Source organism: Aethalodelphis obliquidens, unplaced genomic scaffold (assembly GCF_003676395.1).
Source record: "Aethalodelphis obliquidens isolate GAN/ISIS:26980383/991018 unplaced genomic scaffold, ASM367639v1 scaffold20, whole genome shotgun sequence".
In the NCBI taxonomy this organism is placed as follows: Eukaryota; Metazoa; Chordata; class Mammalia; order Artiodactyla; family Delphinidae; genus Aethalodelphis; species Aethalodelphis obliquidens.
In genome coordinates, this window is record NW_020837964.1 from 13,319,021 (window position 1) to 13,602,098 (window position 283,078).

General features: G+C 48.6%; 4 protein-coding genes and 5 non-coding genes across 20 annotated transcripts in view; 6 read left to right on the forward strand and 3 right to left on the reverse strand.

The window, feature by feature from the left end:
* SF3B3 (splicing factor 3b subunit 3) overlaps positions 1-43,237 on the forward strand; it is a 48,117-nt gene extending 4,880 nt beyond the window's left edge. For both annotated transcript variants that reach the window (XM_027119300.1, XM_027119301.1), the window contains exons 3-26: positions 80-406; positions 1,093-1,265; positions 1,970-2,111; positions 4,413-4,525; positions 6,684-6,821; positions 7,613-7,716; positions 15,254-15,419; positions 17,473-17,568; positions 20,799-20,871; positions 26,125-26,276; positions 26,582-26,737; positions 27,748-27,903; positions 28,404-28,547; positions 31,805-31,927; positions 32,663-32,817; positions 37,028-37,202; positions 37,909-38,114; positions 38,213-38,369; positions 39,335-39,460; positions 39,863-40,075; positions 40,588-40,686; positions 41,359-41,502; positions 42,118-42,222; positions 42,625-43,237. In XM_027119300.1, the coding sequence (XP_026975101.1) occupies positions 80-406; positions 1,093-1,265; positions 1,970-2,111; positions 4,413-4,525; positions 6,684-6,821; positions 7,613-7,716; positions 15,254-15,419; positions 17,473-17,568; positions 20,799-20,871; positions 26,125-26,276; positions 26,582-26,737; positions 27,748-27,903; positions 28,404-28,547; positions 31,805-31,927; positions 32,663-32,817; positions 37,028-37,202; positions 37,909-38,114; positions 38,213-38,369; positions 39,335-39,460; positions 39,863-40,075; positions 40,588-40,686; positions 41,359-41,502; positions 42,118-42,222; positions 42,625-42,765 (3,584 nt within the window). In that variant the 3' untranslated portion in view covers positions 42,766-43,237. The remainder of the gene's footprint in view (positions 1-79; positions 407-1,092; positions 1,266-1,969; positions 2,112-4,412; positions 4,526-6,683; positions 6,822-7,612; positions 7,717-15,253; positions 15,420-17,472; positions 17,569-20,798; positions 20,872-26,124; positions 26,277-26,581; positions 26,738-27,747; positions 27,904-28,403; positions 28,548-31,804; positions 31,928-32,662; positions 32,818-37,027; positions 37,203-37,908; positions 38,115-38,212; positions 38,370-39,334; positions 39,461-39,862; positions 40,076-40,587; positions 40,687-41,358; positions 41,503-42,117; positions 42,223-42,624) is intronic.
* On the forward strand, positions 690-769 carry LOC113627425 (small nucleolar RNA SNORD111). Its single transcript, XR_003435545.1, has one exon. It is a non-coding gene; the product is annotated as a small nucleolar RNA SNORD111 (small nucleolar RNA).
* Positions 6,343-6,433, forward strand: LOC113627423 (small nucleolar RNA SNORD111). The gene has a single exon (XR_003435544.1). It is a non-coding gene; the product is annotated as a small nucleolar RNA SNORD111 (small nucleolar RNA).
* A 20,312-nt stretch (positions 43,238-63,549) lies between the features above and the next one.
* On the forward strand, positions 63,550-107,423 carry IL34 (interleukin 34). 5 transcript variants are annotated; one of them, XM_027119336.1, is made up of 8 exons: positions 63,550-64,346; positions 73,548-73,772; positions 96,485-96,896; positions 102,094-102,227; positions 103,042-103,119; positions 103,407-103,598; positions 106,377-106,509; positions 106,742-107,423. In XM_027119336.1, the coding sequence occupies exons 3-8, from the start codon at positions 96,869-96,871 to the stop codon at positions 106,912-106,914; spliced, it is 738 nt and encodes a 245-aa protein (XP_026975137.1). In that variant the 5' UTR covers positions 63,550-64,346; positions 73,548-73,772; positions 96,485-96,868; the 3' UTR covers positions 106,915-107,423. The 5 variants fall into 5 exon arrangements, with proteins under 5 accessions (XP_026975137.1, XP_026975140.1, XP_026975139.1 ...); XM_027119339.1 differs by having other exon boundaries at positions 103,407-103,568; XM_027119338.1 differs by having other exon boundaries at positions 103,410-103,598.
* Positions 107,424-107,952: 529 nt separating this feature from the next.
* Positions 107,953-130,603, reverse strand: MTSS2 (MTSS I-BAR domain containing 2). 4 transcript variants are annotated; one of them, XM_027119324.1, is made up of 15 exons: positions 128,950-130,603; positions 124,049-124,110; positions 123,887-123,960; positions 122,947-123,031; positions 122,771-122,862; positions 122,610-122,684; positions 122,259-122,267; positions 121,136-121,293; positions 120,818-120,925; positions 119,781-119,878; positions 118,040-118,166; positions 112,165-112,239; positions 111,688-111,864; positions 111,338-111,503; positions 107,953-111,254 (listed from the first exon to the last, which is right to left on the reverse strand). In XM_027119324.1, the coding sequence occupies exons 1-15, from the start codon at positions 129,016-129,018 to the stop codon at positions 110,476-110,478; spliced, it is 2,154 nt and encodes a 717-aa protein (XP_026975125.1). In that variant the 5' UTR covers positions 129,019-130,603; the 3' UTR covers positions 107,953-110,475. The 4 variants fall into 4 exon arrangements, with proteins under 4 accessions (XP_026975125.1, XP_026975123.1, XP_026975126.1 ...); XM_027119322.1 differs by having other exon boundaries at positions 118,040-118,262; XM_027119325.1 differs by lacking the exon at positions 122,259-122,267.
* Positions 130,604-130,705: 102 nt separating this feature from the next.
* Positions 130,706-228,516, reverse strand: VAC14 (VAC14 component of PIKFYVE complex). Of its 4 annotated transcripts, XM_027119317.1 has the most exons (21): positions 228,115-228,220; positions 216,400-216,524; positions 216,148-216,298; positions 215,674-215,841; positions 214,801-214,863; positions 214,155-214,262; positions 213,497-213,606; positions 213,109-213,215; positions 211,979-212,113; positions 211,360-211,512; positions 205,245-205,308; positions 197,512-197,656; positions 197,220-197,285; positions 178,231-178,387; positions 168,543-168,675; positions 157,394-157,438; positions 140,857-141,031; positions 139,346-139,464; positions 138,090-138,169; positions 135,980-136,130; positions 130,706-131,311 (listed from the first exon to the last, which is right to left on the reverse strand). In XM_027119317.1, the coding sequence occupies exons 2-21, from the start codon at positions 216,429-216,431 to the stop codon at positions 131,149-131,151; spliced, it is 2,325 nt and encodes a 774-aa protein (XP_026975118.1). In that variant the 5' UTR covers positions 216,432-216,524; positions 228,115-228,220; the 3' UTR covers positions 130,706-131,148. The 4 variants fall into 4 exon arrangements, with proteins under 4 accessions (XP_026975118.1, XP_026975116.1, XP_026975117.1 ...); XM_027119315.1 differs by lacking the exon at positions 216,400-216,524 and having other exon boundaries at positions 228,115-228,495; XM_027119316.1 differs by lacking the exons at positions 157,394-157,438; positions 216,400-216,524 and having other exon boundaries at positions 228,115-228,516.
* TRNAG-GCC (transfer RNA glycine (anticodon GCC)) lies at positions 210,300-210,370 on the reverse strand. The gene has a single exon. It is a non-coding gene; the product is annotated as a tRNA-Gly (tRNA).
* Positions 218,822-218,892, forward strand: TRNAG-GCC (transfer RNA glycine (anticodon GCC)). Its single transcript has one exon. It is a non-coding gene; the product is annotated as a tRNA-Gly (tRNA).
* Positions 219,514-219,584, forward strand: TRNAG-GCC (transfer RNA glycine (anticodon GCC)). The gene has a single exon. It is a non-coding gene; the product is annotated as a tRNA-Gly (tRNA).
* Positions 228,517-283,078: the final 54,562 nt, after the last annotated feature.

Below are 283,078 nucleotides of genomic sequence, written 5' to 3' on the forward strand. Positions count from 1 at the left end.
AAGTCCCTTTAGTGGAATTTTGATCCATTCAGGTTACTAGCTCTGATTGTTCATGATCTTTACTTTTCGTGTTTTTCAGGAACCAAACAACAGGAAATTGTTGTTTCCCGGGGAAAGATCTTGGAGCTGCTTCGCCCTGACCCCAACACCGGCAAAGTACACACTCTACTAACTGTGGAAGTATTTGGTGTCATCCGGTCACTCATGGCCTTTAGGTTGACAGGTGGCACAAAAGACTACATTGTGGTTGGTAGTGACTCAGGTCGGATTGTTATTCTGGAATACCAGCCATCTAAGAATATGTTTGAGAAAATTCACCAAGAAACCTTTGGCAAGAGTGGATGCCGCCGCATTGTTCCTGGCCAGTTCTTAGCTGTGGATCCCAAAGGGCGAGCTGTTATGATTAGTGAGTGACTTACTCTTGACTTTTTGACTCTTAAAGAAGCTCAGTTCAGGATAATAGTGCTGTGATCTTGATAGTGTGCCAAGAAATCACTCAGCTGGGTAAAGTTTGGATCATTTTGGATGTTTAAAGTTGCTTTTCCTTTTAAAACAATGGGAGAAGTTTTAACACACCTTTTCTACTTCTTATCTAGTTGGAAATGGGTGTTTTTCCATTTCTTTAAGTGTAGCAAAAGGCTACACTGTAAGATTTTACATTATTAGACAATGAATATGGTTGCTTTCATCAGCCTGAAGTGATGATTCACATTCATGTCTCTTCTCTGATAAATATCTTGAAGAAAATTCTGTGTATCTGATCAGGCTTCCACAGGGCAACCTTCTTTGACCAGTCACAAAATCATTAGATCTAATTCAGAGAATAAAGCTGGCAATTCTATGAATTATTGTTTAGTTTGTCATAAAAATTTTTGAAGAGTTAGTGGGATATTAAGATCCCTATTAGGAAGGAGGGGGGTAAAATTATGCTCTTGTCTATTTTAGCAAAATCCTAAAGCATGCATATGCTTGTAGAGAGTTAGTACTGGCTATTAACGATCTTTCAGAAAATAATTGTGATGTGAATCTAGCTGTTCTGTAGCCTCTGGTTTCATTATCTGGAGTTTTTCTATGTTTTGTCTCCTTCAACAGGCGCCATTGAGAAACAGAAATTGGTGTATATCTTGAACAGAGATGCTGCAGCCCGGCTTACCATTTCATCTCCACTGGAGGCCCACAAAGCGAACACTTTAGTGTATCATGTGGTCGGAGTAGATGTGGGATTTGAAAATCCAATGTTTGCTTGTCTGGAAATGGATTATGAGGTGATGGTGGGGGGGGTCTCAATCTCTCTACCCACCTTTTCCTTCCCCTCCCTTCTCCCCGTCTCCCTCCTTTGGGTTTCTTCCACTCACTTTTGTGCTTCCCTGAGATTGTTTTCTTCATTGTGCATTTCTTATATCTTACTTGCTCACAGTTTTTTTTTTTTCTATTCCAAATACCTTTCTGAAATACTTTGGAGTGTTTCAGAATTTACCTGATTTGAATAGTCTCCCTGTGGAAACAGGGTATTTATTGGGAAAAGCTCCCTGAAAAAGGAGGTGAAAGTGTATTTGGGATATTTTTTCACTGGGAGATAGTGAAAGATGGGGCATACCATTCTTTTGCTTGAGAGGAAGGCAGTATTTTCTAGTAGAGCTAACCCTGGTCTCAGAAATAGAAGACCTGGGCTCTTGCTTTCACTCTGCCATTACTTAGTGTGAACTTTGGCAAACCATTTGGCATCTGTGGACCTCTGCTTCCTCGTTTGTGAAATGGAGGAATCCTGATGCCCTTTCCAGCTATGTTTATTTGTTTGCTTAAATAATTTTTATTGGAGTATAATTGATTTACAATGTTGTGTTAGTTTCAGGTGTACAGCAAAGTGAGTCAGTTATACATACGCATGTATCCACTCTTTTTTACTTTGCAGTTTTAAAAGTTTGATTTTATGGTACTGATTAGTCTTTGTGCCACTGTTATTCTATAGGAAGCAGACAATGATCCAACTGGGGAAGCAGCGGCTAATACCCAGCAGACACTTACTTTCTATGAGTTAGACCTTGGTTTAAATCATGTGGTCCGAAAATACAGTGAACCTTTGGAGGAACATGGAAACTTCCTTATTACAGGTACTTTTCTCTTAGAGCTGCTCTGTACCATTTTGCTTAGTCCATTTTATGTTCAAACTTAGCACTGTTTGCTTAATATGATTTGGAAACTATAATCCATTTGTAGTAAACCTGAGTGCCTTGTCTGTGTTTTGGCAAGGTTAGAAATTCATGTGGTGGTTAACTCTTATCCTCTAATGGGGGCAGGGAAGAAAAGAGAGCAGTCAGCTTAGAATATTGATTACTGTTGGTTGCTCTGGTGTCTTGACTGTAGTCAATCTTTCACTCATTACAAAAATCAAAACCTGGCTTTGTGAAAAGACAAATGTAACTGTTACCAAAATTGATCCAAGAAGAAATTAAGAACCTGAATAGACCAGCATTTGTTAAAGAAATTGGAGCAATAATCCAAAGTTTCTTTTTCTCAGAAGATTTAAGGTCCAGAATTTTCAGGGACCTTAAATTTCTCCAGAGGTTAGAAAAAAGAATAAAAACTGTTGTACCACTTTATGAGCCTAATATAACTTCAGTACCAAAAATAGAGGAGGATAGTAATAAGAAAAATTTGCAGGCTGGTTATACTTGTGACTATGGGTGCAAAAACCTTAAATTTTAGCAAATCAGATCAACAGTGTTTTAGATGCACTGGAGCAAAGTATGATTTTTGTAGGAGCTCAAAGATGTTCACTATGAAGAATCAGTGTTAGTTTAATTCATATTAAAAGACTAAAAGAGGGCAACTGTATTTGTGGTAATCTAAATTTCATCAGGCTTGAGTAAGACAGTGATCCAGTCCTTTCAATTTCAAGTCATTTGCACTTGAATTAATGTCTAAAGTGAAATATGTCAGTTGTTGGGGGAGGATTTTAGAGAAGAAAGATACAAAACAGTGCTTGTCTTTGAGCATTAAATCTTAGGAAGAGACTTCTTATATATTAAGCAGAAGAATTTTAGAAAATAGATTGTATTTAATTACTTGCTGTAATGTATTATTGTACTTCTCATTTATGAGGGTTTCATTCATTAAAACAAATTTTTACTGAGCCTCTACAATCGGTATCTGCAAAATCAGTCTACTGGGCTCTGGGACTGCAGTGATGGAAAATTAGATGTAGTGTCTCCTTTTATGCAAGATTGAGTGTAGTGGTGAATATATGATAGTAGCAAAAAAATTGCCAGAGTGTGCCAGATGGTATGACAGCATGGAGGAGGGGTCCCTAACCTAGGGAAGGAAGGCAATGCGTCAGAGAAAGGTTTCAGAAGAAGTGCTCTCAGCTGAGAACTGAGGACTAGTTAGGAGTTAGCTAAGTGTAACAGGGGTTGAGGAGGAGTTTCTGTTATGGCCAAATGGAACAGAATGCACAAAAGACGAAATGCAGGAAAAAACATGGTTCATTGAAAGAACTGAAAGCTCATTGTGATTGGATCATTGGAGGTAAAGGGATGGGGTAGAGGTGGGAGGTAGCTACTGAGGGTTTTTTTTTTTTTTTTTTGCATTACGCAGGCCTCTCTCACTGTTGTGGCCTCTCCTGTTGCGGAGCACAGGCTCCGGATGCGCAGGCTCAGCGGCCATGGCTCAGGGGCCCAGCCGCTCCGTGTCATGTGGGATCTTCCCGGACCGGGGCACGAACCCGTGTCCCCTGCATCGGCAGGCGGACTCTCAACCACTGCGCCACCAGGGAAGCCCTGAGGGATTTTTAAGCAGGAAAATAATGACATGTTTAAAGGTGAACGTTTTTAAAAGATCACATGCTTTCATTTTGGTAATGGAATGGAAGATAATAAGCCAGGAGATTTGTCAGGAAGCTGTTTCACTAAACCAAGAGAGATTCGCAGCATGAGGACTGCTAAGGAGGTAGAATCAATAGGGCTATGGGAGAGGGGAGAATTGAAGGATGACATTCTTGTTTTTGGTTTGGTCTGTTGGTCGATGACAGTGTTCTTTAAGGTGGAGAACCCAGGAGGTGGTTTGGGAAGGAACTCTGCACTTGTTTATGAATACGTTCATTTTTAAGCTGCTATGGAATATCCATGTGAGAGTGTCCAGTAGGCAGTTGGATTATAGGTCCGAACGTAAGAACTGAGTTCTGGGCTTGGAGCTAAACATTAAGATGCATTATCAGAGATCTGGACAGGCTGAGATTCCCCAAATGGTGCCCTATCCTTGTCTAGCATAACTATCATGGAAAAGAAACATTGAATGTTTATCACCTTCAGGCACACTGTACCTTCAAGTTGTGCTGAAGGAGGGAAGGAATTGAAGGCTAAATTGTAATTCATGGTTATGTCAAATCACTGCTGAGTTTCATTTTCTCTTGACAGTCCCGGGGGGATCAGATGGTCCAAGTGGAGTGCTGATTTGCTCTGAAAACTACATCACCTATAAGAACTTTGGTGACCAACCAGATATCCGCTGTCCAATTCCCAGGAGACGGGTAAGGTCTTTGTTTGCCATAAGAAAAAATATATTTGTGTTTGTGAAATGAACTTAATTTTTGTAATTACAGTGTGGTCTCTTAATTTATTTATTAATCAAGTTTTAGTTTCTTTGTAAATGTTTTTAATAAAGCCAGTAAAATACCTTAACAAAAGCAAAACAAAATCTTTAAGAATGGGAGTTAAAAGTCAACACAATTCTATGTTGTACACCTGAAACTAGCATAATACTGTAAGTCAATTGTACTTCAGTTAAAAAAAAACCAACACAGTTTTCATTCTCGAAGAACCTATGGAGATTATCAATTTGAAATTCCTGAAAGTTTCTAGTTTGAAGAATCCAGGTGTATTCATTGGAGATAAATTGTGTTTCATTCTCTCCTACCCCACCCCATTCCAACATACAGAAAAATCTAAAAGGAGAGAATGGTGAATTCCTGTATACCTTTCACTTAGATTCCCCAATTAATACTGCTTTGCTACTTTTGCCTTTTCTTTCTTATGTTTCTACAAATTTTTTTAGGCAAAACCATTTGAAGATAGGTTGTATGACACTGCAAGAATTTCCTAAGATGTAGCTCCTAAGAAGGAAGAAATTTTCCTACACTATCAGTATTGTGCCCAAGAAATTTACCATTTTGAGTAATACAGTTATCTTTCGTACAGTTCTCTCATTGTATTCCCAAGATCCCTTATATCTACCTTTAGTCTCTTTTAATTTAGAGTATTTCCTCTCACCTTTGTTTTTGTTTTTTTATGATACTGACATTTTTTTTAAGAGTTTGGGTTAATTTTCTTGTAGTTTGTCCCATAGTCTTTTTCCTCATGATAACATCCATGTTATATTTTTAATAGAATTATTACTTAGGTGCTGATATATATTTCTCATTACATTACATTACGGGCACATAATGCTGATTTGATTCATTATTGGTTATGCTAAATTGATCACATACTACTTCTCTTTGTTGTAAAGGTACCTTTTCCTTTTTGTAATTGGTGTGGAAACTAGTGAACTTTGAGACTGTGTAAATACTCTTTTCCCCTAAATCTTTTCACACAGTGGTTTTCCTCTCAATCAGTTACTACACTGGTGGTTGAAAATGGTGCTTTATTGCTTTTAATTTTAAGTTTACTGTGGAAACCATTAAGCATACAGTTGGGCCTCCATATCTGCAGGGTTCTCATGCATGGATATGGAGGGCTGACTATTCCTTGTACTGCCCCATTTTATATAAGGGATTTGAGCATCCGTGGATTTTGGTATCTGGCGGCTCCTTGAACCAATCCCCTGCAGATATCAAGGGATGATTGTGTATATAGTGAACTTCTGTGTACCCAGCTTCAGCAGTTATCAACAGCACATGGGTAATCTTATTTGATGTCTGCTTCCTCAATTTCTCCTCTCACCGCAGATTATCTTCTTAATATTAATTTATAGGTGCTGAGGTTAAATCTTTTAGGACTTAGTTTATCTAGTACATGGTATCTGAGTAAGATTCCATCAATTTTAGAATATCTGGTAAGATTAGCAAGTTAAATTCTTGGTAAGGAGTGATAAGTGATTCCGCTTAGTTGATCAGTTTAGTTGATCCGTTTAGTTGACCTGACTGCCAGGTGCTGTACTTGGCTTTGGGGCTGCAAAGAAGTATAAAACATGTTTTGCCCTTGAACTTACTCTGAGAGAAATACAAAATGTTGGAAACATTAAAAAAGAAAACCAAAGTCCAGCCAAGGGGGAATGCCCTTTGGAAACAAGGGCTGATGATGATGCTTTGGATGGTATTGTCATGAACATGTAACAGTCTTTTATTCACAGCCTGAAATGATGATTCTTTAAATTTCATGTCTCTTCTCTGACATTTTTCTCTGGAGATGGTTCTTGCCTTATTGATCTGATTAGGCTGTAGAGTGGAATTGTGGCTTTTTTTTTTTTTTAAACGTAAGCTTTATTATGTATTTATAGTAGACAAGAATTTTTGGTTATTGTGTTTTAGTCCTGTGGCCGGCAGGCTGCTCTGGGTCAAAGCTTGCATGGAGAGGCTCCAGATGCCTCTAGGCCTTGGATGGCCCGTATGATCCTTGTTGGTAAAGTGTTGAATTCCAGAAAACGAGTACTCATTTCCAAGATGTTGGTTGTGTATTTGACTTTGCTAGAATGACCTGGATGACCCTGAAAGAGGAATGATTTTTGTCTGCTCTGCCACCCATAAGACGAAGTCAATGTTCTTCTTTTTGGCCCAAACTGAGCAGGGAGATATCTTTAAGATCACTTTGGAGACAGATGAAGATATGGTAAGTAGACCATGGAGTGAGGGAAAAAAATGAAAAAACCTATTTGTTGTGGTTAGTCTAGTTAATGAAACTTTCTAAAGTTTCATCCTAATTTTAATTAAGTAACCTTATTTTAAAAACTGATATGTGCATTTAAGGTTTACAGAGTGGTTTTATAAACCATTTGTTCATTACAACTACTCTCTGAGATAGAAAGGATAATTTACAAGTTAAAAAAAGGGAAACAGAATGCCTTAAAAAGTGGTTGCCTAAGGTGTTAAAGCTTTTAAAGTTTGGAACTGGTACATGAATGTAGGTTTTCTCCCTCTGGTTAACAGATTTTTGGTCTGATGCCATATAATGTGAGAATGGGTAATGCCGTTTCTAGTGAATAACAAGAGAAAGCTCTCCATGTCTACTGAAAACTGGTAATATACATGATCTGTTACTTTTTTCATCCCATGGAGGAGTGCTGAACACTGGGCGATTTCTTAGATACCTGTTACAAGAGCTCAGGAGGTGGCAAGTTTTTTTTGTAAAGGCCAGGTAGTGAACATTTTTGGCTTTTGTGGGCCATGTGGTCCCTGTCTCAAATACTTAGCTCTGCCATTGTGGCACAAAAGCAGCCGTAAGTACTGTGTAAACTGTGTGACTAGCCTGAGGGTTGTAGTTAGCTGACCCCTGGTTTGGAAATGAAGGACGGTATTTTATTTGCTACTTTGTTTATTACACTATCTTATAATACTGGGCTGTTTTCCATGGCGTGGCTTCACTTGCCTATGCACTAGTATCTTTTTCTCTTTCCACTCCAGGTTACCGAGATCCGGCTCAAGTATTTTGATACTGTGCCTGTTGCTGCTGCCATGTGTGTGCTTAAAACAGGCTTCCTTTTCGTAGCATCAGAATTTGGAAACCAGTGAGTAATCCTTTTATTACTCGATTTCACCCTGGTTACTATAAAAGTTGGCAGAAGGGAGATGTAGTTTCAAGGCTGTGGAGCTTTTCCCAAGAATGTTTTAGTTTCTTCAGAACAAGTTTTGCTCTCTTTCCCCTTTTATATCTTTCTCTTGGTGACTTCCTCTACTTTAGTGGCTTCAATCAATACCTGTGGGTAGCTGCAAAAAAACAGCTTTAAAAGTGATCTCTTCTAAGCTTTTTGCTGGATATTTCAATGAATAAATATTTATTGAACTACTTAGTATTAAATATATGTTCCACAGACACTTCACTTGTATAAATCTGAAGTTGAAGCTCATCAGAACCCATAGCTTCCCAGCCACATCACCAACCCTTCCAACCTCACTATTTTTTTTACATTCTTTTTTTTAATATTCTTTTCCATTATGGTTTATCATAGGGTGTTGAATATAGTTCTGTGTGCTATGCAGCAGGCCCTTGTTTATCCATTCTATATATAAAAGCCTATATCTGCTAACCCCAACCTCCTAATCCATCCCTCCCCCAACCCCTCCCCCTTGGCAACCACCAGTCTGTTCTCTTATGTCTATGATTCTGTTTCTGTTTCATAGATAGGTTCATTTGTGTAATATTTTAGATTCCACATGTAAGTGATGTCGTATGGTATTTGTCTTTCTCCTTCTCACTGACTTCACTTAGTATGATAATCTCTAGTTGCATCCATGTTGCTGCAAATGGCATTATTTTGTTCTTTTTTTTTAAAGTTTTTATTGGAGTATAGTTGCTTTACAATGTTGTGTTAGTTTCTGCTGTACAGCAAAGTTAATTAGCTATACATATACGTATATCCCCTCTTTTTTGGATTTCCTTCCCATTTAGGTCACCACAGAGCACTGAGTAGAGTTCCCTGTGCTCTACAGGTTCTCATTAATTATCTATTTTATACATAGTAGTGTATATATGTCAATCCCAATCCCCCAGTTCATCCTGCCTCCCTTCCCCCCCAGTATCCATATGTCCATTCTCTACGTTTGTGTCTCTATTTCTGCTGTACAAATAAGTTCATCTGTTTCATTTTTCTAGATTCCACATATAAGTGATATTATGCGATATTTTTCTCTTTCTGACTTCACTCTGTATCACAGTTTCTGGGTCTATTCACATCCCTGCAAATGGCACAGTTTCATTCCTTTTAATGGCGGAGTAATATTCCATTGTATATATGTACCATATCTTCTTTAACCATTTTTCTGTCAATGGACATTTAGTTGGTTTCCATGTCTTGGCTATTGCCATTCTCAGTATTTCTGTTAATGTCTGATGGGGCAGTTCCAGCAGCTTGAGTGTAAAGTCTCGATTTTGCTGTCCTCTACAACTTTCAGTTGAATGCCAAGTTGTTTTTACTTCTGTATCCCTTTTTTTTTGGTGTTAGTCTGAACTAGCTCCCTAGTTTGCTTATTGCAGTTCATTGTCTTTCCTGTAAAACTCGGCCTTTATAGAGTCATCTCATTAAGCATACAAGACACAACCCTGATGAAATTTCCCCATCCCGTGTTACAGTCTCTGATGGCTTTTCATTGACAAATGGCTTAAGTCTGAACCCTAGCCTTGAATTTAAGACCAGTATTGAAGACTCCAAATTGCTTATGAGATAAGCCGCCATGGTCTTGCTTTCTAAGTTCAGGTTTTGCCAGTATGTGGTAAAGTGTGTGCAGATCACTTACCTAATGCTATTTCTTCGTAATGAAAATGAAGGTGTTGTCTAGAATTCTACAATTCTATTCCAATTTTGCCTTGTCTCCAGTTCTCCCTTTCTTTAACTTGCCTTTTACTCTTCTTCATTGACTTTATTCCAGCTGTCATTTTATTACTCCTTTTCCCAGTTTATATACCTGTTTTGATGCATTTTTCATTTAGCCTGTTATTATGACATTTTCATCCATTTCTAATTTTTTAGTTTTTTTAGCAAGGAATTTTCATTGTAGAAAAGTTAGGAAAGTTCGTGTAAGCAAGTATGTCTCCTGTAATCCTTCTACCCAAAGATAACATTTTTTTTGTGTAGCCTTCCTGTGTGTGTATATATTTAAATGTTTCTACGGAATTGCAACTATGCACTATAAATTGTTTTGTAACCTGCTTTTTTTATACAGTAGTAAGTAATAAATATTTTTCTTTACCGATACATACAGATCTTTTTTTGTTTTTTGTTTTTTTTGCGGTACACGGGCCTCTCACCGCTGTGGCCTCTTCCACCGCGGAGCACAGGCTCCGGACGTGCAGGCTCAGCGGCCATGGCCCACGGGCCCAGCCGCTCCGCAGCATGTGGGATCCTCCCGGACCGGGGCACAAACCCGCATCCCCTGCATCGGCAGGCGGACTCTCAACCACTGCGCCACCAGGGAAGCCCCGTACAGTTCTTTAACATTTGTTTTTTGTTAGCACCTTTTCTCTCCCCCACTTTTTTGTGGCAAAATATATATAACAAAATTTCCCATTTTAACCATTTTTAAATGTTCAATTTGGTGGCATTAATTACATTTACAGTGTTGTATAACCATTACTGCCATTTTTCCAAACTTTTTTATCACTCCAGACAGAAACTCTGTACGCATTATGGAATAACTCCCCATTCCCCTTTCCTCCAGCGTCTGTTAACCTAAGTGGAATCATATAACATTTGTGCTTATTCTGTCTGGCTCATTTTACTTAGGATAATATTTTCAGAGTTCATATGTAGTAGCATGTATCAGCACTTTATTCTTTTTATCTCTGAATAATAATGCATTGTATGTATGTATGTACCACATTTTGTTTTACCTGTTAATGGACACTTGGGTTCTTTCCACCTTTTTGGTATTGTGAATAATGCAGCATTGGACATTGGTGTGCACATATCTGTTTTAGTCTTTGTTTTAAATTATTTTGGGTATGTACCCAAGAGTGGAATTTCTGGGTCATACTGTAATTCTTTTTAACTTCTTGTGGAACTGCTAAACTTTTTTATGGCTGCTGCACCATTTTACATTTCTAATGTATGAGGGTTTTTGTGGGTGTTTCATACAAATGCCAAACACTAATAAGTACTTTTTGTTGTAAGCATTTAGTAAATGTGGACTACTCCCATTTTTGTTATTTTACTCTGATAATGAAGAAAGTTTTGGAAAATGAATAAAAGAGCAAATAAATAATGAAAATCACCCATAATCCTAGTATTCCAGAATAGTTACTTTTTAACATTGTATCTGCTTACAGTGTTTTTACTTTCTTGTATTTATATGTAGTTTTATTTTAGAGAACTGCATCAGTCTATAAAAAACTATTAGTGTACTATTTCAAATACGCAGTATATCCTAAAAATCTTTCCATGTCAATAAGTCTGTATTTTTCACTTAAAATTATTTTGTTTTTTATTATGGAAATATTCTAACGGGCACATAACAAGAGAGAATAGTATAATTAGTCAACTTACGTGTGCCCATCACTCAGCTTCCACAAAGGCCAACCCATGGCCAGTCTTGTTTTATTTATACCTTGCCCCAATAATATTAAATTTTTAAAAAATTAATTAATTAATTAATTTTTGGCTGCATTGGGTCTTCGTTGATGCGTATGGGCTTTCTCTAGTTGCGGCGAGCAGGGGCTACTCTTTGTTGTGGCCCGCAGGCTTCTCATCGCGGTGGCTTCTCTTGTTGCGGAGCACAGGCTCTAGGCGTGCAGGCTTCAGTGGTTGTGGCACGCGGCCTCAGTAGTTGTGGCTCGCGGGCTCCAGAGTGCAGGCTCAGTAGTTGTGGCGCACGGGCTCAGTTGGTCCGCAGCATGTGGGATCTTCCTGGACCAGGGCTCGAACCCGTGTTCCCTGCATTGGCAGGCAGATTCTTAACCACTGCGCCACCAGGGAAGCTCAGTGATTTCTTAAGATAATGAAATAGCCAGTCAGTATTCAAATTTCTATATTGTCTCAATATTTCGTAAGTTGATTTGTTCGGATCAGATCCCAGTAAGACTCATACATTGCCCAGCCACTCTGCGTCATGTGGGATCCTCCCGGACCGGCGCACGAACCTGCGTGCCCTGCATCGGCAGGCGGACTCTCAACCACGGCACCACCAGGGAAGCCCTAGAGAAGACATTTTTAATGGCTACATAATATTTTATGGCTCTACCCCCTCTTGATGGATATTTAGGGTGTTTGTACTTCTGGTATTATAAACAGTGCTATAGATTCTCTCACCTTCTGAGATGGCCCACACTCTGTCTGTGGAGTGTGTTTCTGTCTAAATAAATCCACTTCTTACCTATCAAAAAACAAAACAAAACCAACAGTGTTATAGTGAACGTTGTAGGTGTATCTTTGCATGTTAGCTGAATAAAGCCATAGTTTAAATTTCTATATGCGGGATAAAATTTTGATAGGGAATGCCAAATTGTACTTCAAAAGATGACATCAGTTTACATTCCCACAAATGGTGTGTGAAATCTTTTTTCTTTTCATTACATGCAAAAGGGAGAGTTAATAAGCTCTTAAAAATCATTGAGTAAAAATGAGCAGTTCAGTCAATAGAAAAATGGGTGCAGGATTTGAGCATGCCTTTCATAGTAAAAGAAATACTAGTGGTCTATAAGTGTAATATGTAAAAAGATTTTCAAGCTAATTCATAATTGAAGGAATGCCAATGAAAACAAGGTGTTGGGCTTCCCTGCTGGTCCAGTGGTTAAGACTCTGCCTTCCACTGCAGGGGACTTGGGTTTGATCCCTGGTCTGGGAAGTTCCACGTGCCTCAAGGTGTGGCCAAAAAAAAGAAAAAGAAAACCACTTTGTTTGTTTTTTCACCTAGCCGATTGGCAGACATTAAAAACTTAGATAATAACCTGTCTTGATAAGGCTGTGGGTGGAGTCAGTAGCTGCAGACATATAAGGTATTCTGTTCTTGCTCATTACCTTGTTCGGATAGTGTGTTTGCTGGGATTTACACATTCTAATTGTTAAGTCTTCTAAAAGTCTTTTTAGAAATAATACAGACAGTGATTCCTTTTGTTCTAAAGAATCATAGTGTGCATTTGTTGAGCACTTGTCTGTATGTAACAGGCACTGTTCTAAACGTTTTTCTTATATTGTTTCAGTTTGGGCTCCCCTGTAAGCAGAGCGCGAGACAAGGCTAGATTATTGGGAGGTAATTGCAGGAAGCAAGAGTGAGGGATCAGTGGGGAGAGATAGGGAAAAGAGGAAAAGCCAGTATTAAGGGCCCATTACTGAGGTTCCTGCTGTGGTCATTGGAAACTGGCTTCTGTCAAGACCTGCTGAGAAGCATGCAGAATGCCTTTGAAAATTGCCCACCTGGGGGTTAACAGCACCAGTTCCTCTCCCTCTTGGGCTGAAGGTTACCCCTGGGGGCATGAAGTCCCCTGTACATCCTGTTGCTCAGGCAGCTCCCAACGGGATAGATGTTCTGAGGGCAGAGAATAGAAAGACTACAGTGCACAGGTGGGATGCTTGTTAGAGTGAGACGGGTTTGAACTTGTGAGAAATTATCCATTACTGTTGCACCTGAAATCTGGAAGACATAAGAGTGGAGATTTGGGGCATCAGAAACGTGCTATGGGTGTTAGCTCATAAAGCAAACTTATTTATCAATCAGTTACTTAATATAGCATTTACTGTGTTCTAAGTACTTTACAAATATTGATGCATAACATTCCCTGTAAGACAGTGCTGTTAACCCATTTATAGTAAGGGCACTGGGGTCACAAGAGAATTTAAGAAATTTGATCACACAACTAAATCTAACTCAAAGCCAGACCACCTGGTTCCAAAGTTCCTGCTCTGAAGCACATTATAATCACAGAAACTGTTTTATCGAGATTCAGCCGAAGCAACCTTTCTTGTGATGGAGGGAGTGAACCCAGCATCCTCTTGGTTATCTGTGAAAGTGTCTTTGACGGGTGATCTTTATCATCTGTATATGGACATCTTGCCTGAATAAGAAGTTTGTATTATTTAACTTTTTCTTTCTTTTCAGTGTGTTTGTAAATCATTCAAGGATAATAACCCTGTTTGCTTTTTCATAATTTAGCATAGAATCTGATGAGTTTACCGGAAGGGTTATATGCTGAGATTTATTCGGCTAACATTTATTGAGTGTCTTATGTATTTCAGACCCCGATGTAATCATTTTATCTTGCTCCTAAAAAACTACACTGGATTGTTCAAAGGGCTTTGTATTGAAGGTTTGGTATATGACTTAAAGAATAAATATGACCAGCAGTGTGATTTTATTTTAATTGAGCTGCTTCCCAAAAGTGTGCTCATTGCACACTCAGTTTATGATGGTATATTGTTACAGGTTATCTACTCCCAAATTGCTTTCCCTTTTTTATTTTTTTTTTTTGTGGTTTTTCTTTGAATCAGTTTACAGAGCCCCAGAGGACAGACAGGAGAAGGGCAAGATGATTTTGTTGCTTATTATCTCTGGATATGTTTATGTTTTGTTTCAGGAATAATAATACAGTATCTGCATACTTTTGTGAAATAACCAATTCTTGTTTTTTGTTAGATTTGGCCTGGTGACTGGTTAAAATAAGAAGTGGTTATAGATTTTCTTTGGGTTTCATTTATCCATACTTCATTTTATTTGACAAAAACTATGCTTACTAGGTGTGATGCAATGTTCTAAGTACTCATTGAATTCTTTAGGAAGGTACTATTCAATTTTATAAATGAGGCAACTGAGGCAAAGAGAGATTAAGTAATAATATGCAGCTAGTTAAGCGGCAGAGCTAGGATTCAGACCCAGGCACTCTAGTGGAAGTCCAGTACTCTTTTTGTTGTTTTTTTTTTGCTGTACGCGGGACTCTCACTGTTGTGGCCTCTCCCATTGCGGAGCACAGGCTCCGGACGCGCAGGCTCAGCAGCCATGGCTCACGGGCCCAGCCACTCCGCGGCATGTGGGATCTTCCCAGACCGGGGCATGAACCCGTGTCCCCTGCATTGGCAGGCGGACTCTCAACCACTGCACCACCAGGGAAGCCCAAGTCCAGTACTCTAACCACTGTGATACTAAGGTCCTGCCACCAGTTTGAATTCAGTAGTCTTAATTTCTTTATCCCTCTTTTTAAAGAAATAGAAAACCCCAGTCAGATAAGCAGAGATCTCAAACTATAGATGCTGACTCAATATTAAAGTGATTTATGAGAATTATGTTGATGGCAAACATCTTCAGACAGAAAATATTTTTTAAATGCTATTTGCTTTCTTCCTTCCAGTTTTATTGAGATATAATTGACATATAGCACTGTATAAGTTTAAGGTGTTGCAGCATAATGATTTGGCTTACATACATTATGAAATGATTATCACAGTTCATCTCATTTGGTACAACATTGAAGAAGTAGGAAAAAAAATTTTTTCCCTTGTGTTGAGTACTCTTAGGATTTACTCTCGACAACTTTCATGTATAACATATAGCAGTGTTAATTATATTTATCATGTTGTACATCAGACAGAAAATATTTTAACTAAAGTCTTTGCTTCTCCCTAGTTACTTATATCAAATTGCACATCTTGGAGATGATGATGAAGAACCTGAGTTTTCATCTGCCATGCCTCTGGAAGAAGGAGATACATTCTTTTTTCAGCCAAGACCACTCAAAAACCTTGTGCTGGTTGATGAGTTGGACAGCCTCTCTCCCATTTTGTTTTGCCAGGTGAGGATCTTTCCAGTCACTCCATAATGAACAGTGCTAGCCAACTGTTTCTGAATCTGAATGAGTTTAAAGTTTTAAATCCAATTAAATTAAGGTCTAGTTTAAGAGGTTCATCAGCATATCTGTGGTATTGCCAGAGTATAAGGGTGAAGCACCTAAAGGTAGTTGGGTAATTAAAAACCATTACATAAATCCTTGGGCTTAAAAAAATTTTTTTTTAATGATAAAAATCATGTTTTATAAAAATTCAGACTGTACAAAAGATAAAAAGTAAAAGTCCAATCCCCAGTCTTTTCAACCCTCTATTCCACTGAGGCTGTGCCATTAATAGCTTCCTGTGATTGCTTCCAGACATTTTCTCTGCGTCTATAAGCATTTGTGTGTTACACTTGTCTTTTTAATGTAAATATGCTCATATCCTTTACAGTATTCTGAAGTAGACCTTTTATCACTTAACAGTCTGTGAATATCTATATCTCATTTTAACACTCACTTCCTCCGTAAAGTACTCCAGAGACACTGGGATCAGTCAGTAACAGAACCCTTTTGGGAACCCCAGGTGGCCCAAGATGGGATTTGTGTCTCTCACTACTGGCATTCAAGTGTAGCAGAAATTTTACCATGCTGTTGCATCCTGGATTCCTGGGGTTCCAGTGACCATTAGGCACCACCCTACCCTGTCTAGATGATTACACTTTTAGTGGAAGAGTTTTGCTCACTGTGCCACGGACACACAGTCAGTATTCAGGCACTCTTCCTGGTAAAAGTAGCAGTTCTGAAGTTAACTGCTTTTGTTCTTTCTTTTTGAGAAACGGTTAGTCCTGAGGGCAATAGAAAATAAGTATGAATAATTCCTAATTGGATTTTTACTGATTTTTTTTTTTCTGCTTTCATTGGAATTTGAGGAGATAATTGTGTAAATAGTTTGTAGGTCAAGAATAAAATTAACAGGAAGTTCAGGTATCTGTAGCAGGGCTATAAGCATTTTTTGCCATGTATCTCTTTACTAGCTTAGTGAGGCTTCTGGATCCCCTCTGTGAATGATATTTTTAAATGCATATAGTAATAAACATATGATAGCCAAGAGAGCAAATTATTTTTTAAATTGTGAAAAATTAGTATATGTGCCTCTGTAATGGGCTTAAAATAACAAGATAGTGCATTTAAAATAGGTGAGTTAATTTTTTAAAGAAGTCAGTGTGAAGGTTATATACACTCAACCCACATGCTCATCCATGTTACAGTAGGCTGCACTGCCTTACAGTCAAGAATTTTCATTTGAATTGTACAGTTTGACAAAACTACAATACAAATAACTTCTTTCCACGTGTTGATCAACAAATATTTGTACTGGAAAGCAGGTCGATATCTGGGGTGACTAGTACAAGAACACATGGCTTCCCCATTTGGTGGCAAACAGCCAGGTGCAGAGTTACCCTGTAATTGGTCTGGTACATCATAGGAACGTCTGTAGTAGATAGGGCAGCTGTGGTCATGTGCGTTCTAACAGCGGATCTAGTAAATGTAATTTTGAAATAGTGATAAGGGAAATGATATTTGGAGGTGTCTATAAACTTTAATATTGGTGACAAAGTCACACATAAAGATAATTAATTTATTGTCTATATTTTTGGTTAGAAGGAAATGCTGAGATTTCAGTTTGAGGTTATATAACAATTTCACTGATTGTAAAAAATATTTTGTTAACTCAAGAACTGATACACGTGGGACTTCCCTGGTGGTCCAGTGGTTAAGACTCCACGCTTCCACTACAAGGGGCACAGGTTTGATCCCTGGTCAAGGAACTAAGATCCCACATGCCACGCAGCATGGCAAGAAAAAAAAAAAGAACAAGCTTTTTTGGTTGGTAAAACTTGCTGCTTCAAACTGTTTGCTTTTTGGAACATTGGGTCTTTTCCACTCCGTGCCCCCATGGCCAGTAGCAATATTTAAGTCTAATAAACTAAAAAGTGGTTTGTCGCCCTGAGAACAATCAGGGTTGGGTATGGAAAAGTAGCAGAAGTAGACATTTTTTTCCCCTTTCTCTGTGCAGATAGCTGACCTGGCCAATGAAGACACTCCACAGCTATATGTGGCCTGTGGTAGGGGACCGAGGTCATCTCTGAGGGTCTTAAGGCATGGACTTGAGGTAAGATTGGAATTTCTAGATCATATGCAGGGTTTGGAGGAAAGCATTGACAAAGCAGCCTAAGGCTTTATTCTGATGAGATCAAAGATGTATTTAATGTTTCTATGAAAGAAAAATGTTTTCTTTCTCCCCATTTCCATAAAGTTTAGAGTTTAAATTTCTTAATCCTTTAACATGTTAGCACAGTAGGCACATTTAAAAAATTTGGCAAATAGGAATCAAAGGGGAGAAACACGTCTGTTAGTTCCAGGTTCAGTCGCCATTACGTGGAGGTTAGGAAATCTGCATGGCACATTTTACTCCGTTTCCTTTTAGTGTTGGTCTTTTTTCGTAGCTTTTAGATACTTATATTTTTAACTATGTTAATATTGTGTATATATTTTTGTATCTTATTACGTTCCTGATTACTGTGTGCTCTTATGTCATGTCATTATTTTTAGTTTTATTTATTTTTTGTTGTTGTTGTACGCGGGCCTCTCCCTGTTGTGGCCTCTCCTGTTGCAGAGCACAGGCTCCAGACGCACAGGCTCAGCGGCCATGGCTCACGGGCCCAGCCGCTCCGCGGCATGCGGGACATGACAGGGAAGCCCTGTCATGTCATTTTTAATGTTTTTGCAATATATTTTCACAGTGGGTAGATTAGAATTTATTTAATGAATCCTTTATTTTTTTAATATAATTTATTTTTTATACGGCAGGTTCTTATTGTGTATCTGTTTTATACATATTAGTGTATATAGGTCAATCCCAATCTCCCAGTTCATCCCTCCACCCTCCCACCTCCTGCAATGAATCCTTTACTTTTTAGGTGATATGAATACTCAAAATTACCTTCTCAAATCCCACACGCTCTTCTCATCATGGTTCTAGTGTTGATGGCTTTTAGCAAGTACACTGGACTTGATTTTGTTAGGAGTAAAATAAAGCTGTTTCTGACACTTTGCTCTTAGAGGTTGTGGTTGAGCAGGCTCCAGGCTCTTAGAGTCCCACTGCCTGTTTTTGGAAATTTTTATTGGAAGACAGGGAAGATGACCTTGGTTTTGAATTCTGGCTCTACTACTTAATAGTTATTACTAAGCTTTATAGGACCCGCCTTAAAGGATTGTTGTGTGAATTAAATGAGAATGTGTGTAAAGCGCTTAGCTCAAGTTCTGGCATATAGTAACTGTTCAATAAATGTTAGCTATTAATATTGTAGTTTCAGAGAATTCGAAAAATTTTGACTGCCAAAATATTCATCAGGTCACCAAATTTTCGATGACTTGAACCCAATTTAGACCAGTAGTTCTTTTTTTTTTTTTTTTGCGGTACGCGGGCCTCTCACTGCTGTGGCCTCTCCCGTTGTGGAGTACAGGCTCTGGACGCGCAGACCCAGCAGCCATGGCCCACAGGCCCAGCCGCTCTGCGGCATGCAGGATCCTCCCGGACCGGGGCACAAACCCACGCCTCCTGCATCGGCAGGCGGACGCTCAACCACTGCGCCACCAGGGAAGCCCTAGACCAGTAGTTCTTGATTAGTTACTTACTGCTAATTGGATCCTATCAAGCATCTGATTAAAGCAAGTGCTCAACACAAAAAATACATATATGCATTAACAGAAAATTTTGTGTACCGTGTAAGAGTTAAAGGACCCAATTAAGAATCATTGTGAGTCATCTGCTTCCTCCTAATTTTTTCCAATTATATTAAAAAAATATTATGTTATATAAAACTATTTTTAAATTGTTGGACGTTTCCTTTTTCCTGTATATCTATTTGTTGAACCTTGTTGTCTAGCTAGATTATGGTCTCAGTTGAACACGGTCACTGTCAGATATTACATTTGGTGTATAGAGTGTGGTATACCTGACATTTACGTTTTATTGATGGTGAAGTTTTCCAAGATTCTCCTGTACCACGATCAGGTATTCCTGCTATTATCACATCAGTAAACCAACAAAAGGGTAATGTCTTTCATATATATACTAGCGTTCTTCCTGTAAGATGTAGTTCCACTGTACAGTATAATAGGCTGCCTAATTTTTTATTTCTAGGTCATTTAAAAAACAATAAAATTTTTATTTTTGAATGGTTTTAGATTTACAGAAAAATTGCAAGGATATTACAGACAGTTAATGTATAACCCACACCTAGTTTTCTCCTCTAGATCATTTTGAGTTCATCTTATGTATTGCATTTACTCTCATTTGAGAGCCTGTAGGACATTCACAGGATTCTTGACTCTGACCTTAAGGAGCATAAGAACCTAGTAGGAAGGACAAAACAATTCCTCGGATCACTTTTTAGGTAAGTGTCCTAAGAGGTGGTGATTGTGATTCCTGTGAGAACTTATGAGGAAGAGATGACTGCCAGCCAAGAGAATAAGGGAAGATTTTTCCTAAAGAATGTGGCATTTGAATTGTTCTGTGAAGGGAGATGGAATTTGGCCTTGAGGAAACAAAGAAAAGAAATGAAGGGCTTCCCTGGTGGTGCAGTGGTTAAGAATCCGCCTGCCAATGCAGGGGACACGGGTTCAAGCCCTGGTCTGGGAAGATCCCACATGCTGCAGAACAACTAAGCCCGTGTGCCACAACTACTGAGCCTGCGCACCAGAGCCCGCGAGCCACAACTACTGAGCCTGCATGCCACAACTACTGAAGCCCGCGTGCCTAGAGCCCGTGCTCCGCAACAAGAGAAGCCACCGCAGTGAGAAGCCCAAGCACCACAACGAAGAGTAGCCCCTGCTCGCCACGACTAGAAAAAGCCCGCGTGCAGCAACGAAGACCCAACGCAGCCAAAAATAAAACGAATACAATAAAATTAATTAATTAATTTTTAAATTTTAATTTAATTTTAATTTAATTTTTAATTAATTAAAAAATTAATACAATTAAATAAATACATTTTCAAAAAAGAAAGAAATGGGATGCTAACTTAGATGGACTGTTTCATTCCCACGTGCTCACTTTGAGGAGGATGCAGGCATGTTATACCCAAAGGAAGTGTTTGGTCTTGGCTGCAACAACTGTCCTAGATGTTCCATCACTTCTTGCTGAAGTCTATTATGGGAATTGCCAGTGCCTCTAGCGTTTTGGTTCTTACATTCTTTTTGACTAGATGGTTCCAGTGTTTTAATCAAGTATACAGTGTGAGCCCTGCTATGTTGGGACTGTATTATCTAGTGTAGTTGTAAGCAAGGGGCTGAGTTTCATGCTCACTGGATCTGTGATTTGTCTCCTCTCCCTGTCAGGTATCAGAAATGGCTGTCTCAGAGCTACCCGGTAACCCCAATGCTGTCTGGACAGTGCGTCGGCACATTGAAGGTAAGCAGCCCTTTCCCAACAGTCAAAATGAGGGTCTGGGTGCCACTGACAATAGAAGGCTTAAGAGACTGCATTCATAATGCTTCTATATCACATCATCTAGCACCATATACTAGAAACTTCTTCTGACTCAACACCACGTTTTTGAGGCTCTCCCAATCAGGGTGCCTTCACTTACTACTTTTTGTACACATGGGTAAGGGGAGCATAGGGTGGCTGTTAATATTCAGTACATATACACTTGAGTATCATAGGTAGAGCTGTCGTATGTTGTGTTCTTTGACTGTATTCATCTTTAAGATACTCTTTCCATTTGTGTGAGGAGTATGGTGTAAGGGAAAGTTTTTGCTTCTTTTTTCTTCAACAATGTTTTCTCTCTTATTGTGCTGAAATCACAGTGAAATTAAAGGTATTATTTTGGGTATTAAGAGATTGGTAAAGCTTGTTAATGCTCAATAGGTATAATAGTTGTGTTTAAGGAAAGCGGAGGTTGATTGAATGGAATCAGAATTTTAGAGTGAGTAGAAAAGAAGGGATGGAGGAAAGAGGAAGTCTGAGCTCCAGAATAAAAATGGTCACCTCATCCTAAAAAATTGAAAGTTATGCGAAAATTCATTTTAGTGCAATAGCAGGAAAGTCTTGTGACAACTGAATTTCATTCCCTTAGAGATGAAACTCAATTCTCATTTTCCCTTTGATTCTTCGGGATCGTAGGTCATTTCTATTCCTAGACCTCATTTTCCTCTTGTTCCCTCAGGAATGTGGGACTGGCCAATATACAAAGCTTTTTAAAGAAAACAGCTGGAAATCTTCCTGCTATTTAGATGTTTTGGTTGTATGGAACAAATTTAAGGGAGCTGGGAAATGAGGAGGGAAATCTCGTTTCTATTAATAGAGTACACATTTTAGTGGATTTTGTCTCATGTAAGCATTGGAATCCAATCTGAGTTGAGTAGAAAGAAAAAAAAGTGAATAGGAAATTAGTAGGTTCATTTTAGCTGAAAAGGTAATTATTGGATGATTCGTTTTGAAAGATTTCCCCATTTTGTGTAATGTCTTCATAAAGAAACTGGTCACTGTTGATGTTCACCTTTAGCTTGGTGGCAGATTGGCTGGTTGATATTTAGGCTCTTGAAAACATTTCCCAGACTGTTTGAATTAGAAAGAGCCTTTGAGATAAAACCTAGTTTGCTCCTCTTTTTTTGTTTGTTTTTGTTTTCACTTATTAAACTTTACTGTAAAATCAATTTAGATATGCAGGAAAGTTAACCCCTCATTTTTATGAAGAAGGCCGAAAATCACAGGCGTTGACTATCCCAAGATAGGGCACCTAGGTAATAGAGACTGAAAGCAGTGTCTCCCGAATCTCAATCCAGTGTTCATTTGACTAACCCTATAGTGAGTTTGGGTCATGCTGGTTTTCTAGGATAAGTTCAGTATTCTCATCCTGCTACCTTGTAATTAAGATAGGACTCTACTCTCAGGGCATGTGCCATCTAAAAAAGAAGATAAGTATAAAAAACTGTTGTGGGCTTCCCTGATGGCGCAGTGGTTGAGAGTCCGCCTGCCGATGCAGGGTACACAGGTTCGTGCCCCGGTCCAGGAGGATCCCACATGCCGTGGAGCAGCTGGGCCCGTGAGCCATGGCCGCTGGGCCTGCACGTCCGGGAGAGGCCACAACGTGAGAGGCCCGCGTACCGCAATCAAAACCAAAACCAAAACAGAAAACTGTTGTGTGTTCTGATGTGATGAAAGGCACAAGCATGTTGCCAGGAGGGGTTAGAGAAGAGGGAACAGGCATGTGTTTGAGAATCAGGAAAGGCTTTTGGGGTAAGTTAGATAAGTTCGTGATCTGTGGTATGTTGCATGATGGAACTTGTAGCTGAAAAGTTTTGTCCTCTAGATACCAAAATCTAGGAAATGATTACATCCTGATAAATTTTACTCTTTAGAAACTATAATTTGGGTGTTCACCCACAAAACAGGTCAAGTTCTCTCTGTTCATTCTCTTTCCAGATACCCTAAGTTACTATTCCACATGTCCACACATGCTGCAGTCTTCCAGGCAACTACTAACCTTGGCTGGTACTTGGTGATGCACACTACCAATACCAAGCCTTTTTTTCTCTTCCACAGGTGGCTGGTGAAGGTGCTGATCACCACAGGTGTGTACCTTGTACCTATTGCTAGGGTCTACTATGGGGTCTTAGAGATTACCCAGGGAGAGGGACCTGCACAAAATATTGAGGCTGCCCTGGTAGCATCTTTCAGAGGGTAACTTTGCAGTTGGCTCTCCATGTGCAGTGTTAGTGGTGCACACCCATCTGCCTGTATGTTAAATAGTTTGAGGCAGGAATCACTTTCGCCTACAGAATATGGAACATTTGATTAATTTGCCTCTCATTAAGCTAAAAGAGGCTGTGGCTAGAAAATCTTAACTTCATACTCTCTCTTGATGTTTTTGTAATGTTCCACATGTACTGTCTGAAAGATTAGGTCCTGGAGAAAGCCCCCCTTTTTCTCTTTTGAGTATAATCAAGACTGTGCTGAGGCAAGACAAGCACTGAGTAGTCTGAGTATAGAGTGAGAGTGAGACATTGGAGGCCTAAATCATCTGGATGGTCACTCACTTTCCCCTTTGGAGTAGTGAGCTGTTTTTTGAGCCTGAGATACTAAGGCAGGGGAGAGAAGAAGAAAGCATTCCCTCTTCTGTGGGCTGCTTCCGTATTGCTCAGACAGATAGAAGTCCTTTTTAACTGAGACAAAGATGCGTTCTCATATCCTAATAGATTCTTCACTGAGGGTTGAACTAATGGTCATTTATATGAAATTTGAAACCTCTGGAAGAAGGCAACATAGATTTCATAGTTCATAGTCATTTATCTTGACTGAAGCTTGATTTTGTTCTGAAGTCCACCTTTTAACCTATAACCTGCCTAGGACACAAGAGCAGCTTATCTGTTTCTGGTCCTCCTGACCGTAGAATGGAAAGGGTAGAAGTTACAGTGTGCTTAGTATTTACAGGGTAGTGGATATTTTGAGGAAATCCGTGATGTAAAGGAGCTTTCAGGTGTCAGTCATTGCTTTACTCCTTGTTGAACTGCCCAGCAAACATAAGACCCTATTTAAGTCCACCAAGCATCTCTTTATTTTTATACCTGAGCAGTCTGGGGCCTTGGGTCAGAGGAAGGATAAGGGCCCAGGCAGTCCTTTTTCCCTCACTCCCCTCATTCTCTGCTTGTAAGTTATAAATGTGTGGTTTCTTTTCTGGAAGCCCACCTTTTCCCTTGACTGAAAGAAGAGGCTGAAATCCTGACCAGTTTGAGCCCGTTTTTGTTTGGCTTTAATTTGCTCTGGCACAGCTTTTAAGGTACAAGGTTTCAGTGTTGAGAACATGGGAAAGGACACGATATTTATATAATGTTAAAATTAAGCAATTCCTGTTACTTTTACATACCAGAAATTTCCAGTTCAAAAACTGAGAGCTGGAGCAAAGCTTCCAAGCTTGGTGTTGTGTGGAGAGTGAAGACGGTTTTGTTGTGCGCTATTAAGGCATCCATTTCAGAGACGACCACGTCCACACTCCATGTTTTATGATGGTGAACAGTGCGGTCTTCTTACAAAGCCATTTTATAAGGTGTCCCCAGGCATGCGATACATGTTGACAGTTATAGTAAAGTAATCTAAGACAAATTATCTGCTTGTTCAGTGTTATTCCTTATGATGGAACCCTTGCTCTGGATTCCTGGTGTAGCCATTAGATTATACCCATTGGGAAAGATCTTTGATCCTTGCCTTTCAGCCACTCATTCAGTGCACACGTATTATTAACTGAAGCAACAGTTTTGCAGAATAGTACTTACCCTTACTATGAGGCATCCTCATAAATTATATTTATTTCTATATATTTGTATTTTAAAATGCTGATTGCAGTCCACAAAATTGATTTTATGTCCTGCTAATAGGTCAGAATGCTACTATAGGTTATACCAATAATACATTTTCATCTGGCCCCTTTTTCTGTAAAGAGCACTGATTCTGCTGAACTCATTGAGTAATCTTAGTTCAGCTGAATGACCCTTGGAGCACTCAATCCATACTGTGTCCTTGATGTGAGTGGGGTGGATCAGGCCTATGGTGTTGAGCTCTGACAGGGACTCAGGCAAGCAGGATCCTTCAGCTGTTTCTGCTAAGAGTGAGGTAGCCACTCTAATTTAGTACCTTGTGTGCTTGTCATTCTATCCCTTGTTTGCCTGATTTCTGTGTGAAGGGGACAAGAAGAGGGGAATTGATACAGAAAATTCAAATGTAAAGTAGGAAAATCTCAATTCATCTCAAAAAAATGAACATACATTTATTCAGCATTTATCAAGCTTTATGCCAAACATTGTGCTGGATGTGGGAGATACATACAGAAGTTGTTTTATGTTGTAGGGTGGAATGTGTAGGAAGTAGACAGCTTTTAACTGTGGGATCTGTGTGAGAAACTTTTGGGGTTGCCTGTATACCTCTGACCTCCTTGAAAAACTTGTTGGTGTTTGTTTATCCAAGTGCATTTTATTAAATGAAAAGCAAGTTCTAATAGGATTGCTCATGACCATCGAATGGTGATATTTTTAAATGTGAAAAACTAGAGAGTTCAAGGGCTGACAATATAAACTACCACCACCACCCACCCCCTCCCTGGTTATCCAGTGTTCTTACATCATTCCTTTTGGGACATCCTAGGATTCTCAGTTTCCAACCCTAGAATGTCTTAGTCTCTTGGAGGCTTAAGTAATCACTATTTTATTCATTAGGTCTTGTGTTCTCACATAAGATACTTTTGGAAGAAAATGGGGACCTTCCTTGGTTATAGGGAGTATCTCTTAAGAATGGATTGTGATTGGCATCTGAAACTGTAGTTTCAGTACATATAAATATTGTATACAAAATTTCCTCTTGCTTTGTTCTCTTGCATTTTTCTAGCAAATGTCTCAAGAAAATATTAATTTTCAAAGGTATTAGATGTGGGCATGTCTACTTTATGTACTGTTTAGCCATTTAAGGAAGCAAAGTATATCTGTAGGCTGTTATGACCTTTAATTATCTTTTGGATCATCCTGTGCTGTTTGCCACATGACTGTGTGTGATGACTACACATAGAAGAAGTGCCTTGGAAAGTTTCTGAAGAGAATGCTTAGTGTGTCTCATTTGGTTTTGTAACTAATGAGTTCTTAGCTAACCCACTTCTTTCTTCTCTTTCCTTTTCAGATGAGTTTGATGCTTACATCATTGTGTCTTTCGTGAATGCCACACTTGTGTTGTCCATTGGAGAGACTGTAGAAGAAGTGACTGACTCTGGGTTTCTGGGCACTACCCCAACCTTGTCCTGCTCCTTGTTAGGAGATGATGCCTTAGTGCAGGTGAGGATTCTCAGAGAGCTGCTTAACCTGCTCACCTTACTTTGTCCTTTCTTTGACCTCATTACGGTGTAGATTGCTGGGTTCACATTTAAGGAGCTTTGAACTTCTTTGAAATGGATGCTGCAAAACATAAACTTTTTTGAAGTTAACCTTGCCTGGGACCTCTTAACTCTTTTTTGTCATTGACCCAACTGGTGCCTCAAATACAGTGCCTCTAGATCTGACAGATCTGATACGTGTGAGGGTCATGCTTGAGTGATGAGTCAAATTGCTAAAGTTGGGTTTCTTTCTGTTACTGCCTCAAGGTGTATCCTGATGGCATTCGGCACATACGAGCAGACAAGAGAGTCAATGAGTGGAAGACTCCTGGAAAGAAAACAATTGTGAAATGTGCAGTGAACCAACGACAAGTGGTGATCGCCCTGACAGGAGGAGAACTGGTCTATTTTGAAATGGATCCCGTATGTTATTTTACCATTCACTGTGGGACTTAATGTAGGGTTCAGAGGTGAAGATGGGAGTTGCAGTCCAGGTATCTAGATTACATATTCATGAGAAAGGGAAATGAACACTACCAAATGTAGAATAGTTGGCTGGTGGGAAGCAGCAGCGTAGCACAGGGAGATAGGCTTGGTGCTTTGCGATGACCTAGGGGGTGGGAAAGGGAGGGTGGGAGGGAGGGGATATGGGGACATGTGTATGCATATGGCTAATTCGCTTTGTTGTGCACACAAAAAACTAACACAGTATTGTGAAGCAATTATACTCCAATAAAGATCTATTAAAACATAAAAAATAAAATTTTAAAAATGAAAGGGAAATGAGAAGGGAAAGTGTCCTAAAGCCCTTTACAAGGGGGTTGGAGGTGGATATGTTTTCATGTCTTTAATTCTAATTGGAGTTATGAAATGCCATCTTAGCAATGAAACACTTTTTCTGCCCTGCACACTCTAGTTTTCCACCAGATACTTGCCATATGTTTAGTTTCTGCAATCTGAATCAATTTCAGAAATTTATTTTACTTTTATATATGGAAGGATGTTAGGTGTGTTTAATTATGTTCTTAAGAAGTCTCTGGTTGTGGCCAGCTTGTATAGTCCAACTGTACCTATGATTGAGGGGTTTTGTCTTTAAATGCCATATTTGAATTCTCTTTCACCCAGAGTATTTTCATGAACAAATAAACAATTTTATGTATTTTCATTTCCTGAGAGCTAGGCTGGCTTAGAAAATTTGTGGTGCATTATACTTGTCAAGGGTCTCTTGATTCTCTTGTCAGTAATTTTGCTTTCCATTAGCCTGTAGAGTTTAGTCTTGGAACCTTAGGTAGAGATATTCTTGGTCATTGATTATAGTAAAAAGAGTGCGAGGAAGCAAAAAGGAACTTAACAAGCTCCCTTTGTTCTCCAGGCCCAGGGTTTGGGGGCAAGTTGGAGTGGTTTGTGACCTCTCTCTGTCTTCATTCCTGTAGTCAGGACAGCTGAATGAATACACAGAACGGAAGGAGATGTCAGCAGATGTGGTGTGCATGAGTCTGGCCAACGTCCCCCCTGGAGAGCAGCGGTCTCGCTTCCTGGCTGTGGGGCTGGTGGACAATACTGTCAGAATCATCTCCCTGGATCCCTCAGTGAGTGTCACTCTCAACTTTAAGGATCTTCCACTTGGAACCTGAGCACCTGACCCATTTTTGATGTCCCTCTCTGAGATCAGCTGGGCTGGACCCTGAAATCTCCACCTGCTGCTTCTCCTGATTATTGTAGCAGCACACCTCAGGAGTCTTCTGCAGTGCCTGCTTCTTTGGCTTATGGCTTGATTCCCTTTTTTAGTTTAAACAGAAACAAAAAAAAAAATCCAAGACTGTGTTTACAGAAAAGGGCCTTGGATGACTTTAAAGAGGTGCCCTTTGCATATTTACTTTTACCATTATCCACTTTTGCAAAAAAAAAAGGAAAGCACAATCCTCTCCAGAGATTGTTTTAAGGTTCAGTCTAAATAGAACTCCTTTTTCAGGTTTTCCCTGTCCATGAGAAAGAGTTGTTCTTCACTTCTAGAATTAGATTTCTCTGGGTAGGTTTTTTCCAAAATTGGTCATTTCCCATGTTTTATTCTTTTCTCTTTCCCCCTTAGGACTGTTTGCAACCTTTGAGCATGCAGGCTCTCCCAGCCCAGCCTGAGTCATTGTGTATTGTGGAAATGGGTGGGACTGAGAAGCAGGATGAGCTGGGTGAGAGGGGCTCTATTGGCTTCTTATACCTGAATATTGGGCTACAGGTAAGAGATCTAGAAGCTCACGTTGTTGGTGTCAGGGCTTCTTTTACTTTCATGACTCCTTTGTTCAATACTGTGCCTATGGTTTCAGTTACCCACCTTATGAGAAGTGAGCAATGCTGCTCTGTGTTCCACTTATTTCACCTCTAATTAGAACAAATCAGGCCTAGAAAAAAGTATTTTTATGAAGAGTTTTTGATAAAAATGCTTAGCAATCGCTGTTCTGTGGCAGAACTAGATGGGGTTCTTAAGAGTTGCCTGTACTCACAGTATGCACCTTTTGAAACTAATACGGTTGTCCTTTGGTATCCTTGGGGGATTGGTTCCAGGATCTCCCTTGGATACCAAAGTCTGAGGATACTCAAGTCTCTTATATAAAATGGCATAGTAATTGCATATTCTCATACACTTTAAATCATCTCTAGATTACTTAATTACCTAATACAAGGTAAATGCTATATAAATAGCTGCTGCAAATTCAAGTTTCGGTTTTTGGAATTTTCTGGAATTTTTTTTTCCCCCTCAAATATTTTTGATCTATGGTTGGTTGAATCCGTGAATTCAGAACCCCTGGATACGGAGGGTCTCACAGTTCATAATGGGCTCCATTAGCAATAGAGGGCCCCTAGATGTTCCCTGTTGTCAAAGCACCTGAGCTCTTCATGGCCCAAAAGGCAGGAACCTAAGGATCAGAGATTGTCAGGGGTTTTGACCATATATTGATACTTTTCGTTTGCATCTAGGCCAGGTACTTTTTGCTTTTTAATTTCACTTCCTAATTTAGAATTTCTCAAACATGCCCAGGAGTTAGACTAACGTAATGCACCTCCATGTACTTATTACCAGTTATCAGCACTTTGTCTTTTCCCCTTCTTTTCTTTTTCCTGGAGTATTTTAATGCAGATCCAATATGGTATATAGTTTCATCTTTAAGTACTTGAGAATGTAGCTGTGCCGAGGGGTGTGTGTGTGTTGAGGCCTTAATATGATCATGCTCAACAAAATTTAACAATTCCTTTGTTTGTTTATGGCTGGCTGCGTTGGGTCTTTGTTGCTGCGCACGGGCTTTTTCTCTAGTTTTGGCGAGCGGGGCCACTCTTCATTGCAGTGCGCGGGCTTCTCATTGCAGTGGCTTCTCTTGTTGCGGAGCACGGCCTCTAGGCACACGGGCTTCTGTAGTTGTGGCTCGAGGGCTCTAGGGTGCAGGCTCAGTAGTTGTGGCACACGGGCTTAGTTGCTCCGCGGCATGTGGGATCTTCCCGAACCAGGGCTGGAACCCGTGTCCCCTCCATTGGCAGGCGGATTCTCAAACCACTGCACCACCAGGGAAGCCCTAACAATTCCCTAATGTCATCTGATATCCCCATATTCTAGTTTTCTCCTTTTTTTTTCTTTTCCCAAAAATGTTTTTACATTTGGTTCTACTCGGGATCTACATAAAGCTGTGCACAGTTTTCATATGCTTGATTTATCTTTTTATGTTTCTTTTAATAACTGTCCCAACCTGTTAAAAAAATTTTTTTTAAAGAAACCAGATCACTTTTCTTGTGGAATTTCCCACCTTCTGGATTTGACAGAGTCATTCCTTGTGTGTTTAATGTTCCTGCAAACTGGTGGGTAGATTAGACCATGCTATCCATTAAAAATACAATGCAAGCCACAGGTCTAATTTTAAGTTTTTCAGTAGCCACAAAAAAGGAACAGATGGAGTTAAATTTTAATGTTTTATTTAACCTAGTATATCCAAAATATCATTTCAATTTGTAGTCAGTAGAGAATTAAGATATTTTATGTTTTCACCCTTTTATTTTTTTGGGTATGGGGAGAACTAGGTCTCTGAAATCTGCTATTTGGTACTTTGCACTTAACAGCACTTTTTTAAAAAAAATTATTTTTGGCTGCATTGGGTCTTCGTTGCTGCGCGCAGGCTTTCTCTGTTTTCTCTAAATTGCGGTGCACAGGCTTCTCGTTGCAGTGGCTTCTCTTGTTGCGGAGCACGGCCTCTAGGCTCACAGGCTTTCAGTAGTTGTGGCTCGCAGGCTCCAGAGTGCAGGCTCAGTAGTTGTGGCGCACGGGCTTAGTTGCTCCATGGCATGTGGGATCTTCCTGGACCAGGGCTCAAACCCGTGTCCCCTGCATTGGCAGGTGGATTCTTAACCACTGCGCCACCAGGGAAGTCCTAATAGCACACTTCTAATTCTGACTAACCACATGTGGCTTGATGGCTATAGTATTAGATAGCACAGACCAAGAGGTTGATTAGATTTGTTTTTGGTGAGGGACAAGAATATTTTTATAGGTGCCATTTGTTTTCCTATTAGGTGGCATATGAAGTCTGGTTGTCCCACCTAATTTAGTGATGTTAGAATGTTAGTATCTATTTTGAATGACCTGTTTTAAAGCTCCCTGTCCATCTTTTACTTAATAACAGCCAGTGATACACATTGCTTAGATTCATTAGGGGTTGGGAAGTGATGGTTTTCTATTTCATTCTTTAATTAGCTGGAACTTTTCTCTAGAGACAAAATTTGCTTTATATCTTTGCTTACCCTGAAGTACAGTTCATATAGGGAAAGGATAAATATTTCATTTTTTTCCCCTTTGCTCACTTATTTTCAGAGTAAGGAGTTGGTGCCGTAGCATACTCCAATGAAGACTGATGAAGTGTTTGTTTTGTTTTGTTTTTTATATAACATTATGAACTTGCAGATTTTATAATATTTGTGCATCAAACTATTGTAGTTGTTTTGGATGCTAAATTGCCACATTTTAGATGAGTGGGAGTTCCCCTTTCAAGTTGGCTCCTTTGTCCTTTTAACATGACCCCACTATCTTTGGAGGCTTCTTCCTGGCACAACAAAGTGCCCCACACACATTTGGAACATTCTTGCTTCAGACCTGAAAAAGCCATTTCTCTTAGGATTCTTATTCTTTTTAAGGGAAATGGTATTTAGAGACCACAATAGGCGTGGATATTAAACTGTGCATACATCTTAAAACTTAAAATTATGAAGAAGAGTTTAACATACTTGGTAAAAATATTTTTAAGGATACACAGTGAAAAGTAACTGTGCTTTTCACTTAGTAAATAGTCAATAGCTATTTGAGTGAGAGTGATTTAGGAGAGAGTGAATGAATGGCTGGCTGATTACTATATATTTAAACCACCTAGTCATTTCCTTCCATTTGCTCTGAAATTAAAGTAGCTAAAGAAGCTTCCATTATGTATAGGCTTTAACCACTCCTCTCCTTTTTATTAGAATGGTGTGTTGCTGAGAACAGTCCTGGACCCTGTCACTGGGGATCTGTCTGACACCCGCACTAGGTACCTGGGGTCCCGTCCTGTGAAACTCTTTCGTGTCCGGATGCAAGGCCAGGAGGCAGTAAGTAATGAAAGGGGCGAGATAGTGTTTTTGGATGTTAGTGGCATCAGCTGAGAAAAATCCCCTTGGTATAAATTTTGCTGTCATTAATTCACCAGTGTTGTAGTTAGTTGACATTAGCTTTATCTTGATTAGTTTCCTTCATGTGGGAAGTCTTGGGTCCCTTAATCTAGAGCTTCTTAACTGGATTTCCATGGCACTGTGCCATGATTTGGTTATAGGTGAGTTAGAATACTGATCCCTTCAATCCTGAGGCTGAGCAAATGGAGTACACTGACAGTTAGCTGGAAACCTCCGATGTAGGATACCACTACCCAGGAGCAACCTGGTATCAGTGTCATGGCTTACTGTGTAATGTGAAAGAGGCTGGGAAACATTGTGTCCTTTGTAGCTAAGAATATCAGTGTTGCCGGGTGCTCTGCTAGTTCTTTACTTGTTACTGCATTTAATACTTGCAACTATCCAGCCTTGTGATAGTATTCCCAATTTACACATGTGGAAACTGGGGCTCAGAGATTGAGTGATTAGTAGGTCATCTGGCTAATAGCCAATGCTTTTAGCAAATAGTAAGCCATACTGCCTCTTCTCTAGGCCTGTTTTTCTTAAGGTAGCCCTTTAGGTTTCTAAAATTCCTTGGGATATTCTGCACACTGAAATTTGGGGATAGGATAATTTGGTTAGCATACCATGTTTGGGCTTTTCCCAAGCTTATTGGAGATGTTTTTCTTTCCTCAGGTGTTGGCCATGTCAAGCCGCTCATGGTTGAGCTATTCTTACCAATCTCGTTTCCATCTCACCCCCCTGTCTTACGAGACCCTGGAATTTGCATCTGGCTTCGCCTCTGAACAGTGCCCTGAGGGCATTGTGGCCATCTCCACCAATACCCTGAGGTGAGAGAGCCCCACAGTTGAAGCCCCGCAAGAGGCTGCAGAGATCTGACTTTTTGCCATGGCACTAGTGTTGTAATTGAAACCTTCATTTGGCTCAGGATTTAAGTACCTGGTAGCCAAGTCTTGGTGTTTGGGAGTTTTAGCTTCTGTTTAGACCTTCAGTGCCAAGTTTTTATACTCAGCAGTGTAGTTCAGTCTCTGAGATTTTTAAGATTCTTGTTTTCAAGGGCCATGCCATTGGATTGGTTTTAGAGCAGGCGTTGTTGGCTCACTGATAATCTTTTCTCACTCTGTCTTGCATTTGCAATGTTATATCTTAAATATTAACCAATATAAATTATTTAGGCCTTTTGCAGGTTGACATTATTTACACTGATCACATTGGAGTGAACACTGTCTGTATTGCAAGATGGAAAATAACCTATTCGGTTTGACTGTCTCGAGTTTTGGCGGTTGGTTGTGTTTGTTTTCTTTTTTAACCCTTTAATGCCACTAGTGTCACACATGTCCTGGTTATAACTGTTGGCTGTTTACAATGGAACTCTGACCTCTTGATATATGAGTCACTTGGTACTTAATCAAGTGAACTGCCAGATTTGTTTGCAAAAACTTTTGGAACTTTTCAGTCATTGTCGCTCTCTTTCTAAGTGTCAGCACCTTTGTATACCTTATGCTCCAGCAGAATTACTCTCCCTGCCTACCTCCATATATTCCTTCCTGGTTTTTTATCTCTGCAGCTGTCCTTGGAATGCTTCCCACACACATCTCTGCCTTTCAAGGCCTAGCCTCATCCATGTATCCTCTAATTGTTTTATCGACGTGTGCTCTCTATCTCCTTGATTCCTTATTAATTTTGACAATTCCACAGGTTTGCAAACTTTTTTTGTAGCAGCAGAACATTTTTCCCCCAGAACAATATCAGGGAAGGCTGCTGTGTGAAACATATAAGAAGAATTCTTGGGAACATAGTTTAAATACCACTGTCCATAGTACTTACTGTCAGAACCATTCACTTTCACTTTTGGTTATTATGAATAACGCTGCTGTGAACACTCATGTACAAGTTTTTATGTGGGTGTATATTTTCATTTTCCTTGGGTATGTACCTGCAAGAGTGGAATTGTTGGTAACTGTTCAACTTTTTGAGGAGCTGCCAGGCTGCTTTCCAAAGTGGCTAGACTATTTTACGTTTTCACCAATGAGGTTTGAGGATTCCAATTTCTGCACATCTTTACCAACACTTGTTATTATATGACTTTTTGATTCTAGCCATCCTAGAGAGTGTGAAGTGATATCTCATTGTGGTTTAGATGTGCATTTCTTTGATGGTTAATGATGTTGAGCATCATTTCATGTGCTTATATTGGCTCTTTGTTCTTCTTTGGAGTAATGTCTATTCAGATCCTTTGCCCATTTTTTAATTGGGTTGTCTTTTTATCATTGAATTTGTAAGAGTTCTTTTTATGTTTTAGATACAACTGCCTTATCAGATAATATGATTTGCAGATATTTTCTCCTGTGGATTGTCTTTTCACTTTCTTTTCTTTTGGTATTTATTTATTTATGGCTGCGTTGGGTCTTCGTTGCTGCGCGTGGGCTTTCTCTAGTTGTGGCAAGTGGGGGCTACTCTTCGTTGTGGTGAGCGGGCTTCTCATTGCGGTGGCTTCTCTTTGTTGCAGAGCACAGACTCTAGGTGTGTGTGCTTCAGTAGTTGTGGCACATGGGCTCAGTAGTTGGGGCTCGTTGGTTCTTGAGCGCAGGCTTAGTAGTTGTGGCGCACGGGCTTAGTTGCTCTGCGGCATGTGGGATCTTCCTGGACCAGGGCTTGAACCTGTGTCCCCTGCATTGGTAGGTGGATTCTTAACCACTGCACCACCAGGGAAGTCCTGTCTTTTCACTTTCTTGGTGGCATCCTTTGGCACACAAAAGGCTAATTATTTTTTAAAGAATTATATTTTAAAAACTCCATCTTAGGGACTTCCCTGGTGGTCCAGTGGTTAAGACTCCGTGCTCCCAATGCAGGGGCCCGGGTTCGATCCCTGGTCAGGGAACTAGATCCTGCATGCTGCAACTAAGACCTGGTGCAGCCAAATAAATATTAAAAAAAAAAAAAACTCCATCTGAGAACTGCCTGAAGTCATCTTGGGTATCAGCAGTGGTATATGCCCCACTTTGACAAACGCTGGCTAGCCTCATGTTTTCCAAGGAAGAATACAACACGGGAGCATCCGTGTCCCTTCCCATGTTATGTTTCTCCCTTAGGACAGGTGCTGCCTCTGTCTGGAGTCTGCCTTTTGGTGTGGTAGAGTGCCTTTATGAAAGCAGGCCAGTGTGTGGGTTGGACTAGAAGAATCAAAACTCAGGAGTTGTGGGTTTTTTAAATGCTGTACTTTTTTTTTCCTTGCAGAATGACAGTTTTTGATGTTTAGCAGTTGATCTTTTTTTTTTACTCACATGTTGGTAAAGTATTTGATTTAATGTCTGCAAGTAAAGGGACCTTGCTAATTATCCCCTCAGAATATTTGGATATTTATGGGAGTGGAATGTTGTTAATCATAGTCTATTAGAAGATGTTCTGGTTTTTATATTGTACTCTTTTTTAATGATTTTTTTTTTAAATACATTTATTTATTTATTTATGGCTGCATTGGGTCTTCGTTTCTGTGCACAGGCTTTCTCTAGTTGTGGTGAATGGTGGCTACTCTTTGCTGCAGTGCGTGGGCTTCTCATTACAGTGACTTCTCTTGCTGTGGAGCACAGGCTTTAGGCACACGGGCTACAGTAGTTGTGGCACACAAGCTTAGTAGTTGTGGCACACAGGCTTAGTTGCTCCGCGGCATGTGGGATCTTCCCAGACCATGGCTTGAACCCATGTCCCCTGCATTGGCAGGCGGATTCTTAACCACTGCGCCACCAGGGAAGTCCCTTAATGATTCTTAATTAGCTGTTTTTTTCTTTAAGCACTTTGAAATGGTTTTTCCTATCTTCCATTGTTTTTTAGGTCTGCTGTCAGATTGTATATGATCTGTAAGAATATTTAAATTAAAAATAAAACTCCATTGTTAGAGACCAAGTATCTATATTTTTAAGAGCATCTGGGTTCTCTGCTCATTTTGCTTATAATTAGACCTAATGCACATCTCTGTCCCTTTTTTTTTTTTTTTTTTTTGCGGTACGCAGGCCTCTCACTGTTGTGGCCTCTCCCATTGTGGAGCGCAGGCTCAGTGGCCATGGCTTATGGGCCCAGCTGCTCCATGGCATATGGGATCCTCCCAGACCAGGGCACGAACCCGTGTCCCCTGCATCGGCAGGCGGACTCTCAACCACTGTGTCACCAGGGAAGTCCACATCTCTGTCCCTTTTGACAAAGGTTGTAGAACTCATACTTGCCATCTCTTTGTGCGTCGTTGTGGATTTCCTAAAGCTTAGGTGATTTTCGTTCAGGATGGCATCCAGTTTATTTTATGAAACACTGTCATACAAGTACCACATATGTTCAGATAATTGCAGTGCTTCACAGCAAATTTGGAATTGGTACTTTTTTTTTTAAATTTAATTTTATTAATTTATTTTTTTGGCTGTATTGGGTCTTTGTTGCGGCGTGCAGGCTTCTCATCGCAGTGGCTTCTCTTGTTGCGGAGCATGGGTCTAGGCGCATGGGCTTCAGTAGTTGCGGCTTATGGGCTCAGTAGCTGTGGCTCGCGGGCTCTAGAGCTCAGGCTTAGTAGTTGTGGCTCACAGGCTTAGTTGCTCCGCGGCATGTGGGATCTTCCCGGCCCAGGGCTCGAACCCGTGTCCCCTGCATTGGCAGGCGGATTCTTAACCATTGCACCACCAGGGAAGCCCTGGAATTCGTACTCCTTATATCAGCGTTTGTCAGTAATAATCAAGAGGAAATTTTGACTTTTCACTGTCACATTATCATTGGAGGGATAAAAAATCCTTTGAGGGTTCTAATGTAGGTTTCACTGGTGGAAACTGGAATCACCATGAACAGTGATGGGCTGTTGCTAAAGTAAAGGCCCTCCCCTGATCTCCTTGTCTCTTACATGTAATCATCTAGATAAGAAGGCTATTGTTTCTTGTTGTCTAATGCCAACATTAGAGCTTTAGGGATTGACGTGTTTGCTGTGACTGCTTATAGACCATTTCAACACCAGTTTCTTGGTCCTGAGTGGGTGACCTATTAACTCCTTGCCTTTTGCCGTAGGATTTTGGCATTGGAGAAGCTGGGTGCTGTCTTCAATCAAGTAGCCTTTCCACTGCAGTACACACCCAGGAAATTTGTCATCCACCCTGAAAGTAACAACCTTATCATCATTGAGACTGATCATAATGCCTACACTGAGGCCACAAAAGCTCAGAGGAAGCAGCAGATGGCAGAGGTAATGCATTTAACCTTCAGGGTTCAATAAAAAGGCATTCCTATGAAATTGTGTTGAAAAGTTTAAACCTCTGTGTAATTGATGGCTGTAGTCTTTGTTATATTTGAAGATCCAGGCTCTTTTCAGGTCCTTCAAGCAGAGCCCTTTGCCACAGTCCTTGGTTTTAGAGGCTTTCTTGTGACTTAGGACTAAAACGCTGAGCTGGGTTTATTCAGTATTCAGCTACTTCTCTGGAACGGTTCTCCAGTCCTGGAACTTCCAAAACAATCTGTTTCCTGAAATTGGGCCTAGAGGAGACTGCTTTTGTATTCCCCACAACACCAGCTCCTTCCAGAAATCATTTCCCAGCAAAAAACAAATGGTCCCAACTATATAAAACTGTATCTGGCCTAGAAAAGAGGAAACAAGTAGTCTTAGCAAGAGAAATCAGATGGATTAGATAGAAAAAAGGTGTTTTCATCTTCATGTTTCTCAGACCGCCAGTCAAGTATTCGCCACAGCTGATGTTAGTTCTTTAGTTTCCCCTTAGTGATCTTTCCTCTTCCCCTTGTCTGTATACCTCTCCCTTTGATCCTGATTTTGGTGGACAGATTTGGCTACTTTGTGTATTATGAACACTCCCTGGAGGTGTTCTTGCTACTTGTCCACTTCTCACCCAGCACCCACCTCTGAACACACCAACTCTTCCTTGGTTCTTTGGATTTAGGAAATGGTAGAAGCAGCAGGGGAGGATGAGCGAGAGCTGGCTGCGGAGATGGCAGCAGCATTCCTCAATGAAAACCTCCCTGAGTCCATTTTTGGAGCTCCTAAGGCTGGCAATGGACAGTGGGCCTCTGTGATCCGAGTGATGAATCCTATTCAGGGGAACACACTGGACCTTGTCCAGCTGGAACAGAATGAAGCTGCTTTTAGGTAAGGAGCCCAGGATATACAGAGTTTTGAAGACTGGAATGGGAATTCTCTGGGCTGTGACTAATACCTGACTCCTGATTCTTTCTCTGTAAATGCAGTGTGGCTGTGTGCAGGTTCTCCAACACTGGCGATGATTGGTATGTGCTGGTGGGTGTGGCCAAAGACCTGATACTGAATCCCCGATCTGTAGCCGGGGGCTTTGTCTATACCTACAAGCTCGTGAACAATGGGGAAAAACTGGAGTTTTTGCACAAGGTAGGAACCAGCCAGTGGTTTTCCTGGTTCTTAGGTCCTACTAAACTTCCCCACTTTTGTGTAAGTTGTGGATCAGGTCTTTCTGATCCATCTTTTGGTGGCACGTGGAAAATGCTCCAGTGAAGCTCCGCTGCTTGCTGGTCCCACAGGAGGCCTGTGTGCTAACCACCCTCCATGGGGAATAGATGCATACTGAAGTAGCCCCTTGTTTTCTAGTCTTACTAAGTAGGCAGCAATTTGTAACCAAAATTCAGCAGTTCTAATGAATTAATATTCTCGGGGCAGGGGTGACCATGTGGATTTCTGTTTAATGGTTACACAGTTTCCCTTGGAAAGATAATAAAGTTCTGGGGATGGATAGTGGTGATAATTGTGCAACACTGTGAATATGCTTAATGTTACTGAACTATATACTTGAAAATGGTTTAAATATTAAGTCGTGTATATTTTACCATAATTTTTAAAATAGAAGAAATTCCTATTCTCTCTTCCACACTGACAGCACATGAATGTGATTTCTCCAGGCGTCCCACAAGGGGAGTGTTCTCTAGGAAGTAGTTACTTCACAGAGGCTTCTTTGTGCTAAACTCATTGTGTCTCCCTTACAACTAAGATGTCCCTTAAACTAGCACTTCTTTCCTCTCCCTCCATGTCCCACAGTCACTTTTCTGATATTGAGGCTTCACATTTAGTTAATGGTGCCAGTTGAATTCACATGGGTTCTGAAGTGTTCATCAGGTACCAGGACTTCTTTTCACTTGTGGCATTGATCCACTTGAGGAAGTGGAGTGTTTACCCAAACACCCTGTTTTATAGAGACTGTTGTATGTGTGGTTTATTTTCTCTGAGCAAAAAGTGATCACTTGCTGTCTGTCTTCCTGACAGATGCCTGTAGAAGGCATTTTGGGTTGAGGGGGTATGGCTGTATATTTTAATAGCTGCATCACCTGTTTTTCCTCTCACAGACTCCAGTGGAAGAGGTCCCTGCTGCCATTGCCCCATTCCAGGGGAGGGTGTTGATTGGTGTGGGGAAGCTTCTGCGAGTCTATGACCTGGGAAAGAAGAAGTTACTCCGAAAGTGTGAGAACAAGGTAAACATGGAGACCCTGGTGGGGTGGTGGACAGCAACTGTTAGAATGATATGTCTTTATCAGGACCTTCTTTGTCTTCCAATGCCAGGTTAAGAATTAGGCCCTTGAGACTTGAGAAGGGGAGGAATAGGTGGGTTTCTTGACTTCTTTACACTAAGAGCCAGATTTCTCTCCTTGCTTCTGTAAGGAATTTAACTGTGACAGGCATATATTTCCACTATATTAAAACCAGTTAGCTCTTTTTCCCACCTTCTAGGAATTTATTGCTGACTCCTTGCTGACTCCTCTTCTTTGGTGTGTGCCATTCTTCAGACCATATATATGCTGCAGTCATGGTAACCTGGACTTTCTGTTGATACTGCACCCCAAGGTTACACCCATTGCTGTCCTTGTTTTTCCCAGCATATCGCCAATTACATCTCTGGGATCCAGACAATTGGACATAGGGTAATTGTATCTGATGTCCAGGAAAGTTTCATCTGGGTTCGCTACAAGCGTAATGAGAACCAGCTTATCATCTTTGCTGATGATACCTACCCCCGATGGGTCACAACAGCTAGCCTCCTGGACTACGATACTGTGGCTGGGGCAGACAAGTTTGGCAACATTTGTGTCGTAAGTTGATGTTTACTTGGGTTACAGTGATGTATAGGAAAGCTGACCCAGTTTGTTTGTGGTAAAGCCAATTACCCAAGACTGTGATCTCTGATATGGAAAGTAAAAATGGGTATAAAATTCTTTAAGTTTCCCCTACCCACACCCCATTCACCTCCCTCATCCCCATGCAACATGATTTAATAATGATAGATTTAGTTTGAGCTAAGGACTAATATTTATTTTTACTTTTTGCCAAAATTTTGGCTTATCTTTTAAAGCCCAGTCTGGCTTTTCTTGTTTATGTTCTGTGGTCTCCATTTTTGCTCTTTAGTTTTTTGTTTTTTGGGGTTTTTTGCTTTTGAGTTCGTCACTCCTCGGATATCAGAAGAGGTGCAGGAGACTTGGGCTCAGGCCTCTGCCAAACTTGGGGCCCCAAGGTTTGCGTGCAAGGACCTGGGGCAAACGTTGCTTGGTGACCGAGGTGAGTAGGTTCAGGACCCAGCCCTGTGATTTGTGTCACTTCATTGTAGGTGAGGCTCCCACCTAACACCAATGATGAAGTGGATGAGGATCCCACTGGAAACAAAGCCCTGTGGGACCGGGGTTTGCTCAACGGGGCCTCTCAGAAGGTAAGATTGCAGAAGGGACCACAAAGGAGGGGCACAAGCCTGCGTAGCACATTCTTCATGACCCTCACCGAGGAAACATTTCTTTAGTGAATTATCCACAGTGCGTGTGACTATGTTGAGTGTTCTCCCATGCATGGTGGGTTTGACACAAGGTGACCAAGTTACTATCCCATTTTTATGACAATAGAAGAGAAATTTTTCTGAGACATTTTAGCAGTATAAATCTCTGCATAGTGGGTTCCTTAGAAAGGATGGTTGCACAGGTTCATTCCAGATACTAACCAGCTCTTCTCTGAAGTATGCCCTGGGCTTTACTCTTCTCCTGTAGACATATACTTCTGTATCTCTGGACTTTTAAAAATAGATCCATTTTAGAGGGCAAGCCTAGAGATTGCTGTTTTTTATACTTTTCTTTTCTTCTTTTTGCAGACTTGATAATTTAACAAAAAGGTTTTGTAGTTATAAATCAAAAATGATCTAACTTCAGCATGTTTGTGAGGGCATTAAGCTCTAAGTAAATGCTAAGGACATTTCAAAGTATTTTTAAATTTTAGTAATTTTTGAATTTCCAAAAGTGGTGAAATCTGGCCTTTGGAGGCACTGTTTGCTCTTGGGAATCTAGAACATGCTCCTGAGGGCACATATAGTCACTCTTCTGGTTTCAACTTGCAGGCAGAAGTGATCATGAACTATCATGTGGGCGAGACAGTACTTTCGTTACAGAAGACCACGCTGATCCCTGGAGGCTCAGAATCGCTTGTCTATACCACCTTGTCAGGAGGAATTGGCATCCTTGTCCCGTTCACATCCCATGAGGTGACATCTTCCACACTGGTCTGACTTTTGCCTTCCCAAGGTTGTTTCTTGGTGCTAAATCTGCCTAAGAGGGCAATCCGTTTTGTCTCCATCTGTAACTAGGAGTATTGTGCAATTTTTATAAGGTGACAGGAGTGCCTGGGGAGATAGGAATCTTGATTTTTTTTCCCCCCTGTGGAAAGCCATCTGGTTTTATACTGTACCAGGGTTTGGTTAGTCAGAGGCTGAAGCCCCAGAACAAAACCCCACAGACCAGGAATGATGGGCTGGTGTGGACTGGGCACTTAACGCCTCCTAGAGTCAGCTCTTGGTTTGGCTAGATTTGGTTTATGTAATTGCTGCCAAGGAAGCTGTGGTTAGGAATCTGACTTTACAAATCACTCTTTGCATATGGTGTTTTCTCTCATGTTTTGCAAATACAAAGGGGTTTTCTTTCACTTTTTAGCTACCTTGTTGTAGCAGGAGAACCTGTGGTCATGAGGAACAATTAGATACTTAACATCTCCTTGGTGGTAAAAATCAATAGCTTCTCTGTTCATTGTGCTTTGGAAACTGTAGACTAGTAGTTGAAATCACTTTTTTCTTTTAGTGACAGATTCTTTGTTTCTTTGCCAGGACCATGACTTCTTCCAGCATGTGGAAATGCACCTCCGGTCCGAGCATCCCCCTCTCTGTGGGCGAGACCACCTCAGTTTTCGTTCCTATTACTTCCCTGTTAAGGTAGGTCTTTCTTGGAAACTCGAGTTGAAAAAGGGGATCCTCAGCATATTTAACCAGTCTTTTTCTCTGGGCCTCCCTCCCTTAAAAATCGGAACAGTCCTGAATGAAGGAGCATTGAGGATGTGGATTGATGGAGGCAGTAATGTGGGAGAGGAGTAGTTAGTGATATTCAGAGACCTCTTCCCTCAGGGCAGACCATAGCCAGAGAAAAGTTTTCACCCAGTTTTGCTAATCTGAACTCTGGCTACTAAGGGTCAACTTAGAATAGTATTCCTGGCTCTGTAAATGTAGTTCAGGTTTCTGAGGGAGAATAAAATGCTTTCCTTGCAGTTGCTGCTTTAGCATGTGCCATTTTCTTTGGGCATCTAACCTTTTTCTTCCTCTCATTTTTTCATGCCTTAGAATGTGATTGATGGAGATCTCTGTGAGCAATTCAACTCCATGGAGCCCAACAAACAAAAGAATGTCTCTGAGGAACTGGACCGAACCCCACCTGAGGTGTCCAAGAAGCTTGAGGACATCCGGACTCGCTACGCCTTCTGAGCCCTTCCTTTTCCTATGGGGCTTGTCAGAGACCTTATTTCCCTCACCACCTGGTTCTGAATTCATGTGACAGAAGAAGGGTGGCTGTACAATTAAGACTTTGTAATATTAAAGCTAGTAGCTCTTCCCCATCCACTCTTCCCCTGGAGTGACTGGTTTCCCCTAAAATTGGCACTGAGATTTGCTACACTTCTCCTTGCCTGGTACATAATACATTGCCCCCAGGTTCCGGTGTGGAATACAGTGTCCCTTTTCCCAGAGCTTTCTCGCATTGATATTTTTGGCTCTGCTCTCTACTTTTGTATACACCCTTAATTTTTAACTGGTTATTCTGTAAATATAGTTTTGTATGATGTTATCTTTGTGGGAGGCGGGAGACAAGCTGAGATGGGGACCAGGTTGGCTATAGTACAACTCCGGAGTTCTGCCACCCTGGAACCTAACCAGAAATACAAACCTAGCTTTTAAGGTGGCTGGTGTCCATGTGTCTTTGCTGAGAATCTAGGTGGGAGATTGGAGCCCAAGTTGGAGCAGGAAGAGCTGAGTGTCCTCCTTCCAGTTACCAACTTGGACTTCTGGCACCCTGTGGCCTCATGCTCCCAGCTCTGTGATGGTTTTTGGCTTTCTCTAGTCTTTTCTACTATGCAGATGAAACTTGGGCTTGATAATAATTATATAGTCATCCATATCTCTTCCCATTGGATAGTGAGGAAGGGTGGCTGGTTTCTTCTTCCCTGTTTTAGCTCCCTTCTACTTTGAAGCCTTAGAGTGAAGGATTTGGCATGAATTCCAGCTGCCTAGTCTCTTAATAGATGCTCCTTTTACTTCCACAGCTCCTGAAATGATCATTTGCCATCTGTCTACTAGGAAGGATCAGTAAGTACAGAAGAACCTGCCCTTGGGAATAAAGTCAGTACATGTGGTCCCTTTTTAAAGGCACATGGGTAATGGGGTCGGGGGCGGGGAGGCCTGTCTTCAACAGACATCTTAGGTGGGCTCTGGAGGGCCTTTGGAGTATGTGGAGGCAGCAGCTGGAAGTGACCCAGTGTCAAATGTTCCAATTCACACTTGAGAATTCAGCCTTCCCACGTCAAACTGTATGGGAAGCCTTAATGTTCCAGGCAATCCGTCAGCTTCATTGAACATGGAGAGGCCTGAGTCATTTGTTTTCTGAGTACTTCACAGAGTAAAACCCTTTTTTGTTTGTGTGCTCAGCACTTCCATTGAACAGATTCTCTGGCAGGCACTGGGTTAGAGTCAGGAATGGAGGTGGTTAGATATAATCTTTGACCTCTAACAGCCCACATTCCAAGTGCAGAGAGGGTTCCTGATGCTATCCCTGGAACTGTGTATCTCTTTAATCACAGCTTGGTTTTGGATCAGTCAGTAGAGACCTGAGTTTTGCCAGGAATTGAATCCCTAAATGACACTTCATTTTCTCACTTCATGGGTATACATAGTAGACAGTACTTTTGAATTACATTTGCATAGTTTGATTCCAGGGCTCATTTTTGCTGTGCCCCCCGCCCACTTGTTCCATTTAGCCTGTCAGATTGATTGTATGATGTTGATGTGCGGTAGTATGAGAAACTCAGCATAGATATTTGAGCAGTGGCTCCTTGTTCCTAGGCTCTCTCCTGAAATACTTCTTCCTACAGTAGTAGGGGGGTTATGTAAGAACGGAAAACTTGATCTCTGTATAGAATCAGGAATTGCCACCCTTTTTTTGTTTTTATTATGTAGACAGCAGTTTATTGTCCAACCCAGGGGAGGAAGACACCACGTCACTCAGGGATACTGCATGCGATCCATGCTAGACAACATGGGGGTTGCATTCAGGAACCCAGTAAACAACTAGGGGCTTTGGGAGGCAGGCTTTGTAATATCAAGAGGGTGGAACTTCTCCTGTTCTTGTGGGAAGTTGTGATTGGCTTGTTTGAATAAACCCACAGACTGGCAAGGAGCTGAAACCTCCCCAGAGGTGGGCAGGACCTGTGCCTGGTCCTTTGGTACAGAGGATTGTTTAGCCAGGGAACCTCATTCATGAGAACAGAGTGGGGAGGGAAGCTTTGGCGATCAGGCCACTTGAAGCCCTTCTGATTTTATAGCATGAGATACTGGACCTTAATTTTAGATCTTACACCATAACTGGGAATGTGTGGTCATCTGATTATTGCTCCACTAGAGAGCTACTGGTAGGCCAGGCAAGGGTGAATTTCACATTGGATCATCATCTTGTGCTTCCAGTGTATTACAAGATTCTCTTCCATTCCTGGGGAAAATGATAACAAACTCAGTGGAATTGTCAGAGAAATATGGGTGTGTATTGGAAAATGTTATCTGATAGAGGACAGCAAATCATGAGCTTATATTCTGAGCATCGTGCTAAGCACAGTGAGAAATTCTCAAGGCTCGCTCAGCTGAACTTGACATTCTAGTAGGGGAGAGGAGGCTTATACATGTGAAATAATCAGCCAAATATGTTTATAGTAGAAAGACAACTAGAATCAGGCAACGTGTCTGATCTGGTTGGGCCAAATAACAGCTGAGTGAATTTGGGCAAGCCATTAAAACTTCTGAGCCTTGGCTCCCCCAGCTGTAGAAAGTGAAAGGAGAGGTGTAATATACGCTGCACAGAAGTCCCTAAGTATGTAGCCCAACCTGACTTAAAACAGCATCTTAGTTCCTCAGAATCCCAACATTCATCAACAAGTCAGTGACCCTGTATCTCTTGGGAGTACAAATTGTGTTTGTATGTTTGTTTTATTTTTTTCCCCAAATTTTCCTCATCATGAAAATCATCCCTTAGGCCACTCAATAAAAAATACAGATTCCTAGGAGTCTCCCCCTTAAATCTGGAATGGAATTTGTAAATAAGTCTAGACATGAACTCACAGGCCTGAGTTCAGTCAAGTCTCTGCCCCTGATTAGATCCACGATTTTGGTCAGGCCAGTTGGCTTCTCGTGCATAACATGGAGATAAACAGGATTGATGTCACAATAAAATGAGAGCGTATACCTAAAACACCCAGCAGTCAGCCCAGCATGTTGTAGGTTCTTATCGATCCAAACCCCAGCCCTTAATATGTGGGGCTTGGATCAGCACAGTGAAGTCTTCCATTTTCCTTTAGGAGTCACCATGGATGCGGATCTCCTTCCCTTCCCACCCCTCACACATCACAGTGATGTTCTCTTTTCCCCTTACATTGCTTTACTTTTGATGTGTCTGTTGACTTTGTCATGTTCTCTGTTGTGGCCAAATGGGTGCTGGATGAGATACAAGTTTTGAAGGATATACAGACAGCATTTCAGCTCCATAACTGAGGGGGCTTCTCTGGATTTGATTTCTCTGAATTCTCACAGCTGGAAAGGTTTTCTTTTCTCCAGTTTTATTGAGATATAATTGACATACATCATTGTATCTATTTAAGGTATACGTCATAATGGTTTGACATATATAGTTTAATTAAATCCATCATCTCAAATACAATAAAAAGAAAAAGCAAAAAAAGAAAAACTTTTCTTGTGAAGAGAACTCTTAGGATATTCTCTTACCAACTTTCATATATATCATACAGCAGTGTTAACTCTAGTCATCATGTACATTGCATTCCTAGTACTCATTTATCTTATGACTAGAAGTTTATATCTTGACCACTTTGCTCTGATGTCCTGTCCCCCCATTCTGCTCCCCACCCCTTCCCTCAAAAATCTGATCTCTTTTTCTGTGAGTTTCCTTTTTTGGTTTTGTTTTTTTAGATTCTGTATATAAGTGACGTTATACAATAACTTGTCTTCTTCTGTCAGGCTTATTTCACTTAGCATAATGCTCTCAAGATTTATCCCGTCCTGCAAACACACACACCCACACACACACACACACACAGACACCACATTTTCTTTATCCATTCATCTGTTGAAGAACACTTAGGTTGTTTCCATAACTTAGCTATTGTAAATAACGCTGCTATGAACATGGAAGTACACACGTTTCTTTGAGTTAGTGTTTTCATTTCCTTTGGCTACATTCTCAGAAGTGGAATTGCTCTGTCATGAGGTAGTTCTGTTTTTACGTTTCTGAGGATTGTCCATATTCTTTTCTGTAGTGGCTGTACCAGTTTACAATCCCACCAACACTGCACAAGGGTTCCCTTTTCCCCACATCCTCACCAGCATTTATCTCTCGTTTTCTTGGTGATGCCCATTCTAACAGGGGTGAGGTGATTTAGCTCACCTGAAGGACAGAGGACTTAGCTGTAGTTTGATTTGCATTTCCCTAATGACTAGTTTTGTTGAGCATCTTTTCATGTACCTGTTGGCCATTCATATATCTTCTTTGGAAAAGTGCCTGTTCAGGTCCTTTGCCCCATTTTTTAATTGGATTTTTTGTGTTTTGCTTTTGAGTTGTCTGAGTTCTTTATATTGTTGGATATTAACCCTTTATCAGATTATATATGGTTTGCAAATAATTTTTTCCATTCCATAGATTGTCTTTTTTACTTTGTTTCTTTTGCTGTGTGACTAGTCTAATGTAGTCCCACTCGTTTATTTTTTATTTTGTTGCTTGTGTTTTGTGTTTTAGGTGTATCCAGGAATTTTCACCATTGAGCTTTCTCGCATATCAGTGGGTTTGCTTGTTCTCTGCAAAACAGGGCGCTGACAAGTGGAATTTTAGGAGCACAGGCACAAGGAATTAGGCTTGAATATGTTGAGACCAGTTTTGTCTAGTTCATAGTTGTTGCTGTAGGACCTACAGAAAGTGTTTAATAAACTTTAGTGATTGGATACAGCTAAATTACAAATCCCATCTGTATAAGTGTTAAGGGGACCATGTCAACTCCTTTGGTTTAGTTGTGCAACCAGGTAAACGGAGAACTCTGTCCTGTTTTGCAAAACACATTAGAGGCTGCCGTAGAACTGAGAAGGAAGGCCACCCCACCAAGGCATTTGCTCTTGGTTATTAGGATTGCTCCCATTCTGCTGCTGTTAAATCTCTGCAATTTGGGTCTAAAAAAGTACTGAAAAGTTTTTAGCTGCCTCAACTTTTCCCTGACCTCACGAGTGGAGTTTCCACAGATGTTGTTTCATTTGGAAGATCTTTTGCTATGAATAGCATTCCTTTGGGGGAGGGGGGTTCAAGTTGGACTGTGGATGGAATGTTGGCTTTTGTTTTTTTTAATGCTAGCAAGACAGCTGCTGGGGCTGGGAAAGACTCTTGGGGTTCACTTACCTCATGGGGAGAGCTCTGGTCTCCAGAATCCATGCTGCTCCCATGACTGCAGCCTCTCTTGAGGTTATTAGTGGGAAGCCAGAAATGTTGGGAGAATTGTTCAAATGAATCAACCTGGCTTTCAGTTTTGTTTTTTTTTTAATTCCTAAATTCTGTTTCTATTCAAAATAGAAATGCCATGTGTTTGTGTGACTCATCCACTTGCTCATTTGAATATGGAATATTGTATGTGAATATTTTAAGTTTATTGCACCCTTAAAATATATTCAAGGGCTGTATCCAGATCTCTGGTGCTGAAGTCAAACCTTGTCCAAAAAAATAACAATGTAGGGATACGGATGACTGGGGTACATGGGTGACGATGTCTGGGGTGTATGGGTAGGGAAGAAACACCTCTGTGGTCAGTGGCTGATTTATATTTGGGGATCTGATAACCCACTGTGTGGGCCTTGTATGAAGTTTGAGTGAACTGAAATCAGTAGATACGGACTACACAGCACTCAAGAGAATCCCCTTCACCACTCTGCATTAGCATCACCAAGAGCTTTTCTATAGAAGCTTTGAAAGTCAACATCAAGAGATATGCCTAATACACTAGAAGATGGTGCTACATTCATTTATTCCACCAATATTTACTGAGCACCTACTGTGTGTTACCTCCTTGAATATCTGCTCTACACCCAGGAGTTTTTGTAACTTGGCATGCTGTTTCTGTCCCTCTGAGTCTGGTGGTGACGTTGAGTCTGCCAGAGAGCCTGGTGACAAATTTCACAGGATCCTAAGGCCCATGTCTCTAGTTTTCTCAGATAAAACAGGCACAGCCTTGGGATTTCTGGGAAAAGTCAGAAGGTCCCAAGTATGAAAAATGAGGAGGTGGAGAGTAGACAGCCAAAGATTTTTGGTCAGGAAGCTAGGAAATCTGTTGCAGTGGCTTTTCTGTTCTCCAGATTACTCTGCTGGGGGTGTCTGGGCATCTGTATATTTCACAATCTGGTAATAATAATCAGACATGGAAATCACTAGGTGGTTTCCAGGAGAATGAGGGAACATTGCCTCTTGTTTAAAATGAAGCAAAAGAAAACACCAAGTTTATAGGAGACACAAGGATGGGAGACTCAACTGGACGTAGCTAAAGGCCCCTGTCAGCCCCAGCTCACCCTCTAACTCCAGCAGCTCTGTCAGCACCCAGTCAGGCTTGGCTGTAATCCCAGAGGCAAACCCACACCAGTTCCCCGCCTCTGTCTATTAGAGTCTGGTCCTCAGATTTTTATCCCACAGGCCCACCCGGCAGAATATACCCTTTTCTAACTGCAAGCAAAATCTCAGGGAATGAGAGTTGCCTTTGATTAGGCCATTTGAGGAAAAGAGTTTTTACAAGTTAATAATTTGGGGTCATGAGTAAATGTGTATAAGCTAGTGTGACATGTGATGGTGAAAAGTATTAGCATTTACTGTGAGTCATTAGGGGGTCTAGTGCTGTTAACAGGGCACACTGAGGAATCTCTTGCCTTTAAGGAGCTGATGCTGCAACTGGAGAAAGGCGACTTCACATAAAGCAATCAGAAGCAAGATCCCATCTGCCAAATGCCAAGTAGGAGTGAAGTCCATAGAACACTGGATATGAAGTCACATGACCTGTGTTCACCAGTCTCTAAGCTTGGTCTCAGCTTCCTTTCTGTAAAATGGGAGAATAAGACCAACCTCTTGTTACTAGGGGACGTAGTAACAGCAAAGTGCTTTCCACTGAGCTTCCAGGGTGTCTGAGGAGGTGTGGCCACAGAACTTGGATCCAAAAGCGCTGGGAGAACTGGAGCCACTTCCATCTCGAATTGCAGCCCTATATGCGATGCTTTGAAAGAAAGGGGCATCATTCTAAGCCAAGAGGTCCCGGAGAGGGCACAGTGGAGTTTGTTCAGACTTCTGTGAGACCCCAGTGATATGCTGTGGCTGTACGCGCATCACCTCCACCCCACTTGCCCTCCCATGGGCTGCTTGACTACTATGAATCAGCTTGGTAGAAATACAGCAAGGCCTTGCTGACGGTGTGGCCGGTGTAGTCACGGCCTTGGGCACAGGGGTGGGAAATTAGCCATAGTACATTCCAGTGTGGGCATTATTGTCCTGCTGGCCAAACCAGGAATCTGGTTTTGTCAGTCCAACTGAGAAACCATTTCTTGGGAAACTTCTTGAACAACTACTTTTGCCAGGCATTGACATTCAGAATAACATATGCTAACATCTTCTAGGCCAGCATTTCCCAAACCAGGTGCTGTGGAATCCTAGATGTTAATAAGGGACTCCTTAGTAAAGGATTCTGTGCTTACTTTCAGGGAAACATGCAAACTATCTTGGGTAGTTTGATGCTTTGAGCACAGCCCCTTCCCCTGTCCCTTGCTCTCTATTTGTCTGCTGGTGGGGGATCTAAAGGATTCCTTGAGGGAATTGCCTGGCTGTCCAGTGGTTAGGACTCGGCGCTTTCACTGTCGTGGCCCGGGTTCAGTCCCTGGTCAGGGAACTAAGATCCTGCAAGCCATGCAGTGCAGCTGAAAAAAAAAAAAAAAAGGGTCCCTTGGGGAATTGGCCCACCCCTAAATATTCCAAATATAGTCTAAGTACATCAGGGAGCTTGTTAGAGATGGAGCTCCCCCTTAAGTTCCCACAGAACTGTGCTAGCAGAACCATTCTCAGCTCTCTGACGCAGGCAAAGTGAGAGTGTCCCTTGTCCTTGGAGATCGGGTTGAGCAAAGGATCTCTCTTTCATGTCATCAGGAACTCCCACAAGTGCTGTGCCAGATCACATATTACACCAGGACAGGCCAAGTCATGTAAGGAGGGAAGCCCTCTCGCTGTGTGATCTTGGGTTAGATACTTCATCTCTCTGGGCTCATGTCTCCATCTGTAGACTGGGTAATTGACTGGTCCTCAACACTGATGATATTTATCAAAGGCCTTTTCTCCATCTAATGTTTGTCCCCCTATGTACACATGCACTCCAATCACTACCACATCGCCCAGTTTTATTAAGTTTTGTAGAAGGGTTTTTGTTAGAGTAAACGTGTTCTGGAGAGGAGCTGGGGTAGCCCCTTAAAACGACCTAGCCTGCCTGGGAGCCAAGACTTGGTTCTGCGGACTCCCACCATTAACTTGCCACCGTTAACTTGCCAGGCGCACTTGGTCAGAAGAGTTCCGGTCTGATCGTCTGGGTTTGTGGCCCCCTCCTACTCCATTCTCCAAGGCAGGCTGGGGCCACGTGGCCCTGCCCCGCCCTTGCTGGCTCCAGTTTCTGAGTCAGTTGCGGTGGCCTGCTTTCCCCGCCCTTCCCATCAGTCGGGAAGCCTGGATTGTGGGCTGGGGGAAGCCACAGCTTTTCCCACCTGGCACCCACTGCCCCCAGCTCCTAGGTACCTGTTCCAAGCCCTAGAAAACTGCATCCTGGTATGTGAACAGGTAAGAAAGGGGTCGATTTTCTCTCACATGGTTTTCTTTGCCTGACTTGACCACCCCAACTTAGCTGCTTCCTTCCTTCACAGATCACAGCAAGAGGGATTTGAGCTAGACTTGAAAAACACAGTCCCAGAAAGAAGCTCTTAAATATGTGTCAGAAAAGTGGTGTGAATTCTCTGCTCTGGGTTTCTTTTTTAAACCTTTGCTTTCATCAGCCTTGTAGGAAAAAAAATCCAAATAACCATAAAGCAAGTTGCTTCTCTCTGCGTTCCCTTCTGAGTTTTGTAATTCAACAAACCCACTTTCTTAAATGGCTGTCATGGGTTACTGGGGGTTGTTCCACTGGATATTGCTTTAGTTCCTTAGACCTTAATGTACTATGTGCATGAATTATGTACATGAATTACCTATCAAAAATTTATTTAAAATTCTTTAATGGAAAGGAAAAAATAGAATGGCATACATGAGCCTTCCTCATTCAGTTGGTATTCTGAAATTAAAATGAAGTGTTCTGCTTTTACACTTTGCATTTATTCTAATAAATGCACATAAACCAACTAACTGTGATTTTTAAAGTCCATGTGGTATCTGCCACGTTAACAAGCCCATTCCAGGATATGCAGCCTTTGTCCCTAAATTGTGAAATTAGATTGCTTCCAGGTGTTTTGCAATTAATAATTTGACTTTTATGGACAACTCTGTGGAAATAACTTTGTCTTTTAGATTTCTTTTTTTAATCTCTCCTTGGATTTTATTCTCCATCCAGAATAAATACTTGAGGTAAACCCAAGAACATTTATGTAGCTCAGCTCATGTTACACATGGTATTATGAGCTCACTCATAATACTTTTCAGGACCATGATGGCATGAGGGAGTGGGTGGGTAACTTGTATTCTCTAGATTTTTCAGGAAGTGGGATGGAGGCAGCCTAGCGCAGTGGTTGAGACTTGGCCTTTGAAGGCAGGCTAGCCTGGGTTTGTATGCGTAGCTGCCTGACCTTGAACTCTCACCTAATGACTTCAATTAGTTCACATGTAAAATACAGATTACAAAACTCCTTAGGGGTATAGGAAAGGCAGAGATAGTATTTGTAAAACAACATTGGTGCTTAATAAGCACCCCTGGAAGACTCTTTCGAACCTGGGGCTTTCTCTGGGCGATTTTAGAAGCTGGGTAGAGTTGAGAATCATCTCAAGTGCCTTTTTTGACCCCTTCCCCTCTTCTAATTCAGCCACCCGTTAGAGGTTATTTGTTTTTGTTTTTGTTTTTTTTTTTTAACTTGGGCCCCTGTCTGTGCTAAGGCTGGAGAACTGGGCATCAGGGAACTTGCAGTTTAGATCAGCCTCTTTCCAAAGGTCCCCCAGACTCAGCCACCTGCCATCAGATCTGGATGCCACCAGTCCCATCTCTTAGCCACCTTCCTCAAAGAGCAGGTTTAAGGGATCACTGGACAGAGTGGAGAATTCCTTGGAAGTCTGTGGACACACCTTTTGTTCCCCACTCTGGTAGTTTGCTGGGAGGCCACATGGAGGCACAATGGAGTACGCATAGGCTGGGTTCTAACCTGGCTGCACAAATTCCCAGCAGTAAAATGGGAATGGTAATACCTGTGCCATAGAATTACATGAGATAATATAGGTAAAGCAGCTGGCACTTAGGGGCCCATTACTGTGGAAGGTCAAGGCCATGTTCCAGAGCCTTTGAGAAAGTACCAGAATTAGCCACAAAAGACAGGCAGAAAACTCATGTTCATTGCCTCAGTCAATAAACATTTATCGGGCTGGCTGGACATGGTGCTGGAAGCTAGGGAGAGATATTGGGTTGGCCAAAAAGTTTGTTCGGGTATTTCCATACGAACTTAGCCAACCCAATATATAACACAGGCTCCCTGCTCTTGGTACAGGTGTACAGCCCATCCCAAGGGACAGAGGAGACTGACTGCAGCTGCCTGGGCACTTCAGGACAGCCCCCTCCTTAAGAAGGAAGAACAATCTGTTAGGCAGAGATGGGGAGGAAGCGAGAGTAGCAAGTGCTAAAGCCCAATGGCATTTGGGAAAGGGTGGGAAGTTCAGGAGGGCTGCAAAGGGAGATTAGAGGAAGTGGTGGGGACCAAATTCTGAAGAACCCTGAAAGTCAGGTGAGAATTTGGACTTCGTCTCAAGTATATAGGGATTTAAGTGGCTTTGGGGATGCCTGTTCTGGCAGCTTTGGGGGTAGAGGATGATGTTCGAGGCCTGGAATGCCCCCAGCCTTCCACCCCATTTCAGGGGCTTTGATGGTACCCAAGATAAATCATTGCAGAGAGTGGGATTCTCAAGACAGACTTGGCCTGGGGAAGCCTGGCCTGCAAGTTGGGGCCCAGGGTTCTGGGGTTCTGGTCCCAGATCTTCTATGATCAGACCCAGGGTCTCCTCTCCTGCCTCAGCTGAGAGTTCAGGGCAGTCAGGTTTCTTACAGCTCTTGCCTTTTGGAGGTCTGCAAAATGTCTCTGGAGACTGCATTCATCCTATCCCCCGACCCCTGCAACACTGTCCATGGTGGCTGTCCATGACCCAGCCTTGACCTTGGGAGGAAGAGGCATCTTGTCTGAAGTGGACTGACCCCTTGAACCTGAGAGGCTCCATGGATGTCTGAGAACTGTGGCCTCTAGCCCTGTGACAATCCCAGGGGGCTTCTGGGCTCCGACTCTCCTGCACGCTTGCCTGAGGGCCCTGTTCCACAGCTGGGGGATGGTGTGCCCTGGAACAGGGCTGTGGACATCCTGGGAACGTACCTCCCAAACTTCCCAGAGGCTGCTGGGAGTGTTCTGTCTGTGCATCTCAGCCAGGAAGGGGTCAATAGCCAACGCCTGGAGAACCAGCCAGAACTTTCCCCTTGGGTCGATCTCAGGTGACGAAGAGGTGGATGAGTGGGGATGTGGCTACAGTTAGCAACGTTGAGGTCAAGGTGAAGAATTTGAAAGGCCAAAGAGATGTGGACTTGCCACATGGGCAGCTATTCAGAAAGGTCAGGCCCTGCTCTTCAAGCTTTCTGGGTGCCTGTTATCTGTCATAGCATGAGAATGTCCACATTCTGGCCCAGGACTCTTACCACATCCAAGCTCCGACTTCTGACTTTATCTATCACCCACAGGTCTCCTCAATCTTCCCTTCCCAGCTGCCACATCTGCCTTTCCCTCTTTCCCAAGAGCTAGAACTTCCCTGCTGCTTTGTCTTCCTACTTTCTCAAATCATTAACATCTCTTCATATGCACTTTTTAACCATCTTAATCATTTTTTAGTGTATAGTTCAAAGGTATTAAAGTACATTTACATGGTTACAAAACAGATCTCCACAACTTTTTCATACTGTAAAACTGAAACTCTGCCCATTAAACAAAAACTCCCCCTTTCTCCCTCCAGACAGTCCCTGGCAACCACCGTTCTACTTTCTGTTTCTATGAATTTGACTAGTCTTAGGTACCTCACATAAATGGAATCATAGAGTATTTGTCTTTCTGTATCTGGCTTATTTCGCTTAGCATAATGTCCTCAAGGCTTATCTGTGTTGTAGCATGCATCAGAATTTCCTTTTTAAGGCTGAATAATATTCCCTTGTATATATACCACGTTTTGTTTATCCATTTATCTGTCAATGGACACTAGGGTTGTTCCATGTTTTAGCTGCTGTGACTAGTGCTGCTATGAACATGGGTACACAAATATCTCTTTAAGACCCTGCTTTCAATTCTTTGAGGTATATACCTGGAAATGGAATTGCTGGATCGTATGGTAATTCTGTTTTTAACTTTTAGGAACCTCCATACTATTTTTCATGGCACTTGCAGCATTTTACAATCCTACCACAAGTGCACAAGTGTTCCAGTGTCTCCATATCATTGCTGACACTTTTCATTATCTGGGTTTTTGGTAGTGGTCGTCTTAATGGGTGTGAGGTGATATCTCACTGTGGTTTTTATTTGTGTTTTTCTGGAGATTAGTGATGGTGAGCATCTTTTCATTTAGCTGTTGACCATTTGTATGTCTTTGAAAAAATATCTACTCAAGTCCTTTGCCATTTTTTAATCAGCTTATTTGATTTTTTTGTTGTGAGTTGTAGGAGTTCATTATATATTCTGGATATTAACTCCATATCATATTTGCAAATACTTTCTTCCATTTCATAGGTTGCCTTTTCACTGTGTTGCTGTGTCCTTTAATGCACAAAAGTTTTCAGTTTTGATGTAGTGCCATTTGTCTATTTTTGCTTTTGTTGCCTGTGCTTTTGATATCATATCTATGCAGTCATTGCAAATCCAATGTCATGAAGCTTTTTACGTTTGTTTTCTTCTAGGAGTTTTATAGTTTTGGATCTTAAGCCTGTGTAAGCATTTAATAGCTTTATTGTTTTTATGATATGTGCTTATTATAAAAAATACCAACAATTCAGAAAAGCACAAGAAGAAGAGAAAATCTCAATCCCACTCCCCAAAGGGAACCACTCCCTAATAATATTTTACTGGGCAACTCTCCAGACAGTGCCTTACTTCATCACTCCTCAAACTGTAACCTGCACATGAATCACCTGAGGATTTTGTTAAATTCTCATTACAAAGGCCTGGGGTGGGCCCAAGACTCCACAAGCTCTTAAGTGATTCTACTGCTATTGATCAGGAAACCATACTTGGAGGAGCAGGGGTCTGTAAGTATACACGCACACAGCTCTATGTCCTATGGGATCATACTATACTTTTTTTTTTTTTTTTACTATTTTTTTATTTATTTTATTTTTTTGGCTGTGTTGGGTCTTTGTTGCTGCACGTGGGCTTTCTCTAGGTGTGGCAAGTGGGGGCTACTCTTCATTGGGGTGTGCGGGCTTCCCATTGCGGTGGCTTCTCTTTGTTGTGGAGCATGGGCTCGAGGTGCATGGGCTTCAATAGTTGTGGCACGTGGGCTCAGTAGTTGTGGCTTGCAGGCTCTAGAGTGCAGGCTCAGTAGTTGTGGCACATGGGCTTAGTTGCTCCGCGGCATGTGGGATCTTCCTGGACCAGAGCTCGAACCCATGTCTCCTGCATTGGCAGGCAGATTCTTTTCTTTTTAATTTTATTTATTTATTTATTTATTTATTTATTTATTTATTTATGGCTGTGTTGGGTCTTCGTTGCTGCATGCAGGCTTTCTCTAGTTGCGGCGAGCGGGGGCCACTCTTCATTGCGGTGCGCGGGCTGCTTATTGCAGTGGCTTCCCTCATTGTGGAGCACGGGCTCTAGGCGCGTGGGCTTCAGTAGTTGTGGCAGGCGGGCTCAGTAGTTGTGGCTCACGGGCTCTAGAGCACAGGCTCGCACAGGCTCAGTAGTTATGGCACACGAGCTTAGCTGCTCCGCGGCATGTGGGATCTTCCCGGGCCAGGGATCGAACCCGTGTCCCCTGCATTGGCAGGCGGATTCTCAACCACTGCGCCACTGGGGAAGCCCTCCATCATTGTTTATAGTGGCCACGTATTATCCCATTGTATGGTCGGATGGTAATTCAGCTAGTTCCTATGGAAGAAGTTCAGGTGCTACCAAGTTATCACTGTTAGAAATAATGCATTCACAAACATCGTTGTCACCATGTCTTTGTTTACCTGAAGGAATTACTGTTATGGTGTTTATTTGTCTTTCTAGGAATCAGGCCAGAACTAACACATTCAAATGTATTAGTCCTCACAGTCACCTGGGGGACTGGACACTTAATCTCAAGGCTCTGCCAGCCCACCAATGGTGAGGGGCAGAGCAGTGTGGGATAGAGGTGGGACAAGTGTGGGGTAGGTGGAGGGTCACATGGGCCTGGGAGGAGGCAGTGGTGGCCAGCACTGTCGGTGCCCACTCTTCAGCCAGGCAGTGTGTGTCTGGTGCTCATTTAATGTCCACAGCTCCCTGGTAGGTTTGACTTAGTCTCCCCCAGTTTACAGATGAAGAAACTGAGGTGCAGGGAGGACTGCTAGCTTCCCACAGTCACTCAGGCGTGATGAGGCAGTGCAGAGGACACGCCCGACCCTGCATAGGTTGCTGTTACCTCGTGTGCCCTGCCTCGTCTCCCGAGAGGCCCTACCCTGCGCTCCAGCCTCTGCAGAGCCCCGGTCTCACCGGATTCAAGAGTCTGCGGGCTGCCCTGCGCTGCCAGAGCTGTCCCTGCTTTCGTGCAAGATAATCCAAGCAGCTACCAGCCCGTCAGGCAGCTGTGGAGCGAGCCCCCGGCCCCTTCCCCTCTCCTGCCCTGAGAGCAGGGGACCAACTAGAGGATGCCTCCAGGCTGTCATCTCTGCAGGCCATGCAGGGTAAGGCCTTTGCTGAAACGATCCAGGGGCTGGGGTTAGTTTAGCACTCTGGGGCAGGGTTGGGGTATGTCCAAGGTCAACACCTCCTCCCTGGCCAGGGCTCCCTGGATGGAGCTCAGAGGATGTTGGAGGCTCCAGAGTGGTCACTGATCAGTTGGACTGCAGGGATTTGCAGGGATGGGAGCTGTTGAGAGCACTGGACAGGCTTAGACAGCCTGAACTTGAATCCAAGCTCTGCCACATGCTGCCTGTGAGACCTTGGGCAAGTCAGGGCACCTCTCCAGTCTCACTTTCCTCAGCTGTAAAATAGGAGTAAGCATAGGCTCTCCCTGTACCCTCTCATACCTATTAGGATGGCTGTTATGTAGAAAGAAAACAAAATAACAAGCATTGGCTGGGATATTGAGAAATTGGAACTCTTGTGCACTGTTGGTGGGATTGTAAAATGGTACAATCCATTTCCATGATACTGTGGAAAACAGTTTGGCAATTCCTAAAAAAATTAAAACTAGAACTACCATATGACCCAGCAGTCCCACTTCTGGGTGTACACCCAAAAGAATTAAAAGTGGGGTCTCAAAGAGATATTAGTACACCCATGTTTGTAGCAGCATTATTTGCAATAGGCAGAAGGGTAGAAGCAACTAAAGTATCCAGTGACAGATGAATGGATAAACAATATGTATATGTGTATGTACACACACACACACACACACACACACACACACACACACACACTCTCTGGAATATTATTCAGACTTAGGAAGAAAATTCCGATGCATGCTATGACGGATGAATCTTGAGGACGTTATGCTAGGCAAAATAAGCCAGACACAGAAAGACAAATTCTGTATGATCCCACTTATGTATGGTACCTAAGAGTAGTCAGATTGTAGAAATGGAAAGTAGAATGGTGGTTTCTGGGAGCCGGGGGTAGTTATTGTTCAATGGATTTAGAGTTTCAATTTCGCAAGATGAAAATATTTCTGGAGATAGATGGTGGTGATGGTTGCAACAATGTAAATGTACTTAATACCACTGACATGTACACTTAGAAATGGTTAAGATTTTATGTTATATGTATATCAGTACAATTTTAAAACTTGGGGGAGAAAGTAGTATATGCCTCACAGGGGTTTTGTAAGAGTTGAGTGAGACAAGTGAATGTGAATTATTATTAATGTCAGATCTGGGAACATCCAAGACTTTTTTGCCTCATGGACCCAGGCATTGGAGGAGATTTGTGTATCCCTGTGGGGAGCAGTTGCGCCATTCTGTATGAGATGCTCAGGATGGGGTTGAAGTCTCTCATCAGGGGAGACTTCCTGGAGGAATGACAGGCCCTGCTCAGAGGGTTCCTAGCATTTGTGGGATGGGTAGATTCCAGACATCGGAAAGTCCCTGGCAAAAAATCACTTCCACTAAGGGGCAGTTTGCAGGGAGGAGATTTTGGCTCCGCCTAGAGGACTTGTGACCAGAGCTGGCCGAATGTGGAACAGGCTGCCTCATGGAGTGGTGAGCTCCCCATTAGAGGAGGCATGTGAGGAGAGGCTGGGCAAGCTGTAGAGGAGACTCCTGCATGGAGTAGGGGTGGAGTCAGAGGGTTTCCTAGGCTCTGCGCCTCTCTAATGTGATCCAGTCGGCAAAGTTATATGTAACAGGCCTGTGTAAAGGTGGGACCCAAGTAAGAGGGAGGGGGCAGGCAGGTGAGAAGGCTTGCTGCCAGCCTTCCCCTAAACAACAGTAATAATAGTTGCTGCCATTTATTCTGGGTACACACTGTTAAATGCTAAACGGCTTGATCTCAGATCCTCACCACAACCCTGTATGGTGGGTGCTACAGTCATCCCCATTTTACTCCTGGGAACTGAGGCCCAGGGGTTAAATCTCCTGCCCAAGGTCAGCCAGTAGGCAGTGAGATGGAATTTGAAACCAGGCGGTCTGGTGCTAGTCCACTCTGTTGGGTGGAAGTCTCCAAATCTGCCTCCGCAAGCTGCCTACTCCCTGCCACCCTGCCCCTGGCTGATAGTTCCTGGGTCCTGACACTCTCACAGGTAGGGATTTAGCAGCTGCCACCTACCCCTGTGAGTCCTCGGTGCCCCCCTCACTCTGACGGGTTTCTCTGCGGTGCCAGACCCCATCTGCTTGGGTCTCCAGGGTTCAAGGATAACACTGCAGACAACACTGGCCTTATTGGGAGCCAGGCTCCTTGTCACTCAATGTCCCCCTTCTTCTGTTTAACAGGACCCTCCTTGACAACTCTCTACAGGGCTCCAAGTCTTTCCCATAGCTGTTGAGTTCATTCTGCCTTTTTTGCAACTGAGTTTTTTCCAGCCCAGCTCTCTGGGTGCCAAGACCTTGTCCACATGATTCAATTTGTCCAAGTTCCCAGGCTAGCACCCGCAAGTCAATAAATGCTGTCCTTAATGGTGGCAATACGGTGGCCTCCTCTGTCTTTCGAATTACAGAGGAAGCCCTGGCAGGGACGGCGATTGAGCCAGAATGACCCAGTTAGTGGGGATGCCATTCACACCTTATGAAGATGCAGGGAGCTACCGTTTAAAGACATCTCCGTGCCAGGTAGGGTGCTAAGCTCTACGCGGGCACTATCTCACCAAATTCACACAGAGCCCAGGAGGTGAAGAACTGCAATTTTCCCATATTACAGATGAGGCAACTGAGACTTGGAGAGGTTAAGTCACATGTTCAGAAGCTCAGATCTTTCTTTCTCCCCATTGCTGCCTTGGAAGCTTTGCATTGGTAGCTGATCCGATAGCAGTAATATTAGTGCCACTTGCTGCTTAGTGGAGAAGTCGTACATCTAAGATTGCTGTCCGCCTCCCTCCTGGTACCCTCACTGCCACCCTGGGAGTGGGCCTGGGTAGTGCTATTTTGTGGATGAAGAAGGTGATTAGGGGCTTCCCACGGTCCCATAGTGGAAGGGGTACACCAGAGCAGGGTGGTGATCCTTCTGGCCCGCCTTGCTCTGCAGACCCCTTCCCACCTCCACTGCACTGGGTCTCAGGCTATGTAGCCCTCCTGCTTGTCTCTTTGGAGGGTCTGTCCCAGGCCCCAGTGAAGCAGCTCTGCACAGAGGCCAGCAGACCAGCTGGCCCAGCAGAGGCTGGGCTGGGGCCAGGTGCTTTCCAGTGTCTTCCTGCAGCTGGGAAACCTTTCTTGGATGACATCTCTGCAGAGGGTGCCCCCTGGTCCTACTTGCCCTGGTTCCCCTCCCAGCCAAGAGAAGACCACTCTTCTCCCTGTCCGTGGAAATCACATAGGCAACATAATTTTTGACTCTCAGGCTGCAGCAATGGAGTTCTGGAACCTGGAAGCCTATAAGGCGTGACTGTTAACCCCAGAGGAGGAAGCTGAGGCTGGTTCAAAATCTGGGACTTAAACCCTGGGCTGTCTGCTGGCAAAGCCCGTAACAGTGACTACATAATTTTTATTTTATAATTTTTAAGCTTTTAAAAAATAATTAGTGGGGGTTTTTTTTAGGACAGTTTATCAATAGATTTACAGAAAGATTGAGGAGAAAGTATGAAGAGGTCCATATGGCCACCCTACCCCAGTCACACAGTGCCCCTTGTTATTAACATGTGTTATTAGTGTGGTAAGTTTGTTACAATTGATGAATAAATATTAATACATTATTATTAGTATATTAAAACATTATTAAAGTTCATAGTCTATATTAGGGTTCACTCTTGGTGTTGTACATTTATGGATTTTGACAAATGTATAATGAAATTGTGACAATGTCAGAATAGTTTCACTGCCCTACAAATCCTCTGTGTTATACCTATTCCTCCCTCCCTCCCTGCATCCTCTGACAACCACCAATCTTTCTGCCATCTCTGTAGTTTAGCCTTTTCCAAAATATCATACAGTTGGAATCACACAGTATGTAGCCTTTCCAGGTTGGTTTCTTATACTTAGAAATATGCATTTCCACTTCCTTCATATCTTTTTGTGGCTCGATAGCTCATTTCTTTGCAGTGCCTAATAATGTCCCATTGTATGGATGTACTATAGTTTATTCACTTATTAGGGGATATTTTGGTTGCTTCCAGCTTTTGGTGATTATTAATAAAGCTGCTATAAACGTATGTGTGCAGGTTTTTATGTGGACATAACATATGGTAAGGCTATGTTTAGCTTGTAAGAAACCACCAAACTGTCTTCCAAAGTGGCTGTACCATTTTGCATTTCCACCAACAATCAATGAGCGTTCCTGTTGCTCTACTTCTTGTCAGCATTTAGTAGTGTAAGTTTCTTGGATTTTAGCCACAAAGTAATAGGTGTATAGTGCTATCTCATTGTTGTTTTAAATGTAATTCCCTAGTGACATATGTTGTTGAGCATCTTTCATATGCTTATTTGCCATCCATATAGCTTTTTGGTGAGGTGTCTGTTCAGATTTCTTGCCCACTTTTTAATTGGGTTCTTTTGTTTTTTCTTGTTGAGTTTGAAGAGTTTTTTGTATATTTTGGATACAAGTCCTTTATCAGGTCTTTCATAAATATTTTCATCTTCTTAGCTGTGTCTTTTGCAGAGCAAAAGTTTTAAATTTTAATAAAGTCTAACTTATCAATGTTTCCTTTTATGGATCGTGCTTTTAATGTACATAATAACTCATTACCAAACCCAAGGTTACCTGGATTTTCTCCTATGTTATATTCTAGAAGTTTTATGCTTTTGCATTTTACATTTAGGTCTAAGATCCATTTTGAATTAATTTTTGTAAAAGGTATAAGGTCTGTGCCTAGATTCTTTTTTTTTTTTTTTTTTTTTTTTTTTTTTTGGTATGTGGGTGTCCACTCGTTCCAGTACCATTTGTTGAAAGGACTATCCTTTCTCCATTGAATTGTCTTTGCTCCTTTGTCAGAGATTAATTACTTATATTTATGTGGGTCTACTTCTGGGCTCTCTATTCTGTTCCATGGGTCTATTTGTCCATTCTTTTGCCAGTACCACACTGTCTTGTTTACTGTAGCTTTATATAAGCCTTGAAGTCAGGTCGTATGTGTCCTCCAAATTTGTTCTTCAATATTGTGTTGGCCATTCTGGGTCTTTTACCTCTCCATATAAACTTTAGAATCAGTTTGTAGATATCCACAAAATAACTTGCTGGGATTTTGATTGAGATGACATTGAATCTATAGCTCAAGTTAGGGAGGACAAACATCTTAACAATATTGAGTCTTCCTATCCATGAACATGGAATATCTCGATTTATTTATGTCTTCCTTGATTTCTTTCATCACAGCTTTATAGTTTTGATCATGTAGATCTTCAACATATTTTGTTAGGTTTATATCAAAGTATTTCATTTTGGGGGTGCTAATGTAAGTGGTGTTGTGTTTTTATTTATTTATTTTATTTAATCTTTTGGCTGTGTTGGGTCTTCGTTGCTGCATGCAGGCTTTCTCTAGTTGTGGTGAGCGGGGGCTACTCTTCATTGCAGTGCATGGGATTCTTATTGCAGCGGCTTCTCTTGTTGTGGAGCACAGGCTCTAGGCGCGCGGACTTCAGTAGTTGCAGCACACAGGCTCAGTAGTTGTGGCTTGCAGGCTCTAGAGCGCAGGTTCAGTAGTTGTGGCGCATGGGCTTAGTTGCTCTGCGGCATGTGGGATCCTCCCTGACCAGGGCACGAACCCGTGTCCCCTGCATTGGCAGGCAGATTCTCAACCACTGCACCACCAGGGAAGTCTGGTGGTGTGTTTTTAATTTCAAGTAGATAATATATGTGCACAGTAAAAAAAAAAATCAGGGACTTCTCTGGAGGTCCAGTGGTTAAGATTCCATGCTTCCACTGCAGGGGGCATGGATTTGATCCCTGGTCGGGGAACTAAGATCCCACGTGACACACCGTGCAGCTGGGAAAAATCAGAAAAAATCAAAAGATAAGATTGGTTTACAGTGAAAAGTAGCTTCCTCTCCGTATCCCATTCCTTAGGACTCTGTTTTCATCTGTCCAAATACAATCACTGATACTAGGTTCTGTGGGTCCTTCTAGAGATTGAAATACATACTCAAGCTCGTATTTATATTTATTATTCATTTGACAAACATCCATGAGCATTTACGATGGGCCAGGCACAGGAGATGGGGCAGAGAACAAAAGGAAGTCCTACTCTCATGGAGCTTACATTTGTTGCAGTTGGCATCACCAACTAGATCTCCACTCCTCACAAAAACTCTGCCCAGCAGGTATTATCCCTGTGGGAAGGGCTCAGGATTGAAGGAGGATTCTCTGGGGCCAACCAAATTCTCCAAGAGCTCAAGCAGAGAGGCTGGTCCTGCCAAGAGCTATGGGTAAGGCTGCTCAAGGCCAGAAGAAGCAGGTTCTTGAAAGGAGGGCTTCTTGCTAAGGCAAATGGGTAGAGATGAGGAGGAGGTGAGGAGGCAGCTAAAGGAGGCTGCCAGCCCAGTCTGGAGCCAGATTCATATCAGATTAATGACTTGGAAGCCCTTCTATTCCCAGATGGCTGCATTTTAATTCCTTAGTTTTGTTTCCTCTCGGTTTCTTCTTAGACACATTCTTCTGGGGTCGAGTCTAACCTTGTTTGGATGACCTCAGGAGGAAAGGGATTTATCTATACTGTGAGTAACCCTGCCAGGGGAGTGATCAGGGTGTCCCCAGAGGTGCAGAGGGAACTGTGGTCATGAGAGGTTATGATGAAGAGCCGGGGAGAGGCAGTCAGCTGCTGGGATCAAGGTGTCTGAGTGGCAGATGTGGGCCAAGTTGGCTTTCCCACCTGGGTCTCCCTCCCAGGCTGGAGGTGACACTCTTAGACATGGCACTGGGCTCTCTGGCATCCCATTTCCCATGTCTGCCTTAGACACTGGAGCCAAGGGACGCCCTGCAGCCACATATATGCCACCCTCTACCCATCCCCCAGCCCAGCTAAAATTATTTGTGTCCATTTGCAGTGAGGGTGGAGCTGTTCTTATCTGTATGTGTCATACATGTAGTAATAATAGTTCACCACTGACCAGGCTGAGGGCCAATAACTGCAAATTTCGTTCCCATTTTATAGATGAGGAAACGGGAGCTCTGAAGCCAAATAACACTGCATTGCCTCCAGAGGGTCCCAGCACCCAGGGTGGCAGCACACACAGTTGGGGTCCTTCTCCCCAACTTGACACGTTTGTTGAGGCCTCACTCAGGCAGCTCAGGTGGTGCCTGATGTTGACCCTCCTGGCTGAGCTGAGCCTTTTCCTCTCTCTTAGGTTCTTGGGTGGTTCTCTGGCTCCCACCTTCCCAAGTGGCACTGCTTTGGGCCATTTCTGATTATTTCCTAGGCGTCCACCTCTTAAAGTGGAGTTACCCCCTCACAAGGTTTAGCTAGTTTTATGGTTCTTGTTACAAATTGCCAGGTAGGACCGATCCAGAAGAATTGGAGTATTTTATCAGTGAGCATGTATCAGACATATGTGTCTCTTACCAAATACATCTCTTTAATTCCTAGAGGCAGAAAGGATTTACTTATATGGTGATTTACACTCTGTACAAATGTAAGCAATGTGTTCTTGAGCCCCTGCATCTGTTAGGTGTTACCAGTTTTACTGAGTAGAGGATGATTCTTCACATAGCTGTACCTCCTGGGAATATACCAGGCAAATGCCCGGGTGGCTCCGGCCCTGAAGGGACAATTCTGTAAAGAGTCTAGGACTCCTTTCCATCTAGGCATGGCTCAAACTGCCTGGAAGAGCTGTCCCCCAGGCCCTGCCAGGCACATGAACATCCAGTAGAGACTCTAGAGGTCACCTTCCTTCACTGCAGGGCTTGGAGGAATGGTTGTTGTCCTGGCCTCCAGCTTCGGCCTCCAGCTCATCTTGCACATCAGTGTTCCCTGAGTGAGTGTGTTCACCAGGTCATTCCCCTGCTCACAACCTGTACTGGCTCCCTGCTGCCTGACACTCAAGAGCTGCTTGGCTTTCAAAGCCTTCTGTAGTCCTGTGTTGGCCTGCCTGACCAAAGTAGACTCCCATGACACCCTGATGCCGCTTCTCGGCTCCAAGACAAGGGACCTTCTCTGCTGTCCCGAGCATTTGCCATGTGGGCCTCATCTCCACACTTTGTTCACTTTCTCCCCACTTCTCCCTCCTCAGTGTCTTCTCTTGTCCCCATTTTCCAGCCTTCATCCTCTAGTTTAAGTCTCCTTCTCCTTGCCATGAAACCTACTTTGATCACATTGGCCAACTTTGATCCATCCCTGCTTCAAACACTTATTACATTTATCGTCCATAAAGACTAGCCTTGAACCATTCTGTATATGTTCTCTCAGCCTGCCTCCAAGACCGCCAACTAGCCTGTGATTTCCATAAGGGCAGAAAACTGAATCCCTGAGAGTCTAAGATGGTTCTGGGCATACTGCCTGCTTACTAGCCATTAATAGCGAGGCACTGTATATGGAAACATTCTGTAACTCTCAGACAAGGCACCAAATGCAGTAGGGCTCTTAGTGTTGCCATATTCCACTGATTCACACCTTTCCCCCGCTCCCCACATTTTAACATCTCTGAAATCAGGATCAATGGCAAATCACAATTTAACTGATAGATTTTTCCTCCTCTTTCTCAGTGTCACGTAAAATATTGGTGCATTTTACAATCCATTGTGCATTAGACTTGGTGAAATAAGGCGTTACTGGTTGATGAGAGAATCTGTTGATAGCTGTTTCTGGATTGGACCTGGGAAAAAGCATTTGGGAGAAATGAGGGAATTCTGGGAAAGATGAAGGGACACGGGGTGAGGAGAGGATGCTGGGAAAAGTGGAGGATGCTGGGGGAGATGAGGGATGCTGGGAGAAGTGGGGAATGCTAGAAAAGGACGGGAGGGTACTCTATTGGGCCCAGAAGCTTCCTGAATCATTCTGAATTGATTCAGCTATTCCTTCCTTCCATAATCCTGTCCTCTGTGCGTATGCTACTTCAGAGGCTGATTCACAGAGGCAACCTCTGGGTCCTGACTCTGAAGTTGCAGGGTGCTCAGGTTACCCCTCCAGCTCCAGATTCTTTTGGGCTCCATCCCATATGCTGGGCCTTCCTTGGCCTCACAGTCAGGCTCTTCCAGCTGCATAAAGCTGTTGGGTGGGGGAATGTGGTCTCCTTTTGCCTTCAGTCTGCCTCAGACTGCTGATAATGTAGAGTTATAAGCAAGGGCTTTGGGGTCAGACATATTTAGATTTAATGCTTGCTGTCCCATTTGCTAGCTGTGTGAATTTTGGCAACTTGTAGACCTTTCTGAGCTTTGCTTTCCTCATCTTTAAAATGAGGGTGAGGGAATTCCCTGGTGGTCCAGTGGTTAGGACTCCGTGCTTTCACTGCCGAGGGGGCAGGTCAGGGCACTAAGATCCTGCAAGCCACGTGGCACGGCCAAAAAAATTAAAAATAAATAAATAAAATATGAGGGCTAGAATTAGAATTCTAATTCTGGTATTGATGTGTGTGTGTGGTGGGGGGGGATTAAATGACATAAAGTGATTAACATTAGCTATTATGATGATGATGATGACGATCGTCATTGTTCCTTTAGTCCTTTTATTCAAGCTCAGGTAGCCCCAGCTTCCCATGGATACTGCCTACATTGTCAACCCAGATTTTATGGGCCCCAAACATCCCTGAAGCAGAGGCGGCACCACCTCCATGGCCATCCCCAGCCGTGACTGGGAGCTCTCGCTCTTTTTCCATCATTCTACTAGTTTTCACTGAGCACCTCCTGTGTGTCCACTGGGGGCTGTGCCGGGTGAACACCAGAGCTCTAGTTTCATTGGAAAAATAAGGCAAAATTCCATGGAAGGTTATGGCTAAAAACCAGTACAAAGAAAAAGAAATAAAAGTGAGGTTCCTTTTCAACAGAATGGAAGATTTGATAGTTTTTTGGGGAAACTCTACAAAAACATCCAGAAACTTAGGATATAAAACAATCAGCACATTTTTTTATGCATAGCTGAGCTGCATGGGAATAAGGATAGCCCTGGGCAAGACAGTAAAGGAAGTTGGGAGGGAGTGAGGCTGCTTTGCCTTCCCTGAGTGCCCTTCACTGGTCTGGATATCCAGGGAAGTAGATCTGAATAGCCATAGGGACTAGAGCCAAAGTTTTGAGCCCACATGAAGCAGGGAGGTAGAAATGATACCCCCACATACAGCTGGGACCCTTAAGGGTTTAAGCTTCTTTTAAGTGCAGTTAGGCCAGAAAAAATTCAACCTCTGGAAGAAGCAGAGAAGGAAGATTTTCTAACCTGGCCTGGGTCTGGTTTGAGAAGGGGAAGACCTCCTCTGAGAAATGTATAATCACACATCTGCCCTCTTTTGGATTTGGGATCAAATTTATACTGCTCATGTGATCCTAGAGTCTCTAGGCCAGGAAGTGATCATAAAAGCTACTCCTGGCTGGAAAATTCATAGAGAAAGAAAGTAGAATGGTTGCCAGGACCTGAGGGGAGGGGGATATAGGGAGTTGTTTAATGAATATAGAGTTTCTGTTTTGCAACATGAAGAGTCCTGGAGATTGACTGTACAACAAGATGAAAATATTTAGCACTCCTGAACTGTATACTTAAAAATGGCTGAGATAGTAAATTCTATGTTATGTATATTTTACCACAATTTTAAAAACGCACACAAAAAACAAAAAAACCCAAAAAACTACTCCTACCTGGTACTCCTTGGAACACCTGGAAGAAGCAAAAGCAAAACCTTCAACCCAGCCTGCTCAGGCTGCCCACAGGATGCCTGTCAAACATGAACAGTCCAAATTAGAAATGCATGAGGAAGCCAGCCACCATGAGGGAGTCAGCAGCAAGATCAAGAAAGAAAGCAAGAGAATCAAACTTATGGTTACCAAAGGGGAAATGTGTGGGGGAAGTGATAAATTAGGAGATTGGGATTAACATATACACACTACTATATATAAAATAGATAGCTAATACGGACCTACCGTATAGCACAGGGAACTCTACTCAATATTCTGTAATGACCTATATGGGAAAAGAATCTGAAAAAGAATGGATATATATATGTATAACTGATTCACTTCTCTGTACATCTGAAACTAACACAATATTGTAAGTCAACTACACTCCAATAAAAATTAAAAAACAGCAAAAAGAAAAAAATCGAGGTGTTGGCAGGGTTGGCACCTTCTAAGGGCTGGATCTGTTCCAGGCTTCTCTCCTTGGCTTGTAGTTGTTCTTCTTTTTCCCATTTCTCTTCATAAAGTCTTTCCTCTGCATCTGCCTCTGTGTCCAATTTCTCCTTTTCAGAAGGATATTAGTCATACTGGGTTAGGGCTCACCCTTACCACCTCATTTTAACTTACCTCTGTAAAGACCCTGAAACCATGGTTAAATCCATTTCACCTGCCTTCACTAATCAAGGTTTTTTTTTTAAGATTTGCAGGTCCTCCAAGGGGCATGTAGCCTAAACAATAAGATGTTTGCCCGAGTTGTTTTCTAGGAACTTGGAGTCAGCTGCGTCTAGATCAAGCTGAGTCGGTTAAGGACTGGCTAGGACCACCCGCCCTCCAGCTGGGCATGTGCAATGTACCCTCAGTGACCTCTTGAACATGCAGAGCTTAGGCCTGTGCAGAACCATGCACCTTTCTCCAATCACCTTTCCCCAATGACCTTTCCCCATGCTCTCCTGTGCCTCAAACTGCCCTGCTTTGATATTTGTTATCCCATCAATACCCCCAAGCCCCTTGCCCTCGTGGACTTGAGGTTTGTTCTGAATCCTCTCTGGGCTGCCTTGCAAATAAACCCTCTCTTTGCTGCAAAGAAAAAAAAAAAAAGAAGATAAATGTCCCTGGATGTTTACTGTCAAACAAACAAACACCACACCACCACCACCAGAACTGGAAACAAAGTAAAAGTCCCTCAGGGAATATTATGCAGCCATTAAAAGGTTTGGAGGGGGAATTCCCTGGTGATCCAGTGGTTAGGGCTCAGTGTTTTCACTGCCAGGGGCCCAGGTGGGGGAACTAAGATCCTGAAAGACACATGGCACAGCCAAAAAAAAAAAAAAAAAAGCCAAAAAAAAAAAAAAGGTTTGAAGGGATTTTCCTGAAGAATTTTACTATTGAGTGAGAAAAGTAAGAAATAGAGACAGGTACTATTATGATCCCCTTTTTGCAAAGAAACTCCAAATAAAGCCAAACGACCCCAAACCCCACACTTGTATTCGGTGTATTTCTGTATAGATACATGAGCATGAAGAAGGTGGTGAAGGCTTCCCATCAGGGCTGCAGGTGAAGGAAGAGAAGAAGGAAAAAAAGAGAGGTTTTGGTGCAAATGAAAATATCTACAATAGTCAACCTTCCGCCTCTCTGCTCTGATCCTGTTTATAGAGTAGGATAACTGATTGTGTGTTTGTTTCCGCAGGATAAAAAATTTAGAATACTGACTTGCAGATATGCCCACTGTGAAGTGGGGGAGAAAGCAAGTTATATGGATCTGGCGATTCCATTTTATTCATACAAACAAGCATACCTCCTCCCTATGTATATATGCGCTCATGTGTTGGTGTGAGCAAGGAGAAAGGTGTGGAAGGACAGGTGTTGGCAACTGACGTAAAGCCGGACACGTGAGGTAAAGTTGGGGCACATTACGTGCACCTGACATTTTATCTCCTACAGTTTTGGATGCTAGCAGTCTGAAATCAAGGGCCATGCTCCCTCTGAAGGCTGGATTCCTCCTTGTCTCTTCCTAGGTACACGCCTGTGTTTGGGTTTGAGGCCCACTGTGGGAAAGGTGGGGGGAGGGTAGGGGGAGAAGGGGGGGTTGCTGGTAGAACCTGAGGCTGCCCACCACTGTGCTCCCTGTTGCGAGATGGACCCGACTCCCAGTCTATGGGCCACCAACTCTGGTAACAGACATTTCCGGAAGTTCTTGAGGAACCCTCCTTACTCAGCCTGGGTCCCCTTGTGAGGGACCTTTAGTGGCTTCTCATCATGTGTTAGGAAGGTTTTGAAGGCCCGCCCCTTCCCAGCCTCCCGTCCTCTCTGTGCCTCCCTCTCTCTCGCCCACCTGCTCTGTGACCAGGCCTCCCCACCAGTGTCAGCTGCTCCAGGCTAGGCTTGTAGCTTTTTGTCTTGTGTGCCAACCCCTGGCACACGGGAGAGGCTCGGGTCACAAATGCATGTAGAACAGACTTTAACTTTGACTCTTTTAACAAGTTTCACGTTCTCATACAGGTGGCATGGGCAAGAGTAGGGGTCGTGGTGGAACCAGGGAGGGTCCTGGGCCAGACTGGTGTGTGTGATGAGAGTGGAGGCTGGCGACTCTCCCCTGGCCCCAGACCTCCCCATTCCAAGTGGCTTGGGGACAGGGGACTGCGTCTGATTCCCCTTTAGCTGCGATATATGCATGTTAGAAAAGACAGACCAGGCCTCCACTGCAGGCCTCCCTGCATTAATTAGTTAACACGGTGATTGAATTCGCCTCATGATAGGCACTAAGCTAGGAATTCAGTGGGGCTTATGTTCCAGTGGGGATGGGGGTGGGGATGGATGCGAAACTACTGATGCATGTTTAATTACAATTGCAGTAGCTGTTATAAAACACAGGCCTCATTGCTCTTGGAAGGTGTAACAGAGCAAGTTTGATGATGAGCCAGAACAGAGCCTGTGTGCCAGGGCCTGTGTCCCTGCCAGCAGCCTTGTTAGAGCAGGGCTTGAACCCAAACTCAACAAGTGTGAAGCCAAACATTTGCGGGAAGTTGGGCCTTGTGTGACCAAGACGCTCCCCACAGCGGGGACCTCTGCAAACAGCCCCATTTCCCCTCCACCACTCCTCCCTCTCAACTCAGCTTGAAGAGGAGTTTCTCAAGCTCCATTTTTCAGGTGGGTAAAGTGAGGCCTAGAGAAGCAACCGATTTGCTCTACTAGGTCCCAAATCAGTAAGGAGAAGCCAAAGCCAGGCTTCTCGGCACCGTGCTCAGCCTGCCCAAGTCCTCACAGTCTGTCCTCTGTGAGCCAAAAAATGAGAAACAAAGCTGCTCTGTTCACCGAGATTTCTATTTTCTCCATTGTTCTCCACTAGGGACATTCCTGAATTGGTAAAGAAGGGACTGGCGCAGCCCGAGTCCTGGCAGTTGATTGGCTATGCTGTCCCTAAACCAGAATTGAAAAGTCAGGAGACAGAGAGAATTAGGAGAAGTCTGAGACTCTGAGGACCTCCCAGCCAGAGCTGAGACAGTGAATAGATGTTCAGGACACTGTGATCAGGTCAAAGGAAGAGGGTGGGGAGGGGGCATGGGGGGAGTACAGAGGGACAGCCCCCTTGGAGAGGGGGCAGCTGGAGCAATCAGGGGACTGGCTACCTTATGTGGGTCAGGGGCAGCATGTGAGAGGGTCTGGGAGGGTATGGGTGTGGGGGAGGGGAGGTGGGAAGGAGGGCGAATTAGGCTGGCAGGGGTAGGAGGAAGGGCATTCTGCTCAGGGAACAGCAGGAGCAAAGGGATTGAGGCCGGTCAGTCATCGTGGGGTGGAAGGGGTGGGCTGCAGGGGTGAGAGCCTGACCCCCTGGTGATCCTGGCTCCATGGAGCAAAGGATCATGAGAGACTTGTCCTGTGAGAGGGGAAGGCTGTCGGTCCTATGGGAGGAGGACTGTTCCAGACATCCCTTAGGCTGAGAAAAGCAGAGAACCCTCCTCTTTCCCCTCAAATGCACATGTCCACTTACATGCAATATTTTTTTAGCTACTTTTACTTTTTTTTACTGTGGTAAAATATACATAACATACCATTTTAAATATTTTTAAGTGTACAATTCAGTGATGTTAAGCACATTTACAATGTTATGTAACCATTATCCCTATTTCCAGAACTTTTTTTTAAAGAACATTTATTATTTATTTATTTTTGGCTGCGTTGGGTCTTCGTTGCTGCACGCGGGCTTTCTCTAGTTGCGGGGAGCCGGGGCTACTCTTCGTTGCAGTGCACCGGCTTCCATTGCGGTGGCTTCTCCTGTTGCGGTGCGCGGGCTTCCGGGCTTCCGTAGTCGTGGCTCATGGGCTCTAGAGCGCAGACTCAGTACTTGTGACGTGTGGGCTCTAGAGCGCAGACTCAGTAGTTGTGGCGCACCGGCTTATTTGCTCCGCGGCATGTGTGATCTTCCCGGACCAGGCCTCGAACCCGCGTCCCCTACATTGGCAGGCGGATTCTTAACCACGGTGCCACCAGGAAAGCCCAAGAAATTCGGTAGATTTTTTTATGTTGATCTTGTGTCCTGCAACCTTGCTGAGCTCGTTTATTAGCTCATCTTGTTCCCAATTTTAGGGGGAGAACATCCAGTCGTTCACCGTGTAAGTTTCTCATAGATGCCCTCTTTCTGGTTGAGGAAATTCCCTTCTATTCATAATTTGCTGAGAGTTTCCTTGAGAGTGGATGTTGGATTTTGTCAAAGGGACAAAATCTACTGCATCTGCTGAGGTGATCATAGGTTTTTCTTTTTTAGTTTGCTAACATGGGGAATTCACAATGCTTGATTTTCAAATGTGAAACTAACCCTTCGTTCTTGGTACTGCATGTGCGATTAGTATAGGACGTGGGAATCCAGGTTCCTCCAGAGCATCCCGGGGACTGTCCTCCACGTAAACTGGGTTTAGTGCCCAGTCATCCGGGGAGAAGGAGGGAGGGGACAGAGGGCAAGGGCGGGGACAGCACGTACCGCCAGATACAGCTGCCTGCGTCTGCTGCGTCAGGTGAGCCGCCCCAGCTGAGCCAGGGGCCAACCTGGGACCCAGCGGCAGCTCCCCACAGCCTGTGTGCTCGTGGGGTGAGGCGGTCCCTGCTCTCAGGCTCTCTTGCAGGGTCTCAACGCTCAGCCCTTGCATCTCCTGGAGCTCGTTCTCTGCATCTGCGAAACGGAGCTGGTGGTGGCTGGGCAGCCAGAGCACACGCACTGACCCAGGAGGCCGCAAGTTGCGGCCAGTCTGCGCGCCCCACGAAGGGTTCCTGAGTGCAGCGGAGACCGCCCACCAGGCCACACGCGCGCCGGCAGTTCCCTTCTGTGTGCAATGAAGGTAATGATCCTTCCTTCCAGGACTGCTCTCTTCAGTGAACCCATGGTGCCAAACCACTTAAATAAACCAGATAAAAGTGGCCGATGGACTATGTTCGAAGCCAATGCCCCCCACTCACTAGCCGTGTCTTTCCACCAATGGCTGAATCTCTCAGCCTTAGTCTCCTCACTTGTAAAATGGAGATAATGATACCAAGAGGTGTGGGTACCGATGATAATTCGGTGTCACCAGGCAGATGAGCAAGCGCCTGGCACAGTGCCTGGCACGTGGGAAATGCTGGGTAACATGTGGGGCATCTCAGGTGCCCAGAGCCGGTGCGGCTGTGGTGGAGACTCTTCTGGAGCTGGAGGAGCCACAGAAGCAGCCAGGGGCAGGAATGCACCCTGCCCTGGTTTAAGCGTGCAGTGATGTGCATTTGCGGCACCGCTGTGCCACCGGCTGGTGCTCTCAGCAGCCCTGCCAGGCTGGCATGATCCTTGTGCCCCATTCAGGTACCAGCGGGGAAGGAGAGGCTCAGAGCTAGAGCTAGAATTGGAATCCAGACGCCCTTGGTCGTTTTGAGGCGTTTGTGCCTTTCTAAAAGGTGAAGGATCTCCCCAGGGTTGATGCTAACTCTGGTCCTACGTTGAAGGGTAGTTGAGAGAGGGAGCTGGGAGAGGAGAAGGGAATCAAGTAGCCAAAGAAACTCTTGGTGTATTCTGTCCTTCCCCATCCTGGCCTTGGGCGGGGTTTTTCCTCCAGCTTCTTGGGCTGAGGGTTTAGCTGACCTAGTTCTCCTTCTCTATTGGCATTTCAGCATCTGGCCCAAATGTCCTACTCATTCACTCAGATATTGTTCATCAGATGTTATTGTCTTCTGTGTGCATAGGCTCTGGGGACACAGTGATGAGGTCAGAACAAGGCTCTGGAGGCCCTTCTTACAAGATAACATACAAGAGAACACAGCCAAGATAAATGCAGAAGTGCCGCAGGGAGTGTGACAGGGAATGACCTGGGCAGGTCAGAGAAGCCTCTCTATGCAGGTGATGTTTGAGTTGACAAGAAAGAGGCAGCTGGGCAGAAATCTGGGGTGGGATGTTCTAGACAGAGATAACAGACATAGTCCTTAAGGAGGAGTCAGTTTGATGTGTAGCTGGAGGTCAGTGTCTGCTTGGACAGTGGGTGGAGTTGGGGGAGGGGTCACCTTGCAGTGTGTGTGGGAAGTCACGGGGAGCAGTGAGGACTTATTCTAAGTGCAGATTCCAGGATTCTTCTGAAAATGAAAAAAATGCTTGTATTCTTTTCTCACCTTCTGTCTTTTGTGATTTGGGGGGCCTCTTGTTTGGAAACATATTTGAGGGACTCTCAGAACTGGAAGGAAGTATTTGTGCCCACCAGATCCCCTTTAGCCACTGTTGTACCTATTTCCGGGCTGTCACGAACAGCAGACACCATGTCATTCTCTAAGTCACCTTGCCAGAGTTACTTGGTGGGGTCACACACCCCGGGGCAGGGGAGGCCACTGACTAGTCAGGGGTATGAAAACCCAGCCGCCTTGCCCCAGGGTGGGAGGACTCTGGTGTTATTTATTTAGTTATTTATTTTTAATAAATTTATTTATTTTTGGTTGTGTTGGGTCTTCGTTGCTGTGCGCAGGCCTTCTGTAGTTGTGGTGAGCGGGGGCTACTCTTCGTTGTGGTGCGCAGGCTTCTCATTGTCGTGGCTTCTCTTGTTGCGGAACACGGGCTCTAGGCGTGCGGGCTTCAATAGTTGTGGCGCACGGGCTCAGTAGTTGTGGCTCACGGGCTCTAGAGCGCAGGCTCACTAGTTGTGGCACACAGGCTTAGTTGCTCCGCGGCATGTGAGATCTTCCACGACCAGGGCTTGAACCTGTGTCCCCTGCATTGGCAGGCGGATTCTTAACCACTGCGCCACCAGGGAAGTCCTCTGGTGTTATTTAAGAATGCTTTAGCACCCCCAAGACCTGCCCTTCCCTATCCTCTCCCCTCACTCCTTCACCTGAAAGTTTTCTCTGGCAAGCTCTCCCTCAATAACTCATGTAAAAGCAAACCCTGTCCCAGGCTCTGCTTCTGGGGAAACCAAGCTTAGACAGGCCATTAGAGACCATGTGTTTTTTGGATTAGAAAGTGAGCTTCTAGGTTTAGAAACTTCCAGCTCTGAAAGTCCCTAAAACTGTGTGATTTACTCAATCATGCAACAGGTTAGTGGCAGGGCCAGGCCCAGGAACTGTCCAACAGCCAGAAGGCATCAGGGGTATGGGGTGAGGCCTGCTGGTGAATGTGGTGCAGAGCCAATGTCGCAGCTGTGGTTTACCAGCAGCTGTGCTCCCAGATGAAGCTTCATCTCAGGTAAGACCCCCTCTGCATGAATTGCTCCAGAGACTTTATGTCCAGAATTCCACCCACTTCCTCCTGTATTAGAGTAGTTCACACTAAAGTGTGAAAGATTGGCAGCTCACAGACAATGCATCCTGAAAAGAAGTTGCTTGTTAACCCCAATAAATCTGTAATTCGATGGACTTTTTACCAGGGTGGTAAAGTGAGTTGGAAGAATGCATACAGTGCAATTCTGTAGGGTTTTGAGGGCATGAGGGAGCCATATATCAGGAAATTCCTCAGCTTTCCCAAGGATCAGCTTCCCCACCCCCATTTCTGCTTCTCCTCATCCTCTTCTCCCCACAGTCAGATACGTTGAGAAGTGCCAGTGTCTTCCTCAGGTTTCAACAGCAGTGCCTGTCAAAGCTGCGAGTCACTGGAGGGTAAAGTGACTCAGCTAAAGAAATAATTTGGCCAAAAGTGCATTTTTGTAAAGAACAGACTGGTGATTTGAGCTAAGCTCCCCGGTAAGTGACTGATTTCTCAGAAGCACAGAGGACTGTGTATGATTTAGTAAATTTCCCCACCATTTTCTAAAGGGCTGGCATCACTTGCTGGCTCAGGCACGTTTGTGATATAGGTCTGGGTACGGCAGGGAAGGCACTCCTGAGGAGTGGCAGCCTCCTTGGACGGGGTTTCACGTGGACGGTGTTTCACCTTACCGTCCAAGTGGCCTTGGGCAAGTCATTTACTTTTTGCCTGGCACAGCTTCCTCATCTAAACAAATGGAGTTGGATATTCCAGAGCCTTGGTCCTCAAAGTGTAGTCTGCAGACCAGGAGCATCTACAACACCTAGGAGCTTGTTAGAAATTCAGAGTCCTGTGTCCCACCCCAGACCTTATGAATCGTATTTTAACAAGATTCCCAAGCCATTCATATACACATCACAGTTTGAGGAGCCCTGCTCTGGACAAGACCACTCACATGTAGTCCTTAAACCAGCTGCATCAGTATCACCCAAGCTTGTTAGAAATGTCAGTTCCTGAGCTCCAGACCTACTGAATCACATCTCTGAGGGTCGGCCCTAAAAGCCTGTGTGCTAACAGCCTCTCCAGGTGACTTTTAAGCATGCTGACCTTTGAGAAGCACCCTCAGTCAAGTAACATTTATTCTAGCAGAGGCTTGGCTGTAGAGCAGCTGTTGTATACAGAACTTGTTCGGTGCTTCTCTGCGGTTCTGGAAGCGCTCACATTGCACTCTACAGCAATTCTGGGATGTTCTTTTATCTTTATCTTGCTTTGCCAAAGAGAAAACTGAAGTTTAAGGGAGGTTAAGTGAGTTGCCCAAGATCTTTCTGTCTCACAATGTCTTGCATAGCATTATTGACATAAGATGTTTCTGGCAAAGTCAGCTGTTACAGGGTAATAAAACTCCTCATAAATATTTAAGATTACCTGTTGATAAATGACAGAGGCTCTTGGAACATGAGCTGGGATAGATTTTGTGGGTCTTGATCAAGGCTTAGGAGCTCATGAACTGCAGCTCTTCTTTTACAGTTTCTTGTTTTGATTAGATAATATGTTCACATGGTTTAAACATCATATAATAAAGGACTATAGTCAAAGTTTTCTTTAACTCTTGTTCCATAACCACCCAGTACCTTCCTCCTCAGGTTAACTGTTTTTGTTTTTTTTAATTAATTAAATTTATTTATTTTGGCTGTGCCGGGTCTTAGTTGCGGCACACGGGCTCTTCATTGCGCCATGAGGGATCTTTTGTTGTAGCATGCGGACTTCTTAGTTGCAGCACACATGCAGGATCTAGGTCCCCGACCAGGGATCGAACACAGGCCCCCTGCATAGGGAGCGCAGAATCTTACCCACTGGACCACCAGGGAAGTCCCCCACAGGTAACTGTTTTTAGTTTATTGGATTTAACCTAATTAAAGCTGATCCTTGACAAAGCTGTGGAATCTCCTGATATATGGTTACCCTCATGCCCCAAAATCTCTGAACTTGCAGTATATGCATTTTTCCAATTCACTTTATCATCCTGACAAAAAGTCCATCAAATTACACATTTACTTGGGTTAACAAGCATCTTCTTTTAATGATGCACCATCTCTAAGAGGTTCTGAGCTGCCACTCTCTCACACTTTAGTGTGAATTATTCTAATACAGCATCTCTTTATACAAATACAAGCATATACAAATATGTATTCTATATAACATATATTAACTATATATAATAGCATATATCACATATATTTAATGCTTTGTCACCTCTGCCGACACAAGTTACAAACTAGAATACATGGTGCTGTTCTGTGCCTTGTTTGTTTCACTGAATATATTACACAATTCTATTGTGTGATAACAGTTGTTTCCATTCTGTTATCACAGACATTGCTTGTATAGGTGGCATTTTACCAGTACTTATTATATGTGCAGGATAAATTCCCAGAAATGAGATTGCTAGGTATCTGTATTTGTAATTTCAAGAGATATTACCAACTTGCCCTCCTTAAGTTAGTACCAATGTGCACCTCCACCAGCTTTGGATGAGAAGTTACTGTTTTCTCACCTCTTTGTCAGCTCGTTAAATTGTCATATCATTAGATTTTTACCAATCTGGTAGGTGAAAAACAGTGACTCAATTGAATCTTCATTTATATTTGTAATGAAAGTTTTAAACTTAGAATATGTGTTTACGGGCCATTTCTATTTCTTTTTCTATGACTCTCTTACTATTAGTATTCTGCTTATTTTAAAAATTGGATTGTAGGGACTTCCCTGGCAGTCCAGTGGTTAAGACTTCGCCTTCCAATGCAGGGGGTGTGGGTTCTATGCCTGGTCGGGGAGGTAAGATCCCACATGCCTGGAGGCCAAAGAACCAAAACATAAAACAGAGGCAATATTGTAACAAATTCAATAAAGACTTTGGAAATGGTCCACATCAAAAAAAAAATCTTAAAAAAAAATTGTATGGTTGTCTTTTTCTTTATTTCTAGGAACTGATTATCTATTAGGGAAGGTTGGCCTTTTGCCTTTGATAAAAGTCGTGTCTAATTTAGTGTTTCTCTTTTATTTTGTTGATGGTTGGTTGGTTTTGTTTGCGTGTGATTTTATTTTTTGCCGTCAAATTTATCAGTCATTTCTTTTACGGCTTCTGAATGTTGAATCATAGGTACAAAGGTCTGCCCCACTTCAAGATAACATGTTATTTATTTTCTTCTATTATTTTACATCTAAATTTTGATCCATTTGGAATTTATCCTGAGGTATGCTGTAAGGTATAGATCCAACTTTTTTTTTTCAGATGGCTATCTTCTCTCTGCTGAATTGAAAAGCTACTTTTATCGTAAGCTGTTTATCATAAGCTTTTTTTCTCATACATATGTGGGTCTGTTTCAGAACTTGCTCCTCTTTTCCATTGGTTTCTCTGTTTACTCATGTTCATTCATGCTCATGGTTTTGCTTGCTACGGTTTACAATATTTAAAAATATCTTTTGGTGTATTGAAGGGCTGCCCCTTATTTTTAGATCTCTTTCAGGCTACTCTTGCTTATTTGTTTTTCTATTTGAACTTTGTAATCTGGTATGTAATTACACACACACGTGTTGGTGTTTTTACTGGAATTGCTTTAATAAAAACTGAAGTATAACACACATACAGGAAAGGGAACAACTTGTAAGTATACGGCTTGATAAATTATCATATAGTAAACTGAACTATTACCCAGATCTGGAACTGGAGCAGTACCAGCATGGAGAAGCCCCCCTCCGGTCCCCAGGCTGTTATTACTACATCGCCCTCTTCCAAAAGGTAATTATCGTCCTCATTTCTTATGTCATAGATTAGTTTTGATGTTTTTTTAAAACTTTATATAAATGGATTCTTTTGTATTTGGCTTCTTTTGCTCAACATTATATTTGTGAGGTTTTCTAAGTCTGTCCTCCTGCTGATGGACAATTAAGTTGTTCCCAGTTTTTGGCTATCATGAATAATGCTGCCATGAACATTGTAACACATGGCTTTTGGTGCCCCTATATATATTTCTGCTGGATATTTACTTACGAGAGAACTTATACATGGGATATGCATATGTTCAACTACAGAAAATACTGCCAAACTGTGTTCCAAATAGATATGTAACCACTTACCCTCCTTCCAGTGGTATCTGAGAATTCCAGTTATTCCTAGTTCCTGCAACAATTGGTTTTGTTGGTCATTTGGATTTTACTTACTCTGGTGTGTGTGTAGTGGTAATTAATTGTGGTTTTAATTTTCACTTCTGTAATGACTAATGAGGTTAAGCACTTTAAAATATGTATTTGTTGGCTATTTAAATATTCTCTTTCGTGAAATGTATTGGGATTGCTTCAAACTTATACATTAACTTCAGAGAATGGACATATTGATGATGTTGGATGTTCCTATCCAGGAACATGGTATGTCTTTCCATTTGTTTAAATCTTCTGTGTCCTTTAGTATTGTTTGCAGTGCTTTGGTATGGATCTTGCACATTTTTTGATAGGTTTATTCCTAGATATTTTATGTTTTTTATGGAGTCTTTTCTAACTGGCTATTGTTTGTAGTAGTTTCTTAATTGATTCTTTTAGCTGTTCTAGGCTTATAATCATTTCATCTATAAATAGAAATGTTTCCAATTCCAATTCCTCCTATGCAGTTCTTTATCTTTGTTTTTTTAATTGAGATATAATTGACATATACATTGTATTAGTTTTGGGTGTACAAAATGATGATTCCATATATGTATATGTGTGAAATGATTACCACAATAAGTTTGGTTAACATTCGTCACCACAAGTAGTTATAATTTTTTTCGTATAATGAGAACTTTTAAGATTTGCTCCTTTAGTAACTTTCAAATATACAATACAGTATTGTTTTAATTTCTTTCTTTTTTTTTTTTTTTCGGTACGCGGGCCTCTCACTGTTGTGGCCTCTCCCGTTGCGGAGCACAGTCTCCGGACGCGCAGGCTCAGCAACCATGGCTCACGGGCCCAGCCGCTCTGCGGCATGTGGGATCTTCCCGAACCGGGGCACGAACCCGTGTCCCCTGCATCGGCAGGCAGACTCTCAACCACTGCGCCGCCAGGGAAGCCCTAGTATTGTTAACTATAGTCACCGTGCTGTGCATTATATTCCCTTATCCAATTATTTTATCTCTCATTTCTTTAGCTTATCTAACTGCACTGGCTAGTACCTTCTGTACAGTGATAGTGTGCACATGTGTGTTATATCTGACTTTAGTGGGAATGCGTCTGGTGTTTTCTAGTTAAGCAAAATGCTGGCTTTTGACTGAGATTTATATATTTTATCTTATTAAGGAATTATCCATTGATTCCTACTTTGGGATTTTTTATCAGCAAAGTGTGTTTTTTTGGTCAAATTTTGTCAAATGCTTATTCAACATTTATGGATTTCCTGGGATCTATCATTATGTTATACTATATTAAGAAGTTTCTGGCAGTTCCCTGGTGGACTAGTGGTTAAGATTCTGGGCTTTCATGGCCGTGGCCTGGGTTCAGTCCCTGGACAGGGAACTAAGATCCTGTGAGCCGTGCAGTACAGCCAAAAAAAAAGAAGTTTTTTAATATTGAACCATCCCTGTATTCCTGCAGTAAATTCCCCTTGGTCTTTTCTTTCTTTCTTTTTTTGGCCACGCCGCATGGCTTGCAGGATATTACTTCCCTGACTAGGGATTGAACCTGGGCCACCGAAGTGAAAGTACCAAGTCCTAACCACTGGACCGCCAGGGAATTCCCTCCCTTTGGTTTTTTAATGTGCTGTGCCACCCTACTGGAGACAGTTCTTTGACTGAGCCAACAGCTACTGTGGACTCCTGGAGAGGGTCTAGGGACATGTACAGAGTCAGTACATATGGGCTGAAGTGTCCTTTCCTAAAGTGAGGAACCATTGGTTTGATTCTTTTTTAGCAAACCCAACTCCAAACTCCTTCCTGGTATAATGGACAACAGAAACTGGGGTTTTGGGAATCCCCGGTGGTCCAGTGTTTAGGACTCTTTGCTTTCACTGCCGTGGGTCCGGGTTCAATCCCTGGCCAGGAAACTAGGATCCCACAAGCCATGTGGTGCAGCCAAAAGAAAAAACAAAAAAACCCCCGACAACTGGGGTTTTCCATCCAGTTGGGAAAAAATGCATGTTTCTGATCTTAGCCTTTTTTTTTCAGTTTCGCTCTGTTATCCTTTGGTTAACTTTCATCTCAAAACAAAACATTCCAAAACCCAAAAAACAAAATTAAACAACCTTAATCCTGTTACACTCAGTTTTTGTTTATATAATGTTTTGGAGGATGTCCCAGTAGGCTTTGGGACTCACTGCTCTATTGTTTCTCAAGAAGGGAAAAAAGTTGAAGGAGTCTGGATATGTAACAAACCTCTGGGTTCTCAGTCACTGGGGAATCCAGTGCCCAATCCAAAGAAGAGGCATCCACTTGGCAGTGCAGCCAGTGGTTAAGACTTCCAGGCCAATTTGTCTGGGCTCAAATCCCTCCTCTGTGTACTGCTGTGTGACCTCAGACAAGTTATATCACCTCTCTGGTCCTCAGTGCCCTCATTGAAAATGAAAGATAATAATGGTCCTACCTCTAGCCTTGTTGTGAGGATTCGGTGAGTTCATGCCTGGCAAGTTCCTTGGCCATAAATGTGGGGGATCCGGAATGGAGATTAGAGCATCCAGTGTGGATTGGGCCAGGTGGTCTTTGCATTCAGTGACTTTCCTGACCTTTGCTGATGCCAATCCTCATGCAGATATCTGCCGGTGTGCTTAGGCAAGTGACTGGCAAGTTCTCAGGGTCAGGGGCTTCTAAGATGAAGCAAAATAATGAAATAAAAATTCCCCTTTTGTAAGTGTCTGGGCTGCAGAAAGCAAAGGAATGGAAGATTCCTTAAGGTTGATATTTCAGATAATAAATTTGTGAGTTACTGAAGAGCTGAGTTAAGGCTCTTGGCCCCTAATCAGGCTTTTCTGCAGCCTTTAACTCTAAGGCTTGGACCTCCCTCAGAAGTGTGTTGGTTCATTTTTGAATGGGGCATCTGCAAGTTGGCTTTCTTAGGTAGTGCTGCCTGTAGTCCCCATAGTATTTGTGTCTGAGAGGGTAAAAGAGGCATTTTGCTGTGGGCAGAGGGAACAGATGCAGAGGTTGGTTGAGTGTGAAGGGAGCCATTGGGAGGGAGGGGCTCCCTGGGCAGTGCCCTGGTTCTCCCACTAAATGTGGATTCTGAACAGCATTGCCTGGCTCTCCTTCAGGTGTTTTGTCTAATTTGGTGAAGCAGGAGCCAAAGGAGGCCTCATCACCAGCTTGCTGTTTCCAATGAGCTATTTGCAATTTTTAAAATTGTAGTATAATTACTTAAAATAAAAGGCACAGACCTTAAACATTCTGTTTGATGGTTTGTTAGTTTCCTAGGGCTACCGTAACAAAGTACCACAAATTTGGTGGCTTAAAAGAACAGAAGTGTGTTCTCTCACAGGCCTGGAGGCTAGAAATCCAGAATGAAGGTGTCAGCAGGGCCATGATTTCTTTGACTTTTCATTGCCTCTTCCTGGCTTCTTGTGGTTGCTCACAATTCCTTGGCTTGTGGACATGTCATTCTGATCTCTGTCTTGATCGTCACGTTGTATTCTCCCTGTGTGTCTCTATTTTCTCTTATAAGGATGCCAATCATTGGATTAGGGCCTTCCGTAATCTGGTATGACCTCACTCTAATTTAACGAATTAAATCTGCAAAGCCCCTATTTCCAAATAAGGTCACATTCTAAGATTCCAGTGGACATGAATTTTGGGGGGACACTATTCATCCCAGTACAGATGGCTTTTGACAATTGTGTATACCCTGGTGACCACCACCCCAGTCAACAACCAGGATATTTCCATCACTATGGATTTGCTCATGCCCCTTTCTAGTCAGTTCATACCACTACCACCCACCCTAGACAATCACTGTTCTGATTTCTGTAACTGTAGATTAGTTTTTTGCCTGTCCTTGCATTCGAGTAAATGGAATTATGTAGCATGTGCTCTTTCACGTCTGGCCTCTTTTGCTCAAAATGTTTTTGAGATTCATCCATGTTGTTGCGTGGATCACCAGTTTGCTCCTTTTTCTTGCTGAGTAGTCTTCTGCTGTGTGATTATACCACGGTTTGTATATCCATTCTTCTATTGATGAACATTTGGATTGTTTTCAGCTTTTGGAACTGCATATTATTCATAGCATGAATATAGTAGCAATGCACATTCTTGTTTGTTCTTTTTGTGGACATAGATCTTGATTTTTCTAGGTTAATACTAGGAGTAGGATTGCTGCTTCATAGGGCAGGTGTATATTTCACTTTATTAGAATTGCCAAACAGTCTTTCAAAATGATCGTATCCTCCCAAGAGCGATGTGTAAGAGTTCCGGTTGCAAAAAAAAAAAAAAAAAAAAAAGAGTTCCGGTTGCTTCGTATCCTTGTGAACTTGATTACTTTCTTGGTGGTAGTTATTTTCTTTGATGCATAGAGAGGATAACTCTGCAGAGGTTTCCATCCACAGAGCTGTCGAGCTGAAGTCCCTCCAGCTACTGACTTCTGCTTCCCTCCTTTTTGTTTTGTTTTGTTTTTTATCGTGTTGCTCCAAGGAAGCTTTCAGGCAGAAAGGTCTGCTGGAGTCCCTTTTTTCTGAGAAGAGCAAAAGTATGGACCCTCCACACTCTGTTCTACTCTTGAGTCTCCTTGCTTGTTGGAGGTCAGAAGTTGGAGGTCAGAGGTTGGAGTCCTTCAGAAGGACATCAGCAACTTTCTTGAAGCAGGAGCTGTTCAGAGTGTTCAGGGCTCCCACGTGACTTGTTCCACACTGTGTTTGTTTGTTTCTTTCTTTCACAGTCAAGTGTTTTGCTCACAGATCTCTATTGATGGTACACAAGCAACAGCAATAAAGGAAATCATTCAAAAATAAAAGAGAGAAGTTCACTGGTCTTGGAATATATGTGGGGAGTGGGGGTGGATAAGTTGCCTTTAAAGTTAAAACTGTAAAATTACCACTTAATAAAAGCCTGTGCTTTGAAAAAATTTAAAAAAGAAAGATCAAGTTTTCCAAAACCCATCTTTACTGCAATTTATAATAGTGAATAATAAAAATAGTAAATACTGAGCTACTGCATACCATCCCATGTTCTAAGTTTTCCATATATAGAAACTCGGTAAATACTCCCATAACACTTTGAGGTCAGAATTTTGTATCAAGGCCATTTTACAGATGAGGAACCTGAGGCAAGAAGAGGATGCTGACCTCTCCCAAGGCAAGGTGGAGCCAGAATTTGAACTCAAGGGTTCTAGCTTCAGAGTCTGTACATATCTTACCTGCACATTTTTTCCTTAGGGTCATTCACATTTTGGAAACCTAGTCACATTTATTCAAAAAGGAAACATTATATCACTACCATAAATGGGAGATTCATATCACTTGCCAAAGATAGATGATAACTATAAAAACAAATACTCTGATAACAGTATTATTCTAACTTATTCCTATTGTTTCTCCCCCCAGCACCTTTTTTTTTTTTTATGGTTTGTGCTTTTGGTGTCAAATATAAGAAAATTTTGCCCAACTCAAAGCCACAAGTATTTTCTCCTAGAATTGTTATAGTTTTAGGTTTTGCAATTATGTCTATGATCCATTTCAAGTTATTTTTATGCATGGTGTGAGGTAAGGGTTATGTTTAATTTTTTTTAAGTAAGGATTTCCAGTAGTTTCTGCAGCATTGGTTGAAAAGACTCCCTTTCCATGTCTTCTCTGGGTCTGACGTTTCCCCGGGAATGGGAGGATTAATTCTCACAGTCGCTACAAGGAGAAAAAGGTACAATCATTGTGCTACACTGGATATATACCCATTGGCACACGGTCAGGACTCAATAAACAGCAATTAGTTCTCAGATTATGGTAACTGCTTTCCTGTGGTTTGGCATTTAAGTTGTTTCCAGTTTTCTTTCTTCAAGTGTAAACAGCAATGCAATGGATATTCCAACCGTACTGCTTTTTTTTTCTTTAAAATTATTTTAGAGTATATTTACACATCTTAATCCATACTACAATTAGTGTTAGAAGTGTTTGGATTCATGCACTCTGCCAGAAGCCAGAAGCCATGCATTGCTTTTGAATTAGCTCTGCTTCTAACTAGAGGGAGCTCCTTGAGAGTGCTAAGAACTGGAATCATCACCTTCCCTGGCAACCCCCTGCCACCATCCCCAGTGGGTATTTTCTCATCTTCCCTTTAGCTGCACACACTCCCATGATACTGTTTTCTACTCATTTATTTACCTCCTTGCCTCCCCCACTGGCCTGTATACCTCTTACTGGAATCACACCTTACCAGTTCCCAGCACAGTGGCTGCACATAGTAGGTGCTTAATAAATGTTGACTGTAAGAACAGCGTGCAGCACAGCATGAACTAGTACTGCCGCTGGATCTGTGGACTTCTCCGAGATGAGCTCTCTGATAACATTGTTCTTTTAGCACTGGTGCTTTCGTTCCAAGACATCTCATCATTTAAACAGCTTTCTCTAAGTGTGGATTGTGTGCCATTAGTTAATGTTGGATGGCGTAACATGGTACTGGTACTTGGATCCTGCATTAAATAACATTGAATCCCAAAGTGAGGAAATTTCTTTTCAGTTCTTTTTCAATCCTTCTTACTTCTCTAGGAAAGGGTTTCTCAGCCTCAGCACTGCTGACATTTGGGGGCCAAAAAATTCTTTGCTGTGGGGCGGCTGCCCTGTGCAGGGTAGAATGTTTACAGCATCCTGACCTCCACCCGCTAGATGCCAGTAGCACCACCACCCCCAGTTTTGACAACCAAAGATATCTCTAGGCATTGCCAAATGTCACCTGGGGGACAAAATCCACCTCCTAGCTGAGAATGACTGCTCTAGGAGAAAGACTCAGTCTGGTGCTAATATATTTCAAACACCTCTCTAACCCTTGCTAGTCTCCCTTTGCCAAAAAGAGAGAGCAGATCCCTAGTTCAGCAGGCAATGCTTTCTCACTTGAATTTACATTATTTTGCTTTCCTTGATGTTACTTTCTCATTTTGGCAAGTTAGAATTGTTTTCCTCTCAATGTAAGTGTTATGAAGTTTTCTTTACAAATAAATTTCAGTAAAAAGGTGAGTGACTATAGAGAAATATACCTCACACATGTGGATATGGCCCAGATAGCTCTGTGCTAGACGCCTGGTTCTAAGGAAACATTGAGTATCTTATCTTCCTGTTTCAGTGCTTCTGTCGTCTGCAGCACTGGGCAGGCTTTTATGTTTTTCTTTTTAAAAATTAATTAATTATTTTTGCTGTGTTGGGTCTTCATTGTTGCGTGCGGACTTTCTCTAGTTGCGGTAAGCAGGGGCTACTCTTCGTTTTGGTGCACGGGCTTCTCATTGCGGTGGTTTCTCTTGTTGTGAAACATGGGTTCTAGGTACACGGGCTCTATTTGTGGCTTGCGGGCTTTAGAGCGCAGGCTCAGTAGTTGTGGCGCATGGGCTTAGTTGCTCCGTGTGGGATCTTCCCCGACCAAGGATTGAACCCATGTCCCCTGCATTGGCAGGAGGATTCTTTTTTTTTAAAACATCTTTATTGGAGTATAATTGCTTTACAATGGTGTGGCAGGTGGATTCTTTTTTTTTTTTTTTTTTTGCGGTAAGCGGACCTCTCACTATTGTGGCCTCTCCTGTTGCAGAGCACAGGCTCCGGACTCGCAGGCTCAGCGGCCATGGCTCATGGGCCTAGCCACTCCGTGGCATGTGGGATCTTCCCGGACCGGGGCACGAACCCGTGTCCCCTGCATCTGCAGGTGGACTCTCAACCACTGCGCCACCAGGGAAGCCCCAGGTGGATTCTTAACCACTGCGCCACCAGGAAAGTCCAGGTTTTTTTGTTCTGCTTCACCTAAGTCAATACTCCAGCTTGGGAGATGCCCTAGGGATCTGGTGTAGGTGCCAAGCCTCCCAGATATGCTAACACTGATCACATACATGCATCACCTGTCAGAAGTGTACTGCCTGCTACAGGCATTTGGTCTGTGGACCCAGGAGTGAGTCTTGGTTGATAAAATCATTCAGGTAGCTTTGGATTACAAGGGTAAAGGCAGTGCATGTCTTGATGCCAGCCAATCTTTTTCTGAGAAGCAGGCATTTGAAAACAAATCACACAGGCCTGGAGACTTCCTGATTTCATAGGTCAGACGTGGGAGGAAAGTACACTATGTCATTCATATCAGATATTTTGGCAAAGCTGCTGGCCTGCTACTGACTCTGCTTACCTCATGGGAAAAGGCTTGATCAGATAGCCATGTGAGTGAGAATATCACACTTAGCAACCCTTGATGAATTAATGGGTCTAGGCATTAAGCATTGATAGCTATCAACATCAGAAAAGAGTGAAAACCAGACATTACCTCCTGTTGGGAGAACCCAGCACCATGTATAGTCGTGACAAAGGATTTATGCTTGAGTCTGATCCAACCCCCAGTGTGCAAAAGCAGAGAACAGAGGAATGTGTTGAATTGCACAGTGAGTGCAGACTGGGAGCACTCTCTGGGACACATATCCTGGGTTCTTTAACAGATGAAGTGTAAAAGGATGGGATGGAGGAGAAATCCTGTAGATTGTAGATTAAAAGAGGCTTAAAAGATATGAAATTTTAAAAATGGACAAGGCTGAAAACTAAACTATACTGTCTAGGGAGGCACACTTGGTTGATAAAACCAGAAAGCAAGCCAACAAAGTGATTGCTGTAATAATTAGGATGCTGGTTACTTTTTTGGCGAGCTATAGTTGAGATGGGGCTCATGGAGGACCTTTTAGGCTGGCTGACTGGGTTCCATTCCTTGATTTCATGGTAGATATAAAGTTTATTTATCTTATAATAATTCATTAAACTATACATTTGTTTTCTGTTACCTCTATGTTTTATTTTAAAATAGTTTTTAAAAAGCAAGGTGCAGGGCTTCCCTGGTGGCGCAGTGGTTGAGAGTCCGCCTGCCGATGCAGGGGACACGGGTTTGTGCCCAGGTCCGGGAAGATCCAACATGCCACGGAGCGTCTGGGCCCGTGAGCCATGGCCGCTGAGCCTGCACGTCCGGAGCCTGTGCTCCGCAACGGGAGAGGCCATAGCAGTGAGAGGCCCGCGTACCGCAAAAAAATAAAAAAATAAAAATAAATAAATAAAAAATAAAAAAAGGAAGTACCGATAGATGCTATGTCTTAGCCTACTCAGGTTGCCATAATAATATACCACAGCTTTCCAGGCGGCGGGGACGGAGGTGGGCCCGGCGGTCCGCGCGGCCTCCGGACTGGAGCCCGGGTCCCCGCCCACCCCAGCGCCCGCCACCAGCTGAGCCCCGCGTCGCCGTCCTGGGTCCAGGTGGCCGGAGGTGCGCCCGGGTCCGCGGGACAGGCGGGCGAAGAGGTCGCCTGTGTTGGGGGGTGGGGTGCGGCGAGGTTCCCGCGCCTCCCTGGAGCCCGTTCCGGGGCTGGGGCGCCGCGGTTTGCTATGCTCTCCGCACTCTCCCGGGCTCTGAAGCCTCGAGAACACGGCTAGGCAGCAGTAGTTTAATGGGGCCTGCTGGGAACTAGGGGCCTGCTGGGGTCTCAGTTCTTGGCTGGCCCCGGAACAAGAGGTTGCCAGGCGTGTGACGGCAGCAGGTAGGAGTGAGATGCTGGTGCAGTGATGAGCAGGAAAGGAGGACAGTGGCGGTTGGCCTGTGAACCTAGGCAAGAATGACCAGCCAACACAATCCAGACCAAGGTCCGTGGGCCCAGCTCAGTCCTGTGAGGCTGGTCAGTGGAACAGACCTGAAGGTGTGGCTCTTGTCACTCTAGGACTGGCTTTGGGACAGATCCAGCTGATGAGGCCAGGGCACCGTCCTCAGTTCTCCAGGAGAGTGCGCCGGAGTGGAGCCAGGGGGGTGTGCCTGACTCAGCACTGCGGCCACACATGTCCAGTCTGCTGGCAAGGGCAGTGGAGAGCCAGGGGAAGTCATGGCCTTGGGAATGTCCTCTGATGAAAAAGAACCTGCAGGCTTATAAAATAACTTTTGTGTGGAACGTTGGTGTGTTGAAAAGCAGTTCTGTGTGCTGTTCCCCCTTGGTGTGGATCAGCAGTGCTGAGGCAGCAGGCGTGATACGAAGTGTGAGCAGAGACCGTTTGGAGTCCCCAGACTCCAGGGAAACTAGAGGTGACAGCCAGCCTAGTGAAGAGGACAGGAGTTGGGGCTTGTGGTGGCAGCCCAGCAGGTGCCCCTCGTCTCAGGGCCCTAATCCTGGCTCCAGCCGGGTGGTCAGGGGAGCTGCAAGGTCTTCTGGGCGAGCAGAGCTCACAGTCCTAAGCTGTTCTTCGTTGTGTTTGGGTCATCTCCCCCCATCCAAGAGGAGAAATCTAGATGAGGTTTAAGAATTAGTGCTTTCAAAGGTAAATAAATATGTGAGGTGATGGATGGGGGAATCCTTTCACAATGTATATGTATATCAAATCATCACGTTGTACACTTTAAATACCTTACACTTTTATTTGTCAATTATACCTCAATAAAACCAGAAAAAAAAAAAAAGAATTAGTGCTTTAAGAATGTGGATCTCATAGTTGAAACCTTGGAACACGTGTTTTCAGCCCAAGGTGTTAAAGTGAATGGAAGGATTCAATGCCTTTTCAAGGAGGGTGTCTCCATGTGGGCAGAACTAGAGAATAAATGGGTCTTGAATATATACCATAGACTGGGAGGCTTAAACAACAGAAATTTATTTTCTCACAGTTCTGGGGGCTGAACTCCAAGATGAGGGCACCAGCATGGTTGGTTTCTGGTGAGTGCTCTCCCCTTGGGTTGCAGACAGCCACCTTCTGGATGTGTGCTCACGTGACCTCCTTTTTGTGGGATCATGGAGAGAGAGAGAGAGAGAACAAGCTCTCTGGTGTCTCTTCTTATAAGGGCACTAATCCTGTCATGAGGGCCCCACCTTCAGGACCTCATCCAACCCTAATTACCTCACAAAGACCCCATTTCCAAATAACATCACATTGGGGGTTAGAGCTTCAACACAGGAATTTGGCAGAGGCACAAACATTCAGTTTACATGATGAATGAACCCTGCAAATATTATGCCAAGTGACGGAAACTGGTCACAAAGGATCACATATTATAAGATCCTATTTACATGAAAGGTCCAGAATATGCAAATCCATAGAGATAGAAAGCAGATTAGTGGTTGCCAGGGGCCAGGGGGAAGAGGAAATAAACAGTGATTGCTGATGACTACAGAGTTTATTTTTAGGTTGGTGAGAATGTTCTGGAATTAGATTATGGTAATTGTTGCACAACTTTGTGAATATACTAAAAATCTCCACTGAATTGTGCCCTTCAGAATGGCAGACTTTATGACATGTGAGTTATATCTTAATTAATTAATTTTTTTAGGTTTTTTTTTTTGATGGGGACCATTTTTAAAGTCTTTATTGACTTTGTTACAATATTGCTTCTGTTTTATGCTTTGGTTCTTTGGCCACGAGGCATGTGGGTTCTTAGCTCCCTGACCAGGAATCGAAGCCCCATCCCCCGTGTTGGAAGGCGAAGTCTTAACCACTGGACCGCCAGGGAAGTTCCTTAAATTTTTTTTTAAAAAGAGAGGAAAAAAGACATAGAGACCCATCAATCAGTGGACCAACTTACTGGGCTCTTAATTCAAACAAAGCAACTTAAAAAAAGACGTTTTTTAAACAACCAGGGAAAATTGAATGTGGATTCTTTTTTTTAAAATTTATTTTTAATTGATGTAACATTGGTGTATAATATTACATGTTTCATGTATGCAGCATTATATTTCTACTTCTGTATACACTACAGCCTGCTGACCACCAAAAATTTAGTTTCCATCCATCACCATACAGTTGCCAACCATAACAACATATGTTACCCATTTTGCCCTTCTCACCCTTCCGCTCTGGTAACCACTACTCTGTTCTCTGTATCTACATGTTTGTTTTTGTTTGGCTTGGTTTGTTCGTTTGTTTTTTATATTCCACGTGAGCAAAATCATATGGTATTGTATTTCTCTGACTTATTTCACTTAGCTTGATACCCTCAAGGTGCATCAGTGTTGTCACAGATGGCAAGATTTCATCTTTTTAATGGCTGAGTAGTATTCCATTGTATATATAATATATGCTACATCTTCTTTATTTATTCATCCATTTATTGGCACTTAGGTTGTTTCCATATCTTGGCTATTTAAAATAATGCTATGATGAACATAGGGGTGCATATCTCTTTTCAAATTAGTATTTTCATATTCTTTGGATAAATACCTAGAAACGTTGTGGGGAGTTCCCTGGTGGCACAGTGGTTAAGAATCCACCTACCAATGCAGGGGACACGGGTTCGAGCCCTGGTCTGGGAAGATCCCACATGCCATGGAGCAACTAAGACCGTGCGCCACAACTACTGAGCCTGCGCTGTAGAGACCACGGGCCACAACTACTGAGCCTGCGTGCCACAGCTACTGAAGCCCTCACGCCTAGAGCCCATGCTCTGCAACAAGAGAAGCCACTGCAATGAGAAGCCTGTGCACTGCAACAAAGAGCAGCCCCCACTCACTGCAACTAGAGAAAGCCCGCAAGCCAGCAATGAAGACCCAAAGCAGCCAAAAAAGAAAGAAAGGAAGGAAAAAAGAAAAAAAAAGTTATATATATAAAAAAAATACCCAGAAGTGTTGGGAATTCCCCGGCGGTCCAGTGGTTAGGACTCTGTGCTTTCACTGCCGTGGGCCCAGGTTCAATCCCTGGTCGGGGAACTAAGATCCCACAGCCACATGGCGTGGCCCAAACAAACAAACAAACAAATAAACAAAAAAACCCAGAAGTGAAATAGTTAGGTCGTATGGTAGTCCTATTCTTAATTTTTTGAGAAAACTCTGTACTGGTAACACTCTGGCTTTACCAGTTTACAGTTCCACTAACATTGAATGAGTGTTCTCTTTTCTCCACATACTCACCAACACTTGTTATTTCTTGCCTGTTTGATGACAGCAGTTCTAACAGATGTGAGGTAGTATCTTACTGTGGTTTTGATTTGTATTTCCCTAATAATTAGTGATGTTGAACATCTTTCCATGTGCCTGTTGGCTATCCGTATGTCTTCTTTGGAAAAATGTGTATTCAGCCCCTCTGCCCATTTTTTAATCAGGTTGTTTGTTTTTTGCTGTTGTTGAATTGTATGAGTTCTTTATTATGAATATTAATCCCTTATTGGACATATGATTTACAAATATCTTCTCCCATTTGGTAGGTTGTCTTTGTTTTGTTGGTGGTTTCCCTTGCTGTGCGGAAGCTTTTTAGTTTGATACGGTCCCGTTTGTTTATTTTTGCTTTTGTTTCCCGTGCCTGAGGAGACATATCTAGAAAGATATTGGTAATACTGATGCCCAAGAGTATACTGCCTATGTTTTCTTCTAGGAGTTTTATGGTTTCACGTTTTACATTAAAGTCTCTGATCCACTTTGAGTTGATTTTTGTGTATGGTGTGGGATAGTGGTGTAGTTTAATTTTTTTGCATGTCCAGTTTTCCCAACTCCATTTATTGAAGAGACTATCCTTTCGCCATTGTATGTTCTTGGTACCTTTGTAGTGAATTAGTTGTGTGGGTTTATTTGAACATGGATTCTGTATTAGATGATATAAGGGATTATTGATTTGGAAATGTGCAATAGTAGTAATGCGATTATATATTTTTTAAAAATCCTTACATACTGGTAAAATGGCCTGTCTGGGATTTGCTTTAAAATACTCTAGGGAAAAAAATGGAGGATGGGTGAAACAGGAATGACAGAATATTGATAATTTTTGAAGCTGAATAATAGCTGTATGAGGATCCATTATCCTATTCTACCTTATTTGGGTTTGTTTAACAATACTATAATAAAGTTTCAAAACATAAATCAAATATGGTAGAGGGGAAAAAAAGTCTGGATTAGTATTGAATTCCAGAAAGTTCATCCTCCAATAGAAGATGCTGAGCTGGGCCCTAGGGCAATGAAAGCACACCTTTGCCCCCAAGGCTTCCTGAGCTTCATTCAGAGAGAAGCCACTGGAACCACTCCCAGAAGATGCTTTGGCTTAGAATTGACCTGGCTTTTTACAGAGCATTTGCAGAGATGATGCACTTTCAGGCTGTATCAATTAGTTTTTGTTGTGTAACAGACTACCCCCAAAGCTTAGTGGTTTAAAATAAACAAACACTGATTATTTCTCATGATTCTGTGGGGCAGCTGGGATTCTGGGCTGACTTGAAAGGGGCCAGATGGACTAGTTTAGGACGGTCTCACTCAAATGCCTGAGGCCTCCTATAGGAAGCTAGCCCGGAATTGTTTACATGACATGAAGCCCTCCCAGCAGCAAGAGAGGACAAGCCAAAGGCATAGGCACATCCCACTGGTCAGAGCGAGTCACACGGCCAAGCCCAGATTAAAGGGGGGTGGAAATAGAGCCACCTTTGCAGATTGGACTTGTACTGAATGGGATACGGGAGCCGAGGGAGCCAGTCAGGGATCTGACTCAGCCCATCTCTCTGAATGAGACTTACTACTCAGATGTGGCCAAGAGTGGGTCCTGTGTTATTCATGTGCCCCAGGTCTAGAATCCTCTTTCCACTGAGCAGAGGTGGTGAATGAAATGTTATTCAGAAATATAGACCCTGGGCTAATGGAATTAACCAGAAAAAAATCATTCCTTTTTATGCTTTTGTTTATCTTCTTTTTTCTGTGGCCTCAACTTAGCCCTATTTTTCATCCACCTCCTCCGTAAACTGAGCATCTGTGACTCACTCTACAGGGCTGCTAGTTGCTAGAATGTCCCTCCCCACATTCTCAAAGGGCAGAGGAGCTTGATTCACAGGAGGACGATGGGGTTGGGCATGAGGCCTTGGGACAGCTCCCTCCCCCCAGGCCTGTTTCCTCACCTCTGGATGTGGAGGTTGCCTGGAATGTCTCTGAGACCCTCGTGGCCCTGCCCTGCTTACAGGGAAGCTGTCAAGCTGGAGCAGGTGGTCCAGTGCTCTGTCCCCTGGGCCTCAGGTCAGGCCTGGTCACTTTGGGGAGAAGAATGCTCTGTGTAGGTGTAATAGATTGGTTGCAAAAGTGGCCCTAATTCTTCACACGTACCCCCATCCGTAACTTTTTTCTTTTTAATTGAAGTATAGTCAATTTACAATGTTGTGTTACTTTCAGGTATACAGCAAAGTGATTCAGTTATATATGTGCTCGTGTTGCTCATTCGTTTGAGGCACTATCTGTTGCCTCCCCACTAAGGAACGTGTAGCTCCTTGTCACCCGCTTCCCTCACCACTCATGTGCACCCTCCCCAGGCCCTTGTCCTTCCAGGATCCTTCAGTCATGCTTCTGTTAAACTAACTTTCACTTTTTACTTGCTACTGTGACTTTGAAAATGCTATTTGCAATTGAATTATGTAGAATAATATTCCAACTTTTACTTGTCCAACTTTTCTCTGCATGAGCTTCTAAAGGGCTGTTCCAAAGCCCTGGGTAGAGTGGGGGTGGGGTGGGAGAGGCCATTCTCAAACTCCTCCCCCTCCCTCTTCCCCACCAGAGAGAGACAGACAGACAGACACCCCCATTCTTTTAGGTGATTTCCTCTGTGCCCCTCTCCCTGGGAGAAGGCTCCGGCTTCTGTGCCATTAGGTACCTCCCACTTTGTGCCTTCCTGGCTTCCGCACATCTCCCCCATTTCAGTGGATGGGTGGGACCACAGATGGCACCCAGGATTAGGGCTCTGTGGTGTGGCATGAAGGTGACCATGACCCCAGTTCTCACTTTCTCAGCTTCTCTGTCCCGGTCTGGTGGTCTAGGGTACGTGGTGGGAGCCTTTCTGGGAGATTTCTGAGTGAGGAGGTGGCTAGGAGAGTGTTCTCTGGGGCATGGAGGGGTGCAGAGCCCGATTCTGGGTTTTTTTTTAACCTCCCCGCAGTTCAAGCCATTCATGTACTTTACCTGTGATCTCCCGCCTTCAGGAAGCTCCCTTGATTTAACCCACACAGCTCATTCATTCCTTGGTCCTGCTTTCGTTTTGGCCCCAGGCTGTCAGCTGGTGTCCTTTTAACTTACTCCTGGGCTGGGGCTGCCCTTTGGTTGTTCTGTCATTCCTGTGTCCCCAAGTAGCCAGCAACCGGGGCAGGGCTGTGCACCTCTGGCCTTCCCTGGTGGTCCCGGCCAGCGGTGGGTGCAGCCTGCACAGTAGGCTCTGCGCGCCTGTGGCTGATGGCTGAGTGGCAGCACCACTCTTACATAATCAGTTTCTCTCCTCCTTTCTCTTTCCAGAGCCAGATTTCACACTGAGCAGCTGCAGACAGAGAAATCAGAGAAAGCACAACCCAGCCTCAGATTCCGAGGGGCCTGCTGGGGACTCTCTCCTCCTGCTTGGAAGGAAGACCCCGAGGCAGCCGTTTCAGGCCAGGTCTTGGCTGCCATGGGACTCAGAGCCACCGCCCCCCGGCTGCCCTCTGCACTGCCAGGCAGATAAGGGTGAGCCCTGCCCAGGAGCACCTGCCACCTCCTGCTGGGCCACTCCTCCGTGGCTAGTCCTTCCTCGACTTTGGGCCACCTTTGCTGACCCGAGGCCATGTAGGCCCCACTCAGGCCTCTGTGGATAGACACATTGCTGGGGACATCACCTCTGCTCTCTGGGAGACCCAGCGCACCACCATGCCCCGGGGATTCGCCTGGCTGCGCTGTGAGTACTGGGGGGGGGGTCTGTGGGGACTGCCCAGGGAGAGCTTGGCCCAGAGCCAGGCTTTGTAACCATGGCAACCAGGGCATTCTTCCTGGTGAGAAGTTGAGATGCTTCCCAGCTTAATGGCAGGCACCCTTGGGGACTCCCACGCCGTCTGCCCTGTCTCCAGCTGACTGCAGCTCAGACGGGCAAGGTGGGTATGAGCCTTAGGCTGGGTGGGCACAGTCAGTGGGTCACAGGGACAGGGCAGGCACTGGGGGTAGGAGGCAGCGTCTCACCTGCTCAGACTCATTGGTGCTCATTGGGGAGTACGGTGGGGATGGAGGTGGCAGAGAGATGATTTCTGGCCTCCCTGGGCGTGACCAGCCAGGGGTGGGGGCTTGTGAAGTTGCCTGGGCCCCGAGACACATGGGAGAAGTGCAAACTGCTCTCTCTGCCTTTCCCTCCATAAAGAACTAAATCAAAAGGCAGAAAGAGAACAGTGTCCTTGGGGAAAAGAAAAATAGTTGAAATGAGGACAGAAAAGAAAAAGAATCGACAAGTCTCTCAGGCCTGCCTGCTGGTGGGAGGCCAGACCAAGCTCCCTTCAGACTCCAAGATTCAATTTAATTGACTTAAATTCAACATATTTTTTTCTGGTGCCGCCCACATGCCCACTGGAGAGACACTGCCATGGCGACAAGGACCTGGGCTATCTCGTGCATGTCTCTCTAACACCTGGCATGGAGTTAGTTGCTAGGAACTATGTGCCCCTTGCATGAGGTCCAGGGTCTGACCCTGTGAGGGATTCTCAGAGGAGCTGGGTCCACCCTGGCCCTTGTGGAGGGTACTGCAAAGGGTCTGGATGTTCAGAACAGGTGGAAGGACCCAGACCCAGTGTTCTGGAATCTTCCAAGTCCTGAGGAGCAGGGCGAGCAGGAGAAACAGCACGGCGAGGTGCCACTTGAAATGGTCTCAGAGGTGCGTGGGGAGGTGAGGACGGTGTTCCTTCCAGGGAGAGGGAGCAGCGGAGCAAAGGCTCAGCAGTGAGAGCGTGAGAGGCCAGGCTGGAAAGCTGGTTTGGGCTCAGGTGGCTGAGGCCTTGAAAGCCAGGGTGAAGAGTGGCTAATTCATGAGGTAACAGGGAGCCCTGGAAGGTCCGTGACCTGGGCGTGGGAGCTGAGATTGAGAGTTACTCTGCTTTCGAGAGATCAATCTGGCCGTGCTTTGGGGAGTTGCTGTTACACCTCCTGGGCAGGATGTGATGAGGTGATGAGGGTTCCTTCTGGAGATGGAAGTGAGAATGAAGAGGCCTGGCAGAGGGGACAAAGCTCATGAAAGCAGAGCACAGGATTGGCAAGGACTGGCCGTGGGGCGAGGGGGAGGGAGGGCTGAGGATTAGGGGCTCAGAGCGGGGCTGGGGTGCTGGAAAAGGAGTGGCTGCCGTAACAGATTGCCACAATCTTGGCTTAAAACAGCAGAAATGTATTCTGTCACAGCTTTGGAGGTCAGAAGTCTGAAATCAAGTTGTCAAGGTTATGCTCCCTCTGAAGGCTTTAGGGGAGGATCCTTCTTGCCTCTTCCAGCTTCTGGTGGCTTCTGGCATTCCTTGGCTTGTGGCTGCATCACTCCAATCTGCCTTCATCTGCGAAGGCCACGTGAATGGTCTTTCCTTACATGTGTCTCTGTGTCCTTTCTTCTTCTTATAAGGACACCGGTCACTGAATTTAGGGCCCACCCTAAATTCAAGAGGATTTCATCTGGAGATTCTTAATAACATTTGCAAAGACCCTATCTCCAAATAAGGTTGCATCTGAGGTTCTTGGTGAACATAAATTTGGGGGTATTTACACACACAGGCACAGATATGGGGGTGGTGGACAAGCCCCATTTGTCATTGCGCACAGGACGTTACTCTTTCTTCAGTCTCCTTTTCTGTCTTACAGGCCTCTTAACTGTGGAAATAGCGGGGCACGGCGGGCCTCCCCACCAGGGTTGCACTAACTGTGGGGCTTTCAGAATGCAGAGGGTACGTGAGGCTACAGCTGTGCTGTCCCTGCCTAGTTACCTGTTTGCTGGCCTGTTTTTCGGAGTGGAGGCAACAGGAAGGGAGCTTAAAACTGGGAATGGTAGTTGGGCTGCAGACTTGGAGGAGGTCTAAGTTTGGGAGAAGGCAGATCATCTATGGACAGAGTTTCTGGGGGCAACCCATGTGTGCCAGGCTGGGAAGCACAGAGGCTCTGTAAGTCTCAGCTACGAGGCTAGTGGCCAGGCCCCCAAAGGCTCCAGACTGGGAATCAGATGAGGGCAGGTGGGGTAGGACTTGGGGTGGAGTGGGCAGCTACAGGGTGACTGCCACATTGGAAAGAAGACTCAGTGTGGACAGGGATACTGATTTTTAAAGAAAAGATGGAAATTTGGATTTTTATGTGAAATCTCTGTGAACCAGAATGTGGCCCTAAGGACACCAATTTGTAAACTGTCACTTTCTGCCAAGTGCGGTCCCCAGACCAGCAGCATCAGTTTTACTTCAGGACTTGTTGGAAATGCAGATTCTCTGCACTCCCCCTGCCACTACCTCATACCTGCTCAATCAGATACCCTGGGTGAGCCATTACCAGCTTCTACAGGAGACCCAGATGCCTGATCCCGGTTCCCTGCTTGACATGAACGCCAAAGTGCTGATAACACGTCCTCTCTGTGGTTCACAGTGCTGTGCATTCACACACTGGCTGCTGTGTTGTCTGGTCAAGGCAGTGAGTGAGGGGCTTCCCTGGTGGCACAGTGGTTAAGAATCCACCTGCCAATTCAGGGGACACAGGTTCGAGCCCTGGTCCCGGAAATCCCACATGCCACGGAGGAACTAAGCCCGTGCGCCACAACTGCTGAGCCTGTGCTCTAAGAGTCCGCGAGCCACAACTACTGAGCCCACGTGCCGCAACTACTGAAGCCCGCGCGCCTAGAGCCTATGCTCCGCAACAAGAGAAGCCACTGCAATGAGAAGCCCGCGCACCGCAATGAAGAGTAGCCCCCGCTCACTGCAACTAGAGAAAGCCCGCACACAGCAATGAAGACCCAAAGCAGCCAAAAAAAAAAAAAAAAAAGACAGTGAATTGGACAGATGGTGCTAGAGACAGGGGTTGGTGGCTGGCGTAGGCAGGGGAGCCTCTGGGGAGGGAAGGAGTCTTGGTGAGACCTTGGGAAGGGGTCTGTCGTGTGAGAGGATACCCAGGGCAGGGGCAACGTGTGAGCCTAAACCCTGAGGCAGGAATGATCCTGACCAGCAGGGGTGCCAAGCTGAGAGTGTTAATGATGTAGAGACAAGGGAGAAAGCAAGCAGGAACACTGGTTTATCTGTTCCCTTGTCCAAATATTGGGTTGAGAATATGGGAAGAGAGAGACAGAGAAAGTGCAAGATGGATTGCAAGTTTGCAAAAAATGTGGTGTCAGACTTCTATGAGGGGAAGGGCTGGTGGGCTGTAGGCCATAAGGGGCATGGGCTTGAGTGAACCTGAGCTTCTGGCCCAGCAGGGGCACAGGCATGGCAGCAGCACCGAGAAGGGGGTGGGAAAGTGAGTGTCAGCAGGCTCAGGCCCGTGAGGGTTTAAGAACAAAAGTCTCCCTAAGTGCCGGGGAAGTGAGGGCAGAAAGTCCAGTCAGTAGTTGCTGCTCACAACCAGGGGCGAATCAAAGAGGTGACTCAGCCTGCCTGGCTATCTGGGGGGAAAAAAGGAAGAAAGAGAAAAAGAGAGAGAGAGAGCGAAGGAGGAGGACGGAAGGGAGGAAGGAAGGAAGAGGGAGGAAAGGAAAAAAAAATACTGCTTTTGACCATAACAGTAATAGATACTAATTATAGAATGTAAAATATATCCTAAAAAATATAAAGGAGAACATAAAAATCTCCCATAGAGATTTGGTGCATTTCTTTCCATTGCGTTTTCTATGCACATATATACATAATTAACAAAATTTAAGTCATGCTTTATACCCAGATACAGTGTGTTGAATCATGCTTTTTAAAACTTTGCTAAGCACATCAAAAGTATTTTTCTTATCATATAAGCATATCATAAGTATTCTTTGGCAATGTGATTTTTATTGGCTACATTCGTTATTATTGAACATCTAGGCCACTTACAGATGTTCACTATTACAAAATAATACTGCAAAGGAAGACTTTGTCCACAGATCTTTTGGTTATGTCTCTCTTTTCTTCTCCTTCACATTTATTCCTAGAAATGAGTTTAATGGGTCAAAGGGTGTGGACAATTTTAAAGCTTAGTGGGTCGAAGTGTGTGGGCATTAAGTCCATGAATAACAAAAATTGCCAAATTGCTTTCCAGGATGAGAGCATCTGCCTCACTATTTTGCCAGCAGCAAATGTTATTAAAATAAAATAAAACAACAGCAACAACAACAAAAAAGTCTTTCCATTTGGTAGGTGAAACGTATCGATTGTTTTAACGTGAATTTGTTAGCGAGGTTGAGTTTCAGATACATCTCTTGCCCATCTATATTTTGTTCTTTCTGCTCCCATCAACTTAACCCTTGTTCATGTTTGTTGCAAATTCTCTCAGATAATTTTTGTAAGTCTGTTCAGTTACACAGAAATCACACTGTTTTTAAAGTCACAGTGACCTGCAGTGGTGAAGGCTGGTAATGTTTGTATCGTTTGTTAGCGGGGAGGAGAAACAGCCTGAGTGAGGTTCGCTCAGCATCCCGGAAAGACCAGACTGGAAGGGCTGCTACAAACCTGCTGGTACCTCTAATTAAGAGGCATGTCAAGGTCTCTGGATGGAAAATGCAGTGAAAGGCTTTGAAAACTCGTAGGCCCTAGATGAGGGGCAGGGGTTGCCATGGAAAGGAGGCTGTGCCTGCCCCCTGGGGCAGGAGTGGGAAGGAGACTGGAGACCAATCCCAGGGCGTGGCTCCTGGGGGGCTTTGCCAGCCTGGGGTGGGAGGTGGCTGGGCTGGACGGTTCATGCTTGCCTGCATTGCTGTCCTGCAGCCCGGACCGCAGGGAGAGTATTCCTGGCTCTGGGAAGGCCTCCTTGGGACGCTGCGCTCCCCACCCCGACCCTTCCGAGAGGACTTGTGACTGGGAAAAGGGAGGTTGTGTGCACAGCTCTGCGTACCCGGGCAGTGTGGGAGCCATGCAGGTGGCTCACGTGTTGTTTTTTTTTTTTTTTTTTCACGTGTTGTTTTGTGCGGTCCACAGATCTCGGAATCCTCCTGGGCATGGCCTTGGGGAACGAGGGTTTGGAGGTGTGGCCCTTAACCCGGAGCGAGGAGTGTGCCATCACTGGCTTTCTGCGCGACAAGCTGCAGTACCGGAACCGCCTTCAGTACATGGTAACCACGTGGGCACTCGTTGTGTCCCTCTTCCAAAGCCCTGTGGCTCATGGGACATAAGGACCTGGAAATTCAGTCCCTCTCCTTGGACTTGTGTCAGGCCTGTGCCTGCCATGGCTCCCTTCTCCCTCACACACACCCATGTGCCTCATCTGCACTTCCTGTCCCTGTTCCTGCCATCCATCCCTGGGGCCTCCAACCCTCCTGTCTGATCTGACCTTTGATCCCACCTCCACGTGGCACTCACCCAGTGACTCAGGAATGGATTCCAGGAAACCTTGGGGGAACCCCAGGCACTATTTAGCAGGGGAGATAAGGACCTAGAAATTAGAATGTTTGATTCTTTTTATAGGGTGGACCACATCACATGTGGCTCTGTAGGTCTTTTTTTTTTTTAACAGATTTTTGAGATATAGTTCACATACCACACACCTCACCTGTTCAAGTGTACATTTCTATGGCTTTTAGTGTATTTGCAAAGTCATGAAACCATCACCATGATAAGATTTAGAGCAATCTTTTAAAGTCATTTTCCTCACCCCTCCTAAAGGATATGATTCTCTAGGAGTAGTAAGCTTCTCATCCTACATTTTGGCCCGAGACTTATGCCTTAACATGTTTTGTTTTGTTTCACCTTCCCTGTGTCCCAGAGGAAAGAGCTGTCTTTATCCCAACTGGGAGCCAAGCACATGTTTTCTGTAGAGGACCACCGCTGCCATCAAGGGCCGGTCCTGCATCAAATTCTTCTCCGAGGTTGGGGGAGTCTGAGCAATTTCTGACTCTGATCTCATCCTTTGTTCTTGTATCTCCCCAGAAACACTACTTCCCCATCAACTACAGGGTCAGTGTGCCTTATGAGGGGGTACTCCGAATGGCCAACATCACCAGGCTGGTGAGAATCCCCCCTCTGGAATGGGGAGGCCCCCGCCTCCTGGGACATCCTGTGGGCCCTGCCTGGAGGCACATTGGTCTGGGAAGATCCTGTTGCCAGGGGTCTTTCCTGGCCCCTCAAGCAAGCCTGCCCTTGGCTCAGGCCCCAGGTGCCCCTCCCACCTCATCCACAGTGGATGCCCGTGGTCTGCCCCCTGTGCAGGGCAAATGTGGGGGGCGGTCAGAGCTGTGGGGGGCAGGCCCAGAGGCTCCTGTCTGGGGTTTCAATAATTTCTCCTGTCCCTGCAGCAGAGGGCCCGGGTGAGCCAACAGGAGCTGCGGTATCTGTGGGTCTTGGTGAGTCTCAGTGCTACTGAGTGGGTGCAGGAGGTGCTGCTCGAGGGCCATCCATCCTGGAAGTACCTGGAGGAGGTACATACGCTGCTGCTGGATGTCAAGCAAGGCCTCCCGGTGAGCCGTGCGGAGGTGCAGGTGGCCAGGGTGGGTGCGTGCGTGTGTGTGTGTGTGTGTGTGTGTGTGTGTGTGTGGCCAAAAACTATCAAGGGAGAAGGTAAAGGCATGGAAAGTTCTGGCATGTCCTGGAGAGTGTGGGAGAAATGGGGGGGGCAGGGTGGTGGATTGGGCTTGGGGGGCAAGAGATGCGCCTGAGACCCTGTTATGCTCTGCAACCCTGGGCGAGTCATTGATCCCTCTCACTTTATTTCCACATCTAAGAAAAGAGGGAAAGGGGGAGGGATAGATGGGTGGAGCACAGGGGGGTTGAGGGCGATGAAACTTTTCTGTATGATGGTGTAACGGTGAGTATAATTGCATTTGTCAAAGCCCATTGAATGTACAACAGAAAGAGTGAACCCTAACGTAAATGGATCTTAATTAATAATAATAATAGAGGTTCCCGATCGCTGCCTGTTCAGCAGTGTTGATCGGAGGCCTGGGGGATACGTCTTCCAAAAAGCCTAGAGAGTAAGGTGACGGGGTCGGTGTGTATCCTCGCAGGCCATGTGTGTGCCATGGGACCCCTCCCCACACCCCCGCCTTGCCCTACTGACCCCCCCAGCCCTCCTTAGGACCCTGGTACACAACTGCCCTGGGGCCCCACCTGCTGCCCAGCAAGAACAGCCAACAGGATGCCAACTGTGAGCTGCTGCTGACACCAGGGCTCGGGGCCAGCACCTGCTTTTGCAGCTGCCGAGAACTTTGTGGAGGCTCTCCATTCTGGCGGGGACCGGGAGACCCAGCCACTTCCTTGGTGGCTTTCTTGTGCCTGTGGGCGGAGGGGGGGGGGCGCGTTGGAGCTGACCTGGGGAACGGACTGTGTTCCATCCTCAGTTTTTCTTGGGAGTGTCTCTGGCTCTGTGAGCTCTGCTGAGCTGGGAAGGAGATTGTGGGTAGACTGAGGCCCTGCCCACCTGGGCTCTTCAGATTGAACCAGCTTGTTTTTTTAAAGATTTTTTTTTTTTTTTTGATGTGGACCATTTTCAAAGTCTTTATTGAATTTGTTACAATATTGCTTCTCTTTTATGCTTTTGTTTTTGACCATGAGGCATGTGGGATCTTAGCTCCCCAACCAGGGATTGAACCCGCACCCGCTGCATTGGAAGGCGAAGTCTTAACCACTGGACCGCCAGGGAAGTCCCTGAACCAACTTTTAACCTCTTCTTTCTCACAATGTTAATGGTTGACGGCCCGTTCCATATGTGCCCAACATCTATGGGGCAGTGGGTCCTCCCTCTAGGGAGAGGGCCATGGGCATGGGCCCCTTGGCCCTCCTGCCACCCTCACTTCTCTCTCTAAGCCTTTGTATATTAGTTTTTGGGGACTGCCGTCACAAATTACTACCAACTGGTGGCTTAAAACAACAGAAATTATTCTATCGCAGTTCTGTAGACCAGAAGTCTGAAATCAAGGTGTCAGCAGGACCATGCTCCCTCCAAAGGCTGCAGAGGAGGATCTCTCCCACCTCTTCCAGCCTCTGGTGGCTGGTGGTGTTCTTGGCTTGTGCAGCATCACTCCACCCTCCGCCTCTGTCTTCACATGGCCTCTCCCTCTGTGTCCCAGAGAAGGACCTGTGTCCTTTCCCTTACAAGGACAACAGTCATTGGATCTAGGGCCCACCATAAATCCAGACTGATCTCACCTGGAGATCCCTGACTTAATTACATCTGCATAGACCCCATTTCCAAACAGGTCACATTCTCAGGTACTAGGGATTTGGGCCTTGGACAGAGCTTTTTTAGGGGGTTGTGGGGCAGGGGGACACACAGTTCAATCTAGAACACTTCACTTTTAGGAACGTCCTTCCCCAGCTCAGGTCCCGTGTTTCCTCCTGCTCCATGTCTTTTTTTTTTTTTAAGTATTATTTATTTATTTATACATACATTTATTTATTTTTATGTTTGGCTGCGTTCGGTCTTCGTTGCTGTGCGCGGGCTTTCTCTAGTTACGGCGAGCGGGGGCTACTCTATGTTGTGGTGCGTGGGCTTCTCAGCGGTGGCTTGTCTTTGTTGCGGAGCACGGGCTCTAGGCGCGTGGGCTTCAGTAGTTGTGGCATACAAGGGCTCAGTAGTTGTGGCGCATGGGCTTAGTTGCTCTGTGGCATGTGTGATCTTCCCGGACCAGGGTTTGAACCCGTGTCCCCTGCAGTGGCAGGCGGATTCTTAACTACTGCGCCACCAGGGAAGTCCCGTGCTCTGTGTCTTCTACGACAGTTCTGGCCCCTGCTCTGTCCCTCCCATGGTGCCTGGTGCTCCCCACACCAAGTTCCTTTTGTTAAGTGTTGTGGAGAGGAGCCCCCGAGCTTGGAGCCGGAGACCCAGCCCCTGTCAGTGTGCCTAGTGCGCCTCACGATATGACCGACCTTCCTGAGGGTCCTGTCTCTTCTTCATGGGAGTCGGTGTGGGTCTTTGCATCCTGAAGGACAGTGTCCCTGGGATAGGGACTTCTCATATGGTGGTGGCCGGGCCTGGGCTAGAACAGCAAGGATGCCCCCACCTCCTCCCTGTCTGGCCTGCCCCTAGGAGAGGAAAAGAGAAGCTTCTGTGTGTTGTGCTTGAGTGAGGGACATCGAGGGAGCTCCTCCCAGGAAAAATGGCACCTGCAGGAAGGAGAGAAATGGCTCTCAGGCGTCCTGGTCACAGGGATCTCTTGTCCTTCTTCCAGGCAGGACAGCCACCACCACCCCGCCCCCCAGAGCTCTCCTGGGATCTCTTCACAGGCTGGGCGTGGCACCTGTGGTCCTTAAGGTTTCCTCCCTTTCAGGGTGTGGAGGTCAGCCCCCAGGTGGAAGCAGTGTTGTCCCTCTTGAGTGCCCCAGGAAGCCTGAAGCCAGTGCGGCCCAAAGCTCTGCTGGACAACTGCTTGCGGGTCATGGAGCTGTTGTACTGCTCTTGCTGTAAGGAGCTCTGAGGGGCTGGGGGTGGGACACTGGGTGTCTGAGCCCAGGTCGCTGAGCAGAGCTGGGACCCTCCTCAGCATGCCCTCTGCTTCCCAGGACTACAGGCCGTTTCTGGAAGCTGAGATGGGCCCTGGGTACAGGGAGGACAGTGTGGCTTGGTCTGGGGATGAGCGGGGTGTTGACCAGTCCTGCAGTCTTATTTGTGTCTGTGTGTTTGTGTTGCCTGCAGGTAAACAAAGCCCTGTCTTAAACTGGCAGGATTGTGAGGTGCCAAGGCCTCAGCCTCACGGCCCGGAGCCCTCGTCACAGTGTGTGGCCGCCCAGCTATACCCCCTGCGCCAGCAGCCCCCCGCCTCCCTGCCCCACCCCCCGGCATTCACGGCTGGAGCCCCGGCTCAGTGAAGCTGCTGAGGGCACAGGGCGAAGGCCGCCTGCCCTGAGTGGGCTGCATGGTAACTGGGTGGGGCAGCTGGAGGAGCTCCTGCAGGAGACGGACTGGGCCTGAGGCTTCTCTGGGTGGTGGTGGGGAGCCCCTCTTGGGAGGGGAGACCCTAGAGGGGCATTTCTCCTTTGAGGGGGACTCAGTGCCTGAGAAGGGTTCAGCTTCCCGCCTTCCATACCTCCCATGGTCTCACCTGGAGCAGTGGGCGCTGGGGGCACCTGAAGGTCAATGACGACAGAGCTTACAGCCCCTCCTGGCACTGCCCGGGCTGCCCTCTTCCCTGAGGGCAGGACTGACCGTCTCCTAAGCCCAAAGAGGTGAGAGCTGTACCAGGTGGGCATGGGGGTGGGGACACGCCTCGGCAAGGCCAGGGAGAGGGCAGCAAAGCTGGGGAGAGGGCATAGCCAAATGCCACATCTTGCCACAGTTCCCTTTATTTTTTCTATTAAACACCTGCTTTGTTTTGGTTTGTTTTGGTTTGCTTTGCATCTTCGAGGGTGAACCTGGAGAAGGCCCACCTGGAGAAGGCCGCTTTCCCCTCCTGCCAGGTGCAGGAGGCAGGAGGAGGGGCATGGGCTGATCTGGCCCTGGGGCCTCGGTCTGAGGATTCAGATGTGGAGTGGTCAGGGCCTTAGCCAGGGCCCTGGAATGGTAGATATTTGCGGGACGGAGTTCCTTCCAGCCCTGCCCCAGCCCCTGAAGCCTTAGCCAGCCTGACTGCTGGGGGGGGGGTTTATCTCCCACAGTGCATCCTGGCCACGGCCCTCTTCCCCTCCATCTGGCAGCCCCAAGACCGCCCCCAGCAGGGACAGAGCTGAGGCATTCAAAGGCATGGGTCCTGGCACGAGACCCGGCGACTCCTGCACGCCCCCCCACCCCCCCCATCACGGAGCCCTGCAGGGAGCCCCGCCCCCAGCGGGGATCTGGGATGGGATGGGCAAGGGCTGGGGTGCTGGCAGGTGAGCAGCGGTGGAGAAAGCCAGGTGGAGGCAGGGGTGTTAATTACAGTACAACTTTATTAATACTGGAATCTTCACAGTGCATTTGTTACTTGTAGCAGTGACTATTTAAATCAAGGAGAGGGTGGGTTGCAGGGGCGTGGGGGGGGGGAAGGAGAGGATCATTTATCCAAAAACTGACAGAAAGAAAAGAAACAAAATGGTTCAGATGGGATGGGGGTGGTGAGGGGGTGGTGGAGGGAAGAAAAAGTGAGTAGGAACCAGGAGGGGGAGCCTGGGGTGGGGAAATAAATTAAAAAAAGGAACAAGTTAACAGCACCAGAAAAGTTACTTCAGTCAAAAGACACTTTTTGAAAAGAATATTTCTCTGTACAAAAAGAAAAATGAAACAAACGTAAAGAAGTCCCCCAAACCAAAGTTTGTGATGCGGAATGGCTGGCTCGGATCCCAAAGGGGTGGGCCTGCAAGGTGGTCACTAAATGGACGCGAGGCGATCAAGGGGATGGAGGAGTTATGTACAGCCCTGGGGCGGGGGGGCTTGGAGGGGAAGGGCGCCACTGGAGTATGGGTGGGTGGGGGGCAGCTGTGCCGCACCCACCCCCTCCCTGGGTCTCCGAAGCCACCTCCCCCTCCCCAGGGGCAAGCTCTTCCTCATGGGGACTCAGCTCTCCCCCCACCCCACTACCCCTTACCCTGCTCACATCACATAACCTGCATCTTAAATCAGCCCACCTGGGCAAACCCTGTGGCGAGGGGCAGTGTAAGCCCCGCCCCAAGCCTTCAAATACAGGCCATCTGCTCTCCCGCCCCCTTCCTCGCCCCGGCCCTCCTCCAGGTGTGGTGCGCTTAGCAAGTCTCCTTTCTCCGACCTAGCGACTTACAGGTACGTTCTCCACCCGCCTTCGGGGACCCCGCCGGGCTCCATATACTCAGGGGCATCCTTGGTTCCCCACACCCGCCTGGCTGCCGTGCCTGGACCCCAGTTTCCGGCACAAGAACTACCAGGAGCCTGGGCTCCATCCAGACCAGGAAAAGCCAGCTCTCCTGACCCCGGGAGGGGCCCCTGCCCCGTGACCCTGCCGCCCTGGGCTGCCTTGCGGGGCCGCAGGAAGTCCTCCGCTCGCACTTGGCACACGTGCTTTTACCTGCTTGGAGCTGGCGCGCAACATGGCGCGGGGGCACTTGCCACCTCGCTCCCCGCCGCCCGGACCATCCTGGGAGGGCGGCTCCTCTGACAACAGAGTCAAAGCTAATCTCCTCCCACTGCCCCCCACCCCCACCCCTTGGTCCGCAGCAGACTGACAGGAGGCCCAGCCCCCAGCCCTTTCCAACCTCACCGCGGCTTTGCTCCGGACGCTGGAGAGAAGAGCTGCTCTCTGGCCTCCGGAGCCATTAGGCCCTCCTCCTGCCACAGGCCCAACGCCAGTGTGGGCCCCCCCGACCCCGTCCCTCAGGCACTCTTGGACACACCCTGTACCGTCTACCCTGTCCCCACAAGCAGTCCTTGTCCGGTCAGCTCATTTTATTGTGTGTTCTTAAAAGAACCCCCTCCCGTCCCTCCCCCCACCCCCACCCCCAGCTCCAGCCCCCATCCCCAGGGGTGGCTGAAACCATCACGGCATCCGAAAGCAGCTCCTGGGGGACTGGCCAGGTGACCCCTAGCCTCTGGACTCCTTCCCCGCTGCCCAGCCCCGCCCTGCCTCCAACCCCAGCCACCCCTGGGGGGAGGGGATGCTGCTTCAGGGTCCCCAGCCTCCTCCAAGCAGGTCCCCTGCATGTCTTCCCCAAGAGGCTTGACTTGGGCCCAGGCCCCCTTCCCCGACAACGACGACGACGGCGGCGACGGCAGCTGGGCTCCCAGCTGCAACCTCCCCAACCCCCCCCACCCCGTGTCCCCAACAGCCAGCCATCCCGTAGAGCTTTCTCAGCAAACCAGATACCTTAGCCGGTTGGGCCCCTGGCCCCTGCACAGCTGCTCCCCGTCGGCCCTGCTCTCCGAAGGAGAGGAGCCTGGAGAGGCAGAGAGATGAGACGGTGGAGGAGGGAGGAGGAGGGGGCTCAGTCAGGGCAGGGTGGACTAGCATTCCGGCAGAGCCCGAGGCCACCGTCCCTGGGGAGATGGCGAGAAGCCGGGCCAGGCTAGCTAAGCGGTGGCACTGTGGGCCCACCCAGGCTGGTGGGACCGGGAGAGGCTGGCCCGGCCCTGCTGCTGTGGGCAGGGAGCGTGGCTCTGGGGCTCACCCACACCAGGAAAAGGCAGGGCCCGGAAGGAGGAAGAGGAGGGACAGAGTGGGCAAGCAAAGGTTGAAACAGGCTCCAAATCCAAGTTCCAGGCCCGCAGGCTCCGTCCTGGCGAGGTTTGTTAAAGAAGTCATTTCCTGTTTAAACCTTGAAATCCAAGATGGGTGTCTCTTTCCAATAAAGTAGCTTTGCCTCATATGACTTCAAAAAAAAAAAAAAAAAAGCTTGCCTGGCTCTGCTCTCTCCTGACTGTGCCTTTGCTCTGAAGTGGCCGCTGCCCACCGACCAGGCCACCTGCCTCGCCCAGGCCAGAGGGTGGGATCACAAGATGCGGGGCGCCGACCTGTCGTTGGTGACGGTCCTGCGGAGCCGCACCCCGCGCCGGATGGCCACCAGCATGTCTTCAGCCGGGGGGTCGCTGGTGGCAGCGGGGGGCGGGGTGGGAGTCTCCTCCACAGGGGTGGCCGACAGGGCAGTGGGGAAAGGGAACTGGCCCTCGCCCAGGGCGTGGGCACCTGCCACCAGCTCCCCGAGCTTCTCCACCAGGCTGTGCCGGTTGGCAGCCAGCTGCTGCTGCTGCTCGTCGCCCTCAGCCGCCAGCCCAGCCCCCGGCCCCGGGTAGCTGGCGGCCTCGGGGGACGGGCTGCCCCAGGCTGTGTTGGGCAGGCTGAGCCTCTTCGGGGAGGCCCTGGCCAGGTCCGGGGCCAGGGGCGAGGCGGCCTCGTCGGTGTAGAAGACACACTCCTCGCTGCCCGCCCGCGTGGGCCCCACGTAGCCGGGGGAGTCGGGCACCGTGGGCGTCTTCACGGGGACGATGGGTGGCCGGATGGGGATGGGGCCGGCGCTGGAGAGGGTGCGGCGCACGGCGGGCTTGGTGGAGGGCGTGCGGCGGATGGTGGCCACGCCAGGGGGTGCGCCCGAGGTGGTGGGCAGCCCGGCGGTGGGCAGCCCCGCAGTGGAGGCCGGGCGCTTGGTCTGGATCAGGCGGCGGTAGTTCTGGGCGATGTTGCTGTTGCGAGGGATGGTGGATGACTTGTCGAACTCGGGTGGGCCCTCCCCGTCTGCGTCCCCGTTCACTGAGTAGCAGTCGTAGTCGGAGCCTGGGGGGCACGGGATGCGGTGGGCCTGGGGCCCTGGGGGCCTGTGAAGGCCCAGCCGCCTGCCCCCGGCCCCCGGGGCCTACCTTGGGAGGGGATGGTGTCCTCGGAGCAGGAGGGCGTGGTGGTCTGTGTGCTGTAGCCGCTCGAGTACTGCAGGGAGTCCCGGCTGCTCTTCTGGTGCTCCAGGCTCAGGCCGCGGGTCAGCACCATGGCCAGGTCACTGGCCGCGGGGGACACCTCCTCACCGTGCTGGGGGTGGTAAGACTGCAGGCTGAAGCCTTGCTCCCCGCTTCCCCCTCAGCCCGGACTGCAGGCAGCCCCCAACAGGCTGAGCAGTCTGAGCTGGCCCTGCGACCACTTGCCTGGCCTCCTGAAGGTGACCTAGGAGTGAAGGTGGGGCCCTGGTTGGGCTGCCCAGGGAATTGCCGCTTACCTTGGCTGCGATGGTGGCAGGGGACATGCGGGGTCGCGGGGCCTCCTCTCCACTGGGGCCCAGGGTGCCCCCGACAGCCGGGCCTGGCTCTGTGTCTCGGAGGAGCTCCACTCGGTCCTTCCTCCGCTGCAGGGTGCTGCCTGAGGGCTGCTCGTGGGGGCCGGCCTTGGCCCAGTCCTGCAGGGCATGGCCAAGGGGGCCCTCACTGTTGTTGAAGTTCAGGGTTTCCAGACCCACATGGGGCCTCAGGCTCACAATCATGGCCAAGGACAGAGCACGGAGGGTGCTGTGACACCCCAGTCCTGCCAGGCCCAGGGGCAGGATGGGGAGCCCCGGGAGGGAAAGATGTGAGCGTGTGGGGAGTGGCTGCAGGTGGTGCCCAGGAGGCCTGTCTCGCGGGGAGCAAGTGCTTCGTGCACGCCCCTCTGGTTGAACCTGGGCCCTCCCTGTGTCCCGCTGTGGGTGGGAAGCACTGACCGTGGTAGGGGAGCTGCACTCGCTGACGGACTGGCAGGTTTCCGAGGCCTCGGAGGATGCTGAGCTGGAGGACTTCTGCCACGCAGAGGCGAGCAGGCAGGAGGATGGGCGGGGAGGCAGGACGAGAGGAGGGAACAGATCTGGTCACAGCGCTGGCATGCAGCAGGGCCTGCTGACTCAGCATCCCCACCCCAGGCCCTCCAGGGCCACGGCCACGGCCGAGCGTATGCAGTGGAAGGCAGCACCCAGAGCGCACACCATGGGCAATGACCTGCCCCCCAGCCCAGCCCGATAACCACACACTTTGAGGATTAACAAGAAGGCTGGCTGCTGATGGCCTGGATGTGGTGGGCAGGGAAAGAGCGATACTCAGGAGGGCAGCGGGGTGCTGGCGTGAACTGCCGGGTTGATGTGCCACTGTTTTCTCAGAAGGGCAGGCCTGGGGGAGGAATGGAGTCCAGAGTTCCATCCTATACATGTTAAGCTGAGCTGCCTGTTAGGTATCTATGCCCAGATGCAATGCAGGCAATTGTATTTCCAGTCTGGAGTTTAGGGAGAAGTCAGGTTTGGAACCACAAATCCAGCAGCCGTCGGACAGAATAAAGTCACCTAGGCAGTCAGGATGACGGTGGTTAGAGAAAAGGTTCAAGGACGTCAGGCCGACATTCAGTGCTTTGGAAGAAGAGGATGGCCCAGCGAACAGGAGTGACAGGAGCTGCTGGTGGCGTGGAGGAAGACCACGAGCAGGTGATGTCACAGAATCAGGGGAAGAACCTGACACGCAAAGGAGGGAGGGGCAGTTGTGCTCGGCTGCTGGGGGTCCGTGCACATGAGGCGGAGGGGTGTCTGTGCAGACCTCCAGAACTGTTTCACAGAATGGTGGGGCAGAAGCCCACTGAGGACAGGACCGAGGGTGCCCAGGAGGCTGCTGCTCTGGACAGTGGCAGGAATTAGGTGCCCTGGAGGCCCCCCAACTCAAAACAACAAAGAGGGACTTCCCCGGTGGTCCAGTGGTTAAGTCTCTGCACTCCCAGTGCAGGGGGCCTGGGTTTGATCCCTGGTCAGGGAACTAGATCCCACATGCATGCCACAACTAACACCCGGCACAGCCAAATAAATAAATACATAAATAACAAAGAACAACAACAACAGAGAATGAAGAAAAAAGCAAGGGCAGAAACAGGACCATGAGGGTCCCCAGGGCAGAGGCTGGCTTCAGCACTGTGGTTGAGAGACTGGGCAAGTGGCAAGGTGGAGAGCTCACCCTGTTGATGACCCAAATTAAACCTGGAAGGGAACTAATCAGTAGCACCTCTCCAGATCCTGTACCAGCCAAGTAAGATTCTCTAAATCACCCTGGTTTAGACTCCCAGATCTTTTTAATAGTTTATGATGAGCCAAGATGACTAAAATAAAAGGAGCTAAACTCTATAGGTAAGGATTCGGAGGAAATAATAAACACATGTAGAATTTTACCAATATAATTGTTAAGACAAAAATAAAAAAGGAAAAAAGTATTTGGAAAACAGCGGAAAAATTCAACACCCATTCACGGAAAACAAAACACTTAGACTAGCAATAGAAAGGAACTTCCTTCATCTGATAAAGAGTTATCTACAAAAATATCAATACTTTTCTTTCTGAGGTTGGAAAAAGATAAGGATGACCACTTCTCTATTTAGCACTGGAAGTTCTAGCAGTGCAATAAAGCATGAAAAAGAAGTAAAAAGCAAAAGGATTGGCAAAGAAGAAAATGGTTGTTTGTAAAAGACATGACTGTGTATGTATTATAGAATATTCAAAAGACCTAATATGTGTTTTTAGTGAGGTTATTGGATACAAGATCAACATAGAAAAAAAATCAAATTGCTAAATATCAGCAGCTAAAAAACAAGTAAAAGACTCTGAAAAAAGCCGAAATAATTTAAAATAGCAACAATAAACATCAGATACCCAGGGCAAAAAATCCAGCAGATGTGCAAGATCCTCACATGAAAACTGCAAAATATTATTGAGAGAAGGTAAAGCCATCATAAATGGAGAGACATATGCAATCCCAGTCAGAATCCCAGGGGTTGTTTTTTGTTTTTTTTTAGTGGAAACTGACAAGCTGATATTAAAATTTATAAGGAAATGCAAAGGGCCAAAAACTGACAAGGTAATATTGAAGAATATGAAAGCTGGAGGACTTTTATTACCAGATATCAAGACTTTTTATAAAGCTATTAATAATTGAGATGGTGTGGTATTGGTACAAGAACAGACAAATCAACCAGTGGAATAGAATACAAACTCCAGAAACAGCTATGCATTCACAGACACCTGTTTGATGACAAAGGTTAACACACTACAGTGCAGTGGAAGAAAAGATGGTATTTTCAAAAAATTGTCAATTAGATATTCATATGGAAAAAAAGACCTCTACCTCACCACACACACACACACACACACACACACACACACACACAAAATGAATTCCAGATGAGCTGCAGATCTAAATGAAGAAAAGGTAAAACAAAAAGGCTTTTTTTGGAGGAAAACATCTTTGTGACCTTAGAGTACACAAAAATACCTCAAACAGGACAGAAAAAGCAATAACAATTGAAAAAAAAATGGATAAATTGGACACACATTAAAATTAAGAACTTTAGGTCATTAAAAGACCCCATCAAGGGAGTAAAACAGCAATCCACAGAATCAGAGAAGATTATCAGATGAAAAGACTTGTATCCACAATATATAAGAAGTTCTACAAATCAACAAGAAAAAGACAGACAACCTAGGAGAGAAAAATAAGCAAAAGATCTGAACAGGTCCTTCACAAAAAGAGGATATCCAAATGGCCTTTAAAAGTATGAAAAGGTGTTCAACCTCATTAGTCATCAGGGAAATACAAATTAAAGACACAGGGCACTATGATATAACACCTATCAGAACGGCTCAAATGAAAAGGATACCAAGGTCTGGTGAGGAGGTGGAATAGCAGTAAACCACTGCTGTGCTCTTCCTGCCCATTTGATTATGGGAAGACATCAGAGACACTCAAGATGAGGGATATTCTATGAAATACATAACCAGTATTCAAAAGTCATTTAAGAGGGACTGAGGAGCCATTATAGACTGGAGAAGCCTAAAGAGAGACAATAATAAAATGCAAGGTAGGGTCCTGTGTTGGATCCTGGACTCCTGGACCAGGAAAAGGACGTTAGTGAGAAAGCTGGCAAAATGTGAAGAGTCTGTTGACTAGTTAACAGTATTGTGCCTGTGTTAATTTCCTGGTTTTGAAAATTGTTTGGTAGTTATGTGAGATGTTAACATCCGGGGAGACTGTGGGGAGGGTGGGTGGGAACTCTGCACTCTTTTTACAGATTTTCTACAAGGCTAAAATTATTTCAGAATTAAAAAAAAAACAAACCCTTAACGGATAAGTTAAATAGCTATAAAATAGAGAAAAAGTACATTGGAAGATGGACCTGAAGAAATTATCCAGAGAAACAAAGAGATGGGAAATATGACAGTGAAGAAACACACAAATGAAAGTAAAAATAAAGAGATAATGGTTGACGGGCTTCCCTGGTGGTGCAGTGGTTAAGAACCTGCCTGCCAATGCAGGGGACACGGGTTCGAGCCCTGGTCCAGGAAGATCCCACATGCCGCGGAGCAACTAAGCCCGTGTACCACAACTACTGAGCCTGTGCTCTAGAGCCTGCAAGCCACAACTACTGAGGCCTGCACGTCTAGAGCCTGTGCTCCGCAACAAGAGAAGTCACCGCAATGAGAAGCCCGCGCACCGCGATGAAGAGCAGCCCCCACTCGCCGAAACTAGAGAAAGCCCACGTGCAGCAACAAAGACCCAACTCAGCCAAAAAAAAATAAATAAGTAAATTTATATATATGAAAAAAAAGAGAGATAATGGTTGAAAATTCCTAGAACGAATGAAAAACATGAATACAGAGATAGAGAAACACAAACACACCAAGTGAGATTAAACAAAAACAAATCCACAATTAGATACATTGTAGAAAAACTAAAGTGGCCAAAGAGAGAAGTCAGATCATTCACAAAGGCACAACAGTGACTGACAGCGGACGTTACAACCAGCCACAGAATCCAGAACACAGGGGGAATATGTCTTCAAAATGTGGAAACGGAGTAACTGTCACCCCAGAATTGCATCCCTGGCAAAACTAACTTTCAAGAAAGAGGAAAAATATAAAGCATGTTTACAGATAAACAAAAACTGAGCTTACTACTACAGACCCATTCTAAAAGAACTTCTAAAGGACATATTTTACTTCAGAAAGAAGGAAAGTGACCTTAGAAGGAAGATGGGATACAAGGAAAAAATGAACAAAAAAAGTGTAAACACATATGGGTAAATCTAAACATACAGATACTGTATGTATAAAATAATGATAAAATTAAGAAGAAAAATGTCAATCATGGGGATGATTAAAAAGGAGATATATATAGCTTATAAGGGGAGGGAGTGGGTGACTGAAGTTAAAATATACGTTAAGGTCCTTGAATTATTCAGGAGGTGGGGCTGTGACTTTGCTACGGATGCATGGTAAAATTTCAAGGTAACCCGTAAAAGAAATGAAATAAGAAGTATAACTTAAAATCCAGTAGAAGGAAAATAATGGGGAAAGGAAAAAACAAAAAGCAAGAGAAGAGACAAAAGCAGCACAGAAAAAGCAGAATGAATAGAAAGAAAAAAGTAAGACAGAAGTCTAAATATGCCAGTAATCATAATAAATGTGAATGGACTAAAAACGTCAATTAAGAGATTGTCAGATTGGATAAGAAAAGAAAATCTAGGCATATGCTGTTTATAAGAGACTCATCTAAAACATAAGGACGTAGTGAGCTTAAAAGCTAAGAGACAGAAAATGATACCATAAACATGGAGCAAAATAAAGCTGAAGGAGTTGTAGTAATATCAAAACAGACTTTAAGCTAGAAAACATAAAAGTAACAGAAGATCAACTACATCACGTTAGGAGATTCAGTTCACTAAGAAGAGTTAACATTTTGAAGTTGTATGAACCTAATAAAATAGTCTCAAAATATATAAAGCAAACGGATAGAACTATATGGGAGAAATGAACAATTCCAGCTTTTCAATTACTGATAGGTAAAGCAGACAGGAGTGAATGGGGAATGAGGTAGAGGTGGTCAGTGTGGACAAGTCTTTTGAGAAGTTTTGCTGTGAAGGAGAGACTAGGTGGCTGGAGGAGAACATGGAGGAAGGGAGGGCTTTTAAGATGGATGATACTAGAGCATGTGTTTGTGTACTGACAGGGATGAGCCAGCAGAGGAGGGGAGACTGGCAATGCAGTGGGGACATCCTTGGGCAAGAGGGCAGGAAAAGAGAGAATGCTGAGCTTAAATGGAGGCACTCGCCATGATGGGGAAGGACAGCACCCTGGGCATGTGGCCTGACCTCCCTCTGTCTTCTGCTGTAGTTCCTCTGTTTCCATCTCACTGAGGCTGCAGGATCTGAGCCTGCATCTGAAGAGATTCTTGGGCCAGTCTCTGTGTTCAGAATGAGCTGGCCAAAGTGTGGAGAAGGGGGAGGATGTCTGCAGATCCTGGGGCTCCTGCGGGGGTGCCTCCTAGGGCCAGCCACTCCATCACAGCCAGCCTATGCAGGGGGAGGGTCACAAGGCACCAGAGCTGGTAAGCTGCTCTAAGACCTTCCAACTCTCCTTAGCCTTGAGGCAGTGAGTTGAGGTTGGTCCTCAATGTGGTGGCCCTGGGGACCTCCAGGGCTAGTCTCAACAGCTGTAGGTGGCCCCCAACGTGGATGGCCTGAGGCTGGCATGAGGCTACTGCACCCTACCCCAGGTGGTTCAGCAGATGCCCCCTCACCTGGCTGGTGACGTCTGAAGGCATGGGCGAGGGGGGCTTGGAGTAGGTGGCATCCTGGGAGATGAAGCCAGAGTCGTGGGAGGAGACACTGGAGAGGCGGGCGCTGGCGGTGGCCGGCTGTGCCAGGCTGCGGTAGCGACAGGTGGAACCAGGTGAGTATGTTTGGGCACCCCCAGGCCACGGGGCTCCGCCACCCTTGGCACTGCTACTGCTGCTGGGGGCGCTGGGGAAGTGAAGGGGGGTGCACAGCAGCCAGACAGGGAGACACAGGGGTGTGTGTGGAAGGGTGACAGACGAGGGTGGGGGAGAGAGGTGAGGGGCAAAGGAAGGAAAAGACAATGTCAGACTACAAGGTCCTGAGACCAAAGTGCCACAGAGGAGCTGGGTTCCAGGACTGTGGGACAGAGTGGGGCCTGGGCAGGGGACCACACTGAAGAGCTGGCCCAGCACCTGCCCCCGGAGCACCCCAGTGCTACCTCCTGCTCTGCCATCAAGAACAGGAGACCTTAGGTTAACAAGGAAGAAACGGGGTCACCCAGCATCAAAGAGTTTCCCAGTTAGGCTACAGCCAGACATAAGTCTGATCATGACTGTCTTCTCAAAGTCTGATATTTGCTATCAAATCCTAATTGAACGTCTACTGCGTGGTGACGGTCTGTGTGGGGCTTGGACTCACCATTGCCCTCATCCTTTCCGCCCCCTGAAGGGTGTCCAGCCCTCTGTAGTTCATATCCTCTATGCAACCATTTCATCCCTGGGCAACGTTCCTGGCAATGAGGTCGCCTTCCTCCTGAGCATGACCGGGAAGGTCCCCAGCCTCCACCCTTGGTCATGGGTGTCCCCTGCAATCAACTCTCCCCTCCTGTGCCAGTCACCCACCCGGGGGCTGAAGAGCCGCCAGTTGACGTGGACCCTCCTCTCCCTGCAGGAGCCGCTGACTGCTGTGCCTGCCTTACCGCCCATGCCCCAGTTGCCCAGCCAAGGTGGATCTGGGGAAAGGGTGCCTGGCACAGAGGGGTCTCCCCACCAGGAACTCGCACTATGCTCACTGCCCTCCCGCCGAGGAGCCTTGAATCTTAAATAGCTCTCCCAATCCCACCCAGGAAGTGCTCCTGCACCTGAGCCTGACCGGTGACCGAGCAAGACCTTTGGCCTCTCTTTGGCTCTGCAAGACCTCGGGGCCCAGCTTAGGCTGAGGTTCGGGCCTGTGGCAGCTGCCCAGGCACCAGCTCTCAGGAACTAGCCAGGCTGCAGTGTCCATAAGGTAATAATCCTGTAGCCTCAGCGCATGTTCCCCAATGCCTCCACAGCCCTCCCCATCTTAGATTCTTACTATTGCCCCAGCACTGTGTTGAGCCTGGCAGAGTCTAGTGGTTAAATGCTGGGATTCCGTACCTCAGCTTTTCCTTCTGTGAAATGGAGACAACACCATACCTGATACGGTGGTGTTAGGATTCAATGAAGAAAATGCATAAAGCATTTAGCACGGCACCTGGTGCACACTTATAGCTCCATAAATGAAGCTGCTGCCCCTCCGCCCGCCCCCAACACACGCCTGCACTAGCAGCAGTCTTGCAACGAGAGAAGTTTCCCCTATGCTTGCAGATTCCTTGGTGACGTAGGAGTTGTGTGAATTCTGGGGCCCTGAAGCTATTCTTGATGCAGTTTTGGTGGGACCTTCCCGATTCCTTGCTGCAGTACCCCTGCCCCTCCCTGCACCCCACTTCAGCCCCCCACTGACCTGCACATACTGGACTTCCGGGAGCTGGAGCTGCTGGGCGATGAGGGTGGGGTCTGGTAGGACCAGCTGTAGTCTGAGCCCTTCAAGTCTTTGATTACCTGGATGGACATGAATGGGGTCACTGGAAGCAGCCCTGCCCTGCAGAGAGCCTCATCCTTTTCCTGGGCCTCCCCTCCGAGGGCTAGTAGGGCCAGAGGCCCCCTGCTGTCTTCCCAATTGAGAACCGGGCCCCAAAGAAGATCCCTGGGAGTCTGAAGCCCCCTGCCCCCCAGCCTTTTCCTAACACAAGCTCCTCACTCAGGGGCAGGAAGCAGGGCTGCCAGAGGGCTGGGGGGGATGCCTGGGGAGATTCTGCCCCCTCTGCTTCTCAGGGAAGCTGCGCAGGCCAGGACGTGGGAGAACCTGGTGATCCTGAGGACTCACTGTCGCTGGCAGAGGAGCCAGGCCAGAGTGACCACGAAGGACACCACGGGGTTCAAATCCTGGCTCTGCTCTGCTCTCGGGCAAGTTCCTGGGTCTCTCCTGGGTTTCTCCCGTGAAATGCAGCCGATCATTCCTATCTTAGAGGGCCACTGGGGTGAATGAATGAGGTGACCCATGGGAAGTGCTCCGTGTGGGCTGGGCACACAGTAGGCGCCTAGCGAGAGCAACGCCACGGCGCTGTCAGGTAGGGCCGACCCTAGTGCAATGGGAGCATGGTGGTGAGGCGAAGTGGGCAGGGCAGCACACGGGGGCAGGAGCGTCTGGGTCCAGGGGAGCTGACGGGTCTGGGTGTGGATGGCAGGTAGGCATCATCAGGCCTTGCTTTCTCAGGGGGATCCTGCGGGTCTGGGACTTCCACCCATCTGCTCTCGATATAAGGCCCCCATTGGGTCCTGGGCACACCACCCCTCACCTGGGCAGATGCTCCTAGATCCCCACAGGTGGCCCTCTGTGTCCAGCTGCCTCCTCCAAATGCTGTCCCCTTTTCTCCTCTATCATCCCCAACCAAGGGCAAGCCATCCCCTCCCCTGTCCTGTCCCCAGGGCTGGCCGCACCTGCTCGCTGGCGGGCGGCAGCTTGTGTGGCTCCGCGGTCAGCACCACCAGGTCATCGATGATGCCCTGCAGGTGGGTGATCTCTCCCAGCATGGTCAGCTCGCCGTTCTGATGGAGCAGTGAGTCAGCCTCTCGGCCCCGCCCCTGCCCATGCACCCTGGAGGGCCAGGCCACACTGGGTCTCCCCTCCCTCACCCCTTCCCACCAACCAACGCTGCTTGGGCTGATGGAGGCTCCCAAATCATGGTTCTTGGGAACCCCTCAACTAGCCCAATGGTGGAGACGCTCAGAACGCCTCTCTGCTCCCGAGGAACCCACCACCACAGGCTGCAGGAAGGTGATAAAGGTGCAGAAGCGGCCACGCTCCTCAATCAGGGCCCGGCGCACCGCCTGCTTCTCCGTCTCCTCCAGCAGCAGGTACATGTCGTTCACGTCCTGCAGGGCACTGTCCAGCTGGGGCTGCAGGTCTCCTTTCCCTGGAGGGGTTGGGAGGAGAGGCCACGCTGGGGATGCCGGCCCGGCCCACTGCATCCATAGCTCAGACCCCGTGGTGGTGTCCCTGGTCGTGGGGCTGGGCACTGCCATGGGGGCCAGGGGACTGGGGAGGGCAGTCGGGACGCTGGGGCTTGTGGAAGGGCTGGTCCCCAGAGCAGACAGAGAGGACAGATAAACAAAGCACACAGGAAAGATACCAAAGCTGCGAAGCCACCCAGGTCCTGGGGTGAGCAGAGCCCTGGGCAGCCCCAGGGCCGCCCTTGGTGCAGCTGTGCTCAGGGGAGCCCAGTGGCAGCCTCCACAAGAGCTGAGACTTCCACCCCCCAGGATACCCTCACCGCCCACGGGATGGTGGCCCCTCACGTCCCAGGGCACAGGGAGGAGGAAGGGAAGCAGGACAAAGTAGAGCGTGGGGGGCACAGCTGTAGGCCAGGCCACGAGGGGGTGTAGGGGCCAAGAGGGCTAGGGACTGGGCCCAGGGGACAGGGAACGGGGTGCCTCCGTGTGGGTCCCCCCTCAGCTCAGGGAATGATGCACAAGGACAGCAACAGCGACACCAAGAAGCGGCGAGAGAGACACGGAGAGGCGAGAAGATGATGTAAAGGAGACAGTGAGACAGGAAGTGGGGAGGCAAGAGGTAAGGACTCTGGGAGGGCCTGGCGGGGGCGGGGCAGCCAGGGCCTGTGTCCCCACCCTGCCCGGTCCAACCCCTCTTGGCCTGGCAGACTGACCCAGCAGTGGCCCCGGACTCATCCCTGGCCAGGGGCCCCAGGGGCCCCAAGGGGACTGTGCCCCAGGCCCCTCCCTCGCTGGACCGACCGCCTTCCTCGCTCTTCCTTGGCCTGGAGAGGCTCCTTCCACTGGCCCTGAGCTGGGGGAGACAGACAAATGCGACAAGGACGACAAGGACGGGAGGAGCAGCTGGAGGGATGGACATCTGACTTACCAAGTAGCTCTACAGGAAGGATTGGGACGAGGAGAGGAGAGGAGAGACAGAGAAAGAAAGAATGTGTGAAAGACAGCCGGATGGACAGAGCCACTCCTGGGGGTGGGGGGGGTGGGGTCTGGGGGTGCCTGGGCCTGTTGGCCTCCTGCTGCCTCCCTGGGAGGGGAGGTCCTGGGTCGGGTCTGGGGTGCAAGGTGCTCCCTCTGCCCCACCCAACAGGTTGGAGGGTTCTGTGTGCGGGATAGGACCCCTCAGGCCAGGATGATGCCCTGGGGTGCCCCACAGGGCAGCGGGGGATACAGAGCGGGGCCCCGTGGGGCTGTGCCTCTGTGGGCCAGCTCTGGGCTCTACCTTTGCGTGCTTTCTTCTGCAGCTTCAGCGTGTCTGAAGATTTCTTCTTGATCTCATGCCTGGCTCGTTTGTACTCTGTGCAAGGGATGAGAAAGGAGCCCTGTGACGGCGGTTTCTGCCCAGTTGGGGGGCGGGAAGCACGGGCCGAGCCCCAGACCCACCTTTTGCGTGGTCCTTGTCCAGCTGGTTGGCCGACTTCTTCCAGTCCTCGATGCGCTCCTGCAGTGGGTTGATGAGGCTCTCCAGGAGCGCACTGTGGGCGGGGGCAAGAGGGTCAGGTCCACCATGGAGGTGTCCCCGTGACACGCCCCCCTCCCCGACCACAGCGCCCACTCACTTGGTGAACTGCCGCAGCTTGGTCTCGATGCTGCGGTGGCGCATGCACATGCGCGTGAGCGCCGAGCCGATATCCCGCGTGGCCCCTGGCGAGGCAAGCGCGCAGCATGTGAACGGGCCCGCTGGGGCTTCTGCAGTCCCGGCCTCAGGCCACGAGGGGGCGCACCGGCCCGCGAAGACCGAGCCGGCACCCCGCGCCCCGCCCCCCAGCTTTCCGCAATCCTGCCGGCCCCAGCAGGCGACTTGATCTCTTCTCAGTATTTACCAAGGCCCTCCTCCGTACGGGACCAAGGTCCTGCCCATCCTGGCTATGCCAGCCTCCTGCAGCTGCGGCTGCTCTGCTGGTCGGGCCAGGAGCTGCCCTTCACCCCAGCTGGGAAAGGCTGGCATCAAAGACATCCAAAGATCCAACCAAAATCCCCTCCTGCCCTACCAGGAACCCCCTCCAGGTGTGCCCAGATGCAGGTGTGAGAGTGCCAGCATGCGCCCACTGCCTTGGTTCTCACCACCCAAAGGAGCCGGGGACCCAGGTCCCTGCTCCTCGGACCAGAATGTAGAGGAGATGCCAAGGCCAACAGGGAATGTTCACCTGCCCTCTGTGCTCTCGGAAGGGCAGAAGGCGGTGGAAAAGAAGAAGCCACAGTCAAACTCACCATAGGGAAGCATGAACAACTGTGGCTGAGGGGTCAAACCAGCCGCCCAGAAGCGAGAAGGGAACCCCCCTTTGTAACATCCTGTCATCTTTCGCCCACTCCTGCTTGCATGCCTCTAATGACGAGAGGCTCACTCTCTCCACAAAAAGCCCATTCCATTAGGGAGCAGAACTCAAGGTCCCAACTCTGGGCCTGGTGTCCTCTTCCCAGTTCATATTCCACTCAGCCTTTCCAGCTTCCAAGCCCAACCTGGGGCATCCCCAACCTCCAGCCATGCCCCCTCCCTACCTCGGGTGTTGGTGGCCATGTCAGCCACTTTCTGGAAGGCATCCAGGAAGGCCACAGCAGCCAGCACAGTGGTCCTGGGGAGATGGACAGCGGGATGGTCTGTGGGTGAGGTGGCTTTGCTACCCATTCCCTCCCCAGCTGGGGCACCCTCAGCAGCCTCACCTCAGCTGGGAATGCAGCTTTGTGGCCTTGGAGTTGAAGTCCTCCCAGATGGGGTAGGAGCTCTGCAGAGGAGATAGGAGAGGAAGGGAGACTCCATGAGGACTGCAGGGCTCTACCTGGGCTGGGCTCCCCACATGCCTGGGTCCAGACTCTGGGCAGTTTCCAAGACAGCAGCCCTGCCTCTGCGGAGCGGAAGGCGACCAAGGACAGAGATCTGGGGCATGAAGAAGGCCTGGCCCTGGGAACAGGCACCTTTGCCCATTCCTCCCTTCCTGACAGTCAGGAACTCTGGCCCACTGTCTGCAATGGTGGCCCACATCCTCAACGGAGATGGAAACAGTGAATGGCAGGTCCTGTCTCCTTGGGGATGGGAGGGGCCTGGCAGGGAATCTGGGCTGAGCCACATGAGGGGCACTATGTTCCCCCGACACAGCCCAGGATGGTCCACATGGCATGGGGGCAGAGGCACAGTGCCAGGGCTCAAGGCATGCTAGGTCTAAACTGGGGCCTCTGGGGCCCCCACCCTGTGCCCTGGAAGGAACTGCCAGCCCGGCCATCCATCCATCCCGGGCCAGCAGAGGTGGCTCCCAGGCCCGGGGAGGCTCTGGCTGCTTCAGAGGCTGGCCAGCCTGCCTGGGACAGTCAGGCCCCAGGCTGAATGGGGCCTTGTGCGGCCAACAGAGCCACCTTTCTCCACCCCTGGCTCCCCTCCCCTCCTGGGGACACAGTGTGGCCTTTATCCCAGCCTGGCCCAAAGTTCTGAGTTGGGAGGGGGTTTCCCAGTAGGGAAGCCAGGCTCTTGGTGATCAAGTTGTCCAGTGAGATCAAGGGGTTTTTCTGGCTAATGGGCCCTCGCATGGCTGTTGGGTCCTGGCCCAATGGCCCTGTGGAAGACTTGATCCTTGAAGGGGAGCTTCAGGCCGGCAAAGCCCCTAGCCCCAAAGTGCTGCTGACCTTCCCTTCCATGTGGGATGGGATGCTGGGAGCTGGGGCTTTTCCGGTGGAAAGGGGGAAGGCAGAGACCCCAGTCCCCAAGGCCTCAGAGGGAGGCTTTGCCAGGCTGGAACCCCAGGGACAGGGCCAGCCTGCAGGGGTGGGGAGAACAGGGCTGCTTCTGGGAGCCTCAGAAACTCCCTCCCCTCCCAGCCCAGCCCAACCAGTGGCCAGGGAAAGCAAATATTTGAGAAGTTCACACAGGCTGGAGCGGGAAGGGGGAGGCTGTGCATGGGCTGTCTCCGTGCGGCACGGCTCAGGGTAAAGGAGCCCGGGAGGCCACCCCTGACAGTCCTGAGGGCCTGGCGCCCTCCCTCACCTCAACACCCTCAGCCCTAAGCCTTGCCAAGGCCTCCAGGGAGGAGGGATGATGCTGTGGGTACAGGGGTCCAGAGGCACCGTCCTGGCCCCCAGAAAACCTAAGCACCCCCAGCAGCCTCTGGGCAGTCTCAGAGGGCAGCAGGCTGGGAGAAGCTGGGAAGACACAGGTCCCTACCCCATTAAAGTCCCCGGCTGGGGCCCACCCCGATGCCTCTGCCCAGCCAGGATGGCTCCAACCCAGACCCTCACAGCCTTGGCTTTCCTGGTGGAGAGGGGACAGGATGGGGCATGGGGGAGGCCAGGCCCAGTCCCTCCTCAGCAGATGGACAGGAGCACCTGGGTCTCTAAGGACCTGAGACTCCACCTCCCACTAGTAACTCATGAGGACCCCAGAGGTGAGGTTGAGGGGCCGAAGCAGCCAGGGCCCCAGGGGTGTCCTCAGTCTTCACCTGGACCTGTGCCCTCACGTGGGCCGCACCCTGGCTGTCAGGTTCTAGGACCCTGGGTTGTTATCACTAGTGACAGGGACTGCTACTGTTGATCAAGAGCGTGCGGTGGGCCAGGCACTGTGTGATCGCATGGAATCCTTACAATGACCCTGTGAAATGAATACTGTTGTCACCCCCATTCTACAGACGAGGAAACTGAGGCTCAGAGAGATTAACCGGCTTGCCCAAGGCCATCGAGTGCCAGGGTCAGGATCTGATCCCTTGTCTGACTAGTCACTACACATCAGGGATCCACCCCCCACCACTTCTGGAATGCACGGAGACGAATACTTGGGCATCAAGGGTGGGTAGGGGGCAGGAACTACGTGGATGGGAGAGACGCCCAGCTCTGCCCCCAGAGCAGTGGGCTGCTCTGGAGGGGAGAGGTTACATGCTCACTAGAGGTGCTCAAGTGGATGGGATGAGACCGATATGGAGGCTGCAGGGCCCCAGGCCCCTGGCCCCCGTACACTATCTCTGACCGGGCCCTGGACTGTGCAGGTGAGCGACTCAGGCTGCAATCCCAGAGAGGGGTCTTTCTGGGTGGCCTTGGGCCAGGGCATCCTCTCTGAGCCTTGTCTGCTCACCTGTAAGGTCAGGATGGGAAGTGTACCGATGTCAGCAGGTCAGTATGGAGACTGCATGGAAAGCACTAGCACAGTGCCCGGCACACAGTAAATGCTAGGTTAATGCTGGCAGACAGAGCAGACACTTGACCCCTGCTTCTCTGCCAGGAGCCTCTCCCACCTGGCCAGGGCCTATGTGTCCGGGTGACACTCCCCACTCTCGAGGGCAGGCAAAGATTATGACCCTGTTTTCTGGATGGGCCAGTGCTGCTGAAGGTGAGGCCTGGGGCTGAGGCAGAGCCCTGGGTGCCACACCCAGCCCTGTCATCTTGGGCAAGTCCCTGCCCTTCTCTGGGATTCGATGGGCATCTGAGCTAAATGAGGCACAGCAGGCAGGCCCCCTCCCGATCCCTGAGCTACTGTCTACACCTGAGCTACACCCCGGCCCTCCCGAGGGCCCCCTCCCGATCCCTGAGCTACTGTCCTCCTCCAGGCCCCCCAGCCTCCAGGTGTAGGTCCTCCTCCCCCTACTCTGCCTCTCCCATGCCAGGGTCTGGGCCTCCAGGAGGGCTGGGGTGTGCTGTTGTGGGGCCTGTGGCCGTGCTTGCCCTGTGTGGAGGGGCCTCACAGGTAAGCTCAGTCTCCTCAACCTGGCCACGTTCCTCTACGGAAACCCTGCTGCTTCTGTGGCTCAGGCCACAGAAGGAAACAGCCAGAAGCTGTCCCTCAAATCCAGATGATCGACCTCCAGGTGGCCCGGTCCCCTGCTCTGTCCCTGGCCCAAACACATGCATGTGTCGTAGGTATATCGGGACTTGGCATCACCGCAGGTGAAACCTCTCCCAGTTCGCTTCCACATGTCAGAAAATCCTGCCTCAATCACTTGTTACAATCTGGGCCCATTTCCTTCTATCTCATCCCAAAGTGCCTTGCAAATTGCCTGGAGAGGGAGGGAGACAGTCCTGCCCCTCTGCTCTGTGCAAAAGCTGCTGCTCTCTGCAGTGTTTGTGGAGAGGATGCCAGAAGGAGGAGGGTGTGGGAAGGTCCCCCCCTCTGCCAGCCCTGGGAATGGTTCGGGGAGGGTTGTCTGGGCTGCTTGGTCCCAGGAAGGAAACCCGGTGCCAGGGCTGTGATGTCCACAGGGCAGGAGGGGCTGCTGAGGGCAGAGAGAGGCCAGGACTTTTGGGGGCCGGCAGAAGCAGCTTGGAGTGGAGTTGCAGGGGATGGAGCTCTCAGGGGAGCACCCTACACGGGGGCAGTGAGTGGCACCTATGCATGCTGCTAACCCTGTAGTTCCTAGTGAGGGTGGCTCCAGTTCTCCTGGGGGTGGGGGTGGGGGCGCAGGGATCTGGCAGCTGCCCCTGGGGCTGTTCCCCTGGCAGCACTGGGAGCCCCCCGAAGGGCCTGCTTGGGCACTGTGGTGTGTCCTCCCGGGGCCTGCGACGTCACAGTAGGATTCTATGTTGTGTACTTGGGAGTGTGAGACAGGTTGTGAGGGTGGGGGTCTGACGAGGTCCCAGTTCTCTCCCCTGCTCTTCCCCTGCCCCACAGGCCTGCCCCAGAGGGGAAGGGTAGAAACGCTGCTTCCTGGTCCCCGTCCTGTCGTCGGAGCTGCCCTTCTTCTCTGCCTAGTCAGCCTGGGGCGGCCCTGCCAAACCCTAGCCTCTTTGGGGGAGAGGATCCCCCTCACTCCCTAGACCACCAGTGAGAGGGGAGGTCAGGGAGTGTCCAGCAGTCTCCTTAATGACCTTGAGCCAGGCCTCAGTTTCCCCACCTGGTGAGCCAGCGGTGGGCCAGGAATTGGTGGCCCGCTGCAGCCTGACCTTGGGTAATCATGGGGAGGGGCTGGAGCTGACAGCCCTTCCCTGGGGCTGCTCCATCAACCCAACCTTCTCCCTCCTCCTCCCAAGGTGGGGACAGAAGCCTTGGGATGCAGGAACGCTCCTCGTGGAGACCTTGGAGTCCTGGATCTTGTTTTTGGGGACCCGGGCAGCGGGTGCGGAGGCCGAGGCCGGCAGGGAAGGAGTTAACGGTTCCCTGCTTTATTATTTTTCCCTGCTTTGGCGGTGACAGCATTGTCTGGGCTCCCGGGCCGTCGTGGGCGGGGGAGTGGGGGGGATGGTGGTGGTAGGGGGCGGAGGCCGGAGAGACCCCGGGCCCGTTAAAGGGCCGTGGAGTCGCTCCCGGAGCCAAACCCCATTCATGGTTTGGGGGTCTGGGGCGCGGGGAGCCCGCGTGTGCGCAGGCTCGGGTCTGGTCCCCAAGGGGGCGCTGCGACCCGGGCGACCCGGGGCTTGGACCCCGGGCACCGCACGGACACCCCGACACACGAGCACCCACACCCCCCAAGACGGGCACCCAGAGACCCGGGCGCACGGCAGTCGCAGGCCAGAGGCGCTCAGACAAACAGACACGGCGGCGCACGGACACAGCGGGGCACGGCTGCCCGCCGCCACGCGTCCCCAGAGGGGGCACGCACCCGCACAAGCACCCGCGCGCCCGCAGGGCGGCCAGCCCCGCCGCGCCCTGTTACCTTCATGTCGTTGACGATGGCCTGGAAGAGCCCTCCCAGGGCGCCGCACTCCTTCTCCGCCGTCTCCATGCTCGGGCCGGGCGGCAGCGTCGGCGGCGGGGCGCAGGCTGGGTGAGGGGACCCAGGCCGCGGCGGCTTTCGCTCCGAGGCCGGGTCGGGCCTGCAGCCTCCGGGCTGCGCTCAGCGGCCGGCCGCGCCGCGCTCGGGGATCGCGGGCCGCCGCGGGGCGGCGCGGGCCATGTCGCGGCGGGGCTGGCGGGCGGCGCAGGGACTGGAGCGGCGTCCGTAATCCGAGCCGCCGAGGCTTGGACGTCACGTGGATGCGCGGAGGGAGGGCCGTGGGGAGGGGCAGGGCCGTGGCGGGAGGGGTCTGTGGGAAAGACCGGGCGAGCTCCGGCCCATTCACCAGGAATGGAGCCCGGGCTTTGAAATCCGAGCCCCGGCGCGGCCGAACTGGTCGGGCTAGAGGGCCCGGCAGGCGCAGGCGCCACCGCGCTTCGGGGGCGGCGCTGGGGCGGGGCTGCCCGGCTTGCCCGCGGGAGTGGGACCAGTGGTTGGGTGCCCGCTCCGGGAAGGTGCCCAACACCACCACCCACTCCAGCCTTTGGTCTCTGGCCGGTGTGTGTGTGTGTGTATGTCGGGGTGCGTGTGTGTGTGTCGGTGTGTGTGTGTCGGGGGGTGGGTGTTCCCGCGCTTTAAGAAGAGGGGGGCAGGCTGGGGTCCTCGGGGCGCATCCCGTGGGACGGCTACACCACCCTCAGCAGGGGCGCACAGTGCCCTGGAAGCCACCCGCCTTGGAACGTTTTATCCCCGGCACAGAAGGGTTTGGACCCTCCTCCGGAAGTTCTGTGGCTCCTTTTCCAAGCAGTGCCAGTGCCGATGCCACCTGCATGGGGTGCCCCAGGCCGGGCCTTTGGGGGTGGCGGTGTACTAGTCCTCAAGCAACCTCTTTCCTCCGGTTGGGGCCATGTGGGACCAGCAGAACAGAGGTGGGCCACTGTCCCGTCTCTGACGCCAGGGTACCCACGTATGAGGATGCATGTGTGTGTACGTTGGCCATGGTGAGTTCAGTCTGTCATCCTGTTCTGGAGACTCCAGGCAGGGAAACCCACCCTCCCGGCCCTATGCTGGGGCTCTGAGGAAAAGCCCGCACAAGATCCTTCTCTTCTATTCCAGGGGCCCACAAGAGCCACTTGGGAGATCATAGGCCAATCCGAGGCTTCCCAAAGCCTGGGGTCAGGTGGACTCTGGCTTATAGGTTTGGTGAGCTAAGGCTCATTTAGCCAAATCAAGGGGTGGGGATGTGGGAAGCCCAACCCCTGCCCCGCCCAACTCCCTGCACTGGTCTGGGCCTTCCCCTCCATCCCCAGTGACCTGGAACGTTCTGCAGTGTGCCCCTTCATTCAGAAACTCCTGAGGCTCAGTTCATCTGTCTAATGGGGACATGTCCCATGCCCCCCGGGCGGGGGGTTGTCAGGATGGAAAAGTCAGATTAGGTGCCTGAGAAGGCAGGGTTCAGGGGGCCAGGCCAGTGCTTTGTGCTCTCCAGGAAGAAGGGGCTGGTTCTACAGAGGTAAGGGCTGGGCCCAAGGCCCACACCCGTCAGGTGAGTGTGCAGAGAGCGACCAGCCTCTCCTGGCAGAGCCAGCACTCCTGGGACCACCATGAGAACAAATCTCTAGGACAGGCAGCAAGGTCCTGGGGCAACTGCAGCACCAGGCGGGGGCAGGCATCAGTGGGAAGGAGCAGGCCAGGCACGGGTTGCGTTTCTTTATTGGGACAGAGGGTACGCCATTCATATGGACCTCTGTGCTGGTCCCTGTGTGCACAGATGTGTATACACATATGTACACACACATCCACAGGAGGCCAGAGCTCTGGTGCACTGGGGAGGTCAAGCTCTTTTACAAGAGGGCATTAGAAAGAACCCGATTCCAGAAAATGGGGGCGTCTGAGGCTGCGGCCTCACCCTGGCAGGAAGCCAGCTCTGTCTGAATGCCAGAGTGCAGCTGACTGCGCTGGAGGGCCTGTGAGAGGAGCTTGGGTGGACAGAGCTTCCAGTCCCCTACCCTGCCCTGCGCTGGTGGCCAGGCCCAGCCCTGCCCCTGAGGCAGGTCCTCGGGCTCTGTGGGGAGGGGGCCTGAAGACCCCAAGTGCTCCATGGGACCACTCCTTGGGCCCTTCCCCAGGCCAGGCCTATCAGAGGACAACCCTCCGGTCCAGGTGATCCCCACGCCCACTCCGCTGGTGCCTCACTTCCAGGTGCTTCTTCTGGACCCTTTCAAAGTGCTGCAGCAGCTCGGCGTAGTCGATGCTCGGGGAGTCTGCTTTCTGTGACTTGGGGGCTGCCTTCACACCGTCTCTGGGGAAAGGGAGCAGAAGGGCTCAGCGTCAGTGTCTCAGCACATGATGGGGCTGCTGGAGCGGGGAAGCATCAGCCACAGCAGGGCCACAGGCTGGGGGAGCTCGACCTCGGGGAGTCCAGGTGTAGGTCCCCAGCAGTCAGCCCCAAAGAGCAGGGAGCCCTATGAGCATCCCCTCCCCCACAGCTGGTGGGACCAGTCAACACTGCTGCTTGGATAGGGCCTTCAGCCTGTGGGCTGGCAACGGTGCCCAGAGCAGGCATCACATCGGGAAGCATTTCCTGTTTATGAGTGGCTCCCTTTGGGGTGAAAGCCAGGGCTAGGAGCCAGCCAGGAAGCCAGCTGGGGCCTGGAACAGGGTCCAGGGAGAAGGGGGAGGAGGCAGCTTGGCCCTTTCTTTAGGGCAGGGCTAGGGCCGGGGACCACAGGGGTGGCTGAAGTCTACTGGCCCTCAACTTGGCAGGACATCTGTTTTTGAATGTTGGGGCCCAGAGGCCTGCAGTCACTCTCTGTCCCTGCGGAAGGAGAGCTGGTCTCCCCACTGGGCAGGTGATGCCTCCGGGAACTCCTCTTGCTAGCACTCTCCGCAGTTGCTCTGTACCGCCTCACAGCTTGTGCACTGCACAACTGCCACGGGCCTGATGCTCCCTATAGCTGGGCAATGCATTCGCCCTGCTGCCCCCTTCAAGCCCAGTGTTGAGCTTGCCCCGGGGGACTAGATCCACTTGGGCCCCTGTCCCATTCCTAATCATCACCCCAGCAGAGAGTCCCAAGAAAAGACTCTGCTTCTCCCTCATTCTGGCCTCACTGGAAGCAGATCTTTGTGGGCTGGGAAGGATCTGCTTCCAGGCCCTGAGGCCTGGTGGCCCTGGTAAGGGATCTCATGAAGGCTGTGGGCTGATCAGCTAAGCAGAGAATCCTTGGGCCCTTTGAGTTCATGAAAAGACCCCAATATGGCAGGAGAGGTCCAGGTAGCAGCTGAGCACAGGAGCTCGACAGACCTGGACCCAACTGTAACACGACCACCCCCTAGACACTTGACCTTGGGCAGGTAACTCAGTATCCTCCTCTGTAAGGGGGTACTGCCACAGGAGCCCCCCCATGGGTGAGGATTCCTCCATACTGGACATGAAGAACTTGGCCTGATGCCCAGCCCCAGCCTAGGTACCCGATGGGTGCCCACTGTGGCTACAACTCTGTCCCATTGAGGTAAGGCCAGGCGGGGCCCAGCAGCTCATTCCATTTGGGTGAATCACAATGGTGCTTCACCCAAATGGAACCCTCGCCAACGAGCCTGGCTCCTGGTAAGGCGCAGCCCACCAATGGTCAGAGCCTGAAAGCCATCTCTGACCAGCCACCAGGACCAGGGGCATTGGGAACTCTTCCCATGGTTGGGATGCCATCTGGAGCCTGGAAGTGGGCCCCTGTACCCCTACTCAGCCTGGTCCCTTCCTGCTAAAGACACACCACCTGACAACACCTTGGACTGTGGCCGTGGCTGCTTCTTTCTTGGGCCTCAGGCCCTGCCTCTGGAGCTGGGACTCAGGCAAATTCAACAAAGATCAAAACGAGCTGGGTGGGGCTCGCTCTAGGGGGCCAGACTGCGGGCAGCATTCTGGTCTCTGGCTGCTTTCAACTCCCCTGGGAATGGGGAAGGGCCATCCCTGTCCTAGTAACCTGTGGCCCGGGTGCTACTGCCCCAAGAGAGCAACTCCCGCTCCTGAGGATGCTGAAGGACACCCTGCAGCTTGGAGCCCTAACGCCAGAGGGTGGCCAGATGCTACCCCAGCCCAGAGATGATCCTGAAATGTGCTGTCTGAGGCTGGGCACCCACGGATCTGTATGCTCCTCTCCGCAACACTCTCTGCATTAGATCCAGAGGAGGGAAACTGAGATTAGGGGTTTCCAGGGAGATGCCAGCATGGATGGCAAATCCAGGGTGATGTGCACAGATGTAGCCACGTGAGGGTAGGCGTCGGGAGGACTGGGCCGCACCTTGCTCTCTGGGCCCTAACGGAGGCAAGAAGTCCTTCCCCCCCATGACTCAGCGTCCCTTTGGGGCAGACCCTTCCTGGCCTCAAGTCTTGGTAGCAGGGAGGGGTATGTCCATGGGTACGGGGACTCCACTGAGCATTGAGGCTGGGCCTCTCCCTGCTAGTCACAGTGGGCACGGCCGCTGCTCAGGCCTTCATGTTCTCTGTGTGTTTATAGCAACCCTCAGGCAGTGAGTGGCTAGGGGACACCCAGCCAGCAGCACAGAGCTGGGGTTCCAGAACCCAAAGCCAGCCCTCTCTCCTGCCACCGCACCCACGCACCTGTCACCAGCCTCTCCTTCAGAGGCTCCCTCTTGCCTCACTGAGGAGACGGTCCCTGGGGAGTGGCCCAGAAGCCCGAGCCGAGGGCCAGGGTTCCCTAGTCCTGCTGGCACCCTGAGTGCACAGAAGGGGGGGATGGGCAAGGAGCAGAGACTCCCCCAGCTGTTCCCGGCACACGGGCCTGTCAGGCAACCTGACGCTGTCTTCCAGCTGCCCGCCTCTCCCGGGGCTGAGACTGTCCTCAGCCCCCTCTCCAGGGCAGGAGCTGTCCCTCTGTGCCCAACCCTGCAACCTGACCCTGCCCCCAGCTGTTCCTGAGGCCCCTTCCTTGCCCAAGGCTCTGCTGCCTTTTTCTATGACAGCTCTTCCTAGGTCCTTGCAAAGAAAGGCTGGGAACCCAAAGCCTTGAAGACTGAGCGGAACCTCAAGGATCCATTCAGTCCAAATGCTCACTTACTGATGAAGAAACCAAGGGCCCAGAGAGGGCATGGGGCTTGCCTGAGGTCACAGAGCAAATCCGCAGCAGAGCTCGGACCAGATCCAGTCCAGGCCTGTGAACCATCCACTGACCCAGAGGCCTCAGCCCTTTGGCTCAAGACTTCCTGACTCTGACCATGGGAGATCTGGGGGAAAGCCTCATTTCCCCCAGCTTTCCTCTGCAGACTTGCTCTGTTCTGGCTTAGGGAGCGCAGGGAGGAGTCCAACTACTCTGAGCCTGCCTTCCTTTTCCATAGGATGTTCCTATATGAGGAGATGCAGCAGGCAGAGCTCTGAGAAGGGACTGGCCCTCAGCAGCACAGGGGCTGTGGCCTGGCCCAGAGGTCACAGGGAAGCAGCCGTTCCTGCCTCCTTCTCAATTTCAGCTGTACCTTCCCTCCTAAGTGGCTGCCAGGGTGACCCTAACACCCTTTGGACACTGCAAAGGCCAGCAGAGGCCAAGGCAGCAAAGCGAGGTGTGGCGTCAGGGCCTTTCCGACTCCCAGGAGATAGAGGTGCTCCGGCCAAGGGAATAAAATGCACACCTAACTCTGCAGCTGCTCCCGCTTCCCTGGGACACTCAGTGCGCTGAGTGCCTTCCCCTGAGGATTACCCGGTGGCACCAGGAGCAGCTGGGACAGGGACCAGCCCTCCACCCCTGAGCGCTGCCGTCTGGGGAAAGGGGCAGGGTGGGCAGGAGCTGGGCCTTGGCCTGGAGGCCACACCTGCTGGGGGCTCCCAGCCCCTCCAGCGGCCTGAGGCCGACAGCCCATTAGGGGCCCCACGCCCAGCCCCTGGAGAGACCAGGTCAGGTGGGAGGGGTGGTGGTGGCCTAGACCCTGGGAGACGGAGGGCACAGGGGCTCGGGTCAGGGGTCCAGAGTGCCGGGCAGGCCCATCTCAAGGCTGCCTGCATCCATTGCAAGGGCAAAGGCCCGAGACCTTTGGCGGGGGGCGAGGCGCCAGGCCTGCCGAGGGGGTCTAACAGCTTGGGAGGGAATTCTAGACACACAGGGCATCTGATGCAAGCTGGGTGCGCTCCATTCAGCGTAAATCTTCTCAGTGGCTCTGCTTGTTTCCATGGCGACCCGACAAGTGAAATTTTCCATCTCTGATGCCAAATGCCTGTGGATGAGGCAAAGCCTCCAAGGGTTACCAAATATAGACATGACCCAACAGGCTCTGGGGACCGGGCCAGCAGTGGGTTCAGGGTGGGAGCCTGGATGCCCCCGAGGGGCTGCAGCCCTCCTCCCCAGAGGCTGCCGTGCTGGGCCTCTCCACGGCAGAGCTCCTGGGACCCGTGCTTCCCGCGGACAGGTCGCAAGCGGGGTAGCCACGGGGGCACCCTTGCCTCCCACTCCAGTCAGGAGGAGATTGGGAGGGTCCTAGCAGTGCCAGGGTCACTCAGTGGCCAAGCGTTGAGCCTCTGCTACAGATGGGAAGGGAGGGCTGTCTGAGGCCCGGGAGGGACCCTATGTAGCTCTCTTGCCCACGTACCACCTGGGACGCAGTGGCTGAGCTGGGGCACGAATTCCTCCCCTCTGGACTTTCTCTCCAGGGGCCTCTGTTTGGGTCACGCCAGCATGCTCTCAGGTTTTTTGATTTCACTCCACCCTGACTGCTGGGAGAAGGTATTCCAACTACCTACCACCGCATAGACGCTCCCAGAATCTCCCAGCCCGGTGCTCTGATATGGAAACCCACGGGCAAGTGGCCGAAGGGTGGACAGTGTCCGCAGTGACAGGAGGTGTGATGCCGAGCTGAGGGCGGGCCCTGGTAGCCCCTTTAAAACTCCCCGCTCGCCAGGCCCTGCCAGCCCGGCCAGCCCTGGCCCTGCTCGCTGACAGAGCCCCGCCCCCACGAGCTGGGCACTTACCCCGTCTGCAGCAGCTCGGGGTTGGGCACGCACTGGAGCCGGTGGGAGAGCAGCTGGAAGGCGCTGCTCTGGGGCAGCAGCATGAGCAGGCCGTACAGGGCCTTGATCAGGTACGGGTTGTTCTTCACATCCAGCAGCTGCAGGCGCAGATCTGTGGGAGGGCAGAGGGCAGGGGTCAGGCACTGCTCTGGGTGGCACCTCAGCCTGGCCAGGAAAGGGCCAGCCTGGTGGCCGGGGCTCCTCCCAGCCAGACATGCCTGCCTCTCCTCCTGCAGCGTCTTAGCCGTCCCCATGATCCCCCTGCCTCTTCTGACCTGCCCACCTGCCTTCCGTCTGATCTTCCCAACAGTCACCTCAGCCTGGCGACCCCCAACCTGCTGCCAGGCCTGGTCCCCTCCCCCAGCACTCACTGCCTCCCTGGCGATGAGGGGGCTTGGGGCCTGTAGCGTAACAGATTCCCGGGTCTGCTCTGCACGTGCCAGCACGAGAGAGCTATAAATAGGGTGAGCTGGAGAGAAAGACTGGATTAGGGCAGCTTTAAGGGAGGGCAGGATGGAAAAACGCTTTGGTGTGCGACCAAACACACATCAAGCCCCTGAGTGTCTGGTGGATGCTTTTGGAAATCCATGTCAGACACCAGCCCTGCCTCCCCCACCAGACGGCGGGGAGACGCACCCGGGTCTTGCCCAGCATCCGTCCCAGATAAACAGGCCCACGTGGCTCTCCTCTGAGCCCTTCCAGGAGCATCACTCGTTTCTACCTTCTCCGAGGCCCAGTCTCAGGCGTCCTTGGTGGAGGACAAACCACAAACCTCTGGAGAGACCATGTCACCCCAGCAGCTGGACGGGGGCCTTGGGGCCAGGGTGAGTCAGGAAGCAGGGGCCTCTCACAGCAGCCCCTCCCCTCACCCCAGGTGGCAGTCCTGCCCAGGCCCAGCGACTCCAGAAGAGGCGGGGACCTGTTTTGAATCTAGTCCTGGGCCTTGGGTAAGCTGGGCTACGGGGCCAAGCCAGCTACCAGGGGGGGTCTAGGCAACCTAGGGTTGGAATGGGTGCTGGGCAGGACCAGGGGACGTCTGCTGTGGTCACCCCACCAAAGCCCTGGGCCTGGAGAGGTGTTCACGGCTTCTGTAGGGTCAGGCTGGACCTGCCCCCAGGCGAGCGTGTGCCAGGCTGCCCTGGGAGGCCTTTGGGGAAGTGAAATGTCAGGCCAGGGGGCCATTTGGGACAGGCTTCGATGCACTGCCCTGGGAACAGGGTCTCCCTCCTGCTCTTGGGTCCCCTGGGCATCTGTTACTGTGATGGCTGGCTGTTTGGAGAAGCTGTCTTCTGTTTGGATGGGAGGGGGCCCCTCGGCCCCTGGGTTTGCCTTTGGGCTCCAGGGTGAAGGCCGACGGGCTTGGCCTGGGCAGATCGGGGCGCCACCACAGCAGGAGGCCTGGGTGACCAGCCCGGCAGGAGGGTGGCCACCGGCAGGGATGCCTCCCGGCTTCGCTACCAGGCCGTAAGCACACGAGCATCATTCAGAGGCTTGCCTGCCTTGGGGAGCGGGCACTGTATGTGTCGAGGCGCCAGGAGCTGCACTCACCCCAGCCAGCTGCCACTTTGCACATTCAGCCCGGGTGTTACAATCAGGCAGCTCCTGGCAAACGCCAGCTCTGCTTTGCAGAGGGACGAGGGCGTGGATCCTGGGCACAAGGGAGCAACCTGCGGGTGGGCCCAGGGTGCCCCCAGCTTCCAAGAGCCACAGCAGAGGGCAGTGTGCTCGGAGGGGTGGCCGGGGACAGCTCTGGGACGGCTGCTCCACCTGCCCCCCGACGGCACTGCTCCAGTTCCCCCCACAGAGGTGACACTATTCTTCAGGTGGGTTTTGCCCTCAGCGCTGGCCTGTGTCGAGCCCTGCCTTAAGGCGCACGGGCAGGACCCACGCTCTGATGCGCATGTCCCAGCCCTGTGTACCTCCTCAGCCCTGTCATCCCCATCCTTAGGTTCTTGACATTCTAGAAGCATCCCTGGGGTGACTGTTCTCGCTCCCTCCCCAGTGGTAGCCAAGAGCTGCTCTCCCTCCCACCTCCCTCCAGGCCTGCGGAGGCCAGAGGCAGGGCGCTCACATGTGAAGATGGGGCACTCGATCAGCTGCACCAGCTTGTCTACCTCCGTGAGGAAATCCACAGTGACCTCCAGGTCCCCGCTGGGTGGGTGGTCAAGGGAAGTGGAACCACTGGCCAGGGCAGCCTGCCTCTCTGGGGGTGGGGGCAGCCGGGGAGCTGGGCCCTAGGGGCTCGACCCAGCGGCACAGAGCACACCTCCCACTGGGCCCTGGCTTGCAGGCACAGAGCATGTTTCCACCTGAGCAGGATCAGGACACAAAGGACAGCAGCCTATTGTCCCCCTGCCTCTCTGTCCCTCACAGCTGTCCCCCTGCGCGGCACTCCGGCTCTGCTCCGCCGCTCTCTCCTCTGTGCCCTGCAGGCCCTGAAAGGCTCTCATCACCGCCCTGCAGCCTATGGGGGAGGGCTGGGCAGGAAAGGCCCCTGTTCCTGCCTGAGTGGATGCCTGTCAGCAGGGCCAAGGTCAGGGCTGCTGCAAGCCTGGGGCCTGCAGTCCTCGGGTCACACCAGTGGCGGAGAGGAGCAAATCATAGTCTGAAGGCGAGCGGGCACCCTGAGGGAGCCAGGCGAGGCCACAGCGGGCTCTCAGTGGAGGCACCTCAGGGCCCCTCTCTCCTTACCCCCCAACTCCTGGCCCATCAGCGAAGGAGACCAATTTTGCATCCTAAATGTCCGTCCAATCCGGGTCACACACCAGACGTTCACAGAGGAAGCTGGTTTGCTTCACGGTGTTTCAAACAAAAAGCCGACCATGGATGCCTTTCTCTGAGGCAGGCCCTGAGCGGCGCTCCGTCTCCCTGAGGCCTCCCCTCCAGCCTGCTTCTCCCTGTCCTGTCCTCTGCTGGGCCCTGGCTCTGTGGGCCCCAAAGGTCCTGAGCTCCTCACCTACCGGCCTGCTGCAGCCCGGCAGCCCCCCTGCTCCCAGGCCTTCTCTCCCCACCCTGCCCCAGCACTGCGCAGAGGGCACCCTGCCTCTTTCTCGGGACACCCTTACCTAGGTAAGCACCCATCCCTGATCCCCAGCTCACAAAGCTTCTCCAGGGCTAGCTCCCCTCTACGAGGCCCTAGATGACCCTGTTTACTGGAATCCACCCCTCACGGGTCCACATGGCCCAAGGCCTGGAGGCGGAGCGTAGGGTCAGGGCAGAAGGATGGCAATCGGGCCACCACATGGGTGGGAAGGGAGCACCCGCTCCCCCCCCCCCCCCCCGCAAGACCCAAGAGGCTGGGCTGGAAGAACAGTGAGTGAAGGATACAACTTCTGGATGAGGTCGTAGGCGTGCCGGTAGTTCTGGGTGAGGAAGCAGAGGGACACCGTGGTGACTGGGTTGTGGCACCAGGAGCGGTACAGGCAGCAGAACAGGTTCTGGCTCTCCTGAGGGGGGAGAGGTGTAAGCAGTTAATCGAGCCCCCGCTCCTTCCCCGCGGGTGCACGGCCCAGACTCAGGGCCCCTCTCAGAGCGCCAGGGAGCCCAGCTGGGAACGGGCTGTCACAAAGGAAACGCTGACAGCTCCTCCTCAGACCCTGTCATTACTCTCCGTCCCACAGAGCCACGTGGTGATGGCTGTGAGGGCCTGCTGCTTGGGAGTGAGCCTGTCCTTTGTGCTGGTATTTCTGCCCTCAGCAAACAACAGTTATCGTCCTCTCCACAGCCCGTGGTCCCCGAGCCTGTGGGGCTGGGAGGGGGTGTGACCGGAGGGGGGCGGGGAGGAAGCGTCCTCAGGGCCCAGGCTCTCCCCGGCAGTGCCCTCCTGCAGTCCTCAAATGCCATCTCTTCCCTCCTCTGCAGCCCACCTTACACTCGGGAACCAGCCCAGGAGCTGAGCCCACACTCGAGAGCCCCTGCCCTGAGGAACATTCTTTAGGCCTCTGCGAATGTCTGGAAGGAACCACAGGAAGAAGGCAGGGGTGTGGCCTGGGTCATTCCCAGTGGCTCGGCCCCAGATGCCCTCAGGCACAGGCTTGGATGTCTTGGAGACTCCCTGAGAGAGGGCCAGGCAGGGTCTGAGATGGGAAGGTGCTGACCACAGCCCAGATGAAACGTGCTGGAGCTGCCGGCATGTCCGGGATGGCGGCTACCCCTGGGGGCCCTCTGCAGCTCAGCCCCCCTCCTCTGGGCCGAGCGAGGCCTTTGACCCGTGTCCCCCAGAGCAGTTCGGTAGAATGGTGAGCGCCTCCCTGCTCTCTCTGACCAGCCCTGGTGGGTCCTCACCGAAAGCCTGGGCCAGGCAGCACTGTGACACACCCTGGCTTACACAGGGCATCCTGTAAGACAGATGTGTCCCTCTGTGGGAGAGCGGGGTCCTGGGCAAGGAGGAGGGTGGGGAGAGCAACGACCCCGGATCCCCAGTGGGGTTGCAATCCAGAGGCCTGACCCTGACTGGGTGACACGGCCCAGCAGGTCTGACCCTGCGGGTCTGCAAGGCGGGCTCGGAACCCAACCTACCCTGTGTGCGAGGGGGCAGTGCTGGTGGGGTGCGGGGTGTCAGGGAGGGCACGTGGACCTGGAGCGGGGTCTGGAGTCTTCTGTGGGCAGAGACCCCCAGAGCGGGTGGCTCCAAGGAAACCCGCTGTGACTCCCTCCCATGGCTGGCGCCTACACGCAGCCAACCCAGGGGGACCCCTATTTGACGGCGGACCAGGGAGACCTCAGGTCACATTCTCGTCTCCTCCCCGCCAACCTCCGGGTAACGAGGGCTGGGCTGGCATGGCCGCGCCCGTGGGCACATAGATAGCACCAGGCTGGAGCCCGTGGGCGGGCAGTACCGGGGTCTTCAGGTCCTTCAGCTGGTTTCGCAGCTGGAAGAGCTCAGTGGAGGTCAGCAGGATGGTGTTGAGGGTGTGGACCATGGTCGAGGCGAACTTGAGGTCCTCCTCCCGGAGCAGGATGTCCGCCATCGAGTGGAAGATGTTCTCCGCGTTCAGCAGGAGGCAGAGCTGCCTGGAAAACGGGCCGAGTGGAGGCTCTGGAGGCCTCTGGGCCGCAGCTCCGAGCCCCCTCCTGAGGAAACCTGCTCTTTCCTGGGCCTGGTGTGGGACCCCGGCTCTGGGGCCTGCGGAGGGCCAAGGGGGCTGCTCACAGTGGACCTGGCTCCACGCCTCTCGGCAACTCCAGAGCCCCACGGGCTCCATCTATCCCCCGGCCCACCCCAGGCCAGGAACTGGGATCCCGAGAGAAGCAGCGGGGCCTCTGGCGGCCAGTGTGGCCCCAGGAGCCCTGAGGTACCTTTCTGATCTCCCACATAGCATAGCAACGCCTCCCCATGTGCCAAGGCGCTCTGTGTCCCTTCCCGGCTTTACTTTTCTGGCTAGAGATTATCTTCACGTGACAAATCCGCACTCTGCTCATCCACGGATGGTGTCCCCCCGCCCTCCCCCGTGAGAGCCCGGGGTCAGGAGCTTGTGTGGGCTCTTCATGGTGCCACCCACGCCTGGAGTGGTGCCTGCACGTAGCAGGGGCTCGGTAGGTGCTCGTGGGGCGAACAAGCCCTAAGGCAACCCTGAGTTCTACCTTCGCTGTTCGATAATGAAACTCTGGTGGGGAGGCCAGGTGACCTGGCCAAGGTCACGGGATGACTTTGGGCCACTTCTTCCCACTATCTCTCCTCTAATAAGAGTCTTGGGGGGGATAAAGCTTGGGCTTTGTGAAAAGGAGACTCCATTTTATAAAAGGGAAAACAGGGAACCCAGAGAATGGAGAAGGAAAGCAGTTTTCCCAGGGTCCCTGGGACAAGGTGACGTCCACAGTGACAGGCAGGTATCAAGGACGCGCCTCAGGGAAGCCTGCTGACCTCCCTAGGTGGCCGATTGCCCACAGAGGCCTGGCCTTGAGGGGATGAGCAGGCCTTCCTGCTGGGAGTTTAAGGATCCCAAGGCTCTTGAAACTAAGAAGAGCAAACCAAGGAGCTGGCAAGTGGCTGGGAAGGAGGGTGGGGTGTGGCCCCCGAGCCCTGCCTGTTGGGGACCGGTGTCAGCAAGGCACCCCGTCCCCATCTCCTCCTGGTCTCTGCTCCAGGGAAGCATCCACAGACCAGGCCTCAGGCTTGTGGGGACGACGGGTCTGAGGCCTCAAGGTCTCAGGTGCTGGACAAAATGAGCCCCATTTGGAGCCCACGAGCCTGAAGTATGTCCACCCCAGGTCACTGAGCTCACACTAAACTCGGCGTTATCACGGTCTGGCTTCCCGTTTCCTTCCAAACGCCAGCCACGCCTTGGGGCCAGACTGGAGAAGCTTCTTCCCCACACCCGGCTCCAAAAAATCCCGGAGCATTTGGTAACAGAGAGGCCAAACCACGAGACGCAAACAGCAGGCAGGCCGTCTGCAGCCTAGGCCCGGCTGGAACCGGCAGGCTTGGGCAAGAAACCACCAGAGAAATGGAAACAAAGCTGCTGGGGGGACGGGGCCGGCGGGTGGTGTGGGGAAAGCCCTGCCACAGTTGCGGGAGGGCAGGCGGAGCCCCCCTGCTCACCTGGTGTGGGTGGAGGAGGGGCCCGGGCCCTGGAGCCCGGTGCCCCTGCCCAGCTGTGTGGCCCAGTGTGTCTGTGTGACAATTTCTCCACCTCCGAATGGGGGTGACATCTACCTGCACCATGGGGGCTACTCAGAGGGCGGTCATCAAGACTAGTGGCAGCTCCTGTGGGTGCACAGTATGTGGCAAATGGGACCCCTGGTTGGGTACCTTGTTGGTACCATGGGTGGGGGACAAGGGCCAGCTCCCAGGAGGACGCCTGGCCCTTCAACGGAGCCTAGGCAGCACTTCCTGTCCCCTCGTGGTCCTCCCACCCCGAGACGACCCCATCTCCAGGGCTGTGGGATAGAAATGTTTCAGGAGGGCAGGCCGGGGAGGAAGGGGAGCGTTCTGACAAATGGTCACAAATGCCCGTCGCCTGCAGCTGCTGCCGTCTCCATGACGGGGCCAACAGCTGAGGCTGCTGCCAGGCCGCGCTCTCCAGGGACCACAGGCCTGAGGGGACCTGCAGCAGCTGAAGGGCGGGGGTGGTGCTCTCACGTGAGGACGGCTGAGGAGGGTGCGGAGGGATAGGCAAGGGGGTGGCGATGAGCAGAGGCGGGCGCCAAGGCCTCCTGGTGTCCCTAAGAACCCGGAAACACTGGGGAGCTACAGAAGGTCAGGGATGCAGAGTATTCCGGAAATACTCTTGCCACCACGGCGCTCTCCTCCTCTGCTCTCTCCCTGGTCTGCACCTCTTGGTGGTCATGTCCGGTCCCACGGAAATCTTCAAAGCCATCTCTAGATCAGCGGCTCCCACACGTGCCTCTTGAGCCCCCACTGAGCTCCGGATGGACACCGCCTGCCTGGTGGATGCCCCGCATGGCTGCCCAACAGGCACTTCAGACTCGGCGGGGCCAAAGCACACCTCTTGGTTTCCCCTTAGACTCTGGTCCCCCAGCCTTCAGGGGGGCATCGGTGCCCTGCGGCCTCAGGAAGTGGCATCACTGCCCACCCAGCTGCTCCAGCCCAAACCAAGGAGTCCTCCTTGATCCTCTGGGCCCCTCTGTCCAGTGTACCAACAAGCCCAGGGGCTCTGCCTGCAGGGCACACCTGGCTCCTGGCCCGTCTCAGCTACCCTGCCCTGGGCCAAGGGTCAGCCCTCTCTTGCCTGGTCAATTCCAAGCCAGCTTCTAATTGGGTCTCCCTGTGTCTCCTCTCACCCCACCATTCACCCTCCATGCACCAACTGGGGCGCTTCTTAAAAAGTCCTAATCAGAGCATGGCCCTCCTCAGTGGCTTCCTGCTGGATCTAAATAAACCCAGCTCCTGACCACAGCCTCCAGGCCCTCACACTTTCTGGTCAGCTCCTCACAACCTCAGCTCTTATGAGTCCTCCTTTACCCACGACGTGCAGGCCTCTCCTGTGTTTCTTCTGTTCCTGACCTCTGCCCTGGCCTGGGCAGCTCCTCCCGGGGACCAGCGCACAACTGGCTCCCTCCAGCCATGGAGATCTCAGCTCCAACACCAGCCTCAGGGGAAGCCTCTGTCCCATGCGCACCCCTCTGCCACCAGCCCTTTCTAAGGGAAGTCCTGTTTCTTTCTAAGCGTTTCTCATCACCTGAGTCATCTGGTTGATGGACTCGTTTACTGGGTCCCCTGCTGTCTCTCCCACCATGACATGAGCTGCAAAGGGCAGGGCCTTGCCTGTGACCCTCATGTCCCTCATACCAAGAATCACTTTTGCACATTACCGCATGGAGGAGCTGCGCTGATCTCCACCCAAGGTTTCATGAACAGCCCCGGAGACGTTCCTCTGCCCCATTCCAGCACATCCCTTAGCTGCTCCTGGGCATGCCCCGGCATGCTGTGCCAGCCTGGTATGCAGAGAGCAGGTGCCCTGACAGTACATTTTCAGCCTATCACCCAGGACCTGGCTGCCCAGTCCAGGGAGACCTCAGGAGACGCCCAAGCCGCCAGGACAGCCTGAAGGGTCAGCCACAACACGTCACACCAAGGGGTCTCCCCCTGAGCACCGCTAATTAAACCACCACGGGAGGGGAGGGAAAAGGAGGGGAGGGCCGGGAGGAGCCGGGAAGAGGGACCATGGAGGAGCAGCAGCGGCGGCACAAGCGGCATCTAGCCTTCATGCCCCGCCCGCTGGGCTCTGGATGTCCGCAGCTACACCTGCTTCAGGGGGGTTGTCTCTCCCGCCCCAGGAGGCCACTGGACAGAGCCTGGAAGCCTGCGGCACCGGCTCATAGGGCTCCATCGAAGGGGGCTCCAGCCCTGCAGACCGGCAGGGGCAGGAAGTGGAGGGGAGTGGCGGTGGGGGTCACCTGTCACCTCACCCGGTCTTTGCTGTCTCATCCCAAGGTCACTGTAGACTGCAGAAAAGGAAGATGCCTCCAGACTGCTGGGTCATGAGGCTTCCAGGAGGCAGGAATAATAAAGTATTAGCTCCCGGGGAGCCCTAAGCACACGCCAGGCACCGTGCAGAGGGTGTTACATGAGTCCACTTGGGGCAGTTCGGGGGTGATGGAAAGGTCAGAGGCTGCACGTGCTCACCGGGCTCAGGGCACCATCTGGGCATTTTAGGGGAAGGCGAGTCTGGGTCGGTGGGCTGGGCTGTACCTTGCGAGCTCTGGACACCTGAGCAGGATTCTTCCTCCTGCATCAGGAAGGTGGGGGAGGAAGGAAAGGGGCCCACTTTTCACTCAGCCCTGAGTTTGTGACACGACCCACACAGGCGGCCTCAGTCTCCCTGCGCCCGGCCCTGGGCTCCTCCCGCGGCATCCTGAGTCCTCATACAAGCCTATACCCTCAGGCAGAGAGGCCTAGTCACACAGCTGCCCAGGGGACGAGGAAGGGTGGATGCAGACCCAGAGGCCAAGTTCCTTTCCCCACTTTGCCTCCTAGGTGCCTGTCGTGAGCGGGCACGGGGGCTGTCCCCGCCCGGGGGGGCCTGGCAGATGGCTGCCTTGCAGGGCTGCTGCGTCATCACTTCTCTGTTGAGCCCCCGCCCGGCTTGAGCTGCCTGTTGGGCTCTCAAGCAGAGCATCAATAATGAAACACAGCTTGCAAGCATTAAACATTTGCCCATATTTTTTAATACCCATATTAAAGTGCTATTCATCATGAGACAATGGCTTGGAAGATACTTGGGGACAAGGCAGAGGTGGGGTGGGCGTGAACTTGGATGGGGTCTGGGGGGGCACAACCTGGAGGCCCACCTTAGGGCCGGGTCCACGTGCGTGGGCCTCAAGGTGGCCTGTGGTGTGTGGCCGTGAGGCCCTGTGGATGGGGCTCTGGCTCACTCTCCTCCAGCCACCCGGTGCTGCCTGGACAGCTGTTCCCATGCTCTGGGTCTGGGTTCATATTGGGGAGGGAACAGCTCTCTTTGGTCCCTCTGTCACATACCAGGAGCTCTCAGAGGAGCAATCTGCCTTCGGTCAGCTCTGAAGCCCCCGGGATGCAAGAGGGGCACTGCCACTTTCCCTAATGCACAGAGAGGCCTTCTTTGGGGCAGCCTCAAAAGGCCAAGACACTTGCTGGGGCCGAGGAAGGCACTCTGGGGCAGTGCCTGCCTGAAGGTGGCCACACCACACTTGCTGGGCTGGTGTGAGCTTCATGTCACTGTCCCTTTAACCACAAACACTGGCCAAGCATCCACCAGACCCACTGGCCTCGGTGGTGGCCATGGTGGGAGGTGCTCTCCTGTCCCCAGCCTGGTACCCACCCACGGCCCCTGCTTCAGGTGACATGTGGGCCAGAGCGGGTGGGAGGAAGACATCAGCTGCCTTGCAGGAGGCTTGGAGAGGCCGGTCGTGCCCTGAGGCCATGTGGTCCAGGCTGGGTGGGAGGAAGCTGCCTCACTGGTGAAGGCACGGGCAGAGGCCAGCCCCACCGGGCCACCAGGGAGCCTGATGCTGTCCTCTGCTCTGTCGTGGTGTGGGAAAGGGACCACACGCCGCTTCTTTTCTAGGGACCTATACCAGGTTGGGCAAGGCCAAGTCTCAGTGTGGAAGCCAAGACCTGCCCAGTGGCTCTGAACCCTGCCCTCCCCCTGCCTGGGCTGCATGCACGGCAGGTGAGAAAAGGTGCACACCACACTTCAGGCGCCTCTCGTCTAGGCATCCTGGACAGCAGGGCCGGATCATTTCCCCAGAGGGCCCACCTTCTCCCTCTAGCCTGAGTCTCCTTCCTTCGTCTCCATCCCTGCCACGCGTGTCCTGACCAGGCCAACACTGTGCACGGAGGGCCAGGCCCTCACTTCCTCTCTCCTTTGGCCGCTAGCTGGTGTCCACGTCCCCTCAGCGGACCAAGGCCAATGGGACACAGGCTTTCCTGGGAGACACCTGGAGCCTCACAGCCATAACTCTGAAGTGCAGCCTAATGTCAAGTACAGAGAACACAGGGGCCCAGAGCCATTCCCACCGGAAAGGGCCCTCCCTGCCTTGTCCCTGCCCAACAGCTGGGATCCTTTAGAAATTTAAAGAGAGAGCAGCTCTCGTGTCCTATAACATGAGAATAGGGGAGGAGGAAGTGGCCTCCCCTCCGGAAGTTCAGAAAGCTCCAGAGTTTCACTGTATCCTCCCCCCACAGCTCCCTTGCTTCTCTTCCTTTCCAGCTCTCTGCTTCCCAAGTATGAAAATTGTAAATCTGTTTTATTTATTTCAATCAATCCTCGGCAGTGTGCCCCTCAGGGCAGAGGCAGCCATGGTAACCCTGCTAACTCATGCCTAAAAAATTCATCGTGTTTAATGCAGTCGATGTGTCTGATACATTTATAAGTTGTTTTTTTTTTTTTTCGGGGGGTAGGGGTGGGAGGAGGGGGCATGAGGACTTGTTTTTCTGGGTCTTGCTGGGAACTGGTGCAAAGGGGATGGAGCGAGGGCCACAGCACGATGGGGAAGAGGCAGAAGACGAAGCAAAGGGTCTCTGGTCCACTTAGCTCTCCGTCTGATTGTTCAAGAGCGGCATGGCCAGACTCTGGGGGACCACAGACACCTGACCTGGGCTCATCCGGAGACCTTCAGGGGAGGCCTCCTTTGGGCAGGAGCAGCCTGGAAAACCAAATGGTCTTGTAGAGGCAGCCGGGGCCTTAGCCCCCCTGTGTGAGACAGCCCCTCTCTCCAGGCTTGGGGTTTGCTCTAGGGATCAAGGCTTCCTCCACTGCCCAGGGTGGTCCGGTGGCCCTTCCTGCCCACTCCCCAGGACAGGAGCCAGCTTCTGCGCATGCCCGGCTGACCCACTGGGCCTCATTTCCCATGTGTTCTTAAGCAACCTGGTCAAGCCTGGCCCCACTGTCCACTCACAGGTGCCTCTCCGGCCCCCTCCGGGCCTGTCCCACATGGAGCTTGCCCTGAGCATGGCTGGAGGCAGGTCAGATGGCAGGGGTGGGACCCATGCTGGAGGCTCTGGGAAGACCCCTGGGTGTCATCTCTCCAGGCCTCCAAGCCTCAAACCCTGGGTAGCGAAGCCCATGGCTTCAGAGTATTTCATCTTTCAAGCCCTCAGGGCAAATGAAAACAAAGGGGTGGGCCACCAAAGGAAATCCTGTTGTCTCCAAGACATCAACTCCAACAAGCCCTTGCAAGAGGCTGGGCTCTTGCCTCTCCGGTCACAGGGATTCCCTTCAAGCTGAATCACCATTTCCTCAGCGTTGGCCCACATAACTGACATCTGTGAGCGTTTTCTCCATATTAGGCACGTCCTGTACCTTAAATCCCTTTAACACGGGACAGGTGTCATTTTAGCCGTCCTCTTTCACAGAGGATGAGGGCAAAGCCCAGAGCCTTGCCAAGGTCCCCATCTGGTCCACCCACCCGGGCACCCGAGCTCTTAGCTGCTGCCTCGCCATACACCCAGCTCGCGGTATCCAGGGCCCAGCTTGCACAGGGGCTTGGAAGTGCTTTTTCTGGAAGACGGATGGTTTTTTGGGGAGAAGGAGGGCACCTTGGCTACAGATATCACTAGGCCTTCTGATGGACCAGAGCCCAAGTTTCTCCAGGACCTTCCTGTGGCTCTGGGGCAGTTTATCTGCAATCCAGCTCCTTCTACCCCACCCTCACCCTGGGGCTACCTCTGGGAGTGGAAGGCACTGACCACACTTGGCCACTCCTGGTCGGGACAGTGGTGATCTGCACCTATACTTGGGCTGCTCTGCTGCAGTGGTGGCCTGTCTCCAAGGGGTGAGACAGGAGGCAGAGTCTGGGAGCCTGCGGGGGGCGAGTCACCCGTGGGGATGACTCCATCAGCCGGTTCCCAGGCCTGCTGCTGCCTGAGCTCCAGGGCGAGGTGGGGGTTTTAGAACAACGACTCCCGGCGCTCTGAATCCAGGCTGAGACGGCCAGGGAGACAGCACCCTGAGCCCCGCACGCCTGGGAGTGCCCTGGGTGGACCCTTAGAGAACCGGATGGAACTTCTCTCCCCTTTGAAGTCTTCTGAGCTCCTGGCCTTCCAGGAGGGATTTCCTCCCCAGGATACACTCAGGCTCCCACGGAGGTGGCCCGGCCTGGGAAGAGGCTTCGAGCTGCCTCGACGCCAACGCACAGCCAGCCTGGTAAACTGTTTCCTGGCCCCAGACCTGCCTGCCACCTACGCCCCTGCCAGCTTCCAGCCAGGCTCACGGAGGCCCTCAGAGATCAAGCGCTCATGGGACAGAGGAAGAAATCCAAGCCACGCAGCCAGGGCAGTGGTGGAGTCAAGTCCCTGATCCAGAGTTCAAGTTTCATACTGCCAGACAGTCCCACGCGGTGTGTCACCCGCAGAAGGACAGACCTCTCCCTCCCGGGCCAGCCCCTCTTTCCACCTGAGGGCTCCAGCTCCCTGTGACGAATGCCCAGGGCACAGACACCTCTTCACCCCATGACATGTGACCATAATCAGGGTCCCTTGAGGTAGAGGGTCTGTCTTGGGACAGGTAAGGGAAAGGCGCCCCTGAATCTCTGACATTTCCCCCTTCAAACTAAGGGGGTGACCTTCTGAGAAATGAGGCAGGCAAGTAACCGAAGTGCCGGGAGCCCGGGGAGCCCGGCTGGGGCTGCCCCCTCATCCCCGGGAAGGGCTCTGCGGATTGCCCCAACGGTCTTCCTGTTATCAAGCTGCTTGTTCACAATTTCCTTTACTTCATCCCATTATTCCCAAACTAGTCCTTCGTTCCAGGCCAAGGGATCACTCCCTGCTGCTGCTTATACGACCACAAACGCTTACAGATGGTGAGCACCTCCTCCCTTCTACCTTAGTCAGAGTTGAGCCCAGACTCCGAGGCCTGAGCTCCCATAACTCTGCCCCTCTACCCTTAAAGCCATGCACGCGACCTGGGCCCAGAAGCCCAGTGGTCACGTGGTCACTGCACCAAAGCCAGAATGTCCCCCTCCTCAAATTCTTCACGCAGACGGGCTGTCCTCGTGGTGTGGGTCCTGCCGGGTGATCACAGAGATCCCCGTCTATCTCACATTCCAGTGATGACTCCCCCAAGGGATCTACTGTGCCTTGAAGAGCGCCCACTAGCGGTGGCCATTTTGCTCTGGTGGCAGTCTCAGTGCCCATCTCTTGCTCCACCAGTGTACCTGCCCACCCAGAAGGTCTCACAATGACCCTCCAGAACCAGGAGAGCCCTCCACGCCAGAAAGAGCCCCTTACTGAGAGACCCCTGAACCTGGCTTACACTGGAGTTACCCGAAGACCGTTTGGGATACTCCAGAAAGGGGGCGATTTGTATTCCTGACAGGCTTCACAGTCAAGACCGAGAACCACTGTCCCCAAACTGCCACTGCTGCAAGCCCGGTGATGCCACTCTCCGTGTGGAAATGGGGAGGTTTCACCAGCAGCCGCAAAGGGCTGCAGAGCCTGGGCTCTGCCTCAGAGCTCTGGTGAAGGGCCTGTTGCTTTCCTTCTCCCAACCACACGCTCGCCTCCCCAGAGCTGGGGTCCTGTTTTTCCCTGCATTTCTGCCTCGTCTCCACCTTAGGGTCCTAAGCCTTTTGTGCACAGCCCGGACTCGAGCTGTCCAAAGGGCGGAACAGATGAATTCTCCGGCCAGACTTCCGCCTGCCCAGGACTGCACCACCACCCTCTCCTCGGGCGCGTCTCCTCTCCCAGCCTCAGAGGCCCCGGGGGAGGAAGCTCAGCTCTAGCCCCCTCTGGCATGTGCCTCTCCCGCCTTCCTGGCTACATTTGGCTTCCACAGGAGATAACAGTCTCCGATTAAGGAGCTAGACTGATTAGTGCCTTTCTGGCCTTCAAATCTTTAGTCTGGGAGTTTTATGGAATTTTATGAACTGACATTGTTTTCTGTAGCTCTTTACAAGTGCCCACTTAAAGGGCACTGAGATAAACGTCAGAAAACAGAACGGGAAGTGAAACACTAATACCTACTGCTGGTAACAAAGAGCAAATATCACAGCAGCCTCACTGCTGAGTCTCTTGGACAATGTGAAGAGATCAGAGTGAAAGGGCTGGGAGGACGGAAGGGTCAACAGCAGAAGGGATGGACAAAGAGAGTGTGGAGGGGACTCCTTTAGTTCTTCGTGGCCAAACGGAAGGGGGGTTTCTCTTACTGGTACCCTCCTCCATCCTGTCAGGAGGCTGAAAAAACTCCTTTTGTGATCAGTCATTTTCAGGGAAACTTAAGACGCATGAAATAGGCTTTTCATCCGAATGTCCCTTTCCAGCCCGGGAAATCTTTATCGGATTAAACGCACGAGAATGAAAAAGGGCTCCAGATGTGACAGTGTCCTGCAGGTGCCTGAGGAGTCCCAGGTCTTGGTTACAGAACAGGCCACCCTCTGACCTCCAGCAGAGCTGTGCCAGGCAAGGGGCCTGCCGGGGAAACACCAGCACCCCATCACCACACCACCCACTGCCCCTGGAGCAGAGTCTGGACGCCGCACACAGAAAACGGGCGATGGAGTTTAACGCTGATGTGGAGGCCTTGATAAGGGAGAGTGACCCTGAGCCGTTCTGCTTCGGCCTAGAGGTTAGAGGGCAGCGTCCCAATGAGCTTGGGATCCTGACGGAGATTCGCCTGCCGAACGACGGGTGACGTGTGAGTGAGTGAAAACAGCGCAAGCTGCAGAACAATTCTGAGTCTGGAATCCTCTGCTGGAAAACCTCAGCCTTAACCACAACCAAACAGACTTATACATTTATAAATGCAAAGACAAGTTTTGGAAGAAGATACATGAAACTGAAAGTAGAGGCTACGTCTGGGGGAGGAAGGGGTGGGGAAGGTCTTCTACATTTTGCAGTACATTCTTCTGCGTTATTTCAATTTTTATCTTACGTGGATTAAAATTTCTTTTTAAACAATACAGAAATCATTTAGAAACCTACACATCTGGCGATCATCTCGGACTCCCTCATGGAGATCTCAGAGACAGAGCAGGGGAGATCTGACAATGGAAACAAGCATCTTACAAATGAGAGGATCAACAGCCGGGAAATGATATTTTTAGCTACGGTGGCTCTTTGCTTCAAAGGCGTAGGCTTCATCTAAAACCAGGCAAACCTCCTACAAAGTCTGCCTGTTTGCAAGGAGTGATTAGCATAATACTCCTTTCGGGAGAAAAGGCCTGGCTCCGCTCTGAGACACGAGTGCCTGCTACAGGGGAGGCTTCTCCTGAAATAGAATCGCAGCAGAACAGCAAAGTCTCATCAATGGAGATGAAGCCCCCATCTTCCATCAGAGCCAGAAAGCTGCCTCACACAGAGGGCCTGGGGATGACGGGTGCGCTGCAGCCAGGCAGGGTGAGATCTGAGAGATCACAGCTTCGCACGGGGAGGCCTCCCTTCTGGGCTGCTACTTTAATCGCTTTTGTCTCATGCAACCACCTTCTTCCGCTTTTAAGTACAGAGGGTCTGGGGGCTGCCTTTATAGATGCCCTTTCTGAGGGGAAGGTCAGAGCCAAGTCGAGGCTGAGGAACAGGGACGAACTGGGCAGACGGCAGGCGGGGACCATCGCCGCAGGACTCAGATGATGACATCTCAGGGAGGTGGCCGCCACCGAGGCTGCTCGTGGCCCTCGAGAGGCGGCTCAGCTGTGGGTGAGCCAGCGCTACGGCTCCGTGCCACCCTCCGCCCTCCCCAGCCCCAAGGGCGCTCACGCCTGTCCAGGTCTATCCGCCTCTCCTCCCCCAGCCCAGGCCCCCCACTCTCCACAGCCATTACGCTTGGCCTGTGGGCACATCTTTGATGGCTGTCTTTTCTCTTCCAGAAAACCTCTAGCTGGCTCGGGAAGACTAAACATGTATAGGGACGTTTGAACTTTTTTCCAAACACCACAAAAATGAATCGAAAGCTGTGACCTTCCAAGAGCTGTAATTACAGATACTCATCTCGGGAGCTGAGCTGGGGACAGATATCACCGGGCAGCTGCTGCTCCGTCACACCAGGCCCAGCACCCCATCCTGGGGGGAGTGTGACCTTGGGCTGTGCGGTGGGGCTGGGGGCAGAAGGTGGCGGTGCTGGTGCTATTTCAGGCCTCACTGGCGGGAGTGGGGCAGAGGAACGGGAGGGGTGCAGAAAGGGAGGCACAGTCCCTTCTCCACGGCCCCCTCCCCGTGGGGTCTCCACAGCAGTAAGATCACAGGTCTTCCTGTGGAGGGTCGGGACCGGGAAATACTCACAGATGGGGTGCACAGCTGAAGATCTGAGAAACCAATTACCACGCTACTGGGGGGGCCGGGAGAGGCAGAAGGAATTGGACTGGGGCAGCTGCTCAGGCTTCAAGGGCAGGAAGGAAGTGAGGTAACTTCCAGGAACCTGCCAACTGTTAGGGCCAGGGGCTACCGGCAGAGGTGGGCAGGGGTCCCGTTCAGGAGAGGGCTCAGAGGAGGCAGGCCTCGTCTGTCAGGAAGGGGACCAGCTCACGTGGGAGGAAGGGAAAAGCTGACTGCTCTCTGGGAGCAGCTGAGGCCAGCTGGCTGAATTCACAGGCACCTGGAATTAACTGGCTGAAAGCAGGGCAGGGATGTCTGGAGCCTCCAGAAGGTTTTAAACTTAGTCCAGATTATCTGCTCACACTGCCGGTCCCAGCATCACGGAACCTTCTCAAGTGATACAGCAGCCAGAGCCCTGTCAGGCAAGCTTCCTGAGCCTCTCCTTAACCAGCCTTCGGTGCTGGAGGAGGCTAACGGCACAGCTGTGGACAGCGAGCAAGTGTCCCCGCCACCGTGAGCCCTGGGCCCCACTTCCTTGCCATTCGCTGGAGCTCAGGGCACGGGGCTCTGGGACCAGCTGCCTCAGGTGTAGCCTCATGAGGCCCTGCAGTCCCCCTGGCTCAGTGCCATCCCAAGGACTCCAGGGTGGCCACGTGTCGGGGGTGTCTCTCAGGACTTGTGCAGGCCCAGGGCAGGTGGAGAGAGTTTTCTGAGCCTGCGCAGGCCCTTCGGTGGCTCGCTGGGAATACGTCAGGGCTGCCTGGGCCTGGTCCCAGCCACACTCCCAGCTCCCTGGGGCTGCCCGGGCCCTGGCACCTGGGCTTCTGAGCCGACCCTTCCTACATCACAAGCATCTTCTCCTCTCACCCTCACCCCCAGCAGTTCCTTATGTTTCATGGCTCAGGTAGACAGCATCCCTTTCCAGAAGCTTCCTCAGACCCCTCCATTAGGGCCAGGCGCTCCTCGACCCCACCCCTCCCACAGAGCATCATCGCTACTCGAGTTTGGGACCATCCCTCGGAGGGCAGGGATGAGCTCTGCCCACTGCGGTGCCCCAGCGGGTGGGCACTGGGACAGGTCTGCTCAGTGACAAACAGCATTCCCTGGCCCTCCTGAGGCCAGCAGGCAGCAGCCCCTTCCCGGGGGAGGGGGGAGCTGGGGCTTTTTATCCATCCTCACAGGGGAGGGGCCGAGCGCTTGCTCCCGGCAGTTCCGATTCAGAGACAAGGACTCTTGCCTGGCCTGACAGCTGTGGCCTAATTTCCAGGGCTATACCCAGGCTCCTTAATTTTACCCACTTGGTATTTTTCATTCCTGAAGCACAGGGGATTGAGAGGGATTGGGGATGGGGGAGGTGTGGACAAACGGGAGGGATGAGTGCCATGGGGCTGGAGGAGTCAGGCAACCCAGGAGGGGCTGTGCAGAGAGGGAAGGGGATGCGGGTGAGGACGGCCAAACTGATTCTTTTTTTTTTTTTTTTTAAAGGAAAAAAACCACAACAACCTAACTCCCAAATCCTACCCCCCACACCCCGATTTTCCTCAGTAAGCATTTTCAACAAGGTCACAAATGCACTGGCTCTATAGATTTCTGGCTCCAAACCTCATCTCAGGCAGCCTTTAACAGCCAATGCTTGGCGTAGCTTCAGCTGAGCCTGAGGAGAGGGAAAACTAGGGCACCTTTATGCTCTGAGAAAACATCAGATCCAGGTCACAGCTCCTTGGTTCTGCTGAAGCTACGGGCACCCCCCGGCCCACAGGCCCGAACCTGAGGACACCCCCGCCCCTGCAGTTCCTCCAGAGCAGGAATCACAACACCGGGGCACACATTTCTTAGTCACTTGTCATCTGTCTGCCTATGCCACCGGACTGCCACCTCGGTGAAGACAGGAACCGGCTCTCGGTTATGTGTGTGCCCAGGGCTGGCGCGGGGCCTGGCACACCGCGGGTGCTCCAGGAACAGCCACGGAATGAACCAGGGGGAGTGAACCTTTGACCCCTGTCCCCCGTCTGGGTTAGCCTGAGCTCTTCCTTGCCCTCCCCCCCACCCCGTGCTCCTGCTACACCTGAGTGCCCCGCATGTGGACTGTGATGGCTGGTCCTGCGTCGGCCTAGCCCAGGCGGGGCACGGGGCAGCGCGAGGAAAATGTTTACTGGGAAAATCAGAGCCTCGGTTCCCTCCTGTGTGAAAGACCTCAGCTGACCCTTAAGGTCCCTTCTGGTCACTCTGAACTGAGCCTAAACTCCAGACCGAGACTCTCCTGGTCTCTCTTCAATCATGGCCTGGGGCTACCATTGTGGGAGCACATGCGTGGGCACGAGTGGCCGTCCTGGGAGGGGCTGGGTCTGAGTCTAACCCCCAGCTCCACACACAATGACACAGCAGACAACTTCTAGTCTCTGGCAAGGTGCAGTGTTGCAAATGGAAGGAAGCCCTAGAGAAGGAGTCAGCTGGAGGCCCAATTCCTCAGAGGCCACCCTGCTCCCCACCTGCCTGTGCGGTGGTCTCTGGGAAGGTCACTGGGGCACACACACAGCTCTACCCTCCCCCTGCCCTCCTTCCTGGAGAATCTGGCTGCTGGGAGAGTGGAGAGGGAGTGTCTCTCCTTCCACTGCTGCCATGGTGGGCCCTCAGTGGGGCCTGCTTCGCACCCCTTTTCGGGCAGCACTGAACCTGACCACAGGGCAGGCGCTGGTTGCGTCTGCCTCCCTGGTGTCCACAGCCTGGGATTCTGGTTCCAGATCCAGTTTCCCACGAACAACGTCTCCTTCTCCTGCACGGGAGGGTGGGCACACAATCCCATCCTGAACAGTCAGGGCACAGTGACGGGTCCAGTGAGACTCAAGGACAGCCCCGTGGCTGAAGGCTGGCTGCTAAGGGTGAGGAGTGAGCTGAGAGCTGCGGTGGCTGTCCTGTCACGGGACAGACGGCCTGCAGGGCACGGGGCTGACAGAGGAGGGAGGAGAGCCTGCTGTGGAGGCGAGCAGGTGAGACGGAGGCCTGAGGACGCCAGGAGGGTGCTAGCTGCAGAGTTGCCAATCCTGGTCCCTGGCTACACAGCACCTTCATTTTTTTCAACAGAACCGTGAGAATTGGTTTTCTGTCACACGCGCTCAAGAGTCCTGACTGGGCAGCTTTGAACAGGGTGGGGTCTCGGTGGGGGGCGGTGGGGGGGGTGAAGGGCAGAGGAAGGGGGGACACCTGGGGGCAAGTCTTAGTTTGCTCAATGGCTTTCTCTCTTACTCTTCCCTAGAAAACAAGAGAAAGTGACACTCAACCCCAGAACATCTGCTTACCAGGAGCTGAGCCTGAGGCAGTGAGCGGCAAGGGCCTGGGAAGGGGGTGAACGGGGGCCAGGCCAGCTCTGGGACCGCCAGCCCACCCGCCCGTGGGCTCCCTGACTCTGACATGCACAGAGAGAGGGTGGATGCTTCTCTTCACAATGACTGTCACAGTCGCAGTTACCAGGTGCAAGACACTCTTCTGAGTACTTTTTTGTAACATCATTTAACCTCCCGAGGATCAGCAGATCACGATGGTGAGCGTCCCCATTTTTCACACGAGAAAACTGCTCAGGAAAGCTGCCCCGTGGGAGCCCCTTTCCTCTGAAGAGCTGCCGCTCCCCACTCCACTTGGGGTTCTGTCAGGGCTGCTGCTTGCAGCACCCTGCCACCACCTCCCCTACCACAGGGGACACATGACCCCGTGGGAACCAACCAGAGCTCCCCCGGAGCACACACAGCTGGGGCATGATGGCCATGTGATGTGGCGACCTCGTCTCTGCCACTGGAAGAGACCAAAGCAATGAGGCTGACCTCAAACAGAGGCCAAGAAGACGGACGGCACCACAGGAAGATGCTGCGTTCCTGGGCCTTGCAGCCCTCCGCCTTGGTCTGGCTACACGGGCCGATCAAGCCCCCTTGCTCATACTGGTGCCTTTGACCTGGGTTCCCACCTCCTGCTGACCACCATAGTTAGATAAGCGGTTCCCAACTCCAGGCTGCAGACCTCCACTGGCCTGGCTGCACCAGAAGCCCCTGGGATTTAGCTGGGTGGGGGGATGGAGAGGGAGTGGGAATCTTTGCATAAGCAGGCTGGACTAGGTGGCCTCCAAGACCCCGTCCAGAGTGGAGATATAATACCTTTTTAGGCAGATTGTACTCAGTGTTCAGCTCACTAGGAGTGCTTACCAGAAACAGGCAGCTTTATGGGTAGTTTCATGAGCTCCTAATCCCCTGAAAAAGCAGCACAAACCATAAAACATGCTGAGAAGAAAAACTGGTCACCTGGACTACATTAAAAATAAAGAACTTCTGTTCAACAAGAGACACTTTTAAAAGGGTGATAAGGCATGCCACGGGGTAGGAGGAGATAATTATAGTACACACATTGGAGAAAGACTTGCATCCAGAATATATAAAGAACTTCCACAAATCAATAAGAAAGGTACCAAAAACCCAATGCGGAAATGACTGGAACAGGCTCATTGCAAAAGAGGATATCCAAAAGGCAAAAAGTGATGAGAAGTTCTTTGACTTTGTTAGTCTTCAGGGAAATGCAAATTAAAACCACAGGTGATACCACCATACACCTACAGGAAAGGCTAAAATCAAAGATGGATGATATCAAGTGCTGGTGAGGATGTGAGCAATGGGAACTCTCACACCATGGATGGGAGTGGAAATTGGTGCAGCTCAGACAATATCTATCAAAGCTAAGCACATATGTGGTCCCTGATCCAGCAATCCCTAGGTATTATCTGAGAGAAACGTACGTGTATGTTCACCAGAAGACATGTGAAGGGATGCTCATGGCAGCATTATTCACAATAGTGCCAAACTGAAAATCACCCAAATGCCCATCACTAGCAGAATGTGTGAATGAGCCACGGCATCGTCACACAGTGGGGGGCTTGACAGAAACGTGAACCACGGCTACATGGGACACAAGCGAACCTCACAAACACGAGGTGGGTCAAAAGAAAGCTTACAGTTTGTAAAAGAGCACAAACGACGCGATTCCATTTATATGAAGTTCAAAAAACCAGGTTAACCAAAAAAAACCCCAAAACCCAAAATCAAAACAAAAACCCAGGTAAACGAAGGTACAGCGTTAGAATTCAGGCCAGTGGCTACCTTGGGGAGGAGGGTAGGGGTAGTAACTGGGAAGAAACATGAAAGGCACCTTTGGGCGCTGGAAATGCTCTACTTTTTTTTTTTTTTTTACGGTACGCGGGCCTCTCACTGCTGTGGCCTCTCCTGTTGTGGAGCACAGGCTCCGGACGCGCAGGCCCAGCGGCCATGGCTCACGGGCCCAGCCACTCTGCAGCATGTGGGATCTTCCCGGACCGGGGCACGAACCCGCGTCCCCTGCATCGGAAGGCGGACTCCCAACCACTGCGCCACCAGGGAAGCCCTCTACTTCTTGATCTGAGTGCTCGTTACACGGATGTAGACAATTAGTGAAAGCTAACCAAACTGTAGTACACTTACGATTTGTGTACTTTTATATAGTATGTTGTTAATGTAAAATTTAGATTCAAAAAAGGCGTTGTGGAAATTGAGGCATGGAGGGAGGAAAGGCTGCCATGGTGGCCTGATCAGGAGAAGGAAAAGATAGATCTGGGGCACTGAAGCAAAAAGTGTTAAGTTTACGTGGTTAAGAAAGAGAGAGGGTTTTGCCAAAGAGATGGCAAAACGGCGCAGAAAACAAGTCAGACCTTCTGGGGACACAAGAGGCCACGAGTTTACCGATGACAAGGCTGAGAGTGAAGTGGAGACACGAGCGCCATTATTAGGCTAAAGTAGCAGCTCTCTGGGGGAGCAAAACAAGGAGGCTCAGATGGCCCCATGTTCGGGAAACGGGTCACATGTGAGAGCTGGCACTGGGGCGCGTGACTGTGACCGCAGCCCGGGCAGGGGGTGCGGCCGGTGGAAACGGAGAAAGAGATGCAAAACTTCACGCTTAGGAAAGCAGCTTCTGAAAGGGAAGAGGGAGAGGCAAGGCTCGAAACAGACAGCACGGGATGCTCGACAGAGGACTAGAGAAAAATGAGAGATGACTCAGGATTGCACTTGAAATCCATCTCAGCTCAGCTCGAGAGAGAGAGAGAGGCCAATGTGGGTGATGTGAGCAACTGTGATAAACCAGAAGGAAAAACAAATGATCTGGGTATGGGGTGCGGGGGGAGACTTGTCCTCTCGAGCAAGGGTCAGAACAGAGATTTAGACCAAGAAAGACAGTCACTGTCCAAGTGCCAGGCAGTTCCAATGAGATTATGTAATCTAAATATAGACCAGAAATGGGCCAGGATGATGGCCAGGCAGGAGTCTGGAGGGCCCGGGACCTAGAAGGAAGACAGGGAAGGATCCGCAGATTTACTCGGTGTTTCACTTCTGAGAGGTGGCAGGCAGTAGGAGGAGAGCCCCGGGAGAGGACGATGAGGAGGAGGCCACGTCAGGACGGGTCTTGGTGGGGATTTTCTGTGGGTCAATGACTCCAGGCAAAAGGGAGGCGCCGCAAGAGAACATAGCTTCTTTCCAATGAGGCTGAGGAAAAGCAAGTCCAGACTGGAAACTGGGCAGTTTTCCCACATGGCCTCCAGCACCCAGTCTGGAAGACAACCAAGAACCTCAGCTCTGGGATCTCTAGATGGTACACAGCACCCCCATGGAGATGTCCTAAGACGTGGGGTGAGGGAGCTGGGGGCAAATGCGCTGGTGCTACAGAGACACTGAAAGATTTTAGGATGACAGCAACAGACCCAAAGCCCATGGTCTCCTGGGAGCTGAGGCTGCGTACTTGTAAAGAGAGTTCCATTATCCACTTTAGGTCCCAAGAGCCTCTTCGGTGGGCCCTCACAGCCCGGGTTACAAAGCACCCTTCCCCACAGGCTGTACGCTACTTCACGTGGGCTTGTGCTCACCGTCTGAGGCTGAATTCAGCGCCAAGGTCCCCCCAGGCCAGGGCCCCTGCAAGGTGTCACCATCACACGTGCGCAGAGACGGAAACTCTCCTTCTATGTGGAAGGGGCAGCTGGTCTGACGGCCTTTCACAAACCGCATGTGATGGAAACCCTTCTGTGTTATTTTTCTGATGATGGGGGTGGCGGTGGGAAGTGGGTGCACGTGTGTCTGTGATCTTTGTGGCCACCTGCTAAATGAATACCCCTGTGGGGAGAGAGGGGGGAGGACCACACAGGGGCCTCCCAGGGCACCCACGGTGAAAAGGTTGGGTTAAAAGGATGAAATAAAGAGCTTCCTGAGAACCACGTTCTACGATGGACAAACAGGACACATTTCTGCAACTGCTGTTCCAGGAGTTTAAAAGCACTTTTAAGCTAAGGACGCCCATTTCTCTCTCCTGGCTCGGATGCAGCCCAACTCCAAGGAGGCAGGAGGATGGAAGTGACCTCTAGGGGCCAATTCCAAACCTGCCGATATTTTAAGTTGCTACATTACAATTCCAGCAGCTACTTGCTAATTAACCGCGCTGTCTGACCTTCCAAGGTCAAAGCTTTGCTAGTTTCCTGGCATCCTTAGGTAAAGTATAAGCAGGTCCAGAGACAACTGCAGATTCCATAACCTCTAGAGCTTCAGAAAGAAATTCACTGTCAAGCTCTCAGCCCCTGGCAACGGGGCTGGGGAGCTGGGCGTCTCAGGTGTATAGACTACAAAGAAAGTGCTTTTAACTGGAGGCTGGAAAGGGCCCCGCAGGTGCCACCACCCACGTGATGAGTCTTTGGAGGCCTTTTAAGGCCTCCCACGCAGCAGGTGCGGGATGGCTCCCGAGTCCTCCCCCCACCACAGATGCTCCTGGACGTGGGGGCAAACGGCTGGCTCTGTGGGTCACCTGGCCTCCCCGTGCCCAGTTCACCTGTGACCCCTAACCTCCCACAAGCCCGGCTCGAAGCGAGTGGATCCCTGGCCTCCTTCCAGCCCCTGCTTCCATCAGCAGCCCTCCGCCCACAAGGGATCCAGGAGGACCCTTGAAACGTGGGGCCACTTCCCTCTAAAGCTCCCCAGACTTCCAGAGCACGCTGCACGGGGCTCCCTCTGGCCAGCACTTCCTCTCCTCCCCCCCCACCCCGGCTGCACCTAGTTAATCCCAGCCTGGCCTAGCAAGGCTTATCGCATGTGGTTTCCATATTCCAGAAGAAAATACATCTGTTCTTGCAGGGAGCACCAGTGTGTATGACAGTGGGCTCTACAGGGACAGCAGGGGGACTGCCTGCAGGAGACAGAGCAAAGCCACTGGCTGTCCCCAGCCCTCCCTGCCACCCCCGGGTCACGGATGGTTCTATGAGGTGCTGGGGTGCTGGCACTTTGCCGTGCATTAGGGGACAATGGACAAGGGCCGGGCTGGGTTCTCTGGGCTGCCTGCACTTTGTACCTCCCAGGGACACCTTTTCACGTTTGAGGGCAGGGCTTTCTTGCAGGCAATCTTCTCTGGCATGTCAGATGGGGCCGCCCTGCCATTCACAGGTCCTCAGCGTTGTCCCAATTCGGAGATCAGAGCCAAGAGCTGGTTGTGCAAAGCAGCTTCTGCCACTCACTCCCTTTGCTGTCCTGCGTCTCAACAAAAGCACCTTGGCCCCTGGAGAAGAATGACTGGGGAAGGCTCCACGAGATTCACACAAGGAACTGGGCAGACTGACTTAAAGCTAACAGGAAGAGACGCTTCTTCTGAGAGGGAAGTAAGAAATTCCTCGAAGCAACCCTCCAGCCCTGTTCAATGTTCTGTCTCCTTGCCCTCAGCTGGGGACCCCAGTCAACACAGCTACAACTGATGAAAGACCCAAATCCGCCTGCATTCTGGGGAGGGGGATCAGGGCCTGTTTCCACAGACAGACTTAGGTTGGTGCGTGTTTGTCACAGCGATTTGTTTTTATTCTGAGCAAATGAACGCAATCCATTAAAGGGGCGAGAGGAAGACAGTCGAGCGGGCCTCTCAGCAGTGCTCTCCGCAGGCTGGGGTCCAGAAGCGAAGCTGCTTTTCTAAAATGCCATTTGAACAGGGATCTGGGTCTTGCCACTTCACTCAATTCATCTTTCATTAGCATCAGCACAATGGGCTTTTGGGGACCCAACCGATGCCCCCTGGCAGGTAAGGTGGCACGCAGAGACAGGGGAAAGGGGGTGCCCCGATGCAAATGAACTCCAGAGGCCCGGTGGATACAGAGACCGAGGGGGGCGGAGCTGGGGTCGGCAAGGATCTGTGGTGTGCGCTGCCCTAGCCGCAGAGGCCGTTTGACCCCCTGCCAAGGAACGGACAAGGACAGCAAAGTGGAATTTCCCAATTAGGGCATGAAAGAGAGCTTCTTCTCTTGAGCCACTGTGCCCCCCTCCCACCCTGCAATTCAAAACAAGTCCGGGGGCTTCCTAGCCCCACCACCCACCTCACTCGCCTGCCCCCCCAACACAGGGCTGTCATGCAAAGCCGGGGCACTGGGGGAGGGGAGAGCAGGCGTAGCTGGGGTACATGTTAGGGACTCTGGCTCTTGGCTGAACTGGAGAGGCTGCCAGGCCTGTGTCAGAGGCAAGAGGGGACCAGAAGGACCAGAAACCTTATCGTGGGGCTTTTGGGGTCCTCGTGACGGCTCCCCCGTCTCTCACTTGGACCCCCACCTGCACCTCATCTTGGGGGCTTCCTTTCTCCGGGGAGGGTGCTCGGCCACCATGGACAGGGCTGGATGGGGCTGGAGCCCTCGAGTTCACAGCACAGTCACTCGTTGAAAGGAAAGCATTCTCTGGCAAGCCCTCTTTGCGAGGCAGCAGGGAGGAAGGGGAGGGGGAAAGGCGCAGCTGATGAAGCCGAAGGACGGCTGGTCGGAGGGCCGCGCTGGCCGGCAGCGTGAGCGTCCTCAGCCTCGCTGGCCTCCCAGCACAGAAGCAGGCCTTGTGAAGATCACAGCTGTTGGGTTGCGCTGGAGCTCATATCACAGCCTATCAAAGAGGCTGCGTTTTCTCCCTCCTCTCCTTTTCTACTGAGTATAGTGAAGCGGTTCGTGGGAAAACAAGCTCTGTGCTTGTTCTGTCTGCACTGGCGGTGGCGGGCGGGGTGGGGGGAGCGGGGAGAGGCCAGAGGAGGGAAATGTACACGAACACCCACTTAGGGCCGAGTTGTTTTAGCGGTGTCAGGGCCAGGCCGCTGGTGGGCGCCCTGGGTGTCGGTGCAGCAGGCCTGGCGCTCAGGAGCCAGCTCTCGCCACAGAAGGTTCAATTCTTTCACCCCCTCCCGGGTCTGGTTTCCCCTCCCCACAGACCACTGTGGAAGGCCGAGACCGCATCATGAGGCAGAACAGCGAGCTCCCCTGGACCAAGCCGTGCGGAGCGCTGTAACACGCAGGCTTATGTAACCCTCTCCGCAAAACGACAGGGCAGGCACAATTATCTTCGTCTTATAGTCAAAGCAAAACGGGCTTGGAAACAGGTCACAGAGTTAAAAACTAGAGGAACTGGGATTCGAACCCAAGGCTGTTTGACTCGAGAAGCTCCCCTCTTAATCCAGCTCCTGAGTGCCTGTGGCATCTGCCCGACTCCTGTGGAGCCTTGGGGAGGGGGCGTGGGTGTGGGCAGGGCTGGGGTGGCATCTGCTCATGTCCCTCTCTTCCTTCCCTCAGTCCCTGCAGCCGGGAGAAGGGCCTGGGCCCGGAGTGGGTCACAGCAAGTCTGGCTGAGACGAGGTTTTGGAGTCACTGACTTCCCCAAACTCAACATGCCTCTGAACTGTTAACATCCACCAGATAGCGAGGCCACATGGACACAGAGAGGATGTCCAACCCACCCAGGGGCCTGGCTGGAGTTTGGGGCCCTACTCCCACGCCCCATGGAGGTGCAGCCTGGGAAAGCCGAGTTGGGGGAAACACCCCGGGGCCTGAGGAGAGTCATGCATCTTCCTCAAGGCCAAGACCCCCCACCAGATGTTTGTCCTCAAGAAGTCTGGATGCCTTTGTCCTTCTATAGACAGTAGCGGTTCCTGGACCCTGAGCTAAACACACTACTACAGAAACAATGGCTCTTCACTTGTTTGCCAGAAGAATCTCTTTCCTTTCTCTGCTCAGTCTTGGGGGTTGAGAGGAGCAAATCATAGCTGGCTTAACACCAGAAGAAGGGGGTTAAGAATCATTTACTGTGTTTTTTTTTTCTTTTCTAAATTCTTTTGGCTGCGCCGCACGGCATGAGGGAGCTTAGTTCCCCGACCAGGGATTAAACCCATGACCCCTGCAGTGGAAGCATGGAGTCTTAACCACTGGACCGCCAGGGAAGTCCCTGCTTCTCACTCTCTCTCTCTTTTTTTTTTTAAAGTTTTTCATTTACTGTGTTTCTTATCAGGCCTGTGGCTTCTTCTCAGCCTGCATGTATCACTATTAGGCTCCTCTTTAAAGCCACCAGCAGAAAACAAGGAAATGAAACGAAAGGCAGTTGGGCAGGCTGACACTCCGAGGGCTGGGCCCCAGTGAACCTCTGCTGAAGGGCCTCGGCCCGTCTGGCCACGGGAAGGAGAAAGGCACACGTCTTCAAGGCCTCCTCCACGTCGGATACTGGGCTGTGCTCACCCTGAGAACCCTGACTGGGTGGCGTGGCACGCTGGCTTAGCAGGTAGCCGCCCCACAGAGCTGGTGCGGCCCAGAGGAAGCTGTAGCTCGAAATGACAGGGGCTGGTGCTGCTTCAGGGGGAACGGCAGGCTGGACAAATGAAGCGAAGGGCTAGGAGGGACAACAAAGGTGAGGGGCCCAGTCACAGGTTCCTTCTGTCCAGCCCACCGGGTTCTTTGCCCAGGGCTAGGAGACCTCTGTGGCTGTGCGGGGTGGGAGTGACGCGTGCCCTGGAGGCCAGGTGCCATGCCCACTGAGGCCCCAGTGTGGTGCACGGGGAGTGTGAGCCCTGGAACAGCGAGTGACTGCCATGCTGGATACTGAGCCCCAGAAGGATGAGGAGGGAGGACCCTCTGAGGAGCTGGGCGCCAGGTGGTCCTGGTCTGCAGGCCGTGCAGGGCTCCTCAAGGCACCTGGCTCGACACTCTCTCACAGAAGGGACAGAGGGGCAGCTGCGAAATTAGCAGAGTGCAGCGGTCTGCAGCCCAGCTCCAACTGAGCCAGGCAGGCACGCGGCTTCCTCTCATTTCCCTCCTGCAAAATGAGGATTCTCATCAGCCTAGGATGCCTGGGAGACACTGCAAAGCAAGCGAAGCCTCACTGTCCTAGAGGCTGTGAACGGGAACGTGGCACCAGCTCCACGGAGCCTCGGCCCTAGCGGGTGGGGAGAGCACCCGCGCACACTCACACACACCCATGCGCGCCCACGCTGCCCGCACTTCTGCCTGGTGCTGTCTGGGGATAGTCCCGACTCCCCGAGCATCCTCTCCCCAGGCCCCTGACAGGGCACGTGAGGCTGACAGAGGATGGAAAAACCCATTACAGCACAGTTCTCCAGAGAGGAAACTAGCTACAAATTCCATTTTCAAAGGCCTTTCTCTCCACTGGTTTCCTGAAAGTCTTCCAGGCAAGGAGGGCTCATCAAAAGAGCTGACACCTCTACAATTTCGAAAGCCGCATGAAGCTAACTGCCACTCGTGTGGGAAGAGTCCGTCATTTTCCTGGTAGGGGGTCTCTTCAAGCCCCAACCGTCCAACTTGATGTGAAAAAAAAAACCATGGAAACCTTCCTCTTTTGGCAAGTGACGGTAAGAATCCATTTCTGTCGCTCTGTAACCGTGGTCGTCACCCGGGACGATTCTGCCCCCCAGGGGACCTTTGGCACTGTCTGGAGACATTTTTGATTGTCCCAGTTGGGTGGGTGACAGTGCCACTGGCATCCAGCGCGTCGAGGCTGGAGACGCTGCTCCACACCCTACAGCGCACGGGACAGCCACTGCCACGAAGAATTACCAATGCCAACAGTGCCGACGCTGAGAAACCCCGCTCTGCGAGAGCTCAGGAGGGCAGAGGGTGGTGACACCACCCCCCCACCACCGGGACGCCTGTGGGTGGTCTAGACCATCAGAAGCCCCTTCCTCCTGATGGGCAGGGACGTGTGGTCCTGCCGTTTGTCCTTCTGACCAGGCAGGCCTGCCCCCTCCTGAGACTCTACCCTTTGGCCTGTTCCCCAGGGAGGCCTCAATGCCACCCTCTGCCCGGAGCTGGGGCCCTGTGGCTCCTCCACCCACCGGCGCCACACAGGCAAGCCCTGGGCCTGCTCCCCCCATTTCCTTGTCCCCCATTCCTTCAGCTCACCCCGCGCTTAGCAGACTCCCCAACGCCTTCCAGCCGGCCCTCTTCCGGCCTCTCCCCTTGCTGCCTCCCGCCATCCGCCTCTTTCCTCTGCTTCTTTCTACCTCTTGGGCCCTTCTTCTCAGCCTCCTCTCCCGGCTTCTCCAGACCCAACTATTACACACTGGAACTCTGAAGGGCCCGGCTCCGGGCAGCCTTTCTTCGCTCTGACCACCAACCATTCTTAGTCCCTAGGAATGAAATCCACAAGGTAGAATTATCTAGAATGGAACCCCGCACAGTGTTCAGTAAATATCTGTTGAATGAATGGATAAGAGAGTGAATGAATGAATGACTGCCGTCAACCTCCAGATTTGTATCGTGGGCCTAGATCCCTCCTTTGAGAGGCAGACATAGCGATGTCTTCAGTGTCTCTCCTTTGACGTTCCCAAAGCTATTTGAAACCCCTCCCTCCCTGCTACTCTTCCGGGGATCTCACCTCAGGGACAGCTACCACTATCTACCCTGCTGCTCACACCACAGTCTTGGCCGTCCCCCCCAACTCCCTCTCTCCTCCCTCCCTCCCTCATGCAATTCATCACCAATCAACATACTTCTTACTAATTCTTGCATCGCACTGCACTGCTTCTTCCCATCCCCCTACCAAGCTGCCACCTTGGACAACAGCCTCCCAGCCGGTCTCCCACACATCCACCCATTCTCTCCCAGCAGCACAGTAATCTGTAAAAACAGCAATCTGGGGCTTCCCTGGTGGCGCCGTGGTTGAGAATCCGCCTGCCGATGCAGGGGACAAGGGTTCAAGCCCTGGTCCAGGAAGATCGCACATGCCGCGGAGCAACTAAGCCCATGCACCACAACTACTGAGGCTGCACTCTAGAGCCTGCGAGCCACAACTACTGAAGCCCGCGTGCCTAGAGGCCGTGCTCTGCAGCAAGAGAGGCCACTGCAATGAGAAGCCCGCGCACCGCAATGAAGACCCAACGCAGCCAAAAATAGAAATTAATAAACAAATTTATATATATATATAAAAAGCAGCAAACCGGTCACACCATTCCCCTGCTCAAGCCCATTCAGCGGCTTGCCGCTGACCTCTTGGTAAGGGCCCCAGTCCTTAGTCCAGCTCACACGGCTGAGCCCCTCTCCCCTCGCCTTCTGGTTTACAGCAAAATGAACTCTCCAACCTCCTTCCTGCCTTGAAGCTTCTGTGCAGGGTGGACCCTCCCCCTGGAATTCTCCTTCAACTCCCCGACCCCCAGATGGCCCTGATCAGGAGCCCCCCAACTCCTGAGACATTAGTCTGCTCCCTGAGCACCCTGGATGGCTTTACTAACCTCCGTCGCCCCAGAGGTCCTGATTTCACTGGTCAGGGTGGAGCCCAGCCATCACCTTCTTTTTCAAGCCTCCCTGGTGACCTAACGTGCAGTCAGGGCCAAGAACCACTGCTGTAGAGTATCTAGGGTCACTCAGAGTATTCTGGGAAACTCCTCTGCCTGGCTTTCTGGGGAGCCTGGAGAAATCTGTGTCCCCTCTAGGTTTCTGTTGGCCTAAGGTTACTCTCCTGGTGACCCTGCTCCTTGGAGCCAAGCAAGAGGCAAAGGGCCAGACCTGGCCATACTGCTGGCGGTGACAGTTCTGCAGGCCTCCAGGGACTGGGGCTGGTGCCCTGGGACTGTCCGGGGCTGGGCTCACACAGCACAAGAACCTGGCTCCGCCAGAGCCACTGCTGCCACCCAGCTGTGGCCCAACGGTGTGCTGACAGCTGGGCACCCAGCGCAGCCAGGTTCATGCTCTGTCTGGCTCACCTCCTTTTCTCCCTGAAGACTCCCACAAGAGTGTTCAATGAGAGGATATCTAGCCTCAAGGAAAGCTGTCTCAACAAGTGAAAAACGAATTCATTTGTTCAAAAAATGGTGACATCAACCTAACCCATGTCAGTAGCACCAGCAACTTGGTGTGAAGGGGGAACCTTCTTTGTTTCTTTTAAGAGCTCAAAGGTCAGGAAAAGGAGGAGAGAGGAGTGGAAGCAAAAATGGTTGCCCTGACCCCTTGTATGGTAGGAGAATGAAAAGCCGAGGCTGTGGGACCACAGAAGGTACGCGGAGGCTAACCTGATGATGAAGCCGCCTCTGACCTCCAGAAGCTTCCGTTCGCTGCTGAACCTCTTGAGAAGGTTGATCATGAACTTGTAAAAGTAGGAGTTCATGGTCGGAGTCGAAGGAGAACACTCCAAGCCTTTGGTACCTATAGAGAAAGGGACAGAGCCGGGATTTATTCTACGCGTCCACAGAATATAAACAATTATCAACGCCAAAAAGGTGGGGGAAGAGTCTCTGTGTAACAGGATGAGGGAACACCTTCAATCAAGGGCCACGATGGCAGCAAAAAAGCCAGGACCAAACAAGTGTGCGCAAGCTGATACAACTCCGCTTATTGCAAAAAGCACCCACTTCCCTGTCCACCCCTCCAGCTGACCCTCCATCACTTAGTGAATATCTCCTACGTGTGAGACCTGCTGCTAGGTGCCAGAAATTTTTGGAAAAAAAAATTTTTTTTTTACTCATTATCCTAATAAATAAAATACACTTGGGCTTTGTTTGACTGGTTAAGAGCAAATGGCAAGTCAAAGAGAGGAAAGAGAGAAGGCAGACACACAACCTCAATGGTCCATGAAGCCTGCGAGGCAGAAGCCATACTCCCTTCCCGCCGCTGCTTAAGAATAAGTCAATTATGCACACAGCCACCAGGGTGAAGACAGCACACACCGACAGAATGTGACCGAGCGTTTCCATCTGCACCCAATGTTTTGAAATCAGAGATTCTTCCTCATCTTCAGGCAAAGACGCTCTTTTAGAGTAGTAATTTGAAGACCCTGAGCTGGCTTTACAACCAGAAGCACACTCGAGGTCTCCCTCTTATGCGTACCAGCTGAAAATACACTGAAAGCCAGATACAGCCGTCACCACACTGTCCCTGCAACCCCGTCCCAGCCCCAGCCCTGCACATGGTCCCCTATGTAAGGCCTCCAGCGCGGAGGGGACGAGGGCGGGGCTGACACAATGCCGGGGTGATCCCAACGTAGTGTCTGTTCATACGCCCCTTGGGATCTCCCCCCGTCCTTCCTTTCTAACACATGATGACCTCAACAGCACTGCTGGAAAGAGCTGTCAGTGATGCTAGGACTCCTCATTCCATCTGCCTGAGGCATTAACAGGACATCTGATTTTTTAAAAAAAATAACAGCTTAACTTAGATATAATTCATATACCATAAAGTTCACCCTTTTAAAGGGTACGATTTAGTGAAACAGGCAGCGTGGGGGGTCTCTGGGAATCAAGCTTGGCTGTGCAAGGAGTATCAGCTCCCAGAAGCATCAGCCTAGAGCATAAAACAGGAACGTGTGGAAGCGTCGCCCAGAGCACTACAAGTGAGCCTTACAGAGGAGCCCCTACAGGCTGACTTCATCAGATGCCAGGAAGCAGCAGTAAAACCTTGTCCCAGGAGTTCTGTCGTTTTGCTGAACTCAGTCTTCCTTACATCCTCGTGTGGTCCTTACGGGGAAGTGGCTGGGAACTGGAAAAGGTGTTTCCTGTTTTGTTTTTCCTGGCTGTGAATTACTCTATGAGGATTCCTTACCAGGAGCCACACCTTCAAAATACTGTCCTCTCTCCTGAACCTCTTTTACAGCTCCTGTGAACTGTGCACGGGGCGAGAAGCCAGTTCAAGGACAGGCCTCACTGAATTTCTTGTTGTTTGCAGTGTGTTGTTCTGGGTCCCTGTCCAGAAGAGCCTGGCCCAGGCAGTCCTGAGTGACTCTGGAATGGCAAACAGTCTCTGCTCCCTGCCCAGAGGGGCTGTTTGCAGAATCAAGTGTCACATTCTCACAGATCGAGTTACCCCAGGCCCAGCTGGGGCTGATCTCCAAAGAGGTGGCTGCAGATACAGCTGCTGAGGCAGCCTGGCTGCCTCTCAGCCCCTTGTCCCCCTCCCCACACTTGAGGATATGTATTCTGCCGCCCCCATGGTGGCCTGGCCGGAGGGCAGAGGCTCCCCCCACGCCCCCCAGTGGAGGTGTGTGTGGACTGGAGCCCAGCTGCCTGTAGCATTCTCTTGGGTGCTTGTTCATGATGACTCCTTATGTCCCTGTCCCCTTCTAGCTTCTGTACGTACACCTCTGTCCCACCCCTTTTCCAGGCTTAGGTTCCAAAGGACAAAGGGACCAAAATGGGGACTGACCAAAACAAAATCCTCCCCACCTGGGGCCACAGTCTCCAGTCTCCAGGGACTGGGTGTCTTGGGCAGGCACTGGGGAGAGGTGCTGGGTGGTTCTGTCCCTACAGAGGCAGTGGGAAGCATCAAACATGGTGTTTAGAGCTTGGCTTGGGAATCCATCAGACCTGGGTTCAGATCAGACCTCCACTCAACCGCTTACTAGCTGTGCAACTCCAGAATTGCAAGTCTCTTACCCTCTCTAAGTCTCAGTTTTCTCATCTGCAAAGTGGGGGCAATGAGAGCCCTCATTGAACGAGACAAACATGTAACGTACCTGGCCTGGGGCTTCCTAAATAGTCTGACCTCGGTAAACCGGGGCTGCTATCCCTGGCAAACGTGCCATAACCCAGAGCACTGCATGAAGCAAATGGTTCCCGTTCTCCGAGTCTCGGACTGGACGACTGAGGGCTGGGGATAGTCTGGAATGTCAGATCTGGGACGAGTTCACAGTCCTCTGCTGGGGGGCAGGGAGGCTGTGAGGAGAGGGGATCGCCTGGGACCCCTCCCCCACCCCCCACATTCAGGGAGGGAGATCTGGCCACCCCTCAGCTGACAGACCGGCAGAAGAGAAGGCCTGGGGCTGCTCCGCACATGTCGCCGCTCTCCTCAGCCACAGCCCGCTCTGGGCCCCACAATCCACTCTCTACGTCCAGGCCCGCATGGTGGCCCCTGGAGCTGAGGCCCTTAGGAGGCAGGAGGGGGCAGAGCCACATCTGGGAGAAGCCACGTCGAGTGCCTCCCATTCTCACAGTGTGGTGGTTACTGAGAAAGCTTCCGCTGCTCCGCTTAAGCACTACGAGAAGCAGCAGGCCGGGTGCAACCGAAGTGGGCGCCGGGCGCCTTCCTGAGGCTGAGACTAGGAGGGTGGGAGCTTCGGGGGAGCTGCCTGAGGCCGGTGGCCCTTCAGGCTCCCACCCACCAGAATGGGCTCTGGTCAGGGCCACTGCCCTTGAGAGAAGCCTCTGCAGGAGAGGGTGGGGAGCCTTGGGAAGCTCGGGGGGAAGGGCAACACTGGCCAGGTGGGCCGGGCAAGGATGGGGCGCATCTCAGTGCTCACCACGGACAGGGTGAGGGCCTATTCGGTCCTTCCCAGCCTGTTTTCCCACTGGCCCCACCGGCCACTTTTCTGACTCACCAGCCCTTCTGGCCCAGCTGGCTTGAGGTGGAACCTGTGAGATGTTTCCAGGCAAGGTTGCAGGCATGGGAGGAGGAGAAGGGGTGCAGAGAGAACAAACCCGCTCCAGGGGTGTTACTACAGGGAATGACAGGCCTCTCTCAACTGAACTAATTTCTGCCCAACCGCAGCCTGCTCCTCCCCGTGGGGAGCTCACAGCGCCTCCACCGGCCGCCTCTGCCTCTCGCTCGTCTGCGTGCTTGACAAGCTCGGCTGGGAATCAGGCCTCCTTTCTCAGCAGCCCATAAAAGCCTACTCAGCTCAGCTCTCCCTCGGGAGGGGCCCGGGGCTACATGCTGCCGGCCCATTAGGACAGGGCAGAGCCAGAGAGGGGCCCGGCGCCCGGAGTCAGGGCCCGCCCTCCAACATGAGGATCTGCTGGGACGACAGGGCTGGGAGGCTTCGACTCAGGAGACACTGCTGATAGCACGGTTTTCCAGGCCCGCCGCGGACAGTCGGGGAGCTGTTCTGGCCGGGGCCCCAGGAGGTGGGGAAGTGAGGAGAGGGCTGGGAGCAACCTGGACACGGGTCTCAGGAGGGAGGCGCCCTTTGAGGGGCTGAGAAGAGTGGGATTTCCATTCCCTACTCCTGCCGAGGACCAGTCCCAGTGCCGCCTGCCTGGCATTTCTGGTTTAGAGGAGTGGGCTCTGGCAGGACGTTCACGTGACCACCGGCTGGCCGAGGGGCCAACAGATACTGCTGGGAGCACCCTGTATACAAAACCAGGCCGGGGCGTGGGCGGCCAGGGAGCCAGCCCTGCAGATGTTACTAAGTGAAACCTGATGTGGCGACATGAGAATCTGCAGAACGTCTTACAAACAGCCTTCCCTGGGATGTTTTGGATTGAGCTTTGCGGCTATGACGTGAAGGAGCCTCACATGTCAGGATAAAAATAGCTCTGGCCTCAATACACAACGCGAGTTACAGTTCAACAAAACCAGATGCAAAAACACCAGGCAGGCGCCCAGCCTGGGCCCAGCAGGGTCCCCGCTCCGCTCCCAGCCCTCCCAGCTACCTCCCCCGAGGGCTGGGGCCGTGTGCCTGGCCAGCACCTCCAGTGGGCATCTGGCTCCGCTGCCCTGAGAGGAGGGGGAAGGGCCGGGGACCCGGCGCAGATGCAGGTCCTGTGGCTGACTGGCAGGGCACTCCCGAGGATGTGACACCTTCTCTGGGCCGGTAGCTATCTGTGGACCTCGCGGGGGTTAGGAGCGTGACGCCATGCCTGGCACAGGAAGTGCTCCGAGGAGCGGGCTGCGTGACTGGGAGGCTGGTATGGAACCGAGGGGGACGAGCAGGGAAGGGAGAGCCTACACACAGAACAGGGGCTGGGAGACAGGGAGGCCCTGGCCACTCGGGAAGCAGGGTCTCAGGGGGTGTGGAGTCCACTGAGTAGAGGGCCCAAACCCTATGGCTGTGTGGACAAAAGGGTGGTTGAGATGTTGCAGCAACGGCAACCTCGGGACCCAATCCAAAGGGCAGAAACTTTCTTTTCTGTGGAAAAGCCGGGGAGTCCTCTGCCCTGGGCAGTCACCCAAATCCAGGAGGCTTTCCAGTTGCCTGGTTCGGAGCAAGAGATAAGCTGATGGGCCAGGGCAGGGCCTGGGAGGACCTTCCAGCTGATGTGGCGGTGGAGAGGGGCCGCGCTGCCCCTGCTGGGAGAGCAGGGGCTGGGGCCAAGGGGGTGCTGGAGAGACCAGGAAGGGGCCTGGGTTGAAGGGGGCCAGGTTCTCCATCTGGGGACAAGTGAAGGCCTGGGCAGATGTGCTAGGGGAGCTTCAGACCCGACAATGGGGACTGGGTGATCGGTCCTGGTACCCGCTCCTTCTGTCAATTTAAGAAACTCTGAAAGAGGGGTGCTGACCCTTACTGGGCGCCTGACGCTGGGGGTTCAGAGGTGAGTATAGCAGGCCCCTGCGGTATGAGCTGGTGCTTCTCAAACTGAGGAGCACACAAGTCACCCAGCAATCCTGATAGAATGCAATTCTGACTCCGGGGTGGGCCTCAGCGTCTGCATTTCTGATGAGCTCTAGGCGATGCTGAGGCTGGCATAACCTGCACTTTCAGGGGGTCTAAGAGGTCACGGCCAGGGGGGAAACAGATGCGAACCCCACAGTGTGACTGGTGGAAGGAACAAAGTGTGAGAAAGGAGTCTGGCCTGGGATATCCTAGAAAGCTGTATGGAAGAGAAGCCATCTGAGCTGGCCTGGAGCACGCGTAAGCTCTTGTAACATAGAAGGATGGAAGCAAAGGCAGCACTTTACACATACAGGGCATTTACCTTACCCCCTTCCATGCAAGCGCTCACAAAGCCCCCCAGGGGCCCATCACCCGATCTACACAGGAAGGAGAGGTGGCACCGAGGCAGGACACTTGCCCAAGGTCACAAGACAGGCAGGGCAGAGCTGCCCCAGCACCCGAGTGCTTTTACGCCGCCCGAAAAGGGTGTGTGGGCTGGGAAATGGTCTGGTGTGGCCGGAGGAAGTAGAGGGCAGGCCAGGGGGGAGGCAGCAGAAGGGCAGGAAATGAGGTGCTGAGTGGCTTAAGGCTGGAATGGGGTCCCTGAAGTCGCTGTGAAGAGGAGGGATACCCCCCAAAACTGCCAGGCTGAGGCCACAGCCCAGCACGCAGAGGAGGAAGCTGGACCACCGATTCCACCACCACTGCTGGACAGGGTGGGGTTCACGTGTGTTGCCGTCTTCTGAGTGTGAAGGTGAAGAGAGCAGGCTCTCAGGCCAGGCTCCCGGGCCAGCACCACCGCTGCCATGATCCCCCAGCCCAGGTGGGAATGACAGCAGTGCCCTCCTCAGAGATGGCATAAGGGTCAAGGGCTGATCCACGGGGAGGGTTCAGCGAGCTGACGTGAGAAGAGCTTAGAACGGTGCCCAGTCCTAAACGAGAGCTCAGCATATCACAGTCACTGCTACTATTGGCAAAACTACCAGGGGTGGCTTCCCGGGTTTCTTCTAGAATTTATTTCTGCACTTGGTCACGCCAGGCCGGGCTATAAGCAACGAAACTGAATCAGAACGTTCATTTTTGCCTGTGTGTTTAGAGCTGGGACCAGCGAGCCCTGCAGGGCACATTGACAAGAGCTGCTTTATCCCAAGAATGGGCCCCGTGGCCAGAAGGGAAGGTCATGAAGACTGGGTTTTGGGGGCAAACGTCAGTCCTGGGGTGACTTTTGGTCCCAGATCGCCACACTGCTGTGGTGCGGGGCCCAGGGGCCTGCCTCTCGTGCAGCAGGATGTCCAGCCCCGTCTCCAATGACGGACTCAGCCCAGAGCCTGCCTGCTCCTGCTGGGCCTGCCCACTGCAGGCCTGCTCCAGGGGGCTCACCACCCCCTCTCCCCAGAGCCTGGCAGGGCCCCAGCCATGTGGAGCCACACAGAGAAGGCACAAAAGTTGCCAAGTCACAGGGGACCCAACCGGTTGTTTTCGTGTCATATCACCAAAACACAAGTCAGGGAGACAGGGAGCCTTCCACAGGCTTCCCTCAGGGCCGCCCACCCAGGCAGCTCCCCTCTTGACTGCCCCAGAGGTGGCCCTCTCCCCAGCCCCGGGGCTCTGCCAAGGTCAGGAGTGAAGAGGGGCAGGCCGGGGTGGGGTGGTGGGGGGAGGGAGACCACCACCTCTGCCCCTGCCGCTCTGTGCTGGAGCCAGAGATGTTCATGCTAGGCCAGGCGAGAGCAAAATCCCCTGTGGACAACTCTGCCTGTGGCCCTGGGGACCATTCCTGTGGCGCTTTTAGGCCAGCACAGCAACTATCCAGGCGTGTAATGGGCTGGCTTCCCTACCGCTCCTGCTGCGTTCAATCTGCACCCTCCGAGTTTACAGACCCGACAGGAAGGCAGGGCCACTTAGCTCCCTACAAACACCACCGGTTTCCTCTTTGCTTGGCTCCCAGCCTCCCTGGCTTTCCAAAGTGCCTTTACAGGGACGGGAGGGTGGGGTGGCGGTAAGGTGGCAAACGACCTTAAAGGGACACAGCTCTGCACTCCGCAAGTTCTCAGAGCTGTGCCCTGGAGAGCAGAGGAAGGCAGTGACCGAACAGGAAGAGGGGCTGGCCTCGCAGCCTCTGTGCACAGCCAGACGGAAGCGGACAGAACAAACCCCTCGCACGCCTGAGAAGCGATGGGAGAAAGAGCGGCCGCAGGGAATGAGCGCGCACTTCCTGCGTGCTTTCTGACTCACACAAGCACCCCTACCATCCTAACAGCTCTGGGGCCTTTGGGGCCTGGCGTGTGCCCTCCCCAAGGTGGCTGAGGCGGGAGAGGGGACAGGGTACAGCTCTGGCTTCCCATGCTCTTCTATTACCGCCTTGAGCTTGACCTTTTAAAACCATGGACCCGTCGGACAGATCTGGGGTCAACTATGGACAGCACGCATGTGTGGTTCCCACACTCCCTGCAGGGCACACATAGGTCTCGGGCTAAGAGCTCGGGGCCCATGGCACTGTGTATCTTTGAAGTAGGGAAGCATTACTAGCTTCAGGCACTTCCTTGGTGCTCTTTCCAGGATGGAATTTCTTCCCATCTGGCATACTCGGCTGTTTTCTATGAATTCAGGGTGAGGCCCTGGCTGATATGAGCCGGTCTGACAGCCTTGTGAGCTGGGGCAAGTCTTCACCACCTTGGCCTCCCTAGCGGCCCACCTGTCTTGACAGGGCCAGGAGCTGGGGTTCAACCTCTTTGCCCTCCAAGTCCCTTTCAGCCCCTGCTCCCCAGCAATGGAGGGCTTGCTGCCGGAACTCCCTGGACCAGGCCCTCTCCAACACAGACCCGAGCTGTTCATGGCTGTTTTCTGGCCCATCTCCACTAGCCAGTAAGCGTTTCACAGTCATCGGCTTCTCTGTGCCCGGGAGGAAGAGAAAAGATACCTTACAGATGGAGGGACAGATCACAGACAGTCCCGGGAGAACAAGGTGTCCCCTGCCCGAGGCTATGCTGCCTCAGCTTCTCCCCCTGAGGATGTGTGCTAACTGCTTCCTGGGCAGGGAGATCTGGGGGCCTGGCCGCACTGGTGGGAACCCCTCCCTCATCTGCTGCTCTTCCCCCTTTTGTCCCACCCCTGCGGCGAGGCTTGGCCTCACACTCAAACCTCTGGCACTCCTGCCTTCCATCCGGAGACTTCAGGCTGACGCCCAAGTGCTGACATGGGGACACAGGATGGAGAATGGACTCCTGAGCTGTGGGACAAAGGGTAGGAATCTCCTCCCTAGGGGTCTCCTGGTCAGGACGTGGGAGCCTCCCGACCGTGGCCTCTGACTGCCCAGAGGAAACGGCTCACAGGCAGGGAAACCACCGTGTCCTGTGAAATGAGAGAAGGAAGCTGGGCTGCTGCTAGAGCCCCTTACTCCTTCCTTGCTTTGGTCAGAAACAGCTGGAAACTTGGGACCAGCTGCAGGCCCAAGAGTGTGCACAGCGGCGGTAGCCTGAAGCCTGGGGTCCTATGTGACACCCCACTGCAGGGGCTTCAATTCAAGTGTCATCAGGCAGATGTCTTTAATGCATGGGCCTTCTGTGATTGAATGGCAGCCCTGGGGTCACCTCCAATTCCACCAAGCAGGTGTCCTCAGGGCCGAGTACCGGGATGCCTTCTGGGACCAGTATGGTGGGGCTGCAGGAGGGATGCTGCCACTGAAAGGCCCCAGATCTATTTGACTCTTGGCTTCTGCATCAAAGGAGGTCTAGGACCTTGTATCTGGATGTCAAGAGCTGCTCAGGGGACAAAGAGACACCCCAGGCAAATGCCCAAGATTCGCTGGGTACTTTCCTTCCAAGTCGCATCCCTGGGCATTTTCCAGGATTGTGTCACTGGAGGGAAGAGGTGTCTGCCTGGGAGGGAGGACCTGGGAGTCACACAGACCCAGGGAGAAGAGCCACCTGCTGTCTGGAAGGACGCTGAGGGTTGAGCTCCAGGAGTGCCACGGCCACCTTTACGTTGAAGGACTGCCTGGGAACATCCTGTCTGAATTATCTGCTCTCCGGCCTGGGCTGCCTGCCATGTTATTTTTAGCTTCTCGATGAGGAAGGGAGCGGCTGCCTAGTCTTCCACCTGTGACACCCAAGACTCCGAAGCCCCTTGATTCCTGACTGGGAGACGCCACCCCAGGGAAAGAGACAGTCAGCTGACCCGGATGGTTTTATATTTAGCCAAAAGCCCAAAAGCCCGAGACTTGCAGGGAGATGAGGAAAAAGGGCTGTGAAGGTCTCTTACGGGGGTGGAGGGCTGCTGTAGTGTGAGGTAGGAGGGTGCGGAAAGAGGGACAGCCCAAAGGCCAGCCGGTCCAGGACAAGACTGAGCACTGCCATTCCCAGGGTCCCCGAGGCTGCAACCCTCCAGGAAGGACTCACCAGGAGTCTTCAGTAGGCCAGCTCTGCCAGGGGTGGGCACCTGGAGCTCTGAGTGGCTGACCCGGAGGTCAGGGCCATCGAGGGGGCCTGGGTCATCCATCTGGCCTGCGGGGGAGGAAGCAATTTCTGCCAATACCTCCAGATCCTTCAGAATAACCTGGGGGAGAAAAGCAGAGGATGAGGGACAAGGACCTCCGTGCTGAGCTGTGGTTGGAGACGGAGAGCTCCCTCTAGGGGGTGGGAAGGGGTCTGCAGAGGGCGACGGGGCTGGTGAGAGCTGCCAAGACTGTGGCTCTAACAGTACTCGGAGGGTTCTGCAAAGGACATGGACCGAGGAGAGCACAGACAGGCAGTGGACGGGGGCAAGTGCAGGAAGGAAGCTGGAGTCAAGGCCCGGGAGTCAGCTCTCCCATGACCACTCCTCTTGTATATTTTAAATGGTCCCCAGGGTGCAGTCTGTGCGGTGTGTGCCCCAGGGCTCCGGGGCTGGCCAGGCCTCGATGTCGACCTGTGCAAGGGTCCAACAGTGCCCTCCAGGCCACACTCCAGGGGGTGCCGGCCACGGCCCAGCCCACCACCAGGCCACAGGGCAGATCCTTCTACAGAGGTGACCCCAGGCCACCTGCCACATTTGGGGTGTAATTCTGGTCTCCAGGACGGAGAAGTTTCCAACTTCTAGACACAAGGTCCAGTTCTCGGCTACCTCTGCAACATTCATACGAAGATGTGAGAGGTCCCCAGGGGAGACCCCACAACCCAAAAAGCCCTTGTACCTTTAGGGGCTGTCTCCCCTTGCACAGCACCCATCTCCTCCAGCTCCTCACCTGGCATCAACGGCAAGCAGGGTGGTGCCTCACCAGGGTGGGGGTAGGGCACCCTGTTTGTGTGTGTGCGTGTGCATGTGTGTGTGTGTGCGCAACTCGGTAACTCACCTGTCCCAGCTCCTCCAGCAGAGCCCTTGCCACACTGCAGGCAGGGCTGCCCACCCTTTTCTGCTCCCCACTCACCTCTGTGCTCTGAAGAGGGACTGTGCCTGTCCTAGCACAGGTGTACCCGCAAGACTATCTCTAGCACCCAGTGGATGCCCAACAGGCACCATCCGATAGATGGATGACCGTGCCTGAGCCCAGGCCAAGAACTACCACGGCAACCAAGGGCTTCAGTCCTGAACCAGTGGAAGTGACGCAGAGCACCGGCGGATGGGGCCCCGGTGGGTGGGCTGTGTGTGGCTCGACAGGCCAGCCATGGAACGTGGTGACTATAGTCAAAATAAGGCTACTCCCAGGCTGTTTGTACGATGATGAAAATATTTTGGAGTTAGACAGTGGTGATGGTTGCAGAACCTTGTATATATACCAAAACCCACTGAATTGGATATTTCATTTATTTTTGGCTGTGTTGTGTCTTTGTTGCTGCGCCCAGGCTTTCTCTAGCTGTGGTAAGTGGGGGCTACTCTTCGTTGTGGCGCGCAGGCTTCTCATCATGTGGCTTCTCTTGCTGCAGAGCACAGGCTCTAGGCGCACGGGCTTCAGTAGTTGTGGCGCGTGGGCTTCAGTAGTTGTGGCACGCAGGCTCAGTAGTTGTGGCTCGCGGGCTCTAGAGAGCAGGCTCAGTAGTTGTGGCATACGGACTTAGTTGCTCCGCAGCATGTGGGATCTTCCCGGACCAGGGCTCGAACCCATGTCCCCTACATTGGCAGGCGGATTCTTAACCACTGTGCCACCAGGGAAGCCCAAACTGTATATTTTAAATGGGCAAATTTTATCTAAAAAAATAAAAGATAATGCTACTATCCTCTCTCCATAGCTTGAAGGCGATTCTTGTCTCAATGCGAGTAACATGCCAGTACCTCTTCCTACCCTGCCCCCCTTGTCACTTCTCCTCCTGGTGTCCTCTCTGTCAGCTCTGGCCCATCCACCTCTCCCAGCAGCATGGTGTAGTTGGCATGCAGTTTCCCCGAGAACCTGTTGCTTTGCTTCCTACCCTGCCGCACCCCGGTCCCATCCACGTTGGACATGGAACTCATGCACACAAACGCCACCTCCCATCTGTCCAACCTCGTCCTTTCCTTCGTCTCTCTGCTGACTCTCAGCACTGCCTGAGCCCTGCGCTGTGCTGGGTGCTGGGGCTGCAGATGAGTCACACCTGCCCTTGCCACGGCCTGGCGGGCAGACCCACACTAGCCTGCCCTGTGCATCTGTGTACGTGATTTCAGAACATTCTGACTGCTGGGCCTGCAGGGAATGGATCCGTGCTGGCTGAAAGTCGTGGCTGCTAAGAACCCAGACAGATGGCAGGAGCAAGGGTGGCCCCTATGCCCAGGCCAAGAGCCCAGGGCCTGGGTGGGTCTAGGCCTGGAAGCAGAGAGGTCCAGGCCTCTGCTTCATCAAGGGAGGCCCCCAGAAGGCTGCCTACTGCAGCAATGGCAGAAAGAGGACACAGAGGGAGGAGGTGGATAGGGGAACAGGCAGCAAAGCAGCAATGGTGCAGCGCCGCACCATGGAGTAGCCCCTCCACCTGGCACATCCATCCAGGGAGCAGCAAGCCAACTGTGCCTCAAACAGCTAAACAGAGCTATGGGTTCCTAGTGTTTTACCCGAGGGGGCTGATGACATGTTCACACAAAACTTCCACAGGAAAGCTCACGGCATCACTGCTCATCATAGCTAGAAAGTGGAGACAGCCCTAAGATTCTGACACCAATTCTGATGTATGTCTTTATCTCACACCACCAGGCAATTTTCTGACACCAGCTGGGTATCCCACAATGCAACCTGATTCTGCCACTGTCTAATCTGGAGACAGCGTCAGAACCCACACGTTGGGGGCAGAGTGTTACAAGACTGCCCCCCAGAAGGCTCTCTTCAGATGTCAATCCTAAGTCCAGGCTGTTGTCACCTGTGCTTCTGACTGCCCGGCTATGGATCAAAGGTTCCCAGAACCCCCTCCTTGGCTTTAATTTGTTAGAGCAGCTCACGGAACTCAGAAAACATTTTTCTCATTAGGCCAGTGGTTTATTGTAAATGATACAACTCAGGAACAGCCAGATGGAAGAGATGCACAGGGCAAAGTATGGGGAAAGGAGCAGAGCTTTCATGCCCTCTCCAGGGGTGACACTCTCCCTGAATATCCGACCTGGAGGCTCTCCAAACCCCGTCCTTGTGGGATTTTATGGGGGCTTCAGTACCTAGGCACAACTGATTAAATCGTTGGCATTTGGTGATTGATTCAATCTCAGCCCCTCTCCTCTTCCTGGAACTGGATGATGAAAGACATCTTTACTGCTCTCTTCAGTTAGGAAATTACAACAGTTTTAGAACCTCTGTGCCAGAAACGAGGAAGATCAAATATATATTTCTTACTATATATATATACAATACCACAAACCCAAACGTACATCAACTGATAAATGGATAAACAGAACGTGGCATATCCATGCCATGGACTACTACTTGGCAATGAAAAGGAACAAAGTTCTGATACCTTCTACAACAAGAACGAACCTTGAAAACATGTGCTACGTGAAAGAAGCCAGTTGCAAGAGGTCCCATATAATACATTTATATGAAACATTCGGAAGAGACAAATTTGTAGAGACAGAAAGTAGGCTGTGGTTGCCAGGGGCCAGGGGGAGGGACTGCTAAGGGGCACAGAGGTTTCTTTTTGGGGTGTAGTATACTTTAAAAGTTTGAGATTTATGGTATGTGAAATTCATCTTAAAAAAAAAAAAAGAAGCCAAAGCCCCAGATCAGCAGCATAACTCCCAGCCCAGGGGCACTGGCAGAGCAGTCGGTTCTTGCTCTGCCCACAGCTCGGGCTGGCGGGGCCGTACTCACTCCCCGTGATCTCACACTTGGCTCGGACTCACAGGGGAGCCGAGGGAGCTGGGGGGCAACCTGTGTTTCTTTACATCTCATGGCATCTGCCAGCCCCACTGCACCCCTCGTGCCGACTGCACCTCTGAACCACAGGCTACTCCTCTCAGGTCTGGCTGCACAGGTGGGCAGCAAATCCTGGTGGTCGAATGCTGTCAGCGAGAAAAACTGCAAGGCAGCTGGGGCCAGGCCAGCGCTCGGCCAGACGTTGACCCCCATGAGGGCTGCAACGACCCACACCAGGTCCAGCAGGTACTTATTTCCCTAACAGAAAACATGCTTGGGAAGAACCACCCTGCCTGAGAGGTCTGGCCCGTGAGATGTCCCCACCCTGTGAGTGGCCCCAGGGCTGGGCCATAAGAGGCAGCTGTCCTCGCTCCCAATTGGAGGTAATGCCCTCACTTGTCTTCAGTCTCACATACAGGCACCTGCTCAAGGCACCAGGGGGTCCACTTCAAACCCAGCTCTAGTCCACAAACCGGAGACCAATAAGCTACACAGGGCTTTGTGGTCACAATCCTGACTTCCAATCTTTTTTTTTTTCAAATAAATTTATTTATTTATTTATTTTCAGCTGCGTTGAGTCTCCGTCGCTGTGCGCGGGCTTTCTCTAGTTGTGGCAAGCGGGGGTTACTCTTCGTTGCGGTGCGCAGGCTTCTCATTGTGGTGGCTTCTCCTGTTGCGGAGCACGGGCTCTAGACATATGAGCTTCAGTAGTTGTGGCTCACGGGCTCGGTAGCTGTGGTTCATGGGCTCTAGAGCGCAGGCTCAGTAGTTGTGGCTCATGGGCTTAGCTGCTCCGTGGCATGTGGGATCTTCCTGGACCAGGGCTTGAACCCATGTCCCCTCCATTGGCAGGCGGATTCTTAACCACTGCGCCACCATGGGAGTCCCCCTGACTTCCAATCTTGACCCTGCTCTTCAGCCACCTGACCCTGGACCAGTGAACATCACCAGTGGACCAGTGAACAACCCTCCCCCCATCCCCCAGCATCTACTGCCGGGGCCTGTGCTGGTTGGAGGAGATGCAAGGCTGCAAGGCTGAACTGGGCCCTGCCTCGGACCAGAGTGACCTTGGGGGAGACGACGGGCGGTCCTGACGCACTGATAAGGCAGCGCCTGTGCAACGGGAGCCAGCAGCTCGGCCTGAGGGGGGCTGGGAGGCTTCGGAAGTACTTGAGCCCCAGTTTGCCTGGGAACCAGGGGTTAGAGGAAGGCACGCAAAGCGTTCTCTTAACTAGCAGAAGCCTTTCACGGATACAGGGCCAGACCCTGTGGCACATTCCAGGAAACTAGGCTTTGGCCCAGCTCCGGAGTGGGGTGTGGGGCTGGTGCAGAGATCAGGCAGAAGCCACAGGCAGGAGCAGGTCACCAAGAACTAGGACCCTGGGGCTTCCCTGGTGGCGCAGTGGTTGAGAGTCCGCCTGCCGATTCAGGGGATACGGGTTCGTGCCCTGGTCCGGGAAGATCCCACATGCCGCGGAGCAGCTGGGCCCGTGAGCCATGGCCGCTGAGCCTGCGCGTCCGGAGCCTGTGCTCCGCAATGGGAGAGGCCACAACAGTGAGAGGCCCGCGTACCGCAAAAAAAAAAAAAAGAACTAGGACCCAGGCAAAGAGGCAGGTCTGAACTTGGTTTTGCAGGTGATGTGGGGGGCTCAGTTTCCTCATATGTGCCAATGGGGACTCGTCCTTGCAAGGTTGTTGTGAAGATTACAGGAGATGCTGCACGTACTACTTCTGTGCTGAGATTTTTGGTGCCACAGCTGAGCTTGGTCAGTGGCCCTGGATCAGGGACTGGGCACGAACAGCGGCGCACACATCGAGGCCTTCAGATTTCATCTCTGCACCAAAGAGAGTCTGCAGCGCCCATCTCTGTACACCTCCTCCTGCCCCACTGGAGAGCACAGCCAGCAAAGCTGCATTTTGAATTCTCATTTCTCACTTCGCATTTTGAATTCTCTTATTTTAGAAAGTTTAACACCAAATGGCAAATGAATGCAAATTACACTTCAATTGCACAATTAAAGCTGGAAATGTCGTCTACAGGTTCCTTCAGTGATCCCGGCCACGCCTCAAGATCTGTCTCTGGTCTCCGGGGGGCTAGAGCCAACAGACAGCCCCACTGTCTGCTGTACACACACACACGCGCGCACACACAGCGTCCTTCCTGTCCCGTACAGTGGGAGCCCCCTTTAAGTGGGAGCCCGAGAACACACCATCATCTCCTTCAGCCTCCAGAGCAAGGGGCTTGAGAGGGGCTATCAAAATGGAGGGCAAGGAATTGCCTGAAGAGCAGAGTGGGGAGCTGGCGGGGAGCCGCTCCTGGTTCCGAGGCCCATCAAGTCCAGCCACTGGCTCTCCCCCAGCCAAGCAGCAAAACCACTCAGTCCAGGTGCTGGACTTGAGGCTACGGAACCACAACCCTGACGCAGGCCTAGGCTGGGACTCTGCCTCTGCCTGGGGAGTGAGGAGAGGTTCCAGGGGGCAACGCCAACAGGGGGCCTGGGACAGAGCAACAGAGACCACAGAGGAGCCACCCTCCAGCTGGACCTAGCTTTGAGTCTCTGTGCCAGCCAGGGTGTTAGTGCTCTACTCCCCTGGAGACCTCGCAGCCCTTGGCTTGAGGACAGGAAGCTCGGGGAGAAGGACACGGTGATCTCAGCAGCCTTGATCATGCTCACGGCCTGGACAAAAGGCCGAGAGCTATAAACGCGCTGCTCGGCCTCTAGAAACGCAGAGCCAGTCCCCCTTCCAGAGAGCGGGCCGGCTGGGCCCATGCCTGCGCTGGCCTGTGGTCCTGGCTCTGAGGACGGGAAAGGCTCAAAGAAGCAGGAGGAAGCCACACCAATTAGTATGCACTACACAGCTTTTCGCAGAATGAATATAAAACACTTGTGCTTTCTTTCTGTGTGAGAGAAAGAAGGGGGGAAAGAGAGGGAGGGAAAAAGGTTACAAGAAAGCAATATTCTGCAGGAGGAGGAGTGCCTGCCGTCACCATGGCAACGGGCTGGGGGGGTGGGGAAGGCACATCAGCTGGTCCCTGGTCCCCGAGTGAGCTGGCCATCGATGAAGTGAAAGGGCCGGTGGCAACTGGGTAAGGAAAACATTTGACAAAGCAACTCTGCGGGGAAGGTGGTAGAGGTGAGGGGGAAGGGGTGTCACACCCTCCGTGGCTTGGGGAGCAAAGTAAGGAAACCACGGGACTCCTGAGAAAGGCCTTCCTTCTAGGAGGTGACCTGACAGCAGCTAAGGGCACAGTTCAGTGTGGGAGGGGAGTCATCGTCTGGATGGGCCACGGCAGGCTGTCACCCCCTGCATTCCAGTAGGCCAAGGACAGTCTCCCGGATGGTGACTGCTCCCTCCTTCCCTTTTTGGTCCATTCAGGCGCTCTCTGTCCCAACACCTTGTCCACAGACCAGCCCTGGAAAACCGCTCGGGACAGAAGGCCCCCTCCCCCCTCCGCGACACGTTCCTGTTGGTCCTTCGCCACCTTGGGAATAGCTGGAGACCCAGAGCTTTGCAAGGTCAAGGCTTTCCCTAGGCTTGCAGGCCTGTCCTCTCCTCCTACCGACTCCTGAACATGAAGCCCCAGATGAAGCCCTCAGCAGATACTGAATAGATTCTCGCTGACCTGCAGTGCCAGGCAGGAGATGGAAGATGGATGCTTCTGGACAGCTTCTGCCAAGGGGATGGCTGGAAAAGCCTCCCATCTCTCTACCCACTTATCTCTAAGAAGCTTTCTCCAAAGTTTGGCTAGGCCACTGGTCAGATGACTAGGCCCCAGATGTCAACTGGCTCAGCCTTCCAGTCCCACGAGGAGGGAAGGAAACCCCCAGGGTGGGCCCTTTCCAGTCCCAGCCAGGAGGAGGCCGCAAGAGTGTTTCCAAGTGATGCACTCGGGCTGGTGGGAGAGGTGAATTCAGGCTGAAGGTCCTGGAGGCTGAGGTCTGCGGGCCACTGCCATCTGATGCCTCTGTCCAGAGCAGTGGGGCTGCAGGGCCATGCCTGAGAGCTGGATCAGGTCAGGCCACTCCTTACTCTTGGGAAGTGGAGCTAAGAGTAAATGAAGAGGCACCGAGGCCAGGCGTCTACAGGAAGCCTTGGGGCCTTCTGCTTCCTTCCACACAGAAGCCTGTCTCCTTCCTTCACAACGGGTACAGCCCAGCAGGCCAAGGCCTCTTGAGTTCCTGACACCTATAGAATGGCTTCTGCGGCTGGTGGAATCAGCCAGAGAACTGACTCTAGGAACACAGGCTGCCGTCCCCAGGAAGGGTCCCCTGGAGGAGCTGAGGGAAGGTCAAAGGATCTCCACGGGCCCCGCAGCAGTCAAATTATGGAGCTCTAGGTGACGGCACCTGGCACTAGTCGGCACTGGGGCTGGAAGCCCCTGCCCCGGACATAGAGCAAACCTAGGCTGGAGGAAGCAGCGACCAGGCTCCAGCCTGGCCCAGCGCAACCCAGCCCAGGAGGGAGCGGTTTTCCCAGAAAAGCTTTCCGCTGCAACGGGATCAGAGCAGGCTATGCCCAGCACTCTTGGGAGGCGGGTCCCGCAGCCTTGCAGCCCTGCCTTCTGCAACAAGCAAGGAAAGCACTGCCAAAAAGAACACTTAGATTTGGGGGTGGGGGAGAAGGACTGCTTAGGCTTAGACCTATTTTCCCACTGAGCAAACTACGCAGATTAGAGCCTTGTATGGCTTGGTAAAGCAAAATCAACTTAAAAAAAAAAAAGGATTATATCTTGGTTTGTTGCCTGACTTTGAAGCATGCCCTTAGGAATCAAGATTGCTTTCTTTTCTTTCTTCCTTCTCTTCTGCTTCTAGTGAAGTTTGAAATGTGCCATACATGCCAAAGGCCAGCACCTACTGCTTATTAAGTTCCACAGTGACAGCACAGCGTGGGTTCTGGCAGCCTAAAGCCTTCCAGCCTCCATCCCTCTGAGGGGAGAGGAGGGAAAGGCCAGCCTGGGGTGAGACAACTTGGAGACCAGTCCCCCCCGCCCCCGCCACCCCTTCTCTCCCACTCCCAGGGCTTCCTGCTGAAGCCAGCCATCGCTCACTTGTATCCCAGAGGCCCTGACCAGTAGGTGCACCTCCAGCAGGCAAATTCTCCCCACGAGCCAGATAGGGAACAGGCAAGGGGCCGGCCACGCTGCGGGCAGCTCGGGAGCAGTGCCCACCCTGTTATAGCTCAGTTACCAGGCGATGAGCCGAGGGGCCGCTGTCTCCGGGGCACCAGTCCATGGCAACCAGGAGAGCGGCATGGGGCTGCCCGGTCTCCTGCCCACTACCAGGTCTCCAATTAATCTCAGCGTGCTTGCAAGCCACTCAGCCCTGGTCCGAGGAGGCAGAACCAGGCCCCAGCAAGGGAGGGAGGAGGGTGGGGCAGGCCGCAGTGGGGTCAGCTCACCACCTGCCCCACCCCGTCTCTTCACTTGCTCATGAAACGTGTCTGGGCACCTCCTATGTGCTGGACACAGCCTCTGTCCTCATAGAGTGTGACAAGGGCTGTGAGAGGGTCTGAGGGCACAGGGTGCTATGATGACACAGACGGGGACCTGGCCGGCCTTGATGAGCAGGACTGGGTGGCGTACGTGACAAATAAGGCTTCGTGGATTCACGGAGCATCAAGCCGAGATCCTGACCTAGTTACTTCACTTCCCTGAGTCTGTTTCCACTTTAGTAAAGTGGGGACACAGCAGAACGCACCCTCGAGGGGCTGCTGTGGAGACGGACTAAGACCACGCCTGCTGGGTGATGCCCAGCACAGGTCTGGCGTGGAGCGAGCGTTAGGTACACTTCCGGTCCTCAGCATCTCTAGCAACCAGAACTCCCCACCCCGTCCGTGGGCCTTGCAAACTGCCAACAGGAAGATGTCAGGGAAATTTAGTTGATTCAGCTTTGGCCATCTCTGGAGGAGAAGAAATCGACACACATCTTGGGAGAATTTTTGACTTCTGAAGATGCTGCAAGTGGGGTGGGGGTGCGGGTAAAAACAGGGCCCCTGACCTGGCCACCACCACAAGGGCTATGGAGAGAGGGCATCAGGGCTGAGAGCTAGGGGCCTGGCCCCTAGCCTCCCAATAGGATCTTAGGCTGATCTGTTCTCAACCAGAGACAAGCATCAAAATCGTTGCGAGTTGTGGAGAATACCAGCACCCAGGCCACGAGGCTGCACCTCAGAGAACAATTCAGGCGGTCTGGGCTGAGGCCCAAACAGCCGGATTTTAAAAAGCTCCAGAGAGGGGTCCCTGGTGGTCCAGTGGGTAAGACTCTGTGCTCCCAATTGAGGGGGCCTGGGTTCGATCCCTGGTCGGGGAACTAGATCCCACGCGCACACTGCAACTAAGAAGCCCGTGTGCCACAACTAAAGATCCTGCATGCTGCAACGAAGACCCCTCAAGCTGAAACTAAGACGCGGTGCAGCCAAAACAAACCACCTACCTATTAAAAAACAAAAGCTCCAGAGGATTCTGACAGTGGCCCTGGTGTGCGTGGCTCCCTGGGGCACTTCTGTTGGGTTGTTGGACTTTGACCTTTCTAGGTGAGGTGACTGATCACTTCCTGAGTTCAAGGAGAGATGGGCTGCGGTAGGCGGTCTGCTCATCCCTGGAGGCCAGTCGGCCTGTAGCTCGGCTCTCTGGGAGCCCCCAGCCCTGTCCAGGGTAAGACGGTTCGCAACCAGCTCCCCTTTGTGGACTCCCTCCTGTGCCGCCCAGCCCTACTTCGGGAAAGCAAACCTCCCCTTCATCTGCCCTTCTCAGTCCACCCTCGCCTTCACCAGGAGCCCCCTGCCCAACTCAGGTGCTCCAGTTACGGTGCAGCTCTGGGTCCTCACTTGCCCATCAGTGGAGGGAATCCAGACAGAGATGAAGACTGAAAACCCTCCCGGCACACAAACCTGCCTTCCTAGAGCAGGTGATGGCGGCCGATGGCGAGTACTGTGGGTCCCCCCTTACCTGAGGGAGGCTGAAGCGGGGCAGTGAAAGCACACAGTGCAGAGATATGGAAGGATGAGAGCAGCAGGCCTCCCCATAGGCTCAATTCTGGGACTGAGACCACGCGCCCCTCTCCCCTGCCCCCTCCACGGCAATTGTCTGCGTCAAGGGCTCACTGCAGAAGACCTCCCAGGATCTCTAGCGCTGACGGCCAGTGCCTCTGCTGGGCCGTGGGGGCCTGGGGCCACCTGTCCCTGTGGCTTGTGACTAGAGGCCTGTGTCTCTGCCTTGCTGGCCACAGCTTTTCTCCCTGCTCATTACTTCCCCTCCTCTCATTTCCTCTCCAAAGCCTCCAACGGAAGCCGCAGGGTCAGCCCCAGGGAGAGCTGAGTGGACCAGCCCCCGGAAGGCTGCAGTGGGAGAGGGTCCACACCTTCCTTGTTCTGGCTGTCTGTGCTGTGGCCCAGCTCATCTCTCCATGTGAGGTGGGCTCTCGGCGAGAGGAAGCAAGTTCTTGGCCCCTGACATCTCACCCCTCGGTTCTCCGGGCTGGCATCTGACCTGATCGTGTGATCTGACTATAAAGAAATCTTCGAAATTGAAGCGGGGGGTGGTGGGTGGTGGAGGGGTTGTTTTTGTTTGTTTTGGAGAGTGGATGGAATGAAAATTGGAGTGAAATAAAAACTGAGGCAAGGATATGAGAAGGAAAAACAAGCCCCATTCTTACAGAAGACTGTCCACTTTTGAGCAGGCCGCATTAGTATTCTAGGCAGTGGAGTCAGGACCACACAAAGTCAGAGCTGGAAGGGACTAACACAATCCAGTCCAACCTCAATTTAGGGAGGGAAATGGAGGTGAGGAGATGCCGTGGACTTGCCCGGTCCCATGGGGAGAGTGGGCAGCGTGGAGCAGAGGCCTGTGCTCCTGCTCTCCACCCAGGCTGCTTCCACACTGCCCCTCAGCCGTCCCTGCCACTGGCCCATTCCTTCTGGATGGGGCCCTGGGTGGGTGAGCAGCCCCAGGGCAGCCTGATGGGGCAGGTCAAAGTCAAGTGTGTCCAGACTGAAGAATAAAGCGCACCCCATCCCGGCAGCACTCCCGCTGTGCAGCGAGGTCAGACCTCCTGCGGGGTTTTAGATGTTCTGCAATCAGACAGAGCTGACTTCCAATTCTGGCTCCTGGCAGTGTGACCTTGGGCAAGTTACCGTCCTCACGCCTGAATTTCGTCTTATGTCAAACTGGGGATAATGAAAGCCACTCCAAGATCACCAGGCAGATTCCTTAAGGCAACAGATGCGATGCACTCTGACCAGCGCAACTACCCCATAAACTGGTTTCTGCCTCTCCTTCTCCCAGACACGTGGCGTCCAGCACACAGCAACCAGCACGGTTTCCAAAGGACGCCAGTGCTGGGGCGTCGGACAGGCCATCACTGGCTCTCTAAGCTGCTGTCAATTACAGGGGCCTCTAGATAAGTGGCAGCCCTCATTTCTGGGGCAGACACTGAGGGATGGCCAATTTCCAACAGAAGGCCCTCCTTCCCGAGGGCAGGAGAGCACAGCCCATCATGCTAGAACGTGAGTCAGAAGAGGAACCCGTGGGGACTGGCGCCTCCCCACCACCCGCAGGGTACAGCTCTTGGGTTTGGGGCCTCCCCCAACGCGGAAGGCTCTGTTGCCACCAGCTAAATCCCTTTACAGCAGAGAGGTGAATCCCTGGGCCCAACTGGCCGACCCGCCAGACCACAGTGACAAGGGCTCCTGGGGAGAGGAAAAGCTGAGGGAGTGCTTTCGTGGACCAGGTGGGATGAGGGATGGAGAGGGAAAGGGACATGACAGGATAGCATGGCTGCCGCTTCCCGAGGCAGAAGAAGCCAAAGGCAGCCTCGCCCCAAGTCTGCGCCGGGGGACTGGGCTCAGACCTCCAGTCAGCAGCAGCAGTGGCAACAGTCACAGCACAATCCCAGAACCACTCTGCCCATCCCTTATACCGGCCTCGGCCCGTTTCTCTTTGGGGCGACTCAGCGTAGCCCCGCAGAGCTCTCTCTTTTGAGAGATTTGAGAACATCTCCTGCTCCATTTCTCCTGGGATCTGGACCATGAAAACAAATGAAATCCTCTCCCTGTCCCCCAAAGCCCACCACCCTCAAATATAGTCGTGTCTGTTCCCTGATAACACCCCTGCTGGTGAGGGTCCGAGTGCCCCGAGACAGAGTGGGTTGATGGGCCAAGTCTCGCACCAGAGAGAAGAGCTGACGGCCCCCCCTTCCCTCAGGACTCAGCAGAGGGCGGGGCAGCTCTTGCACTCCCGCCCACGGGTCTGGACACTTCTGGGATGTACCATGGGGTAGAGGACAGGAAAGGCACTGGGCTACTCTGGACTGGGGTACATCACTGCTCCCATGGGGGACTTTAAGTACCTTTGTTAGATGCCCCCAGATCACTTCTTAGACCCGTCTAACTATCCCCCCATTATTCTGGCCTCCTAGTTATGGCTGTATGTCCCACTGGGTGTGACAGCCAGACCACACTCTCCATGCAGTTAATGGATTCCGGAGTTAGAAACTCTACCACTGCCGTGAGTAATGCCCTCACTAACCTACCTTCCAAATTTTCTAGAATTTGAACACATAAGCCATAAACTCCCATCCACAATTTCTCTTCATAGTTACTTTGCAACTAGGGGAGGGGAAAGAGGGGGGGACTTCTCCTGGATTGAGAATGTCTGCTCTAAGGTGTTAGGGACACCCCAGCTCCGAGATGTTGAGAAGCCTCTGGGAGGCTGCCTCTGGTGGCCCCAGGAGGTGTGCCCCTCTGGATCTCAATGGAATCAGCAAGAAGCTGTGGCAGTGAGAGGCCCCAGTGCAGGTTCTCTGCTGCGGATGGCATTTCTCCTCCTTCCCTTGGACCCGGGGCAGTCAGCTGGGAGCCCCTCCACCGGCGACACTGCAACACAGCCCACTGACGATGGGCTCCCCGCTCTGGGCAGCGCTATCTCAGGGCTGCTGGGGGGCTGATAGAGGGGGAGAAAGCACAGGATGGGGTACCGGTCCTGCTGCCTTCCTCTTGGTTTTTCTGTGACCTGGAAATGGACGATGAACCCCCAACAGCCCCACCTACTCTGGACATCTGCAAAGGGCCTGTGTGGTCCTAGAGACAGGCAGGGAAACAGGACAGAGACCTGCTTCCATTCCAGCTTCTGCTGCTGAAACTGAGGCAGGAAGGACGTGGGGCAAACGTGGAGCCCACCTTCCTGATTTCAGTGTGTGTCTCTGCCATTTTCACAGAAACTATAACCAGCGTCGGAAGAGCTAACGTTTACCACGTGTTTACATGTGCTGCGTCTTGTGCTGAGCATTTGACATTCTCTATCTCATTTAATCCTCACAACAACTTGGGTGGGTGGTTCCACCATTACTTTCGGTTTTCAGATAAGAAAAGCGGGCTCAGAGAGGCTATGTAATCTGCTCAAGGGCAACCAACTTTTTTTTTTTTTTTGGCCCCGCCATGCGGCATGGGGGATCTTAGCTCCCGACTAGGGATAGAACCTGTGCCCCCTACAGTGGAAGCGCAGAGTCCTAACCAACTGGACTGCCAGGGAATCCCCCAACCAACTATTAAGTGGCAGAGTCAGGACCAGACTCCTGGACAGCCTGGCCACTGGGCTGCACTGTCACTCGGGAAAAAATATTACCGTAAAGGAGTGCCCCTCAAAGTCATAACAAAATTTTAAATACTGAAAGTAAACTTCATAATGAATAAGACCTACAAAAAAGACCTCGAAGCTTTACAAGATGACTCAAATGGGGACAAGCCCTGCTCCTGGGCAGAAGAGTTCAACGGAGCGAAATGCCAATTTCCCCTGAAGAACTTGGGGTGATGCACAGGTTGTTAGGAAGGGCCAGGATCGGACCAGGAGTTTTACTCTGTCCCTTTAAACAGCGGTCTATGAGGCATGTCCAGACATCATGGCCCTTTGCGCAGGCTGGAGCGGTTAGGCTCTCGCCCACGGTCCATGGTGAGGAGGGGTTAGAGCTCCTGTGATTCGAGCTCAGGTCTGGTGGCTGGCTGTCTGGGATGCTACATTCCCTTGGAGGGGCACCAGACATCCTTCCAGGTCTCTTCTGAGACTGAGACTTTTTATTTTTAATTCTACATATTTCTTTCTTTAAAATAGATTTTATTTTTTTTGAGAAGTTTTAGGTTCACAGCAATACTGAGCAGAAGGTACAGAGATTTCCCACATACCTCCTGCCCCTGCATGCGCACAGCCTCCCCCTTATCAGTCTTGCTCACCACAGCAGAGCATCTGTTACGATCGATGAACCTACGCTGACACATCAATATCCCCCGAAGTCCACAGCTGACATGAGGGTCCACTCATGGTGTTGTACATTCAGTGGGTTTGGACACATGTATAATGACACGTACCCACAATTACCCCCTGAGGATTTTTTTTTTTTTTGGCTGTGCCGCATGGCATCTTAGTTCCCTGACCAGGGATTGAACCCACAGCCCCTGCAGTGGAAGCGAGGAGTCTTGGCCACTGGACTGCCAGGGAAGTCCTCCCCCCACCCGCTGAGGATTTTAAATCCAGGTTAGGAGGCAAGTTGTGCTTGAGAGTAAGATGAGGATGAGGAATCACCGAGCCACCCCTCCCCCCACCCCCTGCAACTGAGCCAGCCGCACCACCAGGAACATGGAGAAGACCTGTCCTCTGGGGGCTCACGGGCAGAGCCCGCCCCAGCAGCTGCAGGCTCGGGAGGCAGCCGACAACTGGCATCTTCCGGGCAGGGGAAGAAGCAGCCCCACCTCCCACCAGGGTCCAGCAGGAAGCTCTGTGCACGTGCCATGCATTCTGCGCTGTTGAATTGGGGTTGCATTTTCACTTAAAAACAAGTCACTGGATCTCCAGCTAATGGGAGGATTTCTACTCCAGTGCCAAGAATATTAATTTGACACCTGCAAATTCTTTCTGACAGAAGGGATTTTCAGATAAAGTCTGCAAGGAGCAGGCGGTACTGAGGAAACAGCCGCTTCTCCTGAATAAGGTAAAGCAGAGACAACCTGAGGATGCCAGACGGGTGTGGATGGACTACCAAGCTGCCACTGGGGTGGGGGGGAAGGGTGTGGACTACCAAGCTGCCACTGGGGCGGGGGGAAGGGTGTGGACTACCAAGCTGCCACCGGAGCAGGGGGAAGGGGAGGCGGACAGAGAAACAACGGCACACAAGACACCCCAGTGAGGCCACGTGCCAAGGGGACTGTGGAACGTGGTGGTGGGGGGCAGAGCTAGGTCTCTAAGGCTCTGCCCCTCCCTGTGCCCAGCTCTTGCATCCTTAACACCTGGGTACACTCTGTCCCCCGGGGGCCAGTGGCTCTCACCAAGGGTGATGGGCACGTGGGTGTATCACAATCATCCTGGGAGAGAAAAACATTTGCAACATACATGATAAATGGAATGTCCCCGATATACAAAGAGCTCCTGTAAATCAATAAGAAAAGCGGACAAAGGGTCAGGGGGCTGAGGGAGAACTTTTTCAGAATACACACACCCCTCTCCACACCAGACTGAGAGAACTCTTCTCAAGAACTTGTGGAACAAGAGAAAAAGGCATATGGGGATGACGATATGACTAAACACGAGCTGGGGTTCTGATGTGGGCGGTCAGGGCCGCAGGTAGTGAAACACAGGCATGGTGGTTAAGCGACTAAGAGGACGGGCTTTGGAGTCAAACAGATCCGGTTCTGAGTTTGGCTCCACCACTCCCTGGCTGTGTGCAGCTTAACCTCACCTCGCTCGGCCATGTTTTCTGAACTGTAAAATGAAATGATAACAGTTTTCCCCCACAGAACTGTTGAACCTTCTCTAGATACAACAGCTAAGGGGTCTAAGCACAGTTCCTGGCACTGTAACGACCTCACACAAGTCAGCTGTTACAAATGGGCTAAACTGTGCCTTGAGGCCCCAGGCTGGATGTACGGCCCTGCGTAGGGTGGGCCACAGTTACATTCCATCAGCGAGGGGGCTCTGTGAAGCCCTTCCTAGGAAGGGGCCCCTCCCCACCAATCTGACTGTGGTCCAACTTGACTAGATGGCCTTTCAGGGTCTTGCACCCCAGGGAGCTCCAATCTGAGATCAGGGCTGTGCCTGAAGTATTGGGATATTCTCACAGACAGCACTTCCTAGATACCCTGGAAAGGAAGCTCACTTCAGGAGAAGAGGGACTTTGTCTTGTTCATGGCTGTATTTCCACTGCCAAGTACACTGTACCCTCTCAAGGTCACCAGATTCGGCGGGGGACATTTGGGGACGTGATTCTGGTGAAGAACCAGGATGCGGCAAAACCACAACTCGCCACTGATACTGAGGTCCCTAAATCCCTCCCCTGGAGAGATGGGAAAGCAGGGACGTTCACGGCTGTTAGAGGAGCACCCTCCCGCCTCACCCCACTCCGGTCACTGTCCCCAGGAGCAGCTGCAATCCCCTCCCCACCGGAGGCCCACAAGATGGGCCCCAAAGCCCCACAACACCTGGCACTTCAGCAAATCGAGCTCCCACAGCCGCAACCTGAACAGAGCTGTTTCATGGACTGCGTCTCCTCCGGCTCCCTTCAAATGCACACGCACGCAAAGACCAGTCGCGAGCAAAGAAGGCTGGATGGGCTTAAAGGACTCCATTTAAAGGACTGAAAACTCAGCTGCTTCCACTGCAGTACTCGGGAAGGAACCAATCAGCAAAGCTATTCTCTCCCTTTTTGTATTGAAATGAGGGCCGTGACTGCAGTGAGTCAGTCCTAACTCAGGCAGAACTGGGCCACGTCCACCTGGGCCTCACACTGCAGCGGTGGTGGGGGAAAAAGGGGGTGGTGGCGTGTGTGTGAACAGGCGTGTGGTGGACAGGCAGGAGGGGACACAGGCAGACTCCCAGACCACCTGCTTTCAGTTTTCTGGAAGTGCAGAGTCCCTGAGAGGACCTAGAGGTGGACACCTGCCTGTCTGCATCTCTCTTCAGCTCAGGTTCAGGGAAGCAAAGTCAGGCTGCAGGACAGCTGCCCTGGGCTCCACACAAGCCTGGTACCAGCCCGGGAAGGACCAAGGTGCCTCCTGCCACGGGAAGTCATGAGCCACGTCCCTCTCCCTCTTTCTCCCACCGCGCCAGCCCGTCTGCTCTTCGTTCCCGCTGGGCAGCTGGGAGGTCTGCAGGTGCGCGCGAGCCTGCTGCCTCACCGAGCCCACAGCTGCCTGGAGCCCCGAGGAGGGAAGAAGAGGGGAGGGAGGGGCGGGTCAAGGCGTGGGCCGCCAGCGGCCAACACAGAGCCTGGAGCTGGTACTGGCGGAGGGAAGGGATGCTACCCCGGCAAATGGCAACACCCAACTACAAATCCTGCCCCTTGGCTGGGAAGCAGGGGAGTCCTGGTGAGGAAGTCCACAGAACAGAACGCTGCTGGGAATGGCGTGGGGAGAGGTGCGGCTGGAGGAGCCCCTCCCCCACATGGCCGGATGCAGGGTCCTGCTCCCCCTGCCCCACTCTGAGACACCCCCCCCACCTGGGGTTACTCCTGCTGCCTGGGACGGGGCCAGCCTCTCCCTTTAACTTTCGGTGACCCCAATAAACGCAAAGCTTCAGGGTCCGATTTCAAACTAGAGGTCAAAATGGAGTCCAGCTGAAATGAATCACAACGGACGCTCCTTGAGTGCTTAGCGGGTGCCCAGCACAGCACCCGGCATTTTTCGTGGGTCATTTCGTTCTCACAACCCTGTGTGCTGTTACTACCCCGTCGGACAGAGAAGGAAACTGAGGTGCGGAGCCGGGCAGTGACTTGCCCAAGTTTGGGCAGCTAGGCGGGATGGACCTTGCCCTTGGGCTCCCCATCACCACTCTCCACGGCCTTCCAGGGACAAGGAGCTCCCCGCCGGACTGGTTTCCTCGCCAGTGCCCTGACCCAGCGCTCTCCTCAGAAGGGCCCACAAAGACAGCGTCCTTATTCCCAAAGCTGAGGGCAGTAAACAGCTTTTCCCTTCGTGGATGCCCCTCACCAGGTAGGAGGAATAGGGTGATTTTAGGGGTGTTGATTTACGAGAACAACAACAACAAAATGAGCACCCCTCAGCTACACAATCCCATCAAAAGGAGAGGCTGGCAGCCGGGGCACAGAGGAAGGGGCACTGGTGACCTACCTCGTCGGATTCATCTGATAACGTCTGGAGTAGGGTAGGGAAGAGGCTGTCTGTGTGCCGGAACATCTGGAGAGCAGAGAAGCAGGGACCCACATGAGCTCCCCCACTGCAGGGAACACCTCCCAAACCCCCCTCAAGACACCGAGGGCTCCTCCGGCATCTGCCACCTCTCTCCTGGTCACGGTTTCTCCAGAACTGCAACGACCAAAATCCTACCAAGCACGGGCAGGCCCTCAAACTCCACCCAGAAGCAGCCACCTGGCTTGGAGGGCTGAGGGGCCCGGGGGCTCACCTTCCGGGGGGTCTTGATGTAGAGGTGGTAGAGCCACTTGAGGACAGCGATCCTGGTCATCATCCCGATGGCCATGTTGCTGAGGTGGCAGCTCAGAACCTGCACAATCCCGTCGAGGTGGAGGGTGACGGGGGCCCTCTCAGTGCTGTGGGTGAGACCAGGAAGGAGCCAGGTTGAAGCCCATCAGGTCCCCGCCCCTAGAGCTGCAGACGCACCCTGGCCCCGCACACTGAGAAACGCACGCTCAGCCCGCTGTCCTGGGGCAGTGGCAGAGGGCACACACCGCGCAAAGCGCTCAGAGGGCCCCTCTCCCTCCGCTCCCCTCCTCCCTCTCCAAGGTAGGAGCTCCAACAACCACGTCTGGGGAGGAAAGCCGTTCTGCCGGGCAGCCACCCGCTTCCCCTTTTTCTCTTTCCAGCACTAGCAGGCTTGTACCAGAGAAAACCTCTCTGATATCAAAGAGCTCTGCCCCAGCAGACCTCATGGTTGAAAGACTGTTTAGCGCCCTCAGGGCATTACGTCCAGACCCTTTGTTGATAAAACAAAACCACCATGTCCAGAGAGTCCAGGGGATGGCCCTGGTAACACCCCTTAAATCCAACAGGTCCTTCACCAGGCACCCAAAGAACACTTCTCCCGTGAGGACAGGGATCATGGCTCTTCACCTCGTCACACTCAGGGCACTCAGCACCACGTTTGGCCTGGTTGAGAGGCCTTGAGAGCTGCCTGTGAAGCTGTAACATTCTTGTTTGAGTCGGGGAAGAGGTGACACAGCCTCAGCCTTGTGCAGAGCTTGTTCAGAATGCCTTTGCTCCAGTGGGGCACAGACTCCCCGCTTCCCTGACCCAAAGCCCTGCTGGTCTCCAGGCAGAGAAAAGTCCCGCCAAGCAGCCCCGGGAAGGTTGGGTGCTGCTGGGACACTGACACTTAGCCCTCTGCCCAAAGCACGGTGTCCAGGCATTGGCCAGGGTTGTCAGGGATGGGGACGGCAAGGACAGAGGGCCTTAGGATGTCAGGCAGGGGCTCCTTTCCCCTCCGACGCAGGACACTATCGCTCGCCTGTACAAAACGGCCTTTCATGGTATTTCCAGGCTGCTCAATTATTCATTTGCATCAGGAACTCGATGCCTGTGCTTTCCCAATTCGCCTGCAGACTTCCTGAAGCTCATTTGAAGTGAATTCCTAAAGGGCATGGTCTTAGCTCTGTTAAGTGCTAAGCGGAACTGCTGTTTAATATAGTTTGATGATTCCCCACGGTGCTCGTTTCGGGGGTGCAAGTGGGCACTTCTATCCTCTGGTGGTTAGAGGGGCTGGGCGTGTGAGTGACGCGGCCCAGCAGACCTGAGCCTCTGGGTGGGGCTGCCACTGAGATCTCCCCAAGAGCCATATGTCTGGAAGTTCTGGGGTCTTCTGAGGGTATTCAAGCATCTGGGTTCTTTGGTAGCCTAAGACAGATGGGGAAACTCCCCCACAGACAGACAAGTCCAGGGTGGCAAATGCAGCCTCCCGGACAATCTCTTAATCTCTCTCACACTCACTGTCCAACAGAAACATAATGTGAGTCACATATAGAATTTTATGCTTTTCGGTTTTACATTAAAAAGTAGAAAGAAAACAGGTGAAATTAATTTTAATGATATATTGTACTTAACCCAATATACCCCAAATGTCACTTCAACACAGAATCAATATAAATATCAATATATAGATTAGTAATAAAGCACATTATATTCTTTTTATGTCCAGAGTCTTTTAAACTCAGTGTGTCTTTCATGCCCTCAGCACCCTCAGCTCAGATGGACCACGGCGCACACACTGGGCAGCACATGTGGCAGGCTCTGCAGTGGCAGGCTGGCAGGCCATCCCAGGGCTTCCCAAGCATTTTCTTTTCTTCTCTGACAATTTCCTAGACACTCCTCTCCCTCCTCCGATGGCCAGGATTTACTGTCTCATCTCCAAGTTCCTCTTTTCCCCATAGCACTGGCCTCCTACTGAGCGCCTTCCGGGGTGCTCTGTAAGCTCTTCTCCTTGGGTGGGCAGGAACTTGGAGATTAGTGTCTCCATGGCTGGAGACACTTCAGATGCCTACCTGCAGCCCAAGGCCTTAACAAAGCAAGCTCGGAAAGCAGTGGGGAATGAACAGAAGCCCCTTCCCTGCCTGCTCTCCCCTGACCCCGTGAACCCAAGGTCTGCAGTGAGTCCCTTTCCACAGCAGGAGCTGCCACATGGGGCCCAGGGTGCCATGAGTGCCCCATGTCTGGCAGGTCGCTGCCACATTCTTAGCTGAAACAGCCCTCAGGAGGGAGGCCTGGGGGACTCAGGGCTGCACTGGTCTAGCACAGCTGTGTCCTGCTGGTGGGGAGGAAGGCAGTGCCAAACCCACCTCCCCCATCCACCCTGCAGTTCAGGCCCAGTGGGGTGTATGAACCTTGCTGGGGTAGGGGAGACAAGATGACACACGGCTCTGATAACAGTGATGACGGCGATGGTACTCAAAACGATGATTACTCATGTTCTGCATAAATACTCTGTGCCAGGCATCATGCTGAGCTCTGTACCTGCACAGCCGCATTTCCTTCCCTCAAGGGCCCTATGCCAGCAGCAATGCTGTTCCCATTCTGGAGACGAGGGAATCAGAGCACAGAGACATTAAGTAACCTCTCCACGTTACACAGCTGAGGAGTGGCGGAGCTGGCAACTTGAATGCGAGCATCCGAGTCCAGAGTGGCCTCGCCCACTGCATGGCACTGGCTCCTAATGGGCCGCACTCAAGGGAGTCCACGGCAGCATCACTTCCGCGCGAGAGAGGACACTGGGGAAGCCTGGTGCTGATCTTTGTTTGGGGGGGGCGCTCCAAATCCAAGTGGCCCAAATAGGATCCCAAGATGCCAAGGATAGACAGTCGCTCGGCCAGCCGGGCTCCTTAACTCACAGTGGTCTTGAGATGCTCCTAGCCAGCTGAGCATCTCTACTGAGGGCAGAAATCGATGCCCGTTATGGCATCTCCCTCAGGTGGCGCTCTGTTGGGGCCAAATAACAAAGGAAGGATTTCATGGAGCTGGTGTATAAACTGGCAGCACTGTGTGTGCTAACAGTCTCTGACTTTCCCCACAGCAGCCCTCCCCAGACACGGGTACCTTTGGACTGATGGTGAGGCAGGGGTCAGCTTCAAACAACCAAGAAACTTCATGGCTGAAAGAGGCCCCATGGTTCATGTAGACCACGCACAGATGCACAGATGGTCAAAGTCCTTTGATGCACAGATGAGGCAGTATGGGGCCTGTCCGAGGCCATGAGGCATGGAGAACTCACTCCCTCAGCTGGAGACGCTCTCCCTGGCTCCCACTTCCCTTGGCTGGCTGGAGGTGAAGGCCATGGAAAGCAGGCACAGCCCAGGGCACCAGGGAAAGGGAGGATAGATGATCCTGCCCGCCTCTGAGGGGACAGCTCTCAGCTGCTACGCCGGGTGGGCTGTGTGTGCTGGGCTCCGCGCGTGCTCGGTGGGAAGCCAGGACTCTGGAACCTGGGGCCCTCCTAGAGCGGGCACGCTGCACCCTGTGCTCAGCTCCTGAGCTGCTGGGCTGGAGCCGGAGGTGCGCTCCCTCCGCGCTGGTTTACTTTACCCAGAAAGAACAGAATGGAGCTCACTCACAGTTTAAAACACATTTCTGCACCGGTTCCAAAATGTCTAGACTAGTCACTCTTGAGGGCTTTTGAGTTATTTCAAGGTGTCTCCAAAACTCCATTTTCACGGAGCATTTTCTCATAAAGCATCTCATAATGAAGGTCTTACAAGTATATGTACTACGACTTCTAAATGAATGGCGCTACTGTGGCTATTAAAATATTGATTTATTGACTACGGCTTCTGATACTTCTACTACACGGTGATAAAATCCAGCGCTTCTCTCTGGGAAGCAGCACTTTATTTCTGTAATGTCTAACCCTTGACGGCACTCATATGCTACGGCTCTAATCAAATTAGAACAAAGGTAAATCTAAAAGGGAACTGTTGCTGGATTCAAAGTTGTTTTTTATAAAAGATCTTTACTAATTCTTTCAATCAGCAGGTGCTATAAGTTGGGAAGCACTGATTTCTAGATCTTTCTGCTTGCCTTATGCAGCCAGCTATACCAGAAGACCTGTACTAAATGTCCCCGATGACACTGGTCCTCAGCGAGGCCCAGGGCTTCAGAGTAGAAGCTTGTGCCCATGGCAATGCCTGTCTGGGGCTCCTGTATCAGGTCACAGGCCAACATGCAAAGCTCCTGCAACTCTCCAACTGTGACTAATGAAGCTCAAATGCGTGGGCCTGGGGGTCAGAAGACTTACTGGCCTGAATTCCAAGCTCGTCACTAGCTAGCTGAACAACTTTGGGCAAGAAGTTAACCTCTCTGGGCCCGTATCCTCACTTGTAAAATGGGGATAATGACAAGGTTCTTGTGATAATAATTGTAGCTGAAGTGTGTAAAGTGCTTTCTGTGGGCGAGGCACCATTCTGTGCTCTTTACATGCTTTAACTCCTTTAAGCTCCATACTACGGGGTGAGCAGATCATCACACCCAGTTTACAGATGAGGAAACGGAGGCAGGGAGAGGTTAAGCTGCTTGCCGAGGGCCACACCGCCAGGCATGGTGAAGTCAGGATGTGCGCTCAGGCAGCGGGATTCCACGGCTCAGAGGATTCATGGTGATGAAGAACGTGCCTGGTGCACATAGCAGCATTAGACAGGGAGAGAAGGAAGGGGAGGGACAGAGAGAAAGAGGTGTATACTATTCTTCCTTAACCCTTCCCTCAGCTGCAAGCACGCTGCCTCCATCCCTCTTCCCCTGCCCTCCTAGGGAGTCCGGTTTCCAGCTCCGTATGCATTTCTCATGCTCCTGGAGGGTGGAGGAACCCAGCCTCCAGTACCTGGAGCCCTTCCTCACTACGATGACCTCGTAGCCCCTGCTCATTCAGATGGCTCTCCCCTGTGGCTACTGTTCACCCGGGGCCGCCTGGGGCCCTCCCAGCATCTTGGGACAGAGGGGACATGAGGAGGAAGAAGAGGCTTATGCTCTTGGGTTGTCAGTTACCCTCCCTGTGTTTAGGGCCAAGTGAGGACTTAGAGATTAAAAAAAAAAGTCTGGGGTGCAAGGATTGGCTTCGAGGAGATCCCTGAACCCCTGAAAGTGTATTTAGAGTTTTGTGAATAAGGGAGAGGGCCCAGAGCTTTCATCAGATTGAGTGTCACCTCGCTGACAGTGTTCTGCCAGGGGGGGATGCTTCTCTGCCATGGGAGGGGACCCCAATTGGGCTGCTGCCCTCGGCTGGCCTGAACTTAGTAAAAGTGGCACCCGCGGGCAGTGCCCTGGGCGAGCGGCGCATCTGGAAAACCACAGGGTGGGTTATGTTTCTCGGTGTCCCTGGAAGATGCCATCTTGCCCAAGCTCAGTCCCCCTCTGGCAGCACCAACTGGTGGAAGTAGGCACCCCACCCTCCTGTCCTCAGCTGCCGTCTCCAGTGGGTGGGGGGCTGGGCTCAGGTTCCACGACTCTGAAGGCCGCCCTCCTCTCTGGCGTAGCTGGTGACTCAGATCGGCAGCTGCCGCGAGGAAACCTCCGTTCGAGGGAAACAAAGCACTAGATAATTTGTTCTCATTTGGTTTTTCAATTTCAAAGACAGGACTGGTGTTTGCTGCTGAACGACGGGTATAACTCAAGGCACTGGTTCCAGCCAGGTGGCTCCCGGCTGCAGCACAGGAACCAAGGCCTCCTTCAGGCGAACGGACCACCGCCTCCCACGTGCGGAGGTCTCTGCTCCTCCTGGACCTCCCCAACGCCCAAGGAGCATGATCATCCCCTCCCTGTGGCCTAGATTAGGGACAAGTCTGCAACAGGCCCTTCTGTTGCCAGTTTTGGCCCCCTCCCTCACCGATCCTCCCCGGTGCTGCCAGAGGGGCTTCTAAACCACAGGTCTGCCCCCCTCACTCCCAGGGCCTCCAGAACTAAAGCGATTCCTCTACAGGACAGGCCAGTCCCCCTGCATCTCCATCCAGACCTCTCCCCCGAGTTCTGGAACCCAATATCCAAACCTGCTTCCTTAACCGCTCCTGGGGGACGCTCAGAGCCGCCTGGAACCCAGCTCTCGATAGGCCCGCTCACACACCCGTTCCTCCTTCCACCCCTGCTTGGGAAATGATACCACGATGCCCTGATCTGGCTCAAGCCCCAAATCTAGAAGTTCTTCTTTCCCTCATTTTCCTCCTCTCATGCCATCCCATCCCTCGGCAAATCCTGTCAATTCTACCTTCAAAACAGAACTCAAATCTATCAACTTCCTCCACATTCTGCCGCCTCTTCAGTCTGAGCCTCTATCCCGTCTGACCGGGATGTGGCGGTGGCCCCCTGACCGGCCTGCACCCACCCGAGTCCCTCCTAAATCCATTCTCCACACAACAGCCCCGACCTCCTGTCCCTCCTCAGCCCTAAAGTGGAGATAATGCTACCACTGACCCCACGGGATTTAAACGTCAGCAAAACCCTAACGACGCAACACAAAGCGTTGGGCACAGCCGGGCCCTGGAAGCCCTCCCCGAGCGTTCATGGTTGTCAGCCAGTGTTCCAGCGAGCCTCAGCTGGGGCGCCAACGCTTGCCCCCAACACCGTCTGAGCCCCCAGCAAAACCACCACTACCCTTACTTCTCTGCCTCCCCACTGGAGAACCTCAAGATCAGGGACCACATTCAGGGGCCGTATCTTTATCTTGGAACCTGCAGAGCTGAACACAGGCTCTGGACGTGTGTGATGACTGGCTAAAAACACATAAATGAACAGTGTTTATTGGCTTGCTTGAACAATGTGGGAGAGGTCTTAGGAACAGTCCACATTTATAGTCAGTACTCACTTTGAAAACACCCACAAGGTCCTTAGAGATAAGAATAAAGAAATGATATAAAAGGAGAAAAGATCCTAAGGGTCTGAGGGGAAGAGAGTCTCTTGGGGTTGAGTGTATATTTTCTCTTCATGAGTGACCCGTTCCCCCAGGGTCCACATTCAATGTTGAATTCAGAGGGAAGAAACCCCTTATAGGAGAACCTCCATCTATTCCAACCCCACAGCCAATCCTTCCCAAGGAAAAAGTGACATGGGGCAAGTCCAGGGGACGCAGACAGGGACAGAATGGTGATGATTCCCTCCCAGGGGAATGTCATCATCCTGCAGAGCATGGCGGGGGCTGGCAAGGAAGAGGATTACGTCGCTGCACCATTACAGCCTGCACTGCCCCCATGTGGAAGGCTGCACCATTACAGCCGACCTGGGCACCGGGGAAAGGACAGCTCTTGCATCCCAGCCTATGCACCCTCCCTGCCTGTGCTCTGGACTCTCCTTGAACGGCATTTCCCTGCTCAGTCTCATCAGCCTCGTGTTATCCTGGACAAGCGAAAGGTGCTGGGCAAAGGTATCTGCAAGCGTCTCCCTGTGGTCATCATGCATTAGCTACACTCTTACAACTTGTATTTACTCACCTCAAACAGCTTCTAATCCCTCCCAAGAGGCCATGTGTCCATCTGAACCGGGTTGGGTGGGCTTTCTTAATATCCTTTGGGCTCCCTCATCAGGCACTTCCTGTGTCCCACAAGTAGCGGCCCCAAGCAAAGTCGGCCTCAGGGCTTTGCTGCAGTCTCCTGCACCCAGGGAAGATGGAGGCTGCTCACTTTCCACAAACAGCTCTGGCCAGAACAAACCACTTACCTGGCCGGATTGAAGACACTGATGCCGCTACTGAAGCTGGAGTCACAGGAACCATCGGGCCCTCCTGGGGAAAGAAAGGGGAACAAGGCATCATGAGAAAGGCTGTTGGAGTCTTCCAAATGAACAAGACCCCTGTCACAAGGACACACAGACCCTCTGGTCCCCTGCACCTTGATTCTGGCTCTTGGAAAGGGATGTAACTCTGGAGCCCTGAAGACCCAATGCCTATTCATTCCCCAAAGCTTTTGGACAGTACCCATGCTTGTAGGTTTTTAGGCACAGTGACCTCTCAAGGAGGGGCTCTCCAGGGCTGAACATATCTGGGAAATCTCAGAAGGTGTTGCTGGTTCAAGGACCATGGATGTTAAAAGTGACTTCTGGAACACTCAACATCATAAGCCATCAGGGAAATGTAAATCAAAAGCCCAATGAGATACCATTTCACACCCACCAGGTGGCTAAAATAAAAAAGACAGATATTAGTAGCAAGTGAGAGTGAGAATGTGGAGAAGCTGGAAGCCTTGTACATTGCTGGTGGGAATGTGAAATGGTGCAGCTGCTTTGGAAAACAGTCTGGCAGCTCCTCAAAAGGCTCCAAACAGTTAGTTACCATATGGCCCAGCCAGTCCACTCCTAGAGACATGAAAACTTACGTCCACATCAAAAACTTGTACACCATGTTCATAGCAGCACTATTCACAACAGCCATAAAGTGGAAACAATCCAAATGTCTATCAAATGAATGGATAAACAAAATGTGTTGGAGCCCATACAATGGACTATTATTTGGCAATAAAAAGGAAGTACTGATCAGGCTACATGGATGAACCCTGAAAACATTATGCTAAATGAAAGAAAGCAGTCACAAAGGATCGCATATTTTGATCCCATTTATATGAACTGTCTAGAATAGGCAGATCTATACAGACAGAAAGTAGATTAGAGGTTGCTGAGGACTAGAGGAGACAAGGGTGTGATGGCCATTTTCATAAATTAAAAAAAAAAACCTTTTAAGATAATTTTAGATTTACAGAAAAGTTGCAAAAATAGTATAGAATTCTCGATATTCTTCATCTAGCTGCCCCTAATATTAGTATTGTACAAACCCATAGCTCAATTATCAAACAGGAAAGTAGCATTGATAACAGTTTTACTAACTAAACTACAGACCTAATCCAATTTCACCACTCATGTCCTTTGTTCCAGGATCAAATCCGGAACCCTGCATTGCATTTAGTTCTCCTGTCTCTTTGGTCCCCTCCAAACTGTGATAGCTCCTCAGTCTTTCCATATCTTTCATGAACATGCTTTTGAAACCCTTGGTCGGTTACTCTGTAGAACATCTCTCCATTTGGGCCTGTCTCATGTTTTCTCATGACTAGGCTAAGGCTATGCATTTTTGGAAAAATGCTTCTGAAGTGATGTGCCTTCTCAGTACATCAAATCAGGGGTACATGATGTCTATCTTTCTCTTTACTGGTGACGTTAACCCTATTACCCAATTTACGGTAGTGCCTACCAGGTTTCTCCCCTGTAAAGTTACTATTTTTCTTTTTGTAATGAATAAATATCTTGCGGAAGATACTTAAGACTAGACAAATATCCAGTTTTTTCCCCTCAAACATTCCCCCACTGTTTTTATCATCCATCAGTAGATGTTGCCTACAATTAGTACTATGGAGTTTGACTAATGGTGAATTTCTATATTCCTCTTTCCTTCTACATTTATTAACTGGAATTCTTCTATATAGAAGAACTGTTCCTTCTCCGTCATTTACCTATCTATTCATCCATCCATCCATTCATTCATTTATATCATCACTGACCCATACATATTTATTTTATTCTGTGGGTTACACATTAAAACTATCATTATTTATATTGTTTTTCAAATGGTACCACCCCTGGCCTCCTAAAAGTTTTAAATTATACAAGTAACACATAGTTTTACACTAAAAATTCCTAACACAACAAGGCATTTCTCTTTCATTTATTTATTTATTTATTTGGCTGTGTTGGGTCTTTGTTGCTGCACGTGGGCTTTCTCTAGTTGTGGCGATCGGGGGCTACTCTTAGTTGCGGTGCGCGGGCTTCTCATTGCAGTGGCTTCTCTTGTTGCAGAGCACAGGCTCTAGGCGTGCAGGCTTCAGTAGTTGTGGCACGTGGGCTCAGTAGTTGTGGCTCACGGGCTCTAGAGCGCAGGCTCAGTAGTTGTGGCGCACGGGCTTAGTTGCTCCATGGCATGTGGGATCTTCCCGGACAAGGGTTCGAACCCGTGTCCCCTGCGTTGGCAGGTGGATTCTTAACCACTGTGCCACCAGGGAAGTCCCCGCCTTCTCTCTTTAACCTTCAATCTTACTTTATGGGCAGGTAACTCACTAATTTACTGGTTAGGCAAAGGTCCCTCTCGTCTTTTCCCAGTCTTACTTTTTGTTTTGTAAACATAAATGGGATCAGAGTCTATCATCTGCAACTTGCTTTTTTCACTTCCTACTGTGTCTTCAAGCTACACCACTCCAGTTGTAGACTAGGGATGTCCGAAGTCCCCCAGTAAAGGGGGCCTTGAGTTCCACGCTGAACAGAAAAGCTCTGAGCTGCCGCCTGTCCCCTCTGGTCCCAGAGGCCCTCTGTGGGACAGGGCACAGCCCAGAGCGGGCAGGAGTAGCTGTGGGCGCCAGCTGGGCCTGCTGAACAGCCCGCCGTCCACCTGAACAGGCCTGGGGAAAGGTGAAGAGGACATGCGGGGTAGCCTGGGTGGGCCAGCTGGGAGCAGCAGCTGGGGCTCCCTGCCGCTGGTGGCCTCCCTCTCTCCTGCCTTTTGGAAACACACGCATTTATAGATGAAATGATAGGATGTCAGAAACCGGCTTCAAATTGACTTCGATTATTTCCTAATTTTCACTCTTAGATCTCACCTGTGCTTCCTTCCACATGGGTGTGGGCACTTCTCCAGGATCCATTAGAGGGGGCTGCTGCGGGGGAGGGTCAGGCACCTGCTGCTTTAATAGCTGTCGCCAAGCTGCCCTTTAGGAACGTTCTCCTGAGCAGTCATCCCCCCCACCCCCACCCAGAGCCTCACACTGGGATGTTAGTAATCTTCAAAGTGTTTGCCAAGTTGATGAGTAAAAATGAGACACTGTTTACTCTGCAATTCTGGGATACCCAGGCAAGCTGAGCATCTTTGGTTGCCCTTTTGTATCAATTTCCAGACTCAGGAGCCCCTGGGCCTGGGTCTGAGCCTGACTTTCCAACTCATTCACTGTGTGACCTTTGGCAGGTCACTTGCCTTTGCCCCCATTTCCTCACCTGTATAACGTGCTAACGCCACTGCCTGCACCAGAGGCTTGTTAGGACAGTAAAGGAGCCTAACACTTGTTAAGATGAAAAACCTGACCCACATTTATATTTATTTCCTAAGGATAAATTCTTAAATGTTATGATACACACTGCCAAATGTATCTACCAGACAACGTATTTAATGTATTTACTCTCCACCTTCCAGTAGGAACGTCTGTTTTTTCCAAAATCTCTCCAGGGAATGTGTATTTCTCTTATAACCAGAGTTAAAAATGAGGGTGGAGTTAGGGGAGAGTGGAAGCGAAGGAGAAAGAAAAGATCCAGTTCAAATAACCTCCACGAAGCCCGGCCCGGTGCCCCCAGTCCTCTGTGACCACATCCGCTGTCACACGATCACTCATCTGAGGATCTGTCCCTGAACTCCTTGCAGGCAGGTCCTGGGTCTGATTCACTTACATCTGCAGTGTCCAAAGAGGGTGCTGATACACGCAGTCCCATCAAAGCTTTGCAGGTGGGTGGATTCCATTTCATGCTCACCCACGGAGGTCACCAGTCTTCCACTGGAAACCGTGTTTATAGATCTGCTCCTCACTCACCACATGAAGTTCCACCCCTGACCCTCTCCGATCCCTCACTTAGGACCCATCAGGGGCCCATTACCACCTGGGCAAAGCTGATGATAAAAGACACGGGAGCAAAAGCCCTGCCCCTGACAACCTTGCTAAGTAGTGGGTCTCATTATAAACAGACATTAAAACAACTTGACACTAAAGCACCTGTTATTGGGAGTGTGTGGCCTATGCCGTGTGCTAAGAGCTTTACATGCAAAAATCTCCGAAACTCACAACCACACATAGGTTCGGTGTTATCACTGTTGCCCTATTCAATGAATAAGGAATCTGAGGCATAGAAAGGCCAAGTGGCTTGTCCAAGGGCAACAGATATGAAGTCAGCAGGGCCAGGATGCACAGGCGGGCAGTTCTGACTGTGGACTCCAGTTTGTGACACCTGAGATAATCAGGGAACGTCATGGAGGGGAACTGGGAGGATGCATCAAACGCCTAGGAACTCAGAATCGGAGAAAGGATACTGCACTGTGGACTCCCCAAGCAGCAGGGCAAAGGGGGAGCCAGAGCAAGTGGAGGGGGCTGGGAGCAGTGTGACACGAACAAGGGCCTGCCCTGCCTGAAGCCTCGTGGTGAGGGGAGAGGGAGAAGCACATGCATGTGCAAGCGTGTGTGTGCGTGTGCTCACGTGCAGAGGGCCTGGCTGACGGGCCTCACTGTGGGGCTTGCCCGGAGGTATGCAGTGGAGAACGCGGCGTGCTGTGGGACACACAACGCAGGCTGAGTCGGGGACAGGGGCACTAGAGGAGGGAAACCAGACAGGAGGTTCCTGCCTTTGCCAGGCTGGAAGAGTGGCACAGAGTCAGAGTGAGAGTAAGCAGGAGGGCTGGATGAACCCGTGGATGGAGTAACTAAATCCTGACTCTCTTGGATTGCTGGTACCTTCGTAAAGTGGTGGTTAGTTACAAGCTGAGCGCGTCTGGAGTGGATGTGGAGCCCCAGAGTTAGCTGCGGCCATCTCTAGCAACTACTGTAACGTGAGCTCTGCATCTGCTGAAGTGCTGTTTATGAGGCAGTAAAACCTGAAAGCAAGCTGCCTGAATGTATCCTGATTTAGGATAAGATTCTCCTGAGCCGGGAGCTGTTTTTAGGAATGCTTAGGAAAACTGTCTAAATAAAAGGTTAAATGAGCTGCATTGGCCGGGAATCGAACCCGGGCCTCCCGCGTGGCAGGCGAGAATTCTACCACTGAACCACCAATGCTCCAGCTGAATGCCACTCTGCCCACAGCTGTTTTGCTGCTCTGGCTCACAGTGGCACTGGCACTGCTGTAACCTGACACCTCAGATGGTCCAGCATGGAATGCTGCTCCATTCTGCCGGCCAAATCCATGGGAGGAGGCCCATGGCGCACACATGCCTGACATTCTGCTCCGATGAAAGGCAACAGAGGAAAAGGCTTTAGAAATTCTTTTGGCTTCTGCGGGGCAGGTTCCAGGCCTCAGTCTGTTAGCCTTAAAGATCGGAGTAGTTTCTGCATCAATTTACTCTTTGGTTGACTCTGGAAAGGAGAACATCACTCCAGAGCTGATTGGTGACATCTCAGAGACGACAGAGGCCCAAGAGATTAGAAAAGCCTAGAGTTCTAGAAAACATTTAGAGTCAAACTCCAGACTCCAATCGGCATAAAAGTGGTTTTCTTCATGTTAAGGATAAACAAGACGTTAATGTTAAAGGAGTTTGAAGGAGAGCAGAATTCCCAAGGACCAAATAAACCACAGCTGGAGCTTCCTTAACCCTCCCACCCTGAGAATGACTGGCACAGGAAAGGCAGCCAGCTTCCGAGTCACTGGATGTCTACTGCCAAGACTCAAGTGAACCCTGCAGACTGTACTCCTGCCATGCTCCAAACCTTTCTACATCGACTATAGCTGAACCCAGAAAAAGAGTAAAGAAAGCATTAATGCTCTCTGAGGCAGAAAGGGTGAAGAGCTATGGGTTCTGGAGGCAGACTGCCAGGGTTCAAAGCTGCCAGACTGCCAGATCCTGGCGGTGGTACTTATCTTCCCTGCGCCCATCTGTAGAATGAAGGTAACAGCAGTTCCCACCTCACTGGGCTGTTATTGGAATCGGGAGTTAAGATCTGGAAAGCAGCCCTGGTTGGCTGAGTGAGGCCCCAGGTCAGGTTCTACAGCCTCTGGGTCCCCGTGGCCCTCCCTGGGAGGTGAGGGGCAGGAGGCAGAGACCACTTACCACTGGCTGCTCCCTCCTGCTTTGCCGACGAGTCATCAGGGTTGGGTTCTGCCTGCTTCTGAACCACTGGCTTGGGCTCGTCGGGCTCGTCGTCCTCGGGGGTGACCAGCTTCATCAGGCTCTGGTTGCACACGTTGGCCACCTCCTTGATGCCTGATCCACTGATGTAAGGAGCAGCCTGATCCAGGGGTATGTTAGCGGGAAGACAGGTAGGCTGAACTGAGTCCCTGCTCTCCCTGCCACGCTGGGGTCCCCGCAAGATGCTCCTACGTCTCCTCACAGGGGCCCTTCCTGGTGCACCTCTCATCAATAGGATTTCTTCCACCCAACGCGGGGCAGTGTGAGCTCAAAGACTTGGCACCTTGGGACCTGCGAGAGCCTCTCCAGATCTGTAAGTAACCAGGTGAGGTTTGGGGATGGCGGCATTAGCACCACGTCCCTAGTGCTGCCCTGGCTCTCCCTGTCCGTGTTCAGCTCCACCTCTTGCTGCTTTGATGCCTGGGGAAATGTGGAGGTATGATGGATCCTAAGGGAGCCCCCATCGCCCACTCCAGGGTCCTGCAACCTTATGGCCCCCTTTGGGGCTGCTCTTGTTTCCTCTCTCCAGAGTGAAGGATACTCTTCTTGCGGTCATCGTAAGCCAGGCAGGGCAAGACAGCGGTCAGGATCCCAGAGGAGTAGGGCAGCATCACCCGGCCGGCCAGCTGGATGAACTCCCGCATCCAGCACATGGCTGTCAGCTGGATCAGGTCGTCTGGAAGGGGAATTGGTGGGTTCCAGGGGGTCCGCATGAGCAGCCAGAGCGCCCCTCCCACTGACCATGTCCACAAATGGGACTGGAGAACTGGAGGGCACCTGAGGGCTGGCACAGCTTTGAGCCTCACCAATACTCTCACCCTTGCTTTTTCCTTCCAAAGGAACATACAGGTACCAGGGTGACATGGAATTACAACCCTGTGGCTGATTGTAAGAGGAGCCACAATTCTCTATCCCCCCCGTGTCCACTCCCCTGTAATGGAGCTCTGTGGCTTCTCTCATCAGGAGCTGGAGTTTACTTCCCCCGTCCTGGTATCTGGGCCAGCCCTGCTATTTTGTCCAAGAGAAGGTGGTAGAAGTGATGGTGTGCCTGGTTCAAGCCTAGGCCTTAGAGGCCTTGCTCACGTCTATCATGCCTCTCGGAATCCACTGATGCCATGTGAATGCACCTGGGCTAACCCACTGGATGATGAGACACCTGGAACGACTGTTCCTGTTGCCACACGTGACAGCTGGCAACAGCCAGACATGAGTGACACCACTGACCATGAGTAACACTTCAGCCGACCCTCCAGTTGACTGTAGGCACATGACTGAGCCCAGCTGAGCCTGGCCCAGGGGAGCAGGGCCACCCAGCTGACCCGAAGACTCAGGACAATACCAAGGGACTGCTATGTGAAGTAACTGCATTTTGTGGTGGCTTGATACTCAGTAGAAGCAAAGAGATACACGACTTCAATATCCAAGCATTTCAATCACAGTGCTAATGGCAAGCTTGCCAGCAAGAAGGCCTCCAGATCTGACTCCCCTCTAGGGTCAGACCAAGTGAAAGGGCCTCCATGTTGACAGAATCAGAATCTCTCCCACAAGGACCCACTGCTCCAGGACCCGCTGTCACACTGATTCACTCCCAGGAGGACTCTCTCTGAGATGGGGAGACAGAAAGGTACTTCTGAGGAGGTGGTGGTGGCCTTGGGGCCTTTACACACTCACCCGTGGTCTGGCAGTGGATCACCAGGATGTTGGCCATCTCAGCAAACTTAACACTGGAAGGGTTCTTTTTAATTTCCTTCAAGAATTCTCCAAGGACCACCTCACACCTACCAATGAGCAAAGGAGAAAGGAGACAGCTCATGCAGCCAGAGGAGCCTCCACCAGTGGTGCCACGTCTGCTGTGCTCTGTGGGACACACTTGTCAGATGGACATTTTTCAGAGGCTGGGGGTGGATGATCTCCTAGCTCTTCAAAGCAGGAAGCACACGAGCCAGGAAGAGGATGGTGAATTTTGTGCTCTCCTGCCGCCACCTGTCTGTTGGGTGTGGGGTATGCGTACGCGCCGAGGGGCCCCTGCAGCCGCCTGCCCCTCTCCTCCTCCACTCACATTTTCCGAATCTCTTTGCCGTTGTCGCCCAGGATCTGGAAGAGTCCATCCAGGATCTCCGGCAAATAATCCAGCAGGTTAATGTCTGGCACGGACTCCAGAACCAGGATCTGCCCCAGGGGAGGAAACCATCAGGGAAAGTCACCAGCCAGAGAACCTGCATCTCCTCGCCCATCCTCTGGACTGGCCAGCGAGAAGGGGCCCTGCTGAGGCATCTTTTCACGGCAGTGTCCCGTGGGGGAGCAGGTGCTAGTAGCTGTTGTTTCTGTTCAATGGGCAGGGGAACGGCAATTTAACCCCAGGGCAGTTCAGATGCCCGGGGGCGGGGCAGGGGGTGTGGGAGGGAACCCATGGGAAAGGTGGGCAAGGCTAGAAGAGGTGTGACAGCTGGAGGAGCACAGCTGGCTTCAAAGGTAAATCTGGGTGTTTCCGGAGACAAGGAAGGAACCACCTCCTCTGCAGAGGCAAACGTGATGGGCTTTGGGGGCAAAGCTGAATACATGTGTTTTCAGATGATCTGGTGTCATTGGCTCCTAGAGGGATAACAGTGAGGCACCCCCGCAGCCACAGGAAGTGCCCAGGTGAGCCAGAGAGCAGACCTCACTCAACTAGAGGCTCCCTACAGCTGGAGAAGGAGCGTCGCGGGGCCGGACCTTACCCAGGAGATGATGAACTGCCGGGCGTACTGGTTGTTGGAATAAATCCTCTCCCGCAACAAGGGGATGAAGCCCACCAGGTCGAACTTGTTGCTCTCCGTCACGATGTCCTGTGGGTCAAAGGCATGAGAGCTGCCTGCTGGGGGCGGGGCTGCCTGACCTGGCTGAATCCCCGGCCCGGGCTGGCTCCAGGGGTCAGGCGGACACAGAGGAAGATGACGGAGCCTGAGTCAGGCAGGAGAGGCCCCCGGAGCATCCCTCCTCACACAGGCCGAAGGACCAGCAAAAAGGATGCACTGAAAGCAGGAATCAAGGTCGAGAGAACTAATCAAAAGGCAAAACCCTGCATCTCTGTGGTCTGGCTCGAATGCCCTGGTGAGCTGAGCATAAACTGCCCTGTCACTGGGGGCAGGGTGGGGTCAGCATGAGGGGCCATTAGGGGGACAGAATGGTTCTGTATTTTGATCCTGCTGTTGACATAACTCTATACTCTCATCATAGAGCTGTACACTATTCCATTAACTGTATGTAAATGAAAAAAAATTTTTTTTTATTACGAAGAGCATCCCAATGATAGAATTTATAAGCTGTACAGACAGATGGAGGAAACAGAAGCTAAAAATAAGAGTGGGGACCAAGTACAAGTACCTTTAAGAGGCGGTCTAGGAGCTCAGAGCCGCTCTTCACATTGGGGTCTGGGTCAGCAGCCAACTATGAGAGAGACAGAGGTGGAGAGAGGGTCACTGTCAATATATAAGACAAGGAATCCACTGAAGTCCAACATCAAAGGCCTTGGGGCAGCCTGAACATCGCATAGGCACCTCTCTCAGTGCACAGATGCAAGACAGGCAGGGGAGGCAAGGGGGTAAAGCAGAACTTGGCAATGCTGCCGAGATGTGGCAGACCCCCGTTCTGCTCAGGGACCGCTGGGACCTGCTGCCACCAGTCAGGTGGTTGCTTCCCGTTGGCCTTCCTCAGGGCTTTCCAATCGTACAATGCTGGGTCCTCTCTCCACTCCTGGAGGAGGGGATGGATCAGCTGTGAGGTTAATCCTCTAGAAACGACTTCAGGGAGGAGAACTCCATGACGATGAGAGAGGTGCCGATAAGCTATCAGGGAACCCAAAGCCTTTCTAAGCAGAGCTTTTTCTAGAGCTTATGGGCTACGCTCTCCTTGCAGGGGAAATACAGTCTGTACTATGGAATCACCACCTTCACCTTCTATAAGGGAGGTCAGTGCTCTCAAATGACTGTTTTTTCCCCTCCAATTTGTGGTGGACTGATGCTTTTGTAAAATGCACTAAAGATAAATTAATAGAGGTGTGGGGGAAAAACAAACATAAATATTTACAAGCCCATCTAAAAATATATCATTAGATTGAACAGACAACAAGCACCCCTGGCAGCATGTGCTTATCTGCTCCCCTTGCATCTGGGAAAAGGGAGGCCAGCACTCAAGGTCCCGAAAGGTCAAGTCAGGTGTGTTGGGTGAGCTCAGCCCAGTCGAGTGAGGAGCGGTCACCTTGCTCAGCCCATCAAAGAGCACGTTGAAGTGGGGCAGCACAGCGCCTCGGGCCACCTTGACGATGTTGTAGAGGGCCTCACACGCATAGTAGCGCAGCCTGCTGTCAGCATCATTGAAGCAGGTCAGCACCGGCTCAATCAACTCCTTCAGGTAGAGCCCCGAGTCCTGCGATGGGGTAGAAGCAGAAGCAGCTCAGATTGGGTCAGACCTCGGGGACCCAGCCCTCGGCTCCCTTGGAGACGCTCAGGCCCTCGAGTGAGGGCTGGGCTGAAAGACCCTTTGCAAGTCAGCTTCCTGGGATAGGGATCACGCCCAGGACCCTGGGTGCAAGGCCGCAGAGCCAGCCTTGAGGTCTGAGATGTGGAGAGAATGGCAATAAAGAAATCACAAGTCTGCAACACCCTGCTGGGGCTCGGGGGTCAGGGTCAAGGCCCTGGCTAGTGTGTACGTCCCTCCAGGAGAAGGGCTCACCTTGCCCAGCGCGATGGAGCAGGCAGCCAGGCCGATGAGGCCCCCTTTCCGGCTGTGCGGGTGCTGGGACAGGGCAAACTCCTGAGACAGCGTCTGGATCACATGCTTGATCTGCACGGTGTTGTTCTGGGCCACGAACTCCCGGACCAGCCTGCAGAGGAAGCAGAGAGGGGCTGCAGGACCAGTGGGATCAGGCTGCTCCTGCTACTGCCGGCTCTGGGGCCCGGGGCTGGGGTGAGGGAGGGAGATGACCTGTTTAGAAAGAGGAATTGGGAGTCAGGCATCTCGGGGCAGGGCTTTCCCAGTTCTGCTGCTGACTGGGAGGCGTTGGCTGGGTCACGGTCCTTTCCCTTTTCTGGGTCTCCGTTTCCCTTTGTCTGTGACGGAATGAAGAACAGTGAGCAATCTCACTTCTGGGAATCTGAGAGAATGCAAGTGAATGTCCTTCTGGGGCCCCAAAACTGTAGTGATCCACCGTCTTCATTCAATACTTGCTCAGTGTTGCAAGCAGCTCATGCACCCAAGTGGTTCTCTGTGTCTGTGTCATTGTTTCTGGGGATCCACAAACAAACAAGGATGTGTAGCAACATGACACAAGCAACACCACAGAAGCAAGAACGCCGCAGGTTAAGTCTCCCTGGGCTGACGGGGAGGTGCCATCTGAGTCGGATCTTAGTACCATTACCAGGCCTTTTCCAGGTAAAGAAAGGAAGGGAGGGAACCTCAGGCACAGGGAAGAGCCTGGCTAAAGGCGGGGGCCCCGAAAAGACATGGTGTATTTAGGGAAGGGTGAGGAGACCGGTGTGTGGAAGGGGTGGCTGGGGACAGTTAAAGGAAAAGACGAGGGCTTCCCTGGTGGCGCAGTGGTTGAGACTCCGCCTGCCGATGCAGGGGACACGGGTTCGTGCCCCGGTCCGGGAAGATCCCACATGCCACAGAGTGGCTGGGCCCGTGAGCCATGGCCGCTGGGCCTGCGCGTCCGGAGCCTGTGCTCCGCAACGGGAGAGGCCACAACAGTGAGAGGCCCGCGTAACACACACACACACCCCCACCCCACACACACACAAAAGGAAAAGACGAGCCGGTGAAAGGTTTCCAGCAATGGGGTGACACATTTATGTCTATGTTTTGACCAGAGAGGCTGCCTCGGGTGGGGGTGGCATGGTTTGACAGAGGGAGACTGAAATATCTCCAAGGGAGAATACCGCAGCTATCAGGGTCAGGAAGGGGGGCCTGAAATTCGGCCGAAGCAGTGGGAAGCAGCAGGGAGAGGGGACAGGGCAGGAAGGGTAGAGATGCCTGCACGGTGCCCACCTGGGGGGTGATGCTAGCAGGGAGAGGGGGTCTGAGGGAGGCAGCGCCTGTGGTCACCCTGGGGGGATGCTCCCAAGGCAGGCCCTGCCCGAATGGAGGCGAGCACAGGGAGGCCCAGCTCCGTCAGGCACCAGGGTCTCCTTTCAGAGCCCAGTGGACGTGAAGACACTCTGCCCTTCGGAGGCTCACAGCATCTCTGCAGTGAGAAGCCTCCTGAGGGCCAACGGTGGCATGAGGGGCCCAGATAACCACTGGGGAGCTGCGGCCTGGGGGTCAGGGACATCTTCCCAGGAGTGGGAACTGAGCTGGACCTCGGAGGAGGCAGAGACCCTGAGAGAAGGAAACAGGTGTTCCGGGCAGGAGGAAATGTGTGGGCAAAGGCAAGGAGAGAAAAATAGCCAAATTTGCCTGGGGTCCAGAGAACAGCAGGAAATCAACTGGGATGAGCTGGCCCGGCAGCTCAGATTCAGGAGAAGGGATCTCACATCGTGGGTAACAGGGAAGCTGTTTACGGGTTTTGAAGAGATGGTCAAAGGGTGTTTTAAGAAGCCATGAGATGGATGGGAAGGGGGAGACTGTCCCATCATCAGGTGGGAGGGACTAGGACCCATGCAGCAGCTGAAGGTGTGACGAGGGAGGCCTAGAGATCACAGACTTTTCAAAGTAGCTGCCTGGACTCATTGCCTAATTGCTCTGTGCCCATCACAGCAGGTACACTGCTCGCCTATGGCATAAATGGGGGTCTCAAGCTGGTTCAAGGAATTTTAAGGACAGTCAAGTTCAAAAGGTATTAATTAGTTTGTGTGGTTCCAGCTCGGTGTCAGGAACCTGCTAGTAATTAGCGTTGTTTAACTAAATGTGCTGTCCTGTGAGGCTGTGACCACTCCTGTAAAAAGGCTGTTCAATGGGGATTACAGGGCTTGATAAAGATTCAATCCCGCAAGTCGTAGGGGGCATCTATTCTGTGCCTGGGACTGTGGCCACAGGTGAATCAAACAGGCCTGACTCCTGAGCTGGCGGATGTGGGAGCAGAAACAGGGATCCAGGAAGGGGCTATGCAGATGGTCTGTGAGGGCCCTCTTGCTTTGATCTTTATAGGGTGTGATTCCACCAAGCCCACCGCAGGGGGCTGAGGGCTGTGGATGAACCAAGGGCCCCGGGAGGAAGCCAGTTCCATAAGCGCCCCCTCCCTAAGCAGTGTAATAAGGCGCAGCAAGGATGGCTCTACATAAACCCGCTGTATTCTCAAACAGGACAAACCAGCCAGACGGGGCCCAGTGATGTGTCAGAGCTCTCTGATTGTCATGACAGACACAGCCTCTTGAGAAAAGCCCTGCAGGTGTGCCAGAGAACAGCCAGAGCATTGGTGGTTCAGTGGTAGAATTCTCGCCTGCCACGCGGGAGGCCCGGGTTCGATTCCCGGCCAATGCAGTGCTGCTTTTTGGCCTCTTCCTGGCAAGCTCCCCCAGAGATCCTGCTGCAGGATCCAGCTCCTCAGTCACGCCCAGCCTGCAGCAGCCAAGGGTGCTGCGAATCTCCGAGCGCACTTCCCTGCTTCGTGAGCACGAACAGCAGCTGGCTTCTCCACAGAGGCACCACTGGCTGCAGGACCCTTCCCCCGGTAAGGGGACTCCTGCTGCACCCCCTCAGCCTTGGCCAGTCTCCAGCAGGAAGCCGTGCTGAAGCCTGTGAGCTGTAAAACAGCTCAACACACCACGTGAATGTGGGATGGGAGGACCCACACTTCAGAGAGGAGGAAGTCCCCAGAGTCTCAGTGGGCTTTTTGCTACTGAGAAGGAACGACTTGAGCTCTACTTCCTGTCCTGACGTCTGAAGGCAAATCAACTTCTCACGCACACACATAACGCACACACATACACACACGCGCGTGCGCGCGCACACACACAGCCTCCTCCTGCCTTCTCTCCTGCTCTGGAGCCTAAGCCTCTGCCGTTGCAGCTGTGCTGATGTGGCCTTCCATTCTGTGAATCAGCGTACAGACAAGAGGACTGGGGTTAAAGGGAGGGGCTCACACAGCTGTTCACAGCTGGAGCACTGGTGGTTCAGTGGTAGAATTCTCGCCTGCCACGCGGGAGGCCTGGGTTCGATTCCCAGCCAATGCAGCAGCAAACTTTTTTTTTTATCATCCTAAGAGACTGGATTTGACATTTCACACTGCCTACAGCATTGGTGATACAGTCTGAAAAACCTAGAATGACTTTTTTCTAGCCTGAGTTTTCCACGACTGTTTCCTAACCACAGAGACCTAGATCTTGCGTCCCCTTGTTCTTGAGGAGTCCAGGATGTGGGGATCACCAAAGCCGCTGCAAGCAGCTGTGCCTCCCCTCCTGCCCAGACAGGCTGCCCGGGGACGCTAACTGCAATGCCCCTGGGGAAGCCAGGCCCTGTGTGTTTCTGCTCCATCGGTGTTAGAGCAGCCCTGAGAGTGGGAGTAACGACATTCATGAGGCTCCAGCAGGGCAGCAAAGACCCAGCCCTGCCAGCAGGGCAGCCGGTCCTGGAACCACCTCCTCGCCTGTCTCCTTGTTTCAGGTCACAAACGGTCCCTGAGCCACCGGAAAGGGCCCTCCTCCCCACTTGAGAGACAGCAAAGGGGATGCATTCCCTGCCCCTGAGGAGCTCTCTGCCAGAATCCCGTGGAGGGGAAACAAGAGAGGCCTCAAGGACTTTCATGCAAAACAGAGAAAAAAAATCTGGTGAGGACAGTGCAAGGTGAGGAGGGGGCAGGCGAGAAAGAGCACAAGCGGCAGCTTTCATGGGGAGGGAGTGAGGTGTGGCTTCGTGAGGGTCAGCTTTTGAAAGGGGTTCTGAAAGATCAGTAGGTGTTTATTCAGGGTGAGGAAGCCCAGACAGAGGGAACAGCATGAACAAAGGCTCAGAGGAAGGAGAGAGGCACTTGGATTGGCAGCACAAAGGACACAGGTGGAGGAGACGTGGGTGACAGGGCCAGAGAGGCTGCGCCCACTCACGTGCTTGGCAAAGGAAGTGGCCTTTGCTTCTGGTGGCCGTGAGCAGCCACGGAAGGTACGAGTGATCTGCAGCGGTGGGTGGTAGGGATTCAAACAGTGTTTAGGGAACTCTGAAGTCTGCAAAGGCTGACAGAGACCAAACGGTGGGAGAGCGTGAGGAATGGGGCACTAACGACGGGTGACAGCGGGCAAGTGTAACAGGGTCTCCTGAAGGGGGAGGAGATGGGCAAGGGGAATATCTGTGTTCAGCACCCCCCGACATTCCCGTTCGCTCTACACCAGCTGCAAGGTCCCCCCACCCCGAATCTTACCAGGACGCAACTCAGGGCACCCCAGGCCACTACAAATACAATGGCCCATTCAGTTCCCGAGGGCCTGGAACCCCAAGTCTCTATCTGCTCTCGGAGGAAGAATATTATCAGTGTCCAGGAGAGCGAGACAATGACAAACAGTGGTTCCCTGTGGAGGGAAATCCTGAGAACATGTTCTCACCAAAACCACCAGTTCTCAGAGCACTGGGCCTGGCCCTGTGGCCCCCTGTGGGGCCACAGCAGGAAGACCTGTCCCACGACCCGAGCCCACGCTCTCTACCTGACAGTCAGGGTGATCAAGACAGGGCCGGCTGACCTCTGCAGTCTCACTGCTCAGCTGCCCAGCACAACTTTCCTCTCCAGTAAGGGCTTCTTACTGGGCCCTGCTATGCTACTCCTTGGACACTTCCTGTGGGGAAGCTCCCACTCCCATCCACATCCTAGCCAGCCTTAAGTCCAGTTCACATCCAACCCCCTGCTTTTCCCGACCATCCCAGGAAGGACCACTCCTCCTCTGAACGCTGAAGGACTCGGCCACCCCGCAGTCTGTGCCCAGCACTGCACCGTGGAATGTCACGGGTTCTTTCTCACGTGTTTCATGTTTCTAGCTCCACAGCTCCAGGCCAGAGTCCCTGAGGACAGACTGGTGCCACGATTCTCTGCCTCTTGAGCGCCAGCCCTCTCCCCGCGTCTAGAGCTCCCCACACAGTAAGTGAGGAATCAGTAAGCATCTGCCCAGGGACCCATCTGTGCCGGTGGGCGGGGCCGCAGGGCAAGCTGTAGGGAAACACGGGCAAAGCCCCAGGCTGCCGTACTGGTGACAAGGGGTGGCCTGCTCATCTACACCTAACCTGTTGGGTAAATCAGAACTGTACTTGGATGGGCCAAACCCCTAGTTTACTATTCAAGTTAGGAGGGACAAAGGGCACCACTACCAGGATCTCAGAACGCACACTGAGAAGGACCAGGTACCCAGGGCCGTGGCTGGGGACAGATGCCGATGCCAGGATGTGACTTGACATGCGTTTGCCTAGGGGTGAACCAACCCCTTGGGGGCGCCCCAAATAGCCCCCGTCAGCAGGACCTGGTCTCTCCACAGAGCACAGGCAGAGAGAAAAAGCAACTACAAAGGGAAGCAGAGGAAGTGAAGTTTGAAGTCCGGGCGTCCCCAGTTCCAGGCTAGTGTCTCTTCAAAAGAACACCCGTCTCCTCTTTCATCTCCACGTTGTGAGCCACAGCTGGGGGATCTCAACTAGTTCTGAAGTTAATATTTGGCCCAGATCACAAGTCCCAGTGACCTTTGCTGACATTAGGGTCACACGCATCGCTGTTCTGTGCCACAGAAGAGATCTGCTTCTGCTTCATTTCTCTAAAAACTCTGGCTGACGAAGTATCCTCTAGAGATTGCTCAGAGCCTCCATTCTCAACTAGTCAGAGGTGTCGCAGGATGGTAGCAACACCCATTCCCCAGGAGGCACAACGCCTAATGCTGGCCAACTCCAAGCTCTCTACCCTGCTCTCAACTTCACAAAGTGCCACACCGACTACCTTCTCCCTGATTGAGAAGGAGCCACAGACAGGCCAGGATGTGTCTTTCACCCAAGGAGAACCTGGGGCCTCGTCTCAGCAACAAAACCACAGCCCCGCACTGGGCCCCTCGGCCTCTGTAACGCAGCTCGGGGACAACCACAGGCTGCATGAGGACTGGGGAGCTGACCACTTCCTAGGAACACACTCTAAGTATTCCAGGGGTTGGTTATTCCTCACAGCAACCTCCTTCTGTAGTTATTATCATCTCATCATTTAGATTTGAAACAGAGCCTCAGGGAAACCAAGTCCCTTTCTTGAGGTCACAGAGGATCTGAACCTTGGCACCTACAAAGCCCAGGCCCCCTCAACTGTACACCAGTTCCTCCCGCCCATCTTCTTAAAGCACGTCAGCTGCAAAGTGCACACACCCAATTACGGAGGGTGCTTCCCTCGTGCAGAACTCAGGCCCCAACTGAAGTGCAGCTTTCTCCATGCATTTTCGCCACTGTCTAGTGTTAGACATCTCTGAAGCATTCCTCCTCCACACACGGGTGTACATACAGATGAGGTACACACTTGAGATGCTGAAATGAAGGTTTAGGGCTGGTTTTCTACCATTAAGGCAGGAAAGAAGTAACCATTTCCTGAGCACTTACTACATGCTAGTAATGTGGTGGATGCTTTACACGTGTTATCTCATTTAAACCTTAAAATAAGCCACGGAGCTAGGCACTATAATACCCATTTTACAGATGGGGGGAAATGAGGCTCAGAGATGTTACGAAACATACAAGGTCACACAACTTATGGATGGGAGGTGCAGAAGTCAAACCTAGATTTTTCTGACAGCAGGTCTGAAATCTACCAGGTTACATTATCCTCTCTTCAAACATCAACGCTCCCGCCTGTTGGATGCCTCCTGGGTGCCAGGCACTTTACATGCATTATTCCGTTTAGCCCTATCTCGTTTCATGTGTTGATGTCCAAATGGCCCGGCCAGGAGGTGGCAGAGGTTTCTGCCATTGCACGCACATTTCTGTGTCTTCAGAGGAGCCAGTCTTGGCTGTGGCTTTGTATTATTTTTAGAGAATTAAATAAAATAATGCACATAATGTGTTTTGTACTGCATGTGCCCATGTAACATTATTAGTGCAAAATCAGAATCAAACCGTGATGTTATACACGCCTAACAAGAGCATATTCATTCATTAACTGCTGACTGAGAACCTGCTTTGCTCCTTGCTCCAAGAAGGACAGAAAGATAATCCAGAGTTGTGTTTATTCCTATGCTGTAAAAATTTCAGCCTGGACTTCGGGCTGCCATTTTTTTTCTTGACAAGTCCGATGAACCATCCCAGTTCTCTATGTAACACGCTGTAATCAGGCAACATATCCAGGCAGCGATTTCCCAAAGAGAATCTGGCAGGTAAACGTCTCCTCCATCTGCTTTGCTGAGTATTTAAGTAACCTGGTTTCCACTTGCTCACTACTCTCCAATAACTAAACAGGAAAAGCGGAACATCTGCCTCTGAGGAAAGGCCCAAGAGTTAGTTAAGTAGCAAAATATACTGAGCATCCACTGGGTATAATCAGTGGAAAAACTGTAAAGGAGACAGCAGGAGGCATGTTTGGATCTCCGGTGACAATAGACCACTGAATAAGCGCTTCCCTCAACTGTAACACAACCTACAGGCACTCCTATTTTTTAAAATTGAGATATTATTCGCATGCCATAAATTCACTCTTTAAACATGTACAATTAATTCAGTGAGTTTTAGTATATTCACAAAGCTGTGCAAGTGTCACCACAATCAATTTTAGACTTGTTAAAATCATCCCCAGAAGAAAACCTGTACTCATTAGTAGTCACTCCCCATTTCCCCCCAACCCCCCTCCCCCAAGGCCTAGGCAACCACTGATCTACACTGTCTCTGTGGATTTGCCTATGAATCCACGCAAATGAAATGATACAATACATGGCCTTTTGTGACTGGCTTCTTTCACTTAGCATAATGTTTTCAAAGTGCAATTTTTTCTTAAGATGAGTTAACTGAGGCACAGAGAGGTTAAACCCAAGGTCACAAACTCAAATGCTTACAGGAGCCAAGAAGGAGACACAAGTGAGAAGGCCAAGGGAGGTAAGACAGGCTGTAGTGACCTTGCCAACACAGGAAGCAAACTGGGGAGCCCACGTCCTGGCTGCGGGAAGAGGGTGGGCCCCTGGGTCCCCTACTGCTACATGGGAATGTGGGCCGCACAGAGCCACATCTTCCCATTCTTTAATAGAAGCCAGAAACCTGAACTTCACTGTGAAATTTCTGGTTTAAAATACCCTGCAATCCAGGCCAAACCAAACAGGTCAGCCGGCAGGACACGGCCCCTGGCTGCCAGTCTGTGACCCCTGGATGAGGCAATCTGCTGGGTGGAATTCTGACCCACACTCCAAAATCTGCCTGAAGTCACTTGGTAATAAACAGTGTCTCCCTACAGAGGTGGCAGGCTCCAAAAGGCCAGGTCAAACTCAGCAGTTCAACCCTGATCTGATCACAGAGCCCCAGGGATCCCGGCTCCCCATGCCACCCTCCCCACCCTGCCTTCCCCAGCAGACAGGGACTCATCCCTCAGGAGCTCTGATCCTGGAGCCCCTCCTTGAGCTTCGGTGTTCTCAGGGCGCAGGGCCTGGGCACCTCCATTTGCTGGCTTTAGGAACTCAAAGTTCAGGAACACCAGAGACTTGCCAGTGAGCCCATCCCTGGTCACCACGAAGGGCATCATCTCTCCCAGCCTGCAGTGAGGGCCCTGTCACCGCAGTGAGGGAGCACCCACCACACTTATCAGAGCGCCTGCTGGCGTTTCTCCCCCACGCTAGACTCTCCCGGAGAGCAGGGCCTAGGGTCTCACCATCCCTGTCCTCGGGACTCATCAGGGACTACAACCCCTGACACCCAGGGCCCGCAAAACCTGCCACAGCCATTCTAAAATCTTGGCCTCAGGGCCTTATCCCTGAGAAAGCTGTGTGGGTGTGGAGCCAGGCTGTGGGGTAAAGGCTCTCCAGGACTGTGCACGACAGGCTCACACATTTAGCCATCAGATCCTGGTCACCCACCACAGCCCGGTCTTCAGAGTCTAGAGTCTGGGGTCCTTCAGTCGAGCCAAGCATCCGTCTCTGCGTTTTCAGTGTCTGAGAGGCCTGTCATCAAGATAAAACACCCTCCTCTTATTAGGAGTTTTAATCCCTCACTCCAGCACCCCATGCAGTACTGGTTCTGCCAACCGAGCAGATAGATGGTTTCCAGAAAACAGAAAGTGGCAGTTAAGACTACCATGGGGGCGTTCAAGTATGACATTTTATTAAGTATTTGTCTCCCTTTCGGAAGGGAAAACCATTCTTTGTAATGGGGAAGTCTTTTGAGACAGAAGAACCTGAGTTTTTAGATCCAGGTTCTAGCTGTGAAAGCTTGGGATGATTCCTTGCCCTCAAGGAGCCTCTGCTTCCTCATCTGTGAAATGGGGTAACACTACCTAGGTCGTAGGGCAGCTGCACAAAATAAATGAGATGAGGGATGTACAAGGGCCAAATCCTCCTCCCCCCAAATAAGGCAGACAGTGTTTTACACGTGATCACTTTTTAAAACGATCAACGTTATGGACTGAATTGTCCCCCCCCACCCCTCAGTTCATACAACCCTAGTGGCAGTATTTGGAGAGAGGGCCTATAAGGGAAGTAATTAAGGTTAAGTGAGGTCATATAGGTGTGGCCCTGATCCAATAGGATCAGTGTCTTTATAAACAGAGACACTAGAAAGCTCCCAGGTGAAGCACAAATAAGTCCCTCTGTCCCTGAGCAAGTTGTGAAACACATACTCTGAGGAACATATCAAATAGGACACTGGTCAGGGGACTAAGATCCAGCAAGCCACAAGGTGCAGTCAAAAAAAAAAGAAAAAGAAAAAGAAAGTGTTGCTTGATGAGAGAAGCAGCTAGGTGGTTCTGGACATACTGGATGTCAGAGCTGAAGGGGAGGGTCCTTTTAGTAAAATCCAAACCTTTTAGCTGAGGAGGAAACTAAAACCCAAAGCAGTTAAGGCAGTGGTTCTCAACCGGGGTGACTGTCCGTTCCCCAGGGGACATTAGGCAGTGTCTGAAGACATTTTTGGTTGTACAAGTGACAGAAAGCTACTGGTGTCTAGTGGGTAAAGATCAGGGATGCTGCTAAAAACCCTATAATGCACAGGACAGCGCACCACAACCAAGAATTATTTGTCCAAAAATATCAGTAGTGCTGAGGTTAAGAAACCCTGAGTTAAGGAACTTACTGGAGGTCAAAGAATGAGTATCACACAACAGACTAGATTAGAGCTGTACAAAGCATTCTGCAGTGATGGAAATGTTCTACAATCTGCACTGTCCATATGGCAGTTGACAGCCACATGTGGCTATTGAACATGTCAGATATGGGCAGTGTGACTGAGGAACTGGATAAAATTTTGATTTTATCTTCAATAATTTAAATGTAAATAGCCGCCCATGGCCAGTAGCTACCCTATTAGAGAGGGCAAAACTACAATCCATATTTCCTGACGCCCAGACTGGCATTCTTTCAGTTTCACAGCCTGCCTCTTTCTACTCTTTTGAAATTACCCACCCACCAGACTTTATCACAACGATTTGGCTGGAAAAAAAAATACAAATGTAAAATAACAGCAGAAAAACCTTAATGTTCGCAGTTAAATACCTTGTTTTATAATTAAAAAAAAAAAAAAAGGAAAATGTCAGATCATGGTTACAAATACAATGGAACCCCGTTATCCAGTTTCAGTTACCAATGGTCAACAGCAGGTCAGAAAATATTAAATGGAAAATTCCAGAAATAAACAATTTCTAAGTTTTAAACTGTATGCGGTTCAGAGTGGTGAGATGAAATATTGTGCTATCCCACCAGAACATCAGTCACCCTTCCTCCAGCATATCTATGCTGTATATGATACCCACATACTTAGTAGCTTCTGGGTTATCAGATCGACTGTCGGTATCGCAATGCTTATGTTCAAATAGCCCTTATTTTACTTAATAATGGCCCTAAAGTGCAATGCTAGTGATGCCAGTCATTAGGATATTCTCTTACTGTGCTTAAACTTTACCATACATACGTATGTATGGGAAAAAACATAGTATATATAGAGCTTGGTATCATCCAAGGTTTCAGGCATCCACTGGGTGTCTGGGGACATATCCCCCACAGATAAGAGGGTACTGCTGTACGTGTAGTAAGAGTGCAGAAACAAGAATAATTCCTTCTTCCACTTTCAGGGAAGCGTGATATGACAGAGATAAACAGCCCTTCTGAGCCTTGAGGTTTTGGCTTATTTCTCCACTTGGTCAACTTACTGTCCCTTTCACTTCTCAGAAGCTGGGTAAGAAATGAGGCAGGTCAACATCCTTAGCAAATTCTCATGCTTCCTACCTCCCTCCCATCAGAGGTCACTCTCTGATTTGCTTGTTTGCATGGAGACCACACTGAGGACGCACCATGTGCCAGGCACTGTGCAAAGCACCACGCATACATTTCGTTGCTTCGTTCTCACGGCAGCCCCTTCGGGGTACCAGGAGGTTAAATAATTTGGCCCACGTCACACAGTCAGAAGCAAAGCTGGGACTGCCAATCTCCTGCTCTTAAGCACGGCCCTAAGGGCCTGAAACCTGGAGTACCAACACTGGCTGCAAAGGCGTGAGGAGCTGCCCGGAAGAGCGGGACCCCTGCAGAATCAGGACGAGTCCCGGCTCCGCTCTCCACGACCAACCCGGGTGCCCGCGGCTCTTACTTCTCGATCTCCAGTGCTGCCACCTTCCGCTTTTCGTAGAGCTTGTCATTGAGGGCGCGCACGATGTTGGGCGTGAGCGGCGCGAAATCCTTCTCGGGGTTCATGGTGGCAGCTCGGGGCGTTCCCCGGAGCCCCGCGACTCCTCAGCCCGCGGCAGCCCGGGCCGCGCCGGGGCTAGGGGAGTCTGCGGCTCCGCGCTGCCTCCGGCGCCGGCTCATGGACCACGCCGCCCCGGGCCGCCTGTCTCGCTCCGCCGCCGCGCGCCGCCTCGGAACCCGGGCCTGGATCCCGTCTCCGTACCCCTGCCCCTGGCCGCCAAACAGCTCACGAGACCCACTCCCGGCCAGCACCTGCCGGGCTCATGGGGCAGCGGCCATGTTAGTCAGATCAGGTGACTCTGCACCGACTTCCGCCTTCCGCCGCTAGGACCCGCCCCTCGCCAGCCACGCCCCCGCACGCATCCGCAGGTGGATTAGCCACGCCCCCACAAGGCTCCACCTTCTCCCATCTCACTCCTGCTTGTAGGCCCCCACGGTTTGAGGCCTGCTTAGTAGGGCGTGAATACCATGTACTCCACTGCCTGCACGTGGTAGGCTTGGAACATGGTGGGCTTCTTTTTGTACACGTTCCTGAGAACGAAGGGGCTCTTGGAGCCTGACTCGGTTAGCATAATTTATTCTATATCTACCTAATCCACTACTTCATCCACTGCTTAGTCACCAGCCAGTTTCTCATATGCCAATGATTCCCAAATTAGAGTAACACCATCTTGATTTTTGCCATATCCTAGCCATTTGTACTATTATTTAAAAAATATTTTCTCTAATCAACGAATTTTAAAAAATTTTAAATTCCTACTTTAGCCTTGCTTATGCCCTATAATCATGGGTTTGAATTGCAATTAAAAACAGAATAATCTGTCTATTGTGACCCCAAAAGTGGGTTCACCTCTTGGTGGGTATTGAGCCAAAAGTCACAACCAAGCCAAAATTAGGGAGAAGGAAGCATTTATTATTTCTTGCAGCAAGTAAGGAGAACACCAGTGATCTCTGCCAAAGCAGTGTCTCTCCCAACAGCAAATTTGGGGAAGTTTTAAGCTAAAGGTACATGGGTATTCATGAAGGGGCTTGAGCAGTGGAGAATTCAGCATAGAATTCGGGCCACAGTCGACCGAGTCCAAGCTTTAGTTGATTGAAGTCACGAGGGTCAACGTCATCATTCCATCCTCCTCCTAGGTGGGGGCCTTAGTTCTTGCAGGACTCAAAGACCGTATCAGATTGTTATGTACATCCCTTGAGGAGGAACTAGGACTCTGTTTTATAGTTGAACTGTTTTACTTGACTGCTTTTCCTTTGTTCTTGCATTCCCTTACTTCCCTTAATGATTACTGAGACCTGTTCCAGGGCAGGCATTGTGGCCAGATTTAGGTCACAAAACAGCTTAGGCCACTTCTCTTATGTCAAGAAAGCCTTGCCTGGTACTCTTTCTCCAGGGACCCCCTACTCTACCTGCTTATACTACCACCTAAAATCTCAGGTACCAACAGTGGTTGTCACCCCACCATTTGGGACTCAGGATGTGTTATCATGCTCTGCTACCTTGGAGGGCTGGGTTACAGACAGCAGAAGCCCCAAATGTGTTGCTTGCAGGCCTCCAGATGGATCCACTAGAAAGCAGCCCCTCCAAGTGCTTTGAAGTGTCACACTAAATCCTGAAACAGAAATTGAAGTTATGTGCTAAAAATTTTAAAAGCACTTTATTGATTCAGTGTGGCTAAAGATACAGTAACAGGGAGATGCATCAGAGTTCCTTATCATAAGCTTCCGCAGCGGACAGGAACTTAGGACAAGGCTATATCACAGTGGAACCCAATGAGGACTAATATTGTGAAAAAACAAAATTCAGCTGAGTAAATTTGAGGATATAATTGGATTTATTCAACAATTTATGACTCTGGCAGCATCCCATCTAGCAGACAGGAGTTTCAAAGAGCTTCAAAGACTTTTATAAGCAGAAGGGGGAGGGGGCTGGGAAGGAAGTGGATGGGTTCAGGTATGTCACCATCCTTTGGAGAAGGGGGGTGTTTATCATGCAGATTACCTCACCAGAGCTGATCAGGTAATTTCAGATAAACTAGTTAAAAGTCACATTCCTGGGAGAAGCTGAAACTACAATTAGGTTAGATATTAAGTCTTGATTTGCTGATGTGGGTTTAGCACAAGTGAGTGACTCAGTTTGGGCTTGTTCTTTTTTTTTTTTAACAATGTGAACATAACACTGGTGGTACTTTTTTCTGAGTGAAAAGCACTCACTTAAAGCTTATAACAGTTTTGAAAATGGAGTGTTATTCTCAATCCACAGATCAGAATCTATGGGACACAAGTGAGGGGCTATAGGTGGGTAGAATTCTGAGATGGCCCCTAAGAATCCCTCCCTTTTAGGTATATGCCCTAAAACCCCTCCCTTCAATTGTGATTGAGTCTTGTAAATATGATGGACTGTCATTCTAACAAGTATTACGTTATATAGAAGAGATTTTGCAGATGTAATTGAGGTCCCTAATCATCTGACTGTGAGTTACTAAAAAGGGAGATTATTCTGACTGGGTCTGACCTAATCATGTGCGGAGTTAAAAGCCATTAGAAGAGATTTTAAGTGGGAGGGAGATTCTCCTGCTGACCTTGAGAAGTCAACAGTAACAACAGTAACTGTTTATGACAGGTCATTTGGTAAGGACCTGAGAATGGTCTGTAGTTGCTAAAAACGGTCCCCTGTTGTCAGTTGCCAAGAAAATGGGACTTCAAATGGCTGCAAGGAAATGAATTTTGTCAACAGACTGAGAGAGTTTGGAAGAGACTCTTTCCCCAGTTGACTCTCCAGGTGAAGATGCAGCTGGCTGGTTCATTAGCAGGGGGTTTTGAAGATGGAATTTTAAGAAAAGGATTGGCAGGTATCTAAACACATATAGATCTAAGCTTTCATAAATGCTTCTCTGCCTTAAGTGTAGAGGAAGAAATTCTACTTGATAAGCCAGTAAGTTCTGCTGAAGTTTTCTTTTAGATTTTGGAGACAAGAATTTAACAACAACTTTGTGGTTTGTTACAAGATGTGTTTCAAAGCTGTAAGGTTTTTTTTCTAAGAACTACTTGTCTGTAGAAAGCCTTATTTCTCCCCCATCATTTCAACAATGTTTACTTTCTTTCATAAATGAGACCTCTGTGAGACCATCAGCATTGAATGAGATACACATTGAACCATGTTCGGCATCTGGTTTCAATTATTTTAGATTCAAGTGATGATCTAAGAAAGGAGGAGCCTCAGCTGAATTAGTTTGATTCTTCTAACGGTTTGGACTCAAAGCACCTGCCCATTTTACCATCCGCCTTCAGATTTAGGTGAGATTAAGAACTTAAGGTAGAGAATCTTTGAGACTGTTACAGAAAATTTAAAAATTCAGGTCTTTGTTCGTTAACCGGTCAGATGGAATTTTGGGGTCAGAAAGAACTAGAATGGTAAATTTAATTGTAACTCAAGTTGCACCCAATATTTAAAAACTACTAAATGTGCACGATACAGTAAAAATTCACACGGTAAGAAATTACTAAATGTTTAGAAATCCACATTTTCACCTTTTTCTGTTTTTAGTACCCGCTCCCCGGGAGACAAAGTGGACTCAAGTTTGCGTTACCCCTTACCCAACAAGGGGTAGTGGTACTACACGCTTACCTTGGGGAAATAGCTTTCACTTTATAACTGGACAGGAAAGTCGTTTGGTGAGAGAGAAGGCTAAAGGAAACGGAGGCCGGTGGCGTGACCGTAGCACAGGCCCACGGTTACTCTTGAGGAGACGGCCTCAGCCCCAAACCACCTGGACCACCTAACAGGACCGCTTTTCGCGCCGAGTCTCGCCCTCTGGCCATTATCACCACAGCCCGCCCACCCGAAGCCGTCGTCGTGGTAACGCTGTTTGGTCCCACCCCATCCCTTAGCCCCGCCCACCTTCTTTTACATTTATAGCCAGCCGGGCTTCGATTGGGCCATTCGTCCTTCACTCTGGGAGAATTTCCGGGCTGCGGGACTCCGGAACTCATATTTGAATTTGTGGCGCCGGGAGTGCGTGAGGTGCGGAGTGGAGCTGGGCGTCTTGCTGGAGCCGACAAACTCGGTGGTGAGTGACCTTGAGGGGAGAAGGACAATAAGGGCGGCCGAGGTGCAGGGACGCTGAATCAAACAAGCCGCCTCGAGATGGGGGGCTTCAGCCGGGCTGCTTCCCTCCCTGAGGCAGCCCCTCTGTTCGCTTCCTCGCAGCCTCTAGGTTCTTCTATCACGTCGTTTTCCTCGCGTCTCAGAGACAACGCGCCCGCCCCTCTTTTGTCGCCCCTGGAGGGAGGCTCCTCCTGACGCTCCCTTTTCCTCTTCTTTCGCGGTGTCTCTCAGTTCCTTCCCTCCCCAGTAGCAACCCTCCGACCCTGCCATGCTTACACCTCCCCCAAGCGTACTCGACTCTCCCGACCTCCATCCGACTCTCCCGACCTCCATCTGGCCTCCTCCTCCGGCTCTCCATCACCAACACTATCAGAAACTTTTTACCTGCCCTTGACAGTGTGGAAAAGACTCCTGAGCAACTTGAAGCGCGGTATAAAGCGCTACAAAAATGTAAGCTCTTGTCCCAGTTGTTGACTCGAATATGACGCATAGAAATTTTATACCGATTTCAGGGAGTTTTAAAGTCCACTTTGAAGTATGGATATCCGAAGGACTTCAGTCCAGTTCTAGAGGTTTATTTCTATTTTTCTAAAAAGTAGAAGTAGTTAAACAGCCAAAGTAGCTAAGTGTCTTACTTGTAAAAAATGGCCGTCGTTTAATTTGAGTTCTTTTAAGATTTGTAGTTCTCAAGGAAGTGGGGATTGAGAAGGCTGAAGCAGTTGTATTAGTGTTGCCAAAGCAAACTTGTATTTGCTCCACCGTGCACAGTAAAGCCAATCTACTGACACTGGGTTGTGGTGAAGGAAAGTGCAGCATTTATTGCACGCACCAAGCAAGCAGTCAAGGTAGGTAATGCTCAAAAGGCCCAAATTCGCTGATGGCTTTCAGGGAAAGGTTTTTAAAGACAGGATGAGAGAGAGGGTTGCGGGGTGTATGATCAGCTCATGGACATTCTTCTAATTGGTTGTTGGTGAGGTAATTGGGAGTCGATATCATTAAATCTTCTGCTTCCAACTGGTCTGGGTCAGCATGCAGTTAACTTCTTCCACCTGGTGTGTGTTTCAGCATCTGCAAAAGAGCGCGAAGGATATAGCTCAGAACATTATCTGAGTTCCTCCCTTAAGGAGGAACTAAAGGTCCTTGACTTTGTTTTATGGCTGAACTATTATTATTTTGTCTTGCTTCATTGTTTTCCTTTGTTTCTGTTTTTTCTCACTTCTGATTAAATTTTGTTCTTTGGGACTTGGGGAAGGCCTAGGAGGCTGAAGCTTTTCTACAAACTAGAGGCAGGTGGAGGACATGGGGGAGGGGAGACTCTGTGCTGGGAAGGCCCCATAGGATCCTACTCAGATACATTAGTAGCATAGCTTCAAAATGAGCACTGAGTTAAGAATTTTAGAGAAGACACTGAAAAGCTTTCTAAAGTTATAGGAAGGTCATTCACAGTTGAGGGTATGGGCACACAGGCATACAGGAAGAAAATTGGTAAGATTTTATATCTTTTTGAGTTAACATAAAAAGTAGGAAAATTCTTTTTTTATTTCAGAGTTCAATTTGATATTCAATTTTTACAAATTTTTTATTGGAGTATAGTTGATTTAGTTTCAGGTGTACAGCAAAGTGAATCAGTTATACATATAAAACTCTTGATCAACAGGGAGTTAAAATAATTTATGTGGCTTAATTTTTTGGATGTTTTATATTAAAATAATTTTTTTTTTTTTTTTTTTTGCGGTACGCGGGCCTCTCACCGCTGTGGCCTCTCCCGCTGCAGAGCACAGGCTCTGGACGCGCAGGCCCAGGGGCCACGGCCCACGGGCCCAGCCGCCCCGGGGCACGAACCCACGCCCCCTGCATTGGCAGGCGGACCCCCTACCACTGCACCACCAGGGAAGCCCCCTCAAATAATTTTTATAAGAAAATACAAAGGACACAACAAAATGGAGGTAGAACCTGGAAGGAATAAATAAGGTAAAATTTTTCTCCTTACAAAAGAGCACAGGGACTTCCCTGGCAGTCCAGTGGTTAAGACTCCATGCTTCCAGTGCAGGGGAGGTGGGTTCAATTCCTGGTCAGGGAACGAAGATGCGGCATGCGCGGCCAAAAAAATAAAATAAAATGAAATAAAATAAGCCCTGACGACTCTAATAAAAAAAAAAAAAGCACAATAGCTAATGTACCACTGAGGATAGATAACGACCAATTGAGAAAAGGATATTGGGGGAAGACTGATTTGCATTCACGAAGTCGTAATCATATAACTTCTTTTAAAGAAGTTGTGGTTTCCTTTGGAARTACTACACCAAGCAAAAATGTAAAGCATGATGACCKGAACGCAATTTCACTAATGCATATTTTGTAAAGTGGTTCTGCTCTCAGAAGTCAATCAAGTAGTCTCGGAGGAACACAAGGATGTGGGGTGTGAGGAAAAGCCATAAGGAGATCTTTCTTACATGGCAGAGGAGCTCAGTTAAAAGGTAATCACCTAATCAGGAGGTCCCATGAAAAACAGATAACACAGCTGAAACGAGGGTAACTTGAATGGTTTCTAGTTTATTGGTATCAGTCCCTATTCTGGTTTTAGGGAATTATAAAGGTTTGATCCCTGCCCTCAAGGAGGATAGGAATTTATTCTCACTACACCATCAAGCCTGTTACCTGGAAAGATAAATTTTTGTAGAGAGGGCTTTATAGGAGTTGTAAGTTCAGAGTGCTAGGGTCATTTAAAAAGCACTACTCACAGAGAAATGAAGCAAACAGGAGGCCCAAGGGACGTCCAGAAACCCAGACCTGCAGAATATGGATAGAAATTATTAGAACTCTGTACAGCTTCTTAAATTTAGAGACAGTCTCTGGTGTGGGTTGAATTGTGTCCCCCCCGCCCCAAAACATGTTTAAGTCTTTGACCCTTGTTATTTGTGAATATGATTTTATTTGGAAATAAGGTTTTTGAAGATTTTATCCAAGTTAAGATGAGGTCATACTGGATTAGGGTGGGTCCTGATCCGGTGTCTGGTATCTTTATAAGAGAAAGAAGGAGATTTGAATACAGAGACAGAGAGCACACACACACTGAGGGAAGATTCTGGCCATGTGATGATGGAAACAGATTGGAATTACGCAGCTGCAAACCAAAGAACACAAAGGATTTTCGGCAACCACTAGAAACTAAGAAGAGGGAAAGAGGGAGCCTTCTCTCAAGTCCTCAGAGGGAGCATGGCCCTGCTACCTTGATTTCAGACTTCTAATCTCCAGAACTGAGAGAGGATAAATTTCTGTTGTTTTAAACCTCTCAGTTTGTATGGTAATTTGTCACTGCTGTCCTAATACATTCTTCATCTTCATTACTTTTGCTAGGCACTGCCTAATTCCCTACAGCAATTAGCAATAAAATACTTTAAAATGCAAATGACTACTGTGCTTGCTTGGTGAGACATAAATTAAAAGAAAAACACTGGGCAGGTAAGATTTTTTGTTTTTGCATAATGGAGGAAAAGATAACCTAAAATACCCTCTCCTACAAACATATATATAAAAAAGTAAAGTCCCCAGGGTCCAGAAACAAAGTGCTGGAAGAAAAGAGCAGTAAGCCTGCAGGCTGATCAAATTGCTATACTGAGAGTAAGGAGATACAGGTCTCAGTAATAAAGAGGCTTGAGTTTTGTTTTTTTTTAATTAATTTATTTTTGGCTGCATTGGGTCTTCATTGCTGTGCACGGGCTATCTCTAGCTGTGGCAAGCGGTGGCTTCTCTTGTTGCGGAGCACAGGCTCTAGGGGCGCAGGCTTCAGTAGTCGTGGCTCGTGGGCTCTAGAGTGCAGGCTCAGTAGTTGGGCCGAATGGGCTTAGTTGCTTCGCGGCATGTGGGATCTTTCTGGACCAGGGATCGAACCCGTGTCCCCTGCATTGGCAGGCGGATTCTTAACCACTGTGCCACCAGGCAAGTCCCGAGGCTTGAGTTTTAGAGGCATACAGCCTCAAGAGATGAGGTCTTGGGGTCCTGAAGTGTCAAGTGGTTAGAAATCAGATCCCTGCAATTGGGCCTTCTTTTTTTTTAAAAAAAATTTATTTATTTATTTATTTATTTATTTTGGGTGTGCCAGGTCTTAGTTGCGGCATGTGGGATCTTTTAGTTGTGGCATGCAGACTCTTAGTTGTGGCATGCATGTGGGATCTTGTTCCCCGACCAGGGATAGAACCTGGGCCCCCTGCATTGGGAATGCCGAGTCTTACCCACTGGACCACCAGGGAAGTCCCTGGCCCTTCTTTTTTTAATATAATTACTAACATATTAACAATTAAAAATATGTTGATTTGATATTTACCATCTTATTATTTGTCTCATTTTTTTCTTTTTTGCTTTTTGTTGGATTGATTTTTAAAATAATTTCATTTCCCCCCCGTTCTATATTCTTGATTTATCAAATCTATCATTGCCTTACATTTACACTCATGTTTTCATATTTTGCTATTATTTTATATTTTAATTTTCTAGATGTTTAAAATCCCCTATGACGTTACCGTTATTGTAGATTCACCTTTTTTTTGTGACTTTTCATTCCTTCCTCTCCTAGCTTCCATTGGTGGGATCATTTTCCTTCTGCCTGAAGAATGCCCTTCAGTATTTATTTGAATATGGATTTGTTGAGGACAGAGTCCCATAATTTTTCATATATCTGAAAAAAGTCTTCATTTCACCTCCATTGATGAAGGGTAGTTTTGTCAGTTATGGATCGATAGTTTGGTTTTCCCATCCCTTTGAGGGTGTAATTCCATTGTCTTCTGGTCTCTACTGTTTTTCCTTACAAGTTAGCTATCAGACTTACTTCTACACCTTTAAAAGGAACTTACCTCTTGGACTCCATTTAAGGCTTTCCCTTTTTGATTTTCAGTAGTTTTATTATGATGTGCCTAGGCTTATATATTTTTTTATAATGCATACTGTTTATCCTTTTGTAGGGTTGAATCATGGCTTGATATATTTTTACCAGTTTTGTAAAATTCTTGATCAGTTCTTCTCAGATATAGCTTCTTCCCCATTCTCTCCCTTTACCCCAGTAAGTTATCTTGTCCCATTTTCAGTCATTTTCTATCCCTTCCCCTCCAACCCTAGGCAACCACTATTGTGCTTTTTGACTTTATAGATTTGTTTTGACTTTCTCTAATGTCATATAAATGAAATTATACAGTATCTACTGTTTTGTATCTGGTTTCTTAGTATTATGTTTTTGACATTAACTCCTATTTTAGTGTGCATCAGTATTATGGTATTTCTATGGAATGAAATTCTTTTTTTTTTTTTTTTTTTTTTTTGGCTGCGCCGCATGGCTTGCGGGATATTAGTTCCCCACCCAGGGATGGAACCTGTGCCCCCTGCAGTGGAAGCGCAGAGTCCTAACCACTGGACCACCAAGGAATTCCCTGGTGTTTCTGTATCTATATTTATATATTATAATTTGTTTATCCATTCATATGTTGATTGACATTTGGATTGTTTCCAGTTTGAAGCCATTATAAATAAAGCTGCTGTGAACATTTGTATGCAATCTTTGGGTTAAGTATCTAGGAAGTGGAATTGCTGGATCACACAGTAATTGTTCAATTTTATAAGAAACTGTCAAACTGTTTTCCAAAGTATTTATATGATTTTATGTTCCCTTCAGGAATGTATGAGTGTTGCAATTCTCCATATCCTTGTCAACACTTGGAACTATTAATTATTTGAATTTTAACTGTTCTAGTGGATATTTACATCTCTTTGTGGTTTTAATTTGTACTTTACTGGTGTCTAATGACATTGACCATTTTTTTATGTGTTCATTGGGTATTCAGGTAGTGTTCAGGATGTGTCTTTCCAAATCTTTTGCCAATTTAAGAACTGGCTTGTCTTCTTTTTATTGAGATATAAAAGTTCCTTATATATTCTGTATAAAAGTACTTGGTCAATTACACACGTTCAGAATATCTTCTAGTCTGAGACTTGCATTTTCATTGTTTAATGATGTCTGTTCTAGAGGAGAAGTTTTTAATTTTGATGAAGTCCAGTTTATCCGTTTATAATTTCATGATTGATGCATTTTGTGTCATAAGAAATCTTTGTCTACCTCAAGGTCACAAAGATTTTCTTTCTGGGATTTATAGTTTCAGCTTTTGTATTTAGATCTCTGATCTATTTTGTGTTAATTTTTTTTTTTTTCCGGTACGCGGGCCTCTCACTGTTGTGGACTCTCCCGTTGCGGAGCACAGGCTCTGGACACGCAGGCTCAGCGGCCATGGCCCACGGGCCCAGCCGCTCCATGGCATGTGGGATCTTCCCCGACCAGGGCACGAACCCGCGTCCCCTGCATCGGCAGGCGGACTCTCAACCACTGCGCCACCAGGGAAGCCCTATTTTGTGTTAATTTTTGTGTGAGGGGAGGGTTAAGATTCACTTTTTCCATATGGATATCCATTTCTTCTAGTACCATTTTTACCTCTCCCAACTGAATTACCATTGATTCTGGTAAGGAAGGAGTACCACCTTTTTGAACAACCCTTCTGTGGTAACAATTATAATCTGTCAAAAAGATGGAAGTTTAACTACTTGAATAAAATGGAGAACAACCAAAAGCAGGCAGAAACTGGAGGAGTATCTGTTTGGAAAAGGGGAATGGCACTGCATGAATTTCCCATGTGTATCACATTTATTACTCCAATATGCAGGCCAAGCTAAAACTTAAATAGGATTTTCGAGAGCAGGATTTGGGGTGACCTCAGCAGCTGGAAAGTGAGTAAGGAAATGACAGAATCACAAAGGGGAGCTCTAAATTTTGTTTATAAACTCACCCATATCATCACCTGACCCCTGAACTGGGCATTCATGAGACTGTTTTCAGGCAGTCCAGGTAAATCCAAAAGATCTGAACAGATACTTCAACTGTTGCCCATGAAAGGAAAAACAGTTTGGTGTTTGACTTCAGCTGAGCTAACTGCTTGTTGCAGTAGAAATATCAGTATTCTTCAGAGAACCACAAAATAATTCAGAATCTCTACAAATCATTCAGAATGTCCAAAATATAGTGAAAAAAAATCTAGACATACAAAGAAACAGGAAAATGTGAATTTTGTCCAAGAGAAAAGGCAATAAATGAAATCTGACCTCAACACGATTGAGACATTGAATTAGAACATAAGGATTTTTTATGCCTCTTTTTTTTTGGCCGTGTGGCATGTGGGATCTTAGTTCCCTGCCCAAGGATTGAACCTGTGCCCCCTGCAGTGGAAGCGTGGAGTCTTAACCACTGGATGGCCAGGGAAGTCCCTAGAATATAAGGATTTTAAAGCAGACATCAGAAGTATGCTCAATAATATAAAGGGAAATTTGTTGTAATAAATTAAGAAATAGGAAATCTCACCAGAGAAGTAGAAACTATTTTTAAGAAGTGGTGTGGGACTTCCCTGGTGGCGCAGTGGTTAAGAACCTGCCTACCAATGTAGGGGACACAGGTTTGAACCCTGGTCTAGGAAGATCCCACATGCTGTGGAGCAGTTAAGTCCGTGCACCACAACTACTGAAGCCTGTGCACCTAGAGCCCATGCTCCGCAACAAGAGAAGCCACCACAATGAGAAGCCTGCGCACCACAACGAAGGGTAGCCCCCGCTCAGGGCAATTAGAGAAAGCCTGCGCTCAGCAACAAAGACCCAACTCAGGCAAAGATAGATAAATAAATACATTTATTAAAAAAAAAAAAGTGGTGGGGAATTCTAGAGTTGAAAAAAACAGCACCCCCCCACCCCCCAAATCAGTAGATGTGCTTAACAGCAGATTCACGTAACAGGAGAGTTAGTGAACTCGGAGACAGACCAATAGATCCAATGTGAAGACAACAGAAAAAAGACTAATCAAAAGTGAACAGATGGGAACTATACTCAGTATTTTGTATAAGGGAAAAGAATCTGAAAAAGAAATATATACACATATATATGTATGTATATTAATCTGAATCACTGTGCTGTATACCTGAAACTAACATGACATTGTAAATCAACTATACTCCAATTAAAAAAAAAGTGAACAGAGCCTCAGTGACACATGGAACAATATCAAGATATCTAATACACACCTAATTTGAGTGCCAGAATAAGAGGCCAAAAGAGGGGCAAAACAATAAGAAGAATATGAAGAGACAATGAAAATTTACTAAATGAGGTGAAAGACATAGATTTACAGAGTGCAACAAAAAGCAGGGCGAATACAAACAAAATGACAGCAAGGCTTGAGATTGTAGTCAAACTGTTGAAAACCAAGATTAAGAGAAAATATTTAAAGCATCTAGGGTAAAATGACACATTACTTATAGAACAGAACAGTATGAATTAGCATTCATTTTTCTCATAAACAGCAGAGGCCAGAAACCAAAGGAATGATGTCTTTAAAGTATTGAGAAGAAAAAAAAAAAAAGCAAACCAAACCCTTGTAAACCTTCATTCTCTCTTCAGCAAAAATATCTTTTGAGAATGAAGGTCAAATAAAGCATGCTTTATTTATTTTTTTGGCTGTGCCACATAGCATATGGGATCTTAGTTCCCTGACCAGGGATTGAACCCGTGCCCCCTGCAGGGTAAGCGCAGAGTCTTAACCACTGGACCACCAGCGAAGTCCCCAAATAAAGCATGCTTTAGATAAGTAAAAACTTAGAGAATTTTCTGCCTGCAGGTCTTCACTATAAGGAATGCTGAAGGAAGTTCTGAAATACCTCGGCACCTTTCTTGAAAATCAATCAACCTAATGTGCATTATTCTATTCCTGGACTCACTATTCTGCTGATTTATATGGCTATCCCTTATGCTGCTGCCATATACTGTTTTGAAATTAGGTATAATAATTCTCTAAGTCTGTAATACTTAATATCTAGTAGTGTCCCTCTTTTATTTATTATTAGTCATCCATTTTATACACATCAGTGTATACATGTCAATCCCTGTCTCCCAGTTCATCACACCACCACTCCCACCCGCCACTGCTTTCCCCCCTTGGTGTCCATACGTTTGTTCTCTACATCTGTGTCTCAATTTTTGCCCTGCAAACCGGTTCATCTGTACCATTTTTCTAGGTTCCACATATATGTGTTAATATATGATATTTGTTTTTCTCTTTCTGACTTACTTCACTCTGTATGACAGTCTCTAGATTCATCCACATCTATACAAATGACCCAATTTCATTCCTTTTTATGGCTGAGTAATATTCCATTGTATATATGCACCACATCTTCTTTATCCATTTGTCTGTTGATGGGCATTTAGGTTGCTTCCATGACTTGGCTATTGTAAAGAGTGCTGCAATGAACACTAGGGTGCATGTGTCTTTTTGAATTATGGTTTTCTCTGGGTATATGCCCAGTAGTAGGATTGCTGGGTCATACGGTAATTCTATTTTTAGTTTTTTAAGGAGTCTCCATACTGTTCTCCACAGTGGCTGTATCAATTGACATTCCCACCAACAGTGCAAGAGGGTTCCCTTTTCTCCACACCCTCTCCAGCATTTGTTGTTTGTAGATTTCCTGATGATGTCCATTCTAACTGGTGTGAGGTGAGACCTCATTGTAGTTTTGATTTGCATTTCTCTAATAATTAGTGATGTTGAGCAGCTTTTCATGTACTTCTTGGCCATCTGTATGTCCTGTTCGGAGAAATGTCTATTTAGGTCTTCTGCCCATTTTTGGATTGGGTTGTTTTTTTAATATTGAGCTGCATGAGCTGTTTATATATTTTGGAGATTAATCCTTTGTCCGTTGATTCATTTGCAAATATTTTCTCCCATTCTGAGGGTTGTCTTTTCGTCTTGTCTGTAGTTTCCTTTGCTTTGCAAAAGCTTTTAAGTTTCATTAGGTCCCGTTTATTCTTGGTTTTATTTCCATTACTCTAGGAGGTGGATCAAAAAAGATCTTGCAGTGATTTATGTCAAAGAGTGGTTTTCCTATGGTCTTCTCTTAGAGTTTTATAGTGTCCAGTCTAACATTTAGGTCTCTAATTCATTTTGAGTTTATTTTTGTGTATGGTGTTAGGGAGTGTTCTAATTTCATTCTTTTACATGTAGCTGTCCAGTTTTCCCAGCACCACTTATTGAAGAGACTGTCTTTTCTCCATTGTATATCCTTGCCTCCTTTGTCATAGACTAGTTGACCACAGGTGCATGGGTCTATCTCTGGGCTTTCTATCCTTTTCTGTTGGTCTATGTTTCTGTTTTTGTGCCAGTACCGTATTGTCTTGATTACTGTAGCTTTGTAGTATAGCCTGAAGTCAGGCAGTCTGATTCCTCCAGCTTCGTTTTTTTCCCTCAAGACTGCTTTGGCTATTTGGGGTCTTTTGTGTCTCCATACAAATTTTAAGATTTTTTGTTCTAATTATGTAAATAATGCCATTGGTAATTTGATAGGGATTGCATTTAATCTGTAGATTGCTTTGGGTAGTATAGTCATTTTCACAATATTGAGTCTTCCAATCCAAGAACATGGTATATCTCTCCATCTGTTGGTATCATCTTTAATTTCTTTCATCAGTGTCTTATAGTTTTCTGCATACAGGTCTTTTGTCTCCATAGGTAGGTTTATTCCTAGGTATTTTATTCTTTTTGTTGCAATGGTAAATGGCAGTGTTTTCTTAATTTCTCTTTTAGATTTTTCATCATTAATGTATGGGAATGCAAGAGATTTCTGTGCATTTTTTTTTTTTTGCGGTATGCGGGCCTCTCACTGCTGTGGCCTCTCCCATTGTGGAGCACATGCTCCGGACGCGCTATGTTGAGGTAGGTTCCCTCTATGCCCACTTTCTGGAGAGTTTTTATAATAAATGGGGGTTGAATTTTGTCAAAAGTTTTTTCTGCATCTATTGAGATGATCATATGGTTTTTAATTCTTCAGTTTGTTAATACGGTGTATCACATTGATTGATTTGCGTATGTTGAAGAATCCCTGCATCCCTGGGATAAATCCCACTTGATCATGGTGTATGATCCTTTTAGTGTGTTGTTGGATTCTGTTTGCTAGTATTTTGTTGAGGATTTTTGTGTCTATATTCATCAGTGATATTGGTCTGTAATTTTCTTTTTTTGTAGTGTCTTTGTGTGGTTTTGGTATCAGGGTGATGGTGGCCTCATAGAATGAGTTTGGGAGTGTTCCTTCCTCTAAAATTTTTTGGAAGAGTTTGAGAAGGATGGGTGTTAGCTCTTCTGTAAATGTTTGATAGAATTCACCTGTGAAGCCATCTGGTCCTGGACTTTTGTTTGTTGGAAGATTTTTAATCACAGTTTCAATTTCATTATTTGTCATTGGTCTGTTTCTTCCTGTTCAGTCTTGGGAGGTTATACCTTTCTAAGGATTTGTCCATTTCTTCCAGGTTGTCCATTTTATTGTCATAGAGTTGCTTGTAGTAATCTCTTAGGGTGCTTTGTATTTCTGCGGTGTCTGTTGTAACTTCTTCTCTTTCATTTCTAATTTTATTGATTTGAGTCCTCTCCCTCTTTTTCTTTTTTTTCCTTTCCTTTTTTTTTTTTTTTTTTTTTGCCGTACGTGGGCCTCTCACTGTTGTGGCCTCTCGCGTTGCGGAGCACAGGCTCCGGACGCGCAGGCTCAGCGGCCATGGCTCATGGGCGCAGCCGCTCTGCGGCATGTGGGATCTTCCTGGACCGGGGCACGAACCGATGTCCCCTGCATCGGCAGGTGGCCTCTCAACCACTGCGCCACCAGGGAAGCCCTCCCTCTTTTTCTTGATGAGTCTGGCTAATGGTTTATGAATTTTGTTTTTCTTCTCAAAGAACCATCTTTTAGTTTTATTGATCTTTGCTATTGTTTTCTTTATTTCTATTTCTTTTATTTCTGCTCTAATCTTTATGATTTCTTTCCTTCTGCTTACTTTGGGTTTTGTTTGTTCTTCTTTCTCTAGGTGCTTTAGGTGTAAGGTTAGATGGTTTATTTGAGATTTTTCTTGTTTCTTGAGGTGGGCTTGTATAGCTATAAACTTCCCTCTTAGCACTGCTTTTGCTGCATCCCATAGATTTTGGATCGTCGTGTTTTCATTGTCATTTGTCTCTAGGTATTTTTTGATTTCCTCTTTGATTTCTTCAGTGATCTCTTGGTTATTTAGTAACGTATTGTTTAGGCTCCATGTGTTTGTGTTTTTTACGTTTTTTTCCCTGTAATTGATATCTAGTCTCATAGCATTGTGGTCAGAAAAGATGCTTGATATGATTTCAATTTTCTTAAATTTACTGAGGCTTGATTTGTGACCCAAGATGTGATCTGTCCTGGAGAATATTCTGTGCGCACTTGAGAAAAAAGTGTAGTCTGCTGTTTTTGGATGGAGTGTCCTATAAATATCAATTACATCTTATCTGGTCTATTGTGTCATTGAAAGCCTATGTTTCCTTATTAATTTTCTGTTTGGATGATCTGTCCATTGGTGTAAGTGAGGTGTTAAAATCTCCCACTATTATTGTGTTACTGTCGATTTCCTCTTTTATAGCTGTTAGCAGTTGCCTTATGTATTGAGGTGCTTCTATGTTGGGTGCATATATATTTATAATTGTTATATCTTCTTCTTGGATTGATCCCTGATCATTATTTAGTGTCCTTCCTTGTCTCTTATAACATTCTTTATTTTAAAGTCTATTTTATTTGATATGAGTATTGCTACTCCAGCCTTCTTTCGATTTCCATTTGCATGGAATATTTTTTTCATCCCCTCACTTTCAGTCTTTATGTGTCCCTAGGTCTGAAGTGGGTCTCTTGTAGACAGCATATGTATGGGTCTTGTTTTTTTTTTTTTTTTTTTTGGTTGGGGGCCCGCCACTTTTTTTGCCCTCTCCGTTGCGGAGCCCCGGCTCCCGACGCGCAGGCTCAGCGGCCATGGCTCACGGGCCCAGCCGCTATGCAGCATGTGGGATCTTCCCGGACCGTGGCATGAACCTGTGTCCCCTGCATCAGCAGGCGGACTCTCAACCCCTGCGCCACCAGGGAAGCCCGGGTCTTGTTTTTGTATGCATTCACTGAGCCTGTGTCTTTTGGTTGGAGCATTGAATCCATTCACTTTTAAGGTAATTACCGATATGTATGTTCCTATTACCATTTTCTTTATTGTTTGGGTTTGTTTTCGTAAGTCCTTTTATTCTCTTGTGTTTGCCACTTAGAGAAGTTCCTTTAACATTTGTTGTAGAGTTGGTTTGGTGGTGCTGAATTCTCTTAGCTTTTGCTTGTCTGTAAAGCTTTTGATTTCTCCATTGACTCTGAATGAGATCCTTGCCAGGTAGAGTAATCTTGGTTGTAGGTTCTTCTCTTTCATCACTTTAAGTATATCATGCGACTCTCTTCTGGCTTGTAGACTTTCTGCTGAGAAATCAGCTGTTAACCTTATGGGAGTTCCCTTGTATGTTATTTGTCGATTTTCCCTTGCTGCTTTCAATAATTTTTCTTTGTCTTTAATTTTTGTCAATTTGATTTGTATGTGTCTCGTTGTGTTTCTCCTTGTGTTTATCCTGTATGGGACTCTGCACTTCCTGGACTTGGGTGTCTATTTCCTTTCCCATGTTAGGGAAGTTTTCGACTATAATCTCTTCAAATATTTTCTCGGGTCCTTTCTCTCTCTTCTCCTTCTGTGACCCCTATAATGCGAATGTTGTTGGGTTTAATGTTGTCCCAGAGGTTTCTTAGGCTGTCTTCATTTCTTTTCATTCTTTTTTATTTATTCTGTTCCGCAGCAGTGAATTCCACCAACCTGTCTTCCAGGTCTCTTATCTGTTCTCTGCCTCAGTTATTCTGCTATTGATTCCTTCTAGTGTATTTTTCATTTCATTATTGTATTGTTCATCTCTGTTTGTTTGTTCTTTAATTCTTGTAAATCTTTGTTAAACACTTCTTGCATCTTCTCGATCTTTGCCTCCATTCTTTTTCCAAGGTCCTGGATCATCTTCACTATCATTATTCTGAATACTTTTTCTGGTAGGTTACCTATTTCCACTTCATTTAGTTGTTTTTCTGGGGTTTTATTTGGTTCCTTCATCTGGTACATAGCCCTCTGCCTTTTCATCTTGTCTTTCTGTGAATGTGGTTTTCCTTCCACAGGCTGCAGGATGGTAGTTCTTGCTTCTGCTCTCTGTCCTCTGGTGGATGAGGCTATCTAAGAGGCTTGTGCAAGTTTCCTGGTGGGAGGGACTGGTGGTGGTAGAGCTGGGTGTTGCTCTGGTGGGCAGAGCTCAGTAAAACTTTATCCTCTTGTCTGCTGATGGGTGGGGCTGGGATTCCTCCCTGTTGGTTGTTTGGCCTGAAGCGAGCCAACACTGGAGCCTACCCAGGCTCTTTGGTGGGGCTAATGGCGGACTCTGGGAGGGCTCCCGCCAAGGAGTACTTCCCAGAACTTCTGCTGCCAGTGTCCTTGTCCTCACAGTGAGCCACAGCCACCCCCTGCCTCTGCAGGAGACCCTCCAACAGCAGCAGGTAGGTGTGGTTCAGTCTCCTATAGAGTCACCACTCCTTCCCCTGGGTCCCAATGCGCACACTACTTTGTGTGTGCCCCCCAAGAGTGGAGTCTCTGTTTCCCCCAGTCCTGTCAAACTGCTGCAATCAAATCCCACTAGTCTTCAAAGTCTGATACTCTAGGAATTTCTCCTCCTGTTGCCGGACCCTCAGGTTGGGCAGCTTGATGTGAGGCTCAGGACCTCACTCCAGTGGGTGGAGTTCTGTGGTCTGAGTGTTCTCCAGTTTGTGAGTCAAACAGCCATCAGTTATGGGTTTTGATTTTGTGATTGCGCCCCTCCTACCGTCTTACCGTGGCTTCTCCTTGTCTTTGGATGTGGGGTATCTTTCTTCGTGAGTTCCAGTGTCTTCCTGTCAATGATTGTTCAGCAGTTAGTTGTGATTGTGGTGTTCTCACAAGAGGGAGTGAAAGCATGTCCTTCTACTCCACCATCTAGATCCTTTCAGTGTCACTGTTTTAGCTTTTTATGTTTCTTTAAGACATCTTGGTGATTGTTGACCCTTTCCCTTGTAAGTTTTAGAATCAACTTGTCAATTTCTACAAAAACCTGTTTGGGAGTACCCTGAATCTGTGTTAGACCAATAAGTTGGTAATTATCTCAGTAAGAAATATGAGTTTTTCAGTCATGTGGTATCTTTGATTTGTTTGCATCATCTTTAAATTCTCTCAGTAGTGTTTTGTAGTTTTTCTTGTATAGGTCTTGCAGAAATTTTGTTAAATTCATCCCAGAGTAGTTCATTTTTCTTGATAATATTGCAAATTTTGTTTTCCTTTAATTTTTTGCTAATTGCTAGTATTTAAGAATGCTTTCAGGTTTCCCTGGTGGCGCAGTGGTTGAGAGTCTGCCTGCCGATGCAGGGGACACGGGTTGTGCCCCGGTCCGGGAAGATCCCACATGCCGCAGAGCAGCTAGGCCCGTGAGCCATGGCCGCTGAGCCTGCATGTACAGAGCCTGTGCTCCGCAAGGGGAGAGGCCCACAACAGTGAGAGGCACGTGTACCGCAAAAAAGAAAAAAAAAAAATTTATCTGTGATGTTTTACTTCTTTCTTTCCAATATATATGTCTTTTATCTATCTATCTATCTACCTTTATTGCATCATCTTGGACCTTCAATATGATGTTTAATAGCAGTGACGGTACATCTTTGCCTTATTCCTGGTCTTGGTGATAAAATGTTCAGTGTGTCTCCATTAAGTATGATGAAAACTACAGCTTTTGCATAGTTGTTCTTCATCAGGTTGAGGAAATTCCCTTTCATTCCCTATTTTGCTGAGAGTTTTCATCACTAAGAGATGTTGAATTCTGTTGAGTGGTTTTCTGTATCAGTTGAGGTTATCATATGATTTTCTTCTTTATTCCATTAATATGGAGAATTACGTTGATTTTTAACTGTGAAGCCTACTTTGCATAGCTGGAATAAACTCCATTATTATGTGTTATTATTACTATAATTATTTTTATATTGCCAAGTCAGATTTCCTAATGTTTTGTTAAGAATGTTTATGGCTAATTTTGGGAGAATATTATGGTTCTCTAATTTTCTTTTCCCCTGTAGTGGCTTTGTATGATTTTGGTATTGTTGGTGTCATAAAGTGAGATGGAAAGTGTTTCTTCCTTTTTATTTAAAAAAAAAAAAAGTCTGTGAGGAGTTAATGCTACTTCTTCCTTAATTGTTTGGTATTATTAACTGAGTGGAACATACAGAGTTCCCATATACCCTGTGTTTCCACATATGCACAGCCTCCTCACTGTCAACATCCTGCACCCAGAGTACATTTGCTTTGATTGATGAATCTACATTGACTCATCATTATCACTCAAAGTCCATAGTTTACAGTTTGTGTCCACTCTTTTTTTTTTAAGTTATTTTTGATGTGGACCGTTTTTAAAGTCTTTATTGAATTTGTTACAATATTGTTCTATTTTATGTTTTGGTTTTTTGGCCAGGAGGCATGTGGGATCTTAGCTTCCTGACCAGGGATCAAATCCACACCCCCTGCATTGGAAGGTGAAGTCTTAACCATTGTACTGCCAGGGAAGTCCTGGTGTTCACTCTTGGCGTTTTGTATTTCATGGGTTTTGACACAAGGACAATGACATATATTCACCATTTTAGTATCATACAGAATAGTTTCACGGCCCTAAAAATCCTCTGTGCTCTGTTGATTCATCCCTCTCACCCCATCCCCCAACCTCTGGCAACTTCTGATCTTTTTATTGTCTTCATAGTTTTACCTCTGCAGAATATCATATGGTTGAAATCATATAGTATGTAGCCTTTTCACATTGGTTTCTTTCACTTAGTAATATGCATTTAAGGTTTCAACATGAGCTGTCATGCTATGAAAAGACATTTCATTTAAGCCTTGAATAAAATTTCATTGTATTGATGTACCACAATTCATCTGTCCACCTGCTGAAGAGCATCTTGCTTGCTTCCAAGTTTTGGCAATTGTGAATCAAGCTGCTATGAGCATCCATGTGCAAGGAGCACAATTGCTGGGTCTTATGGTATGAGTATTTTAGTTTTGTAAAAAGAAAAACTGCCAAAGTATCTTCCAAAGTTGCTGTGCCATTTTGCATTTCTACCAGCAACGAATGAAAGTTCCTGTTGCTCCACATCTACACCAGCATTTGGTGTTATTAATGTTTTGGATTTTTGGCATTCTTATGGGTATATAGTGATTTCTAATTGTTTTCATTTGCAATTCCCTAATGCATTATCATGTTAAGCATCTTCTCATATGCTTTTATTCCATCTGTTTATTTTCTTTGGTGAGATATCTGTTAAGATCTTTTGCCTGTCTATTAATGGGTTCCTTTTTTTATTGTTGAGTTTTAAGAGTTATGTTCAACAACTGTCTCTGGTTGGTTTTGATAGATTGTCTTGCGGGGGGGAGACCACTTTTTGTACTAGTGAGCTCTGAGTAAGTTCAATAATAACAGCCTTACATGTGAAGTCTTTCATGTCCAATAATGACCCTTTCTGGGAACTCCAACTTCTTGGACTGCCAGACTTGGTTGTGGCTGTTATTTTTCAAGATTCCTGTGTACCTGGGGATGGGCAGATGAGCACAGGGAAATTAAAATGCCACAAAGCTCATTGTTTTTACTGAGATTCAGCTCTTTTCCTTGAATAATCATTCCCTAGATGGCTGCAAGTCTTTGGTTAATTTCTAGCATTTTGAGAAAGTTGATTTTGACAGTTTTTGCTAGTGTTCTCATTGCTTTTGTGGAGGAAAGTGTTTTCAGAACTTTTTACTCTGAGATTTTCAATGATGTCCATTGTCCTTTTGTGAGCAGTAACCTAAATTTGTAAGGTAGTGTTGTGAGAACTGGAAGAAATTCCTTGCCTGTAGAACAGGAGGACAAGAGCTCAATTAAATGACCAGGGAAAGTAATATATGCACATCATGTCAGTTTTTAATATATTTTATAGGTGCTGGATCTAGATGAGTCAAATTTTACTCGGTGAATAGTGAGTAGTTAAATCTCATCACCATATAACATGTAATGGTTTGTATCCTTTAAAATGAAATGAGGAATTACTATTTTTTTTGCAGGGGGGTCACAACATAAAATGTATTTCCTTTTGCAAGTAAGGGTGAAAAAAGTTTAAAAGACACTATTCTAGGACAGTGTTCTCCAAACTTCCCTTTAGCCTGGAATCATAAGAATCTAACTTGGGGGCCTAAAATAGATAAGGTAGAAGCTGAAGACTCTGGTCCCATGTGATCCTCTCCTAACACCCCCTCCCCAGGGGTCACGGGCCCCAGGCCTGGGAGTCTGCGAGGTCAGGGTTCACAGTCAAATTACAGCACAGGTGCACCAACAGGGGTGCAGAGGGACAGCCTATGCAAGAGTTGAGTGTTCATGTTGTGGAGAAATCATTTTTTGGTTAAATTAAGGTGGCCTTTAAGGCAGGCCCCAAACACTCCTGCCTGGCACAGCTAGACAGGCCAGCCCAGCACCCCCGCCAGCAGCCAGTTCATGGCCTGATGTGTGTACTATTCCACAGTGACACCAGCACTTGTGGCCTCAGCTATGAGCTCTCACCTCCAAAACCTTGTTCCCAGCGAGAATTCAGCAGTGTCAGAACAGTCTCAGGGTTTGGGACAGAAGCAACAAACGCCGAGAGTCCCAAAGGTTTGCTCCCAAGATTTGTCTACAGTGCAGACAAATCGGCTTTATTTAAGGGACTGAGCCTTGTTTCAGATGACGTTCGGACTTTACCTTCTAGAAGTAAGCCTTTTGTCGCCAATCAATTAGGTAGATGTTTGGAGTTAAGTTGTTTTTCTTGAAATGAGCAAATAATTTTTTTTTTTATTTTTTTACTTTTTTTATTTTTAAACATCTTTATTGGAGTATAATTGCTTTACAATGGTATGTTAGTTTCAGCTTCACAACAAAATGAATCAGTTATATATACACATATGTTCCCATATCTCTTCCCGCTTGCGTCTCCCTCCCTCCCACCCTCCCTATCCCACCCCTCCAGGCGGTCACAAAGCACCGAGCTGATCTCCCTGTGCTATGCGGCTGCTTCCCACTAGCTATCTACCTTACATTTGGTAGTGTATATATGTCCATGCCTCTTTATCGCTTTGTCACCGTTTACCCTTCCCCCTCCCCATAGCCTCAAGTCCATTCTCTAGTAAGTCTGTGTCTTTATTCCTGTTTCACCCCTAGGTTTTTCATGACATTTTTTTTTTCTTAAATTCCATATATATGTGTTAGCATACGGTATTTGTCTCTCTCTTTCTGACTTACTTCACTCTGTATGACAGACTCTAGGTCTATCCACCTCATTACAAATAGCTCAATTTCGTCTCTTTTTATGGCTGAGTAATATTCCATTGTATATATGTGCCACATCTTCTTTATCCATTCATCCGATGATGGACACTTAGGTTGTTTCCATCTCTGGGCTATTGTAAATAGAGCTGCAATGAACATTTTGGTACATGACTCTTTTTGAATTATGGTTTTCTCAGGGTATATGCCCAGTAGTGGGATTGCTGGGTCATATGGTAGTTCTATTTGTAGCTTTTTAAGGAACCTCCATACTGTTCTCCACAGTGGCTGTATCAATTTACATTCCCACCAACAGTGTAAGAGGGTTCCCTTTTCTCCACACCCTCTCCAGCATTTATTGTTTCTAGATTTTTTGATGATGGCCATTCTGACTGGTGTGAGATGATATCTCATTGTAGTTTTGATTTGCATTTCTCTAATGATTAGTGATGTTGAGCATTCTTTCATGTGTTTGTTGGCACTCTGTATATCTTCTTTGGAGAAATGTCTATTTAGGTCTTCTGCCCATTTTTGGATTGGGTTGTTTGTTTTTTTGTTATTAAGCTGCATGAGCTGCTTGTAAATTTTTGAGATTAATCCTTTGTCAGTTGCTTCATTTGCAAATATTTTCTCCCATTCTGAGGGTTGTCTTTCCGTCTTCTTTATGGTTTCCTTTGCTGTGCAGAAGCTTTTAAGTTTTATTGGGTCCCATTTGTTTACTTTGTTTTTATTTTCATTACTCTAGGAGGTGGTCAAAAAAGATCTTGCTGTAATTTATGTCAAAGAGTGTTCTTCCTGTGTTTTCCTCTAAGTTTTATAGTGTTTGGTCTTACATTTAGGTCTTTAATCCATTTTGAGTTTATTTCTGTGCATGGTATTAGGGGGTGTTCTAATTTCATTCTTTTACATGTAGCTGTCCAGTTTTTCCAGAAACACCTATTGAAGAGACTATCCTTTCTCCATTGTATGTTCTTGCCTCCTTTGCCATAAATGAGGTGACGATAGGTGCATGGGTTTATCTCTGGGCTTTCTCTTGTACCATTGATCTATATTTCCGTTTTTTTAAAAAATAATTTTATTTATTATTTTTGGCTGCGTTGGGTCTTTGTTGCTGTGTGTGGGTTTCTCTAGTTGTGGCGAGCGGTGCTACCCTTCATTGTGGTGTGCGGGCTTCTCATTGTGGTGGCTTCTCGTTGCAGAGCACAGGTTTTAGGCATGCGGGCTTCAGTAGTTGCAGCATGTGGGCTCAGTAGTTGCGACACGCGGGCTGAGAGCTCATGGGCTTCAGTAGTTGTGGTGCACGGGCTCAGTAGTAGAGACTGGTTCACGGTCTCTAGAGTGCAGGCTCAGTAGCTGTGGCGCATAGGCTTAGTTGCTCTGTGGCATGGGGGATCTTCCTGGACTAGGGATCAAACCTGTGTCCCCTGCCTTGGCAGGCGGATTCTTACCCACTGCACCACCAGGGAAGTTCCATATATTTCTGTTTTTGTGCCAGTACCATACTGTCTTGATTACTGTAGCTTTGTAGTATAGTCTGAAGTCTGGGAGCCTGATTCCTCCAGCTCCATTTTTCTTTCTCAAGATTGCTTTGGCTATTCAGGTCTTTTTTGTTTCCATACAAATTGTAAAAATTTTTGTTCTAATTCTGTGAAGAATGCCATTGGTAATTTGATAGGGATTGCACTGACCTTGTAGATTGCTTTGGGTAGTATAGTCATTTTCACAATATTGATTTTTCCAGTCCAAGAACATGTTCTGTTTCTCTATCTGTTTGTGTCACCTTTGATTTCTTTCTTCAGTGTTTTATAGTTTCTGAGTACAGGTCTTTTGCATCCTTAGGTAGGTTTATTCCTAGGTATTTTATTCTTTTTGTTACGATGGTAAATGGGATTGTTTCCTTAATTTCTCTTAGCGTATAGGAATGCAAGAGATTTCTGCGCGTTAATTTTGCGCCCTACAACCTTACCAAATTCATTGATTTGTTCTCATCGTTTTCTGGTGGCATCTTTAGGATTTCCTAGGTATATTATCATGCCATCAGCAAACAGTGACAGTTTTACTTCTTCTTTTCCAATTTGTATTCCTTTTATTTCTTTTTCTTCTTTAATTGCCATGACTAGGACTTCCAAAACTGTTGAATAAGAGTGGCGAGAGTGGACATCCTTGTCTTGTTCCTGATCTTAGAGATTTCCTCTAAGATTTCCTTTCAGTTTTTCACCATTGAGAATGAAGTTTGCTGTGGGTTTGTCATATGTGGCCTTTATTATGTTGAGGTAGGTTCCCGCTGTGCCCATGTTCTGGAGAGTTTTTATCATAAATGGGGGTTGAATTTTGTCAAAAGCTTTTTCCGCATCTATTGAGATCATATGTTTTTTATTCTTTAATTTGTTAATGTGGTGTATCACATTGATTGATTTGCATATATTGAAGAATCCTTGCATTCCTGGGATAAATCCCACTTGATCCGTGGTGCATAATCCTTTTAATATGTTGTTGGATTCAGTTTGCTAGTATTTTGTTGAGGATTTTTGCGTGTATGTTCATCAGTGATATTGGTCTGTAATTTTCTTTTTTTGTGATACCTTTGTCTGGTTTTGGTATCAGTGTGATGGTGGCCTCGTAGAACGAATTTGGGAGTGTTCCGCCCTCTGCAATGTTTTCTAAGAGTTTGAGAAGGATAGGTGTTAGCTCTTCTCTAATGTTTAATAGAATTCACCTGTGAAGCCATCTGCCTGGACTTTGTTGGAAGATTTTTAATTACAGTTTCAATTTCATTGCTTGCTATATGTCTGTTTATATATTCTAATTTTTCTTGGTTCAGTCTTGGAAAATTGTACCTTTCCAAGAATTTGTCAATATCTTTGAGGTTGTCCGTTTTATTGGCATATAGTTGTTTGTAGCGGTCTCTTACAGTCCTTTGTATTTCTGTGGTGTCAGTTGTGATTTCCCCTTTTTCATTTCTATTTTTATTGGTTTAAGTCCTCTCCCTTTTTTTCTTGATGAATCTGGCTAAAGGTTTATCAATTTTGTTTATCTTTTCAAAGAACCAGCTTTCAGTTTTATTGATCTTTGCTATTGTTTCCTTCATTTCTTTTTCATTTATTTCTGCTCTGATCTTTATGATTTCTTTCCTTCTACTGACTTTGGGTTTTCTTTGTTCTTCTTTCTCTAGTTGCTTTAGGTGTAAGCTTAGATTGTTTGAGATTTTTCTTATTTCTTGAGGTGAGAATGAATTGCTATAAACTTCCCTCTTAGAACCGCTTTTTCTGCATCCCATAGGTTTTGGGTCATCGTGTTTTCATTGTCATTTGTTTCTGTGTATTTTTTTTGTTTGTTTATTTCTTCTTTGGTTTCTTCAGTGATCTCTTGGTTACTTAGTAGTGCACTGTTTAGCCTCTGTGTATTTGTGTTTTTTACAGGTTTTTTTCCCTTTAATTTATTTCTAATCTCATAGCATTGTGGTTAGAAAAGATGCTTGATATGATTTCAGTTTTCTTAAATTTACTGAGGCTTGATTTGTGACCCAAGATGTGATCTATCCTGGAGAATGTTCTTTGTGTACTTGAGAAGAAAGCGTATTCTGCCACTTTCGGGTGGATGTCCTATAAATATCAGTTAAGTCTGTCTGGTCTGTTGTGTCATTTAAAGCTTGTGTTTCCTTATTTTCTGTTTGGATGATCTGTCCATTGGTGTAATTGGGGTGTTAAAGTCCCGTACTATTATTGTGTTACTGTCAGTTTCTCCTTTTATGATTGTTAGCATTTGCCTTATATGTTGTGGTACTCCTATGTTGGGTGCATAAATATTTATAATTGTTATATCTTCTTCTTGGATTGATCCCGTGATCATTATGTAGTGTCGTTCCTTATCTCTTGTAACTGTCTTTATTTTAAAGTGTATTTTATCTGGTACGAGTATTACTACTCCAGCTTTCCTTTGATTTCCATTTGTGTGGAATATCTTTTTCCATCCCCTCACTTTCAGTCTGTATGTGTCCCTAGGTCTGAAGTGCGTCTGTTGTAGACAGCATATATATGGGTCTTGTTTTTGTATCCATTCAGCCAGTCTGTGTCTTTTGGTTGGGGCATTTAATCCATTTACATTCAAGGTTATTATTGATATGTATGTTCCTATCACTATTTTCTTAATTGTTTTGGGTTTGTTTTTGTGGGTCTTTTTCTTCTCTTGTGTTTCCCACCTAGAGAAGTTCCTTTAGCATTTGTTGTAAATATGGTTTGGTGGTGCTGAATTCTCTTAGCTTTTGCTTGTCTGTAAAGCTTTTGATTTCTCAGTTGAATCTGAATGAGATTCTTGCTGGGTAGAGTAATCTTGGTTGTAGGTTTTTCTCCATCACTTTAAGTATATCCTGCCACTCCCTTCTGGCTTGCAGAGTTTCTGCTGAAAAATCAGCTGATAACCTTATGGGGATTACCTTGTATGTTATTTGTTGCTTTTCCCTTGCTGCTTTTTTTTTTTTTTTTTTGCGGTACGCGGGCCTCTCACTGTTGTGGCCTCTCCCGTTGCGGAGCACAGGCTCCGGACGCGCAGGCTCAGCGGCCATGGCTCACGGGCCCAGCTGCTCCGCGGCATGTGGGATCTTCCCAGACCGGGGCACAAACCCGTGTCCCCTGTATCGGCAGGCGGACTCTCAACCACTGCGCCACCAGGGAAGCCCCCCTTGCTGCTTTTAATATTTTTTCTTTGAATTGAATTTTTGTTAGTTTGATTAATATGTGTCTCCGTGTGTTTCTCCTTGGGTTTATCCTGTATGGGACTCTGCACTTCCTGGACTAAGGTGGCTATTTCCTTTCCCATGTTAGGAAAGTTTTCGACTATAATTTCTTTAAATATTTTCTCAGACTCTTTCTCTTCTTCTTCTGGGACCCCTATAATTCAACTGTTGGTGTCTTTAATGTTGTCCCAGAGGTCTCTGAGACTGTCCTCATTTCTTTTCATTCTTTTTTCTGTATTCTGTCGTGCAGCAGTTATTTCCACCATTCTGTCCTCCAGCTCACTACTTGTTCTTCTGCCTCAGTTATTCTGTTACTGATTCCTTCTAGTGTATTTTTCATTTCATTTATTGTGTTGTTCATCTCTGTCTGTTTGTTCTTTAGTTCTTCTAGATCTTTGTTAAACACTCATTGTATTTTCTCAATCCATGCCACAATTTTATTTCCAAGATTCTGGATCATCTTTACTATCATTACTCTGAATTCTTTTTCAGGTAGCTTGCCTATTTCCTCTTCATTTATTTGGTCTTGGAGGTTTTTACCTTGCCTTTTCATCTGTGACATATTCTTTTGTCATCTCATTTTCTTTTTGACGGGTGGGATTGTGTTCCTGTCTTACTGGCTGTTTGGCCTGAGGCTTCCAACACTGGAATTTGTAGGCTGTTAGGTAGAGCCACGTCTTGGTGCCAAGGTGAGGACCTCCAGGAGACCTCACTCTGATGAATATTTCTTGGGGTCCGTGGTTCTCTGTTAGTCCAGTGGTTCTGACTCAGAGTTCCCACCACAGGAGCATAGGCCTGAACACCAGCTCTTGAACCAAGATCCTGCAAGCTCTGTAGGGGGGAAGAAAAAAGAGCAGAACAATAATAAAGAGTAAAAACTAAGATTAGAAAACTAATAGATATGTTAGAAAAAATAAAAATATAAATGAAACAACCTTTTACCAAAAGGTAAAATAGAATCACAGTAGCAAAAAAAAAAAAGCCAGAAAAGGCCTTGGCTGTGGGGGATGGAGCTTAGGCAGGGGTGGGATTTAGGTAGGAGGCAGCCCTATTATTAGGATCCAGAGGGCCAGAAAAGGCCCCAGGGGTGGGGCTGGGGTGGGGACAGGGCTTAGGCTCAGTGCCTCACCCAGGCAACCCACTCGGGAGAGGCCCAGGAGTGCCTGTGGCCCAGGAGGGTGGAGCACCAGGTCTGGGACCCCAGCAGGCTCCCTGGGCCCGAGTGGACAGGGGAAACTAGTCTCCCCTGATCCTCCGATCCCGGAGGGCCCTCCACCTCACCTTTTCTATTCTTGGCCCCTCCCCACCCATGCCCCTACGACCCATGGGGCTGTAGGTAGCCCCGGAGGGCAAAGGAAGGGATCTCAGCAGGCTTTCCAGGACCCGAGTGTGCCGTGTGTGTGTGTGTGTGTGTGTGTGTGTGTGTGTGTGTGTGTGTTGTGGAAACGCCCACTGTGCCTCCCCTGATTCTCTGATCCCAGAGGGGGCCCCTTTACCTCAACCTCTCCTCTTCTTCCCACCCCTCCCTCCTACGCCCCAAGGACCAGTGCAGCTGGAGGGGCATTGGAGGGGGAGGACCTAGCCTGGGAGCCCAGCAGGCTTCCTGGGGCCGATTGGGCAGGGGAAATGCTAGCTACACTGCCCCCTGATCCTCCAAGCCCCCAAGGGTCCCTTCAGATGTGGGAACCCCTCCCCTCTTCCAGCCACCCCTCAGGGGCACCGGTCCTGTCTGGCCTCCACTTCTCCTCCCCCCTCAGTCCCCCCATGTCCTACTGGGTAGCTCGGGGGTTCCTCCCATCTCCTCGGGCGTGGAGGACCTCCATCAGTGTCCCGTAGGTGCCCTAGTTGTGGGGAGATGCAAACTCCGCATCCTCCCACTCTGCCATCTTGACTCTGCCCTTCCAGTCACATACAACTTTATATTTATTTATTTATTTGGACCCATTTGGGTGATGTGAATTTGGCGTGTATATTTATTTGACTGCTAGGTTATGTTTACAACTTGTGTTTTATGTTTTCTTCTGTTTTGTTCATCGCCAAGATAGATTTCCTTACAGTCCCTTAAGCCCAGACTCCTGGATTACCATTACTTTGTGGGCCTAACTCGTTGAGTTCCCAGCTTCATGGGAGGAGAGCCTCTTGTTAGACTCTTAGATGGTGTTTGTGTTTGTTTTCTATCCTTCATTCCAAACCAGATCTGTACATTTTAACTTTGGTCAGAATGGTTGACCAAATATACTTAGGGCAAAAGCAGGTTTAGCACTACACTTACCTTCTCTGATTTCCCAGTTTCCATTAGATTTTATATTAATAATTTCTTACTATTTTTATCAACTGGGATGCTTTTAAGATGTTTTTGTATATTACCTTGCATTTTTAGTTGTTTTCAGTGATGGAGTTGGTTCAGATGCTCTGTTTCTCTGCTTTGCCTGAAACAATATTCTGTTTGATAATAAAATTTGGGAAGCCATTCGTAGGAACTTCCTTCTCTTAACATTTTCCTCCCACTACACACCCACATACCCACACCCAAACTCACACCTTTAAAAGGAGTTAGATTCTTGTACTTAAAAAAATAATAATAATTTTTTGATGTTCCTACTACCTGGTTTCTTTTATAAATTTATTCATTTATTTATTTTTGGCTGAGTTGGGTCTTTGTTGCTGTGTGCAGGCTTTCTCTAGTTTCAGCGAGTGGGGGCTACTCTTTGTTGCAGTACATGGGCTTCTTATTGCGGTGGCTTCTCTTGTTTCAGAGGACGGGCTCTAGGCATGTGGGCTTCAGTAGCTGTGGCTCGAAGCGTCTAGAGCGCAGGCTCAGTAGTTGTGGCGGACGGGCTTAGGTGCTCCGTGGCATGTGGGATCTTCCCAGACCAGGGCTCGAACCTGTGTCTCCTGCATTGGCAGGCAGATTCTTAGCCACTGTGCCACCAGGGAAGCCCAGAGTCTTCTACTTTTAAAACTTAACTTTTAGGGAGAAGGTTTATGAAGTGCATCTGGTGTTGTCTGTAAAGTTGAGTTTTATTTTTTGATGCAAGACTATAATTATTATTGGTAACATTCCTTAGACTCTATGAGGCCCTTAAATAGTTTTCAAAAGGTAGACATTTAGGCTGCAATCAACGTATCTGCGATATTTGTGTAATTCTGTACTCAAGTCATATTTTCCTTAACAGTGAAAAATAAGTAAATGTTTTGCATGAAAAGCAGGAACAGTCTCCCTTTCTATTTTTGTTCCACCCTTAGCTCTATTTGCTGAATGGTTAGAAATTTGGTGAATTGATGGAAGTGTTTTATGAGTTTGTATACTCATGTGATTAAGTTTTGTAAGTAGTTTCAGAATTTATTTTATCTTTTTTTTTGAATTTTATTTAATTTATTATACAGCAGGTTTTTATTAGTTATCCATTTTATACATATTAGTATATATATGTCAATCTCAATCTCCCAGTTCATCACACCACCACCACCTCCCCCCACCACTTTCCCCACTTTGTGTCCATACGTTTGATCTCTACATCTGTGTCTCAATTTTTGCCCAGCAAACCAGTTCATCTGTACCACTTTTCTAGGTTCCAAATATATGCATTAATATATACTTATTTTTCTCTTTCTGACTTACTTCACTCTGTGTGACAGTCTCTAGATTCATCCACATCTCAACAAATGACCCAATTTCGTTCCTTTTTATGGCTGAGTAATATTCCATTGTATATATGTACCACATCTTCTTTATCCATTCATCTGTCAATAGACATTTAGGTTGCTTCCATGACCTGGCTCTTGTAAATACTGCTGCAGTGAACATTGGGGTGCATGACTCTTTTTGAATTACAATTTTCTCAGGGTATATGCCCAGTATTGGGATTGCTGGGTCATATGGTAGTTCTATTTTTAGTTTATTAAGGAACCTCCATACTGTTCTCCATAGTGGCTGTATCAATTTACATTCCCCCCAACAGTGCAAGAGGGTTCCGTTTTCTGCACACCCTCTCCAGCATTTATTGTTTGCAGATTTTCTGATGATGCCCATTCTAACTGTGTGAGGTGATACCTCATTGTAGTTTTGATTTGCATTTCTCTACGAATTAGTGATGGTGAGCTGCTTTTCATGTGCTTCTTGGCCATCTGTATGTCTTCTTTGGAGAAATGTCTATTTAGGTCTTCTGCCCATTTTTGGATTGGGTTGTTTGTTTTTTTAATATTGAGCTGCATGAGTTGTTTATATATTTTGGAGATTAATCCTTTGTCCGTTGATTCATCTGCAAATATTTTCTCCCATTTTAAGGGTTGTCTTTTTGTCTTGTTTGTAGTTTCCTTTGCTTTGCAAAAGCTTTTAAGTTTCATTAGGTCCCATTTGGTTCTTTTTTGTTTTTTTTTAAATTTCCATTACTCTAAGAGGTGGATCAAAAAAGATCTTGCTGTGACTTATGTCAGAGTGTTCTTCCTATGTTTTCCTCTAAGAGTTTTATAGTGTCCACTCTTAAATTTAGGTCTCTAACCCATTTTGAATTTATTTTTGTGTATAGTGTTAGGGAGTGTTCTAATTTCATTCTTTTACAGGTAGCTGTCCAGTTTCCCGAGCACCACTTATTGAAGAGACTGTCTTTTCTCCATTGTATATCCTTGCCTCCTTTGTCATAGATTAGTTGACCACAGGTGTTGGGTTTATCTCTGGGCTTTCTATCCTGCTCCATTGATCTATATTTCTGTTTTTATGCCCGTACCATACTGTCTTCATTATTGTAGCTTTGTAGTATAGTCTGAAGTCAGGAAGCCTGATTCCTACAGCTGTGTTTTTTTCCCTCAAGAATGCTTTGGCTGTTTGGGGTCTTTTGTGTCTCCAGACAAATTTTAAGATTTTTGGTTCTAGTTCGTGACAAAATGCCATTGGTAATTTCATAAGGATTGCATTGAATCTGTAGATTGCTTTGGGTAGTATAGTCATTTTCACAATTTTGATTCTTCCAATCCAAGAACATGATATGTCTCTCCATCTGTTTGTATCATCTTTAATTTCTTTCATCAGTGTCGTATAGTTTTCTGCATACAGGTCTTTTGTCTCTGTAGGTAGATTTATTCCTAGGTATTTTATTCTTTATGTTGCAGTGGTAAATGGGAGTGTTTCCTTAATTTCTCTTTCAGATTTTTCATCATTAGTGTATAGGAATGCAAGAGATTTCTGTGCATTAATTTTGTATCCTGCAACTTAACCAAATTCATTGGTTAGCGCTAGTAGTTTTCTGGTGGCATCTTTAGGATTCCCTATGTATAGTATCATGTCATTTGCTAACAGTGACAGTTTTCCTTCTTCTTTTCCAATTTGTATTCCTTTTATTTATTTTTCTTCTTGATTGCCATGGCTAGGGCTTCCAAAACTATGTTGAATAATAGTGGTGAGAGTGGACATCCTTGTCTTGTTCCTGATCTTAGAGGAAATGCTTTCAGTTTTTCACCATTGAGAGTGAAGTTTGCTGTGGGTTTGTCATATATGGCCTTTATTATGTTGAGGTAGGTTCCCTGTATGCCCACTTTCTGGAGAGTTTTTATCATAAATGGGTGTTGAATTTTGTCGAAAGGTTTTTCTGCATCTATTGAGATGATCATATGGTTTTTCTTCTTCAATTTTTTAATATGGTGTATCACATTGATTGATTTAGTATATTGAAGAATCCTTACATCCCTGGGATAAATCCCCCTTCATCATGGTGTATGATCCTTTTCATGTGTTGTTGGATTCTGTTTGGTGGTATTCTGTTGAGAATTTTTGCATCTATATTCATCAGTAATATTGGTCTGTAATTTTCTCTTTTTGTCGTATCTTTGTCTGGTTTTGGTATCAAGGTGATGGTGGCCTCATAGAATGAGTTTGTGGGTGTTCCTTCCTCTGCAGTTTTTTGGAAGAGTTTGAGAAGGATGGGTGTTAGCTCTTCTCTAAATGTTTGATAGAATTTACCTGTGAGTCCATCTGGTCCTGGGCGTTTGTTTGTTGAAAGATTTTTGTTTTGTTTTGTTTTGCGGTATGCGGGCCTCTCACTGTTGTGGCCCCTCCCGTTGCGGAACACAGGCTCTGGACGCGCAGGGTCAGTGGCCATGGCTCACGGGCCTAGCCGCTCCGCGGCATGTGGGATCTTCCCGGACTGGCTCACGAACCCGTGTCCCCTGCATCGGCAGGCGGACTCTCAACCACTGCGCCACCAGGGAAGCCCCTGTTGAAAGATTTTTAATCACAGTTTCAATATCAGTGCTTGTGATTGGTCTGTTTATATTTTCTATTTCTTCCTGGTTCAGTCTCAGGAGGTTGTGCTTTTCTAAGAATTTGTCCATTTCCAGGTTGTCCATTTTATTGGCATATAGTTGCTTGTAGTAATCTCTTATGATTCGTTGTTTCTGCTGTGTCCATTGTTATCCTTTTTCAATTTTAATACTGTTGATTTGAGTCTTCTTTTTTTTCTTGATGAGTCTGGCTAATGGTTTAACAGTTTTATCTTCTTAAAGAACCAGCTTTTAGTTTTATTGATCTTAGCTCTTGTTTCCTTCATTTCTTTTTCATTTGTTTCTGATCTGATCTTTATGATTTCTTTCCTTCTGCTAACTTTGGGGGTTTTTTTGTTCTTTCTCTAATAGCTTTAGGTGTAATGTTAGCTTGTTTATTTGAGATGTTTCTTGTTTCTTGAGGTAGGATTGTATTGCTTTAAACTTCCCTCTTAGAACTGCTTTTGTTGCATCCCATAGGTTTTGGGTTGTCGTGTTTTGGGTTCTCATATGTTTCTAGGTATTTTTTGATTTCCTCTTTGATTTCTGCAGTGATCTCTTGGTTATTTAGTAGTGTATTGTTTAGCCTCCATGTGGTTGTGTTTTTTACAGTGTTTTCCCTGTAATTGATTTCTAATCTCTTAGTGTTGTGGTCAGAAAAAATGCTTGATATAATTTCAGTTTTCTTAAATTTACTGAGGCTTGATTTGTGACCCAAGGTGTGACCTATCCTGGAGAATGTTCCGTGCACACTTGAGAAGAAAGTGTAATCTGCTGTTTTTGGATGGAATGTCCTATAAATACCAATTAAATCTGTCTGGTCTATTGTGTCATTTAAAGCTTGTGTTTTCTTAATTTCTGTTTGGATGATCTGTCCATTTGTGTAAGTGAGGTGTTAAAGTGCCCCACTATTATTGTGTTAATGTCGATTTCTTCTTTTATAGCTGTTAGTAGTTGTCTTATGTATTGAGGTGCTCCTGTGTTCGGTGCATGTATATTTATATATAATTGTTACATCTTCTTCTTGGTTTGATCCCTTGATCATTATGTAGTGTTCTCCCTTGTCTCTTGTAACATTCTTTATTTTAAATCCATTTTATCTGATACGAGTATTGCTACTCCAGCTTTCTTTCGATTTCCATTTGCATGGAATATCTTTTTCCATCCCCTCACTTTCAGTCTGTATGTGTCCCTAGGTCTGAAGTGGGTCTCTTGTAGACAGCATATATATGGGTCTTGTTTTTGTATCCATTTAGGGAGCCTATGTCTTTTTGTTGGAGCCTTTAATCCATTCACGTTTAAGGTAATTATCAATATGTATGTTCCTGTTACCCTTTTCTTTATTGTAATGGGTTTGTTTTTGTAGGTCCTTTTCTTCTCTTGTGCTTCCCACTTAGACAAGTTCCTTTAGCATTTGTTGTAGAGCTGGTGTGGTGGTGCTGAATTCTCTTAGCTTTTGCTTGTCTGTAAAAGCTTTTGACTTCTTTGTCGAATCTGAATGAGATCCTTGCTGGGTAGAGTAATCTTGGTTGTAGGTTCTTCCCTTTCATCACTTTAAATATGTCATGCTACTCCCTTCTGGCTTGTAGAGTTTCTGCTGAGAAATCAGCTGTTAACCTTATGGGAGTTCCCTTCTATGTTGTCATTTTTCCCTTGCTACTTTCAATAATTTTTCTTTGTCGTTAATTTTTGCCAGTTTGATTATTATGTGTCTAGGCGTGTTTCTCCTTGGGTTTATCCTGCCTGGGACTCTCTGCGCTTCCTGGACTTGAGTGGCTATTTCCTTTCCATGTTAGGGAAATTTTTGAGTATAATCTCTTCAGATATTTTCTCGGGTCCTTTCTCTCTCTCTTCTCCTTCTGGGATTGCTGTAATGCGAATGTTGTTGCGTTTAATGTTTTCCCAGAAGTCTCTTAGGCTGTCTTCATTTCTTTTCATTCTTTTTCCTTTGTTCTGTTGCACGGCAGTGAGTTCCACCATCCTGTCTTCCAGGTCACTTGTCTGTTTTTCTGCCTCAGTTATTCTGCTATTGACTCCTCGTGTAGTTTTCATTTCAGTTATTGTATTGTTCATCTCTGTTTGTTCCTTAATTCTCCTAGGTGTCCGTTAAACATTTCTTGCATCTTCTCGATCTTTGCCTCCATTCTTTTTCTGAGGTCCTGGATCATCTTCACTATCATTATTCTGAATTCTTTTTCTGGAAGGTTGCCTATCTCCACTTCATTTAGTTGTTTTTCTGGCATTTTATCTTGTTCCTTCATCTGGTACATAGCCCTCTGCCTTTTCATCTTGTCTGTCTTTCTGTGAATGTGGTTTTTGTTCCACAGGCTGCAGGATTGTAGTTCTTGCTTCTGTTGTCTGCCGTCTGGTGGATGAGGCTTTCTAGGAGGCTTGTGCAAGTTTCCTGGTGGGAGGGACTGGTGGTGGGTAGAGCTGACTGTTGCTCTGGTGGGCAGAGCTCAGTAAAACTTTATCCACTTGTCTGCTGATGGGTGGGGCGGGTTCCCTTCCTGTTGATTGTTTGGCCTGAGGCGACTCAACACTGGAGCCTACCCGGGCTCTTTGGTGGGGCTAATGGCGGACTTTGGGAGGGCTCACGCCAAGGAGTACTTCCCAGAACTTCTGCTGCCAGTGTCCTTGTTCTCTCAGTGAGCCAAAGCCACCCCCTGCCTCTGCAGGAGACCCTCCAACAGCAGCAGGTAGGTGTGGTTCAGTCTCCTATTGAGTCACCGCTCCTTCCCCTGGGTCCCAATGCCCACACTACTTTGTGTGTGTCCTCCAAGAGTGTAGTTTCTGTTTCCCCCAGTCCTGTCGAAGTTCTGCTATCAAATTCCCCTAGGCTTCAAAGTCTGATTCTCTAGGAATTCCTCCTCCTGTTGCCGGACCCCCAGGTTGGGAAGCCTGTCATGGGGCTCAGAACCTTCCCTCCAGTGAGTGGACTTATGTGGTATGTGTTCTCCATTTTGTGAGTCACCCATCCAGCAGTTATGGGACTTGATAATATTGTGATCGTGCCCGTCCTACCGTCTCATTGTAGCTTCTCCTTTGTCTTTGGATGTGGGGTATCTTTTTTGGTGAGTTCCAGTGTCTTCCTGTCGATGATTCTCCAGCAGTTAGTTGTGATTCTGGCGCTCTCACAAGAGGGAGTGAGAGCACATCTTTCTACTCCGCCATCTTGAACCAATCACTCTATTTTATCTTTCTTAAAGCATGAGTACTCCAACAAAAAGGACTTGTTTTAAGATGATTTTTAAATAGTTCCCTTTTATGAAAGATTACCTAATCAGTGTTAGTTGACAGCGTTATTTTATGGTAGAGTAATATGTAATTTTAATATTCTTTTAGTATTTGGCTTTGTCAATAAATATGAACAGTGATTATCTGAAAACTTTCTTAAAATACACTTTCTTCTTTCCCCAGAGAGTAGCAAAGTAAATAAAACCATCATTCTTTTCTAATCTTCATGAATAATTTCTCACTGGCCCTGTCTGAGAGGATGTTTCCAAGGCCATACTGTAATATCTACAGAGATACAGTTGAGATCTTGCAGTTTAGGCCTCTGTGAAAATGCTTCTAAATTACGGAAGTAAAGAGATCTTACACTTAATCTTTGGATAATGTCAGTTGTGGACTTCAGCATGAAGTAGCTAGGGAGGAAAAGGTTTCTTATTAGAAGCATGAAACCTACTGACTGTATCTTGGCCACTGTTCCCTTTTTTCCAATAAGATGTCTGCTCTACAGAGGTGTATAACCCTAGTGCCTTGTTGTATTCCTTTAAAAGGTATTGTACAGTCAGTGAAGAATGACACTTTGATCAATGCTATTAAAAGAATAATTGTCTTGACACAGAAAAGCTTTCCTGCTGCAAGTTTAAAAATATGCCTTTAAAAGCTGTTTATTGTATATCTTTGCATCCCTCAGAAATGTGTCACCTTGGCATGAGGTTACTCTGAAGTATTCCACATTGTAACTTAAATGTAAAACCTCCTATTTACCTTTAGAAGTAGCAGACAAACAGGTATTTCCCGACAAAATGGAGCTTAAAGACATGGTAGCATCTTAAGCCACTGTATCTGATCTAAAAAACAGAATTATTGTAAAGAGAAAGATGAAACCTAAATTATTCCTTTTTATTTTGTGAGGTATTGATTTTTTCCATGCTGCTATGTTTAAACTTTGTGGTTTTAATTTCGCTTTGGATTTAGGAATTATACCCTTCCACCCGGTTCAGAGATCTTTTCTAATCACCTGGGAACTGGTTCTTTTAAATGGTGATATGTTGGATGTGTTTTTCTACTGTCTCTTTTTCTTTTACTATATTTTTGATTAGGAGTTTATATAAACCATGTCATATTAGAAAGTCTTCCAAAGTTGATGGTTTCTTCTATGCACAGTGGGTCTTTTACAGATTTTCTAATGTACTAATGCTGTAATTTTAGCTTTATTTCATTCTTTGTAACACTTCTAATATTACCTAACTTCTGACTTTATACCATACTTTTCTGACTTGTGAACTGAGTCCAATACCCTGAAAACCACAATTTTCTTAAATATCTCACTATAGAATGATTATTTACTTAATAGATTTTAAATTTTGTACATTAAAATTTGACACTTAACCCCAATCTAATGAACTTTACTTAAATGGGTATATTTTAAGATAGGTGGCGTTGGTTTTTATAGCATGTTGCCTTTGTCATCTGTTTTACTTGTAAAAGCAGGTGTTTTGTTTTTGCTGTTGGTTGTGGTGGTGGTTTTTGTTATTCACTATCCACTAAGTGACAGGTAATTGATATGTAGTATTTTTTTTGAATTTTATTTTATTTTTTTATACAGCAGGTTCTCATTAGTTATTCATTTTATACATATTAGTGTATATATGTCAATCCCAATCTCCCAATTCATCACAGCACCACCACCCGCCCCCTGCCACTTTCCCGTTGGTGTCCATACGTTTGTTCTCTACGTCTGTGTCTCAGTTTCTGCCCTGCAAACCAGTTCATCTGTACCATTTTTCTAGGTTCCACTTATATGCGTTAATATACGATATTTGTTTCTCTTTTTCTGACTTACTTCACTCTGTATGACAGTCTCTAGATCTATCCACGTGTCTACACATGACCCAATTTCGTTCCTTTTTATGGCTGAGTAATATTCCATTGTATATATTTATCACATCTTCTTTATCCATTCATCTGTTGATGGGCATTTAGGTTGCTTCATGTCCTGGCTATTGTAAATAGTGCTGCAATGAACATTGGGGTTCATGTGTCTTTTTTTTTTTTTTAACTTTTTTGCATTTTATTTTTTAATTACTTTTTAAAAAATTTTTTTAATGTTTTTTGGCTGCATTGGGTCTTCGTTGCTGTGCGTTGGCTTTCTCTAGCGCGGCAAGCAGAGGCTATACTCTTCGTTGTGGTGCACAGGCTTCTCATTGTGGCTTCTGGCTTCTCTTGCTGCAGAGCTCTAGGTGTGGGGGCTTCAGTAGTTGAGGGTGCGTGGGCTCAGGAGTTGTGGTGCACGGGCTTAGTTGCTCTGCTGCATGTTGGATCTTTTTTTTTTTATTGTGAACATTTACATATAATTAAAGTTCTTCAAAATCAGAATTTTTCAGAATCATAGTGTACCATTCCAATACAATTTTTTGTTGAACTTATATCCAGTTTTTTACATTATAAATAGAAAGTAAAGAATATCCCTGTGCAAAAAGCATTGTCCACATCTGTTTTTTATTTCACTTTTCTTTTTTTTTTGGCGGTACGCGGGCCTCTTACTGTTGTGGCCTCTCCTGTTGCAGAGCGCAGGCTCCGGACGTGCAGGCTCAGCGGCCATGGCTCATGGGCCCATACGTTTGTTCTCTACATCTGTGTCTCAACTTCTGCCCTGCAAACTGGTTCATCTGTACCATTTTTCTAGTTTCCACAAAAATGCATTAATATACGGTATTTGTTTTTCTGTTTTTGACTTACTTCACTCTGTATGACAGTCTGTAGATCCATCCACGTGTCAGTGACTCAATTTCATTCCTTTTTATGGCTGAGTAATATTCCATTGTATATATGTACCACATCTTTATCCATTCGTCTGTCGATGGGCATTTAGGTTGCTTCCATGACCTGGCTATTGTAAATAGTGCTGCAATGAACACTGGGATGCATGTGTCTTTTTGAGTTATGGTATTCTCTGGCTATATGCCCAGTAGTGGGATTGCTGGGTCATACAGTAATTCTATTTTTAGTTTTTTAAGGAAGCTCCATACTGTCTCCATAGTGGCTGTATCAATTTACATTCCCATCAACAGTGCAAGAGGGTTCCCTTTTCTCCACACCCTCTCCAATATTTGTTGTTTGTAGATTTCCTGATGATGTCCATTCTAACTGGTGTGAGGTGAGACATCATTTTAGTTTTGATTTGCATTTCTCTAATAATTAGTGATGTTGAGCTGCTTTTCATGTGCTTCTTGGCTATCTGTATGTCTTCTTTGGAGAAATGTCTATTTAGGTCTTCTGCCCATTTTTGGATTGGGTTGTTTTTTTTAATACTGAGCTGCATGAGCTGTTTATATATTTTGGAGATTAATCCTTTGTCCGTTGATTCATTTGCAAATATTTTCTCCCATTCTGAAGGTTGTCTTTTCATATTGTTTGTAGTTTCCTTTGCTTTGCAAAAGCTTTTTAGTTTCATTAGATCCCATTTGTTTATGTTCGTTTTTATTTCCATTACCCTAGGAGGTGGATCAAAAAAGATCTTGCTGTTTTTTATGTAAAAGAGTGTTTTTCCTATGTTTTCCTCTAAGAGTTTTATAGTGTCTGGTCTTACACTTAGGTCTCTAATACATTTTGAGTTTAGTTTTGTGTATGGTGTTAGGGGGTGTTCTAATTTCAGTCTTTTACATGTAGCTGTCCTCTTTTCCCAGCACCACTTATTGAAGAGACTGTCTTTTCTCCATTGTATATCCTTGCCTCCTTTGTCATAGATTAGTTGACCACAGGTGTGCGGGTTTATATCTGGGCTTCCTATCCTGTTCCATTGATCTATATTTCTGTTTTTGTGCCAGTACCATATTGTCTTGATTACAGTAGCTTTATAGTATAGTCTGAAGTCAGGGAGTCTGATTCCTCCAGCTCTGTTTTTTTCCCCTCAAAATCACTTTGGCTATTCAGGTCTTTTGTGTCTCAATACAAATTTAAGATTTTTTTGTTCTAGTTCTGTAAAAGATGCCATTGGTAATTTGATAGGGATTGCATTTAATCTTCAGATTTCTTTGGGTAATATAGTCATTTTCACAGTATTGATTCTTCCAATCCAAGAACATGGTAACTCTATCTCTCGGTATCATCTTAAATTTCTTTCATCAGTGTCTTACAGTTTCCTGCGTACAGGTCTTTTGTCTCCTCATGTAGGTTTATTCCTAGGTATTTTATTCTTTTTGTTGCAATAGTAAATGGGGTTGTTTCCTTAATTTCTCTTTCAGATTTTTCATCATTAGTGTATAGGAATGCAAGAGATTTCTATGCATTAATTTTGTATCCTGCAACTTAACCAAATTCATTGATTAGCTCTAGTAATTTTCTGATGACATCTTTAGGATTCTCTATGTATAGTATCCTGTCATCTGCAAACAGTTATAGTTTTACTTCTTTTCCAATTGGTATTCCTTTTTCTTCTCTGATTGCAGTGGCTAGGACTTCCAAAGCTATGTTGAATAATAGTGGTGAGAGTGGACATCCTTGTCTTGTTCCTGATCTTAGAGGAAATGCTTTCAGCTTTTCACCATTGAGAATGATGTTTCCTGTGGGTTTGTCATATATGACCTTTATTATGATGAGGTAGTTTCCCTCTCTGCCCACTTTCTGGAGATTTTTTTATCATAAATGGGTGTTGAAGTTTCTCAGAAGCTTTTTCTACATCTATTGAGATGATCATATGGTTTTTATTCTTCAATTTGTTAATGTGGTATATCACATTGATTGATTTGTGTATATTGAAGAATTCTTGCATCCCTGGAATAAATCCCACTTGATCATGGTGTATGATCCTTTTCATGTGTTGTTGGATTCTGTTTGCTAGTATTTTGTTGAGAATTTTTGCATCTATATTCATCAGTGATAATGGTCTGTAATTTTCTTTTTTTTTTGCGGTAAGTGGGCCTCTCACTGTTGAGGCCTCTCATGTTGCGGAGCACAGGGTCCGGACGCGCGGGCCCAATGGCCATGGCTCACGGGCCCAGCTGCTCCACAGCATGTGGGATCCTCCTGGACCAGGGCACGAACCCATGTCCCCTGCATCGGCAGGCAGACTCTAAACCACTGCGCCACCAGGGAAGCCCTGTAATTTTCTTTTTTTGTGGTATCTTTTTCTGGTTTTGGTATCAGGGTGATGGTGGCCTCATAGAATGAGTTTGCGAGTGTTCCTTCCTCTGCTGTTTCTTGGTAGAGTCTGAGAAGGATGGGTGTTAGCTCTTCTCTAAATGTTTGATAGAATTCACCTGTGAAGCCATCTGGTCCTGGACTTTTGTTTGTTGGAAGATTTTTAATCACAGTTTCAATTTCAGTACTTGTGATTCCTTTGTTCATATTTTCTATTTCTTCCTGGTTCAGTCTTGGAAGGTTATACCTTTCTAAGAATTTGTCCATTCTTTCCAGGTTGTCCATTTTATTGTCATAGAGTTACTTGTAGTAGTCTCTTAGGATGCTTTGTATTTCTGCGGTGTTTGTTGTAATTTCTTATTTTTCATTTCTAATTTTATTGATTTGAGTCCTCTCCCTCTTTTTCTTGATGAGTCTGGCTAATGGTTTATCAATTTTGTTTATCTTCTCAAAGAACCAGTTTTTAGTTTTATTGATCTTTGCTATTGTTTTCTCTGTTTCTATTTCATTTATTTCTGCTCTGATCTTCATGATTTCTTTCCTTCTGCTAACTTTGAGTTTTGTTTGTTCTTCTTTCTCTAGTTCCTTTAGGTGTAAGGTTAGTTTGTTTGAGATGTTTATTGTTTCTTGAGGTAGGATTGTATTGCTATAAACTTCCCTCTTAGAACTGCTTTTGCTGCATCCCATAGGTTTTGTATCATCGTGTTTTCATTGTCATTTGTCTCTAGATATGTTTGGATTTCCTCTTTGATTTCTTCAGTGAGCTCTTGGTTAGTTACTAACATATTGTTTAACCTCCATGTATTTGTGTTTTTTACGTTTTTTTCCCTGTAATTGATTTCTAGTCTAATAGCGTTGTGGTCAGAAAAGATGCTTGATATGATTTTAATTTTCTTAAATTTAGTGAGTCTTGATTTGTAGCCCGAGATGTTATCTATCCTGGAGAATGTGCCGTGCGCACTTGAGAAGAAAGTGTAATCTGCTGTTTTCGGATGGAATGTCGTATAAATATCAATTAAATATCTGGTCTATTGTGTCATTTAAAGCTTGTGTTTCCTTATTAATTTTCTGTTTGAATGATCTGTCCATTGGTGTAAGTGAGGTGTTAACGTGCCCCACTATTATTGTGTTACTGTCGATTTCCTCTTTTATAGGTGTTAGCAGTTGCCTTATGTATTGAGGTGCTCCTATGTTGGATGTATATACATTTATAATTGTTATATCATCTTCTGGCTTGATCCCTTGATTTATGTAGTGTCCTTCCTTGTCTTTTGTAACATTCTTTATTTTAAAGTTTATGTTATCTGATATTAGTAATGCTATTCCAGCTTTCTTTTGATTTCCATTTGCATGGAATATCTTTTTCCATCCCCTCACTTTCAGTCTGTATGTGTCCCCAGGTCTGAAGTGGGTCTCTTGTAGACAGCTTATATATGGGTCTTGTTTTCGTATGCATTCAGTGAGCCTGTGCTTTTTGGTTTGAGCATTTAATCCATTGATGTTTAAGGGAATTTTCAATATGTATGTTCCTACTACCAATTACTTAATTGTTTTGGGTTTGTTCTTGTAGGTCCTTTTCTTCTCTTGTGTTTCCCACTTAGAGAAGTTCTGGTAGCATTTGTTGTTGAGCTGGTTTGGTGGTGCTGAATTCTCTTAGCTTTTGCTTGTCTGCAAAGCTTTTGATTTCTCTGTCGAATCTGAATGAGATCCTTGCTGTGTAGAGTAATCTTGGTTGTAGGTTCTTGCCTTTCATCACTTGAAATATGTCATGCCATTCCCTTTTGGCTTGTAGATTTTCTGCTGAGAAATCAGCTGTTAACCTTATGGGAGTTCTCTTGTATGTTATTTGTCGTTTTTCCCTTGCTGCTTTCAATAATTTTTCTTTGTCTTTAATTTTTGGCAATTTGATTAGTATGTGTCTCGGTGTGTTTCTCCTTGGGTTTATCCTGCCTGGGACTCTCTGCACTTCCTGGACATGGGTGGCTATTTAGTTTTCCATGGTAGGGAAGTTTTCGACTATAATCTCTTCAAATATTTTCTCGGGCCCTTTCTTTCTCTCTTCTCCTTCTGGGACCCCTGTAATGCAAATGTTGCATTTAATGTTGTCCCAGAGGTCTCTTAGGCTGTCTTCATTTATTTTCATTCTTTTTTCTTTACTTTGTTCTGCAGCAGTGAATTCCACTATTCTGTCTTCCAGGTCACTTATCTGTTCTTCTGCTCAGTTATTCTGCTATTGATTCCTTTTAATGTATTTTTCATTTCAGTTATTGTGTTGTTCATCTCTGTTTTTTCTTTAATTCTTCTAGATCTTTGTTAAATTTTTCTTGCATCTTCTCGATCTTTGCCTACATTCTTTTTCTGAGGTCCTGGATCATCTTCACTATCATTATTCTGAATTCTTTTTCTGGAAGGTTGCCTATCTCCACTTCATTTAGTCATTTTCCTGGGGTTTTGTCTTGTTCCTTCATCTGGTACATAGCCCTCTGCGTTTTCATCTTGTCTATCTTTCTGTGAATGTGAATGTGGTTTTTGTTCCACAGGGTGCAGGATTGTATAGTTCTTCTTGCTTCTGCTGTCCGCCCTCTGGTGGATGTGGCTATCTAAGAGGCTTGTGCAAGTTTCCTGGTGGGAGGGACTGGTGGTGAGTAGAGCTGGGTGTTGCTCTGGTGGGCAGAGCTCAGTAAAACTTGATCCACTTGTCTGCTGATGGGTGGGGCTGGGTTCCCTCCCTGTTGGTTGTTTGGCCTGAAGCGAGCGAACACTGGAGCCTACCCAGGCTCTTTGGTGGGGCTAATGGTGGACTCTGGGAGGGCTCACGCCAAGGAGTACTTCCCAGAACTTCTGCTGCAGTGTCCTTGTCCTCACAGTGAGCCACAGCCACCCCCTGCCTCTGCAGGAGACCCTCCAACAGCAGCAGGTAGGTGTGGTTCAGTCTCCTATGGAGTCACTGCTCCTTCTCCTGGTTCCTAGTGCGCACACTACTTTGTGTGTGCTCTCCAAGAGTGTAATGTGTGTTTCCCCCAGTCCTGTGATGTCCTGCAATTAAATCCTGCTAGACTTCTAAGTCTGATTCTCTAGGAATTCTTCCTACCGTTGCTGGACCTCCAGGTTGGGAAGCCTGACATGGGGCTCAGAACCTTTACTCCAGTGAGTGGACTTATGTGGTATACGTGTTCTCCAGTTTGTGAGTCACCCACCCAGCAGTTATGGGATTTGATTTTATTGTGATTACGCCCCCTTCTACCATCTCATTGTGGCTTCTCCTTTGTCTTTGGATGTGGGCTATCTTTTTTGATGAATTCCATTGTCTTCCTGTTGAAGATTGTTCAGCAGGTAGTTGTGATCTGTACGTAGTATTGATAAAAGTAAAACCTGTTGCCATTATTATGTGCCATGTTCTGTGCTAAAGTCCTTTCTATGGCTCAAAGAAGTTATATAACTTGGTCAAACAATAAGTAAGTTGTTAGGTTGGGATTCAGAGGTTGGTTGTGTGACTGCCAGCTATTGTGGTATTCTAACCCTTTTTATATGTTATTTATTTGTCCTAGGTGGTTTTACCCCCATTTTACAAGTGAGGAGCCTGAATTCAGAGTCAGTACTTTGCCCATTGACACATAGGGAAGGAGTGACAGAGCTGGCTCTGTTAGACTTCAAAGTTTATTTTCTACTACATACTACTAGTTATTTTTCCTTTATCCTTTTCAACACATCTCCTGGTTTTTGTTAGAAATTTTGGAATAGGAATTTGTCTCGTGATTTTCCCTTATGATTTTGGAGAAAAGCATGTTGAATAGATAACTGGAGTAAGTATCAGGAGACTTGAATTCCTATATTATCTCTGATACTGGCCATATGACATTGGACAAATCAGCTTTTTAGGTCTTATTTATAAAATGAGGGGATTGGATTGGATGATTTTAAAGGTTTCCTCAAACTCTAAAATCTAATTTAACTCTATTTTGATTTAATTTTTATACTTGTTCTTTTTAGCAGAGATAGAAGTTTACCACCTATATTTCCACATATTAAATATTATATTTTATTAAAGTTAGGGGTCAAGGAGCTCTTGTATTCTTTACTTGCACTATTGTATCCAATGTTGAAATTCAATAATGGGAAGAAATTCCATATAAAGTAGTAATTAGGACTTACCTGGTGGCACAGTGGTTAAGAATCTGTCTGTCAGTGAAGGGGATATGGGTTTGAGCCCTGGTCCGGGAAGATCTCACATGCCATGGAGCAGCTAAGCCCATGTGCCACAACTACTGAGCCCACGTTCCACAACTACTGAAGCCTGCATGCCTAGAGCCTGTGCTCCGCAACAAGAGAGGGCACCGCAATGAGAAGCCCACACACGGCAACGAAGAGTAGCCTCCGCTCGCCACAACTAGAGAATGCCCACTCAGAGCAATGAAGACGCAACACAGCCATAAATGAACAAACAAACATAAATAAATAATAAGAAAAAAAGAAGTAATTGATCTCATATAAGGACACTCTTTCTTTTAAACTATTCAAGATTGTCTTAGTTTTTACAGTCAGAAAGAGAGGACACGCAATGAGAAGCCCGCGCATGGCAAGAAATAGTAGCCCCCGATCGCCACAACTAGAGAAGGCCCGCGCACAGCCACAAAGACCCAACACAGCCATAAATAAATAAATAAATAAGGAAGGAAGAAAGAAAGGCAGGAAGGAAAAAAAGAAGTAATTAATCTCATATAAGGACACTCTTTTTTTAAAACTATTCAAGATTCTCTTAGTTTTTACAGTCAGAAAGTATAATCCTGGAAATCTTAATATTATAAAAGGAAATAAATTATTTTTAATAGAAAATGTGTCCACCAAAGAAGGCAGGAATGGGTGACTGCCACTTTCAAAGCACTTGCAAGTTCTTACCTGTACAATATACTAATAGCAATTATAGTAATAAGTAACATTTATTGAGAATTAATTTTATGCTACGTATTGTACTAAGTATTGGATTGGCCAAAAAGTTCATTCGGGGTTTTCCATAACATGTTAGGTAACATATTATATATAATTAATATTATATATACATTGCATCATTTAGTACTCATGAAAACCATATGATGTAGGTACTTTTTTTTTTTTGATGTAGGTACTATTATTGCTCCCATTTTACATAGTAGGAAAAAGAGAATTAATGAGGTCAAGCAATTTCTCCTAAAGCTACATTGTTTATAAAGTGGTGAAACTGAGATTTGAACCTATAGAGTGCCACAGAGTTTGTCCTCATATTTACAAAATGGAGTGTAATTGTAAGAAGTGACCAATTCTAATGCTTGTCAACACATGAAACTTTTTGGGAAAGAGTGGGTCTGATGATTTGTGATGAATGGTAGTTTCCATGTTCTCAGATTTGATCATGGCCAGTTACATATTTTATTTTATACAGTCATAAAACAAGTAATAACTTTTGGATAATTTTATTAAAAGCACTTATCTTCTGAAGAGTTAATAAATTTCTTATAAGTTATAGGAAACATTCTTTGGAGTTTGGGATGTAGATTGGTGTGTGTGGGGTGTATGCACGCAAGCACACGCATGTGCATGGATTGGGAGCTGTACATCAGGGTAGCTAATCATCCCAGTTTGCCTAGGCTTGGGTTTCTAGATCATGGAACTTTCAGTGCTAAAACTAGGAACCTTGCAAAAACAGGTTAATAGGCAATTATGTATCTTCATATACTGTGTGTGTGTGTGTGTGTGTGTGTGTGTGTCTAAAGTGATGGTAGTAGAGCTACAAGGAATTCAGATCTGGCAGAGCATAAAACAGCTCTGAATTCAGTGCCTAGACTGTTACCTGTCTGTTTTACTAGCAGAAAGTTCCGCCTCCTGTGTTTTCCCCGTTTCAGATAACCTTTTCTTGTCATGAAGAAATTAATTTCTTTGTTGGAATCGTTGCAAGTAAACTTGATAGCAGTAGTATTATTGAGGCAGCTTACTCAGTGATTTACTAAGTACAGCCTCTTCATAAAAGGTGAAGCAGAAATAAATTTATTGATCATTACCAGGATTTCAATAACCTGTTGAACTACCTGATTTATTTTCCCCTTCTCATAAAGCCCACTATTTTTATTTCTCTTTATACCTTTGCGTTAGTTGTTTCTTTTGAAAACATTTTTACATGTATTTTCACATCATGTAAACAGTTTTTTGTGTGTATTTGCTTTTTTCTAGAGTATAGTTTGAATGTCTAAAAAGCTGTTATTAGATTAAGCTACATGAAATTGCCAAGATTTGACTGTTTTGACCTATAGCAATGGCATCTTCATATGGATCAACTAATAGTTAATTCATCTTTTGGTCATTTGAAAATATTAGGCTACTAACTTAAGTCTAAGCAGAATATTCCATTGAAACCCTGGTTAATGTTATGGAGGAACTGAGATGAACTTTGGGCTTATGACTCTGTGCTGCCCATTTGCTACAAATACATTTTAAAAGGTATAACTCATGTGGAAAAACTGAGCATTGCACAGCCATTAGTACTATTAGAGATTTAAAAATTTATTTTAACCAAAGGTTAAGACCAAATTTAATGACTATTCTTTCTCTGTTTAAAAAAATTGGAATATAATTGCTTTACAATGTTGTGTTTAGTTTCTGTTGTACAGTGAAGTGAATCAGCTATATGTATACATATATCCCCTCCCTCTTGGACCTCCCCCCGTCCGCCGTCCCACCCGTCTAGGTCATCATTAGATGTGGTAGTATGTGTACTACACGTGGTAGTATATATATATGTCAAAGCTAATCTCTCAATTCATCCCACCTTCCCCTTCCCCCTCTGTGTCCACACGGCCATTCTCTACATCTGTGTTTCTATTCCTGCCCTGCAAATAGGTTCATCTGTACCATTTTTCTATATTCCAGGTATATGCGTTAATATACAATATTTGCTTTTCTCTTTCTGGCTTACTTCACTCGGTATGACAGACTCTAGGTCCATCCATATCTCTACAAATGACCCAATTTCATTTCTTTTTATGGCTGAGTAATATTCCATTGTATATATGTACCACATCTTCTTTATCCATTCATCTGTCAATGGATATTTAGGTTGTTTCCATGACCTGGCTATTGTAAATAGTGCTGCAGTGAACATTGGGGTACATATGTCTTTTTGAATTATGGTTTTCTCAGGGTATATGTCCAGTACTGGGACTGCTGGGTCATATGGTAATTCTACTTTTAGTTTTTTAAGGAACCTCCATACTGTTCTCCACAGTGGCTGTATCAATTTACATTCCCAGCAACAGTGCAAGAGGATTCCCTTTTTTCCGCATCCTCTCCAGCATTTATTGTTTGTAGATTTTTTGATGATGCCCATTCTGACCAGTGTGAGGTGATACCTCATTGTAGTTTTGATTTGCATTTCTCTAATAATTAGTAATGTTGAGCAGCTTTTCATGTGCCTTTTGGCCATCTGTATGTCTTCTCTGGTGAAATGTCTATTTAAGAGTTCCGCCCATTTTTTGATTGGGTTGTTTGTTTTTTTGATATTGCGTTGCATGAGCTGTTCGTATATTTTGGAGATTAATCCTTTGTCCGTAGTTTCGTTTGCAAATATTTTCTCCTGTTCTTTGGGTTGTCTTTCCATCTTGTTTATGGTTTCCTTTGCTGTGCAAAAGCTTTTAAGCTTAATTAGATCCCATTTGTTTATTTTTGTCTTTATTTTCATTACTCTAGGAGGGGGGTCACAAAAGATCTGGCTGTGATTTATGTCAAAGAGTGTTTTTCCTATGTTTTCCTCTAAGAGTTTTATAGCGTCTGCTCTTACATTTAGGTTTTTAATCCATTTTGAGTTTATTTTTGTGTATGGTGTTAGGGGGTGTTCTAATTTCATTCTTTTATATGTAGCTGTCCAGTTTTCCCAGCATCACTTATTGAAGATGCTGTCTCTTCTCCATTGTATATTCTTGCCTCCTTTGTCGTAGATTAAGTGACCATAGCTGCGTGGGTATATCTCTGGGCTTTCTATCCTGTACCATTGATCTATATTTCTGTTTTTGTGTCAGTACCATACTGTCTTGATTACTATAGCTTTGTAGTATAGTCTGAAGTCTGGGAGCCTGATTCCTCCAGCTCCATTTTTCTTTCTCAAGATTGCTTTGGCTATTGAAAAATTTTTTGTTCCAATTCTGTGAAAAATGGCATTGGTAATTTAATAGCAATTGCATTGAACCTGTAGATTGCTTTGGACAGTATAGTCATTTTCACAATATTGATTCTTCCAATCCAGGAGCATGGTATATCTCTCCATCTGTTTGTGTCATCTTTGATTTCTTTCATCAGTGTTTTATTGTCTTCTGAGTACAGTCTTTTGCCTCTGTAGGTAGGTTTGTTCCTAGGTATTTTATTCTTTTTGTTGCCATCGTAAATGTGATTGTTTCCTTAATTTCCCTTTCTGATTTTTCGTTGTTAGTGTATAGGAATGCAAGAGATTTCTATGCATTAATTTTGTATCCTGCAACCTCACCAAATTCATTGATTAGTTCTAGTAATTTTCTGGTGGCATCTTTAGGATTTTCTAGGTATAGTATCATGTCATCTGCAGACAGTGACAGCTTTACTTCTTCTTTTCCAATTTGTATTCCTTTTATTTCTTTTTCTTCTCTGATTTCCATGGCTAGGCCTTCCAAAACTATTTTGAATAATAGTGGCCAGAGTGGACATCCTTGTTTTGTTCCTGATCTTAGAGGAAGTGCTTTCAGTTTTTTACCATTGAGAATGATGTTTGCTATGGGTTTGTCATATATGGCCTTTATTATGTTAAGGTAGGTTCCCTCTCTGTCCACTTTCTGGAGAGTTTTTATCATAAATGGGTGTTGAATTTTGTCAAAAGCTTTTTCTGCATCTACTGAGATGATTATATGGTTTTTATTCTTTAATTTGTTAATATGGTGTATCACGTTGATTGATTTGCGTATATTGACGAATCCTTGCATCCCTGGGGTAAATCCCACTTGATTACGGTGTATGGTCTTTTTAATGTGTTGTTGGATAATGTTTGCTAGTATTTTGTTGAGGATTTTTGGGTCTATGTTCATCATTGATATTGGTCTTCAATTTTCTTTTTTTGTGAAATCTTTGTCTGGTTTTGGTATCAGGGTGATGCTGGCTGCATATAATGAGTTCAGAAATGTTCTTTCTTCTGTAATTATTTGGAATAGTTTGAGAAGGATAGGTATGAACTCTTCTCTAAATGTTTGGTAGAATTCACCTGTGAAGCCATCTGGTCCTGGACTTTGTTTGTTGGGAGTATTTTTTTTTTTAAACATCTTTATTGGAGTATAATTGCTTTACAATGGTATGTTAGTTTCTGCTTTATAACAAAGTGAATCAGCTATACATATACATATATCCCCATATCTCCTCCCTTTTGCATCTCCCTCCCATCTTCCCTATCCCAACCCTCTAGGTGGTAACAAAGCATCGGGCTGATCTCCTGTGCTATGCAGCTGCTTCCCAGTAGCTATCTGTTTTACATTTGGTAGTGTATATATGTCCATGTCACTCTCTCACTTTGTCCCAGCTTACCCTTAACCCTCCCCGTGTTCTCAAGTCCATTCTCTACGTCTGTGTCTTTATTCCTGTCCTGCCCCTAGGTTCTTCAGAACTTTTTTTTTTTATTTTAGATTCCATATATATAGGTATTAGCATATGGTATTTGTTTTTTTTTTTTCATTTTAACATCTTTATTGGAGTATAATTGCTTTACAATGGTATGTTAGTTTCAGCTTCACAACAAAATGAATCAGTTATATATATACATATGTTCCCATATCTCTTCCCGCTTGCGTCTCCCTCCCTCCCACCCTCTCTATCCCACCCCTCTAGGCGGTCACAAAGCACCGAGCTGATCTCCCTGTGCTATGCGGCTGCTTCCCACTAGCTATCTGCCTTACGTTTGGTAGTGTATATATGTCCATGCCTCTCTCTCGCTTTGTCACCGTTTACCCTTCCCCCTCCCCATAGCCTCAAGTCCATTCTCTAGTAAGTCTGTGTCTTTATTCCTGTTTCACCCCTAGGTTTTTCATGACAATTTTTTTTTTCTTAAATTCCATATATATGTGTTAGCATACGGTATTTGTCTCTCTCTTTCTGACTTACTTCACTCTGTATGACAGACTCTAGGTCTATCCACCTCATTACAAATAGCTCAATTTCGTCTCTTTTTATGGCTGAGTAATATTCCATTGTATATATGTGCCACATCTTCTTTATCCATTCATCCGATGATGGGCACTTAGGTTGTTTCCATCTCTGGGCTATTGTAAATAGAGCTGCAGTGAACATTTTGGTACATGACTCTTTCTGAATTATGGTTTTCTCAGGGTATATGCCCAGTAATGGGATTGCTGGGTCATATGGTAGTTCTATTTGTAGTTTTTTAAAGAACCTCCATACTGTTCTCCACAGTGGCTGTATCAATTTCCATTCCCACCAACAGTGTAAGAGGGTTCCATTTTCTCCACACCCTCTCCAGCATTTATTGTTTCTAGATTTTTTGATGATGGCCATTCTGACTGGTGTGAGATGATATCTCATTGTAGTTTTGATTTGCATTTCTCTAATGATTAGTGATGTTGAGCATCCTTTCATGTGTTTGTTGGCCATCTGTATGTCTTCTTTGGAGAAATGTCTATTTAGGTCTTCTGCCCATTTTTGGATTGGGTTGTTTGTTTTTTTGTTATTGAGCTGCATGAGCTGCTTGTAAATTTTGGAGATTAATCCTTTGTCAGTTGCTTCATTTGCAAATATTTTCTCCCATTCTGAGGGTTGTCTTTTGGTCTTGTTTATGGTTTCCTTTGCTGCGCAAAAGCTTTTAAGTTTCATTAGGTCCCATTTGTTTACTTTTGTTTCTATTTCCATTTCTCTAGGAGGTGGGTCAAAAAGGACCTTGCTGTGATTTATGTCATCGAGTGTCCTGCCTATGTTTTCCTCTAAGAGTTTGATAGTTTCTGGCCTTACATTTAGGTCTTTAATCCATTTTGAGCTTATTTTTGTGTATGGTGTTAGGGAGTGATCTAATCTCATACTTTTACATGTAGCTGTCCAGTTTTCCCAGCACCACTTATTGAAGAGGCTGTCCTTTCTCCACTGTACATTCCTGCCTCCTTTGTCAAAGATAAGGTGACCATATGTGCGTGGGTTTATCTCTGAGCTTTCTATCCTGTTCCATTGATCCATATTTCTGTTTTTGTGCCAGTACCATACTGTCTTGATTACTGTAGCTTTGTAGTACAGTCTGAAGTCAGGAAGCCTGATTCCTCCAGCTCCGTTTTTCATTCTCAAGATTGCTTTGGCTATTCGGGGTCTTTTGTGTTTCCATACAAATTGTGAAATTTTTTGTTCTAGTTCTGTGAAAAATGCCAGTGGTAGTTTGATAGGGATTGCACTGAATCTGTAGGTTGCTTTGGGTAGTAGGGTCATTTTCACAATGTTGATTCTTCCAATCCAAGAACATGGTATATCTCTCCATCTATTTGTATCATCTTTAATTTCTTTCATCAGTGTCTTATAATTTTCTGCATACACGTCTTTTGTCTCCTTAGGTAGGTTTATTCCTAGATATTTTATTCTTTTTGTTGCAATGGTAAATGGGAGTGTTTTCTTGATTTCACTTTCAGATTTTTCATCCTTAGTGTATAGGAATGCCAGAGATTTCTGTGCATTAATTTTGTATCCTGCTACTTTACCAAATTCATTGATTAGCTCTAGTAGTTTTCTGGTAGCATCTTTAGGATTCTCTATGTATAGTATCATGTCATCTGCAAAGAGTGACAGCTGTACTTCTTCTTTTCCGATTTGGATTCCTTTTATTTCCTTTTCTTCTCTGATTGCTATGGCTAAAACTTCCAAAAGTATGTTGAATAAGAGTGGTGAGAGTGGACAACCTTGTCTTGTTCCTGATCTTAGTGAAATGCTTTCAGTTTTTCACCATTGAGGATGATGTTGGCTGTGGGTTTGTCATAAATGGCCTTTATTATGTTGAGGAAAGTTCCCTCTATGCCTACTATCTGCAGGGTTTTTATCATAAATGGGTGTTGAATTTTGTCGAAAGCTTTCTG

Coding starts and splice junctions, on each gene's coding strand:
- IL34 (XM_027119336.1), top strand. CDS start 96,869: ATGCCCCGGGGATTCGCCTGGCTGCGCT. Junction 102,228..103,041: donor GGAACCGCCTTCAGTACATG/GTAACCACGTGG, acceptor GTATCTCCCCAG/AAACACTACTTCCCCATCAA. Junction 103,599..106,376: donor CGGAGGTGCAGGTGGCCAGG/GTGGGTGCGTGC, acceptor CCTCCCTTTCAG/GGTGTGGAGGTCAGCCCCCA.
- MTSS2 (XM_027119322.1), bottom strand. CDS start 129,018: ATGGAGACGGCGGAGAAGGAGTGCGGCGCCCTGGGAGGGCTCTTCCAG. Junction 119,879..120,817: donor TGCCGCCCGCCAGCGAGCAG/GTGCGGCCAGCC, acceptor ATGTCCATCCAG/GTAATCAAAGACTTGAAGGG. Junction 118,263..119,780: donor CGGAAGTCCAGTATGTGCAG/GTCAGTGGGGGG, acceptor TCACTTCCCCAG/CGCCCCCAGCAGCAGTAGCA.
- VAC14 (XM_027119315.1), bottom strand. CDS start 228,218: ATGAACCCCGAGAAGGATTTCGCGCCGCTCACGCCCAACATCGTGCGC. Junction 214,263..214,800: donor TCCTAGACCGCCTCTTAAAG/GTACTTGTACTT, acceptor TTTGACCCACAG/GACATCGTGACGGAGAGCAA. Junction 197,657..205,244: donor AGTGTCTTCAATCCGGCCAG/GTAAGTGGTTTG, acceptor TCTCACCCACAG/CACTGAGAGGGCCCCCGTCA.